The 288,358-nt window shown below is 38.9% G+C and overlaps 2 protein-coding genes across 4 annotated transcripts; both read right to left on the bottom strand.

The window, feature by feature from the left end:
- Window positions 1-50,458: 50,458 nt before the first annotated feature.
- Window positions 50,459-85,977, bottom strand: mtnr1aa (melatonin receptor 1A a). The gene is made up of 2 exons (XM_044347345.1): window positions 85,446-85,977; window positions 50,459-52,057 (listed from the first exon to the last, which is right to left on the bottom strand). The coding sequence occupies exons 1-2, from the start codon at window positions 85,627-85,629 to the stop codon at window positions 51,189-51,191; spliced, it is 1,053 nt and encodes a 350-aa protein (XP_044203280.1). The 5' UTR covers window positions 85,630-85,977; the 3' UTR covers window positions 50,459-51,188.
- Window positions 85,978-98,551: 12,574 nt separating this feature from the next.
- Window positions 98,552-175,663, bottom strand: fat1a (FAT atypical cadherin 1a). 3 transcript variants are annotated; one of them, XM_044347338.1, is made up of 29 exons: window positions 175,412-175,663; window positions 168,857-172,138; window positions 154,483-154,797; window positions 142,471-142,532; window positions 137,056-137,385; window positions 135,745-135,961; window positions 133,651-133,790; window positions 126,070-126,345; window positions 125,571-125,781; window positions 120,862-124,935; window positions 120,011-120,207; window positions 119,713-119,866; window positions 118,114-118,347; window positions 114,895-115,281; window positions 113,495-113,709; window positions 112,055-112,192; window positions 111,659-111,802; window positions 110,133-110,330; window positions 108,784-109,410; window positions 107,803-108,025; window positions 107,584-107,715; window positions 107,277-107,434; window positions 105,926-106,394; window positions 105,163-105,316; window positions 104,630-104,740; window positions 103,837-104,477; window positions 102,786-102,923; window positions 100,956-100,991; window positions 98,552-100,196 (listed from the first exon to the last, which is right to left on the bottom strand). In XM_044347338.1, exons 2-29 carry the CDS (start codon window positions 172,116-172,118, stop codon window positions 99,517-99,519), a joined length of 13,923 nt encoding a protein of 4,640 aa, XP_044203273.1. In that variant the 5' UTR covers window positions 172,119-172,138; window positions 175,412-175,663; the 3' UTR covers window positions 98,552-99,516. The 3 variants fall into 3 exon arrangements, with proteins under 3 accessions (XP_044203273.1, XP_044203271.1, XP_044203272.1); XM_044347336.1 differs by lacking the exon at window positions 175,412-175,663 and adding an exon at window positions 173,760-173,906; XM_044347337.1 differs by lacking the exons at window positions 100,956-100,991; window positions 175,412-175,663 and adding an exon at window positions 173,760-173,906.
- Between the last annotated feature and the right edge of the window lie 112,695 nt (window positions 175,664-288,358).

Here is a 288,358-nt window from a genome sequence, read left to right as displayed (position 1 = left end):
AGCCTCTTCCAGGATATGAAAAGCTCATTCAGAGGTGAAAGTTGAAGTCATTTTACTGTGGCATTTCCAAGAAAATGATCTGGGTTCATTTGGCCTATGCCTTCCTGTCATCTGATCCAATTTGCCACCTGATTTGTTTATCTTCATGTAACTGTCAGAACTTGAGGACTCAAGACAAGTCAAGTCAATTTTATATAGCTCAAAATCACACATTTTCTTCAAAGGGCGTTATAATCTACAGCATACAACAACAGATGAGAGATCTCTTTTCCAGCATAGACAGACATGCAATAGATGTTATGTGTAAAATGGGCCAAAATGACATTGGTAAAATTACAATATGAAAAAAATGACAATATTGGGTAGATAGATAATGTACTGAAGGACATGAAGCAACCCCCAGGTGCTGCCAAACAGGTGGAACCTGAGTCTCACCATGTCCTCCACACTACGATGACCTGGAAAGAGGACACACAAGGGGCAATATTCAAGGACACCATTCACACAGAGGGAGAGATGTCTAGAATGAGGCTCTGATAATGTTACGACAATGGTTGTATTTTTTTGTGTTGTTTATGTGTGTTTCTGTCCATCAGTGAAAATGGTGAAGCATAATAAATGGCTGTTGTGCAAATGAGTATGCAAAGTATGCAAATAGTGTGTATCAGAGGAGGTGACTGGTTTACTGGCACCTTCACAGTGACACTTGGCTATATAATAAGCCAAGGTGGCAGCAGTGTTGAACAGAGCAAAAAACTCATCTTCCTCTTCTCCCAACAAGCTGCATTTCCTGATTTTAGTGTTTTTATTGTAGACTGGATGACCTTTGCCATGCTGATAGCTTTTTCTCTCTGGGGTTTGTAGGGATGGGCTGCCATTTTTGTTAGTTAGGGAGGTAAGTCATTGCAATTTGGGTTCTTCAACTTCCTGCCTTTCCAGTCAGATGTATGTTGTTTGTTATGTCAGTGTTTTCCTACCCTGAAGCCAAGTTTTATAGCTCCATCTTTTTTTAAACACATCAGTTGTTAAATCTCAGAAATCTGTCTCTGCAGCTGTTTGGGACTTGGGGAAGATGGGTATTTTTTCGTGTTGGCAAGGGAAGAGAAAACAGGGAGAGAGGTGGGCATACAGCTTGGTCCATTCAATGACATTTGGCACAAGGATCTCTGATATTATGTGCACTAATGATCATCCCCGTAGGACAATGGTGCTTGCTGCAGTGTAGACAATCTGGTTTACATGGTGCTCGAATAAGAATGCACTCACTGAGTTCACCTCACTGAGGTCAAAATGTCAAATCTTCAAGTCTTCCAGCAGGAGGTCAGTAACTTGACCTTTCTCTAGATCATACCTGCAATTGCACAGAAAGTTGAATATTCCAAATTGCTAATTAATGAATATGTTCAAACAACAACCTGTTTTCTTCTTTGAAAGCTGCAGTGGTATGACCCAGAGCTGTTGATGTTTTTTGGAGTAAGACTTAGTAAAGTTACAAGTGAATAGAGAAGTCAGTTTTAAGTCTCAAGCAAGTTTCAAGTTCTTACAGTAACTGCAAGTCAGTTGAAACCCATTTATGTGTTTCTGTCTTTATCTCTAAGTTTTGTCAATGGCATTTAAAAAAAAAAACTGAAACCAAGTTCTTTCTATAATTAAATATTCAAGGTGTATGGTCATTTACAGCCTGTCTGTTGCTTATTCTTTTACTTTTCTGGAATTTCACCAGGTCAAAATTTTAATGTGTTTGCCTTCATGTCTCAATTAAGTGAAGTCTCAGAGCAGGCGAGTTTGTGAGTTAAGTCTAACTTTATTCCAAGTCTATAGTCTCTAGCACTGGTATGAAGTGACCCTCTCGTCCTTGGGGATTCTGCAGCAGCCAACCCAAAACTTATGAGCATTCCTGCACACGCCTGAGATCTCTCATGAATTCTGGAGATACACCCAATCACTGAGTGTGGTTCCAAGCACTTTAATATTGCTCAACCTTTACCACCTGTCTGGGCTCCTTCCTCTCGAGAATGTTGTGTTCCACATGCTTCACAGTGTCAGCTCTGCCTTTAACCTTTGCTCAGAAAAGACATTTGATCTAACCTTTACCCCTCACTCTGCAAGTGATAAGCCTACAAGGCCTAATTTTTAGCTGCTTAGCATTTTACCACTTTTTTTTTTCAACATGACATCTCACATTCTGCTTTCTACATTAAAGATTTTCATGATTAATTCTGAGGCAATGACAGGGACATCATGACATTGCTATAAATGGACCAGTTGAGTGCTGACGCTTTCCAAGAAATGGAAGGTTTCCTAGAAATGGGAAGTTCAGTGAGATCTTTCACTTAGTGATAAACTATGTATTTGACTATACTGCCAGAGCACTCTTCTACTGTTTGTTGAAAGTTTAAGTAGTTTAACCGTTTTTTCTTCATCTATTACATATTTAAAGTGTGTATTTTCGACCTTATACAATAAAATATTTGAATATAATAATGGTCAGACATCCTGGACATTTTTAAAGAATGAGGATCGCAGTTTTCCATTTAGCTTTCCACGTTTCAGCATGTCATTAATTTTCAACTTGCTTATTGTGTAAGAATTTGACCATTGGAGTTTTTTTTGTCAATCCATGTTTATTATGACTCCACATTCATGAAATTGAGTGTGCAATCACTACCATTAATATTAATGGTTTTTCTTTTTGACTACATGTTCATATTGCAGTTGCCAGCATCTCCAGCACAAAAGAACAAACTGTATGCAGAGGTTTTTCTCTTTAATGAAATATATTATTCGCCATTGTCTTTCCAAAACAACACATATGTGCACAAAAAAAATATTGGTTAAAGGGCAGCCCCAGTTAGTCAAACTAAGTGGGTAGTTATTTAAGTTATTTTCTTTTTAAGAATAAAATTCTGTCCCTTTTGTTTCCTTGGATTGTGTTTTCCTTGTTGAGTTGTGGTGGAGGCATGGTAACAAAAACTGGGAATTGGGCACTAAAAAGACATTAACTTTGAAAGACATCCACTTTATTTCACAAATTTGAGTTGCTGAAGCTTCAGATAAAATTTTAAATGCATTATTGCACTGAAGGAGGGCTAGTGATATTGTCCCCCAATTAGGAAAGGATCTCTTAATGGCCAGTGTGAACAGGAGGAATGATTACAGCAAGAAAAAGCTATTTCAGTATTCATATGGGCACCTGAGTATTGTTTTAAGACAGACATGAAAAACTGTGAATCTATCCTTTAAAATAAGGAAACAATTGTGGTCATGGTTGAAAGAAAAAAAAAATAGTTTGGTGACATATCACATAGACATCTCCATCTACCCTAACCTTCTTCCTACTTTACTCACATTACAAAGTCACATTGTTTCCACCTTTATTTCTGACAGGCAAGAGTCATAATTTACACTGCTGCTAAAGGTCCTTGTCAGAAAATGTAGGTCATATTAGACATTTGCACAAATGACAAATGCCATATTTTCTCTAGTGAGGACAGTCTCCTTTGACACAGTTTGCTGATCTTTGATGACTCATTGCATTCATAAGAATTTAGTGCATTTATATTTTGGATTACCATGCTATTTAGAGTGAAGTATCATTTTAAACTAGTCCTTTGTGTAACATTTTCATCACTATGCATGTAGTCATTTCAGTCTTGGCCTGTTTCATTCAGTATTACATTCACTTTTAGATGCAGTTAAAATCTAAGAATGGGGGCATAGAAATGAGACATGCGACAAAGAGTCTCAAAAAGCTCTCATTAACAACTGTGACCTGTATTTCCCATATAAAACGTGCTGTGGTTTGTAAATAAAGGATTGATTGACATTCATTCCATCTTCAGTTCTACAAAATAGTGAATGGGAGGTTCTTTTTATTTACAACAGATGGAGTGCTTATTTAATACGGAGCATACTATACAGCAGTGACTCATAATAGCTTGCATATAACATCCATAGAAACATGCAAAAGCACATCAACCAGACATATGTAAAGAACATAGTTCAAAGGTTTGCTACTTGACCCAGGCTAAATGGGGCTCGAGGCTATTGACAGAAAAGGGTCCAGTATACACACACACAGTTAGGGCTTGTGTGCCTTACACAAAATTAACTATATCAATAAAACAATTATATGTCAGATCAAATGATTTTATGACATAAACTACTGACTAAACTACAAATTTGACTTAACTGGAAATTTTAGGATGCAGTGCAATAGACGCAATGGTTAAATAGCTAACAGATGCATTCATAAACACACACACACACACACACACACACACACACACACACACTGAATTATGGTGAATCACAGTGTTTGTATTTTCCTTTTTCTGGCTTTGCTGTTTGGGATAATGAACTGGGCTCAGAGCTTGCATCTAAATCCTGAGTACGTCTTTATCTCTCTCTCTCTCCCACTCTTCATCTCCTTGACACAAACACACAGAGATACTTCAACATTCAGCTACTCAAACAAGCTCTTGCTGCCTACCTTCACTCCCATCCACTATAAAACAAATAACATAAAGTATGTCCTCAAGAAAAACGTTTAACTGCACGTATTTGGTTGATTTGGTTGGACACAGTGATGCTTTTACAGTAGAATGTAAATGAACCTCATCATTTAAATGAATTACTTAAGTTTAGCTGAAAGTCATTGACATTTACCACGCATAAATTAATGTTAAAACAAATAGTGCCATAAGTGACAGTGATCTATTTAAGAATAATGAATAAAAAACTCAATAGGGACCCCTAATTAGAATATATATATGTATAAATAACATATAGCATTGTATATTCTACACTTTTTGATTAGTGTGAGTGATGGAAATTACATTTAACATGCATACGCACTCACACTGAGACAAAATTAGAAGGTAAGCATGATAACCCTGCGTGTCAATCATACTGTATCTAAATTAATCATAATCTGGATGGCACACTGATCTATCTGTGACTAGTCTTTTTCAAGACCACCAGCATCTCAGATTGAATACGAATTTAAAAAATGCTTTTCCTGCAGTTGCTTTTGTTTGAGCTGTGGCTTCACAAAGACTTAAACCCTTCTTTGTACCTACTAAATTACCGACTGCAGCCGTCCAAGCCAGTGCAGAAGATTATAGGATTTTTCGTTGCTATTTGCATGTCTCTTTCAGAGGACATTTCCTGCTGTTTGAGTTGCTGGCGTGCATGCTATTGATCTTTATTCAGGAGCTGTCTTTTAATGTTGGTAAGACACTTTAAGTGCTGCTGATTTTTTTCCAAAGGTGTGAGACATAAAAACACTCTGCAAAGACGTGTGTTCAAGCTGTTTCTGGTGAATTGTTCAGAATTTTAGTTTAGCTAATAAAACAATACTACCATGCTGTCACAGAGAATTGGTGCTATGACATATGAAAGTAGTGACACTGCTGATGATTGCACTTAAAGAGCTCAACTAAACCTATGTGAGAGCTCAACTAGTACTGTATACACACTGCCCTTTCACTACTCCAACCTGTTTAGCCATGCAATCATGAGTATGGGGTATTTTTAATAGAAATGTTATGAGAATTTAAATGGATTAAAGGGGAGATATTGTTACATTAGTTTGTCACTTGAGTACAATTTATCCCAACTCCTCTGAGCAGCAAACCAGTGTTACTCCTACATCAAGGACAGAGGAGGTTAAAGACAGAAAAGGATTGTGGCACTGTGGGGATAATAGCGATCAGCCCTTCTTCAACCTTCTGCAAAGTGGGTTTGAGATGATCGACAGATATATGACCTGCTTGAAGGATGCCTTACTTTCTCATTAAGATGAACAAAGGGATGGTCACCACAAGTGCAAATGTAAAATGGATGTCAGAGGCTGTCGAGTAGCTGGTACCGTATACTGTGCTCCTCACGTGCACAACCCCCAGCTAGCATGTCATCAACACAGATCCTATGTAGGAGGTGTAGGAAAGGCGAACAAGTGAACCATGAAAGGTCAAAAAAGTGAAACAGGAAATTTTGGCCTTTTTTCATGTACAATTTTGTTATTATATTATTACAATGCAAGGCTACCTGGAATTGTTTTATCATCATATATACTTAAATATGTTTTTATTTATAAAAGTGTAAATTTACCTTAATGTGTAAAACAGCTGCTGCGCCAAGCGGTCCCTCTGCTCCCATGTGCTCAGTGTGTCTCCTCCATCTTCATCATATGGCACATATGTCTCTTCTCCTCTTAGACCTGTGACGTCAAAGTCACATCCATGACCCAAAGCAATACTGTATAGGTCACAACATGCTACAAAGAAGCATGTTGTGCATGTTGCTGTTCCACTGGACTGGTTCCAAACATCTGAAATGCAGACACAATCTAAATGCCCAGTCTTTGAGTGACCTGCCTCCACTAAACACACTGAGAGAAAAGTTCAGGTTCAGGTTCAAGTTCTGGTTTAAGTTCAAGTTCAAGTTTATTGTCATCTATATAGGATCTACAGGAATCTATATAATGAAACTCTTGTACCAAGGCACTCTCAATTTAAAAGCACAAAAATATAAATATACAGTACAGTATAAGATACATAGAATGAATAGATATTGTTCACATATAGTGGTGACCATAAATAAGGGACTTATACAATGCACATTGACATGAATATGAGTACAATAGTCTATACTGTATATCGTATGACTGTTGCACCTTGCGTATGGAAGAAAATCACAGTGTTACATAAATCTACATTGAACATGTGGGTAAGTGAGGGTGTGCTAGTGACCTGCCAATCAGTCTGACTGCTGGTGGTGCAAGTGGTGATGCTCTAATCGCATTCACCACATCACCCACAGATCCTACAACCCTCAGTGTTATGCAGGTGGCCCAAACAACCAGTAGGAGTCTAGGTGAAAATGGCTTCTCTTTGCATCTTCCAGCAATGTGCAACTAAATCAGGTGATTCTCTAAATAAGCAAACTACATTGACTACCAATAAAGGTTCTTTTTTCCTCTAAAACCAGATGACTATTAAATACGATTCCAGTAGGAGTTGCTATAGTGCTATGACAAGGACATGGTCCCTCACTGGCTTCCCACCCACAATTGCAGCCATTTGGGGTTGATGAAATGTTTAATCAAGATTGAGGTACTGCTGCTGGGAATTGAATGTGGTAAATTTGCTTACACTTTGGTGAATGCCACTCTACTCTCTGTGCCATCACTGCCACTTGTTTCACAGATATTTCTAGTTTCACATGAAAGACTTGACATACCTGCTGTCTGAATTCAAGACATAAGAGCAGAACAGACAGTTTTAGTTTCAAGCAATTAAGACCAATGACAAGGAATCTATTCAGAGTAGCCACAGGAGAATGTAAAGAGACTACAACATAAAGCAAAGGGGCAGTAATGGATTAAAACATACCTAAGCATACCTGAATAAAATACATATCTTAATAAGAAGTGCTTTACAGTTCTTTAATCAAGAGACTAAATGTTATTAGTTTAATTTAATACTAGGCGATTAATGAAGCACAGACATAAGGGAGGAGCGGCAGTGAGATGGTGCTAGCCAGAGCTGTAGTTCCAAGGTTTTTCTTTAAATAAATGTGTCAAAGCTGCTTTCTGTTGGAGTGGCTGTGTATGAACACTTCTTCATCTGGAAAGTGTGTCTGAGGAAGATTCCTGCCAAATGAGCAGGTTGACCTGCCCATCACTCTGACATATGGTAGTGGAAAGCAGGGGTGCGAGAACTCACACAGGGCTTTCAACTTACCGCTGCCCGGTGGGGAAGTAGAGAGAGCAAGCCGCTGGCAGATGTAGCTGAACGGATGAAGATCAGCCGTCGCTTTGAGACCTGACAGCCAGGGCCATGTCCAAGAGAAGAAGCCTCAGATGAGGTCATGACTGTCAGAGTAGCCCTCTAAATGTTGCATCGGTTTTTTGGCCGCTGAATAAAAGTGGATGCCAAGTGCCAAGGTGCCCCTTATATTGGTCATCCTCTGCAGGAAAAATCTAGGCCTGTCATCATTGACCAAGCATATAAATGCAAATTTCCAGTGCACTGCTCCACAAAGGAGAGCAGTCATGCATATAGTCTGTTTAAATGGTATAGCCTGCATGAAATTGAACATAAAACCTGAGATTGAGACAAGAAAATCAGAACAACCACGGGATGTGCATACATAGTGGCTGAAATGGCTCAAACTGCTGCCCCTTTGCCCTCTTTGGCTGAAGTAGCCCTCTGGACCAAATTAATAAATATATATTATCAGATTATTGCATTTATTAATTAGTACAACAACAGTTGTTGCCACTGCTGTTGCCCTTATTCTTATTATTATCATCAAACCAGTGCTTCATTCTTGTACACACAAGCATGTGTATTTGTGTGTTTGGACATATGATTTCATATTGTGTGATAACATCAGGAGGAGGCATGAGGACAATACAGTTGGTATGATACCCTGTTTAAAAAAAAAAGAAGAAGCCAAAGCCTCTCAAAATGTCTGTGCACGCCCCTGCAGGTGTATACCAGGAAGCGGATTTAGTGAAAACTCTGAGTTTGTTAACCCTGAGATGAGGGGAAACTCTGGGGTTTCAGTTCCAGAAAGAGAGGTAAACTCTGGGTCAGTTACAGCAATAACTTACTCTGTGAACCTAACATCCTACCGGGCAGGTTTTCTTCAACAAACCCTGAGTTTCTCTCTGTCTCATCCTCTTACAGAGCCAGACACACTGTTTTATTTCCTCTTGCATTCAATCCATATTAAAGCGTGTATCAAAGCTCTGGGGTTTCAGTTCCAGAAAGAGTAACTTAAACTCTGGGTCAGTTACAGCAATAACTTACTCCGTGAACCTAACATGCTACCTGGCAGGTTTTCTTCAACAAACCCTGAGTTTCTCTCTGTCTCGTCCTCTTACAGAGCCAGACACACTGTTTTATTTCCTCTTGCATTCAATCCATATTAAAGCATGTATCAAAGCATATTAATTAGCAAAGATTATATGAGAAGATTATATCAGAATCGAAATCCTGGTTGGATATTAGTTTGTTACTCAAGGACTATCCAAAGTTACTGTTTTTATGCACGAACAGTCATTTCTTTGAACAGCGGTTTTTGTCCTCACATTCAAATATTACACAGCATGAAGTCACCCTCAACTCAGAATAAAACCTCCGCATGTCCTTTTTGAGAGTGGAAGTTCTTTTTTGTGACTCTGTGCACACAAGACAGCCGTCAGTTTGTTAGAGCAGCTCTTGCACTGAAATGGTTATTGCACATAATGTGTAATCTCAGATTAAATTAAAAAAATCATTGTGAAGCTCTAGACATGTAGGATCAATGAATCTCTGTCACCCATGATGTGACTGGTCGCATTCATGGAACATAATTCTTATAATACTGGAGATAATATGTTAATATTTCTGAGTGAGCAGGATTGTGGTGCAACTGCAGAATGTAGTCTGCACCCTATTTTTTTTTTAAATAGGGTGCATAATCTTAACATGTTTTAAAGTCACTGAATGCTGTTGAGCCAAGATCCAAATATGTGTCTAAAAATTTAAAATCTACTATATTTTAACCTCAACACTATGCAATCACCAAACAGATTATTGCTGGATCCGATTGTGAGTTTACAATCATGTCTCTGTGTGTCTCTATGTCTTTGTCTATATATTTTTTTAATCTTAAACCGTATTTTTCATCTTCAGTGGCTGCCTCCTGTGTTTTGTCCCCCATCAGATTAAAGCTGAACAAATATATTTAAAATGTAATGTAGGCCACAGTCTAATACACAGTCAGATTCCACTATGTCATCCATTAAGGAAATGTAAGTCTGTTAAATGATGAATTAATGGACAACACTGAATACTTTGTTGTGTTAACTTATTGGCACTTTTCTCCGCTCTGACTCAGGCTCTTTTTTTAAAAGATGAATGTGCACCATCTGCATACACATCCATTAATATCTCTACGTCCACTGGATTAAAATGGGGGCTCTGCCTTTTATTTACCTGTTGCCATGGTGAATCGTAGTATCAGAGCTCCACTGATAATGGCTTTTTTCATTCACCACGCACACACTGAACTCAGAGTGAACATACTCAGAGTTGATTGAACTGACTCTTATCAGCTGTTCTGGAACAGAAAACTCAGAGTTTCCCTCTCAGGGTTCATCAACTCAGAGTTGAGGGTTAGGCTCAGAGTTTGTTGAACCTGCTTTCTGGAATAGACCCCTTGTGTCTGAAGTCCTAATACATTTTGAGTCAGTATGGACATGCAGAGATGCAGTTTTATTTTATAAAACTTTGTTTTGTTCATTTGAGACGTGCTAATAACAACATAGAAAATAATATGGCAAACTGAGATGCAAAAGAAAACAACATTTCAGAAAACACATCTAAATTAAAAACAACAAAACTGAAAAACACATGAACAAATCAGAAAATATAACTTTTCAGAAAACAACAACAAAACTGAAAAACTTTTTTTTGTTGTTGTGTTTTCTATGTTGTTTTCTGATTTGTTAATGTTTTCTGAAATGTTGTTGTGTTGGGCCACTGTACAAAACACATCTCAGAGATAAACAAGTCTCTCACAAACATTAAGGCAAGGCAGGTTTTGACAACAAGGCAGTTCAAAGTTTTACATACTGTTAGACATAATGGAAGAAGTTATGGAAGAAGACACCGGGCCATATAAACACATTAACACATGTAGATGCTTCTCCTTTTGCCTGACATTCCTCTCAATGCTCTCAACCAGTTGGAAGCACAGTGTCACATTCTGTCATCCCACTTGATGTCTGTGTCACCTCACATCCAGAGCATGGAGCTAATGCTGAGTTAGGTATTTGTCTCCCACTGGGGCTGCCAATGTAGGAAAACAGCATGCACATAGGGAGGCACATGGCGCTCAAGGCAAAAACATACATTCGGTACATGTGTTACATAGACAAGTAGATCTTTTGTTTTTTCACATGCCCTTCAAATTACCCATTGACAGGTATATTGTGTTTCCAGCTGAGGAATGAGCTTAAGTAGACGTCAGCGATCATTGCTAAAGATTTGTGCCAGCAGTATCCACGCCGGCCCTCAGTGGCCTACATTAGTGAGTGAGCAGGGGAATAAAGATGACTGGATTTATGGTTCTATTTGGGATCAGATTAAGAGCTAAAGCCCAGTATGGCTGACAGTATAATAAGCCTCAAAAATTTTGAATATTGGAATCACTTATAATCTTTTCATTTATCATTAGTGCAAACTCGTTATTTTTTCTCTGTTTTCTCTCAGCATTTTCTGACTTTGTGCATTGTATATAATGTAGTTTTTTCTTATATTCATCTGAATTTTTCCTTTTTTTCCCCCTCTAACAAACCTTCACATAAATTCCTATTTCCTCCATCTTTTTCCCTCTGTCAGTCTTATCGCTGTGCCCTTGGCTTTCGTTCCTCTGGGGCTTTGATGGGTGCTGTGATGGCAAGATGATTGACAGGCTGAGCTGATTTCCACACACTAATCATGACATCACCGCTCAGTCGATTTCATTTCACATCACATCACATCACATCAAAGCTGATTGGAAGGTGAAAAATACCAAAAGGCATTTTCTTCCATATCTCATTGGAAAATAATGCACATTGTCACTATCATTTACAGCTGAAATGATCTGCTAGCACTTCCATGTGTTAGCAGTTATACGAAAAAATATATATAATTTTTTGCTCTTTGCTGTCCTGTAAAGAACTTTAAACTTGAGGTGTTGTCTTTAGAGTCACTGAACACATTAAACAATTTGCTACCTTTATATTTTGCAGCATGTTTTGTCATGTGGTTATGCACTTCAGACACAGACCGTTAAGAAACCTACCTGTCAGTTCATTCAAGGATGAGCCAACAACCACACAGAAAAATTCTTGTTGTCATCCATCTCCCAAATGGATGTCCTTGTGAACTTGAATGCAAGGACACAGTTCCCAATGGGCCTTGCCCGCAAATTCATTTGCATGTGACCTTAATGCGAGTTTGACAAGAAAATTAAGGTCATGAAATGTGTCCTGGGATTGATTACCTATGTCAAGGAAGTTTCAAGTATCTGCCATTTGATTTTCACAGCGCACTGAAATGACTGTAAAACATGGGGCTATCTTGAAGGTAGGGAATCCATTACACAGAATCAAAATGGTCAGCAATAATGTAATGAACTCTTTGTAGTTAATGGGCTAAGTCAAGTCAAGTCAATTTATTTATAGAGCACATTTAATGACAAGAGCTGACCAAAGTGCTTTATAGAGACTGAATTAGATTTTTTTTTAAAAAACATAATTATGAAGATTAAGGAGAAAATTAACAAAAATGAGTTTAAATCCTAAAAACACAACAGCTTGCACAGAGAACAAATAAATAACAGAGAGAGAGAAAAAAGATTAATAAATAAAAACAGAGTGTTCCCATTACGTCTTCATGATGACTATTAAAAGGCTAAAGAAAAGCTATTGGTCTTACGAAAAGTTTTAAGACCTGCAAAATAAAAACAGTAATGTGTGGTCATTTTAAAGGTATGGAGTCCAATGGCAATCTATTGATATGAAAAGTTAAACTTGATTATTAGACAAAAGTTTGAACATTATTCTATTATATAAAGGAGCTTGATTTCCATTCCAGAATAGCAGCTACTTTACCAAAGTTTCTTAGTCCATGTATACAGTATTGGGTCAGATTTCAGTTTGGATAAACCAAAATTCACAATGAGACAATAACCTGAAATTACATTGTTGCCTCCAGATACAGTTGTTTTCAAACTAAACAAAAACTTATTGGTACATCGGATTCCAGGGTGATTTTAATGATGACAATCATCATGACTTCCAAGAACTGTGACAAAAACTCCAGTTGCACGGCAATAGTTATGTTTTAGATTACATTCTCCCCATTATTGCTTCAATGAGCCTACTTTAGGGCTAGCAAAACCCTCAGATGCCTTAGACACCAATATTCAGTTGGAGGCCAAGTTTCAGAAGTCCCAGCTCCAGATGTAGGATGGTAATTGTGAGGATCAGGAGAAACCTCAGCAGGCCACTAAAATTGCAGGCTGATTACTGTGGACTAACTAATTATATTCTGCCCTGCTGGAGTCTGAGCTGATAGAGTCGTGCGCTCACAGTTTATCCACACAGAACACAGATGGTCAAGTTGGAAATGGTGAGCAAGTAAATTGTGGTTCTGAGAAGACACTGTATGTATCAAGAAATAAAAACACATGGACCACAACACAGCCAAGTGGTCAAGTCTAAAACCCAAGAGAACATATACTATTACTCACAACTTGTGGTATATGTAGCTATGCAGATTTTGTTTTATTTGTCCAATTTTTAAGTGAGCTGCCTTTGAAATCTCTGCCAACACACCAATACAATTTAATTTGTTTTAATTTAATTCATTTTAATTTAATTAATTAAAAATTCATTTGAAACAGTCAACAATGGGTCTTTCCAAAAACAAAGACTTTTGCTTCTACACCACCAACTGGATCATTGAACTTTTAGCCACACTAGCAGTGTGTCTGTCAGTCTTGGCAGTCTTGGTCTGTCAATCAGTCGACAGCTTTGGTCCAGACTGAAAGTTCTCCACAAGTGTTGGATGGATTGCCATGGATTTTTGTGCAGACATTCATTTGTGCTTATGACTCTAGTTGCCCCCTGACTTTTCCTCTATTACCACTATGAGGTTTTGTTTTTTAGTGGATTCCCTTGACAACCATTGGATTGATTGAATTTTATTTAGTGGGGTATTTATTAGAGCTGATGTTGACTGTCTACTTAATAACTAACCGCTGCCTCAATCATCTCACACTGGACTAGACCTGCTGGGAGCCATTAAAAGTCAGGAAAATAGGAAGAAGGGACCTGAGGGAAACAGAAAGATAAAGTTGTGTGAAAATTACCGACTATTGTATTCCTACTCTTTTGTCTTGTGTTGTGTTGCTGAGCAGAGAGTTCCACTAGAGTAACTCTGTTAATGTTAATGTGTGTCTCCCTCTCACTCACAGTGTGTATATTAGTGCATTAGTGCCGCAGATTTTACACTTGCTTATCTCAGACATTAAATTTAAGATGCAGTTTCCTCTGCCGCAGTGGTCAGTCTATGGTGATAAATCAGGTGAAACAGCTATTTTTATTTATTTCCATCCCCTCCTCCCATATATTGTGCCTCTAATCAGGAACGCCTTAAAATACATATTGCATGAGCCCAAACACAATTTTCAGTAGTGCCACTTTTCCACCATGTTACCAGCGCAAAACCTCAGTGTGGCCCTTCAGTAAATAAGGAGAAACGCAATTCAGCTGTTTAGCACCATAGACTTTAAAATAATAATGGATGTAGCCACCATGACATCATCCATTGGTTTGTGGACTACCATTTTGAAGCCTCGTGTTCAGCATTTTCACTGTCGCTATCTTGTTTTTTGGAGCCAGACGTGCACGGTGTATTTACAGTCTATAGTTAACTGTGATAATGCTAATGTTAATTTGGGCTATTGAAAAAATAGGCTTAAAACAAAATGTACTTACCGGAAAAACTGAACAGCCAACTCCTTAAAGGGTCTTTTAGTGCAATTGAGTGCTGAGTTTTTTAGGTGACCAAAATGTTACAATTAACTTTCATCAACTGAAAACACACTGAAATCGCAACAGCTGCACCTATACTCCTATTCTAATCCAGGGTTACAATACACGACGTATGTCACCAACATTGTAGCCATGATGGTGACTTGTCAATCAAGGTAGTCATGCTCCAAAGCATACCTTGCTTTATCATCTATTTTACTCTAAATGAGACCATAATTTACAAAATGAACATCATGCTGTATTGAAGAAGACTTGAAAGCAATTAAGATTATGAACTCATTAGGAAAGTGCTTACTGAGGTAATAAATCAAGTGAGAAGTAGAATTGTTTCCTCATAGACTTCCATACAATCTGACTTCTTTTTGCAACCAGTGGGCTCACCCCCTGATGGCCATTAGAAAGAATGCAGGTTTAAGTCACTTTCGCATTGGCTTCACTTTTCAGACCCCGAGCTTGCTGCTTGTTTAGCACCTAAAACGTGGCTGCAAATCCTTGTTTTTTGAAGATCCTTGTTTTTTGAAGATTCCTTTCATGTATCTTGAGAAAAAATGATAAAATTTTATGACTAAGATGGGCAGCAGCATTTAACTCACAGGCTGAAAATGAGTCCCATTCCTCCATTGTAAAAATAGATTATTAACCATGTATAACCATGTAACCAAGTGAAGGAGAGACCTATGAAGACTGGTATTTGATCCCCATATACCTAACAAAGTTTTAGATCTGGCTAATGCACTCAGGCGCTTCTATCCTCCATCCCTAACTCTCTCTCTCTCCCTGTCGCTCTCTTTTTATCTCTCTCTCTGTCCACATATGACTACACTATACTATAAATAGCAGCACCATTCCCCCAAATCATCTTCTCACTGGGGGAAAAGGAGCGTTAAACTTAAATAACCATGCCTTTGCCTGACAGGCAAAAGGCCAATGTTTTACCTCTAAGCCTGACACTAATTGTGGTGACAATACTTAGAAAAAATGCACACAGATACTCACAGCAGCTCTGTCATCTCTGACATTTCCCATTTTCCATCTTGTTATCTGCAGCCTTCTGTTGACATTCCCAAAGCCTCACGTGCGAAGCCAGAAACAGTCAAAGGAGGATCTAAAAATAGCAGCAGCACACAGCTCAGTGTACCCAATATGAGTGAGCACGTTTTTAATATCTCCTAATTAAATATGCATGAGATTAAGTACTCTAGACTCCACTGTTTATTGAGTGACAACATTGTTTTGAAATTCATCAACTCCCTGCACCCAGCTCCCCGAATCTGTTGTTTTTCCACTTCATTATAGATAAATAATACTTGAGTGAATGACATGTGAACAGTACCAAAACAGATGTGATATAAAGCATAAACAGTGCAGTAATACTACAAGGTGAAAATATCAAACATACCCACTCAAAATTCTCTCTTTTGTTTTCATAAATTCAAACACGTACCTTCTAATGTCTGTTTGTTTCAGATGAGTTGTCTTTTCTTGGCAAAACCATTTAGTGCAACTCTTGTTATTATAATTACCCAGATCAGATGATTTACTTGATAGAGAAGACATATCACTTGATCTAAGTGCAAGAAAGGACGTACAACTGCTGTCATTGCATCTGCCATGCACAGTTAAATGCTTTAATCATGGTTACAAGTAATTTGAATGTCAAAGGTTGCAAACTCATCCTATAGGGCATAAACAGTGCATTCACCATTTTCTCGAATCTGTACATCACAGAGCTTTCTGAAAGGTCTCAGGGGGGAGAATGTTGCTGTTCTCCTTTCTCTTCCTTCAGAAAACTGTACTGATATACCTAATGATCAATGCAGATGCCCCTAATTCAAATGTGGGTCATTGCTTGTGACCCCACAGACTGGGTAACATGTGCCACAGTAGATGCTGACAGATCATTCATACATGTATTTCACAAAGACCAACTTTCTGTAGCAGACTTCAATTTTCTCATTATGGTTTACAAGAAGATACCATATCTGTGGTAAAATAGGCGCAGATGTTACCAAGCAGCTAAAATCCCTTTGCTGAATTGGCTCTAGTGACAGCCTCTATAATCCGGAGGGACAGGTGTTTCCATGACAACAGCTTGCCCTGAGCTGGGCTGGCAAAGCTTACAAACAAATGATTACATGAGTGAAAAAAACCTATGTCTGTGCCAAATATGTGCGTGAAGAGCACACAAGGCATCCTGCCTCCTCTGCTGTTCTGGAGGACGGAAGCGAATAACGTATCCTCACCAAGTGCTTCAGACAAGAACTAGAGACACAAGGTGAATACCACACAGTGGGCTTGAGCTGACCTTGGATCTCTCAGGAGCTAACTTAGTACAGGAGTTGTGGACCAACAATGCCTGGTGGTCTCATCACTCTATTGGCTAAAGATAGCGCTAATAATAGAGCTACTGTATCTTACAAGAGAGCATAGCAGTACAACCAGATGCAAAGGCAAAAAAAGGCCTGACAAAGTTCTTCTAGAGTGAATTCACAGGGAAGAAATGTGAAGTACTGTGTTGCTGATTGATCCAGAGTTTTAGTCATTCTTGACTTCTTCAGATCACCACCATGTATTGCTTGGAACCTGAATGGCAGTGAACTGCACAGCGACTGTATGTGTAATTTGGGCTCATGGTTGTAGACTTTTATCCACAGTGGTTAGTCCCACTGAGAGCTACAGTATGTACTGCTTTTACAGATATATGGCTTAATTGGAAGTCTTGTCTCATTACTCCAAATCCCTGCTCGTTTATTTGCTCTTTTGTTGTTATCAACTACTACTCTGGGTGCTAATCTTCAAAAGGATAAGAATAAATGCTGGGCTTGCAGTGTTTTAGCAAGGTAAGCTAGCTTACCTCAGTTGTTAAACTGTGACAACAGATAATGCTTAAATTGATTAAATGGCAGATCTTTGCTGGGGGATGGGGGTTGAATGGATTCAATGGTAGACGAATACTCTTTTAATTAATTATGTTGGTGCCACGTTTTCTGCTGTACTCTACAGTTTGAATTCTTATCTACACTAACAGGCTATAGAGGGACTGGACATGAAAAGTAAATTACCTGTACAATATAATACAATGCAAATCTAACTGCAATAAATACCAATTCATTTACTTGAAAATGGTCATTGTTTTTTGATAGTACTTCACTATCACTTCATGTTCACTCAGTTACATGGCAGTTTTGAGAATGTACTTTGTTGTGGTACCGTAGTGTTGCAGTGGACTGTATTATATGGAAAGGTGTTTCTGATAATTCGTCCATCTCAAAACTTCACAAATTACAGTAGTAACATCACCATAGAATATTTTCTGACACAAAATAGATAACAATTATAACATTACAAAATGGCATACATATGTGATTATCATTATTATCATTATATAATATTGTAGACGGATTTTATGTATCATGTATTAATTTGAGAAATCAATGTTAAGTGTGACATGGCCTGTATGGGTGGTGGTTTAACTCCGGAAGGGTTTTAGTGGGCTGGTCTGACTCATAAGTCCAGGGCCGAATTTTATTCCCAGTCCGCTCCTGCACTGCATTCACAGTAAGTACCAAGGACAGAGATGTCTTCTGTTTGGACACTGACCAAATATGAAGATATGTTCTTTAAATATTATGTTTGGGGAAACAGGACTTCACCGCAGGTGACGCATTCAACACCACATCAAAGACACTGTAGCCCCCACCGCAAAGACCCAGGTTGAAAAATGTGCCGCAGTCTGAGCACTGAAATCAGATTATGAATCAGCTGTTTCTCTATGAAATCTGGCACATGTGATCATTTGATTTGTCTCATCATGACTGGAACAATTCAAACACTATTAATGTGATGATACAACACATAACTTGTATGTATCACAAAATACAAAATGGTTTACTGCACAAACCTTTTTTTTTTTTGCTTCATAAAAAAAACAATGTAAAAGAAAATCCACACCAAAAAAATAAACAAACAAAATAACCCAGTACACTAAAAGATTTTTTTTAAAAGAGTATTACTACATTTGTCATGAAGTGCAGAGCAGATGGACCCAAATGCAGGACACGACAGGCACAAGGAACTGAAGGATATATTTATTAAACAACACAGGAACAGGACACAGAAATGCAGGCAGGCCAGGCTAAACAGAACAGAACTAAACAGAACAAATGATCCAAAGACTGAACAGAAAACCAGGACCTAAAAACTAACTGAACTAATGAGGAGATGAGGTGCAGATGGGGTGATGGGCAGAGAAGCTCAGAAGAGTGAGGTGATGAAACAGGAGAACAAACAGGGAGCCGATAGACTGGGGGAAAGGAGCAGGGAGCAGGGCAGGGCTGATGAGGCTGATACAGAGCAGGTGTGTAGATGGGCAAAGCAAGCACAGGAACATAACAGGGAAACGGCAAAAGAACAAACAAAAAAAGCCCCCAGAAAACCCAAAACTCTTCATAATAACACATGAATACAACTCAAGCAACACTTCAACCTCTCTTATCCGTAATAAACAGAAAACCAATAAACCCTCTTAATAACTGAGTTTGAGTATAAACTGTGAGAGTACAGACCGGAATGAAAACAAAGACTTACTAAGTAATAACTTAATGTCATGCCAGGTAGTCTTTTAGAGAAACAACTCAATTCAGCCTTAACATATCAGGGAGAAAAGGCTGAGGTCACCGGTGGAGGAGAATAGCTACCAAGGGACACAGAGTCATACTGTGACAGAAAACTTAACAGGCTCAATAACCATAAAAAAGAACTGGAATTAAACAGGCACACAGAGTGAACACAGGAACCCCAAAGCACAAAAACACAGAGTCCAAGAACCATGAGTCCCTGACAACATTACTTATTCTTTTTTTCTACTCTGTGGGCTTCATTACATTTGTTTGCTTTTTACATCATGTACTGATATTAAATGGTTAGTTATTGTGTTTTGTCCCGTCACCAATCTAATCTTCATAGATACAGAACATACATTTTGTTATCTTGTCGTCATTACTCCTGTGGGAGAAATATTTGTGTTCCACGGGTCATTATCTGGTCATTCTCTATCCTGGGAGCAGTAGGTCATGACCAGTCTGTTTCAGAGCGGTTCATCTCTCTGTCTACTGAGGTTGGTTGGGATATGCAGCTGTCTTGATAAGGCTGGCTGTATCCTATGGTAACCAAGGTTAGGTGGAGATATGCTGTGCTTTGTGCAGACGGTCAGACTGGTCTCCTCTTTGAATGGATAGCACGTAACCTGTGTATAGACTATGTGACTTCAGTTAACTTCAGTCAGTTTAGTGTCTTGTTTATAGTTCAATAACCAATAGAGGCATAGATGTGTGAGGAATTACCTTATTTGGTAGTAAGGGCAAGAATTTGGTGAGGGGTTTAAATACTATTGTCCGGAAGTAGACGGCAGAATTGAGTGGCATTGCACGGTGTTTCACTTGTACTGTAACTCTGTTCTCCTCGATCGAGCTTCAATAAATGTTCCTGCGTAAGACATCCCGGTCTGCTGACGAATTCTTCACTTTGGGTTTACTAACTCCAGCAATTTCCTTGACAACTCCTATGATGTGACGTGGACTTTCACACCAGCACAGTTTATAAAAACACTAAGGCACTAATATGCAAACACAAGTCTTTTGTTCTCAATTAAATTGTTTGCCTAATTTTGGACAGTGCTGCATGACCTATTTAAAGAAAAGGTGGGTGTTATTGTAAGTTTTTAATTATATTATAAATGAGGTTTCATTTGCAGCAGAAAGTAAAATGGAACTATGACAACCCACTCACTGTGTTTTGTGGTCATACATAAACACACAACATTGAATATATCTGTAAATATTTATTTTCATTGATTGTGATTAGAAAAATCTGAGTAAATGGTAAAAGCTCCGCTAGCAGCACTGACAGACTGTAATGTCCATTAAAACCAATAAAATTAAAGTGTTGAATGGCAAAGTCCTTTTGATATTCCTCACTCTGCAAAGTGAAACCAGTGGGCATGCAGCAAGTGAACATGTATCTACACTATGAAAACAATAAATGTGAATTTAACAGCTGCTTGATTTGAAAATGGTGCTGATGGGCCATTCTGGTCTGGCAATGTCCTTGGTTTTGTTCTGGCTGGGTTCTGATCTTTATTGCATGTTCTGTCTCTCCCCATGATCCTGTCTGTGTCTCATTGTCAAATGAAAGCAAAATGATAAAAAAAACCCTAATCTTTAAAACGAGAGGGTTCATCAGCACCCAACTGTTCTTCACAATTATAACAGTATTCATCTAAAATATTTTCCCATTATAGTCAAAATGTTGGGAGATAAGAGATTTAATGACTGCAATTTTCCCTTAAAGGTTGTACTGAGAAGGACATTCCTACATAACTATGTAATCTAGAAACTCTTAGCCAAGACTTGATCAACAGGCATGAAGACACAGTTCTATTCAGTTCATCAGTTCATCAGTTCTGTGAATCTCTCAGGTTACACAGTTTCTAATTTTGGCTTGTAAAATTCTGCTTCATTTATACTGTGAATGTTGTTTATTTGGCTTCCCCTTACAGACTCCACAGACATTAAAAATTTACAGAGTCAGAGCCTTGTAAAACTATTTTTGGGAGCTACGTCCTGCAAAAACTACCTTTCCCTGGGTAGCACAGGCTGCCAGGGTAATTTAGGTTTCTAAAACCAGCTCTCACGTTTGCACTTGTGATAGAAGAGCATTTAAAGCATGGAGGCATTATAAGTCCTTCTCTCTGGACTCCAGCTTATATTCTCGCAGAGCTGTCTCATCCAGGAACACTTCAAATTAGCATCTCTGCCCACAGGGCAATACTGGGAAAACAGTGGACTGTCTGTAACGTGGGAGCCAGGAGCTGGCTGACAAAGCCCAGAGGGCCAGAGCAGCCCTCACTGCCTTTGGTTTGAGGTTTTGAGAGCGAGTGGGAGAGATAGAAAGAGTAGGTGGACAGTTTCATCACTGTGAAAAAAGGAAGAAAGCAAGAAAGCAGGGTGTTCTCCCAAATAGTTGTGGTGGTAACAATTAAAGAAGAGTTGAGTTGATTACTTAATGTGAGAAAAAGCACACCTAAGTACCCTTATGGCCATTCAAACCCACACATTAGTTCCCAGGTATGTGTGGCTGTGCAAAATAGATTTGAGACTGCGTGAGAAAAAGCAAAATTAGTACAAAAGCCAATCACATCCATTGAACATGCAAGAGGTCATGTCAATTATTCAACAAGCCTAGCTTTGTAATTATGCATATTCACGTAAGCATCATCAATTATGCACATGAATTATTCACATTATTAGAGTGTCACTGAAGAAAGAGCAAGAATTGGGCCTTGGATGTTGGATGATATTAAAAGGAGAGGATCTACTGGATCTCTAATGTTTCCTTTCAGATAATTCCAAGCTGCTGTTATTATTAATGGTAATGTAATCAACAAGAAACATAAATGCTGCTTAATGTAACAATTCACATACATTCGGCTACCATAATATCATGGTTTTAGTAAGTTAAGTCAGTGTTTATGAACAGTCACTGAAATGTCTCACCTGTGGTGAAGTACTGTAGTCTAATCTAAAGGTTAACTTATTTGATTTTTATAGATTTTTGACCAAACCATTTGTTGAAGAGAGCTGTGAGATATGGTTGAAATACACCAGAAAAAGCTAATAAGTGAACCTTAAGTAGAGCTTTTAGAGAGTTACCACAGATATGTGTTCCCAAGGTCAAGAATTACCTAAACCAAGAGTGAGTGCTCAAATGTCCATCCTGATATCTCTCATCAAAGAGAACATTTAATAAGACTTCTATATGGAAGCATGAGAAACCTGTTGTTATGTATCACATTATCATGCCACTGTAGGCTTGTCACTATACATGGTGGAACAGGTGTGTCCTCAAGGACGTTATAGAGACCTCTCATTCAGATCCTTGTAATTAACCTTTTAGACTAATTAACATGGCATGTAGTCCATAGCATCTGTATATACAGTATATATATATATATATATATATATATATGTATTATTTGTGCCACTTTCTTGGCAGATTACTTCTAAGACACAAAGAATGGTGCAGATGTGCTCCCTCTTGCGCTACAAGAACTATCAAAGCCTAAGTCCCTAAGGCCTAAGCCTAAGACTCTTATATGCCACCAGTTGTCAAAAATTGAACTTGGGCCAGATATGCATCTGGACATGCACAGTGATCAAGGGCCAATACTGTCTGCCCACATTTTTTTGTTGTTAACAAAAAACAGCCTTAACAAATTAGCTTAATTATGAACTCAACATTTGATGTGCTGTTGGTCAAGTATCTTAGAAATCCTGTGTTGTCTCTTGAACCAAGAAGCCTTCCCTTTTCATCTTCTCATTTCTATTTTTGGAATTGCTCTGTGTTGTCCAGCATAGCCTTTCCTTCCAGAGGCTTGTTACTTAGAGCTGGTGGGATCTGGGCACATGTGTCCCTGTTTGTTTCCGATGTATTTTCAGAGAGGTTAATGCGTGCTGACATCACATAAATGTCCTCTCATCCAACTGAGAATATGCCAACCATGCAGCAAGCAAGCCAACTGCACACACGCACACACAATCTTTCTATCACCCTGTCCTTACCTCCCAACTGAGTTCATCGTTCTTTTTTTCAATACCCTGTAATCCCATCTCTCTCTTTATCTCCATCTGTAAATAACCAAGTTTTTATTGCCAGACAAGTTAATTTGACAACACACTATATTAATATGTCTCTCTGTTATACCCAAAAAAAGCAGTGAGTTTTCCAGATCTTCTGTTCACAAATGTTGGCTGTCACTCTAGTATGAGAACTTTATATGAAACTTGCATTTAGATGTTTTGTCATATCCTTTACCTGAGTGTAATTACTCCAAGATAAAGGAAGATGTAAAAAGAGATGACACAACTTTGCATTGCTGATTTTGAATAGTTTATTGTATAAACTTTATTTGACAGGCTGAGGTAGAAAACATTAAATTATAGAGGAATTTGATCTCATGATTTGATTAGGCAGAAGCACTAATCACTGAGCTAATGTCTTCAGAAAAGTAATACAAGAATGTAAAAGTGGGGGATTCAAATGGGCGAAAGTTTGTAAAATTCCCAATTTCTTTGTATTTAAATGAATACATGACTGGATACAACCAAGACTTGAAACCACAACCTCGCTTACTCAGACCACTGAACATGGATGTATTAAGAGAGCCGGATATGGTGCCGCTGTCAGTTATGTCTGGTCTATTTGTCTGAGCCTGAGGTACAGCTGTAACAAGGCTGCAAAGAGACAGAGAGGAACAAATGAGACTTTTCACCAACTGCATAAAAGTCCAGGTGTATTATGTCCTTTCCATTTCTGTAGAGTAGAATTGACAGTATTGACAGGATGTCAACGTTGTTGATCCATGCACCCCAGTGTTTTCTGATGTGACATCCCTATCAGCCGGGTGACCCTAACCATAACCCAACAGTTGTCTGTGCCTTCCAAAAACTGTTGCAAATCAAAGTTGAAAAACAATTATGTTTTATTTTGTGAAAATGCTATGGTTAAGATCTAGTTAGGTTTAGGCACAAAAACGACTTGGTTAAGTTTAAGAAAAGATCATATATGGTCAGAGTTAGGGTTAAAATAAGTTTATGTTAAAGTAAGTCCTTTTTCAAAGCTAGGAAAACATTGTGGTTTAGGTTAAAATTACTAGTCCATTAAGGCTAAGGGGCTTTCATTTTCATGGTTACAATAATAACCATGTGGTTAAGGTTAAGAGATGATTGTGGTCATGGTTTAAAAAAAATAATAATGTGAATCGAAAAGTGTTCTCCTTTGTTAGAGTCTGATATTTTGTTGATGCATCCATCCACCCCTCCACAGACTTTGTCACTCTTTAATAACCTATTTATCTTATGGCCTCTAGAGTCACTTCAATATAAATATATATTTTGGGGCATTTGCTGAAATGACTGATTGTGTTGTTTTCTTGGGGGGACAGTCTGTTCTGAGAGACACTACAGGTAATGAACAAAATTTTCTATATACTAAGACAAAAGCTGTGTGTGTTCACATTTGCATGCCATATCACAGTTCTTGAGAGACATACAGAGTGCAGAAAATTCAAATACAAGTCCAGGGTACAATGAAAAATGTAAACTTAATAGACACAAATCCATGAAGTAATGGGCACTGGAATGCCAATGTTCCTGTGGGCGAAAAATTGCGTTCTCATAATCACTCAATCAGCATTAAGGCAGCATTGCTGAGTTGCCTCACAGAAAAAAGGGAACAATTATCTCTTTGAGGGAAATTAGCATGTATTGTTAGTGTCCACTTACTGTACATTTATCTGTTCTTATGGTCATTCAGGCTATTTTCACCTCATTGGACCATTACAGTGGAATTTCAGACACAAACATCAATTAGCTCGATAGCTAGATGATGAACTATAATATTATTAGTTTGCTCTGTGTCTCACACAGTCACACTAAAATAGTTGTTCAAGTCACTGGACCTCTTTGTCTAAAAGGCTATCTAAATGTTCGGACTAGCTCTCTTGACATAAAATGTGCTTGTTCCCTTGACAGCAGTGGTAATCTGCTGCCATTAAATATGGAAGGAGCCATGACCATTTCCATTACACCAGACGGGCCCAAATTACGAAATCAAGAGTGCTGCTTCCACATATTATGGCTGGAAAAGTGGGTTCTGTCAGGCCCTTTTCAAATATAATTTTTTTTTTTTGTGGTTTAGTCACTGTAATCAACTATGACCTTTCGAAAACCATTTAGCACTGTAGAGGCATTTAAATTACTGCACAGAACTTAAGTTACTCCCGTTGTATTTCTCCCGTTTTCCAAAGGTGAAATCTTTCCAAATTGTTACAAGATTCAGGTTGGTATTTCAAACGAAAACAAAACCATGTACACACTAAAGCAAAACACACTGACTTTCGGAGCATCACCATTCGCAGTGGGGTATTATAGCCTAGAACCATGGTACATGTAGCCACCTGGAGAAGAGGAAGGTGCTTTTCTCTACCAAGCAAGAGAGGACATATGTCGAGGACAGCACAGTTCATTTACCCCATATGCTACCCTCCATGCAACACACCGCAAACCAGCAGTGTATAGTACAGTCAGTGCCAAATAAACAAGCTGATTCAATGTGATTCACTATTATCCCTTTTTGGTATGACCAATCACAAACTGATTAGTGGATGGGTGGGGGGTTTGCTCTTTTAACAATATTCTTACATCTTTGTTAGATTATGTGGTATTTTGATAGAACAATTCCTCTTTTTTTAGACAGTACACTGTCTTTGTGGTATAAAAACACAACTTCAACCAAACAGAATCGTTTGATCCGCTATTTTTAAGCAGTTACCAATTTTAATATGTCCACATGGTTCTATGGGAGTTATAGCTGTCATTTTTTTAAAGTGCTGAACAGAGGTTATTCCTGCGTGAGTCGACAGCAAAGAAAAATCTGTCCCAGCTGTTTCAGCATGTTGTTGTTTTTTAGCATTGTTGTTGGATGTTTAGTTATAATGTACAGTAAGGGCTTTATATGCACTCGATGCTCCACCTGTTCAATGCTGCACTCTCATGTGGGGATGGCTGTTTGTTTGTCTGATTAAGCCACTTACTGGATTTAATTGCTTGCATAGATTTTATTTCCAGATTTCAAGATCCACTTCAGTCCCACTCAAACATTATTTTGCCACCTTTTTGGTGAGAATTCTCCATAAATAGAAGCCAAACCACTGGAGGTCAGAAAGATTTTCAGGGGGTGTCAAGTTACTTTATAAGACATTTCTTTTTCTATCTCTGACTGTGGCAATCATCTGCATCCAAGTGTGTCATGTGTGATACAGACTGATAAGAGCTAAAGACAGAGTATAGCCAATGTGATGCATTAGCACTCACATGCATTAGCATTGAACTAACGGTCAATACTGGATGAAATAAAACCTTAAGGTTAAGCTTCGGATTAAGTCACAAATTTGGCAGTGCTCGTCAGGCTAAGTCGATATGGGCTGGGTTGAAGTCTTAGTGCATAACTTTACATAAAGCTATATGAGCAGGAGAATCATCTCTAGTCCTGCAACATCAATGCATTGTTATATACTGTAGAATTTAAAACTTTTTGCTTTCATGGGGAATGTTTAGCCTTGAAGATAACTTCAAAATGGGGTCTAATTATTTTCTGTGAATTCAAACATGCAACAAAACTTGTTTAAATTTGTCTCTCCTGTTTAGACCATGGCGTATTACATTATACAGTACAACAGAGCACAGCTAAAAGGCAAGGCAAAGTAATTAATCTTGTAACATCAAAATATTTGCATATTATTGAATGTGTGACTTAGTGATCTTTATTTCAATCATTTGGGCAACAAAATTGAGACCAACAATCAAAGTCTGAGCTCCATGTTGGTAGCAATCCCTCCAGCTAAAGGGACAAGAATCTGAGCCCCTGTTATATCCAGGGATTCTGTAGCTGACTGTTTATTGAAATGAGATTTGGCACATTAAAATTCACAAGATTTAGAAGACAAACTTGTTAATATTCTGACAAGTGAAGCTAGGTGAAATGTCACCATAATTTGCAAGGGATGAACAGAAGAAGCTGAAAAGAAATTCAACAGTGACAGATGTACAACTTATCTGTAGCTATTCAGCCAGCTTTGGCACCAGCTTACACATTCACAGATGAAGGTATATTATTTCCATTAAGATCAGTGTCAGGTGGTACAGTGACCGACAGAAAGTGGATATGAGCCCGGCAGAGAGAAAGTAAATGGCAATGAATAATTTTCTCCTTTAGCATGACAGATAATTAGGTAGCAGTTTGAGCAGTGGTTATGGCAGCAGCAACGTGGGGCTCAGTGTATTAGAAGAAGTCCTGTCACAATACATTGTAACACATCAGATTGAGCCAAGTTGAGACAAGGTGACTTTGGATTTGGCAGCCACATACGGCATTCTACCCCCCTTGAGAAATGCTTTTGTGCAGTATGTGAGCCTTATTGTAACTTATTTTTGAACAGATGTGTCTTTGCCTACCTTGGCCGTCAGTTTTCTTAATTGTCCTGTAATTGATCATAGATGATGTTGATGTATCAAGTGGTATATATTGAAGGAATACTTTTACATTTTGGGAAATACACTCTTATTTGCTGCACTGGATGACATGTTACTTGACCCTGAAGGCTCACAATAGTTTGTTTAGGAACAGCTCCAAAAACTAATAACAGTGATCACATTTTCTGTCTCAAGAGAGTAGTTCCTTGTATGGCAGACACCTCTGCACATACGCAGGAACACGGTTCTGTTTACAGAGCTTTGCTACCTGGTTATGCTGCATATCACAATCGTTTGACTTTGTGCTACATGGTAAATTTCTCAAAGAACTTAAAGTACAGTAAAAAATCAAGAGGTTGTGATATGTAACACAACAAGCTAGCGCAGCTCTCTAAATGGAGCCGCATTCCCACGTATGTGCAGTGGCGTCTGCCTTACATGGAACTACTCTCCGGAGACTGAAAATGTTATTGTAGTTATTAGTCTTTGGAACGATTTCTAAACAAACTACCATAACCATTGCCTTCAGGGCAAAGGAACTTGTCACCCAATGCAACAATGTGGTGTGTTTTAAATAGTTTTTGGACAACAACGGAGGTCTACGGCACAGAGAAATATGATATATCAGGCTTTGGATAAACAGTACTTGTAAGTAGCATGAGTTCAATGTTAGTTTGACTCTGCCCATGAAATTTGTTGACAATAAGAAAAATGTAAAAATATCGCCAGCCTTATCCTTTAAAAATGGTTAATCATATAAATTTGTAATGATTGAATGAAAAACACTTAAAATAAGCTTAGTTTGATACTATTTTTATATCTACAGACTAATGTTAAACATGATATTTGAATTTAAATCACATTTAGTCCTAATGGTTCTCACTCTCACTTACAGTATAAGCTACATTACTGCCTAGGACAACATAATGACTGAAAATGAAGACATAATGACCTTAAGTATCTAATTATACTCAGTGGCTGTATTTAACAGATTGTAATTCCAGTCATACACCAGTTTCTGCACACTGATCATTTTCCATGTCTGTTTTTGACATTGTTAAATCAAACTGAAGATTTGACCACATCTGTTAATCTTCACTTTAGATGTCTGATTTTTCAAAATAAAGCAGAACTAAAAGAGAAATGAAATGATGTGGTTGTTGTCCATTAGAAGTGTGTATGTGTGCAAGACTTCCACAAAGAGAGAGAGAGAGAAAGAGAGACAGTGAGAGATGCTAAGTCATGAAGGAGATATTTTCCTCCAGCAAGCCCAGTTAACACTATTAATGGCACCCCAGCATGTCCAAAAGCTGTCTTGCTCCCTCATTAGGAGAAAGTGTCACTGCCTGGACCTTTGCTAAAAGGGACCCCTGCTGTGAATTGAAACAGAGTGCAGACCACTATCTCCTACTGGGGCTGCCCTTGAGCGTCTCTCCCACTATCTCCCTCTCTATCTCTCTCTCTCAAATCTTTTTCTCTCTTTCTCTCTAAACCCATCCATCATTGCTTTTCCCGTTTTATCCAGGACCCGAGGAGGACTTCTTAATTAGTGCAGTCATTAAAAGTAAAAAATCTCACAAAGACTTTGTGGCGGCATACACTAATTCCACATTCAGACGCCATCATCCCTCTGTCGAAGGGATAGATTGGTTGGTCTGAATATGCCACTTTGTAATGAAAAGAGCTAAAAATAACTATCTGCTCATTTTTAATACAGTGATTTATCCATTTGAAAAACCATCAAGACTTCCTTAATTCTCTTTGAGATGTCAATGCACTTGTAGAGTATATTTAATGTGAGGTCTGCAGACACATGAACAGAGATGAATTGGCAGTGAAATTGTGTTGTTATTATTAATATTATTATAAAATAAACTTTCCTGTGCATTGCCTTTAGTTTTAATTGAATAAAACATATAAAGGCAACATTTTAATGAGCAGATCAGGGTTCTGCAATATGATCATTTAAAACTGGAATATGAAGCAGTCCATCTATGTTACGTAACTCCACATAATAATTAAAGATGAATGTTGCATAATGAATACTTATCTGGGTGTATGGCTTGACTGAACAGTGGAATCAAAAATGTTTGCTTTGGCTTTACTTTACTCGTAAAGGAATAGTTGAGCATTAAAGAAAATACACTTATTTGCGTTCTTTCTCTCTCAGTTCGATAAGAAAGATAAAGACTGGGATGACAGGGAAACTGCTAGCCTGGCTCTCTCAAGTTCAAAAATACTTCTAAAGCTCACTAAATAACCCTTAATGTTTTATTTGTTGAAACTGTACACCGGCAGTAATGTAAAAAAATTAACCAATCACAATTTATCCATCTTACCAGCACTTTTATTCAGAATGTCTCTGGCTATAGCGCTGATTACCTGCAACCTCACTGTGACAAGACTCCAGGTAGGCACTACATCTGGCTGCAGAGGCAATAATAGTATAGTATATAAACAATAGTATAGTATATAAACAAAATAGAGAGTGGGCTCTATTTAGGCTACTTGGTTCCATCCAGTTTAAAATTAGTGTAGTGTAGTGTAGCATGTTGTGCCTTGCAATTATTAGCTAAATTATTGTTTTTGTCAAAACAAATTTGCAGCGCTGAAATGCATCCTACAAAACAGGGGATGGACATAAGGATATTTTTTACAGTAAAGAGCTAAATAGTGTCAGTAAAAACAGTAGCTACATGTTTGTGACCTTTCTTTACTTAACGTAAAGTCAAGTCAAGCTGTCACCCCCACTGCCAATTTTTATGCTAAGCTAGGCTTCCTCTGTACTTCATGCACAGACATTGATATTTATTTTTGAATTTATTAGGATAGCCCCTTGAGATGTAGCATCTCATTTTCAGGGGGGTCCTAAAAGTCTTATAGTCTTATATCAATCTTATGATTCTCAAAAGGAGGATGAATAAGTGCATTTCCCAAAATGTTGAAATATTCCTCTAAAGTAGTGTCCTTCTATAGACACTTGTGAGTCACAGACAAAAGTCACAAGAGTAGTTAACCTTGGGGGTGAATACAGCCTGCCAATAAATGACACTTTGTGACTCCAACTCAAACTCAGTCACAGTAAGAAAATCATCATAGATAATACAAATGAACATATTTCTTCAGTGACAGTTTATGTGTTTTATCATTTCAACTTTTTCCCACATGATTGTATTTAAATAGCTAATTTAATTATGGCTGAATTACCCTCTTATTTTGCCAGCTGGCTTTCAAACCTATGCTGGCACTATGTCTGTAAAATTTTAATATTATGCAAACATCACTGTTACATAGCCTTGAAAAAAATGCCCTATTTCAGTTACTGAACAGGCGTAAATAGAGCAGGCAGAGTAAGGGCCTGATCCCACAAAGACTGCTGCCTCTTTTGTTAAAGCCTACAAAGCAAAACATGCTGTTCACATGTTCATGTGTTACTGTTACTTGTCAACAACAGAACCGACTAATGATAACTCATCCACTAGTATCTAGTTAAAGTGATGTAGCATATATATTTTTTCATACAGCCTCCAGGTCTGCTGTTTTCTAACTTAGCTTTAGTGTATTATACAGTATTTCCTTGGTATGCTTGATGCATACTATTTGGATATTTTGGTATTGATATTGAAAAGAATATAGATATTTTTAAGTGGTTTATATGTAAATATGCACAAAGAATTTTCCAACATTGCTGTATTTTCCATATACATGTAATACAATGTTAAAGGGGATATCATGCTTTTTTGTGATTTTCTGTTATTTTTATACTGTTATAATGTGATGTAATGTAATATAACCTATGTTCACCCTGCTCTGAACACTTTGCTTGTAATGTTACCTCTCCTTCTTTTTCATGATGAAGTCAGACACAAATGGCCTTCCGTTTTGTAGCCTTTGTTACTAAGGTTGTTCCATGGGTTGTTCACGTTGTCCACTCTGTGAAATCCTACTACTATTGTTAGTTTACGTAGCCTCTGGAGCCACTGGAAGTCTGCTGAAGGGCAGCTTCCAGTAGCTGGCCAATCAGAGCAGAGTCGGCTCATCATGAAGGGGGCCTTAAAGAGATAGGACCTAAAATGGCCTGTTTCAGACAGAGGCTGAACTATTAGGCTGCATTAAGGGCCAGTATAAGATAAATAAGGTGCTTTTTGAACTGTGAATCAGGTAAAGATATTCCAGTAGTGCCTCAGAATATAAATATAGACCTGGAAATGTGCATGATTCATCCTCTTTAACAAATGTTAGCAAAAATGGCACCCATTTAGTCCAATAAGAATTATTTGGCTGGCACATATGTTACCGATGCCAGACCTAGGGGAAATCTGGAACGGCAGCAAAGGTTACACAGGCAAAGGTGCACTGTGTAGCCAATAAAAACAAAGTCTGTGGATTAATAAAGGAGAGAGCCATAGTTAGCGTCTTGCTCCAGCCGATGCTAATTTAATACTGAGCTGCGCATGAGCAGAGCATGTACGTGTGATCTCCCTAAGGTATCCAAAGTGGCATTAGAGCGCTGTCTACTGATGTCTTTGAGTATTGACCTGATGTCAAAACTGTATAAATAGAGTTAGATTAGATCAAATAATTAACAAAAAATTAGGGGGTGTCTGTTTACTTAAAAAAAATTAACATGTGGCATTTCCAACCCACTACACATACACCAAAAAAATTTCTAATTTCCGGGTTTACTTCCGCATTGTGGGACCTACTGAATATGAGTAGTGGTGTTCTCCCCCAACAGCCCCGCCGCGCAAGTTCCCGCTTGGCCCATAGACTTTACATTGTGATGATGTCAAGGATTTTTAAACCGCTTTTCTTGGCTTGAGGAAAGTTTTACAAATAGAAAACCTCCATGGATCAAAAATTCATAATAGACAGAATCATAATTGACCTTGTTTACAGGTCAAGGTAAACAGTCAACAGTTTTACCGATGTCCTTTTTACAATGGTGGAGAAAATGCTTCTTGGGCTGCAGGGGGATTTTTTGCTGCAATACAGCAAGTGGCCATTGGGAAAAATTGGCTGAAACGCTGAGTGACGGAACCCTATCGAGCTCTTATAATACATCCAAGGTGTTTGTTGGAGTATCTCTACATATCTGGCACAGTATTTCAGTCACCTGATTCCCACACTCATCTGCACACATGCTTCCTGTTACCATATTGGTCTCCTAGAAGGCCATCTCCCGTACTCTTTGTCAGAGGGTTCATTGAACCTTCACAAGCCCTTTTGCCTGTTTCCTGCCTGCTGTGTTTTTTATACCCTGTCTGTCTTTTCGAAATTCTGCCTTGTTTCTTATACCCCTTACTTGCCTGTCTGTTGTCAACCTCTGCTTGATTTTTTTCAGTACCTTTACTTTGACAGATATGTAGTGTTTGAATGAAAATACAGTTGGGAATTACATTTCCTGAAATAAACCTATTCATATTCATCCGCTGTGGCTGTGCCACTTAGAATTGCATTGATAGTGTTTATATATATCTAGTTTCTTTTAACAAAGTGAAACAAGCAAATAAGTAATGAATTATGGAGTTCATTTAGACCAGCCAGTCATTTAAGTATAGAGGCATATTTTTTCAGAGCAGCAGCTGCTACATTCTATAGATATCCAGCAAATGAGCTAATCAAGGCTATGCACACCATTTAACATATTGTATCATGGATTGGCACGGAGAGACTGAAAAGGCATCAATGACTTTGATTATAAGTAGGATAAAGTCCCCTAAAACCAACTTTAACTGATGTTTATTTTGTGAAAAGTTGTGCATTGGAAGGGTTGGTAACTAAAGAAGTATTCACTTCTATTTCATGTGTGTTATATATACCCTTTATGGTCCTTATTTGAATCTGTGAACCTCTCAGTTGATGATCACTGACCTGTTTAGTCAGAGCAACTGTACTACCTCATTCATTGATTTGCACTGTGGTAAGACAGTGTCAGCTCCAACCAACCGCCACATAAACATACTCCTGGGTGCACCCAACCAACAAAACCTATCCAGGCAGCAAGGCCTCACCGCACTCAGCTGAATTTACACTTCAGACGCATTTGATAGAACAACACAGAATACAAAGACACTGAAATAAAACATGACTTCTGACTTTCAGTGTTTATACCCTGTGGTGGCTTTTTCCTATTTATCATTCACTAATGACCACCAGAATGCAAATAGCTGCTAAATGCAATGTGGACATGTGTGCAATGAGTAATGGGAGACTGATGACTGCAAAGGACACACCAGTTGTATAAAGGCTGCATTTGGAGGAACCTTTTCCACCTGCTATGATGTATTTGGTCTAGAACTGGGGACCCATGAAGATCTAGCCTCTGAACTGGGACACAGCCCAAGCACATATGGAAGGTAGGGAAACTCCTGACTCTGCATTTTCAAAGGAACCTGCTGGTCCTGACATGATTTAGTGTATTACCCATGAGGGCTACAAACATTAATTCATCTCAGCAAATTCACTTGACACTGACAGTGTTGTCAGAACTTCAGTGACAAAAAAAAGGCACTTTTTGTTTGCTCTCTAGTCTGTCGATTACTTCATGTTTTTCTGACTAGAAATTTGAGGTGAGACTGAGTGTCTGGGCTTCTAACTGTCCTGAATTAAGATTTACAATTGTAAGTTGGAAAAACAGTTTAGCTTTTCTCACAAACCTCACACAAACAGTGGCACACACACACACACACACACACTTGGAATTACATGTGACCCAGATAACCTTTCGTGCCTACACTTCTGTCAGAGTTCTAAAAATAGCTGCCAACATTAAATGAAATATGACTGCACTTCAATGTAAATAATGCAATGAGCGGTTAAAGCCATAGACATCTAGACTACCGTGCTGTTCGTACATTCACAGCTCGGGGCATTTGCGTCACTGATGTTAGGGTGGTTTCAAATGTGTTCTAAAAACTGTGTTTTACTAAGGAAAACAAAACTTTACCATGATATGGATGTTTTTTTTTATTTTGAATTATGTTTATATTTTCATACAGAATTTATAGCATCCTATAGGACTAACTCAGTACCACAGTATAGGATTTTCCCACTTTAAAGGTGGTAGAATACAAACATTTTTTAGAATTACACACATTATAGAGGGGTTTGCAGACATGAAGCTCTTTCATAGTTCAATCGTAAAACAGAATGTACAAGTGATGACATTTTGAGACAACTTTTGGCTTACATGTGCTTGATTGGTGTATACTCACAAATAATAACTTGAAATGTCCAAGATGACTTGTGAATATGTACCCAAATCATATACTGTTGCATTCTGACTACTTGTTCAATTTAAATGTAATCAAATCAGGAACACTCAAGGAAATATTACTTTTATTTGGATATTACAAGGCACAGAATATACAGTGCAGTATTTGAAGCAAAATATCCTTTCTTTAAGACCTACAATATTGTGGTTGTAGTAGTATTTCTAAAATGACCACCATTGCTTGTAATCCAGGATATAATGAAAGGAAGTGTGGTGGATGCCTAGATGTATATGGATTCATTAAGGTGAAATTTTTTGAAGATTCTCCTCTTAGTCTGCTCGTCTCTCTCCAGTGCTGAAAAGAGTTTAGCAGTGAAATTGACAAAAAAAAAGTAGTAAACTACAAAACAATGTCTGGTTTCATTTCCAATAAGGTAGAGGGTAATGTCACATATATGCCACCTGCTGATGTCTGTCAACTTTGTTTGTCATTCAGTTGATTGAGGACAACTTTTTTAAAATTTATTTTTATTTATTTATTTATTTTCATAAAAAAGTCAGACATCAGTTCTGCATCACCACATTGATACAGCTGGCCAAAGACCCACTGAACAGCATGTACACAGGATTAGTCCCACTAAAAGAGACATAATTCCAAAAATCTGACAACATGTCTCATTCCAGGTCATTATAGCCCAAGCTTGGTTTAAAATACACTGCTGTTTTAGCCCAAGTTATCTCCAATTATCACTACTGTTTTAGTCCTGGTTTGGTCCATCATTCCCCAGTGCTGTAGCCCTACTTTGAACTGATATATCCTGGTGTTTTATCCGTGTTCTAGTCCAATATTTGGTGTTGTTTATAACCTTCATGGGCCCACTAATAACTTGTGTTCTAGCTCTGGTTTGGCCCAATATTTGCTGACCTTTTCTTGACTGAATCAGTGCAGCCAGAGATATTTTGGAACAAATATGTACCTAGTTGCCATGAGAGAAAATTGCTGTTTATGACACACATGCCAAAGAAAATAAAATTATTCACAGTTTAGCCCACATGAATCAGACTGTTCTTGTGCTAACCGTATAAAGAGTTATAAAAAGTGAAGTCAGTCTTCAGGAAATCATGTTAACTGTTGGAGAAATCTATAAAATAATTCCCATGTGTCCCAAATGAGGACAGAACAACTAATTAGAGGTCTAACCTACAGCAAACTAGAGGTTTCCTTGGGCCCTAGATAGTACCACTGAGGCTTTGGTGTGTGTGTGTGTGAGAGAGAGAGAGAGCTGAACACATGGGTCAGAGTTTCATGGCAGATACTGACATCACCTGCAAAGTGATATTTAAATAAAATCTAATTATGTCAGAAAGTAAAAGTAGCATCATGCTAATTAGGGCGCAGACATCTCACCTCATTCTATTAGGATATCAACTTCACACTCTCCTGGCAACATTAACAGGGGCTGCATTGTTCTTCATTACAAAACATGTGCACACAAGTAGACTGGATGTCTAATGAAACAGTGTCCACATGTACTGCACAGACAATCTCAAAGTAATAAAAAGGATGAGGGTGAGACAGAAAATGACAGTATTGTCTGAGAGATAGCTAAAACCCAGCTCAAATATGAGTCATCATCGTGCCTTTTCCTGGCAGTATCATCTGATGAAATAACTCAGTGCTCACACACAGTATTGCACACACTCATACTAATATAGGAGATTATGTTAACTTAATGTCAACTCCTCCTACGCACCTACTTTAAACCTATCTTACCTCTCAAAGTATTTTTTCCCCTATCTGATCTACTTCTCTTTTTCTGCATACAATATTTCTCGGTCTGAACTTTTAAAAGTCACTAAAGCTCATACCGTGTCATAATGAAATCAAATGAGAGTTAAAGAGAGTGTCATCTGAGTGACACTGTCTATCATTGATCCGTAATTGTGTGTATTTTATGCTGTTTTGTCATAAAAGTATGTCACATTGACGTCATAATCTTTTGAGATAACAAGGATGTCCTGCTGTCTGAGATAACACAGACAATGGTCTGTCACATAATCCACCCTCATAGACTCAGACTTGGAATCCTGATAAGAGAATGGCAGCAAAATGTTCCTCTGTGAAACCGACAAGCGTCTGAGAGCTGTCTCGCAGGCTTCATGCACATTTTGAGTAATCCTGCTTGAGGGAACTGCCCATAAAAGTCATCAGCAAGCATCACGTGTAATTGTCCTTTGATGACATTTTATAATGTAAAATATGGCTATAATTAATCAGTCTGATTAATTAAATGACATGAAATATGTGCCTCAGTCAGATTGTTCAGCACATAGGGAATAAATTGGACAGTGAGAGATGGGACTCTGAGTTAGCCAGAAAACTTTTCTGAATAAAAGCTATCTTACCAGGAATAGTTGTTGTTGTTGTTGTTGTTGTCATTGTTGTTGTTTTCTTCAGACAGTGTTCCAGTTTTTAGACACCTCAGGTTTTAAACTGACCAAGCACTTTATTATTATGGCTTTACGAAACAGGCCTTAGGTACAATTCAGTTTGAACATTTTTTTAGGCCAACTCTGCCTCTGAGCTAATAGGCACATGAATCAGTTTTGACTGTCCCATTGCATTTCAACACTCTGACCATTTGGTGACAAATGCACATGATGACCTGATAGAGAGCAATAAAAGTTTCAGGTATATATATATATGGATATGAAGTTTGTGGTGAAGTTTCTATTGGTGATTTTTGATGGTTTGTTTGTTTTTTGTTGTTTCTCCTTTTCAAATCCTGACATTAATGTCATAATGACATTAATAATAATAATAATAATAATAATAATAATAATAGTGATGATAATAATAATAATAATATATATATTAATATTATTTTCTTTTATTAATTTGGCCAATTGAGGGCAGCAGGACACTCTGTTAACATAACACTGAAAAATTATCACTGTATAAAGTCATGTTGGTGAACATGTTAGCAAACAATTAGCAAACAAAGAAACAAACCATTATTACATATCCAGTATTAGCATTCATTTAGAGTTGTGTTTTGGGACAATTTAAGTCAAATATTGACATTACCTTTAGCTCTGGTTTGGTCTTCACCAACTCATGAGGGGAAATTTCTGGCTTTTTAGTGGCCAAATGCTTCACTGTGTTCACCTGCTATTTGGTGCTGGGCAGGCAATGTGTAGTGGTTTTATCAGAGCTTTTTCATTGAAAGCAGCTACCTGCTGTGGCTGAAAATGAGGTTGATGAGAGCAGTGAGAGTGACTCAGAACATTGAAGTTGTGGGCCATCAAACTAAAACAGTGAACTGAAAGATGCTAAAATGCTCCTTGAAGCTGAGGAAAATGCAGAGTTGGGTGATAATTCTGTGTGGGTTTGCCACTACAAGCGATATCTTTCACATTATGTGTGCTCATTTAATCCATTGTTGTCCATATTGTTAGGTAGTTTAAATTGAAGATTAATTAATTAAAGATTTAAAGTTACAGGTAATTATTTTGTAATTAAGGTGTGATCTTAAGTTAATTTTAGTGTGTGCTCTTTTACATGATAATTACTAGAAACTTCACTTGCAATTTCCAGTTTTAGTTCAGAATTTAATTCTGACCTTCCTAATGTCCTGATGCCTTTTGTGTTATCTTCCTCAAGCTGTCTTTAACTCAGACTTTTCATGATTAAATAAAATGAATAAAATTGGCGATGCCTGCTCAAATGTTAGTCATAACTACATGATTAATTAAAGGGGCATACTTGATGTAAATGTCAAAACGCAGTCTTGTGCTCAAAATGCACATTATCCATTTACTGGATGAGGTGCAAGGTCAGTTTGCAAAGAATTGTTACATTTGTGCCACAAATTATATAGTATGGCATTATATTGTATGCTCAAGAGCATACACATGGCCACTTTATCAGCATATCTTTGTTCACATTCACAAAGCTGTCATTATATGGCTTTAATGGCACTTCTGCTGACACATAAACCATATTGTCTTGGTAAACATCACTAAACTAAACCAATAAAGCATTGTCAATTTATATGATGTCCATAAGGCACTGTAGCCTAATAACATGAAAGTTTCTGTTGACATGAAAGTATCTATCTGTTCTCTGTCCACATAAAAAAGTCATGAAAAACAGAAGAGCGGTTTTTTAATGTGGTGGCATCAATGCATTTACATAAATATTAGATCATAAGCTTTGTCTTAAATGAGAATCCATAAACTCTTAGTTTCATCAGTGCTAAAATGAAAATGTACCAGAGGCAGCATTTGGAGAAAAACAACCTGTTTGTTATTGTGCTGGAAAACATTGTCATATAACTCCATTAACAATAACTTTTTTTCTGCTTGTTTATGTAACTCTAAGGCATTATCATCTAATCTAAAATTAGTCTTTAATTTAACCCTTTTGTGTCTTGGAAGAATTGTATTGAAATCCATACATCAAGAAGAGTCCAATAAAGACAGCACTATGGATTTTTAAAAATGAAGTCAACAGCTATTTTAATTTGATTTAAAAAAAACAAAATCATTTCAAACAATTGTCCAATCACTGTATTGGAAAGGAAACCTCATTTGTGTCATTTATTGTGGACCCTATTGCAGTGACAAGGTTGGCAGCAGAGACATGTCATGATGAAAAGTGTTTATAGGGTATACTCCTCAATGTAACTGTGTCACTGTACTCCACTTGATGTGTTTTTGCTCGGTCCATGGAACTTCTTACAGCTATTACAGTATGCAGACAGCATGAAGGTAAAAATAGCCTATTTGTATGTGTTCAATCTGTTCTGCTGGTAGTGGCAGGGGTGTGTGTGTGGACCGCTCCAACAGTGTGAAATGAAACCCATGTCAATGACTGCAGGTCCATGAATCACAGTACAAGGAACATCATCCTGCACGGAAAGAGCAGTCAGCCACTGTGAGACATTCAAACCATGTCTCATTCCCATCCCTACAATTTGAATGTGTGTGTGTGTGTGTGTGTGTGTGTGTGTGTGTGTGTGTGTGTGTGTGTGGTCTAGGTATTCCTCACATTGTGGGGACGTAAATCTGTTTACACAGTCATGTTGTGGGGATTCGCCTCCCTTATGGGGACAAAAAGCAAGTCCCCTTAACGTAAATCATTAATTTTAGGGTGAAGAATTGGTTTAAAGTTAAGGTTAGTTTAGGGTTATGTTAAGGTTAGGGTAAGGATTAGGGTTAGGCGTGTGGTGGTCATGGTTAAGGTTAGAGTAAGTCTCCAGGTAATTAACGTAAGTCAATGTAATGTCCTCTGAAACACGTGTGTGTGTGTGTGTGTGTGTGTGTGTGTGTGTGCGGCATTGCTGTTTATCCATGTAGATGCCTCACCCTTTTTGCTCACTCCCCAACTTCAGCAGATCAAAGTTATGTCTACATGCACCAACAAACATAAGCACACATTCACACATACAGACTCACAAACACACTCATGCAGATACACACAAACAAACAATTAATCTCATGTTCTGTTGTTTATTTTGGTACCCAAAATGGCCCAACAAGCTTTGGAGGAGCGCTCTCCCACACATGAGAATAATGTTGTTCTTTGTGCCCATGAAATAGCATCACAATAGTGGAAACCATTGAAACAAATATGAGTGCTACAGTTTTTAATAATTTTTTTTTCTAACATCAATCATCAAGATTTTGTGCATTAACAAATGTAAAATGGCCACACATTATCTTCACAGTATACTCGCATACTCACTTCCTGTGGCTTCCTTCAAGACATTTTTGAAGACAGAATTGGGTAACCTCAACCTTGACCATTGAGGGACCAAGGAGAAGAGTTTGGATTAATATTTTCTGCCTGGTAGGACAAGTAATCGTTGTCTTAAATGAGAATCCATAAACTCCTAATTTCATCAGTTGCCGACTGTGTTACAGATAGTGTTTTTGCTGCTCTCAACTTGGTTAATTTTGCCATACTCTTCATTACTGCGGATAATTACCTGCTGTACATTTAAACTTACGCTGGTTCTGCTCAAGCGCTTAAAGCTCTTTCCTTCTTTTAGCAACTTTTCTCACTAATCCCACAGTTGTTTCACAGTGCTTCTCTCTCTCTCTCTCGCTCTCCTGCTCTCTTGCTCGATGTGCCATATGTTTAGCTATTCCTATGCCTCCTCCATGATAATGGTACATGTAATAAATGTAGTTTATTTGCAGTGTTAGAGGCGAGGCTTGGTGAACCTGAGGCGCAGCTCCACACCATGGAAAACCAATCATTAGCTACTGTAGTTAGCCAGCCCCCAGTAGCCGGTGCAGGCCAACCTAGCATAGCTCCTACACCCCTGGTAGTTCCTGAGCAGCTAAGAAGCAAGGGTGGCTGGGTGACTGTCCAAAGGAAGTGTAGCCTTAAGCAGAGGTTAACAGTTCACCACCAAGAAGTTCATGTTTCTCACAGGTTCTTGCCAATCAGTGACACATCCGCTGAGAAAACTCTGATCATTGGCAACTCCATAGTGAGAAATGTGAAGTTAGCAACACCGGCAGCCTAGTTAAATGTATTCCTGGGGCTAGTGGGCGACATAGAATCAAATTTAAAACTGCTGGCTAAGGATACACGTAAATATGGTAAAACTGTTATTCACATTGGCGGTAATGTAATCAGCACTTTGGCTAGGCTTACAAAGAGTCATAACTCTGTTGATCCTATAGCTCTCAGTAGTAACAACTTCATGAGCTTCTTTAATGATAAAATTCTAACTATTAGAGACAAAATTCATCACCTCCTACCCTCAACAGGCACCCATTTATCCCCAAATACAAGAAGCCTTAGAAACAGCTGTAAAATATCATATAGATTTAGACTGTTTTTCTCCAATTGACCTTCCTGAATTAACATCAGCAATTTCTTCATCTAAACCATCAACCTGTCTCTTAGACCCCATACCAACTAGGCTGCTTAAGGAAGTATTACCATTAGTTAGCACTTCTTTTCTAGATATGATCAATCTGTCTTTAATAACAGACCATGTACTACAGTCCTTTAAAGTAGCTGGAAAATAAACCTTTTCTTAAAAAGCCTTCTCTTGATTCAGGCATTTTAGCCAACTATAGACCTATATCTAATCTTCCATTTCTCTCTAAGGTCCTTGAGAAAGCGGTCGCCAATCAGTTGTGTGTCTTTCTACATAACAATAGGTTATTTGAGGACTTTCAGTCAGGATTTAGAGGACATCATAGCACAGAGACAGCACTGGTGAAAGTTACAAATGACCTCCTAATTGCATCGGACAAAGGACTTCTCTCTGTACTTGTCTTGTTAGATCTCAGTGCTGCATTTGACACCATTGACCATCATATCCTATTACAGAGACTGGAGCATTTAATTGGCATTAAAGGATCTGCATTAAGCTGGTGTAAATCCTATTTATCAGATCTTTTTCAGTTTGTACATGTTAATGATGAATCCTCCATGCACGTTCTGCAAGGTTTTGTGCTTGGACCAATACTTTTCACCTTATATATGCTTCCTTTAGGTAATATTATTCAGAAACACTCCATAAACTTTCATTGTTATGCAAATGATACCCAATTATATTTATCAATGAGGCTAGATGAAACCAATCAGTTAACTAAACTCCAAGCATGCCTCAGGGACATAAAGACCTGCGTGACCTGAAATTTTCTGCTACTAAAGTCAAACAAAACTGAAGTTATTGTGCTTGGCCCTAAAAACCTTTGAAACACATTATCTAATGGTATAGCTACTCTAGATGGCATTGCCCTGGCCTCCAGCACCACCGTAAGGAATCTGGGAGTTATCTTTGATCAGGATATGTCCTTCAACTCCCACGTAAAACAAATTTCAAGGACTACCTTTTTGTAAAAATCAGGCACATCCTGTATCAAAAAGATGCAGAAAAAATAGTCCACGCATTTGTTACTTCTAGGCTGGATTATTGTAATTCCTTATTATCAAGCTGCCCCAACAAGTCTCTAAAGACTCTCCAGCTGGTCCAGAATGTAGCTGCATGTGTACTGACAGAAGCTAGGAAAAAAGATCATATTTTTCCCATTTTAGCTTCTCTGCACTGGCCTCTGTAAAATCCAGAATATAATTTAAAACCCTTTCCTCACCTACAAAGCCCTTAATGTTCAGGCACCGTCATATCTTAAAGAGCTAATAGTACCCTATTATCCCACTAGAACATTTCACTCCCAGAATGCAGAGCCTTCAACTATCAGGCTCCTCTCCTGTGGAACCATCTTCCATTTTCGGTCAAGAGGGCAGACACCCTCTCTGTGTTTAAGAGTAGGCCTAAAACTTTCCTTGTTGGTAAAGTTTATAGCTAGGGCCGGCCAAACTTGCCTTGGACCAGCCCTTAGTTATGCTGCTATAGGCCTAGACTGCCGGGGGACTTCCCATGATGCACTGAGCTCCTCTCTCCTCCTCCCCCAATCCATCTGTAAGCATTCATGTACCATTAATGCATGTTACTACCTTGGCTTGAGGTTTCTTCCCGTTAGAGGGGAGTTTTTCCTTGCTGCTGTCTTCAAGTTGCTCATGGGGGAATGTTGGGTCTTTGTAAAATAAAGAGTACAGTATAGACATGCTCTATGTGAAAGGTGCCCCGAAATAACTTCTGTTGTGATTTGGCACTATATAAATAACTAACTAATAATAATTGAATTGAATTATTATCTAAAATTAGTCTATAATTTAACCTTTTTGTATTTTGGAAGAATTGTATTGATTTCCATAAATCAAGAAGAGTCCAATAAAGACAGCGTTTTTGACTTTTAAAAATGAAATTAACAGCTATTTTAATTAGACTTAAAAAAAACAAAATCATTTCAAACAATCATCCAATCACTGTATTGGAAAGGAAACCTCATTTGTGTAATTTATTGTAGACCCTATGGCAGTGATGAGGTTGGCAGCAGAGACATGTCATGATCAAAAGTGTTTACAGGGTATACTCCTCAATGTACCTGTATAAGTGTACTCCATTTGATGTGTTTTTGCTCAGCCCATGAAACTTACAACTATTACACTATGCAGACAGCATGAAGGTAAAAATAGCCTATTTGTATGTGTTCAATCTGTTCTGCTGGTAGTGGCGGGGGTGTGTGTGGACCGCTCCAACAGTGTGAAATGAAACCTATGTCCGTGACTTAGGTCCATGAATCACAGTACAAGGAACATCATCCTGTACAGAAAGAGCAGTCAGCCACTGTGAGACATTCAAACCATGTCTCATTCCCATCCCAACGATTCGAATGTATGTGTGTGTGGCATTGCTGTCTATCCATTCTGTAGCTGTTTCACCCTATTACTCACTCCCCAACTTCAGCAGATCAAAGTTTTGTCTACATGCACCAACAAACGCACATTCACACATACAGACTCAAAAACATACTCACACAGACACACACAAACACCAAAATAATTAATGTCATGTTCTGTTGTTTATTTTGATGCCCCAAATGGCCCAGCGAGCTTTGGAGCAGCATTGAGGAGTGTCCTCCCACATGAGAATATTGTTGTTCTTTGTGCCAGTGAAATAGCCTCACAGTGGAAACCACTGAAACAAATATGAGTGCTACATTTTTAATTATTCAATTATTTATTCATTTTAATTGTTTTATTCATTTTAATTATTTTTTAATTTTTCTCTAACGTCAATCATCAAGAGTTCTTCAGATCCTGTAAAATCACCTGCCCTCAAAAGTTTTAAGTAGATTTTATGCATTACCAAATGTAAAATACACTCTTTGGCCACAAGTTATCTTCACAGTATACTCGCATACTCACTTCCTGTGGCTTCCTTCAAGACATTTTTGAAGACAGAATTGGATAACCTCAACCTTGACCACTGAGGGACCAAGGAGAAGAGTTTGGATTAAGATTCTCTGTCTGGTAGAACAAGTAATCATTGATTGGCTGATTGTAACAAATGAAAAGAACAATTAACATGAATGAGGGACTTAATGAAGGTGGTTGTCGTGCTAGTAGCCACTTTAAAGATTCAAGAACTTAATACAAGCTGTGACAGAGACCATGTGGAGAGATGAGAAAAACAGAGGGATGTGCTGTATTTTTCTGATTGACAACCAGATGCACCACTGTATTTTTCATTCATTCATTCATTCATTCATTCATTCATTCATTCATTCATTCATCCATCCATCCAGCCATCCAACCTTTATTTTTATGGGGTGGTCCAATGAGAGCACTCTCTTTTGCATGGACAATACAAACAAAAATATCACAAGCAATAACAAACATTAAGACAACCATTCAAATTTAGATTACAAATAAAGTAATAGGGAATAAATAGATACGAACAGGAATAAACCAGCAGTAAATACATTTGAATGCAACAATAAGGTATAAAAACAAACAAGCTGTAAGATCTACACTGTTGCAGTCTATTCCATCTGAGTGGAGCATAACTTTTAAAGAAAGAACAAGGCACTCTGAGATTTAGTAAAGCAGTGAATTTTCCTAAACTGCAGAAGAGATGTGAGATATTTGGAGCATTTGCAGAGATTTTATCATGCATGCTGGCATCCCTGACAGAGGGGTATTATAGTGGTCAAGGCATAAGATGACCAGTGCTTGTACAAGGAGTTTAGCAGCACACTCCATCAGGTAAGACTTAATCTTTATGATGTTTTATAGTGTGAAGTGATATGAGATATTATATTAGTGAGACAGATTGAGATCTGCACCAAGATAATGGAGTAATCTAGCGGAAAGAACAGATAGAGCTGCGTATCATCTGCATATCATCAGCATAGCAATGTTAGAAGCCATGTGTCTATTGAGAAGAGAAAGGGTCCAAGAACCATTCCTCGAGGACTCTCCTTGCCAAGCCACTTTGAACGAACACCCTGTGAGGTTGGTCTCAAAACCAGGAGGTCTATATTGTACCTGAGATCACAAACAAGACTGGTTTGAATGAAGTAGATTATTTTGTTACAAGATTACTTTTGACAGCCACATTTCAAGTGCAGGTTAAACCAGATTTTGAATATTTTGTAAAGCTGTCATAACATACCTGTCAACTAGATATTTGGGGGAGGAAAAACTAAATGTGAAAGATAACTTTGCAATGTTTGCTGATGTTTTTGAATGAAAGCCATGTGCTGAAATGTATCTCTTCTCTTCTCTCTTTAGTGCCACAGAGTGGTCACAGATATATCCATTATGGAAAACATACATGAAAGTGGTGCACAATGCTTGTTTTTTGTTTGAATGGTTAAAAGAAACTGAAAAGCTTTTGTCCTGTTTATCCTACAGATTCTGATTTCTTTTTAATGATGGAAAATAAGAGCATCCTTTCTTTTCTGTCTGTATATTTCTCTCTACTCACCCCCTTTTTTCTCTCCACTCTGAAGAGGTCCATATCATTCTTGTGTGGTTGGGCAGAAACCAGAGCTGACATGCTCTACTGGGAAATGTGGTAAAAGGCATGTGAAAACAACTTCCATTATTGGATGAAAGCTGGAGAAAGCCAGACAAAAACCTGCAAGAGAAAATGACTGACTGAGGCGGGAGGCGAGGCTGCCACTCTTAGTGGATAGAATGTAATAAATGTACGGTTGCAGGGGAAAAAAATGTAAAAAATGAAAATGGTTTCTTGTAATTTTACAATAAAGACACACTTCTGACGAGTGGCTCATTGTCATGCTGCTGAACATTTTGAAAAGAGCTCATGTAATTTAGCACAAATGTAGAGGATTGATGGCTTTGTGGAAGTGTAGTATGAAAATTACAGTCAGTGATAGTTTGTAGAACTGTTGTTACACTTTTGTATAGTGTCACTGTAGTTGGAGCACAACTAGGTTGCTTCTGCCCCCCCCCCCCCCCCCCCCCCCCCTTTTCAACACATGCTTTTGTCATCTGATTCTATGTAACTTGGCTGCTGGTGAGATCATTATGAACACTTCTCTGCCATGTCTTTCTCAGACTATGGAGTGCAGTGTTTTCCTGTATCAGGCCTCTACAGCTCTGGGGAGCTTTCAGGGGCCCAGGTGGCAGCACTGATCCACCTGTGGATTATATGTCTGTGAGAGAAAAATGGGAGGACTGAGTTGCATTATCCAGTATCTTAGCAATTTTAGTCATCTTTCAGTAAGACCGAAAAAAATCAAATAGGGAGTGGCACCTTCCAGGCAAGATCATAGCTGGTTTCTTTATAGAATATCTATCACAATGTCACAGCTACAGAATACCACAGCCATCTTTACCAGCAACAAACAAACAAACAAATCATTATTTACTAAATATGCAATATGCATGAGATTTTCTAGATGTGCTGCTAAAAAACAAATTTGGATTTATTTAGTTTTCTCTTTTCTTTCTTTTTGCCTTTAAAGTCCTTAAAGTTAAGACAGAAACAATTACAGGCAGTTATGATCCAGAAAGATAAAAAATGGTCCAAATAAGATGAAAAATCAAATTTGACCTTCAGTGAGATAAGAAGGTGGAACAATTTCCACTTCAAGGAGTCTTTACATCTTATATCTCACAAGTTATTCAAAGAACATTAGTCAGTTTCCTGAAAGTAAGTGAATATATTACAAAAAACTATCTAACAGTTGCTAAATTTGTAAAAGGAGACAAAAAATAGAAAAAAGAAAGAATGAAGAAGGGAAGAAAAACAATTTTGAACCCAATATTTAAGCTTTTCCAGAGGTTTAGACTGGGGAGTTACATCAAATCTGATTTTGTCAAGATATTTTTTTACTGTTGTGTTTCCAAGGTCAAAACACTTACCCCCAGTAGTATGTAGTCATGACAACTGAGACTTATCATCCCACAGTAATAGAGCTGAACTGCAGTGTGTCTGTGGTACTCCAAGCAGTGAAACTTTTTAAAAAATTTTTTTTAACTCAACAGCAACATGCATTTCCATACACTCTGTCACAGTTACTCAGACCTTGCTGTGGACTGTTTTCTTTAAGAAGTTATATTTTTTCATAGTATGACTGCCACAGTTGTATAGACATAATAGAACATATGCTTTGGGTTTTGGGTGAACTGACCCTTTAATGCGCAGTTCATTTATTTTTGTATAGTTTAATGGAATACCGCTCCAGGGGAGAAACAGAATAGATATATGTGTTCACTGTATGAATATTCCTCTGCCAACAATAGCAATTTTTAAGAAATTGAGATCTTTTCTGTCAAAGTTTACACAGAACCGCACTGAGGCTGACATGGGTGTGCTTTGCTCTGCTGGTCATGACCTGGTCATGGTGAAGGACATATTCTATTTTATATTCTTGGTGTTGAATCAGAAACAAAGGATAGACCTAAATTAGTGCCATTGGTCTTGTAACACCTGACTTTTCTCCTCAAATTTGTTGTACATCCTGGGCTATAAAAATCTTTGGGCCCAGATTACTGTATAACTCTGTTTGAGGGCAGTGTAAATCCCTGGGATTTTTACATTTGCTCATCCCCAACCCATTCAGTCCTTTCCTACCACACACAGCTCTTGGGATTAAACGGATAGAGAAGGGGGCAGGGAGTCCGCTGGGAGCTGGCTCTTTCAGCTCTTGCTTTGAGGATGATGGTCAGTGGCCGTTACGTAAGCCAAGTGGATTTCAAATGCATAGTTGAGCCGTTCTCCTCTGTGATGCATGATGCCTTTGTCTGTGCTCCACTAACCGGGTTGCCCACGCACGCTATGCAACACACATGCAAACGCAGATGTACATTAGGTTATACAGTCCATTTGCACTGCAGAGTCCTTCATATTATGAAGAACACTGGTGCCTACTGACACTTTGTACATGCTCACCTTGAAATTTGTTTGCAGACAGAACCTGATAGCTCCGGTGTTTGACTGGCACATTCATGAATGACAGAAAGAAAATGCCTGAAATACAGTATATAACCGATCATATTCAGCTGTCCTTTAGAGCTTTTTTTTTTTTTATAGAGGTTTTACAGCTAAGGATGACTGTGTTCCACTTTGGCTAAAATCACATTACCGAGTCAGATTTGTAGCTGAGCTACTGCAGATGATCCTCAAAAATAGCAGACCAGCTAAACAACATCAATTAAAGGTGTTCTTGTACTCTCCTGAAATAAACTGGTTTAGTCAAAATAGCTATTGAAATATGGCCCTGTGATAAATGCTACTTCCATGAAGGTTACAACATTCAGTTTTTGTTGAAACTGTTTCACAGTCATTTTTGTGGCTGTAGTTTGTGGTGCTGTTGATTTGATACTGAAAGGTGTTTCTTATATGTTGTACATACTTTCTGTCTCTGCAGGGTTGTTGTATAAAACTGCATTGATTTTAGCTATGTGTGCATAATAAACTGACAACTGAGTGTACATTTTGTGGTATTTACAACTTGGGTCTCATTTGTTTCATTCTTATAAGTAATAATAACATTGTACCCACCAGTTTAAAGGTCTGATCTTATATATTTTTCTTATTGTAAACAAATCTCATGTGCAGAGCCAAACCATCAATGAACTCATCCTGTAATGTAGAACAAAGTCAGGTTGTGATATGACCACACAGATTTTAAAGAAACCCCCAGGCTAGTCAAAGTTATTTTGAAGAGAAAACGAAGGTGAACAGCAAAATTATTTCCTAATTACCTATGTAAACATCTATCACAGACTAACTGTAATGGCTCAGTTAAAATGGAATAGGATCCAAAAGCATGACTACCAGATGGAGCAGGTAAGATAAAAGGTTCAGCTGTACTCATGGTCAAAAAACTTTTAAGATTTTTGACAACATAAAACAAACAAACAAATAAACAACAACAACCAAAAAAAAAAAAAAAACAGGCAGGCACAGATGAACAAGACCAAAGGAATAAAGCAGAGTGGCAAAAAGTCCAAAAAGGCAGGCAAGGGGTCATAACAGGTACACAAAAACAGTCAGGCAGAAAAAAGGCAGAAATGCAAATGGCTGGTGACTCAAAAGACGATGTGGCAAAGAATAAGTGGTAATGGGCCGATATATATATACTATTGGGCAGATTGGAGAAGTGGAAACAGATGTGCAGGAGGGCGGGAAAAAGGGGTCACTACAGGGCAGGTGGGTGTGGCAGCATCTGGAATGACAGGAGAGTTAGTTTATGGCATGTAAGAGGGTAAACAGAAGATGAAAATGAAACTAGGACTCAGTTGACATTGTGACACCAACATCCTTGTTCAACTTTGACTTAACACGCTTGCCGTATTTGTGTGCTCACACCTCTGCAATGAGAGTTTATTTCAGACATTTTGGTGGTGCTCAGTTTTGTTTTTTCGTCCAAATACACAGATTTAGATAATCTGGTTAAACAGTTGGCTTGTTTATTATCTGTCTGATTATCTGACTGCTCATGTTTTTTGTCCACTTGGAATTCTGTGATGTGGCTGCGTTGTCAGATCTCAGTAATTGCTTTGCTGAGTACAATGTTATTAATCATCAATAGGAACGATGGCCCAAACTATTAAAAACACAAATTGTTAAAAAAAAGAATGACAAAAATTAAACTTGCATTTGTGAATAAATTGGACACAGGACCAAAGCCAGATCCTCCATCAATATCAGATTTTATTTTGCATATGAACAATTCCTGATATCCATGCATACAGTATAATGAGCTCACAGAGTGGCATAGAGAGAGAGAGAGATAGACAGAGTGAGAGAGCGAGAGAGAGAGAGAGAGAGAGAGATCCTTCTTACTAAAATATATATTCCACCTAATGAAAGGGATAGTATTGCGGGGTATACTAAGACAGCAGCAACTCACATTGCTTGCACTCAATTAGTGTTACAGTGTCACAAATGAGGTTATTAAAATTGGTTAATTTCATTTATAAACGTCTGCTTATATTTTCAACCAAGTTTTGTAGAAATCTTTTTTATTGGCCTCGTAAAATTTTGTCTTCATTTAACTGGAACCTGATATATCTTACTAATATATCTACATGACATTTCATACAAAATAAATACTTAATATAATGCATGATACATTTATCATCACTGTAAACATAAAAACAAAACGGACATCATATATTTACTGTACTACAGGTACTGCAGAATCAAACAAAAGTGCTTGATAAAAGACAAAGATAATATGCACCCCTGTTTTACTGTGATTGTTCAGAGGCCAGATAGCACCTTATGACAGTCTGTGGACAGCTCAGGGGATAGAAGCCGTTTTATATTTATATTTGGTATTTTTCTCACTCAGCATTTTTTTTCTATTTTTTTTTTTATTATCAGTCACAGCATATCCATTCATGTCCACTCAGTATTCCTCAGACAGAGTCCACCTTGACCTGGTTATTGTTGGTCATGAGTGGTGACGGTTTACTCTTGAGCCTCTCCCCTGCGTCGTTGGAGCTGTCCTGGAAGAAGATGCGCGCTGTGCACACTGATACTACAATGCGCTTGTACTCGCGCCGGAAGTTCTGGTTCAGAACACCATATACAATGGCATTAAGGCAGCTGTTGAAATAGGCCATGAAGTAGCTGGCCACGAATAACCACTCAGGGATGAGAGGAACCACTACCTCTGGCTTGATCGCAACCGCCAGACCGATGAAGTTGAGTGGCGCCCAGCATACAGCAAAGAGCACAAACACCACAAACATGGTGACAAAGTTCCTCACGTCATGTGGTGTCAGCTTGGGACGATTGTCTGGCTTGACCCGCCTCCTCACCTGTATGACCAGTATCCAGATGCGCAGGTAGCAGTAGGTGACAATCATTATAGGTAAAATAAAGTGAAAGAAAACCACTGCGATTGTGTACGCTGAGCTAGCTGACTGCTCAAAGGTGCAGGAGTATACTCGTGGGTCGTACTGCAGCGAACCCACAAACAGATTGGGCACAATGGCCACTACTGTCAGCGCCCAAATTAACATCACATAGCAAACAGAGTTTTTGTCACTGTACAGCTTATCATACTTGAGGCTGTGGCAGATATAACAGTATCGGTTGATGGCGATGCCGGTGATGTTGAAGATGGAGCCGATGACGCTGACGCCCATGAGGAAGCCGCTGATCTGGCAGTGGACGTAACCCAGGTTCCACCCATTGTGGAAGATGGAGGTGAGGACCAGAGGGTACGGGTAGATGGCCACCACGAGGTCCGCCACTGCCAGGCTCACCACAAAGATGTTCCCTACACACAACATGCACAAACACACACCCACGAGAGAGACAAGGAAGGACACATGAGTCATTGATAACAGAAGCAGAACAGATTGTTAATCCAAATAAACAAGACAAAGACAGCGTGACCAATTGTGCAAAGAGTGCCAAGTTATTCATTCAGAAACATGTTGGAATTATCAGCCAAATGAAGGACTGTCAGGCTATTTTTCAGGTTTTGGCGTTTTACTACAGACTATGTATGTATAATTGAAAACATTCAAAGCATATCACAACTTCAAAAACTTTTTTACATTCTCTCTAACTTTCTGGCAGCCATTTGATCTGATTCATTTCAGTACAGGGAACAGGGATGGTACAAAAACTACACTAAAAAAATCATACAGAAGAAATGTAATGTCACCCTGGTGGTTGCTGAAGGGACCATTTCAACCATAGGTTAAAGTTTACTGCTCACTGCCATATTTGTCCTTTACTTGAGCGAGAAACTACAAATTTGGACAATTAAATGGGGTAGTAACTGCATTATCTCAGAATAATGACATAACTTTGACAAATGTAATTATCACATTGAAGCTGTTCTGTGTGATGGTTTAAATCAGGGTTCAAAAGGCTCTTCATTTTCATCCTGCTCTGACATTTAAAGGAAAAGAAATAGCTGCTTGGCAGGAAAGACGATCCTTTTGAAAATCAAAACATTTTTGGTATTCTCAGGAAAATGGTTGGCAGTGACATGATTTATAAATATGCTAAAACATGTAAAAACACCATTGCAATCCTTTGGAGACATCCTTTTGTTTTTGTTGCTACTTCGTTACATAAGCCACAGGGAAAGGGCCTCAAGGCTAGATGTTCAGAGGGAATGCATCTGCAAATTTTGTGTTGTTGTGTGTACAACTGTGTGTGTGCTTGTGTGAATTTCTACAGTAAATGCATGTGGTCGTTTCCCCTGATGATTTGCCGTGTGTGGACTTCAACATGCAATCAGTTGTCACCTTTTGATGTTGGCAAATAGTAAAAGGGAAGGGGTCCCTGTCACTAAATAATGCATACTTCTAATTGCAAGCAAGTACTCAACATTGTGCATGCCAGGCAAACATGATCTAAAGGCTGGGGCGGTAATCAAGGGCACACAAATGCAGTCTTTGTCCCAAATTGATGGGAAAATTAGACATGGCTTGTTGGAGAACAAACTGTTAACACACGGAGAGGCGACGGACAGCGACTGTGATGCTGGACTTTGTTCCAACATGCACATCAAAGTGACAAAAGAGCAAAAGAGTCTGTTTAAACAGGCTCTTGCATGTGTGCAGGCTCACACTGCTTTGTGGCTCCAGTTTTCCTCAATTATCCAGACCTTCACATTTTTGCATTATTTACTGTTGGGTGTCCTGTCATGAGGATGTTGGAGGATCTCAACATCTAGCCAGGTAGCATTTTCACAGTTATCACTCAAATCAGTGGAATGCGTTGAATGTATAGTAGTAAGCAGAACATTTACAAAGCCTAATGACAAGCCCAGATTCAGTTTTGCCTATGTGACAACACCCTGTCACAGATGATAAGATGCATAAACTGCATGTCAGGTGGGAACTGAGCACATCGTATATCTCTACAATCACTACTGTGAAAGAGGCAATTTCATTTCTGTGCTGACGTTTGGTCTGTCAGTATCAGACACACTCCCTCTTACCTGCAGGCAGACCTGTCAGTCTCACCTGGGCATTAGAAGCACACTACTGATCCGCCCGGTGGCCTGTTATCTCCCACGGAACATACCAACCATTCTACTGCTAGGGATCATGTGTGGCTATTTATTAAGTTTTGTCCTTTTATATCTGTCATTCAGCTGCCCTCTATGGGGAATTAGGTGCACCTGCTGCTGTCACAAGATCCCATGGCGTCTGGAGAGCTTTACTCTACATGTATGTGTGTGTGTGTGTGTGTGTGTGTGTGTGTGTGTGTGTTTTCTTGTAGATCTATCTTTGTGGGGACATTGAGGAGAGTTTTGTAAAGTAAAGAATAGGGCTGCAACTAATGCTTATTTTTTTATTATCAATTAATCTGTCAATTAATCAGTTAGTCATTTGGTCTACAAAATGTCAGAAAATGGTGAGAATGGTGAAAATTGAAATAACCTCTCAAAGCTCAAGGTGGAACCAACATGAAAACTAGTTTGGTTCTGTAAATTTCTGCTGTCAGTCAGCCTGGTGATGGCAGGTTAACCGGCCGCCAGTCTGGAGCTGCTGCTGATAGATGGCTGGATCTGTGGGCAGAGACACTGAGTGCAGGTTGGAGTTGGTGTGGACTGAGTGGATAGATTATGCACCTCTCGCATCTCACTTCCTATGTGGATTCCTAGTGTGAGTGAGTTTGTGGCTTTTAGTGAGGGGCAAAAGCACATCACTGTAAAGGAAAGGGGTGCACTGGACCTATAACACAAGACAAAACGAGAACATCAATGCGAAATGGAATGCAGCACAATGATCGTTTTATCTTGATTATCTTATTTTCATAATCATTGGAAGCCAAAATCGTAATTGAAAATAAATTCGATTAATTGCCCAGCCCTAATATAAATCCATTATTTACTCTCATTTCAGCTCTGTTTTGGTCTCCATTAACATCTGAGGGGAAATATCTGACTCTTTAGATGCTAAATTCTACACTAAATTAACTTTGTATGTCTGTTGCTGAGCAGGTATTGTATAGTTGTGTTGCGACTGGACACAAGGTTATGAGAGCAGTGAGAGTGAACCAAAACAATAAAGTTGTGGGCAGTAAAACCAAACAGTGAGCTGAGAAAATGCTAAAATGGTCTGTAGTGGTAGTAATGGTCTGAGTTGAGAATGCCTGTAGCCGGGTGAGAATTCTTTGTGTATTCCTCACTACAAGTGACCTTTCACATTACTCACAATCATTTGATCAATTTTTGACATAAAAAAATATTGGTTAGTGCAGAGTGTGAATAAGAGAATGTATTATGTCAATAAGGGTACATTTGTGGGGACAATATCAATTCATTCACATTATGGGGACTCATCCACCAGTTTTGGACAAACAGTTGGTCCCCAAAAGGTAAACCATCAAATTTTATGGTAAATGGTTAGTTTTTGGTTACAGTTGGGTTAGGGGTTGTAGTGGTTATGGTTAGAGTTGGGGTAGATTTCCTGGAAATTAGTGTCAATTCTATGTCCCCCTAAGTGACAAAAACAAGTGAATGTATGTGTGTGTGCAGAGATGAGGGCTGGCAGCACTTAGTGAAGCTCCATGCATAGAGAATGTGCTTTGCACGTTCAAATAGGTGTTGAGACAAGGTGCAAACACTCAACTTTAGGGAGGGGCTGTCTCTCCCTCGGCTATACTGTAACAACTCTGTTACAGGATTTTAAACTCAAGTCACTCAGTATTAACAGCCTTAACCTTGACAAGGTCATGTGGTGAAAGGCCTACAGGCAGCTGGCTCTTTTGACTGTTGGACTCTCTCACTCACTGTCTCTGTCACTGTGACTAGTCCTATGATTGACGCATCGCTCAGAGTTTTCATTTGGCTTGAGGAGAGATATGGTTTCGTGCTGTGTCCCTTTTCCATTTCTGCAACCCCACACTTTTCAACCATTTTCTGTTAAGACTTAGGTACAAGTGAAGCCCATCTGAGTCTTAAACTTTGAAAAAAGGATTTTTGCAGTAATGATACCTTTGAGTCTTTATCAGCCTGGAACATCTGAATTAGGAGCACAGTGTCTTAAACTCAGTCAAGCTGAATGTGAAATGTCTGTGAGCAGCTATACTGAGGTCTTTCCAAAGATTTTCCAAAGGGATTTAAGACCTGGCTTTTTACTAGGTCATGCAAGGACTGTCACTTTCTTGTCCTGAAGCCATTCCAGTGATATGGAAGGCCTGTGATTTGATATGGAGCTTAGTTTAACTGCAGTCAGGGAGACTATTTTATTCTTAAATCTTTTGCTTCTACTTGTTCATAGACTTTCATCAGATCATTAAAGCTCAGCCTTTTGGTTCTTCTCCATTCACAAATGTTGCTTCTTCCTTTAAATCAAATCAGGTTAAATATTCAAGAGGTCACGCCCTTTCATCGTCCAATCAAATAAGCTTAAATCTGTCCACTCACTATCTTCATGCACGAGACACTCACTAACCAGTGTAAATTTTATTTACGTTAATCAGCTGCTCCTGTGCTGCACATCCATCTCACAATGCTGTCCTCCCCCAAAGACACCAACATAAACACTGGCCAAGCCAGAGGCATGAGCAATTATACAGTTATTCCCTATAATTGGGCATTAGACAAGGTCTAAGCAAAGAACTGAGAAAGAACTCTACGTCTAATCAGGGGGACTTTGCGTCATAAACAGACACTCCTGACTGAACCGCCTGTAGATCAGTGTCAACATAACATAAGGCTTTTCGTTTGGCTGCATTTATTCTTCCTCCAACCTCAGAAGTCCGTCTCTCTGTGTTGAAAACAGCACCCACAGCATGAGACTGCCACCCTCACGCTGTGCAGCAGAGATACTGTTAGACTGGTGGGGAGCTGTCTCCTTCCTCTGGTCTGCTTTGAATTACAACTGAAGACTTGCATTGTCTTAGACCAATGTTTTGCTCTCAGAGTTGTGCTGTTTTTCCAGCAGTGACGTCTTTCACCTTCTCTGATATGTAGTCCAGCAAGTGCTGTTCTGACTGTTGTCATTCAAAACTTGTTGTCTCAGCAAACTCTACATAGTTCTGTCAGTGGCTTTCTTTGTCACCTCCCTGACCACGGCCCTTATCGCCCAGTCGTTCAGTTTAGTACTACTATATACAGTAGTTATGCCCAGATTTTTGCTAGAAATTGCAATTTGGTATAACTCCCACAAAATGTATAGAAAAATTGTTAAATTTAAAAAAAAAAAAATGCTTGTAATTCTTACAAATACCACTTTCATACATAAAATAATTAAATGTATAACTATTGTTACAACTGTAGATGAAGTAAATTAGCCCAAATAATCTTCATCAATTCAACTCTCAGAAAATCACTTCAAAATGTATAATATATAATCTATCCATCTATAACATATTGGCCCAACTGACCATTTATGAGCACATGATTATTTCTGGCTGATGTCTTACTTCTGGCAAATATCCATCAAATCAACTTCATGGTTGTCTGTGCAGACACTCTTGTCTACCAACTGTTACATGCTGCCACACTGATAAATCTTTACTGTGAATCTATTACTCTCCCCTTAAAGTGAAAGAAACAAGCTGAGATATTATTTGAACAGTAGAGATGGTTATCAAATATGTTCCAGCTTTTGAGTGGTATCACTGTAAGATTCTGGGGCTACATGCAAGATAAGATGTGCACGTGCTGAAGGCTAGCAGCAGGTGGAGCAAGTCTGAATACGTCTGTGGCCTTATGTCCTGACTGCACTAATGAACTACAGTAGGCTTTTCAGTACCCACAGTCAAAACTCAAGTCTAACTGCACACGTTGTCAGGGGGCGTTAGGTCAGAGATCAGAACGTGAAGGTGCAGAAAAAGCACGAAAAGGCCTTTAGTCCACCGCCCTTGGCAGAACATACTGCAGAAGGTTTATTTTAATGTATGTTAATGTGTGAAAAACCACCTCAGGAATGTGAATACATTTCAGTATGTCAATGTTGATAATAATGACTCTAAATGTACAGTATAGTCAAATGCATATCTCATAGTATGAATTTAAATTCTAAACAGGCTGTATTTTCATGGCAGTGGAAAGACTAGTAAAAGCTGTGCTATAAGACATGTGGGTATTTTCCTGACCTTGAAATGTTCTTTGCCTGTTGCTTTGGTATTTTTAAGCCCAGTGTGCAAAGACGCCAGAATGGAAGAAGCATAAAGATACCGGAGTTCAAAATCCATAAGACAGCACAAGGCGAGGTGTTGATATTTTGCTGAAAAGTGGGTCTTTTATGATGTGTTCAAAAGTCTGAAAGCCAGTTTTTTTTGTGTGTGTGTGTGTGTATGCAACCTCAGTTAGCTATTAATTTGATTCCACCAGTAAACCCAATCTCAATTCCTTGACAGGAATTGCAAAACAGTCAAGAAAAATGTAAGTAAACACATTTATTAGCATACTCTCTTAGTGAAAGACATATTTAGATTAAAAAAAACAAAAAACCTGCAAGTGTAATGCAACTATAGTAATATTGCGAATGCTTTAGACAATATGAGCTTCTCTTAAAGATGATCAGCCATCAGAAGGGGCAGTTAGTGTGCTCTGCCTGAGGCCTTTCCCTAATTTTGAAAATGCCACACTAAAGTGCAGTGTCATTATGCATGGTAATGTGCAGGTTTCCTTATTAAATCAACAGCAGATGCCAAGCTGCTGCCATATAACCACAAAATCATCTGTGCTTCAGTGTACATCCAGCTGGTCAGTTATAACCTGGAAATCATCTAATTAACACACAGCATGACATCCTGGGACACACAGGACAGTTCACACTTCTGACAATTAAGAAAAATCACCTCTCTCTCATTCTGGTACCCATCCTCTCTCTCTTTGTATTTTACTGTAGACTAAACACAGAGTGCTTAATCTCACATGGCAGTTTATAATGTGGATTATTGTACTGCAAATCTAAAATGTGCCACATTTAACTGGCAAAAAAAGAAGAAAGAAATGTGTCTAAATTAAATCTTAAAATCTAAAATAAAAATGTACATATCCACAAATGTAAATTGAACTTTTCCAGGTATTCTTCTTACAAGGACATTTGGTGTGCTATTTTTGTCATTTGCCACTGTGATTGACACAGCAATTGAAATGGTACAAGGCAAGTAATGTGACAGACTGAGAGGATAAGGATGAATTATCACACCCCTGCGATTTATATTCAACTTCACTGCACTAGCACGCCCCACCTCTGTGAACCACAGTATCATTACCAATTGGATACACATTCGTTGACCTTGCCACCATCACATGGCACAAAACTTTCTGCACCATTTCTTTTCTACTAAGAAAACATTCTCCTCTTGAATTTCCTTTCATCATTACTGCACTGGTGACTGCTCATACATGATTCAGCGATCAGTAACTGTGCCAACAATTTCAAAAGTCTTGAATAAAGATGAGTCCTTGATGAATGAGGGGATATAATGTATGTGTGTGTGTGTGTGTGTGTGTGTGTGACTGTGTGTTGGGGGCATTTAGTGAGGTCTTGTGGAATTCACTCAAAATATCTCCCAGCTAGCTCTATGACGAGAAAAAAACGGATTATCATGGCACTCCATCCAGCAGAACTAGGGTGGCAGCTCCCGGGTGTGCACAGAGAAATGTGACAGAATGCACACAAAATAACAACTGCGATGATGGAACTTCACTTGAACTGCAGTAATAATAATCCAAAGAGAAAGAGAATCAGAGCGTGATGTTTAGAAGGAGGGAGAAAACAGAGAGAGAGGGACATATAAAGAAGCAGAGTGATTATGTGCCTGGGTCACTATTGGATTTGCGGATATTGTCTTTATGAATGAAGCCCGTGACAGGCGTGGATGATGAGACTCTTGGCAGGTTTAATCTCCACACTTCTCTTACAGAAGCTATTTCAAGAGTCACACACTGAACATACTGTACATTAATAATAAAGCACGGATGCTGGAAGACAAAATCTGTCAATAACCTTATCTGTTACTATATAAAGTTTGTTTTCAGCTGCTGTGAGAAGAGAGAAAAAAGGAAGCCCTTTTAACACGGAATTAGGGAAAAATGGTTTATTTCTACCCTGGTGTGGAAAAGGAAAGAAGGGATTTGCAAATTGACCTTAAGTGCCCTCATGCTAGGGAAATAACAACCAGGAACAGCACGGGGGAAAGCAGCACTACACTGCCAGCCTGACTGTGGTTTGCATGACCATCAGGCATCATTGCTGTTTTCATACAGCAGCCTCGCACAAGTAGCCTGAAGATGATTTAAATGTCGGTATCAAATGTTAACCACAACAGTTAACACAAACAGTGCAAATTGCAATGCGTCAGAGTGATCACGACAACACAGTGTTTTTGTGTGTTTTAATTCAAGGTTATTTCCTGACTCAGGACATCCAAGAATGTTTATCGCTACATGTTCCCATGTAATTCTTTTATCAGGCTGAGGAGGTTTTTCCATTGGGTAGGAAATTCTTCAGGTTAGCACACAATGTCCTCTGTCTAGCACAACTTTTGAACCAGCGGTGCATTTTCTTTCTCCAATAAGGGAGGAATTTTGCCAACACACACACATTTCTGATCTCAAGCAAGTACTCTTTGTCTTTGCTTTATTTAAGGAAAGATTAATGAGTTCCTGTTGTGCTTGGCACTTTCATGATGAAGGGGAGGGGGGGGTTAGCACTGTACTTCGATGCAACGTACGTGAGAATCGAGGATCCAGTGAGGTTTACTTCTCAAGTAACCAACTAAGTCAAACCTCAAAATCCAAACTAAGCCGACTCCACCTCAAATTGTTCGGCCTCTTTCTTAGAGCTACCATTGCAATTTTGAGGATCATGTGTTGTGAAAATACCTGTCCGCCACACTTACTTTCTCTGGTCAGGGAGCAGAGATGACAAAACACCACGGGTGGTGTCACACTAGATGTCAGCCAGGCCCCCACAGCTGGTGGCTTGACACAGCCTGACAGGTCCAGTCACGTCTTCCAGATAAAGGCCCCTAGACAAGTTGTCCAATGTCATGTTGTCAATCTGATTACACAGTCTTCATGTGTCATGAACCAGTGGCAAAACAGGTTATAAAAAATTAAGTTGTTTGTCAGACCAGGTGTGAAAATCCACAATTTTGAACTAATATATCTTATAACACTAGTATTGTCATGTGCTAGCACTTATCTTTCCATCACAATGATCTCGATGAACATCAGGTCATTGTGTGGGGGATACTGTACTTTACATCCCCTGAGGAGCTGTGGGTTGGGTGAACCATGTGGCCACAGCTCTTGTAGCTGCTGGTGCTGCTAACATTTACAGTACTCCAGCTGCTCCCCACTGAGCCACACTCTGTAGTTCAGCTACAGCATCTGCTGTAAAGTAGAGAAAAACTCTACATACTGTTTGTATTAGTTCTACGCACTACAGCATATTCTTTATCTTTCTTTTATCATAAAAGATTACAAATAGAGGACGTTAAGTAGGACAATGCAGGCAGAATCCCCCATCTGAAGCATGAATAAAGGCATTTCTGCTGAGTTTCAGTCCCATCAGTCTGTCATTAATGTGGCAGGTGCAGGTTATTTTGCTGACGCTAGTATCCAGAGTGGCTTTAACCCCTTCCATACATGTGAATGATGTAGGTCTACCGAACCAACATTTTCCCCAATGATAAGAGGCTGCTGTTGCAGATTCATCTCTGGTCGTCACTGCCCACAAAGAGTGTGATATATTATGTATTTATGTCTTGAAGTTGAAGTAATAAAAAAGCAATGCAACTATTGCTTTTGTGCATTCATTTGTGGTTGTGATCTAAAAATTCTCCTGTATAGTCATCAACCTGGAAAGATTGAAGGACAGACTCACAATTTCTCAAGCCTGTTTTAAAACAACAGCCAGGTGCCCAAATGAACATTGAAATAGGTTTTTCTTGCCATAATCATTCCTCCTGTTCATACTGGCTATTAGAAGATCTCTTCATAATGCACCTTTAATGTAAGTGATGGGGGCCAAAATCCACAAGCTTCCTTGCCAAAATGTATTTAAACGTTTATCTGAAGCTAATATGAAGCTTCATCTGTCCAAATTAGTCAAATCAAGAAGATATCTTTCAATGTTACAGTCTTTTTAGTGCCAAAGTCCCACTTTTTGTTACTATACTTCTACCATAGGAAGGAACAAGGAAACACTGTCCCAAGAAACAAAAAGAGGGACTTTTATGCTAAAAAAAACTGTAAATGTGGCAGATATCCACTTGATATGACCAATTCAGACTGCTGAAGCCTCATATAAGCTTCAGATAAAAGCATTTTTGCACAAAATGACTGTAGATCTACTGTGGATCACTTACATTGAAAGACGACCTTTTAATAGCCAGTATGAACAGGAGGAATAATTACAGCAAGCAAAACCTTCTCTCATGTCCATATGGCCCCTGACTGTCGATCGAGCAACAACAACAAAAAAACTCCACTCGGTGAATCAGCCAATGGTCTGTGCTCACTTCTAAACAGACCAAACCTAGGTTACATTACGTGACAACAACATCAGTATCATGTGATGACAGTTTATGCTTAGGCTACATGGGTTTTAACTCATTTGAACAAGTTACATGTTAGTGCTAATACATTCAAACGTGCCCCACCAGTGTTAGCAGGCTATGTGGTATTTCAACTACAACTGGGAACATCAAAAACACTACATTCATACACGACGCTGCAGTAAATGCCTTGTCATGTTAGACAGACTTCCTTCACTTTTTCATGGCATTATTTTTGCACAATGGTCACATTTTACAGTGTCATTACTGTGTTTTGTGAAGCATTTTGCTTTCGAAAAGCACTTTTTCTTCGCGAATCCCATTTCTCAAAACTAAATTCTAACAATCAAACTGAAAAGCATCATTGTTGCAAAATGGACCTTTACACAAACCTACACACATCACCAAAATAATGGATAGCAGTTCTGTATGAATTAGTTTGTGTCTTGTGTGAAAATCCCTTCAAACACACAAAGAGAAAAATGGAAGTGCCACATGTTTGAGCACAATACTGACAAATTATCTGCTGAAAACAGATTTTCAAGGCTGTTCTTACACCACCTGTCCTGCTCACATGAAAGAAACATTTTAAACCTCATCCATCCTGCCTCAGTATTCCACAGGTGATTCCAGTGTGCATAGTGGAGTAGCTGTCTGAAAGGCAGACCAGTGCAGAGCCTGGCAGGGGGCTGGAGGGTTGACCCAGATTGAGGGAGACAGAATGAAATGTTCAACCAGGACACACAAGATCGGTTTGAGTAAAGTGTCATGATGACCGTTGCCTCTCTCTCTCACTCTCAAACACAGACATACGTAAACCCACAACCATTGATTGTGCTCCAAACTCTCACAATCCCAGCCCTGTGAAATTTCATGTACAGCTCAACAGCAGCAACACACCTAAAATTTGCAGTGCCGATTATTTGCCTGGTTTCCACAATTATTTTTGTATATATTTGTGGTAAATGTATAATTCAACAGATTCAGGGTTTCCGTCAGAAACGTTGTTAGGCCCGGCGCTGAGCAAAATTCAGAGGAGCGGCTGAGATTGTCACTAGAATTAGAATACCTGGTCCTTAAAAGAGTCTACCTTAAGTGAGCCTGGGCTTAAGTTATTGCTAGCTTTGGGGCTAACCCCCTTCACTTCAGCTGGGTGGTAAGCAAGACACAGGAACTTGGCTTTGGTCTTGATGGGTCGCAGATTCACAGCTATATTGCTAACTTCACAACTCTGTGCTTCTGTCACTACAGCCTCACGGTCACTCACCCTGCTCTCTCTTTCTCTCTCTCAACTGCAAACTTGCTATGCACTGAGCTATTCTTTAAAGGAGCTATGCTACTTGTATAACAGATTTTAGTCTAGGAAACATCTTAAAATACATTTTTTTTTAAAAATCACTGATGCTTAGGCCCGGCGGGGGGGTCAACTGAGGCTTAGCAGGGTTTTCAATACACTGGCGGAAACACTGAGATTTAATCTTTAACTCTAGCGGGAACAGAAACAAAACACTTCTGTGGCTTCATATTGCTCCATTTAGCAAAGACAAGGTGAAAATTGTCAAGAGAGAGAAGAACATTCATGTCAGTTATATAAAAGCATACACATCCAGCTTTGCAGACAAAGGGCCACTGTATAAATGAACAGAGGTGCTTTCTGCAGATGGTCACATGGACAGTGTTGAAACATCCAATTCTGCTCCTACAGAAGTTATCCTGAAACTCCAGCAGGTTAGTGGATAATGACAAAGAGCCTTAGGGTCTTACATGAGGCACCGTTTGATAAAATGATGAAATGAAGTCTGACACGCTTACAGTATGGTACAGTGTAGCGTTTGTGGCCATGTGACCTGACAATTTGACAACACAAGAGCTACGAGTGCTGCTTAAAGTGTAGTTATTAGAAAGAAAACAGCAATAAAATGTGAAGAGGATGCACTCTGATTTTAATTTTGTCAATCAAAGGTGTCAAGAAAAGTATTTGTTGATCACATTCCATAACAAAAATGAAACAATAACTACATATGACAACTTATATACTGTACTTATACAAGCAACATTGTGACAGAACTGCACAAATGTTCAGTCTTGGTAGTTGTAAACAGGTAAACAGAGCGAGTTCTCTGAGCAGATGAGAACATTGTGTTAACATAGTGACAGAACACAACAAAGATGGTGACAGTTGTATAACAGCCTTAATAACCTGGTCACACCAGAGAGTGGTAGAGCGTAATTAATCTGCACATCTTTGAGAAATAATCACTGCTAAAGTCTTGGTGACATAGGGACCACTTGCTGGGCTAGATGGTGAACTGCTGTAGCTGGCGAGCTAATGGCCAACATGCTAAAAAGCTGGGGACATGCTATTGCTAATTAGCCAAAATAGCCCTCCTAGTCCTCTATACTGTGTTGTTTGCTACCCCTGACATTTTGTTCTCTGTATTGTGCATCATTTAATTAGTTAAGTTATTGCAGAGGGCAAAAAAGCTTCGAAGAAGTTTGGAAGCCAAGACCAAGCTTGGTCACGATTGGGACATAAAGTTCACACAGTTTAGTCAAATTTGTACCATGGTCTCCGCAACACAACCAACAAGCTATGAAAGCCTCCTCCAGTTTGGACTCTATTCCCGCAAAGGTCAGCACTGTCAAAACAGCTTGCTCATGGTCATGTAAAAGTTCACCAAAGTTGAACTGGACCAAATAATTTTGATGTTTTAAATGGTAGCGTGAGTGGACCTTTACAGCAATTTTAAACATCCGTATAAGTAGTTGTGTCCTTCACAATGTAATAAACCAGCAATCACTGTGCTAGGGCACAGCACAACACAAAGTTAGACAGAATTCTACAGGTTTTCTTCAGGCAAAAGTAGACTAAATTGTCTAAGTAGAACCAAATTGTGCCTACCATAAAAAAAAAAAAAAAAAAAAAAAAAAAAAGTTTTTGTCAAAAGTTGAAGTGTAGAAAAAATCAAGTGCCACAGTCAGCATTGGCACACAGCCTCCTCCAAATACTCACATTTCAACTAATCACATACACACACACGCACACATACATGCACACGCGCATAGCAACCAATTACAGGGTGACTTGGATTCCCATTTGCAATTACCAAGCAGCTTGATCCTGTCAGAAGATTGGTTTGATCCCATTTATGTCATTTAGGTCCCTGGAAAGCAAGTATTTAATGAGGAGTCACTGCCACTCATTATGAAATGAACACACACTCATCATGCCTCAAGGTTATTGAGGTTATTGTGCAGTAAAACCAAAACTAAGCTACCTTAACATCTGGAATATTTCTTTTAAAATGAAAATTGGAGAACATTAATAGACCTGATTCGCATTAGTGCTAGCAGAAATTAAAAACAAAATTGCAGTAACCGCCAAATTAATACAATGTGAAGTACTTTTAGTTCTATTATCTAAAGCCAATATGAACTTATGAACTCATATGAAAATAAATAGAGCAGAGGAGTCTCCCTGAATTGCTTCCTGAGTTGGGAAACATGGTGGTCACAATTAAATTAAGCAGTTGTAAGAGAGTGGAAGTGAACCTACACTGAGTTTAAGAGCCAAACGTTTGTACAGCTGATGAACACCCATCAACCTCCCTGACCTTCACACCCTACTGTTCGCTGTGCTGTATGAACCTCACATTACTTCCTGAACTGACACTAACTTTGCCACATAATGAAAAAAGGATAAAGGCTGCAAAATGGGTATTGAAGGGTAAGTGGGTAAGTGAAGTATTTGAATATTATATATAATAATATTACCATACACATTTTTCCCTCATAATTTCAACAAAATACAATTTAAATGTGATATGAAACTGCTATAGTAAATACGTATGCCTGGAGTTATTTTCAGTTAACTAATATACTTAACAGTGGTTGTGGAGGCAAAGATTCATACATGGTGGAGGTTCAGTGCAGCTTATCACACTGCACAGCTGATGCCAAGAGTGTATCTGTGTGTGTATGTGTGTGTGTGTGTGTGTGTGTGTGCACGCGTTTTGTTCCAATTTCTCAAGACAGCTGCTGTACAACTTCAGGATCTTGTTTTGGGTGAAATATTTGCAGCCTGGTATTAAAAACCATAAATCCAGTGTTTCCACCAGTACTTCAAAGCCATCTGTCTGCACAGCCTGGTTTGCCACCATGTCTTTATATACAGTATATAATGTGTGTGATGACCTTCCACACTCACTCATGCAAGAATGTCTGCACTATGATTTTAGCCACGCTAGTGGCAAGGCCCGAGGGACAGCATCGGTGGGTCAGTCCACCACTTTGATTAGGACTGAAATGTATCAACAACAATTCAATGAATTGCCTTGAAATTTCGTACAGACATTCATGGTCTCCAGAAGGATGAATCCTACAGACTTTGCCCCATAAACTTTGCATCAAGCACCATCATAAGATCAGACTTCAAATTTGCCCAATACTTTGGTGTATGACCATACAGTGTATCTGAAAAACTAATGCTATTCCCATTAACCTCAGCTATACTTTGTCTTTAGTGCTAATTAGCCAATGTTAGCATGGTAACAGGCTAAACTAAATGGTAAACCTGTTAAATATGACCCACTAAACATCAGCATGTTAGCATTGTCACTGTTAGGATACTGATGTTGGTATTTAGCTCAAAGCACCACTGTGCCAAAGTACAGCCTCACAAAGCCACTAGCATGGCAGTAGACTTTTGGACTTGTTATTTTTTTTATACCACTGCTAGAGCTGCTTGTGTTTGAGCTGGAACAATCACTGACATGTATGGTTTGGAGGTAATTAAAACAAGTTACTCTCCTATAGTCTGTAGTTAATTGAATTCCGCTCAATGTCCAAATTTTTAAAACCAAATCATGTCAGAACTTGTTTCTCCATCTTTTGGTCATGCCTGTACCTCTGTCTGTGTCCATTTCTTCTCCCAGACCATCTAAGCATACAAAAGTGCATTTGATTTAGCATAGATAGAGGAGTGTGCGGACAAGTTTCTAATGACCTATCAGTGACATTGCCTACATTAACAGCTGTGCAGTTCTGTGCACATCTTTAAGTTGTGCCGGTTAACAGAATAATATGCAAGAGACAGGATTGTATGACAGTTTTAAATGACGAATCTATAATGTAATGAGTTATGCAACTGTACTAAAGCCAACAATCCGATGTATATGTTGATATATTGTTGCTGTTCCCATGGAAAATTGAGGTCAGACAAGAGCTTTACCATCTGTTGAGCTTTATTATATATGATTAGTTTGTGCAGCAGTTTTTTTTCCGTCATCCTATCTGACCCCAATTGACCTGAAAGAGCTCAATGTAATCTCCTTATAGCATAGTTGAGATTCTTTCTGCATGTTTTGAATGTCATCTTTTTACTATGTTTTCAGACTTACATACCATAAATTTGAGGGCTTTGAAAAGATGAGCCATATTTTATTACTGTGGTTAACGGCTTATGTTACAATTTTTTCTGACTGTCACTCAAAGCATAAGCTTTGGACATAGTCACTAATTTCCGATTTACTGCATGTAACAGTTCTGCTTCAAAGTCACATAAAGAGCAGCCAGAATGTCATATTCTCACTAATCCCTATATTAAAAACCCGCTATCTTCTTTTGCATCACAAGTATTTTCTGCATTCATGTGTCTCTCAACCTTGCATCATATCCTGGGTAGCCATTCCCATCATAATTATGATGACAAGATCAAAAGTTCACTTAAACATACAGTGTGTGTGTGTGTGTGTGTACAGTCACACAAGCATTATGCACACAGAAACTGTATCTGTGTGTGGAGAGACACTACATGGACCCAGCATAAATACACAAAAAATAAGCACCATGTGTAAACATACACAGCATCTGGGAGACAGACATCAATCACCCACCCACGCTTGTCATACAAATCCTCTCTCTTTTAGTTGTACTCACAAATAGACAGAAATAGTATTCTGCAAGAATGACATCAACAACCTGGTGGTGGAAAGACGGACCCAAAAATAACACGTTATCAGAAAAGATCGCACCTCATACAATATTTATCAGATTCTTGTTTTTTAGACAGGAACAAATGGATTCTGATGCATGTCTTGCTTTTTGTTTGTTGGTGTTTGTAGTGGAAGCTAGACTTGAGGAATTATAGGAAAAAAATAAACTAAATTCAGCAATATGCAAGCAAATCTAGCACTGAAATTGATCGTTATTTTTGTCATTAAACAATCTCTCATTTATTTTTTCAATGAATCAATTACTTGTTTAGTCTATACAATATTAGAAAATAATGAAAAATGGCGCTAACAAGTTCCCACAGCCCGAGGTGACGTCTTGAAATGACTTGTTTTGTTTGACCAATGGTGCGGCAGTTATCTAATTTACAATTATATAGAACATAGAAAAACAGCAAATCCTTACATTTCAGAGGCATGTTTGATTGATGAATGACTTCAAAGCTGCACTAATCGATATTTTTATATTAACAATGGATCAACTGACTACGTGTACTGTGAAATGTGTTGCTCATAATGACAAACCCACATATTATTTTATTATCACTCTGACTCCTGACACTGCAGTTCCCCTGAGCACTACAGAGCTACTTGATAGCATCTTTCAGCTCAATGGTTTTGTTTTATGGCCCGCAGCTTTACCGTTTTGGTTCACTCTCACCTCTCTCATCAACCTTGTTTCCAGCCGCAGCAGTCAGCTGTTTTCAGCAAAAAAACCTCTGATAAACCCACTGTATGCTTCCTGCCCGAGCCAAATGGCTGACAGACAAAGTTAGAGACTAGCTGGTGAACATAATGGAGTATTGGCAGCCAGATATTTCTCTGAGAAAATGGTTAAGTCCAAAACATAGCTAAAAGCATAGTGAATAGAAACAGTGTCTGTTCATTGTGTAAATAGGAAACAGTCTGCAAACATGTTTGCCAAATAAGCTTTCTACAGTTATAATAAGTCAAAGTTGTGTTGAGAACATTTTTACAGCTTGATGCGCTGCCCCCGAGTTACCAAAAAAATTAAAAAATGAATGCAGGTTGAATGATAAATCAAACTAGGGACATCCTGATCAAGTTTTTTGGACACAATCCTGATCTGAGTCCTATAATATTGGGTATCTGCCAATACCCTGTCCAATCTAATACTTATATTTACCTATATGGCACAGCTGTGCAATCCACACTCAAGCTACAAGCTGAAAATGAGATAAGATAGAACTTAATTCATCCCAAAGAGCATTTTGTGCCAAAGATGCACAGTTTAAATTGTAATAATAATACATAGCAGCATAAGATATGCATTATTGTACATGGAAATAAATGGTGTTGCCTTCTAAATTTGGCACACCTTATCAAGTTACTTGACCCAAACGTTCCTGGTTCAAAACTATTGATAAGCTTAAATTAATGATATGATATGAATGAAAGTTTAACTGGGAGAACTCCTGAAATCAACCTGATATGATCAGCTAGATCATTTTACTAGAGTTTTACAAGAGTTTTTAGAGTTATAACTATAAAACTACTCGCAATTGTACAGTGGTGTCACAGAGTGAGAGTTTCTTTCCTCACAAATGATACAGACAACGGCTGGAGATAGCACACAAACCCAACAACAGCAAAGTGTAAATATGGCCCTAATTAGTGACAGCTGATACAATCTGCCACCAGTGACATTTGTCATTTTCACTGGCGGAAGCAACAGTCAGATGAAAATAAGAAGCTGTTAACTGAATGTTTTGTACACTGCTACTCTAATAAGAAAGATAGAGGAGAGATGAAAGAATTAATAACTGATTTTTTTGTGTCAGAGCTTAGCAAATCTGTGTTTTTTTGTCACCAGTGTGTCCAAATAATTTTTTAGACTCTCAACACTAGTTTTCACTCACACTTTCAAGCAAAATGTGCACTGTGGAGCCCAGCTATTGTAAAGGAGAGCAGTCTTGAAACACTGGTAGGCTGAGGCCGGCCAACAAATTCCAATAGAGTAGAGTAGTTGATTGGTTAATTATTTCAGCAGTACTTTACAGCATAATTCACAGCCTTTCAGATATGAACAAATATAAGTCATGACAGAGTGTGCATAAATGCGTGTGAATGCATAGACACACACACACACACACACACACACACACACACACACACACACACACACACACACACAAGGCCCTGACAACATTCAATCCTTAGCCCTTAATCCTACCTTTAACCCTCAGCACTGCACGTCTAACCTCAACCCTTCACCCAAAACTAACTGAAATCCAATTCTTATTCTTATTGTTTTAGTCTAACCTCACCTATGAAGAACTGAGGATTAGTCAAAATGATCTCACTTCACAAAAATTTCCTCAGCCTAAATCTCAAATTGGTCCTAACAAGGACACACACACACACACACTAACACACATACACACACACACACATTTTAACGCCAGGCAGTAATTTGGACTCTTGACAGGATGATTTAGCACATGAGGAATTAATGGATACAGATGATGAATGAATGATCAATTACTCATTTTGGATCTGATGATACTGTATTAAAGGCTCCGTGCAGAATAACTGACAGCATCTGCCACAGCCTTTCTGAAACCTAATTGAATTACAAAAGAAGGGGAGGACAGATTTTCATATTCTGCTTTCACCACAATTTGATGCACACGCTCTCCAAACATTTTTCACCCTCAGCAGGAAAGCTGTTCAAATCCTCTGGCAACATCATCATCCTCCTCCTGTGGGGACAACTATTCATCTCTCCACACCAGTTCATGTAACTTTCCCATCCCAAGAGAACACTGTGGGCCAAAATCTGTTCTGTAACCATTTGATGTAACCAAAGTAGAGACTTTGGTTACATCAAATCCAGGCCAAGGGTTTTTTTAAACATAACCTTGACCCCAAAACTGGGGATAGTTGTATGTTGTGTAAACACCAACTTTACTGTGCAAATAATCTCTCCCACTATATGTCACACTCCTAATCAACATGCCCTGCCAACTAGGTATGGACACTGAAAGGACTTCATCAAATCAAAACATCAAAACATTTTAGGGGTATTGATTATGCTAATGAGCAAACCTCACAAACGCTACTTGTAAGGCTACTTGTTCCACTTAGTCCATGAGCAAGTTTCATTCACAAAAATGTTACCAAAGAGTAAAAAGAAGAATTTCACATTGCAGAGCTTCAAGTCCTGTTTTAAGAAATCAGCAGATAACAACATGATACGTTTAGGAATGTCCATATTTGAGGACACGAAATAAAACAAAAAAACAATGACATAGAGCAGTGACAGAAGAGGAGAGGGAATGCTTTGACGTGAAGTTAGATGATAAAAAACATCTTTCTAAAGCAAAGTGGTCCATGATTGGAAGCAGCCGAGGGATGTGATGGTCACTGAGATTAAAGTAAAGAATTTTATAGTTTACAGTAGGTGATGTTACACAGTCAGCTGCAACACAAGATGATACTGGACAGAGACCTGCAGAGAGACTCTTCCCAGCGACTACTGTGATTTAGAAGTTGCTGTGCCAAAATATGCAGATAAAAATCATGAATTCTAAAAACCCTCTCAATAAACTGGCAGCCGTGATGATGATGATAATACAGTGAACAGAATATTAATTTTGCATTCATTTTGTTTTAGTCATATATATTTTATTCTAGTTGATTTTAGTATCATATTCAAACACCATATTCATTCAGATTAAGCCATTATAATTCAAAGTCACAACAAGTTTTTCTCTCCTTGTGAAGAAAGGCAGAGACTATCTGTTCAGGACACATACGACTGGTCTGAACCACTCAAAATTTTGTTCGTTCCTAAGAGAAAATTCTGAGTATGAGAAGATTGATGAATGCCACAAATGTTCTTAAATCACTCGTAGGTGCCTCTCAAGAACAAATCTGTTTGCATGAGGCCCATTGTCTCCGTTACATAATTTGCCCACCACAGAGCACAGACAAGTTTATTTTAACTGTAAAATGTCTCACTCCAATATCTAGGTTATTCTAAAATGTACTGAATCCTAGTCAAACATTTTACTGATTTTATATGTTTATGTAAAAAAGTAAATATTTGCCCATATACAGTATGGCTATCAGATGTTTTTTTTTTACCTCAAATATCAGTAACAGTATCAGCCTCAAAAATTTAGTATTGGATGGATGGTATTTGTATCGGGCTCTATTTAGCATTTCCATCAGCTATCAAAAACACCACATTCATCTAAATGATGGCACATGTTGCCACCAAATGTCAAAGCATGCCAGTGGTAAAGCCACCTTTGAAATTGTTTTGCAAACACTGAATTCTGCCTTTGTCATCCAGTTTGGTCAAATGTGCCAAAAGGCTTGAATAACTTTTTCTTTCTTCCATGGCTGATGACGCAGTTCCCAACATTGTGTCTTTGTCAGGTGAGATTTCTAAAATTAAAAAGGAACCAAACTACTACTGCGTAATTTCAAAAGGTTGCAAGTACTGTTGAGCTCACTGAGAATCAACACAGCTCTGAGCAGCTTTTAGCCCCATTCAACTTAATTTAAATTGTTTTGATTATCAAGTCCATATTTAGTCTGTATAGTTGCCTCACAATGGTTCTCACAACCCTACTCATACAGTTTATAACAACCATTAAGCAAAAAAGCTCAGACAGTCCAACAATATGCAGCCTGCCCTGCAGGAAATGGCAGAGAGCTGAAGTAAACAACTGTCTGATAAATAATGTCAAGAATCCAGCTAGAAAAGGACCCTGATATGTTTCACAGGAGTTGGTGGACAAAACATGACCTAAAAGACTAAGATTCATCAAGGGCCCAGAACCAAGACTTTGATGAGATAAAATGATCATTTTGCTTTGTGCCTGCTGGATATATAAGCAAGCAGTTGTTTGCTGACATGTCAATCTCAGACAACTGTGCTTCTGTGTTCTATGTCTGGGAGCGTTGTTTAGGAGTCTTCCTGCCCTAAGAATCAAAACCTCTTAAGACAACATTAAGTGATTTTGTGCAGCACACAGGCCTTGATAGAGGAGTTGATAGTGTCAGAGCTGTTTGGAACCAGACAATTTGGGAGCAGCTCTAAATGGAAACCAATTCTCGAATCCCATCTCATCCCTTCATCCTTAACATGCTCTCACTGTGCACTACTCTCACCAAAAGACACAATCCTCTCATAAGCGCTCAGTGTGCATATAGAGGGTGATCGGGGGAATTGAAAATGTGTATTCCAAATGGTATTATTTGGAAGAGAATAGGTTCATCTTCACAGATGAGTGAAGTAACCATTCAGGCCACTAAATGTCATGCCTCATTCACATATTTACATAAAAAAAGAAACAAAATGTCTGTGTTATACTGTTTCAAATCATCTTTCCTGCTATTTGTTGTTAGTGACTATTTTGATATGACCACATAAGTTTCCCTCATCTTGCCTTATCTACTTCCACTTCAGTCAGCGAACAGCAACCACAGCAAAACTACTGTCTGATCTGGTATTGAGTCACACACAGTGCTTCTGGTTAAAATTAGAATTTATAAGATATTTGCTCGAATGTGGCAGCAGAGTCAGCAAAGAGTGTTTTAATGAACGTCCCAAAGCAGCAGCGATGGCATATATATCTACTCACATGTACACTTTTTTATCAAAGTGCAATATTTTCCATAAAATATATCAGATTATTTCTTTATAATATCAAATGCCACATGAGTTATTTCTCATATTCTCAGACAAACTGAGGCTTAGGCTAGGTCACTGAACAGCATGAACATCTAACTTCCTACTGAATAATTCCCAATTGCTTTTGGACGGCACCCAAAGAATGCTGGAATGAACCCAAGCGATGTGTGAATGCATCTGAAAGTGTGACAAAATACACTTATTTAGACAATAATCACAGGGAGCATGTTAATGGGTCATTACAGGAAAGCATACTGTGACGAGGAAATCTCACACACTAAGCTCCTGCTCATTAGAGGGACACGTAGGACTCAACTAATTACTTTAAAAACGTGACAGGCCACGAAGAATGTGTCATAATCTGTCTCTTGAGAATTAGTGTACACCTCTGCACTGCTAGCTGTGACTTATCTTTTCAGAAAAGGTTGCTGAGAAGAAGCCATTTCAAAAATCACTGGTCTCTCATAACTCTGCAGGTAAAACAAAGTGCAGGAGTCACTGACACTCATGTATCTTAAATAAGAGCCCTTAACAACACAAGACTTTACAGTGGAGTCAGTTATATATAGTGGATATTAAGTTAAGTGATACAAGACAGAAACAAAGACATACTAAATTGGACTCTGGCTGCAAATTAGAGCTCTAATAATGGAAATATTAATTGGTGATTAGACTGAATTAAATGGATGAGTGACTGTTTTCTCAAACAAGCCGTTAATGACTTGTTTTGTGTACAGTATGTATGCACAGTATTCCCCATCCTTGGCCCTATTCTCATTAAGACTTTTACTTCTTGTTCAGTCAAATACAACAAACAAAAGAGCTCTTCTCCTCGCTGTCATGAGGTTGTTTTGTAGCGCACGTGTGAGAATGCATCTGTGTACACAAACCAGCAGCCTGTGCGTGTGTGCTGTCAGCATGCAAGTCCGCCGCTGTCCAAACCCATATTGAGACACTTCCAAGTTTATTTAACGACTGTAAAACTTCTGAATAGTACATATCTTGGTCACAATTTCTTTAACCCACTTTTTTGGCCACTTGGGGTCAGTGACAAAAGTTGTAAACACAACATTGACATATTAATGCCTTCATAAAGCTGATATCACAAACAGTTGCCTTATTACACATCCAAAGAATACGAAGAAACATTAGCATTAGAGTCATGTTTCTGGCCAACCTGGCTAATGTAAGTCCAATATTCACTCTTCTTGTAGCTCTGGTCTGGTCTCCATCAACTAGGGAAAGGGAAATATTTGGGTCTTTAGCAGCTAAATGATCTGTATATTCACTAGCTAGTTGGTTACTTAATCTTTCTGTTGTTTGGCGCTGGGTACAGTGAATTTGTCAGAGCTTTTTCGGTGTTCCCCGCTGCCGGAAACAATGCTGATGAGAACAGTTGTGGGCGGTAAAACCAAAACAATGAGTTATAAAGCTCCGTAGAGCTGAGGCGAACTGCAGAGGCGGGTGATAATTATCTGTGAGGTTCATCTCTAAAGTCGTTTGATCCATTGTACTATAAAAATTTTGACTAGAGTAGCTTTAATAACCAACATTTTCATGATCCTTATTTGGAAAAATATTATACAATATCGGTCAATATATCATTATTTTATTTTTTAAACACTAAAAACTCGATATTGGTATTACCCTCAAAAATCCAGAATCAGTCAGTAAACTGCTCTATTGACTTCATTCCAAAAATGAAGTTATTATTATAACTAAGGTTCAGGAACAAGACCAGGCTCCATCTCTCTCACTAAATTAAATCATATGTGCCTCACTAATTCAATCATCTCTGCATACCTATATAGATGTGTCTAACCCCTTTCTTTCCCGTTCTTCTCAGTTCCCACAACCCCCCCCAAAACCCTGTTCTTCTCCTGTCTCGCCTCTCAACAGGTGGCTCAGTGGTTAGCACTTTTGCCTCACAGCAAGAAAGTCTTGGTTTCGAACAAGAGCCATCCTAGGTCTTTTCTGTGTGGAGTTTACATGTTCTCCCTGTGTTCGCGTGGGTTTCCGCCAGGTACTCTGGTTTCCTCCCACCATTATGCGTGTTAAGGTTAATACTTCCACCTAGGTACTTCTTCTTTGTCTTCTATTTTAGGAACCACAGGGGGATGATAAAGCAGAAAGCTCATTGAGACGTGTCCCCACCCCGAGTCTCGACCCCCGGATTCCTAGATGCTCCAGCCTCATCACAACTCCATTCGGCCCCCATTTATCCCCATGCCATTAACTTCCTTCATCCCTCTCCTCGACCCCAATCATCCCACCATACACGACCCAGACCAACATTCAGTTCCCCTTCATCCCCCAGCAATCGACCCCCTTCATCCCTCTCCTCAACCCCCAATCAGCCCACCATACACGATCCTCATCCAATCCTTCCCCAACACTCTTGCCAATCCAAATAAAATCACTTTTATGCTTTACAAATGGTGTAGTCTTTGTAAGTGAAGGCAAGCTTAAGAAATTTAAAAAAAAAAAAAAAGGAAATAAAATAATAAAATAAAGACAATGTCAAAGACATTCCTCAGTGTTCTAGAAAAAAACATTGTTTTCCATTTTTGGTTAACAAGATATTGCTCCAAGTTTTTACTGAAAATGACTTATGAGTCTATTGATTTTGAAAATAGAATAAAATGTTGTACATGTATTTTTTGGACTTATTACAGTCCCTTTCTGATAAGCAACAATAAGGATATTTTTCTTCAATCTGTTCCAAAATGAATCTATCAAACAACATTATTAGCTACTGGTTATTACATAACACAAGTTCACAAAAGGTTTCTGAGGAAATTCAGGATGAATCTTGTCTTGTGCAAACTAAGAGAACAAATGCATCTCTCCATGAGATGTCTTACAAAACACAGATTCCAATGGTCAGACTCAATTCTTGTTCTATGTCTCTTAAAAACAAAACCTTCTCTTACTATTTGTCGTCTCCTGAATAATCTAAATCCTGCTTTCATTTTCTGATGGAGCTCGCACGTGTTCCCTAAATACTAACACCACTTCTCCAAAATCAGGTGCTTTTATCAAACAAAAACTTGTTTTCCTATTTTAGACTTGGCTTGGCTTGAACCTTGTTACTAATTTCACAAAGACAACATGGACTTTTTTAACCTAAGGATTATTTTTAGAATGTTATGCCCTCACTTCTTTGCTTTGTAGTTATTAAACATCCTACTTTTATGATGTCACAATCATCTGAAGCAGTATTTCTCAAACTTTTTCAAGTCAAGGACCCCTAAACTGACACGAATTAGACCAAAGACCCCCATTTGATAAGATTTTGTCCCAGGGGTCCCCCATCTGATGAGATTTTTGCTTTTACATGTTTTATTACAGAAAAGGTATGAAACCCATGACCAAAATAGTCATACATTCTGTCATTGTGTTACTTATGGATGTGAAATATATATATAGTGAAAATAAATTTCCTGAGGACCCCCTGGAACCACCTCAAGGTCCCCTGGGAGTCCCTAAACCCTACTTTGAGAACCACTGATCTGTGTCTGAGTGATAAACCACTCACTGGACCCAGAGACAGTGGTCTGATAAGGCTGAATGGAGCAGTGTTCACAGGGCTACATCAAATGGCATTCATGTGTCTGCCATAATAATCATCATTACACACCGTTCAACTGGATCGCTCCGTTGGCTGGCGGAGAGTGACGAGGCTTTCTGATTGAGCTGTTTGCTTGTTACTCCACCGGGAGAACTGTGCTGTTTTTAGACCCGTTAATGATAAAACAACAAAGAGGGCAGCGATAAGGACGGAGAAATTGGGAAGATAAGTCGGTCACTTTGTGTGTTTGTCCTTTTTTTGAAAGTTCTATCTGAGGCGGATTGACTGAGCCTGCATATTTTTCTTTTTTTCACCAGTGCCTTGCTCTAACAGTCATACAATCTGACGCATTCACAGCTGGAAGCTGCTGAGTCCTACCACAGTCTTCTACTGTTGGCCACTGAGTAGCAATGGTGGACTAAGTGCTTCATTCAAGGGCACCTTGAACGCAGAGGAGAACGTTTCTCGCTTCCCTTTTCTGACTCTCTCAACTGGGATTCATACTGGCACACTTCTCATCACCAGCCAGCATCTCTTAACTCTGAGCGCCTGCCGCCTCATGTGTGTGTGTAATCAAATAGTTACCGCTCTACAGTAAGCACTCTACAGTATGCATGTGTTATGCATAGTTCCCCTTGGATGAGCATTCGGTTTTACTTGATCTCACTGCCCTAAGCTTCCCATGTGCGTCATCCCAAGCTCCGATCAAGCAGAAAGAAGTTTGCACTGTATAATATTGTAAATGATTAAAAATAGCACAGGGAAGCATGAAAAGAGGAAGGGAGGGTAGCTGGAGTGAGGGGGTTGGAGGGGATGGGGGGGCAGTTGGAATCTTAAATGGCTGCAAATATGCTTTGTTGTATGTATAAGTATTTATAGACTCATTATGTCTTCCTTTTGAAGTTAAAACACGCTTTCCTCGGCCAGTGAGTGTGTGAGCTTGAGAGACAGACACAGACAGAATGAGAGCAAGAGAAAGGAAGCGGGCACAGGGGGTCGCGACGGATAAGACCAGATGCCAGACGCCGGTTCTTGTTAAATTCGGCCATGTCAAGCCGACCATTGTTTCACACTTACCAAAATAACAGGCTTAATTCATTTTGCCCACTTGGCCATAATATAATCTGGAATCCACAGGGTTTGGGTGATAACCGTCTTATTGCCTGACTGGCTTGATGCAAAACGCTATTGGCAGAATTCCTCCACAGGTATGCGGTCTGACAACATAACGTCCTTAGAGAACGGTGGGGGTGTTGGATCACAGTGATGCAAACAGACAGGGTGTCATGGAATATGAAGCCTGGAAGGTCAAATTTAAGTGAAAAGAGAAAAAAAGAAAAATTGAGTGTGCGTGTGTGAGGGTGAGTAAGCTTGGGTGGAGGAGTACAAAGGAGGAAAGAAGGTGGAAGACTGATATGAAGCACAAAACTTAGTGAGGGGGATGCAGAACACTAAGCAGAATCTAAACCAGAAAAACAGAGAGACAGAGGTGAGTTGAGAAAAGTGTTTTCTCGGAGGATAAATCTGAAAAAAGCACATCCTACATTCCGATCATACGGCAGATGCAAATCATATATACAGAATGGATTACTGCAGGCAGCCTCTGTGTGTGTACAGATAATCCAGCAAATATTAGATAATCATTAAATCGTCTAGCAGCTGAGATGAACACTTGCTGGGTCAATTTTTCTTTCACAAATGAACCTGGACAGAGGCCTAAACCCAGCAGGACGACGTGGCACCTGCCAACACTGAAATAGTGTGGTCACTAATGAGGTCAAATAGAGAAAAACAGGGGTTTTTTTTGCAGAGCAATTTTCCCATAATTGTTCCAATAATGTTACGAAAACATAAACCCAGTCGGCCGTAGCGGAATTAACAAACTTACATGACTGAAATGGCGATTCGGTGTCTATCTCAAAATAAAAAAAATAAGTCTCTGTCTCTTTCACTGTGTGTCCGCTTTGTATGACAGGCTCACACCAATTTGCTGCCTCCCTCATCATGTCTTTATCTCCACTATCATGTACTGTTGCAAACCTTTCTCTCTCTCTCTCCCCCTCCCTCGCTGCGTATAAGAGCGAAAGGCACCAGCAAACAAGCTGGACAAGGTTGGCAACACAAACAACGATAACATCATGCACATAATCCCAGCAGTGGAAGCACAGCCGTGCATATCTGCTACCTAATTAGATCTGTGTGTGATCTAATGTTTTGAGTTTTAATCCTTATGAGAGCCAAAAAGCCCTCTGACAGGAAATCTGTACAAAACAGATCTGCAAGCCAGGCGTAATTCTTGAAAACGTATAATGTCTCTCACATGTTTCAGGATACACAGGAGCACTGGAGGAAACGGTTAATGCAAAATGTAAGTTATCAGGTGCAAAGCAGCCCTGGGGTACACTAACAGGCGCTCCTTCTTTTCGTGTCCTGGCTGACAGCAGGGGCATTAACTAATCTATAGCTAGGAGTTAAGTGCCTCATGAGTAAAAGAAGGAGATCCTTATCCTCTCCCACTCAATGTTCAGCTTGGGCAAACTATAAATTAATTGCAGAGTCATGACCTGCTGGCTGTTGTGGGTCTCCAATTAGTCCATGTTTTTCACCCACTGAGCCTTTTACCTTTCTCTTCTTATACTGTTAAGCTGCTCTACCATACTGTGCCTCTCTGATGCTTATCACAGCAATCACCACAGAAACTTACAAACCCAGTGAGCAGCTATGACTTCTGCGCCTTCGCATGCCTGTTAGAGAACAGTAGGAACGATAGGACACCACCAGCCAAATATGGGCTTTAATTAAATAATGTTATTCATCGCATACATTATGTATGTTTTTCTTCAAATTATAATGAACTGTGGGGTAAATACTCGTGGTGGTATCAAATTCTAAACCAATATTTCGATCATGAAGAGCTGCGCAAAATATGCGTCTGGTCTGAGAATGTGTTTATTTTATCAGGAGTATGATCTGATAATGTCTTGGGAAAAACATGCAGCAGATACAGTACGGTACCTCTTATGTCAACTTTAGCAAACAGGCGTACTCCCTAACCTTTGGCCTTTGCAGTTATTGAGGGCCCCCTCAATAACTACAGCTTTGAGGCCCAAATGAACTCTAACCTAATACTGTTATGTTTTACAAAAGAGCTGAAACTGCCTTATACACAACAGTTAAACATTAAATACCTCCTCCATACATGATTTATGACATATAAAAAATAGTCTGCTTCAAATAATAAGTTGTGCTTGATACGGTTTTATCAATGGTTACGATTTATCCAGAAAAATCCAGAATCTATCAATACACAAATATTATTAATTATACTGGACACTTCACTGAAAAGTGCATCCCCAGTATATAAGTTTCCTAATCACACTTGTGTAAGTTGCATATTTAGCCGTGATTAACTTCCAAACTAGTCGTGATATCATAAATCATGCAGTTCATACATACCTTAAACTCAGATTTACACAGATAAACTTTCCTCCTTCAGCAGATAAATATGAAACCAAGTGTTAAACAAACAAGCTCAAACATCCAGGTGAAGTAACAACAACTAAAACACATTTTTCAGCGTAGGGGGTCTTTTTTTTTACCAACTTAAAGCTACAAGGGCTTTGATCATGATGCAGCAAATGAACCGAAACACCAACATTAATTTTAGGATTAGCAACATAAGAACAACTCAACTTTATGACCACAGTTGGAATGCATTCAAAGCAAACTGTTAGTGAAAGTGTAGCAGTGTGAGCCAAAGGGGGCACATCAGGGTCCACAAAGAGCCTTGTCATCAGAGGTGGGAACACATGATACAGCCACCTGATATTGATACTGCTGGCAGAGGATACATTATGCAGGGTAGCTTAACAATGCCTGCCACCTTTTCACACATGTGTCTTCTCTACATCTAGACTTTACATGCAGAGACAATAGGTCGTAAACACAGACACTCAAGCGGGCTTTGGCGCAGATGGTTCCTGTTTGAAAAGTTTTTTAGAAGAAAAGAATAACGTGGACATGGCCAGGTATTTTGGTTGCAAGTGAAACATTAAAGCAGAGTAAAAAACAATTGAAAGACAGCTTGCCAGATAGTTTCAACTCAGCAAAGAAACCTTAAACTTTTTTTTAATTAAATAACAACAGTAGCTGTGTGTAGGAGGAACGAGTACATTCTTTCTTCCAGCTCTCCTCCAAACTAAGAAACTTGTTCCCTGCTTTAATCATTCTTGTGCAATCTTGATTCAGATACGTGTGGCCCTGATAAAACCTGGTCTAAAGGATTACAGTTTCTCACAAAACAAGTCTTTCATGATGAAAATAAAACAGGATGCTGCAAAATCATCATCTCCTGTATAACATCTACAGAAGGGGATTTGTTTTCTTTTCACAGTCATCTCTTTATTAAGCTCAACAGTGTTGATCCAATTTCTGTTAAGAATCTCCCAACAAAGCCAATGGATATTTAGAAACCTAAAACATTCATTTTAATTGGAGACACACGCAAATACCACTTAAGTCGGCATTAATGCTTCGGAATATTCATTACACTGAAAGCAATAATACTGTAACAGATATTAGAGGAGTAATGAACGTGAACGGTCGGAAATAACATTCTGCCGGCACAAAGCCAAGTCACGCAACGCTGAAAAAGGATCATCAACTCTGTGTCACACCAAAAAACAGACAGCCAGGCTCCAATGTGGAGCTTTTTAGTGTATTTTGGAACAGCAGAACTCATTACATTAAGGTATCAGTACACTAAGATTTGTCTTTCTCTGTCACTTCAGACTGGTTCAGTATGTAAATCGGTATTTAAACTTTCTTGCTGTTGAGTTTTCTGTCTTATGAATATTCAGTACAACAAAAACAAACCAAAACAGTGCGGCGCAAACTAGACTCTCAGATTTTTTTACAGACATCTCGCAGAAATGCTATCTTTTATTTTCATTCATAACTCAAGCTGACAGCACATGATAAGTGGAAAAGTGTCATTTTTTTCCTGTAAAGACTGATGACACCCAACGTTGCAGGATCACTATGTTGGATGTCAGGGAATGCTCATATTTTCCACTTTGCCTCTACGCTCTTTTCACAACATGTCAAATCAGTTCATAATCTTCTTTGACACTGAAGATATGAATGGCTCTTGTTAAAACTTGGAGGAGAAGCTAGGAGTCATATCTCACACAGGGCTAACTGGTTTAGTATTCTTTTCTGTTGTTGTCAAAAAACCCTTCAAAACACAATCTGATTTACTGTCCCATGACCTAACGTCACGCTCTAGCCACACAGCTAGCCAAAACGGTCAGGTGTGACAATTTCTTGTTGGTATCTTTTGTATTTTCTTCAGCATGGATTGGAAAATTCCTTTATCTACAACAGAACAGGTACATTTAAGATGATTTACTGGCATGGAGCTGAGCTCACAGCACTGATTCTGTATCCAGCCATGCAGCTCAAACCACTCACCATGTGTTGCTGGCTTCATGCTCACTCGCTCACTTGCCTTTTCGTTCACTGACGGAGCGTTTGGCCATGCAGAGACAGCAGTGCTGCCGCCTGCAATATGTGACCACGACGCTTGCCAGGTCCTCCACTGAGTATATTTCATTACTCATTATTTAGTTGTTTGGACTGCTGTGCTATCTCTAACAACGTTTAGCTCATGCCAAGGAAATTTATAGAGTAGATTCGATCTACTCAACAACAGGAAATTGAATTCTTTGTGGATGGAAAATGTGGCAGTTAAAACCCACTCCTGAAAGTTTAGGTAGGTGCTCAGTCCAGGTCAAATTTGTGGCAGCCTTTAAAACAGTCAACTGTGGCATCAAATTCCCGCAGATAAGGTCTAGTAAAACAAACAGTACCAGCACACCCTTCATCATGACATTCCAGAGTGATGAAAGTATGAATAGAAAAGTTTTTATGTCAATCAATACGTCTGCCGATCTGATTACATTTTGTCAATGGCTATTTGAGCAGAAAATTCTAACAGCCTGAAGTTAGGCATGCACATCTTCAGAACTTGAATGGAAAGTAGCAAATGCACTTCAAAGGCATGAACTCGAGGAACCACGTCACTGGCCTACGTAGACCTCGTTAGAATTCACAGACTGCTTTGCAAGACACGATTCAGCTGAGTTTTTTTTTTTTTTCTCCATCAATTCCTTTTGATCCTTAGACGCTGGACTTTTCTTCATGGGGTTTGGTCGGAATTCAGCGTGGCAAAAAGAAAACTGAATTGTCCAATGAGCTGAATAAATAAATGGTAATTCAAGCTGATAATACTCAACCGTATACAACATTAAAGTGTTGAATATGGAGATAATATAAGTTAACTGCATGCTTGATTAAATTCCTTCTGCTGCCGCATTATGACCTCCTTACATGTAATTAGCCATAATTAATGGAACAACTTCAAAGATGCAGTTTCCTAAATTTATCTCTCCTCTTGTCTCATACTTTTGTTTCCCAATTTAACGTGTGATGCCATGACTTACAAAATTGCACAGCAATATTTCCTGCTTCGGTGACAAATTCTATTTCAAGACAGCTCGGCTATAGCTGTGTGCAGCTCTATTGAAACACTCAAATGAAGGGCAAACACTACAGAGATGCATGAATGTTTATTATCAAATGCTGATCATAAAGCAATGGGAGCTTGCAGGAATCTCAGTAAGAGACAATCATATCCTTGGACATCCTGGGTAACACTTAATATTCCTCATAGGGGGCTCCCTGCTCCGGCTCCACATGATGGAAATCTATTCTGACCCTAACATTTCTGCGGTGAGTGAAGTGGTAATGTCAAGAGTGTATTTAGCAAATCACCCTACTACTGCCTCCAAATGATGACAGCCATGATATGTGTAGCTGCCAGTTACTGTGTGCGGACCTGAGCACGACAGGAGCCTCTTGGGTTTTCTCAGCAGCGGTCTGAACGCTCTGACTATTAAATTATGAGCGTTTTACCACCTTCTCTGAGCAAGACAAACACTGCTGTGTCAATCTTGTCCAAACTCGGGGGCGCACAATTTAATCCACAGCCCATATCTTAATTAAATTCACGGTCAAGTAGTGTGTATGAAAACACACACCTACACACACGCACAGGGCACACGTTCCATCATCGACCTGGTAATAATTTTAAAATTCTGTTGTCATTATGATTATTAAATTAAATCTCCTAGCTAGAGTAACATCGATAGTGGAAAAGCCTGGGAAGCATTAGTATAAGCAGTGCCGGGATGAGCGCTAGTGCTTTCCCCATGGCTTCAGACTGTGTCAATAATTGCTATAGTGTTTCTCTTCGCTTTTCTCTCCTCTGAGCCTGCTTAGCTGCCCGCTTACTTGCTGTAGGTCAGTGAAATTATATCCGCTCCGAAAGTAGGCTGTAGCAAGTCGAGGTCGATTCGAACTGTCCATTACAATCAGCCCCTATGATGGAGAATTATTCTGTAACCTTAGAATAAATGTCGGAATAAAAATATTAAGTCCCTGCAGTGATACAAGAGGGAGAAGAATTTAAAAATGACAACAATATTATTGTCCTAATGGGAGATTATGTTATTGGTTGTATTAAATCGGGAACACTGGCTGTATCTTCATGTAGGCTCGGATTTGAAATAACCAGCTCACCGGCAAAGACGGACAAACGTTAAAAATAGGCCTACATAAATAAAATGTTTGGTTTTTTTTTAATCACTAATACATAATGATACAACGTCAGTGAAACATAATATGTCATCCTGCAAACGCGCTGTAATCCATTAAAGTCTATTTGAGCAGCATATAAGGGACGCTGTCACTTTTACTATGTGACGAGGGTTTTGTTTTGATTTTTAACGCAGCGGAGTTTAACCACGCGCGCGCCTCTCCGTCGCCACGCGCACTTTCCCCCCCTCCGAGTTTCACTCACCTGCGTTTCTGAGCTTCTTGTTCCGATACACGGAGAAGATGACCAAGAGGTTGCCCAGGATGTCAACTACGATTGTGAAGATGAGGAAGCACCCCAAAGTTGTGGTAACCCACGGCGGGCGGTTCAGGACGGTGTCACTCGGGTCTGGCGAGGTGCTGTTCAGGTGAGACCCATTTATAACCATTGTATAGGCTACAGTCGCGGGACTTTCTCAACTGAGCCAAATTCAACGTGCCGTGACTCCTCGTGCGTCCTACAGCCTGGATATCGGAGACGCCGGTGATGGGATACTACAGCCTCCCGCGGCTTTCATCTTCATCCTCTCTCTGCGCGCTCCTTCTTCTCCTTCTTCTTATTCTTCTTCTTGGACTTTTCCCAGATGCTGTGGATCTGCTCCGGTAGTCTCTCCCACTCTTTCTGGTCGCCCCGGTGTCACTTGTGCACCCTGTGTGCCATTCACTTTGTCTGTACGCATGTGTGACATGAAGCCGCAACTTCAAACCTTCCCAGCATGTGACCAAACATTCCGGAGAGGAGCGGTTTTATTTTGAGGGAGAAATACTGTCGCTTGGTGGCCGAAAAGAGGAAGCGCCCTACTTTCCCCCCCATTTACCGGATGCGTGTTCATTCATGGCTTTGCGGTAGCTCGCTTTGCTGTATTTGAGCAGCCCATTCATTATTATTTTGAAGAATCATTCATGTTTCATCACTTACAAGCAAAAAGCCCACAGTGGTTCCGGGGCTATGAGACAAAGGGAAACTGTATTACTGTGGCCAAAATGAATGATGAGGTATGCTGGTGGTGAACGGTGATTTGTAAATTTCCTAGTTCTGAGTCAATTTTGTGAGTGGTCGAGAGGTCTAAATGCTAAACTTCTGTCCTAATAAGCCACTGAATATTCTTTTTAGATACGATTTAAGAATGAATTTATTCTGTTTAGCATTTAAGGCTTCAGTGAAACCACTGATAATAAAATTGTGTGAGCACCTCCGTCACTGTGGGTCAGATATATAGCTTGAGAATGGATTAAGTTTCTATACAAGCAATGGACCATGTGCTATGGTTAATGATGTTCACAATAAATGGGTCACACCCCCTCCTCTCACACACACAAACACACACACACAGTCGTTTTTCCATCACTTCAGAGGACATTACATTGACTTACATTCATTTCCTGGAGACTTATGCTAACCCTAACCATAACAACCACATGCTTAACCCTAACCCTTACCCTAACTTTAACATAACCCTAAAAGAACATTAACTTTAAACCAAGTCTTCGCTCTAAAATTAATTATTTATGTTAAGGGGACTTGCTTTTTGTCCCCATAAGGGAGGCAAGTCCCCACAGCATGACTCTGTAAACAGATTTACATCCCCACAATGTAGGAATACTTGGACCACACACACACACACACACACACACACACACACACACACACACACACAGAGAGAGAGAGAGAGAGAGAGAGAGAGAGAGAGTCATGTTTCCATCACTTCAGAGGACATTACACTGATTTATATTCATTTCCTGGAGACTTATCCTACCATTAACCATAACACACTAAATGCCTAACCCTAACCTTTACTCTGACCTTGAAGAACGAGTGTGCAGGATTTAGTGGCACCTAGCGGTGAGGTTGCAGATTGAAACCAACTGAAACCAACACTTAAGGTGGCAGCGAAACTCTTGAAAAACATGAAAGGCCCGCTCTAGAGCCAGTGTTTGGTTTGTCCATTCTGGGCTACCGTAGAAACATGGCGGTGCAACATGGTGGCCTCGGTGGAAGAGGACCCGCTCCCTCTGTAGATATAAAGGGCTCATTCTAAGGTAACAAAAACACAATGATTCTTAGTGTCAGGTGATTATACACTAATTAAAACATACTTATGCATATTATATTCCATTTTTGCCAAGTCTGTTCCACTAGATGCACTAAATTCTACACACTGCACCTTTAACATAACCCTAAACTTCCCTTATCTTTAAACCAAATCTTCCCTCTAAAATTAATGATTGACATTATGGGGACTTGCTTTTATCCACATAAGGGAGACAAGTCCCCACAACATGAGAAATACCTGGTACACACACACACACACACACAGTTTTATAGCCTGTTCGCGGGCTGTCTAAGAGAATGACAGTTTGTCATAATAAAAGTGAAGTCTCTCATTTAAGGATTTGTTTTGATCTTCAAATCTGAAGATACTGCAAGAGTATCACAAATCTGAGAACAGATTGATTTGAAAGGATCCAGCCCACCACCCCTGTTATTATAGGATTTTTTTTATAATGATACACAGCAATAGTTCCTGACCTTTTGGGCTTGTAACACCTTAAAATGAAGCATATATTATGTAAGCCAAAAGATGATTATCTGAGTAATTTTTTAAAAGCCTAAAGAAGAAATAACCAGACATTCACAAAAAATAACAAAAAAGAAAGATAAAATAAAGAAATGTCTGAAAGAGTAAATCTAATTTTGTATGTGTAAACACACAAAATGTATGTATTGTAAATCAATTTTTCATGTGTCTACATTTTGTAAGCATTTAATGCAAAGCACGTTCTAGTTTGTTTAAGTTACTGGCCTGTCATTGACCCTTACTGGGAGACCCATAATCAGACACAGATTACCGCATGGATTATTTAATCCTTTAAGCCAATTTACAATAATCATTATATTTCACCTGCACTATAACAAATAGGATTGTCAATATGTGTTTCTTTTTTCAATGCCGTATTGATTAACCACTCACAGTCTGTGGTAAGTCTTATTGTTCAAGACCCTCATTTCAATAAAGGTTGTCGCTGTGTTGTTGTTGACTGTCACTGAAAAAGAAAAACACTCATTATTCACCCAGACGCCAACAGCTGCTAATGCAAAGTTAGACTTGTTGAGAGCCAAACACGTCATTTATGAAAAGCTCTGACCTATTTGGCTTTATGAAACCAAACCATAAATAAATAAACGGCCAAAAACAAACCAGTGGTAACAATGAATCCTGCAACCGTCACAAAATTGACAACTCAGTCTTTTTTTCTGACACTTTAAGGATACTTTGCTCATGTAGTTGTCAGTAGAGCATCTTTGGAATCAAAAGATAATTCAAAAATGCTTTTCTTTCCTTTTCTTGTAGTCGCGCAGTGCTGTTGTGCAGTTGTGCATATTTCATTGATTTGTAAGTGCAGTATAACGCAGTGATCAAGCCTTGATTTTGCTTTTATTCAGATGAGCCTCGGATCTTTTCTTCCTTTCTGTCTCTCAACAACACAAATATGCCAAAATTATTAGCTGTAATGGTCCTAGTTCTAATTCTTCCTTTATCTGCCATCTCACTGCCTTTCATTGTGTCATTTTAAAATACAAACAGCTCATTATTATAAAATACTTGTGAATTGCATTCACACAAAACATGATCATTAACTCTCCCCTTTCGTCTCGTCTCCCTATTACATTTCAGGTCAGCTTTTTCTGATCTGCTCTTCTAACAGACATTGATCAGCACACACAATGAGCCTGTGTGTGTGTTTGTGTGTTGGGGGGGACCAGCAGGGACCAATTTTGAATAATCATAGCAGTTTGTGAGACAGTGCAGCAAACATAATGAAGAAACAGTAGAAGGAGACTAGCAGGGAGAAGACTAGAGTGAATCTTTGTGTGTAGTTGTTGATGTTCCATCATTTCCATTTTTACAGATCAGCAGAACAGGTGAAACATTTTGAGCTACTTTATTGGAGCGACAAATACTTTAAAATGCCTGTGAGTCAACATTTATAGTTTGTGGGGAAAGCATTGCTATTTTTACTGGAAAGTAACAGAGTAGGAGTATTTATGGCTTGTAATATTAAGAGTCAAATGAATCAAACCCAAGTTTCATTTATTAGGTGGAGAAGATATACCGGTTAATTCAAAGTAATGTCGCTAATCTTATAAAACAAACATCAGTGTTAACACAATTTGTGGTTTACACAATTATTTAAAGTGTGAGATAATGTGGAAACATTTTAAGCCTGTTGTAGAGCGTTTCCCATGGCAGCGGTCGACTGACATTTGAGAGGCTGCATCGCTATGAGGTGAGCACTTCTGACTGGAGTATATTGTAGCTCTGTAGCCTACAAACATCGATTCAAGATTTTTTTTCCCTCCTTTTCAACAAGCTCACATTCTGTTAATGTCTATCGTTTTGCAACATTCAATATTTGAAAGGTGCTGTTAAGTTTGTATTCCACTCGGAAAAATTGAAGTTAGTTTACCCATTTTACCAATGTGGACAATTATTTTTCACAAATGTTATTTCAACACCTGCTGAATAATTGGCATCTCTTGCACACTCAGTATAATGTTCATCCCATATTATTGAAAGGAGGGGATGTAGCTAACATTAGCTGTCTATCTTTCATGGGTCCAGATATGGCAGCAGGAAAATGACACACTGGGTAGTTCTGTAATCTCAACACTCTGCATATAACACTATCAACTGAATTACGACACAGAGACACAACTTTAAAGATATACTATGCAAGATTTGTCAGTTGGTGTTTGTAAACACACAGCATTCAAAATTGGTCCCTCCTCCCGGGCTCAACAAGCAAGTGAGAGAGAGAGAGAGCAGCAGTGGTCAAGTGAGCTAGAGAGTGAATGAAGAGAGCAAGTTGTGCAGGCAAGAATCACATAAATAAAACATTATTTTCTGATTGTTTCACGGCAGTTACATTCTAAAACACAAAAAAACGCCCAAACTTCGCACAACCCTGTAGGAAGGTGCTGTATTTCCGGATTTGATTTGAATGCAGAGCTCCATCCTGTCCGCTGTGGCCTCTCTGCTCCGTGTGTGTGTAGCTCAGCCCCGCCTTCGGTCAAGCGGACACACAGACCTGCAGCTCTTTATGACACAGAGACAGAGAGCAGAGCAGAGCAGAGGAGAAAGACAGAGACAACGATGTAACTTGGTCAGTACACTATGAGTCACACTTATGCGCTGTTATTGGCTGGGGGTTACACAACCGCTGCGCAAAGGTTGATGCCCAGAAACATCCTGAACGCAGCAAAATAATAAGAAAATAGGGGCAGAGGGCAAGTTCTCTGCAGATACATACACCACCACACACTCCTAGTGGGGCATAAGTAATGATTGAGAGGAATTACTTGTGTATGAGTTTATATATTGCTTTTTAGGAAAATCCTGCAAAGTATACCTTAATGAAACATTCCAAAGTATTTCTTCTTGTACATCAGTAGCTGAAAGTCCTGTATCTACCTCATATTCCTTGTTGAAGGCAGTGATTCACTGTTTTCCCACTGTGCCTTTATAATCATCCAGAGCAATGAGACTTTTATCTAATGGATAATTGAAGCGGTTTATAAATCAGTAATTTCAGCGGTAGAGGAGCAAGCATAGAACATGTAACCCAACCCAAGACAAGAAATGAACAGGCATCTGAGAGCTGGAGAGACATATCTGCAGGGAATACTGTGTTTTGTTTTGACTCTCATGCTTTTAGGAAAGCATGCCACAGCTACAAGGGTTTACTTTTATTAAAATGGTCTTAAAAAGTAAACGGAATAATGCTCTTGCACATGGTGCACCTATGAACACTTGATTTGTGCCATTTTGTGTCATTTTCAGTCATCAGAAGAACATCAAAGGTAGAGAGATGAGACAGAAGCACTTTATGTATTTTATGCCACCTTTCAATTTAAAGTGAATTGAACTCAGAGAGAAAGAGAAACAGGAATGTTATCTCCTTAAAAATACCTTCAAAGGAACTTCTTCACTTTCATTTGCCGAATAAAAAAGAAAATTAAAAAGGACAGACAGAGATGGTGGGAAGATGCACAGTGTGGTTTCATGAGCGCAGGATGCCAAACGGAGAACAGGTTCAAGAGAGAGTTTTGTGGGGGAAGGAGGGCAATGAAAAGGGGAAGGGTGAGAGGGGAAAAGGGTGAGTGGGAGAGAAGTGCAGCGTGTGTGGGGGAGGGAAAGGGCAGATGCTCCTGTGATGAGGACAGGAGGGTGCCGAGAGGACCCCCACCACCACACACACACGCACACACACACGCACACACTCTCCTGTGTCTCTCATTTGAGAGAGCTGTCAGCAAAATGAAGGAGAAGAGACAGAAGTAATGTAATGAGTGCGGTCTCGACACAGCCTCGGCATGTCTCTGCCGCTTCACTGGTCATCACTACATCCCACAGAGAAACAAGAGTGTTTGCTTTTATACGCCGTCGATCCCTCCTCCTCCTCCACTCAGCCGGTTGCCATGACAACAGCGGAGCTCCACCCAGGAAAGAGATGGGTATGCTGGGAGAAAGAGGATTATTGGGGTCAGTGGTCTCTGCGTGTGTCTCTTTCTCTCACACGCACATGCACACACGTTTTCTCACAGCATATGATTACGCACAAACACATAACAATACAGTAACTGATTATTCTAATGTGAATGGGGCCAGACAATTAGTTTTTTGTTGTTATTGTTGTTGTTTATTTAGTCCATTGGCCCCCTAGAGAGTTAAACTAAAGAATTAATTTGCCATGGCCTGCTGATGTTTTATGGGTGTGCATTTATGCCGTGTTTTATTTTTCCTTTTTTTTGGGGGGGGGGGGGGGGGGGGGGGGGGGGTTTGTATGCTTTTCTCTTATACATTTTTCTCTTTTACATCTACGAATAGCTTCTCAGCTCCTTTATAGTGGTACTTCAGTGATTTAGTATTGTTTTTTCATAAAATTGGGGGACTTAAGAGACAGATTAAATATAGAATAGTCAAAATTGAAGCTGCTTAAAATCAGGATCCTGATTTTTTCAGTATATTTATGAATGCAGATGGATATTATTGATGTTTATGTATTTTCTATGGAGGTTCTGCAAATGATGAGTTTACATATGTACATGCATGCATTTTCTTATTGTTAGTGTGTAAATTAGTGTGGCAATAACAGAATGTGATATATTTCTTTTTATGACTTAATTTTTCGTACTACTACTTACGATTATGTTGTTCTAATGATTTGTTTCAGCTGGTTGTGTTATGAAGACACAGGAAGGACCCAAAGGCAGGACACGGAGAGGGATGTGTGGTAAAAAAAAAAAAAAGAGTTTTTATGGGTGGGGTGGGGGGGCTCTGGATGAGAGGCTGATGGCAGGGAATGGGCTGACAGCAGGGTTGGATGAAGGTAATGAAGGAGTGTGGCTAGCGTGAGTGGGAGGATGCAGGCAGGATATCTTGGAGGCTTGGAAGCTACTGACAGGCAGGAGGACAGGCAGGGAAGTAATGATCCTGGGACACAAGAGAAACAAGTTAACATGCGAGACACGAGGAAACTGAACCACTAGGAATATAAAATAAGTTGGCCTTGAATTGTAGCTACCACTGCGGTTGATACGACAACCTGGGGAAGAGTGGGTGAATAGCCAGGCTAGATATAGTGTAAGCTGATGAACTGATGAGAGGCAGGTGAGCAGACTGGGAGAGGTGATGAGTGATGATTGCAGACAGGTGTGCAGGATGAGCAGAGCCAGTGTTACACTTAATTTGGTGAACCATCAGATTCTGAGACTTGCAGTGTTGGAAATACTCAGATCCTTCACTTACGTAAAAGTATCTGATATATTAATTACATTTAACAAAGTGCATAACTAATACTGATGAGTCAATGCATAAGAGGCATTTTATTATATCACTCACAGCCTGATTTTCTGTAAAATTAGTACTTTTACTTTAGTACTTTAAGTAAATTTAGCTGATAATACTTGAAATTAAGTATTTTTACACTGTGGTACTGATAGGCTACTTTTACTTAAGTAAAGGAGCTGAGTACGTCTTCCAGTACTGCAGGTCACAGAATCTGATGGGTCATCAAATACGGTGTAACACCAGCAGCCAGGAGGACGACGAAGGGGAGCCACGCCAACACACACACACAAACAAAACATAAACACAGAGAGAGACAGACAGGGGAACACTGGGAACACAGAGAAGGGGAAACACCAGGGAATCTTCTGGTACCGTAACAGGTTGTTAATCACTGGCAGGTCCCTGACTGCTGCGTAATGGTGGTCACACCCACATATGTCTCAGAAATGCTGAGGAAAGCACAGAGCTGAAACACGTCCGTTTCCTTCTGCTGCTGTGCATTATTAAAAGTGTTCCATACTTATTTGTGCTGATGACTTTATTTTATATTTTTGTGCCTTTTAGGTCGGCACCGTTTATACTCTGAAGACATTTGACTTGAGCACGCCAGTTCTCTTGTTTGAATCCAATATTTCCCTTGATGCAACTGGATAATGTCTTTCTTCCTGTTTTGTAAATGACCATATCTTTCAAACCCTACACCTCCAGATTGCACACAAGTTTTCTGTTAAAAAAAAAAATGTATTCACCAACAATGTTTTTCAATTTTTTTCAATGGAAAGTATATATAGTGATGCCACAGTTATTCTAATTGATATACAATATTGCTGCTGTCCTGTCAAATCTTCAAAATTAATCAAATCATTCAAACGTTTAAAGCATTTGCATAAAATAAAGTCAAACTAAGCTCAACTGACTCTAATTTAGCTTCATAATTACCTATTAATATTTTTATGTACTTTTGTAAGTAAGTACCCCAATCAAACAATATGATTGATCATTATAATTATTGGTCAGCTCATTCTTTTTTGTTTCTGTCTGGCTGATGACTTGCTGCTGCTCTCCTTCAACTCTTAACATACTGTAGATCAAACCAGAGCACCCCTGCGAGAAATGATTGTGTATGAGTCTTCAAGGAGAGCTGATGATTTGCCACTAGGCTCTTTTTTTGAAAAAGAAAAGTCAGTAAACAACTCTTAAAAGTCACCAAACTATATATATATATATAGTTATTTTTTCAGCAGAAATATAGAAAAATATAGAAACACTCCACACAAAAATGGTTGTTTGGTTACACCATTAAAAACAAACACAGCACCTCTAAATCATCTCCTCCACTATCAAACATCATCAAGACCTCTCATGCAGCTCAAATTGACATGGCAGCCATCTCCGCCTCGCTCTCAGTTTTAACACCCGCTGCTCTTGTTGTGACCAGATCACCTCAACAAGTGTCCTTGTTTTCCCATACTCAGGGTTCCCCCTTTTCTGCATTGTCTGTGGAGAATACTGTTTGGTGCAAATACTACAGCTGAGGTGGGTTAATGGTTAATAACAGCTGTGTGTCTCTTTGTGTAGGTTAGTCATTTCTGGGACTGAAGTGGGCTCTCAACATAATTTCACATGAATGACTGAGCAGATTTTCAGGCCCAGGAGGTTGATTTTTTCCTCCACACATTTAGTACTGTGTAGACTGTGTTTAATCAACATGCTGGCCTCTTGTTAATCACTTTCTCCTTTCTTCTTCTCTCTTTGGTTGTCTCAGACACCTCTGTTTGATTTGACTTGATATTTGAGGTGTTTGATATTTGCATACTGTACAAAGAACCACGGCTTGCATTTATAAAAGGTCTTGTGCACACACTCTGTGCAAACAACCATTCTGAGCTTGAGGTATGGTTGGTAAAAAGCTAATCTTGCTGTCAAAAACTCTGACTTACTGTTTCAGACCCTTTTTTCCCCCGCAGTACATGAATGGCATAAATATAAGGTATATATTTTTAATTTCGCAAATGTGCTTATTTGGCTTTAAGGGCAGAAGAGGAGGTATTGTCAGACTCAGGCAGACAAGAGCTGTGTGGGTGAAACCATGCATGACTTTCAGTTTACATCATGTAATCACTGCGTGACTTTTCATACCAACTGATCAACCAACTGTGCATTGGCTGATTTAGCTGATTTGTGTTCCTTCATTCAGCCAGAAGGAACAACTGAGTGAAATCATTTGATGAGACTGCTTGTGTCTCTCACTGGGTTGCTCTGCTCATTTTCGTCTCTCAGAATCACGCAGTCTTCTTTTGGTTGAGTTTGGTTTGGTTATGAGTTGTCATATACAGACATCTTGTGGTTGTCATGTTGTACTGCACCCTGACAGCCTCCCGAGTGAAAGCTAATAACCACAACCCTTGAAGCAGAACCCCTCCGGTTTCCACAGAACTGTGCTCTTGATTCCATAATATGAATAATGCATTAATAGGTCTGAAAATCTTAATTTATTTAATGGAAAAAAAACACCTGATGCCATTTCCAGAGTTAATTTGATCCATCAAGCATGAGATTAAGGAACACATGAGTGGTTGCAAAGTGGTTCAATTAACAACCACTGCTTGAGTTTGGAATATATACATTTCTCTCCGAATATACCACAAAGACTGTGGAGCTGTTTAACTCAACACTTGAAACCTGAGGGTTGATTCTGAAAATATATTCTTTTCTCCTGCAATCCAGCTGAGAACAAATAGTCCACTCTCACACTGAAAATAATGGTCTTACTGTAGCAGCAGACTCCTCTCAGGGTGAAAAATATAGAGTAGAAAGGCATCGGTAGAGCCTGCATCTAATTGCTTGAAAAACGAGGAACGTCTTCATCACCGTTCTTATACTTGGAGATGCAGCAAAGCATGGCAACAGTGTTCTGCTTTTAAAACTTAACAGAAAGCAACAACACGACCAAGATCCCAAAGTAGGCCCTCCCAAGGTATTTTATAAGCTGTAAGTTATGGTTTTATGGTTGATAAATAATTTATTAATGCTTCATAGATCACTAATGAACGATTAATAAGGACAACTGAAGGGTTACCGGGCTGTGAAAAATCTATTTGGCTGGTGTATATCCTCCTCCAGCATGACTTACTTTGTATTTTATCAGCAGCTCTTTAATTCATTATGGAGACCCAAATGTATGAATAAGAAGTTACTTGAATTTATAACTGCAGACTCAACAGATAATTAGAAAATGAGAAATCCATCACCTTTTTTAAATGAATTACTGACATTTATAACTGTGGACTGATTATATTATAATAATGTATAAAGTGAGTAAGTTATTAAGAAGGAAAGTTAGTTCCTAACTTTATCATCAGCCATCAGATCTGAAGTTAGAAATGTTGCAAGGTGTTATTCTTCTACAATTATCCATCTGATCTGTAATTCTTGTGTAAGGTTGTTAAAGCCTGGATGTGCCCCTCCTGAGCAGTGTTTATGTGATTGTAGTATAATCATGTAATAATTGTATACACATTGACTTTAATAAATGGATTTTGGTGTTTATAGTCTATATTATATAGTGGCTTTAATACACAGATCTTATAGTCTGTGGCTCTCTCTCTTCCTGAAATAAACTGAACGGCTCATTAGAGGGGTGTTTGTGTTGAGAAGACCAGGCAAGTTGCGCTGCACAAGGAAATACACCAGCAAAATGAGTTCATACATAAATGTATTAACCATTATTAAAGCCATTAGTTACACAATGCACTGTTTATGTGCAATTTTGTACATAATGTTTGAAAGTATATAGTAGAATATTATAATTTATGTTTTTCATTTGGGTTTATTATGTGTTACCAGAAGATGCATGTTATATTTTTTGATGTTTTGTAAAATCCCATGTGTGATGGGCCAAATATTCAACATATTTGACAGAAATAAACACTAAATCACTCTAAACACTTTGTAAATTATGCCTTTGTAGAAAGTATTTCTGTGATTGTATATGCATCCCTGTGGTACAGTATGACGCACTGCTCTCATACAGACAGCCAGTTATATTGGTGATATGATAGGAATAATTAGAGGGAGGCTGAGGGTAGATATATCTTGACAGTGCTCAGCCCATAACATCAGTTGGGGAATGACTCTACTGTCCTGACTGGAGGTCAAAAGGTCATTCTTCCACTGCAGAGCCCGGGAGGAAAAACAGTCAATCCTGTGTGGAGCCATGAACAGGTCAGCGCAGTGAAGAGAGTCAAACAGTGAGAAAACACACATACAGACTGTAGTGGTGGACCAGGCCTGGAGGTACAGTATCAGGGTCATGTTAGTTTATCAGCCTCATGTGAGACAACCGGGGTTTATTGATACAAGCAGCCGCAGGGACTCAGAGGAGGGAGGTGATATAAAGCTGTCAGACTTTAAGGAGTCTTCAAACAAGAAGTGATGGAGAGTTGTGGATGAGTTCAGAAGTTCATGATTTTAACTCCTTCAGATCCAGTTTTCTCCTTTTTGTTTTATCTTGAGTAATTGAAGATTTTTAACCATCTTATTCCACACTGCTTTACACAATCAAACCTATTCTGTATCAGCTTGCTCTGACTCTTCAATGAAGCTGAATGATGTTTCAAACCCAAGACTCCATATATTTTATTACCGCACCATTTCATCAAATGGAAATATTCTAGCAGCCTGACATGTTTGATATGTGTGGAAACTTTGGGATCTCTACAAAAGTTTCAGATAATATTTTGAGGATCTGAACAGTGTTTGGCTGCACAGTATGAATGGGCACTAGCAGGCCACTCATTATTAAAGCTTAGTGATGTTTGTTGCTTTGATTAAGGTAATTAAAATGCTATTGTAAGAATTTAAACTTAAAGTAAACATTTAAACTCTATATATTGTGTTTTGAAACTGCCATGTATTGTACACTGAAAAATGACACTACAATTTGTCTTTCATCAAAAATTTAATACTTGATTATAGAGCTGCGGCTAATAATTATTTTCATTATTGATTAGTCTGCCAACAATTTTCTGTTATACTCAATTAATCATGCAATCTATGAAATGTCAGATATTTTATAAGTTGTTGGTCTATAAAACAGAGCAAAATGCCCATCACAGTTACCCTGAACACAAGTTGATGTTTATGTCAATTTGTTGTCCAACCACCAATGTAAAACTCAAACTAGTTCAGTTTACTATTAAGAAAAGATTAAGAAAATTTTCTGACAGTTGACTCGATCAATCTACTTTCAGATCTACTTTATTGTTGCATGTGTAGTGAAACAGTATGTTTGCTTCAGCCGTTCAATATGACTCCAAATATAAATCACTAACTTAATGTTTTTTGCACAAAAAATACCAGCCATAGACATCTTTGCTAGTCCACTTTAAAATAACTGTTACTACACTGGATTACATTTTCCGAAAACGGTTTGAAATAAACACACAGACAGCAGAAATATTTTTTAGGAATAATTTATTGCCAGTAGGAAAGCGTGAGCTTGTGGCAGTATTCAATAAAAACCTTAACAAGACCATAGCATTGCTCACACACACATAGACACCTGAAAAATGTGTCCATGGATAACTCTGCACTATAAATATATTGGGTCCCATTTTCTTGGTGGAAAAATAAAGAGGTTCCAAAGTCAAAATTTACAAACAAACAAATAAAAAAAACAACAACACAGGAATATGCAGTCGTTCATTGAAGACCCTTTTTGAAATGAGCAGGAGACAATAAACTTTACGAGTACACTGTGTTCAGAAAAGCCACGCTCTTCTCTCTCTATTTTTAACGTTTCTTTTTTTTGGTGAATGTAAGCACAGTAAGGCTGATAATGTCACACCATTTAACTCTTTTTGTTGAAAATAAAAGCATAGAATATCTACAAAACCTAGTAAACTTTGAAATCAAAACTGTACATTTAAATTTACATTGAAAATGAGGACTTGTATAAAAACATTTTGCTTGATTTTATTTATAGAAACAAAGATGTTGTCGTGAAATACTCATTTTTTTTCTCCATGATGTTTTTTCTTGTACATTGAAATGTTGATCCTTCCGACGATTCACTTCCTGTGTATGATGACAATTACTTAAAGCAATGGCACCGCCAACTCAAAGGGGCAGGAGTTGGACTGAGCAGAGTGTAAAGATGCTACAGAGTTTCTTCTATAGCTTCTTGACATCTTCTCAGCTGAATGGCCTTCACAACCAGTCTCAACAACCCCTGTGTTTTGACTCAATTCATTGTGTTTTGATGTGTGTGTGTGTGTGTGTGTGTGTGTGTGTGTGTGTTTGTGTGGTGTTTTGTGTGGTGTTTTGTGTGTACACGTACTGTGCGTATTTCATGTGGGTGGTGTGTGAAGGGCTAACATAAGGTGTAGCTGTGGGTTCAGGCACTTTTGTTTGGATCCAGTGTCAGACTTCAGTGTGCTGTTGGGAGTCCAGCGCCGGGATGGCCAGACGCTCAAAGTGGCCCTCATCGCCGCTCTCGTAGTCGCTTATCATCACCTCGGACTCCTCGCAGCACGCCGACATGTCCGAGCAAGAGGCTGTGGACGTGTACAGAGACAAGGACATGTTGTCCAAAGCTGAGGAGTCAAATTCCCGACTACAACCTAAAGGGTAGCCCCCTCTGTAGCCACTGGTGCCCATGGTGGAAGCCGGGGTGGTGTTGGCAGAGGTGGAAGTGGCACCTTGGCCCTCGGTATCGCCCCCGTCGCTTGGGTAGGAGTGTTGCGGCAGGTACTGGTTAAGGCTGTAGAGCTGGGGAAGGGCCGGGCGCTGGCGGACCCCGCCCGGGCTGCCTGGACTGGCCGCAGCCGGGTCCAAGTCTCTGCCCGGGGGCCGCAGTGTGTCGCAGCGGTCGCCGTACTCTGGCAAAGGTGGTGGTGGCAGGTCGTCGTTGGCGGGGAAGTCCTCTGGCGGCGGAGGGAAGTCGCTCTCAATGTCAAAGCCGCCGGGATAGTAGTCGGTGTCGATGGCACTCGGGTCACTGTACAAAGGGGCGGGCGACTCCACAACCTCATACTGTGGAAACTCCTGGATTCCAGGAAGTTGAACACTTGGCATCCAATCAGATGTGTCCCAGTGATATCCTGTCAGATAAGGAAAAACCCAAAGCAGAAACACATACATTAGTGTTCTGTACCACAGCTCAGTGCATCAAAAACAATTCACAAAATCTTGTTAATGTTAAGAACCCACACCATGCAACAATAACACAGTACAACGTCACACCAACACAATGAGTTGATCATTAATAAACACTTAAATTCACACCACTTTGTGAGAGTGACTTCTCAACACACTGCACACACATTCACAAATGTAAAGTGGAGCTGTCCTTCCTAACAACACTTCACCAAACAAATCATACTTAAAAATATGGAATTTCATTCATAAATATCCCACATTTAAGTGTTTTTAAAAAGATTAACTGTTGACCATGTGACAAACTCTTAGCAGTAGTTACACACACACACACACACACACACACACACACACACAATGACTGAGAATATTTCCAGTTAGTAACTGAGCGAAACCTTTGATCATATAATGCTCAGATTAAAATTTTCTCCAATGTCGTCACAACATCAAAGCCATGCATGGGAATGTTTTTGGGGTGATAAATAGTCTTACACAGGCAGACAGAACACCTTATAAGGCCACTGATGCATAAAGTGCTCATTGTCACACCAGCTTTGCCTTACACAGGGGTTTAACACTCCTCTCATTAGCTTTGGGTTAGTGGTTAAGACGAGTTAGGGGTTGGGAGTTTGGGGTGGGGGAAGGGGGGGGGGGTGACACCAGTGAACGTCAGGCTGCAGGCAAACAAAGATGAAAAAAGTCACCTCTTGGGTTCTTGAGATCATGAGCCAAAAAAGACTCTTTACATGAGGCAAGAAGGAGGAGAAAGAGAGAAAGAACAAGTCACGTTAAAACCTGAGAGGAAAGGAACAATTGGCTGAGAACATGAATGAAATGTGTATAATGAAACACTGAACGACAAAATAATAATGAAGAGAGCGACAGGTTAATAAATGCACAACAGGTTTGCCATTTTCTTAAACAGACTTCTTGAGGTGTGCAATCAGAAGTTGGCAAAGATCAATACTGAGACTTGAAGGCAAGGCTTTGCGCCTGCTTTTTAATTTCGTATTTGCACGTCTTTTTAATTAGCAGCTGAATCTAAAAGGGAACACGTCAGGGTTTGATGAGGTTTGTCAGTGTAAGATAATGGCAGCTCTGCAACCTACACTTCACATCCCAACACCAAGGACAAAACTACTGGCAAATGGAAGCAATTAAACAGTACCTTCTCCTTCCACCGTGTCAACAACAGAGTTGACAAGGTGGATTACAGTCACTATGGAGGCTTGTGAGAGGTAGGGGGAGAGGGGGTGGTGGGTGGAACAGATCTAGCATTAGTACAAATGCTTTTATAATTTAAAAAGAAAAAAAAAAACAACCACATATGGAGTGTATGATGGTGGTGACTGATGCCAACACAGGGGAAACTTCCCACAAACGTTGCTGTCTTTGTTGCTGGACACACTTTTTTTTTTTTTTTTTCCTTTTCAGTGCTGACATTGAATGGGTTTTTCATGACTGGGCACAAGACAATGGTGGAAGGCCACACAGTGGGAGGGAGGGTCTGGTTTTGTTTGTGCAAGATAACAACAACAACAACAACATACTGAGATGCTACGGGGTACCACTGACAGTACAGATGGAAGAATCAGTGAAATTCCCTGGAGATATAAATGCATTTCCGACCCTAACACAGAGAGAGACCTGCGTACGGTGAGAAGACAAACTGAAACACCTGTTTACAAAATGTTCAATTTCTAATTTAATTTAGGGTTCATTGTCATTTTTAGGGTAGAAATGAAGGTTTTGATGACTTATGAGCAGCACAATCCCCAAAATGATATCCCAGTAATGACTATGACATGAAGAAGGGATGAGAGAACATAATGCTGTATACCCTTGTGATATGTTCCTTGATGTTTGTTTTAAACATCCGTTTGTTGCTACATTTCGAAGAAAAAGAAGACAGACAAAAAAGAAAAAGGCATGCTTGTAAATAAACAAAAACAAAAATGCAGATGTCTGCTAAAGTCAATGAACTTGTGAGTGATTTTGAAACACAACCTAATTGCTGTCTGAGTAAGTCATCAATCTCCATCTAAACTGAGAGTCGACAGAATGGAAAACAGGGTCAGAATGCTTTTTTTGTATATAATCCCGGGAGAATTACACACTACAAGTTGTTGTGATTGCTTCCGTCTGCACCGGTAGTGACTGAGGACTTACAGGCTGGACCCCCTATTTAAAACCTTGTTCTGGATCTGTGGACTGATTTGATCCATATGGGAGCTGAAGCCCCGCAGCAAAAAGAAAGAGAAAATAAGACGTGACCCAGAGACAACATTGGGCCATCCATTCTGAGCATGCAAAGAGAGTGTGTTAGCATAAAAATCAACAAGGCTCTACAAGACAGGTAACTGTTGCAAAACCCTGCAGGCTGATCACGCAAAAGAAGAAACAATGATTCATCACAAGTGCAAAATTACATCTGATATGTTAGACAATACCGCATTTCTTAAACTGTACTGTATTATTAGTATTTCTCTCATGACATAAGAGGGATAAATTGAACATGCTACATAGCAGCATACCGTTATCATCACAGGACTCTGACTGGAAGGAGCTGAGGGACTGGACCTCAGACATGCTGCCCCTGGTGTTGTAGGGGTGACAGGCGCTGTCCTCTACAGGCTTCTTGGTCATGCACGGGTCCAAGTCCACCACTTTAGCTGAAGAAAAAACACAGACTTATTTTAGTGTATAAACACATGGATGACATATAAAAGGTCCCGTCTAGGGCTCGGCGATATGATGACGTGACAGAAGTTGTTGCTTTTTCCCTTTGATTGGGTTTTTCTATATTAAAATTGCTGAAATATAGCACAACATGAATATTTATCCTCAAAATCACATAACATAAGCAAATGTTTGTTCACTGAATGGTGCCTCACAGTTATGCATCAGAGAAATCTGATGCATGAAAACAAAACAATTTTCATGGAATTTTTGTAACTCAGAAAAAGGGTCCATAATTTCCTTATAACTTCATAGCAAGTTTCCTGGAAAGAATTACATAATTTGGTACTAATTATAGAGAAAATAGAGTCAAAGTTCTGTTATTTCAGTTAGTATATATTTATAGTTTATGGCAGCTATTGATTTCCATGGGAATTTCCCTGAAAGAACTGTTCCATTTAAACCTTAGTTAATATTAATTTAATTGTCCGCATGTTGAATTGTATGCTTGCCTTTAAAAGTATCATATTCATATTCATTTCATATTTTGCCTGTTCAGCTGACCTGCTGTGCACTGACTAAAAAAGTCTCTAAGTTATGCTTGTAATTAATTAACTGAAAGCGCACTGATAATCTCTTTTTTCCCTTTGAATAGCATGAAATTACCTTGTTTTTCAGGAAACCTCCAAGGAAATTATTAGGAAATCATGGAACCATAAAATAAACTGGTGCACAAAATTTCATAAAACGTCATCATGGTAAGATTCCACTGAATGATCCAGACCTAGTCCAGCATATTTTCATGACTACATGGTCTCAGAAACCCTGACAGGAGTATGGAACTGTTTGTCTCTGAGGCCACTCAAACTAAACAACGGTAGTAATTTGGAAGTCAGTGCAACTTACCATCATAATCATAGTCCCAGTTTGGCTTCTGGATGGAGTCACTGTCTGAGACTGAGTTGGAAGGAGGGGGTGGGGGGAGATTCGGTGCTACGCTGCACACAGCCACGGTCTTGCGGTGTCCGTGCACAGAGTCTGGGTTGAAGGTGCTGAACTCCGGATGCTCCGGGATGGCTGAGCCCTCAAATGAATTCCTGTCCAGGTTGTTTCTTGAGTCGCTTGGAATGCTGGGAGTGTAGGAGATGGGCCGCACGGGGACCTGAGGGGGGATGTCTGAGTAGATGTTTTTGTTGAGTTTGGCATCAAAGTAAGGTCTCTGGAGGAAGGAGTGAGGCACGTTTGAACCTCCAGGGTGTTTGTCGTCATCGTTCTTCGACTTTCTGCGACATGCCTTCTTGCGGATGATGATAAAGAGGAGCACCAGGATGAAGATGCTGGACACAAAGACAACGATGCCAATCACCTCCTCCAGGCCGATGTTCCAGGAAGTGGAGATGAATTCATTACGGACCTCAGCACGGAGCTCACACATCTGTCCGCTGAAGCCCAGCGAGCAGTTACACTTGTAAGATCCGTATGTATTCTGGCACTGGCCTCCGTTGGCACAGGGGTTCTTGATGCACTCATCGACATCACTCAGGCACCTGGACAGTACATAGGAATTTAGTGAGGTGTGTTGGAGGGTGAAATGATGTATATTACAAACTGCTGCTGCAGGAAATCAGACTTGTCAAGTTGGTGATATTGAATAATTCAGTGAGTTGAGTGCATGAATTTGAACTCAAAGCTGACATACCTGTCTCCCTGGAAGCCTGCTTCACACTCACATACCGGACCATCAAGACTATCAATACACTTCCCACTGTTCTTACAGGGGTTGTCTCTGCAGTATGGTCCCAACTGGCACCTGAGTTCAAAACAAGTTTACATGAACAAGCCAAATCAAAATACAAATCCCACTGCTGACTCCATTGCTTAACTGTTTTTCTTCACATGTAAAAGATTTTTATTTTGTGGTGAATTAGTGACGATTACATGTTGCTACAGGATATACTACCATGTAAAAGAACGGGTAAGAAATCATTAATGAATGCAGATTAGATTTGAGAAATCAGAGTCAGACTCAAACCAAGACTTTTTACTATTCAACATTAAATGTTACTACTATTAACTTCAGTATCAAAATTACATTGATGTTATAAATCATATTCAGAATTTTGTTCTTGTATCGCTTCATCACATCATTATCATCACACACACACACACACACACACAGACATGCTTCGTGTGTGAATGTCGACTTTTTCTATCCATGATGAAGTTAAATACCTTTGTCCTGAGTACTGCCCTCTGCACTGGCAATAGAAGTCATCTGCACGAGGTACACAGGTGCCCCCGTACAGGCAGGGGTTGGAGGCACAAGGGCTTATACCAATCTCACAGTGCGTGCCCATGAAAGAGGCAGGACACTTACAGAAGTAGCCTGTGAAATTCACAGAAAAGGCATATGAAGAGGCTAGTTGCACAAGGACAGAAGAAATTATGGCTAACTTTAATGGTTCACTTGCTAAATTGTGGTAAACAACAACATAGTCATTATATGCTCAGAACACTGTTACTAAGCTGAAGTGACTGAAACATAACACATCCAGCAGATGTTTCATAAAAAAGCATCCAGGGATGGCAAGAGGTTATACCACCTGAACTGCTGGCAGGTTTTTAATGTGAAACAGATGCAGAAGTGTCGAATTTGCATTAGCAGCAAATTAACACAACACGGGAACAGATCAGGTAATACTGAGAGTTCTTACAAAATTATGATAAAGTATACTCATGAAGCAGGGGTAATAGAAAAATATAATCTTTTCATTCATAGTCTTGAATAAAAGCCTGGTTCACCTCTTCAGTTGAGGTAAATTTAAGATTTTATGCTACTTCTGGTTGCAAGTAACAGAGAAGAAGCTAAAAATCCTCTAAATCCCCCCCAGACCTAAGAAAGTACAGTATACAAAAGATATAAAACTGGAATTTCATATTAAGCAGCTTTAGTAGGAATGAGTGAGTGCAATGAGCTGAGCAGGACATTATGTACCTCCATTAGGCAGGGAAGTGCAGACCCCTCCGTTGATGCAAGGGTTGCTTGAACAACTCTCAGCAGGTGCGAGTGCACAGCCTGGAGCAACGTCCACGATGTCCTCCAACACAGCGTGGGCCCGGTGAGCTTTGGTGTTGAGAGGCAGCTCTTGGCCATTCAGGGTGATTGCTTCCATGCAGCCGCGGAGCCCGTTGGTGACAGGCAGGCTCCGTCCGTGGCGAGCGGAGGCGTGCTGACGTACGTGACCACCGAAGTAAATACTGTTGTCGAGGTTGAGGGTACGCAGAGTGCCCGGTGCTGTGCCTGAGGCGGCGTGCACTCGGTCCAGCACCAGCTTAGCGTAGTTGCCGTCCACCTCCAGCGAGACGGTGTGCCACTCCCCGTCGTTAACCTGAGCGCTGTGGACTGACACGAGGCCGGGGCCGCTGCCACAGTCGAACTTGTACTGCAGACGGCCGTTCACAATCTATTACAGAGACATAAAACAAGACATCAGGACATGATAAACATTCATAAGTGAGTTTTCTGTTACACGAGTGTATATTAGACATCAGCAGGCAATTCATCTCATCAGTTCTGCTCCTTGTTTCCCTTCTTGATTAACGCTCCACGAGATTAAAACTCGGGCAGAGAAATCTTTATCAGATTTTCAAGTCGCTGTTATAAATCAATGTCTGACGGTGTCATAAATCATTCCCTATCAGAAAAATAAAGTGTGCATCCATTTATTGGTTTACCATGAAATAATTTTGACTCTTATCTTGATAAAGAGGATATCAATTTTTTAAATACAAATACTGGCTTTATAAGAAAATCACAACAATATAACTTCTCTTTATTTCCTTAAATTAAACACACAACCATAAGGAGATATTAAAAGCCTTACATTGCAGTCTGATAAACAATAACGGCCTTTGAGCCAGCAAGGTTTTAGTCTTAAGCATGGCATGCAGACGGCTATTCCAGACAGACTCTAAAAGGAATGTGTGGAAAACTGCTTTCTGTTCCCCTCCCAGTACTAAAATAGCTCTTGTGTGTGATTTTTTTCAACCCACCACCACATTCCCATAGTCCCTCGTGTTCAAAATGGCTTTTTGAACCCTTCAGCGTAGTTGGTTGGATGTTCTCATGGGTGGGCGGGTCAGTTGTGTGTTTATTAAGCCCTTCTGATATGGAAATGTTGGGTAGTAATACAAAGACGGGCTAAGAAATGCAGAGGGACACTCAATCTAGACCTAATTATGATAAGCATGGTTATCATCCCTGTTCTAAAGAAGATGAGGGAAGCAAAGTACTGTTATGGCTGATTAATAAAGCTGGACAAATACACAGATACACACAAACACACCTCGAGGATGCTGTAGTCTGTTCCTTTAGCATACATGACAGTAGCGTGGCTGGAGAAGGTCCTGAGCCTCAGAGACAACTTCATCAACTCCTTGTTCTCATTTTCCATCAGATGGTATTTCACATAACCGCTGCCGCTGAACGTGAGCGAGTGGCCATCTGACATGAAGTGACAAACATGTATTCAGAAAAGCAAGGACAAAACATTCACCTTCATCTTTACATTATCTTAATCAGAGGAAGTTAGACAACAATGGGTGGAGGGGAAAGATATCTAGGAACACAGATAAAGAAGTAGGTGTTCTTACCGGAACATTTGCCCTTTTTGCCCTCTGGACACACACAACTGTAAACAGTATCTCGAGGATCTGCCACACACTCCATACCCTCCGGACAGGGGTTGTTCTCACACAGGTTGTTCAACACGGGACATCTGCCACCTAGGTGCAAACGTACTTCCACTCAGGACAGGAGTTTCTAACAAGCAACAAATGTGTAAGTGTGTGTATGAGGTGTAGACAGTCTACCTTCGCACTGGCAGGTTGCAGTTCTCTGGTGCCGCGGGGTGACGAAGCTGAGGCGAGCCGTGCTGTAGGTTGACATAGATGTCTTATCCAGGGAGATGACCTCGTCACAGAAGTGTAACGGGCAGTCCAGCCCCGCGCACAGCTTTTGCACCACCCGCAAGATGCGGACCCCCGTCATCTCCTCGATCACAGCGGCAGACGAGTTAAGCTTACGGAAGACAACCTGAAGATTGAAACATGAATGTCAAAAGACTTAATAAAAGGGATCAGTGCTTCCAATTAATGAATAGGAAGATTGGAAGAAATATGAGAATAATTATTGGTCGGACAAAACGATCTGCTTGGAGACGTGAACTTGGGCTCTGTATTGGAATTGTACTGGGCTTTTGTCATTGTTTTATGATTAACTAAAATCATATTAATTGATAATGGAAATATATTTGTTAGTTGAAAACCTAAAGGGGACTAATAATTATAAGTAAAACATTTGGTTTTTTTACTAGGGCTGCAACTAACGATTAATCTGCTGATTATTTTCTCGATCAATTGTCTATAAAATGTCAGAAAATACTAAAAATGCTTGTTAAATTTTCCCACAGCCTCTTGTTTTGTCTGACCAACAGTCCAAAACCCAAAGATAGTCAGTTTGCTACCATCTATGACAAAAAAACCTATCAAATCCTCAGATTTGAGAGGTTGGACTCAGTGACTGTTTGGCATTTCAAGTCTGAAATGATTATTCGATTATCACAATAGCTGCAGATAAATTTTCTGTCCAACCACGAGAGGAAAATTAAGCTACACTGCCTACGAGAGATGTTGCTCCTACCTTGAATCTTACTCCTTGGGTTCAACTTCCAGCCTACACCCATCATAAATTCCCATTTGATTCCTTCATCCTCACATCATTCCAGTTAACTAATTTACATATGTAAGTGGCATGGTCTTGTTTGTGAAAGTGTAGTTTTTGGATGATCTTACTTCCTGAGATTGGTAGGGGCTGCCAGACCTCTCTAGAGTCAACAGGACATCCAGATCTCCTTGCTCCGAAGGCTGCAGGCTCACTAACTGGACTTCACTCCTCCTCACTCCAGCAATGTTTCTCAGTGCCCGCTGGAAGTTGCGCCAGTAGTCCCCGATAAACTCTTCCGGAGCAATGTTTGCAAAGCGTACTGCGATGGAGTTGTCCAAGGCCTGACGAGCTACTTGACGCACATGCACGGTGACATCAGCGGCTGTGGTGAAGCGTCCGTCGGTCACTGTCACGTTAAGAGGGTAGTGGCCCACATCGAGAGGTCGAAGGGCGATGACTTTACCATCAGAGGCTGAAACTGAAAACAAGTCGCTGCTCTCGTCTGTGGAGGAGGAGGATGAAGAAGAAGAAGAAGAAGAAGAAGAAGAAGAAGGGGCGAGGCTGTAGGTTAGAGTGTCGTAGATGTCTTGGTCAGTGGCGTGGATCTTTCCCAAGACGCCTCCGGGGTATTCGTCACCAGCGGTGGAGACGAAAATGTCCAGTGGAAGAATCGCAGGAGGGTAGACGCTCTCCTCGATTATGCGTACGCTGATGAAGGCGGTGGAAAAGAGCTGAGGTTTGCCGCTGTCTGACACCTAAACGTGAGAAAAGGGAAGAAGTTACAGATTGACAAAAATACTTTTGAGGAGACAATGTGGGCTGGTAAGTCTGGATATGCAAGAATTATTTTTCAACAGCAGAGGGCAATCAAGCACTTCCACTGTCAATGTCCCTAAGCTGGCAGCATCTACACACTGTAGATGCATTTGATATTAAAGCCATCGAAACATCTACAGATCCTGCGTTTGAACATTCACACATGCACACAGATGGTCGTCAGTTCTGTAGGGGGAAAAAAAAACAAACCTATGACTCAAATCTGAGTGTGCATCTCGTGTGTAACAAGACATCACACTTACATTTCATATCCCATCTGCCAACTCATTTTTTTCCTCTGTTCTTTTCTCTAAGGTGACACATCAACACCCAGCAACTCACATGATCGTGTCTTAAAGCTTTATGCTTGTCAGCAGCGCTATTTTATGTCTCTTTCAATTCAGCATCTTAAAGACTGTTGTTTACAAAGACAAAAGATATATTTAGAATATATTTAGAAAGTTTAAAGGATGGAGATGAAGAGTCAAACAGTGACTAACTGAGGTAAAAAAAAGAGTAAGAGAAAGCAAGTGAGTGAGCATGACAGAGAAAAGGTACAGAAAGGGAAAAGAGGGAAGACAAATAGATCAGGTTGCTGTGGCTTGACAGTTAAATCAATACAACCTCTCAACTCTGGTTTCTCCTTAGTGCTGTGACTCACCTGTGCTTGTAGTAGGTAGTGTTCTTTACTTTTCCTATTCAGCGCCCCCACGGCCACTAGAGCTCCCTGCTGATTGATGTGGAAAGCATCGTCCTCGTTCCCATCCATGATGGCAAAGGTGAAAGGTGGGCCGTTGTGGGAGGCATCCCGATCAGTTACAGTGAGTTGGAGAACACTTGTTCCTTTTGGTCGGTTTTCCTGTGGGATACAAGAGAGGCAGATTTCGTATTTGCGGCAAGAGGAGGTGGTTCTCCTGATGCTCTTCAGTTCGGTGATGTTTAACTATGAATGTTAAGATGTGCACCCGACGAACGTTGCTGATGTGGGGGATGTCTTGCCGACATAAATATTTGATGGGACTTTTTTTTTCTGAAAAAAAAAAAAAAAGCGAACTGATGCGGTACTATTTGTATAACCGTTCAATTTGGCCTGCTGACAGATCATGTCTTCATGATCATGTTAAGCTGTATGACAAGAAACTTGACATGATCTTATACTGTTACATTTGACAACATTTTAAAATAGTAAAATCCGGTTTCTCTCAAGTTAAAATAACTTCCGTAATTGAGTCCTTCAAAGATTTGGGCAAAGCTACATATGAGCACATTCTCTCCTACTTTTATTAATCTGGTTCTGGTGTCAGTTGTCCAACAGCTGGTCCATCACGGCTCGGTCTGTGATGCGTTCCAGTGAAAAGGAATATGTCAGTTTCAAGGTAGAGAGTTTGTCTTTTGTTTTTGTGTCCCTGAAGGGGCTTCAGATCTTTCTCTTCTGTTGACTCTTTTAAAGCATCACCTTAAACTCGCTTTTATTCTCTATTGTAAAAAACAAAAAAACTTTAAGATTTTCCTGGTGGTACGTAGAGCGCATGCCCTGTATTTTTTTCTTTGATCAAGGCTCTTCGGTAAGTAAAAGAAAGCCAGTCAGGACTTTTTCACAGGCAAAACAATGTTAAATTCTGAAGCGCTTTATCTGTGCACAATGTGTGCTGTGCCTCACAGTGTCTCTAAAATTACTTTTTCAGGTTTATAAACAGAGACAGGGAAACTGGAAAAGAATCATCTTCCCTCCTCCCCTTTGGAATCCTTATTTCCTTTTTATTGTATCTCCCGAATTCTTATTCTTCTCGTTTTTTACACATTTTTTCTCACTCCAGTCCACCATCCATTACAAGCTTAGTATCTTGCTTTTCATCCACTTTCCATCTCTCCTGCCTTACAGTCTTTCCCTTCCATCCCTTATCTGCATTCTTACACTTAAGATGCAGCCTCTGTCTTTCAATTCCCTCACCCCCCCCTCTTCTTTCTCCCCTCTTCATACCCCTGTTCTCGCTTCATCCTCCCACTTGCTTCTTGACATTCTGGTTGCACAGTCTCCCATTATTCCTCCCTGTTAATCCCTCTCTCTCTGTCCACTGCAAACCCCCAATTCCCCCCTCCCCCTCGGCCTTTTCTTCCTTTCCACTGTTCTCCTCCTCCTCTCCGCCTCTAATCAGCTTTCTACACTGACCCCTTTTCCCCTCTTACCTGGATGATGAGGCTGTAGTTGGCCTGGGAGAAAAGGGGTGGGTTGTCATTGACGTCCGAGATGTCGATGTTGATCATGGCGCTGCTGGAAAGAGGGGGCAACCCGCTGTCTGAGGCGAGCACCATCAGAGTGTACCCTGATGTCTGAGAGTGAGAGAGAGAGAGAGAGAGAGAGAGAGAGAGAGAGAGAGAGAGAGAGAGAGACAGAGAGAGAGAGAGAATTACCATACACGGTCAAAGTTGCTTTTGTAAGCAATAATGCAGTGGAGATCGGTAAACAAGCTTCCCTATTAGGCCTGACATGACTCTGATTGGATTCTGCATAGAGTGCAATTAGTTACTCAGTGGATTAAACTCTATATGTACAGTCAGCATTGTATCTGCAGTTTCTCTTACTCTTTCTCTGTCCAGCTGGCGAGCAACTTTGAGCTCTCCTCTGACCGGATCGATGGTGAAGGGGCTGCCTTGGTTACCGTCCACGATGGAGTAGCGCACGTGATCGTAAGAAGGCCCGTCAGCATCCTCCGCCACGACCTTTAAATCAATCAGACAACACTTTTAACAACAATCCATGAAGAGGGCTTTAAATGACAATTATTTGACACATTCGCTTAACATATGTAATGTCAATGTATACGTTACAGTAAAGGCCCTGAAAACCTGTCTTATCAATCTGCTTTTCATTAAGAGTGATGGGATGCTACACATTTTTTCTGCCATTTTAGAAATAAATCTTTTTTTCCCCCACAGGATAGATTTATACATTTATATGTTTTTCTCACTAGCTTAGAGTGGGTGGGACTCAATTTGAAAATTGTGATGTCATGTACGTCCATGCACCAATCAAGATTGAGCAATATTTGAATCTAAATCGGATGACAGTTGAGAGGTTGTTCAGTCAATCAAACTGGACAAACCCACACCTACACAGTCCTGATGAGGGTTTGGAGTGTTTAACTCTCAATAAACAATAACTATGTTTTTTTTGTTTTTTTGTTTATCTTTGATTGTTGTTTTGAATATTAATCATTAAAAGGAAAGACTTTGGATTTGAAACCAAGATTTCAGGGGCTTTAAAGGTTTTAAAGCCCTATTCAGTAGCATACAGATGCATACAACTTAGTCTTTCTCCTGTTCAGCATCCTGTAACACACACACACACACACACACACACACGCACACACACACACAGTCTTAAAACCCACCAACCGGCACATATTGAAAGGGATCCCCGGGGAAATCAGCAGACAGTGAAGATTTACAAGTATGAGACAATGGCAGGTATTAAAATCTAATTTTCTGATGGATAATTCATATTCAGGTACATTAGACACACCGATAAATGGCTATAAGCAGAGGTCCTTTATTAGATGAGGAGGGAAGAATTGGGCAGGAATAGACGGAGCGAAAATTTAACATAAAAAAAGGTAGAAAATGCCTCATCTTTGATAGGGGCTTAATGAGTCAAATGCCTTTAATTAAACTGTTTGAGCATGTGTGTCAGATAATGCAAAGTGCAGTGGGCATGAAGAGCATTGGTCTTAAATTAGCTGTGCCACCAGATGGTGATTTGCCACAGGTGCAGATATGTGATAGTGTATGTAGTGAGTAATGGGCACGGAGGAGAAAGACTGTGAGGGAATAAATTAACAACTGAGTGAGAGGGTGAACGAACTGACATATTTAGCTGGAGGAAAGTTCAGCGAGAGAGGTGAAAAATGACTTTCACCCTCCATGCAACTTTATAGTAATTATGTTTTATTGCCCCACAAGAACACCTGCTGTATGTAAACGTGTCCTTAAAGAGATGCTGCGTGTGTTTTTCCAGTCTCTCACCATCAACACCGTCCTCCCCAACTCAGCGTCCTCACTGACGACGGCTGTGTAGATGTCCTGGCTGAAGACGGGTCTGTTGTCATTGACATCAGTCAGGTTGATGTTCGCAGTGGCCATGTCGCTGAGCGGTGGTGAGCCACCATCTGTAGCCTCTATGGTGATGTAGTACTCATGGGAGACCTCATAGTCCAAAGGCTCAATCACAAAGATGTCACCTGGGGACACAGAACCAGCAGAAAGTTAGGGAGAATTGTGGAACTACAATTGTGGAACTTGGAATAGCATCTCAGTACCTAAATACCATTACGATACCACAGTACACCAGAAATTTATGTCATGACAATTACTGTCTTTTTAATTTTTATGTATTGTGCTTGCAGCATTTTTGCAGAGGGGTAATCTACTGTAAGTGATTCCTTTTTTTCCTAATAAATTTTGTCAATTGGTTTATAACACTAAATGTAGACATTTACAGCTGAAATACACCACAAACTGCAAGTCAGATTGTAATTGACTCTCATTTGAAATTCATGCTTGGCTCAGCCGCTTTGACTTGAGTTACTGCTTGTGGCTGGACAACAGAACTGTATGCTGTTTTCTTTTTCTTCGGAGTTGCATTTCAGTGATGCAACTAGCCAATCACAGCCCAGTCTGACAGAAAGCAGGGTGTTGTTTTTTAAATTCAAGTGACATTCAGTGATGGGTGAACACAGTATGTGGTATGTTTTAATTTGCAAATGTTTTAATTTGCAAATGTCCTCACATTGGGTAAGGTGGCTTACTTGCTGATACTGCAATTGGTTTGGTAGTGAGTTGACATGGCAATCAAGCATCATGCCATAATCACTGTTGAGAGAGGAATGCAGACTGTGTAGGCAACCATATTCAGCACAGCCGATGGGCCTCCTGCTGTTTAATGTCACATTTAAAGGTGTAAGGTTATAAGGTTTTCTTGTCGACAGACCTTTTGCACGTAACAAACCCGGTGAATATATTTCCTTCCACATAAAACATTTACTAAGCTATTTTTTTCATATTGTAAGTTGTGCATTGTTTACACCCACTGCTTGCTAGCAGTCAGTGGTATAGTGAGACACCTGGAGCAGGAATGTGCTTCCTCATGTGTGGGCATAATATAAACAAAACCGTGACCCACTCGAAAAACATTGCTCCGTAGTACAACTACTGGTCAAAAACCCCACTAGGTACTTTTAAGCCCTGTGGTGGCGATAGGAAAATGGGTTTTAATTTGTTAAAGTCATCAAGATTTTTTTTGGAATTCAATATGAAATTTAATTGAATTAGAAGCAGTACTGAAATTTTAAATGTTAAACCACCAATAATGAAAAAGCTAAGAGCTAAGAGAAAAGAAAAGTATTCCATTCCATGCTACCACATACCAGTGCGTGGGTCAACGCTGAACATGCCATGCTCGTTCCCGCTGATGATGCTGTAAGAGATCTCTCCGTTAGCCTCTGTGTCGCGGCTGGCTGCCTGCACTCTGAGCACTTGAGTGCCCACGGCCACGTCCTCAGACACGGTGGCTGTGTATTCACGGTGCTCAAACACTGGTGGATTGTCATTGATGTCCAGGACAGAGACCACCACCTGGCACAGTGAGGAGAGACGAGGCGATCCCTGGTCACTGACGCGAGCCTTCAGCTCATATACTGCCTGCACCTCGCGATCCAGTGGACGTTCCAGGCTTATTACACCGGTATGCTCATCAATGGAGAAAAATCCGTCTGCAGAATCGACCAGTGTGTAGAGGAGGTCGCTGTTGAGACCTGGAATGACAGAAAAAGGACAATTCAGTGGTTTTTGCAACCTACATCTTGTTTGTAATGAAGTGACATCTCAACCTATCCGATTGTCTGACTGAAGATGTTCTCATCCCCAATAAGACTGATAGCCCCATCAACAGAAAGATTCTTTTAAGTACAGGGCGTAAACAAGCATATTGATTCTTATATTGATGTATTGATTCTTGAATGATTCAAATCATCACCCTCTATTCTCACTCCAAAACATCCATCTTTCACACAGCCTCCGATAAACAGGAGCTGTAAACGTCCAATCCATGCCATCCTCATAACTCATGTCCTCCCACTAGCAAGACGCTCCCAGCAACGAGACAGAGACAGATCACAATAATAATCATAATGCCTTTCTGCAGGTGGCCCCCATTTGGAATATGCTATTATATTCCCATTTATCAGGTAAGTGCCCCCATCCTCCGTGGATCTCATTATCATGCTGGAGAGACTACCGTGAAGAGCCTTGCTTATATTGTCTCCCATCACTTTCGTTTGGTCTGATCATTCTTGAAACAATTCCTTAATGGTGGTTAAGTGAATTACGCTGAATCACAATTGGCTATATAGTCTCATACATATATGTTTATGATTTTTATGCTCATCTAAATCCAATGCCCGAAATGTTCGATATTAAAGAAAATGTTGTACAGCACCTGTATTCATGAAAATGTGTGTGCTAAATTCAAATACACTAACTGCACAGCAACACACACAGTTTTTGTTCTGTGGGCAGCAGTTACTTTAAGACATATTTTTTCTTCACAGTGTTGGCAAGATAGTCAAGAACATGTATGAATCTAGTACAAAATAAATTGAACAGTGGAGCAACATACAAAATCGAATGAGGAAAATAACGGCAGAGCAGAGGGCAAAGAGAGACGCTCGGATATGGGCAGAATGATAGAGGACAAAGCAGAATTAGAGAAGGAATGTGTTCTCGCATAACTTTAGTTTATCACAGATCAAGGGCACCAGTCTGGGTCTGTTTGTCTGTCTGCTTCATAACCATTCCACACTGATAAGTGCTGCCTCTCAGAGATTGTAACAGCAGGATGAACTGAGGAGCAGCCATGTGGGTAAGTATCAAACATCTTCCAGCCAAATGGGCAGGCAGATCATAGAGACTGTGGCACACGGCAGCCAGTGCCAAGAATGAGTCCACGCAGAGATAGACAGAGTCAAATATCGATGGAAGATAAAGCAACCCTTTTCTCTTAGGAGGAGGGTTACATTAAGCTTCACATTTTGATGGTTGGCTGCAAAGACAGTTGACTGAAGCCTGAGTGAACTGGGTCAAAGCTACAACGCCTATTTCTCTCGTACACACTGCGTGTTGCAATGGACTTTCCATTTGTGCTTCAAGCTTGCATCTAAATCAAACAGTGCTAGACAAACACACGAAAAAAGAACTCTAGAGTTATGCACATCGATGTGTGCGATATCCATGTATGTGAGTGAAATACTAATCAAATCCTTTTTTACTTTTACTCAGTATAACTCTAAATAATTATTGCCCCTGGCTAAACTGCAGGGGGCACCTTTTTTACCCACCCCTACCCTTATCCTTGATAAAAAAAAAAAAAAAAAACAACTGAAACAAATTTTGTGCCAGCAAAGCCTCGGGGAAGAAATGTCTTCTCTTTCCTTTCACCATTTAACATTTCTGTCCAAGGGACCCAATTCTAGCATCCCTTTCTTCTGTCAAGCTGTCAGTCCACCCAAAACGAGGGACTGAAAAAGAGGGAAATCGAAAGAGAGGGCGTCGATTGTCAGGCAGTGAACAGACCGAAATGGTTCTTCAAGATAGAATGTACTGCTCCACTAAACTAAAGGTGTAATCTGGAATGGCAGGTCCAACAGCTTCCTGGATAAAGTCTCAAGGGGTTTAAATGACTGTTAAACTGCATGGTTTAAGTTCTCGGTCTTATTCATATGTGAGCTTCTCGGTGTTTGACAATGCTTGGTGAAAGGTGAAGACGTTTGAGATAAATATGTGGCCCTGTGGCTTTGCACCAGGCAAATGGAAAATTGCAATCAGCCCTTTTGAGGATTCAGCTTGAAGAGAGAAGAATTTCATTAGAGTGTAATGGAGCTTTTAATTTGAGGGGTTGATCATTCATGAAATTCCACATTTATTATCCCTCCCTCTTCCAATTTAGTATAATGCAGTTGCATAATGAAAGGATAATAGCCTTTACATTGTGAGTCAGCATTGAGCCAAGATACATATGCATATACTGTCATGCTAAAAACATCTTTAAAGGTCTAAGCTTGACTCACATGTGCATACTATTTTAATCTTACCTTGAGTAATTTAAGCATAATGTACAGGCATTTTTGAGCTTATTGTCTCACAATTTCTATTGCCTCAGCAGGAGCTAGAACACATTTATCTGAGAGCTTTCAGTGTTTCCAAAATTTATCTAAAACAAAATTCTTCTCAAAACTTCACCTAATATACAACACCTAGATATTTACAAAAGAACCCTCTAAACAGGAAGAATGCAATTATATTAGGATTTTAGGAACCCTATCATACGGATTAATAATCAGAGAACAGAAAGCTTGTCCACAGGTAATCAGCTGCATCTAAATATATGAATAAAATGTTTTTCCGAGCTGGCATAAGCAAACTCAGCTGAAACAGAAAGTAAAACAAATGCGGAAGAGCTGATCCAGCTGTGCTGATGGTCACTATGATAATATGATAAACTTAAATAATTCTAAATGGAGAGTAATACAATTTCTTGCAGGGAGAACAAGGTCATGCAAAAATTGTGTCTGAGAAGAAAAATTCCTCACCAATGTCGATATCATTTGCCAGCAGTTTTGCCACAAATGTGCCCATCTCTGTGTTCTCGAAGACTGTAAAGGTGTATGGATCGGCTGAGAACTGAGGCGCGTTGTCATTGGCGTCTTCCACAGTGATGTGGATGTCAGCCTCGCAGTACCGCCCTCCTCCGTCCACTGCCCGCACTTTGAACCTGTGTTCGTCTTGCTCCTCTCGGTCGAGGGGCTGCAAGGTTTTCAGCTCCCCTGAGGGTGAGACAGAACATTTTTTAGAAAAACACACAAACACGCAGACTTACACTCTTCAGGGACAAGAAGAATGTCACTTGCTATCCAAAGAACAACAAAAAAGCCTTTAACACTCAAAATCCATGTAAGCAACTAATCAAGAGATTGAATTTATGTAGACGAGGACAAACTATTTATACTCTGAAGCACTGTAACCCCCTTGTCTACTGTCTACTAACCAGTAAAAAGCATCCAAACCACTAATGGCTTTCAAGAGAGAAAAGAGGGGACTAAATAAGTAATTGAAGCACGAGCAGAGAGACAGAACGGCAAAGAGAGTGCGGAGCTGAAGGAAAACATCAGAGTTGGCAGCTAAGAGCAGCTTGGAAGTGTCCTGGGATGTGAGGCAGCCAACATTACCACAACCTCTCTGGAAAACTCCAGAGCCTCTTGGCGGTCCTCATATGCAATAATCCTACTTGTCTGCACTGAAAAAAATAACATCCCCTCTCCATAACAGTAGCACTGCTGCTAGAGACTCAATATTGAGGATTGCCAAAAGAAAGATGGATGGCATTGTTGCCTCGTTGTTTGCCTCGGTGTCGGTAAGTTGGTGTCAGTTAAAATCTACTGTCTTAGTTTGTTTTGTCCTTTCATGCTTTTACTTTGCATTTATTTTTAAAAACAGGTTAGTGGTGATTATCTAGCATTGTTGTTATTTCTTTTCCCCTTTTTCATCCTTGCAGCCAGATAGAGACTCTGATTTAGAGGGTCTCCGAGAAGAAACTGTTTACAGGCAAGAAGTATAGCAGTCATAAATTCAATTTAAGTGTGCATCTCTGTATTTCAGTGCCACTGAGGGTCATTCAGTTGCCCTGCAGGGAAATGTTCTCGGCTCTTTCAAAAACATATAAGTAAATACCAATTGTGCACGAGAAAACTTGCCTGCCCCCTTCATAGCTGTTAATGATTTGCACATGTACAGAAACACAAATAAAGAAACACTTTGCAGAGGGATCACAATACTCAAATCTCCAGAGTGTGGAATACAACACTATTGTCATGCTGAGCTGAAGATCAAGCTTTTTTGATTTTATGGCTCGAAGCAGAAGGCCAACAGTGTTTCATTAGAGACTTTGACACTAGTGTCCCACATACTGCTTTCTAATATTCTGAATAACCTACAATACAGCTGGAACGTAATCTAACTCAATGACTGTGGATACTACAGACTTCAAAAAGAAAGAAAAAGCTAATGTATTATCCATATAAAATATACTACTATCTATTTCGGATCATGATTTGACACTGACCACACAATCAGTACTCTTCTTCATACACAAAAGCATTTGCACGCATGCCTGTTACCACACAGATACACACCTGTATCAGAGTCAATGATGAACAATTCTGATCCAACTCCCTGGAGCTCATAAGAGATTTGAGCGTTTGAGCGAATGTCAGCATCTGTGGCTGAGACCTGCAAGATGAGCCTGCCGGCAGGGGAGTCCTCTGGGACGCTCTCGCTATATAAGGACTGGGAGATGGATGGAGTAAGAAGAGAAAAATGGGAGAGAAAAGTGAATAACAGGAAGAATATGAATAGTGTGGAATAGCTGGCACACAAAAATGAAACAAAGTGCTGAAATTACAACACAGTGGTGAAACTAACTGACTATACCTTTTCACAAACAGGGCTGTTGTCATTGGCATCCAGCACCTTGACCTCCACAACAGCTTTGGCAGTGAAGATGCCATCACTGGCAGTGATGTTAAGGAGATAATTGTCTTTCTCCTCACGGTCCAAGGGCTTCCTGACAGAGACCTTCCATTCATTCTGAATGTGTTCAATGGCAAATTGGCCGAGTGGGTCCCCTCCTGTTTGGCATTAAAAAGAAATATATCACATTGGAATGATCAACAGCTCAGAACTCTTGCTTTCAAGCAGGAAGCACCCCAAGTCATTAAAAAGGATACAAGGATAAGGATCTGTCCTCAATTTTAATGTTGATTCCAATAAATATTAATAAATAATTACTGAAATCATCATTCAAGTATTCATCACTACTTCACAAATCACATCCTTATTTCTTAATCAAATACGTTTCGTACACAAGCAACTCTGCACACCAAGAAACAACACAAAACGTTCATGAACTCATGATAGTGGTAGTTTCTGATTTCTCCTGATATTTCCAGACTTGGCATAGTTAATTCACACTTGTTAATTAGCACCAGAGGAAGTATTTTTCCCCAGTCTATTTCAAAGCATTATTCAGATAATTATACATTTCTGTATTATGATGACCTAAATATTTGCCTTGAGCTTCAGCAGATTAGGCGATAACTCAGACTCCTAACAGATAATAGGACTGTGTAATGTTTCAAAGATGAGATATTATCATCATATTAAGTGCCATAAACGGATAATCCCCCCTAAGCTCTGTTTATGAAAAACTGTTACACAAAGGAGTAGGGAGTAAACTCTCTGGGCTTACTAATTATCTATTTCGCAAAATAATAAACGCCCACCTGTGATGAAGTAGTTCACTTGTTTATTGATGTCCTCGGAGTCATCGTCCGTGGTGCTGAGGATAGCGATCACCCCGCTGGGAGGAGGGTCATCTTCACTGACTGTGCCTTTGTAGATCTCTGCAGTGAAGCGGGGTGGGTTGTCATTCACATCTGCGACTGTTACCTCCACTCTGGTGCCAGTCACATGTTGGACTTTATCCCCTTGGTCTGTGGCTATGACTGTGATTATATATTTGTTAATCTTTTCACGGTCTAACTCTTTTAAGGTGGTCACCCATCCAGTTTCACTATTAACAGCAAAGAGCTCCGAGATCTCCTGTGAGTTCTGCTTGGGGTCAAGACTGTAAATGACATGGCCATTGGTTCCAGAGTCTTGGTCGGTGGCTTTGACTTGGATTACTTGAGCCCCACTTGGGAGGTTTTCCACAATGACAGCCTCATAAGGATCCGAATCAAACACAGGGTTGTTGTCATTAAGATCTTTCACTTGGATGTTTATATTCACAGATGAAACTACCTCATAGTTCTCATGTTTGCTTTGAGCAAGCAACGTGAGTTGGTACCATTTGGTAGTCTCATGGTCGAGGCTTTTCTGAAGCTTCAAGGCTCCGGTGTCTCTGTCTACAACAAACACCTCATCTTCATTGCTCTCAGGAGTGTTGCCCTTCACAAGGCTGTATAAGACTGGATGTTCACTCTCTGCCTGAATCACATCGATCTCTGTGCCAATGGGAAGGTCTTCAGCAATTGTATAACGGTAATATGGTTCAGCGAATTTGGGAATTGGTGTTTCTGGTGCAACAATCCTAATGTAAACCTGTACAACAGAATATTTGGGTGGATTCCCAGTATCCTTTGCCCTAACAAAGAATGCATAGAGCTCACTTTCAAGTCCAATGAGACTCTCTTTGGTTACAATGACCCCAGAGGTAGGGTGGATTTCAAAGTTCTCTGCCACATTTTCAACATCTGCTTCAATTGAATATTCTATGTCAGCATTGCTTCCCTCGTCCATGTCTGAAGCAGCAATTTTAACTACAGAGGTCCCCCTTGGGACGTCTGATGCAATAGTGGCTTTATATTCAACTGCCCTGAATTGTGGGGCATTGTCGTTGACATCTGTTAGAATGACATTGACAATACAAAAACCTACTTTTCCACCTCCATCTTTAGCTATGAGAGAAATAGGAATAACCTTTTCAATGGTATTCTCACGGTCAAGACTCTCAAGAGTGAAAATCTCTCCATTTTCATTGACAGAGAACTTGTCTTTTGCAAAGTCATTGACGATCCGGTATGTTATCTGCCCATAAATGCCTTCATCTTCATCTGTTGCTTTTGCTTCAGCTACCAAGGTACCAACAGGTGAGTTTTCAACAAGCTCTACCACATAGTCCACCTGAGAGAAGGTTGGGTTGTGGAAGTTGGCACCAATAACTGTTACCATGACAAGGGCCGAGCTTCTGAATACACTGTCTGATACTGACACATTGAGGTTGTACAGAGGCTGCATATGTGGCCTACGGTGGTTGGAAATCACAATGGCGCCTGTGTGTTTGTCAATGGCAAAATTCTGATCCTCATTTCCCGATATGATGGAGAACTTCAACTTATTTGAGTCTGAGCTATCAGCATCAGATGCCTGGACTTGGGTGATGAAGTGTCCACGTGGGGCTAATTCACTGATGGTAGTTTTGTAAGTGTGCTCTGTAAATGTTGGAGCATTGTCATTCAGGTCAGTGACATCTATTGTCACAATGACATCACTAGAGAGGGCTGGAACTCCTCCGTCTACAACACGAACCTTCAACTTGTGCTGTTGAACTTCCTCATGATCAAGTACTTGAGCTGTAGAGATTACTCCTGTGTCACGGTCAATGGTGAAATAATCTGAACTCTTCCCCTTCTCCTCAACCAACTGAAAGAATACTTCTTGGTTATTACCAGTATCAGAATCTTTGGCATCAACCTGCAACACCGATGTACCAATGACAGAGGCCTCAGAAATATTGGCATAGAAGGCCTTTGACAGGAACACAGGAGCATTATCATTGACATCTTCCAGTATGATATCTACAAATACTTCAGAGTGTGCTCCGGTAAGAGAATCTGTGGCTCTTACATTTAATTTATATGCAGGATGTGTCTCAAAGTCCAGAGGCTGAATCACATGAATAACACCTGTGTTGAAATCAATTGAGAACTGTTTAAAGGGATCTCCCTCAGAAATAGTGTAAACGATTCGAGGGCCTTCAGAATCATTGGCCTGCACATGAAGCACAGGTGTGTGCAACTGAATATTTTCAGGGATTTCAATGCTGTAAAAAGGCTTCTCAAACACAGGCATTGCTTTGTTCACCACTGTTATTGGCACTTCTACTTCTGCTGAGAGTGCTGGCTCCCCATTATCCTTAGCCATAACAACGATGACAAGGTCAGTATCGAGAGACTTTTTCTCAAACTTCTTTTTGAGGGTGATTTCACCAGAGGGACTGATTTGAAAGTGCCCCTGATGTTCCTTTAGGTAATAATGGATATCTGCATTCCGGCCCAGGTCTTTGTCCACTGCTGTGACCTGTCGGATGACTTGGCCTTCCTCTGCGTCCATCTGGACCAGGGCGTGATACGGAAGGTTCACAAACATAGGTTTGTTGTCATTCACGTCTTCCACTGTCACAGTTACGAGAACATGAGCCCCGTCTTCAGATTTGTCCTCCCTGGTGACTTCAACAACAATATCAAATGTGTCCTGTGCTTCACGATCAAATGGAATTCCAGTGGTTGAGATTACCCCAGATGTGCGGCTGATTTCAAACCGGCTGTCAGGGTTCAAAATTTTGTAAAACAAAGGCTCATTCACCTGGTTCCCAACAGCAGCAATGACCGCTAGTGTTTTCTTCTCAGAAGAGTTTTCTTGGACAAAGGCTTTGTAAGACTCTCTGGTGAACTTCAACTTGCTCTCCTTGTTTTCCTTTACATTTATCTTTACTGTGGCAACAGTGGCAAATCTACCATCCGAAACCCTAACTTTCAATTCATATCTGCTCCTCAGTTGTGTGACATTCTGAATAGAGATTATACCTGTGACTGGATCCATTTTAAATTTATCACCAATGTTACCCTCAGATATGGAAAAGAGAAGTTTGGAGTTAGGTCCAGAGTCTAAGTCTGTAGCATTCACTTTAATGACTTCCACCCCTTTGTATGTTGGCACTACGATGGTTGTCTCGTACAGTTCTTGGCTGAAAACTGGTGAACAGTCATTAACATCAATTACTTCAATGGTCACGTTGGCTGCTGTCTCTGCAAACAGCCGTGGCATTCCTAGATCATGGACCTGGACTGTGAAGCGGAAAATACTCCTCTGTTCATAATCCAAAGCTGTTGTGATTCTGATAGCGCCGGTGCTAGAGTCAATGGCAAAATAGTTATGAGCAAAAGGTTCTACAATCTGATAGATGAGCATGGCGTTCCGGTCACAATCAGCATCAGAGGCACGGATGACAAAAGGAGTATTTTCATGGGTCAGAACAACACTGTTGATGGAGGCAGACTCACTGATTACTCCTTTGAATTCCCCCTGGAGAAAGATTGGTGCATTGTCATTTTCATCCTTCAGATGAATCAGAAGTGTTGTGTTGCTGGCGAGTCCAGCCATATTGGTGCCTTGTATGATCAGCTTGTATTGAGAGATGGTCTCGTAATCTAAAGCTCTCTGGGTCACAACCACTCCAGAGTTTGGGTTTATATCAAATGCACTGTTGATGTTGCCATCTTTTATCTGATAGAAAACAGATGACTGACTGACAGCTGTGACCAAGCTCACAAAACTTCCTGGATGGACTGATTCACTGACTTCTGCAGAGAACTCCTTTTCAGTGAATCTGGGGGCTGCATTGTCAGAAACTGTTACCACAATGTGTACAGTGGCTGTAGTCGACAGTGAAGATATTCCTTTATCAGATGCCTTAACAGTGAGTTCGAACAGGGTCTTGCTGCTGCGATCAAGCTCTTTGGCTACTGTAATTGTCCCGAGGACAGGATCGATGGCAAATGAGTTTGCAACATTTCCTGGAAGAAACAGAAGACAAAAGAAAAATATATTTTTGTTTCTACTCAAAAAATATTCTTCATTCTTACTTTTGCAATGTGGCTGGCAATTATAAACAACCTAACATGTATGGTGAAAAACTTAATTTTGCCACATGTTGTATCACGAAGATGTTTAGGATTTGTAATGTAACTTTTTCCCCACTCAACATCAGATCCATTTCAGGCCAGTCATCCAAAGCCCTCCATTTGAATCCAAACAAAGCAAGCTACAATTCAATTACATTAGGTCATCTGAATTATTTCAAAAATGTATGTATCTACACAAAAAACCTAATAGCAGCATGTGTCTCACGCTCATAACACAGCTTATTGTAGGAGAAAACCATCATGGGAAATTCTGAAGGGGGGAATCTGCCCATCTCCTACGTAATTGGAGATCCTCTAGACAAAGTCCTTAATATTCTCCTACTCTTTGTAAAGTATTCCATTCATGGTCAAGATCCAGTGGGCAGCAGAATTCAACATGACTCGTACATTTTTATGAGCTGACTTCATTAGCATTATCTGACAATGAAAGCTTTCTCTTCTCAGAGAAAACAAAACATGAAAATTATGGCTCATTAGAGTAGCATAGCAACTTAATGTGCATTTACCTGACTCAATGTTGTAGATGATCTCTGCATTTTGGCCCTTGTCTTTGTCAAGAGCTGTGACCTGGAGCACAGCTGAGCCTATGGCAGCAGATTCAAACACACGGCCAGAGTAAGGTGTGCCTATAAACCAGGGTGCATTGTCATTGGTGTCCTCCACATTCACAATAACACGCACAAGGTTCCTCTTCACTGGAATGTCTTGGTCTCGCACCTAGAGAGGAGAAATTGGTTAACTTAGAGAAATACAGAGGAGAGGGAAAAGCATACAGACAGACAAGAGCATGAGAGCCCTCAAGGGATAATTTCTTCTTGAATAGAATCGCAATAAAGTAAACTATTCATATTTTGAAAAGCGTAGAAACAAAGCTTATCTTAATTTCATGGTTGTTTAATTTTTCAATGAAGTGAATAACTCAAAAGTAAACTCCAAACCATTAAACTGTAGGAACTCATAATTTACCACACTATTGTGAAATTGTCGGTGATCATTGATCCATACCATGACAGTGAGGATGTGGCTATGCATAGTCTCATGGTCCAGTTGTTCCGCGGTGTAAAGAGTGCCGGTTCCTGGGTCTAATCTGAACTTTTTCAGGCTGAAGGGATCAGTGCTGCTCAAGAGTGTAAAGGTCAGTTTGTTCTTCTCATCTTCATCCACAGCGCTGATCTGCAGGACCTCGGCCCCAGCTGGAGTGTCTTCAGGGACATTCACTTCATACTTAGGCTGAGAGAACTGTGGCCGGTGGTTGTTAGTGTCAATGACACGGATAAGGACCTATAGGGATCATAAAAGTAAATAGTTGAGTATGTGTTATTCAACATCTGACTTATGTTATCTCCCAAATCATGAAAAGAATTTTAAGGTTATTATCTGAAACTTTTCTCATTTTGTCCCCATATACAAAGGACTGTTATGATTCTGAATATGATTGGATGGTTGTATCAGTCAAATAAAATCCAATGTTAGAAGTTGAATAATTATAAAACAGTGGTCCCCAACCTAGGTTAAGTTTTTCTGAGGGTTAGAGTTACATGTGCATATACATAAACAGGATACTCCAAACACCTGATAGTAACCATACTACTTGTATGCAAGTAAACACGCTCAATGTTTTAAACAAAGTAGGGATAAACAAAGAATACAAAAACAACATAACTACAGTATAAATTGCAAAATCATTAAGTTTAGTACTTAAGAAATCACCCAACAGTTCAAAAGACATGTTGATGATACTTTTATCTTTACCTTCAGTCTCTACCTCTTTCATCTGCACACACACACACACACATGCACGCACACACACGCACACACACACACACACACACACACACACACACACACACATACACACTATAAACTTTCTAAACCCTTCTTCCGTGCACTCTTCAGTAATAAGCAGGGTTGTGTAGATATAGACCAGATCAATACATATGATGGCAAAAGCAATATCTTAAATGAATAGCCACTTGATGCTGCTAACAGTGAAACTAAGAAATCAATGCTGAATAACCAGGATGCATCCAAATGAATTCTGAGCTATATATATGAGCAGGTGATTAAATTGAGAGTAATAAACCACATGACAGCAATCTGTCAACCTTGGGAAGTAAAAAGGCCTATCCAGTGGTATTAATTATATAATAATGTGTCTAAAAGTAAAACAACCTTTAGAATGGTTACACATGTTTTACTTTGACTGTTTTGAAGTATTCTGCTAAAGCATTTGCAAACAAATGTTCAGACTCAAACCTATGACACAAATTTCTACACATATGCGCTCCTCTTTTTGAACAGCAAAAAGTGCAGTCACTGTGTTTTTTTTTCTCTCCCCACAACAAAGAATCTAACGTCCCCAAACTGTAAAATTCCACTGGGAGCATGTTTTATCAACACCAGCCACTCGTCTACTGGACTTCCGACAGAGGATTATGGAGAGCTGCTGGAATGCCATCTCTGCTTCCCAGACCAGCGAGGGGCTTCTACCGTTGCCAAACATGGGGAACAAAGGGATCAGCCCAGATTAGACACCTGCATACCAGACACCAGGGGGTGATGTCCCGTAAGGAAACAGTCGAAGCCGAGCTGTTTGGTTCAGGAACAGTGGAGGGGACTGTAGTCACAAAAGCAATCATCAGTTGACAGCTTACTAGCTGACCAGAATTTGTCAGATCTCTGGTCAACACAACTGCCCACTTTTGTTTTTTTGTCTATAATACTGTTTGTTGAGCACTGTGAGCCTATATCAGAGACAAATATAGACTCAACCTGACAGGAGTGATAACATTTACAATCTGCTGTGTACTGTGATGTTGGCAATGCTGCTGAGGCTCACAGATGTCATCTTGCAGGGGGAGCATTGGGCTGCATGCTGTCTGTCAGTGCTGCAAGCTGGCCGTTTGCCACAAGTCATGTGTCATGAGCAACCGATGTCACACTGCTAATCAAAATGCGTAATATAAAATAAATATTCTTTTCTAATGACGCATTAACCCTGAAAATTCGTATGAAATTGGGCATCTGGTGCATGTCGCACCCTTAGAAGCCTGACAATCTATCTCATTCCAGGCATGTCTTTTCATGTCATGCCAGACATCATATAGTACCAGATCCCTGATGTCTTACAATCTACCTTTTACACACACAGATGCACATGCATACACCCACACCCACACACAAGCAAACAAATGTGCACTTCCACACATACATCTACACAAAGAGGCTGTCCAATGTGTCTCAATCTGGCCAGCGTCAGATAACACGTCTCGTGAATAGTGAGTAAGGTGGCGAGAGCTGATAGTGCTGTCAAGAAGCAGAAAGGAATAGAACCTGGTCAGTGGTATCCACATCTATCCAGAATGTACTATTTCACGTGGTTTAGAAAGCACACAAAAGATTATTCAGCATCCCTCCAACCTCCCATATGCACACAAACTTGCCTTTCCTTTTGCAAGGAAGCTCTACAACACTTCAAAGGAACTTTGCCACCAAACATTACAAAGCTGCATGATACAGTCTGACTGCAGCAGAAATGCTGGTGTAGAGGAAAACTCTGTATTCTTTGTATATGGCTTCCTCTGGGAATGCTGGAGAGGAACAAGATTGGGACTGAGACACAGACATGACAGATGGAGATAGTAAAGAAAAAAGTGTTCTGAGAGTAAGAAAGAGATGTGACAGAGAAAAAAAACAAAGAAAGCTAAAGGAAATTGTCATTTAGAAAACACAGGTTGTGGCTGAAAGAAATAAACAAACAAAAGGCTGGGAATAGAGGGAAAAAGGTCCCCGATACAAAGTCAGCTTCGATTCTGAAGGGACGAAACATATAGAGTGTGAGTGAATAAGGTGAACCTTCGAGTGAGACATAAAGAGAGTCTTTGTAATGTGGACTGAGATAACATGAGAAACAGGAGACCAGGAACAGATTGTGAGCAGAACAGCTTGAGGTACTTCTGCGCAGCCAAGGGAGGATGTCATATAGCAGGAGATGGGGGGAAGGGAGGCTGGGCTGCATGCCGAGGCTGCCTTGTTGGCGCAGCTCCTGGCTATGAGGTGCCCGATCTGGAATGCAGCACCCCTTGTCTACATCAGCTGATCCTTCAGAGACGCCTTCATAGAACTACAATGGTCAAACGGAAAGCACACAACAGAATAGCCGGCTGTGTTCCACAGACCTCCCACAGACCACGATCCCTCATACTGATACTGCCACTGGATTCACAGCAAGGTTGCATGTGCAAAGTCATTTTGGATTTTCAGCTTATAGTCTGTCACTGTAATCTGGAAATAAAAAAAGATGTTGAAGAACAAAGGTGTGCTTAGGACACCACAAATAGAACAGTGGCTTCTGCAGAAAGAAACACCTTTTGTGTGGTGTCCAGAACAGGACACGTGGGAGCTTTCACTGTGCTCATTGTCCTGCTGTGCCATGCGTAGGAGAGGAAGCCCCCCTGCCAGGTGCCAGGTTCTGGGCAAAGGCAGGGCACTGGCACTGAGCACTCGTACATGTTCCCAAAACAGGATTAACACAGCCCACTACCTACAGAGGTCCAGTGTTCTTGTTTGCGCTTTATTCTTCCCCAAACAGAATAATCATCATCCCTGCGTGCCTGGCCAATAAATGTGGAGATTTTTGAAAAACGGAGAGGGAGAAAATCAGAAAGAAAGACAAAGAGGGCTACAGGGAGACAGAGAACAAAAAGGGGAGAAAAAAAAACAACAAAAAAAAAAAACATTCCAAGGAGAGAGAAAATAGGCCAGCCCGTCTGGCAGCACAGCTTCCACATGACTTTGATTTGAGGAATAGATAAGTCCAACTTTGAGCTTTCACGAGGTGCACTGTATGTGTGTGTGATCGGGTAGATCTAATTTGCAGTGAAATTCTGTATGACTTGTTTCAAAGGTACACAAGATACTGTTCCCAAAGAAAACAAATACATACTCAATAACAAACAATGACTCATTTGCGTATGCTTTCCTGTTAAAATTAGTTAATGTTGCAAGTACATTAGAAGACTTTTTTTATGTAGAATTACTCAGCATGATATATATATCAGTGTTCGATGGTTAACACTGTACCAGGTGGACTAATTAAAAGGGTTAATATTACTTGCTTATTACTTGCCCATTTAAGCAAATGAAAAGCAAATTTAAGTGTGGCTTGACACAACTTTTCTCAAAACTTTAACCCTATTGGTTAAACACCATTTATAAGCCCATGTACTTCCAGCAAGAAGTTTACAGTTTCTATTCAAACCCCTGCTAACAGAGAAAATACTTTAAACAGTGAACAATGTTATCGGGTAAACAAGTTAGTAGCCTAAACACTCAAAGATGGCTTTCTTTAAATATGTCAAAGCACTCTGTATACTGTATCCTCAGGACACTTACGGCTATAGCAAAATATGTGCAAGTCAACCGACACAATGTGAGATATTCCTTTGCAGGTAATATATATGCTGATTTTCAAAATATAAATAGCTATGTATTTATTATTAGACAGCCAAATTTGGGTAATTAGTACAGTCTGTCTTTATACTGTATGCCTCATGCAGTCACCTATTTGGCTTTCAGCATATCCCAGGCAACTGGCCTACATCACAAAGTGTGGTTTATGGAGCATACAAATTCAGTAAATCCGTTCCCTCAACAGAAAACAGCTGACTTACAGTGGTCAGCTGGGTAACTAGCACTCATCAGCGAGAGAACCTATCAGTCACAGCACTAATAATATATACAAAAATATGCACATTCAAAACATGCAGATAGTGAAAAACAGTGCACTGTTGCAGGCGATGGGCTGAATGTGTTTTACAATGATGATGATTCTTTGACCCATTCCTTGAGTATTTGATGCGAGAAACTAGGGCTGTGCGATATGACGATATATGTCGTGTGACGATCATTTATTTCATTGTGTTGCAAATCACACTCTCTATGGCAATATTTTTCGTCATTTGGACAACGCAGGCAGGAAATTTGCATGAAGGCAACACAAACAAACATGGAGGAGAGTGAACATGATACAGGACACAGTAATTCTAAACAGGAGACGGACTCATCCCTAAAACAGGGGCTATTTCTGACGCATGGATGTGGTTTGGGAATGAAAAGTCTGACACAGACCAGAAAAACGTACTTTGCAAATTAGACCAGTCCTCACAACAGACTCAAACACCGCTAACCTCTTGCACCACCTATGCAAGAATCATGTCAAAGGGTTAGGGGGGAAGTACAGAGAGAAGCCTCTAACCCTAACCCTCTTTCACATAAACTATTCATTCATTCAATTTACAGAAAATGTGCTATATTGTGATATGTATTGTTATCTGGATATGAAATGACCTATATTAGGATATGAGGTTTTGGTCAGATCACACAGCCGTACAAGAAACTGATGGGTGATGCCTTATGGAAATTTAATTCATAAAGCTGTCAGCATACTATCCTTCAGGACCTGTAAAGACAATTTTCAGACAGTATGCAAAGTATAATTTACATTTTGAAGACCGATTATTTTCAGGAGATCCACCACATCAAATCCACATTTATGTGACCAGATTTAAATACACCAAAAGCTTATGAGCCTCTAGTTTTCTGGTCTAAACATGTGAGGAAGTTCAAGTAAAATTAAAGAAAGTTTTGAAGCGCTGATAGTGAAACTGTATTTCTATATAAATTGAGAATTAAATCATCCTCTGTCATGTGAAAGGTTTACTAGTACAGCAGGTCACAATGAGAATTAGACCTTTTTGAATAGGTTAACCTTTGAATGTGATTAATTTGACTTAAAATGTCACTGCATGCAGTATTGCTGAGAGGCTTTTAAATAAGTGTCTGTTGCCAGGTCTTTTAAGAAAGGGGGGGGGGCAAAATCATGGCTGAGAAAATAGGTACTCTGTGGTCTGTTTTTAAAGTTCTATACTAAGCTAAAGGACATGCTGCTTCTGTGGATGAGCTGAAAAATGCCAGTGAAGGCGGCGCTTCATCCAAGGCTCAGTGGAGCACAGCAGCCAGATGATGAAAGGCTTTATTCATACGGAGTGACAACAAATAGATTCTTTTCCAGCTACAGTTCTCTGAAGCTCCCCTTTGAGGACAAAGGACAAAACATTTTGAATGCTGCCATCCCATATGACCCAAACTACCATGTAAAAATGTTCAAAATCTCATGGACAGGCCATGACCGTGTGAACAAAAACCAAAGACAACTTGCATGCTTAAAAGCTTTTATCATGGCATACAGCTTTGGTATCAGCTAGGGAGCAAGATATATGCAAGTAGGATTAAATTAGCATATTAATATATATTACAATACAAGTATTCAACTGCTTTGGATGTATTTTGGGAGAATTTTTCGTCTCATAAAATATTCCTTCGTCAAAATGGCACACAGGAGCATACAGTTTTGTATATTATTTCCTTGTTGATTTAGCAGTTTTCAGACTGTGGCGTGAGCATACTTGTATGTATGTGAGAGTAATATACTAACTTATTTGAGAGATCAGAAAAAACTCGAGGAAACCTGTTCCTTTCAGAGTAAGAGAAGTAGAGAATGTTCACAGGTTCAGAGGAAGACACGGCAGAGGAGGGGCTCAAGAATGCACACATTAAAAAAAACTTTGGCTAGACAGCACCATCATCACAGCAGCCCCGCGTCAGGAATGAGACAATGGAAGATTCCTGGAGCTCAACGCTCAACTGAGATGGTAGAAAAGAGAGAGGGGGAGGAGGAGGAGGAGGAGGAGGAGGAATGCTGACTACCCATATCATAGTTTGAAAAACGGTTTGAATCACACTGGCTACTGTAATGTTTTATTCCTTGATAAAGGCAAAACTGAACCTTGAATTTAATCACTATATATGTTTCCCTATGTGATGAGCTGATGGAAAGATTAGGAGAGCTGCAGAGCACATCAAAACAATGGAAATGCAACAGTAACTATCATGTTTAGAGCCAAAATGATTAGTTGATTACTTGATTTACTGACAGTATATCAATCTCCAACAATGTCATATTTAAAGCAAAAATATTCTTTTCAATCTCAATAATATTGAACTGAATATGTTTGGGTTTTAAACTATTGGTCAGTTAAAAGAAGCAGTTTGAATGTGTCAACTTGGGCTCCTATAATTTTTCACAATTTTCTGACCGAAACATTTATCAGCTAATCGAGATAACAATCGTCAGATTAATCGACAATGAAAACAATCTTTAGTTGCAGCTCTAATCCTGTTAACTATCCGGTAGATCAACACGATTCAGCCACACTCCACAACATCATAATGTATTATGTGATGTGACTAAAACTATTATCTGTCCATTTTCCTCAAGGCAACATTATACGATTAATCAAGTCATGTAGGGATGTAATGAGGACTCAGATCTATAAACTGCCATTTAGAACGGCCAGTAGAGCAATGACAGCATCCCAGCATAAACATATCTTAACAAAAGAGACAGTTTGGCCACTGCTTCACTCATTACTCTTCCCTTTCCCCCTGCTATTCCTCACATGAGAAAAGCAGAACCATGACAACTGCCTCATCAGCTTCCAACCGTTTCATTAGTGTTTCAATTACCTGGGTGCTGACAGTTCGTGTCCCATCTGTGGCTTCCACCGTCAAGTTGTAATTTGATTTCTGCTCAGCGTCCAGGGGCCGCGCTACAATCAAGGTTCCACTGGCCTTGCCCACGTCAAAGCGGCTGTCATAATTACCACCTGTGGATTTTTTTTTGTGTGCAAACAACAAGAAAGGACAAAAGATTAGTGACAAATCATCGCTTAGTTGTGTGCATGTAGCAAGGTTACACAAACACTAAATGGGGGCACTGAGAAGGACACACAAACATCAATTTATGAATACGCTAATGTTGATGTCATTAACTATCAGTATAAATTTTTTGTTCAGCTAGACATAATCCACATAACAGCTATTTTCACAACAATATAAAGTGATGAATGTATAAGAACATAATATACACTATAACAGGATACCAGACTCTCAATGATAAACCATACAATAGTGGATATAACAGACCTCTAATTCACACAGGGTATGAAGACAAGGTTTTTTCTGGCCCTTTTGAGACTCTTAATCAGATCACAGGTTTAAGGTAAAATGTGGCACAATATGAATCCATTGGCACAACATGATTCAATGACAGCCAACAGGCAGCACCAACAGACAATGCAGGATGATCTCTTAATACAGCAATGCCTATTAGGAGATCCCAGCAGCTACCTTCTGCTGTACAGTTGTGGTCACAAGCCATCTGAAGGATGTAAAACATCTCAGTATCCTCTATGCCGTCTTGCAAAAATCCAACCAAACAGAACATTCCAGAGAAAAAGGAAAGCAGTTGCAGAGCACACAAGAAGAAAGAAGAAAAGAGACATGTCAGTCAGACATTGATTAGATGGAGGACAGGGTGGGAGGAAGGGAGAAGAGGCAAGCATTTTTGAAAGGAGTCAATTTAAGTCTTCTCATGCATACAGTGTCTATCATAAGTTAAAAAAAACACACAAACATTCAAGAAAGGACGAATTAAGTTTGAAGAATTCGAAACACATTGGCTATCACACAAGAGGAAAGAAAAGTATAGATATTTCCTGTTTGTCTAAACATGGCTATGCAAGTCAGATTTCTCAAAGAAAACCTGAGAATTCCAACTGAAAATTTAACTTTCCATACTTTACAGAAGAAATTTAACATTTTGGAAAATGTCGCTAATTCACTTTCTTGCCCAGAGTTAGACGAGAAGATTGATACCACACTCATGGTTATATGCTAATTATGAATCTACCGTTAGTAGCTGGTTAGCTTAGCTTAGCATAAACACTGGGCGCAGCTGGAGCTAGCCTGACTGACAGAAGTAAAAAAACTCCACTCTCATGTCTGTACACAAAATATGAAGCTAAAACCAGCAGGCAATTAGCTTAGCTTAGCATAAAGAAAGGAAGTTGGGGGCAGAGCTACCTTGTCTGTCTCCTAAGTTAAACATTCGCCCCGTAAAACTGCAACTTGTTGTTTTTATATTACTGTTTGTTGTTTGTAGAATTAAATAAACAAAATACAGTGTGTAAATTTGTAAAATTTTAAGTGCTGGTAGGAGAATTTTTTAACTTTGGACAGAAGCAGGCTAGCTGTTTCCCCTGCTTCTAATCTTTAGACTACGCTAATCACCTACTACTTCATATTTAGTGTTCAGCCAGGTATCAACAGACGGCGAAACCTTAACTTCCAGATTCTCATTTAAGATCACTGACAATTATAATAAGGCAAATAAATAAGATCCAACCTTTGAACATAGCCTTTCTCAACAGTACGTGTTGTTGACCCTATTTGTTTATACAGATGGTATTTTTTCTACAAAAAACACTATCTTCTCATCTTTCTCTAGGCAAGAAAGTGAATAAGCATAATTCCCAAAATGCCAAAATATTCTTTTTTAAATCAATGAATAATTAGTCTTGACATACTGGATAACATTAGTGGAATAAAATCTTCTAAATTAAGTATTTTTCCATATTTCCCAGCCATATCACACATAAACACTATGTTAGTCATATTTTTTGAAGTGTTTTTCTACCTATAAAGCATTTCTTTGACACAGAATATTTCTACATGCACACACACACACAACAACACGGACGCATGTGTAGGAAGCAGTACCTGTGATTTCGAACCACACGGGAACATCAGAGGATTCGGTGGCTACGACGCCCACCATGTGTGCCACAGGGTCGCTTTCCATTACAGAGAAGGTGAAGGGGGTCTCCTCAAAAAGCAGAGGAGCTGCATCTGCTGGCACTTCTGGTTTGGGAATCCACTCGATATGCAGGCGACAAGTGGAGGATTTCTGAGGACGTCCATTGTCGACAGCTTTAATCTGAGAGAGACAGAGAATGGATGACTGTGTTACGCAGTTTCATGCGACGTTTCTGTTGCAAATGAGCTTCTGCACAGCTCTCTAGCGGATCTTCTTCCTGAAACTCTTCAGAAGTAAATATACAGGAATGTTAAGTTATGTAGCTTGCTAGTTCATGCTCCGGTATACAACCTTACATTTCATACTCTGAGCTTTCCTCATGGCAAGAGGACCTCGTATTCTGAATAACAAAACACCTTTTGTGTGGTATTCTTTTGTGATTCAACCCTTTGTCAGGAGCTCAATTACTGTAAACTGTGGTGAGCAGCATCTTCTTGCAGCAAGACACACAACTTTTGGTTGCGTGGAGACATAAAATCTGTGTGAAAAAAAAATACATTTAAGCCCCAAAAAATGAGTGTTAAATATCATTACTAATGGTATTGCAGAAGTTTTGACAGCCAAATGTGACAACTAAAGTAGATGTAATCTTGTTTTTTTGCTTCAAAGCTGGACAACTGACATTCATTTTCACAGTTATAAAACATTTACTATCCAGTCATCTTAAGATACTCTTCAAAAAACATCTGTCATGATGAAGAGAAAATAATATTGTCAAGCGCTGAACACTGTGACAGGGTTTGTTGACAGCCATAATGAAAAGCCACATCCATTATTGACAAATTGGCTCTTCATGACAAAGCCACCAGAGCGCTAGCACCACGTTGAGAAAGAAAACACGCACACATACATCCTACCACTTAAATTATGACACTATAACAATGAGATCCTAATTGGATACTGCAGACTGTTGTTTGGAACATGCTCCCTAACATTTTAAGTAGTTGCTTTTGCCACAAACTTTCTTCTGCACTTGATGACCAACATGATGCGTGTGGACCAATTAGTTTTTGGTCTCTTTTACAGAGAGCACTCTGCGTTTTTACACAGAAGCAGCAAAAGACAGGGCAGAGAAAAAAACGAGGGTTAGAAAACATGGGAGGAAGAGGGGAATAAAACAGTAAAACAATAAACAAGCATCTGTTGTGGGAATGTACTGCTCACTGAGAGTCTCAGGCTGAGGACAGCATGGAGCCCTGGGATTATATACTTACTGTAAGAATGTCATACTCTCCAGCCGAAGAGAACTTCTTGGATGACACCAGGCCAGTCTTGGGTTCAATAAAGAACTTGCCATGCTCGTCCCCCTCCTCAATGCTGTAAGAGATCTCGGCGTTGGGTCCCTCATCTCGGTCTGATGCAATGACCCGATACACTGGGTCTCTCTTCATCGCTCTCTCTTTCTCCGGCCTCTCCCGCTCAGGGAGCTTGATCTTGTAGATCTTCTCAAGGAACAACGGCCTGTTGTCGTTCTCGTCGAGGACTCGGACGATGACGCGGACGGTGGTGGATTTAGCAGGAACGCCGTGGTCGGTGACAGTGATCTGAGGAGAAAGGATAAAGACTTCAGACCAAGAAGTCTATAGACTAAAAGGCTTTGGGATGACAACAAGGAGGCAAATATCATCTGATGCAAGTGAACTTAAAATCACATTCGATATCTGTTAACTCCTCAAGTCACAATACCTATGTTGTTTTCTTTTCCTATCATACATAGACGCAGTAAAGAACCAAATACTTTTAATTATAGATACAGTGTTGGAGTTTTGGAACAGAAGCAGTGAATAATGTACAAAAAGTTTAGAAAACCAGCATTGAACTTTATGTACAACTATCATGGGAATTTGTAAAGCTAGAGACAGCTGTGTTAGAAATTCATCATTCCAAAGCCTTAAATTAATCACGAAGAGACGAAGATGGGAAGCTTGCTTTTTCCCATCATCATCCTTTCATTCCACTTCTTTCTCAGTGAGTTAACTTGCTGCCAAAATTAAAAGGCAATTCCCTTTGAGATTTGCTGTCAAGTGTTTTTTAAATACACATTCTTTTCTTGAGGAAACCGGTAGTTACACTCTTTTCTATTATGGCGACTATTTGTTTGCTTTATTTTTTAAACCCAATCTAATCTACATAGTATAATGAATGAATCCAGTTAAACACTAAGTACAGAAAGATCATGTTTCTTCACAATGAAAAAAATCTCAGTCCTATAAGCAAAACTCTCCAGCAGAGAAATACAAGACTAAATTGGATTTTATGTTTTTCAGCGCTGCAGCAGAGAGTGCAGGACTTTAATAACCAGCAATTTTGGTCCCTTGGTTGTGAGGTTGTGAGGTTCAAGCCATTTTTGTCTGGTTGGGGTAAGAGCAGTATGACACTACTGGGGCTTTCAGACTCTTGGGCCCCTTTTGTGGCCTAATAATAACAGTTTCATAATCTAATTTCATGCAAAAAGGTAGACTTCCTGATTTGTTAAAGCACCCAAATCTGGTGATTTGTAGGGATTTTTGGACACCATAACAAATTCAGAAAACTTACTTTTAAATATCAGCTCTTATACACATTGTAATGAAATTAACAAATAACTTTTGAAATTAAATAATGTAAAAGAGCTTATCTGAATAAGCAAAAGAGATGTTTCTTATTTTATAGATATTAATGAACCCATTTTTGCCCCGGGGAGTTACTGTTGAGGGTTGGTGTATTCATGTAAATGTTATTTGTTTTATCTGGAGGCTGCTATGAAAACTTTTCTAATCTGAAAAAATGTTTAATATGTTTGCCTGTGATAATGATAACTGTAGCTTGCATGGCTGGAACACTGACAACCCGCCACGGCTAATCATTTTAAATTAGCTGCACCTCCTCATTCTGTTAGAACCGGCTGCAACTGACTCTGCTGCAGTGTGTCATACTTGCAAGCAAAGATTTTGCACTACTAATAAACATTGAGAGTTACTGCCCTTTTCTTTTTTAAATCCCAGAAGTACCCAGTATAAAAAGTCACACAACTGCATCATTAATAGGGCCTTAATTTAAGTCATAACATCAAGTGTTGCTGGTGGCCCACTAACGGTTTGTAATTTGTGCAAAGATTTAACAGCCCATTGTGTCTTCGGACATTCGAGTGCGCAGTTTGAGGAGTTTAATCAAAAGCAAAGAGCCACAGGCTGACCTAAACAAACAGAATTTTCATCTCATTCCAGAAAAAATGGGTTCAAGGGTTGTGCGGCTCAGTGCTGGCAGAGATGTGAGCATTTCTAGCTTCAAGCCGCAAAAATACTGTAGAAGGGCAGAACAAATGTCACAGTCATTTAAAACCATCTGCTAAGTGCTTTACTAAAAACAGTCAGGAGTCCAGAGCCAGACAAACACCATTTGGTACCATAGTTTCAATTACTAAAGTAATGCGTTTTTGGTTTTCTCGCAGTGTCTGCAGCTGTCTGTGCTATTCACATGAGTAGAATTAATTAAATGGGATGACAAGAAACCTGAGCGTGAATGTCTCTCTCAGGGAGGATGTGTTGGTGCCCATCCTGTGTTCTGTAATGAATATTTCCATTATGATCACATGTGCACTTTGGCTTCATATGTTGTATATAGGTAGAGCACCTGATATCCTGTAACATTTAAATATCTTGAAAAGGTACTCCGTTTATTGAACCGGTATTAAAATTAAATGAAATTAGATGATAATAAATAGAAACCTTGTGAGCACACGACATAGCACAGTAACTAATCACAACTACTATGCATTTGTGCACACAGCTATCCATCACCACACGCCTGTCTTTGGAACATTTTTATCAAAAGCCTTTGTTTGACAATTAGGAAAACTGCACAAAAGACAGAGAAGGTACATCAGAGGGAGTGTGTCTCTTTGCACCAGTATAGCACTGCTGTGAAGCCGCAAACTGAGACACTCCATTATGCTCTCATTATCTGTTGCAAAACTGTGGGCTTAATCTGACTGACCACATGTAGGTAATGTTTTAATGCAATTGTTGGTGATTAAAACAACCTGGGAATCAAGATAAACTGTGTTGGATTTTGTGTGTTAGTTAGTTACTGAGTATAATACATGTATATTGCATTTGGCTATAATATTGGGTGACGCTCAAGTTCCACAGCAGTTGTTTAAATGGTGCTCTGTTTAAATAGCACCACTTGCTCTTTATTAAAATTACACAGAGAAATAGACTATGTCCCTTTGTAGCAGGATTACTCGCTCAGTCATTTATCAAGGAAAATGCAACATAAATTATTTCAGCTTCTCTCATGAAAAGGTTTGCTGTTTTCCTCTATTTTATAGCGTTGTAAATGTAATATCATTTGGTTATAGACAAAGACATTTTTTTTCCCTTTTTTTTGACATTTTATAGATTAAATGATTTATCTGAAAAATGGACTGAGTAGGATCTAATATCCTGGTGAAATAATCTAGACTAGCAACCTGTCCAGAATGTACCCTGCATCTTGCCAAATGCATGCTGGGATAGGCTCCAAACAACAGATGTGAACAGCCCATTCACTCCTGCTTTTCCATTATAATGTTCTCTCTGCAGTCCCAGGCCTGAATCCTCAGCATGTCCTGGCATGTCCCACTTTTGCTATTTACCCACCCCCCCCTTTCCTCCGATGGAGGCCTCTCATCCTGCCGCTAGAGCCCACACTCAGACCATCAAGAGCAGCTTTGCCTTTTCTCAAATTCCCCCACTGCCTTTCTGCCTTTTAGCTCTCTCTCTCTTTCACACACAGGCACACGACTACCAACCCCCATCCGTCTCATCATAAAAGCTGAAGGCCCCCCTGTGCTCCCTCCACCTCCTCTTGGCATTTGGTGCAAACAATGCTGACACAGCCCCCACCCTAATTGCTCCACATGTTCCAAATAGCCCTACATGTTTCGTTTCTTCTTCTACAACAAGCTAGTACAGAAACAGCACTAGCGAGGACTTGAATTTGCTTTGCTCTGCTAGTACCCAGTCAACACACAAAGGCATGTACACACACATATATTCTTCTGAGTCATGATTAGCCCTCCATCAGTTGCCTGGAGGATACACTGTTAGGTGTGTGTGAGGAAGGAAGATTGTAGGCTTTAGGGGTCTTTTCTGCTCCACAAATGTGCAGCCCAATAAAGAGCTTCCTGCTGGATACCCAATAACCAGTGACTAACACATACAAACTTCTTAAGTTGCCATGGTTACACCTCTTCCAAGGCTGTGTTCACTCAGCCACTTTGTACCTATTTAGGTCAAAAGTTGCTTGCTTTAAATTATCCCTAAAACTCAAATTAAATAGGAATGTGCAAGAGAAACTTTTTACTTTTCTGGAAAATGTTGGTTCTTTGTGTGCTGGGATTATAGTCTCTGATTAATCATTATAAACTTTAGTAATAAACATTACAAGAAACAGGAATATTAGCTGAAGAAAATAGTGTTGAGTGTGAGTGTTGAATTTGGCTCAACATAAAAGTCTACCAGACTTTGTGCTCAGTGTTTAATGTGGTTATTAAATGTCTGTCCGGAGGCCTTTTGTCAAATGAGACAAATGAACAACATTCATGAGCTCAGCTAGGGCGGGAATTAGCATTTTTCTTTTTTTTTTTTTTTTCAGACACAAAGACTTTAAATGAGACACCAATTACAACCTAGTAATTCAACAGCTTTCAGCCACATGTTGGAAGTAGCAATTCTACATCTACAGCACACCGCTAGATGGAGAAGTTTTGAGTTTGCATACAAAACCCTCCAGACTCTGATATCCTGAAGCTTTTACAAATTCAACAGGTGTTGCACAAAATATTACATTTTATTGTTTTTTCCTTACAATTTTGTTATTCAATTCTCAAAAAAGAATTTCCTTCATCGGCTAAACATTCCATTAAAGGAACACAGTCTTCCTTTATTCCTCACTTACATCCCCTATCATTTATTCTCAATCCTGCACTACAATTAGTGAAGTGTAATGTACAGTCAGAGTATGAAATACAACACTACTTTGGCACCAGATGCACCAGCATTAACCGTCACCCAATGATCACTGAATGGTGCAACTTCTAACAATAATTAAAAGCCGTCCAATCTGCTCCCTGTCAGCTCCGGAAACACAATTAAAACAACAATTATCAACCTCAGTTCTGTGGCAAGAAAGAGGGAGGGAGGTATCAGGAGAGAACAGAGCCGAGCTCAATTAAAACCCACAAGTTTAGACATTGGCCTGTTGGTTTGACAGCAGTTTCCTGTCCCAGCTTGCTCCATCCACGAGACGGAACAGTGGGAAAGAACAAAGGAACAGTCACCGTGATCTCCCACACGCCTCCCACCACTCCCTCATACCCCATCCGGAAATCAGCACAAGGAAGAATTATTCCAAAAGGACCTTTCTTGCACATACTGCGAGACTTATTTTCGTTAGCAACATGTGGCTCTCAGCCAGCGTAGGCTGGAAAACATTCAGAAACAGACATTTTTTTTGAATGTGGGAACTAGATTTGTTGACCTTGAGGGTTTCTGATTATCTGGTTACTAATTCGTTTTCACGAATAAATGAGACAGGCTCATACTGACCCAGCTCCAGTGTTTGTTTCCATAAAAGTTGAGAATCTGCCAAACTAAAGTGCTTACCTCAAGAATGTGCTCATCTTGTTGCTCTCTGTCCAGCCTCCTTGAAGTAGTTGTAACAAGACCTGTTGGAAGCAATCAGAAAGAAGAAAATGAAAAATACACATACAGAATTAATTATATAAACAACCAAGTGAACAAGTCTGTATTGCTCTCTTTTATTAGATCTTGTCATAATAAAGTAATCATTAATTATCGAAACTATCACTGAAAATGCAGGATGAGTGCCCTGACAGAAAAATCGTTTTGGCAGATATTCGCTTATTGCAGGTATATCAGTATTGGCGTATAGAAATGTTAAAGATATGATTAAGGTACAGTCTCTCCATTGCATACAGAAAGCACTGATTTTTTTTAAAATACCTTTTTTTAATTGTTAAGTTAGAATGATTTTTGTCCAAAATGTTTATCTATGTTATGTGTTCTATGTGAAAAAATTAAAATCAGCCATTAGACTGTTACCACATTTTTTAAACTCTCAAATTTCAATATTATTATCGGCCTCACAAATCCAGTATTGATCGGTTATAAGCTGGACTAAATACATTACTAGATCATGTTGTCTTCTCCTCCTTTAAAGACACTTTGAAGCAAACACTGGGACTATACAAAAGAAACTAACAGTATTGGATTAATAAAACTTTCAAAAACCAATCCTTCCATTCACAGTTGGGTGACATAATCTGAACTAATCAGTCACCCATGAGTTAAGAGTTTGCATCTGGAGGAGTGTTTTCCCCGTAAGTCTTCCTTGTTTTTGGTCAACACAGTTGCCAGACAGCCCACCACACTGCCTTACATATGTGAAATATCACAAAGCTCTGCAAATAGTGCCCAAACAGCAGCGAAGCCTTGACACCCTGCTTTTAGTTCTTCCACAAGCTGAATAAATAGACAGCCAGTCAGACACAGCCCGCAGTCCTGAGCACTTTTTGAAACAGAGAAAAACAAACTTCAGAAAAAAAATCCTGCTGCTTGTTGAAGTGTTTCAAGGGTCTCTTTGAGCTCTATCATTCAGTGTAAGCAGGAGAATTGATGTCTTGTGACATCAATCACACAAAGGGGACTTTGTTAAGCTAGGCTTTGACAAAAGTAAAAATAAAACAAGCTTGAGTCTTGAGTTTCTTGCTAATCCAATTTTGAATCAAATTCACAAACATGAGGAAGAAAAAAGAAGAAAAGGGGGGGGTGGATGGATATTGCTGCATGGCTATGTTATAAGCAGCTTTCTGCCCTCACTCCCAGTGTAATTGCAACTTTGCAGAGACACTGAGTGTAGAGTACACATGCCAACTACGACCGCACCAGTGCTGTCTGCTTGCCACACTGCGCCTGATTAGCATAAAGCAAAGGATTTCCGAAACCCAAACCCATCAATGGCACATATGCCTGCAACGAGAATAGCAGGCCACAACTTACAGGTCCTGAAATAGCCCTCCCTCTGCACTGCAATTGAGGCATATGAGTGAGGCACTTTTGCCCCCTCCCCCTCTCTTTCTTAGGCTTTATTTAATCTTCATATTTATATAGGAAGATACAGGTCTACTCATATTCGTAAAAGAAAGAAAAAAAAAAAAGAACAACAACCAGAATTTCCTTTCGGTGCACATCATGTTTTTTTCTCCACTGACTTGACGGGAAACAAATTTAAACCTTTTTACCTTTTATATAAAACAGCACCCACTGTAGGAGCAAATGTGAACAACAAAGCTAAATCAACATAAAGACAGAATCTGCTGCAACCCTGAGTTCCCGACAGTGTTACATACACCCTCTCCTCAGGTGTTTCAACGCTGACAACACGAGTGAAGATTAGTATATTTACAACATGACCTGCAGGAATTCCTCCGCGCAATGTTGCATGACGTCTGCAAGAAAGTTAGCAGAGGATCAGGATGGGTTACAGGGACTTGCGAGCTGAGGATTATTACCGTCGATGCTAATAGTTCTGCTGTGCCACATCAATACAGACTGCGCTGACTAATTATTTATGTGCTTTAGCAAGGCTGGAGCTGATGGATGATAATGTTTTTAATCTCCCCTGTGTGCTGTGTTAGGTCACTCTTCTCTCTGTACATGTATTATAGAACAGAATACAGATGACAACATTAACCATACCGAGTCTAGGTCTTTGATTTATCGTTTCTCTCCAAATTAGCTGCCTGATCAAAACCTGGCAAGGTATCACAACAGACACACAGCTTGTAAAGTAAACAGGATACTGTCAGTAGAGAAGCACATCTCGACAACAAACATAACATTAGCGAAACCACATCACAAACCAACTGGACTTCATCCAAGGTCTACTTTGGAAAGTAGAAATTTGGTTTAAGTTATGCCTTGCAAAGACTGCAAAGAAGTCCAATTTCATAAACACACACATTACTGGCTGCAGTTTGTTAATGGGTACTCATGCATGTTCAAAAAGCGCTTCTTTCTGGTTCAGCTGTAATCTCTCTTACTCTCCCTACAAAGAGTGCACGAGAGAGAAGAAGCAATCGAGAAAGCAAAGCTCAACAGGAACTAAAAAAGGTATTTGGTTCGTATTTCATTGTGGTTACTCTCAGAAACCCTCGGGTAGTGAGCACACTCAGATGTCATGTGATATACCTTGCTGAAATTTCATTGTCCATAGTGTCACATTTGGAAAGGTGTTGGAAATATTAGCATGTTTTATATGGGTGGGACTCTTTCTAAATACAGTTGCACCTTGGGCTAACAGCAGGGTGCTGACCTTCTCACAGCAGGGTGGCGACGCTTTCTTAACACATATTGAATGCAACAGACGATCCCGTCATACAGAGAGCATCCATCTTTCACAGATTCCTCCTGTCAATGGGTAAAGTGTCAGCTAGGGGGATTTTCTTAAATTTTTTATATGATCCCTGGTTGAATTTTTTTTTTAAGGCTCTACTCTGGAATTTTCATGGAGAATGCCACCAACATCTGCTACAAGATGTTGAGAGATCTGAGAGGAGAGTCAAACATCTATAATGCAAAGAATATGTTGCATCTACTGTGGATGACTAAAGCTATTTTGATGCAGGATGTGGATTAAAATGCTTTTTGTTTGCTGGTGTTCCATTTTTGTCTGACATGCTGCCAGCTCAAACTTGCAGCCCACACAAATATCCAAGCACTTTCAGAAAATCTTGTGTCAAAAACTTTCAAAAATTAGTATCTATTTAATCTTATCCTGCAAGTTGCTCTTAAAAAGGGATACATGCTTACCAGCAATAGTTCTTTTATGTAGGACTGCTGGCACCAGTGTTCCAGCCAATAAAGGTGCATACCTCTCTATCTATACCTAAATGTTAAGGAACTGTAAAATGATTGGTTGGTAAGCCAGAGCTCACCAAAGAAGTCTGCATTTCTAACCCGCAGCCTTTGTCCCAACACACACATATAAACACACACACGTACACACACAAAAGCCATCCTCAGGCGTGGGCTGAGCTGGGCCGACAGTAATTATAGCCATGCTGTTTTGAGAGGGGGAGAAAAACAACAGCAAAGCAGCAGTGGCACTCTCAACCATGTCCTTGAGTGCTAGATCTACTGCTCGGAAATGGAGGCCTGGAGAGAGTTAAGGAGTCCAGGACATTGTTGGGCTGGTTCATACCCAGCATTGCTGCTGTGATTAGCAGTCTTGAGAGTGACACACATATTTATGTGACACACATTTAGCTGTAACTCCAGACAATCGGGAATGTGCTGGGTGGCTAGACATCCAATTTTGAAGTCTTTGGGATATTTAGAATTGTTGTTGGCTAAATGTAAACGAAAATGTATTATTTGAATTGCTGTTTCTCTCTTGTGAAAAGACAATAATGAACACAGATTGCAAACATTTCTTATTCTGACACCCAATGTTAGATCCCAGACAACTATAACAATATTCTCAGCTTCATTATGAGTTAAATGCTTGATACTCAAGCCCAAAACCACACTGTTGAAAGTATTTTCACCACTCGTGATGCCATCATTACACTAAAATTCAAACTGTGGAACACCAAAATCCATGTGAATGTGGGAGCGTAAGAAGGGATTGGTATATCAAAGTAGAAGCTGTTTGTTCCTTTCTTTATAACAAGTCTTACAATACTGCTTGCTACTGACCATCTCCTTTTATTGAGAAGGGGAGCAATGCTTGGTATTCCATTTCAAATCTGTATAGTCCAACTACTGTCCTGTCCGGAAACACACAGAATTTGACAAATGCAACAAAGAGATGCCATCTAAGCTAATGCGAATGTATACATACATGAGGTCTTTGTGAAAATGAGTAAAGGGCATTTAGCGGGGAAGAACTGTTTACATTAGGATTGAGATATCTCAGCACCTCACAGCTGCAAGGCTTATTAGTAATCTGAAAAGATAAGCGCGTCATGGAAGAGTTGGGGCTATAGGGGATTCAAGTTCCTGAATGCTTGTGAAAGTGAATGTTATGTGGAGCTGTCTAAATGGATGGGACATTTGGAAGCCGTGGAGCAGCTGAGTTTTGATCTCTATCTGTGTATGTACACATGAGATCTGGGAGGTAATAAGACAAGGCATTACAGGGAGTAACAGTAAGAGACTGTGTGTCTTTCATATTTGTAGATTATGGGGGATTATTCGGTTCTGATACATATTCAGTACATTCGTGTGCACTTAAGACACCAGGTTGCTCTGAGAAATCAGGTTATGCAGGTAATGTGAGAATGCTTTTACATGTACTGTAATAACCTGGTCAAGCATCAGATTTCTTCCATAACCTGACCTCATTTTGGATGTATCAGTTGCTCATTTTAACTGTATTAATTAAAGAGGAAGCTCCTTCCTGATTTTTGTTGGGAGAGTCTGTGCTGTCTGAATTTTACAAATAATCAAATGTTAAACAATGTTAACACTGATACAGTGTCATGTTCTGCTTGGTACAGTGGTTAGCTAAACTTAGGAACAAACTGCAGGTGATGCAAAATATTATTTGGTATTTATTAAATGCTTCACCTCAAATTCATGTTGGTAGTGATGAATTCAGAAGGGCAGGACAGCAGAAGCTGCATTGTATGTATAATATTATCAATGGGTATGCTCCTTCAGATAACAATAGGCCAGTAATATCAGGGCCAGTGTGCATTCACGTAAAGTGCCTCAAGTGAATAATGTAGCCAGAAGTTCCTTTTATTACACTGGTGCCATGTTGGGGAACAGCCTTCCGCTACATATCCAGTTTTAAAATATGAGAGGGGCTTATCAGTTAGGTAAGGACTTTTTTATGGAACAGGGTCACAGATTTATAATGAAATCTGCAATGACATTGTTACTTTAGCTGTTCTTGTCTTTTGATGTGGGAGTTATTATTTTTTATTTGTTAGATTGTGGTGATGTGTTTTTAGATTTCACAATTGTATTGTGTAGTTTTTATGTTGAATGTCTTGTGCTTCTTTATGTTTCTTTGACTTTTAACATCTTGGGACCATGTTGGAAATAATTGGATTTTTTGTTTTTTGTGTGTGTGTCTGATAATCTATAAATAAAATCAATAAATCAATTAATCAATCAAGTGGTGGAAACAACTTTATATGACTATTTATTATAGAGTTCTAGTGGTGACTAGTGGTTGGTTTCAGTTTCAGTCAGGTTTTGGATTGAATCATTTTAAATGCGAGGATGCATCGCTCTGAGCAATATTTCTCTCCTTTAATCTGCTTGCTCTTACCTTCCCTGTTTTAAGTATTGTCCTGCACGTGCCCACATGTAAAAAGCTGATTAGAAACTCGATTACCGGTATCAGCTGTGGAAATCAGGCTTGTCTAATCCCAAACCATGGCTACAGAAACCAGCTTTCTCGTTTACGTGACATTTAAGAAATCTGCTTACAGGAGAAAGCCAACTGTCACCCAGTTACTTAAGTGTATGTCAACAAACTGATTGCTTGCTTTGTCTGATGTAAAGAGGAGTTTGTTTTAAGGATTTTTTTTTGTTTTCCCTCAAAGACTTTGGTGGTCATTAGGCCTCTGTCAAATCCATGTACATGTAAATCCATTCAAGTTGCATTGTTGGTGTGTCATAAGAATGAAGCGGAATTATTAAGTTCTGGAAAGGAATAAAATTGATATGAAATTTAAGTATATAATTGTAGATCTCACATGAACAGAGACCATATATATACAATTTTAATTGGATTATGGATTGATTTTGACATCCTCAGTGGGTATTAATTAATTAAGGGGCAAAGAGGCAACACAATGTATAAAGAAGTTGAACATCCACAAAATACAAATTTTGAAAGACATGCTACCGCCTACAAATATTGTTATACGGTGGTCTACTCATTGTAGATCTGTACAGTTAATTTTTAAAGGCACCTTTATACCTACCACATCTTAAGTGAATGCATGTATGGTTCAGTTGAGTAGGTGAGAACACCGTAATCACATTTTGATGTGCACCAACAAGAGAGACCTGGTCCATTTAACAGAAGTGTCTCAGAGCACTTTCACATTAACCTTTAAGCAGGAAACATTTTCAATGTAAAAACTTTCAAACTAAAACACTGCATACTGTAGGCTGACTGTGTAGCGATATGTTGATGTCTGGGACAATGTTTAACCTGCTCTGCTGTATGACTGCATGTAAGCTTTGGTCTACCTCGTGTGACCGCCATGTAACACTAACAGATTTGTCAATACACTGTCTTCCATAGTTCTGCATTCTTTTAACATTGTTAAATAAAAACTATATTTCAAAATAATGTCTGGAGGAAAAAAAAGACAAACTAATCAATAGTATTATTAAAAGATGACTTTAAAATGTGTTGATGGCACAGAAGGTTGTCATGGTTACTATGCTTTTCTTTTTCTTTCTTTTTTTTTTACACCAAACAAACAGGTCTACTGGGCCAAGTCTTGCATGTTTACTGCTTTTAGGCCATGAGGTGGGTCACCTAGCCCGTAATAGTTTTATATTTGCACATTAATATATCAACCTTCAATTTGCATTCCATAAATCCTACTTATGCAGTGGCGCTTTTATAAGGTTGAGAGGTCAGTCGATGTTTATTCATGCCTCCTTTTTGAAAGAATGCCATCTTCAAACTGAATTTTTGAGTAAATCATTTTCATATTTTATTTTCAGGTGGAAGATCTCATAAATTTTCTTAATGTCTTCAAATTAGGGTAAGAATAACCATAAGATTCAATGAAAACTCCAGACACTAACACCACCAAGACGTGGCAGTCATTCTCTTTGAAAAAAGAAATCCACAGTCTTGAAAAGCTAACATGCTACAGTAGTCCCAGGTCAGATTTGCTTAACCAGAAAATACTGTGGCTGAATTGAGGTCTTAAGAGGAAAATCAGTTATTTTTCATTTCCACACTTTCTTCTCATAATCTCTTTTGAGAGCTGTGACAATTGTTTGGCCCCAAATCACCGTAAACATCAGGAAGTTGTTGGAAGTATCCATTTCCTATTTCACTTCCCCTGATAATGGTTGGAGCATTGGTAAACCACTGATAACACCAGTGTGTGTGAGTGTGTGTGCGTGTGTGTGTGTGTTTTTTCTCTCAAACAGAGAAGGCGTTACTGAAAGTTGATATGAAAGCCATGAAAGTAGATGATTTGCAGCTGCAAATCCCAGTGGCTATGAGCTGTACTTGTTTTCCCCTACCTTTTCATTCAACCCCCAGGATGATAAATGCACATAAAACCTGTCGGAGGTATCCAAGCTTGCCAAAGCATTACCCACGGCATTCCTTTTCACTTTATGACAATGAGCTGCTGGCTCCAGGTGGAGGAAAGGGATGGGCTAAAATTGTTCAATACAGCTGTAAGAATTCACCTGAGTGTATCTTTCTTCATTTTGGTTCAACCACTGGAATGAATGCTGCCATTAAAGGGCAAAAACAATCAGGTACAGACAACCATGTCCTATTAAAAGCATGCTCTTGTCAGTTATAACTACATTGTTGTCTGGTGACGAATACAGATAGGCACTGTTATTATAGGGTAGGGTTTTCAACAGGCTTTAGGTGTTCCAAGCACAAATCTCATATATCAGGTCAACACAGACTAATGATAACTCATTCTATAAATTCAATGGACAACATTGGAACAATTAGCGAAGTTTTAGAAAGTACTAATACTTGTAGAGAAAGGTAGAAAAGGTGCAACAGGATGTAGAGTAATGAGAATTCAGCGAGATAAGATTGCTATCGTAGTGATCTTTGTTCCAATTCTCTCACCCCGACTTAGACATTAAGAACTTCCTCAATGCATATGTGTGTGTGTGTGTGTGTGTGTGTGTGTGCGTGTGTGCGGGTGGGTGTGTGCGTGCGTGTGTGTGTGTGGGTGGGGGTGATCTGACTACACGTTCTGCTTGGTTGTCCTTTCCTAACACAAGCATGTTCTGGCATAAGAGCTCTGTGCAAAGTCCAGTATGTCGTAGCACAGTAAACAATATTTCAGAGGAGAGAGAGAGCGAGTGATTCACCAGGTAATGAACACTGCTCACTCTTCCACAGAAAAAAAACGGGCATCTCATGTCAACAACCTCAAACGAACTAGCACAGAGCTTTGACAACTCCTTTATGAAGAGAAAATAAAACTAGACAGCTGGTGGGCTGGCTGTCTCAAATGCAGTATGTGTAGAAAAGACATCCTTTTTCTAAATGTACACCCCAGTAATAAACAACCTTTGATTACTCTACAATACAACTAACTGGCATTTTACAGAGCACATACAATTATGTATCTGCCTGTCTCACACTGCCTCACGTATCCTGTTGAGATCTGTTAACTACAAGCCTATGAGGCTTTATCCAGGAAACAATTCTCCCCAGCTGCCAAGTAAATGCTGAGGAGCCGGGAACAACTGCGGTCAGGTCTGTGGGTGGGATGAGATCTGTGCCACCACACAGCTGAGCACTGGTTCATCTTTTAAAATTTCAGAGCCCAACAGCATTATTCAAATTCGCTGATCTAATACTGATTTAGAACACACAATTCCTATCCAGCTGACTGGCACAATTTTCACCCCATACAGCTCTGCCTTGTTTTCTTCTCTCTCTTCTCCAATCCTTTCAAGGCTATATCAAGCCGTTAAGTTCTGAGCTTTCCAATGTTGGTATTGCTGTAGTGTCTGCTAGAGAAGAGCTGGCCTTGCACACTAATGACAAACTAAAGTCAGAGAACAGCCAAAACAGCAGGACTTGTTTACTTGGCAGAAATAAAGTAGGCCTAAGCCTTTCATCCTGGGCTTTACTGAGCCAATGTGGGTCTGTGCGGAAAAAGGGCAACCATCGCCACCCAAGGCGTCAAGCGAAGCCTTCATATGTGTTTGAAGCTTGACAGGCTGCTTGGAAAGCAGCACAAGGCCGTAGCCCATGATAGAAGGCTAGCTAGTTAGCTTGGAACACATGCCTCCGAAGCTCCAAAACCCACACACAAAACATAGGCCTTAACGTCTTTTCCTTTTTCCCACCCCTTTGTAAAGCTTTGTAGATATGCCAAGACAGGGCCTATGCTTCCAATGCAATTTTAGAACATGTAATTACAGAGACTTGCATGTAGTAAATTTAAACATTTTCAAAAACCTGTAATATGCGGTGAGAATGTCATATTGAGTTGATAATGTGGAGAGATAAAGCCTATTTTGATCTCATTTAATACCACGGATATAAAAACTAAAACATCATTTGTAATCATGCAAGAAAACATTTATTCAAATTCTGACCTAAAAAGAAAATGGCTGCTTAAATGTTGCCGTCTTTTTAACTGGCACTCTGCATAAATCACTGTCTTTTCAAGTAGTCATCTACACTTGGCTCCCTGTTTTCTCTTCCCTCCTACCTCTCTACCTCCACTCTCTGCCGGAATCTTCAAAAACAAAAGACAAAAGAAACGCAAAAAAAAAAATCTAAACAACTGTGATTTAATGAAGTTCTTTGTCCAAACCACTCGTTGTTGAACCTGACGCAAGGGGCTCTGGTGTCCCACTGATAAATGTTTTAGCATGCTTTGATATGCATGAATGGGTCTTATCCTTATGCTCAGTGTCCTCTATATAACCAGTTTTCTTTTTTTTTTTCAGAGCTCTTCTGACGCTTATAAAAAGAAACCACGTGAAGATACTGCCCGTTCTACTGTAAAGAGGTTCTGCCCACAGTGGACTTGACCATAAGCTTCATAAATACTTTGTAATCCTAGGAAGTAGGAAATATTTACTTTAGATATGTGGGCTAAAAATAGTGCATTCAAATGGTGAATATGTGGTGTACTAGGTTTATCTTGGACATTAATGAAAATCCTGAACAAAGCAGTTACATCTAGATCTGGATTAAGAAAATGTATGAAAAGAGAAAGTATAAATCCTATTTAGTTAAAGATCTACTGCTTTAATGTTAACATTCTTTTCCAGCTATGGCCCTATATTATCACAGGTTATCTATCCATAGAAGGGCAAAAAAAAGCAGAATATATCTTGGAGACACAAATAATTGAAAAGATATTTTCTTCACACCTCAAAATCTGCCTACATTGTTAAAAAAGTGTTATGTATGACTGCTTTTTTGAAAGATAAATATTCGATTTCCTTTTTCAGCATCCATATCAGCATATGTAAGCTGATCTCATCATGCATGCAGACAAAACACCAACCTTATGTGTCTGCATACCTAAGGTTTTCCTTCTCTTTATAATTTATTTTTTCTTTCTTTTCCTGTTCATTGGGGAGTGCCCAGCACTACTGCGAGGCTTGTTTGGGAAGCATGCTACATGATGAATCCTTATTTGGTCAGAAAATTCACATTGCTACTTCTAACAAAAATAACTCTGGCTTGTTGATGTGACTACCTTGGGAAACTGGACCACACACGTCAGTAAGGACAAATTGGAGCAACTGTTTCACTACCCTTTCCTCATTTCAGTTTAATGAGCACTTGCATTCAAAGCAATAAGAGACTAGTCTCTAAGCTAGGTAAGAAAGGAAAACAAATTCAGTAATTGGCACTTTTACAGACAGATACAAAGTTTAACCATCTCAATTTGCTTCTGTGAGCTACATATGTTGGTCAACATGGATGTTCTTGATTTGTTATATATTTTGATAATCAGTCATCAAACTTAAGAGCTCTGAGTGGATTTAAAAATGAATGTAGAGCGAATTATTCGATGGAAACAAACTAAATTCTGCATCCCACAGAGGAAAAAAATCTGTAAATTTGAAGAAGGGCTCTGCCTTTCAATGGAGCGTTACAATACACCTATTACGAGTATTTTCTCTGCCATTCAACTAAACATAGCCTACTCCAGCAACTTTATAAGGACCCAATAAAATATTAATCATCACACCATTTCCAGAGTACCAAATGAGAACACACTTTAGAGTGTTAGAGTGGAAAAACCCCTGTAGGCTCAACCCACTCCCGTCCTAGGTTAAAATATTGTCTTCACACTGCTCTTCTTTGTCACGAGAAAGGAAACATTAACCTCACAGAAGCTCATAAGCTAATCAGTAATGCACTACAGTATATCTCAAAATCTGCCCCCAAGTCTCATAGGATAATTCAGTAATAATAAGAACCCTTCTTTGAGTTTGTTTGACACATTTGTTATGTTTTAAGTGGTTGATGCCCTTAGAAATTTAGCCTGAAATGCCACATGCATTTACCTCATCTGTTCAACCTTTATATGCATCAGTCAGTTAGTAAATCTAAGTTGATCTCTGCTTACATGAAAAGCAGGAGATGTGACCTTAAGACTGTAAAACAAGCTATTGTAGTTAATATTCAATTGTTTGACATATGGTGAGATACACTGAACAAGCAAAAAGGGTACCTTTCAAAGCTACACTCCATGAACTGAATTTTTTGTAGTAGTTGTAATTTTCTTTCTCAAGCTGGCGGCCATATTCAAGAATAGCATTTGCGCTGGAATACAATATAAGCTCATGACTCAGAGCAGAGACTTCCTGCTCTGAGGATACAATTTGTGGTAGCACGCACTGCTATCCCGGTAACAGCAATCTTACCTGTCCTGGCGTTAATAGCAAAGAAACCCTGGGGATTGCCGCTGGTGATCCTGTAGGTGAGTTTATCACTGGCCTTGGCATCTGGATCAACTGCTTCTATCTGGATGATGGACATATCTTTAGGGGAGTTCTCCATGATAGAAGGGTAGTAGACAGGTTCTGAGGTTTGCGGTGCATTGTCGTTGACATCCTGCACTTCAACGTAGACCTCAACAAAAGCCGAGAGCGGCACCACGCCACGATCCATGGCATAGACTGTTAGCCAGTAGTGAGGTGTGGTCTCATGATCCAGCAGTTCTTGTGTTCGAATAATACCTAAGAGATGAGAAAGACATACACAAACTCTTTAGTCTCCATCAAGTCAGGGAACATTTTTATGTGCAACACATGACCTGAGTCTCACATCACTTCTTGCGCTATCAGTCATCTCTGTAATCAATTTCTGGAGATGAAGAGAACAGAAGCTTGTACAACAGCTGCCCCTGACCAGGCAGATATAGAGGTTGGTTGAAGAGACCTTGACTGAAACATGTCAAGGTGGTGTATTAACAACAATCAGTCAATGCCTCCTGTTTACATTTACTGGCAGGGATTTTTTTTTGACTGCCATGTGGGGACTCTAGCCTTCAGCTGAGCAAACAAAAGAGCTCTCAGAGACATGCGAGTTGTAGAGGTTGACAATGGATAAAATGGAGGAGCGGAGGATGGGTAGATTCAGCAAACTGAAAGAACTAAAAGGTAGTACATGAAAATATGTGGCTAATAGAATATAGATGGAAATGCAGTATGCAGCAGGGTTAAATAGCACAAACGTGTTTTGTGTAAGTATTCCTCAATGCACTAAGGCAAAAACTGTTATACTCATGAAAAAAGAACAGGCTATATGCTTGAAATCAATTAAGTACATTTTATTGACATAAAACATATTGGACACAGATATTCCTGCATAACCTGAAAATATACCATCTGTTGACACTAGTTTAGATGTTTAAATGTCTAAAACTGTTACTGCCAGTCTTTCTGAGGAAAAGCAAACAGCAAAGTTCACAGGAGTGAATTTGCTTTAGTGCTTTTCATCTACACCCGACCCCACTTACAAGCTCTCACCAGGTGTTCAGTAGGTGCATTTGCACTTTAGGAAAGGGATAAGTATGTGTGAGTGTGTGTGTACATTTCCATTTGTGTGTTTAAATAGGTGTAAGGGTGTTTCAGTTTGAGGGATGTGTGTTTGCTTGACAAAGGTGTTATTCATGTGTTTACATGCAAACAAATGATTCAACTTTAACCGGTCTAATTACTGATCCTGTCATATATACTATTTGACTTAAATCAAGAGTAACATAATCTGATTCGCTGTCCAACGTCTGACACCCAAGATCCATTTCTTCCTGTTTTTTATTCTATGCAAGGGTCACAAAATAAACCTGATGCAACATTTCCATATGCAATTTTGTTATCAGTGACATTTACATCAGTTTCCATCAACATGAGGACAAAGTTCCCCTGTTTTTCTTGTCTTTTCTCATTAATTTTTTTGTTACATCATTCAAGATGACTCACTTCTGATTATCAAACAAAAGGATAAAGCAGGGAAATCAATTTACTGTGAGGCATGTGAATGCCATAATATAGCAGATATCCTGATTGGTTATTCACTGCAATCAGGTTATAGTGTGAATATAAACATACTGATTGAGGCTACGTTTCAAAATGCCTTCCTTTTATTTCTTTAGCAGAGAGAAATGTACTGAGGAGCGGGGATAGAACAAAAGGCAGGGTTCACAGAGGACAAAAGTGCTTCCAAAAAGGAGTTGCAAGTAAATGCAGCAACAGTATATTATTTGGATAACTTGCTCATGAGAGGTCACATTATTTAAACAGGCACAAAATATAAGGCAGTGAAGGGCAACATAAACCCAAAAATATCTTCCAGACTGTGGACACCTGAACAACCTTTATAATGACAACCATTTCCACGTCTGTGTTATTTGTGATACCTGTATAACCTTTATACTGCAATTGAAATGTATGACCATATTTGATTTTATTATCATCCGAAACTAATAAAAGTGAATCGTTGTAAAGGCACACCCGTATCATTACTGGATATGGGTGTTGAGTCTGGATCTGTGACACACTTACAATCACTGCTGTCCAGATAAGGAGCCTCCACAAAACCATAAGAACTTGTTCTAAAGGTTGAAATAGTTTACATAGACTCCCTCTTTGCTGATGCTGCCTTTGTTCACTCACTGTAACTTGATGAACTGCAGTGAAGCACTGTAACTGAGAGCAGCCAAATCTCTTGCCTTGGGTAATGAAAGATTTCTCAGAAAAGAGATAACACTCCAAATGGCTTGTCACAAAATCCTCAAATTTAACTTGGGAGGGGAGTTTGGGGGTACAGCTCATTTATTCTCTCGCCCTGCTTTACTTTTGCACTCTCATATTTCCCTGGGATCCTCTCGTGTCATTAGTCATTAGTAGTACAGCTCTCTCAACTTTGCTTAAGGCATGTAATAAGAATGGTAGCCAGGCAGGGGAAAATAGGTAGCTCCCAAACAGACCGGGACCCCCACCCGCCCCCTTTGAGGTATCAAACCAATACCTCAAAGCTGATAACACATTGAGAGAGAAACACAACCAAACATTTGGAGAAGTCTCACAGTGACATTACCATATAACACAGTGGTTTGATTGAAATAATTCAGAAACAAAATAGCACTGTAATGACTAATTTCTGATCTTACTGAAGCTAACAACTCACGGTGAATAACAAAGATTGCTACAGGAAGAAGAAATGTGCAGGAAATTGAAAATGTTAGACATAAATAGACAGAATTGAAGATAAAAATGAATGAGAACAGTAAGAAGGGTTCGGGTGATGAGCAGTCGTGTGCACACGCACACGTGCTAATAAGACAAAGTACAAAAGAGAAGAGGAGACAAACGGGAAAGTATGAGACATCTTTTGTGCTTCTGCCAAGGAAATGCCCATGCTTGAGTGCTCATCTGTTTGACTGGCAGACACCAGCGTAGCAGAACAATTCCACCCTCACCAGGATCAAGCTTTGTGCTCACAGTTCTTCACCTTCTTTCTATCACCATAGAGGAGACTATATATTTTTTAAAAACTTGCAACATGAAAACAACTGCAGCTGTGAGAGGAATGTTACTGTCCACATTTTGTGCCTTCTCAAACTAAAGGTCAATGCTAACTTATTTCTAACAAATCTTTATATTTATCTCTGAGGAGATTAAAAAGAAACCTTGACCTTAAATGTGTATATATGGAAAGCTTTCTGCCATGGCCTTTGGCTGACTAACAAAGCACATGAAAGATAAATCTGAAGAATTTAGTTGCCACACCCATCCCATATACCTAGCCTACCCAGTAAGGCAGTAGAAAAACCTGCCCTTAGGCCACAGGAAAAAAAAACAGACCGTGCAAGAGCCTCCGCTAGATTTGCTTTCCGCTTTTTTTCCCTTGCTCTTTTCTTTTCCCTCTGGCTTTGTTCTTCAAAGTTACCTGAGCACAGTGGCAGAGCAATAGAGTCTTCAGACAGCTGAGGGATTTTGAACTATAAAGACCAGCAGGTATTTTATGTGTGCTCTTCTAAATCAACTCCCTGCACAGATACACAATGCATTTACTCAACTTACAGTCACAGTAGAGGAAGAATTAGCCAATTGAATTGAAGAGGTTGAAATTTGTTGTTGAAAAGCTGCTGGAAACTGTCTACTGCATGTATGTCACAAGTTGGCCAATGAAACAACTAAGAGTACTAAAAACGAAGCCAATTCAACATACATTAGTACTTCCTTGTTCGTTCTGCAGTTGAAAAGTCGGGGCTTGCTTTGAACTACCTCTACTAATTCCACTCACCCCTACCCCACATTCCTCAGCCTTCTCAGGCCTCTAGCTCACATGCTTGCATAAACTTTCTCAGTGCTTTCTCCCCCCTTCTCTTTCCACAGCCCTGGCAAAATGCTTCAAATTCCACTACCACGTTGTAGGGCCTGGTGCAATAGAAAGAGTCCTGCACTAAGCTTCCTGTTACCCAGCAACTTAATATCACATCACCCCAAAGTTCCCAGACATCTGTAGCTGAGATCCGTGCTTCAAAGACATTAAGCCTGGTGGCAGCCTGTTAGCCTGAAACTCTTGAAAAATTCTAAAGTATGGCTCAAGGCAAAAATACCTTTTGTTGTTGTTATTAAAGGCATTGCCTGAAGCACATTATTGCAAATTACAAATGTAATTTCAAATCTCCCTGGGTTGCATTGTGATCAGGTGTCAGGTGAGATATGATACATCTGTTTTATGCCTCACTCTTAATGGGTCGTATATTGAGCTATAGTTTGTCAAGTCAGTTAATTCTGATAGCTATGGCAGTTACACCGTGCAGTTAGCAGGTGTAAACATTCAGTAACAACTAATGTTAAGTGTATATCTCCACTTTTGTTATAACTACGTTAAATTTGAAACTACAAAAAGGTGGTGAAACGGGCTCCGTTATTTTAATTTTCATTCCCGGTCTTTTATATTGGGATTAGATTTTAAACAATCGGAAGTGGTCTTGGTCAGTGCTCCCAGTTAACCTTCTAATCTTTTCATGTTACATTTTCATGCATAAAATACTGTAAATCTATTGCTATGAACAGGTTTTAAAGTAAATACCAATGCTCTCTGATACATACTGTATTAATTCTTCTGTTTTTTTTTAAGGGCACACAGGGTAGAGGTCTCTGAGATCATCATAATGAATATACAATGTCACACAAAAACCTGAATTTCTTTTGCAATAATGAAAATCTTGTGTCTAAAGAAAACATGAAAATTGTACACTGACTGCATGTGAGCAGTGGAAAGAAACAAAATCATTTGATGCAGTTGTTACATGTCTGTGATACATGACTGAATGGGTTTTTCTTTTCTTGTTTTTAAAAAAAAAAAAGCGTATTAATTCCAGTTGAGATAGCTTTTGGGATTTAGCTGACAATACAAAGCTTCCATTGTTGCTGGGAACAGTGTTATTTCAAAGGCCTTTGAACGGGCCTCAGAGCAATACTTCTTGATTCAATATCACAGTATTATTTAGGAGCAGTTACTATACCTCTTAGCCCAGAGGAGCTGACAAAAGAGCCTGTTCCTCTGATAACAGTGAGAGGAAGACAGAGTCCATCTTCATTCATTTCTACACCCCCAACCCTCTCTCTAGCTCTACATCCATTTGGTTGTCAATCAGTATTCCCATTGTATACAATAACCTCTGCTGACATACAGAGGATATACTCTCAGCTGACCAAAAACCTCTTACAGTCCCAACAAAGAAAAGAAGATGGCAGTATTTAAAGGAATAATTCCACAATTTTGGAAATATTCATCATTTTCTTGCTGAGTGTTAGATGAGAGGATCAATATCGCTCTCATGTCTGTACGGTAAATATGAAAATACAGAGAGCAGCCGATTAGCTTAGCTTAGTATAAAGACTAGAAAAAGGGAGAAACTAAAAATAAATAAATGTTGGTCTCATAGATGTAATCTAACAATTGTAGCTGCCATTAGTTCATCTGAATGTTAAGTGAAGCTTCATGTTTTTACTGGACAGAACAACAGCACTGCTCATGGCTCTATATGCACAGATATCACTACTTTTCAATAAATATAAATGTATTAAAATGAACAGATCAGTCAATTACATTTCATTTAATTTAATTAAGCTACATGATTTTATTATACCTACACTACAGACTGAATAACATAATTTACTAAAGCTCTCTGTTAATGAGCTGGACAGTTCCCCAAAAGTGAAGCCAAAAATAACCTCATTTAGCTGTAATATAGCTATAATAAAAATCATGTAGCTCAATAAAATAAATTTAATAAAGACTGCTCAAGGTTTCTGGCCAGAAATACCAACATGTTCACCTTTTCTAGCTTTAATAGACTGCAGACTGGTGTAAGAACACTACCCGCTGTGCTGAACACAGGTTCAGATGGATCACCTGTAACACATATGTGTTGTATTTGCCCTTTGGCACACTGATACTCACATTTAATAAAGGATATTGACATTGGCATTACTGTTTACTGTGCGATCTTTATTCCGCCATCTTGAATCTCACGCCCCCCCCCTCAGGTTCTTGCTGGACTTGACTGCGTCACTACACAATGGTGTCCTGTAATGCACATACTGTTCCAGCTTTGCACTCCCTTCTCGTAAAAGGAACAAAGAGGAAATAATAATAAAAATGTTCTTTCGTATGAGAACAGACCAATTCCTCTTATGTAAACTTTATGAATATATATTGGACTCTTCTTGAACACATAATATGCCTGCAACTACAAACTTAACTTTTAAGTTTTCTTTAAGTGGTCAACACTACCGCTGTGTATTTGAAACCTGAGTCAAGGATGTAAACAGTGTCTTTGCCTAAATTAAGGATGACTTCAACAAAATACTGGCTGTGTATATATGAACAATCAACATATATGCTACATCGAATGGATATTTTACCACATAATCAAAATGCAATATCTCTTGGTGGGAACAGGTTATCACAGTAGCCCTTAATGACTTTTTAGCCTTTTTATTTTTGAATGCCTGATAAGGCAGCCATTCGTGTACACCCTTTACAGAGTTTACAAGTCAAGGACTTGTCTCGGCCTGATGGTGCGGCAAAATCTTGTTGTGTAGCCAGGCTGTTCCTGTTATTTGGCTGTTATTTGAGTTTTACTCTTTACTTTTTCCACACATATGTGGAAAATTATTATGCTATTATGGAATTACATCTTCATTTTCATGTTTACATTTGTCATTTTAATATAGTCTGCTATAGGCTTCCACAGGCCAGCTCTGTAACTTGTCAGGCATCACACAGCATGAAATTGGCTGTAAATGCCTGAAATAGTCACTTAAATTTGAATAAAAGGATAAAAGCATGTCAGTATCTCTCATATTTCTGCCATAATTTAGCAGAGAGGACCCTTGGTGAAGATGCTCAGATGTGTCTTTGGGGAAGATGCTAATGTTTTCAAAAAATCACTGCTGTTTGTACTACTTAATGCTAGCCTGGGAACCAGACAAATCTGCCGATCTCATGTTTCATTTGCCCTGGCAGATGTGTCTGGCCCCTCCCAGTCAGACAGATTTCCACCCAGCCTGGAACTGGACAGGCCAATCACAACCATTTATCTAATATGGGGTGGGTTTGATACGATGACTGACAGTCTGCAGTCTAAAGTTGAGAAAAAATCCGCAGAGCTCATGAAACTCAGATAAAACGGTCAAACAAGGCAGCACTGATCAAATATGAACCAAGATTAGGTTGTTGAGAAAGTTTGACTTGGGTGCCATGTTGAAAAAAGACCAGTCAAAACCAAGCACCGCCCAACTTGCATGTCTCAGTGCTAGGTCACGCGGTTCGATGCTCTAATTGGTTGTAGGTTTATCCATTTGCGTCCATTTTGGTCTGTCCATTGATAATGCCCTATGGACATCAAAAATGAACTGAAAGGTTCCAGACTAATATGCATTTGTGAATTAGTCTGGCAAAGCCACGCTAACTTAATGCTATACATTGCCATTTAGGGCAGTATTTCTGTTTGGTACCAGTGGTTTGCAAACCAAAGCTAAAACAGTAAAATGAAATTCGTGAAAGTTTTAAATAAAATACGGTACTATAACATCATTAAGAACCTCCCCACTAAAAATGTTATTTGCAGTACATTCACGGGAGTATAGATCTAAATCAAGTGAGTATTAGTATGACAAGAATTAACACACAATGAAGCACGTCCTCTGCACAAGACAGCTCTAAGTTTCTTTAAAAGATTTAATGGACTGACAGGACAACATACTTTTAACTAGGGACAGTGTGTTTTTCATTTAGCAACCTACAATCAACTTTGTCCCGCTGCACATTCCTGGTTCCGTCTCCACAGTAACAGCACTCAAGCAAAGACTATTTGGAATCATGTGCCACTTTGCAGTTCCATTTTTATCTTAAACTTATAGGCGCTGAATAGAAAATCAGGGACAAAGAGCAACAGTTCTCAGTTTTAGCACATTATATTTGATGCCAAAAGACATCCATGAACAATAACTACTCTACATCTTTTCATAATTGTCAAAAATCAGTTAACTTCAATAGCGAGACAGTAGAAAAAGAAGTGGATAATTTGTGGAGATGAAAAACACACTAATAGGACTTTCTCATTATGCATCAAAGTGTTTCATTTGCTTTCACAAAGAATGCTTTCACAGTACGGGCTGCAAACAGCTTCAAGTGAAAGGGCAATGCATATATTATCCAACAAGAAAGGGCAATGCATACATTATACAATCAGCATCTGTGTCTCATCTAGAAAGAACACTCTTTACTCTGGTCACCTTGTATACTGGATAATTTCACTTCAAGCTGAGACACAACTTGCTTTGAACACATCTTCAAAGCAAGTTGTGTCTAACTCCATACCATCACCACCATAGCAATCTAGCCGTCAGTTACTCATTCCTTCCAAGTAGGGACACACTAATTGATTGTCCTGTGACCTGCATTAGTTGATTTTCACTAAAAGGATAGACGATATGGCCCAAAATGTATTTCATAGTATATTGTACACAGTATACTAAATAGATAGACTGATTCATCTAGACATCTATGTACCTACTGTACATATGTAAAGGATAGACAGGTATTACTGAGGAGTAATGAACATTTCTCCACATTTGAACAATAAGGCTTAACAGAGTGTTTTTGTTAGGGCTGCAACAAACAATTATTAGGGATGTCCCGATGAAGTCCTTTAATACTGGGTATCTGCCAATACCCAGTCCAATATAATACTTCTATTTACCTAGATGTTAATTAAATACTGTATATATTTGATATAACAGGTGTAGCTTATTAAATTTGGTAAACCTTATTTTTCATGAACTGGGCTACTTGGTCCAAATACTGAAGGTCTTGGTTCAAAACGATTAAGATATAGAAATTATATGAATGACAGTTTCTCTGGGAAACGTGACCCCTGAAACATGTGATTGGCTAGATCATTTTCCAAGACACATCATCATCCACATCTCTAACAATTATTTTAGTTATTGATCTGATCTGATCTGATTGATCTTTCTGCTGACAATTTTTTCCATCGACTAATCAATTGATCAACTCATCTTTTCAGCTTCAGAATTTTTACTGCATTTATTTTCAATCTTGCAAACAACATCCTCCCTCCCTACCACTTGTATTATGCAACAAATTTGCTGTCACTGCTCTAGGACTAATTTAATAGAGGTGTTTGGCTTCAGACATTCTTAACTGCAGATTATTAAATAGCATTGCTCTCTTGTCCAAAAGAAAAACTAAACTCAGTGATGTTGATAGCTTTTCAATGTAGTGAGTGCCCAGGACCCATATGTGGTCAATTGAGTGAGGTCAGAGGGCTCATTAACTTTTTTCACCATCCTCCTAGAGCCATCGCGAAATACAATCTAAGCTGTCCTGAAGTGAATATGGACCATCCCAAATTTAAAGTCTTTGTTTTTCTACATTATCATTAGTTAAAATCATTCAAAGTGACCTTTAACACGAATAAAACATCGTACAATTGATTAGACAATCAATCATCAACCTTTTTTATTAACATTCATCTGAAAAGATTAGATTAGAGACTAAATCAGTTACACCACAAACAGGACTCTTCCACTGTAAGGAAAATTAATGAAATAAAAACTGCTTTCAAGGAGCAGAAAACTTTTAGCTGTGGTAAGTATAACACATATATTGATCCTGATAAAACATTTTAATGGTCCTCTCTGTCTAAAGAGTACAAAAGTCCCTCTTCTTAGTCACTTTAATAAATCCAAATCTCATGTACTGTCAACATCACTGTAAACTAGACCAAATCATTCAATTCACCACTGTCCCAAATCATTCAAGTCAAACCCTCAAAAAATCTTTAACCTAACATCACTCCATCCTGAAACCTGTGATGAAGTCAATGTTTAATCTAAAAGTGCCAAACTGTCGACCCGAAGCTTTTGACCAATTAAGGATTAACTTCCTGATTTGCACAATCTCCCTTAGTCATACCAGACGGTAAAAGGAGCGGCTGAGATTGACACTAAAATGAGATTAGCTGGTCCACATTGAAGGTCAGTACACCTTAAGAGAGACTGGCCAGGCTAGACTAACCCATTGTTGCTAACTTCAGGGCTAACCCCCTTCCAGCAGTTAGGGAAACAACAGACAGGACTTTATTTGTCTTGAGAAGCTGCAACATTTATAAACTGACACACTGCAGCCTGTACTGTACATTCACTGCTAGATTGACAACTTACTGCCAGCCTTTTCTTCTGCTCTACTCATATTCACCGTCACTTTTCTGCCGCTTGCACTCCCTCAACCACACACTCGGTCTTAATAGACCTGTGAGTAAGATTTAGTAGAATCTAGTGGTGAGTTTGCATATTGCAATCAAATGAATACACCTCCCCTCACCCTCCCAAGTGTGTAGGAGAACCCACAGTGGCTGCGAAACTCGCAAAAAATGCGAAAGTCCCTCTCTAGAGCCAGTGTTTGGTTTGTCTGTTCTAGGGTATTGTAGAAACATGGCGGTGCACCATGGCACGTTCCGTGGAAGAGGACTGCTCCCTATGTAGATATAAAGAGCTCATTCTAAGGTAACAAAAACATGATTCTTATTTTCAGGTGATTATATATAAATTAAAAACATACTTATGAATATTATATTCCATTTCTGCCAAGTCCGTTCTGCTAGATGCCACTAAATTCTACATACTGCGCCTTTAATGGAGCTACTCTACCAAGAGTTTACCAGGCAACAACACAGAGGTTGACTCTCGTTTTGGAACAGTGCTACACAGAGGCTCCCAAATGCTATTGATTTCCAAATGAATGGATATTTGGTGTTATTTTTGCATAAAAAAAAGATTTTTTTTTTGCCTCTTGTTGGCCTGGCGGTCCATCTGGCCTGTATGATTATAAGGAGATACTGCTGTTACTCATTGGCAATAAAAAAAAGGCTTGCCTGTTTTATCTATTTGTTGTTTCCTTATGTTAGGTGTGTCAGGTTGAATGTGAGTCAAGCATACTTTAGGAGTAGAGACTTGATAAGTCTTGTCATAGTGATAAGCGTTGTTTCCTTGCTAGCCTATTTCAACTGGCAATAGAAGCTGACCTAAGAGAGGTTCATGTGAATAAACCTGAGTACTACTGCAAGCAGTTATTGGCAGTGTTTGTGTATGTTTTTTTCTTTACATTATTTTTCTGATCTTACCCTTTGTATATCATAGTTAACTCTATAATGGCACATACTGTATTTCTTTGACTATATTCAATTTGAGGGCATTGTTCCAGGAATCACAACTTTCTTTACTCCTTCAGACCCACACACAGTGTGACACACTTTAGAATTAATTCCCAGTCATACTGTAAGGCAAATAACATTTTCTGGTGCATGTGCAGTTTTGGTGGATGTCCAGCCCAAGAGTGCTAGCATCTTTTAAATTTGTTTTCAATTGTTTTAGAGCAATAGCTTTGCAGCTAAAAGAGGAAAAGGGTGAAAAATGTTATTACATCAGCCAATTGCCACCCTGGCTGCTTCAAAAATAGGCATCAGCCCTTGAAAACCAATATTGCTTGACCTTTAGGGCACCACTAAAGCTGTAGGCAGCCACTTAAAGCATACAAGCTACCGTCGCAGCACAGGTTGTTGGGGAAAACGTAAACTAGTTGTTAGTGAAGGAACTCAAACATCTAGCAAACTATGAGATGCATACAGACATTTTGGTCCCCATAGGTAAAAAATCACTTGATGATTAGAGCATTTTTAGACTACAGCGAGGAATGGTAAATATAGGCTAGTTCACAGCATTGAAAGAGGCCCAGAAAAGAGTCTTGATAAGAGTAAGTTTAAATTAAGATGGCACCGAGCCAGTGACCACAGAGCTTTTAATAACACTGAGAATGTCTGGGCAAACAGTTGCCATGGACTCCCTCAGCAGTCTAACAGAAAGGGAACCATATCTGGAGTAAAAGACTTTTTTACTTGGAATTGATGGAAATGAGAACAGGATGGCATTCAATAAACAGCAATCATAGACACCACTTTTAAATTTAACTACCATGTCTAGCAAACAAACAAATAACTTGTTTGTTCCATGCATGGTTTGGAAACGTCAGTCAAGTGGGTGGCAAGCACGGCCTGTGTGCCTGTTCTAAAATATATACTTTGTTCAGATTTGTTAGATACACCTACTCAATGAGATTCACTCAGTGTCTGCTTGCATCAACCACCAAAAATGCAGCACTTTCCACAGCAACACATCGTTACCCACAAAGTAGTATTGTTGTTACTGTGTGGCATATAGTGGATGCCAGTATAAGAGGAATAACTGAGAGAATAGTGATTTATATTGTGGTGATCGAACAAACACAGCACTATATAACACAGATAAAGACTTTGCAGTAGACTGATGTACTCTTGCAACAACTGCAGGGGTTTAAGATTACAAGCGTCAAGTAAAACAGGACTTCAGCAGTTTTCCCTCACTCATTCTGAAAAATAAATTCCCTATCTGAAGGTGTATGACTCTTGGCATTTTTCCTTACACCACTTTTTCATTTGTTTTCCAATTTTAAACCATTTTAAAACATTTTGGTTAGGATTCACAACATGCAGCTGCAGCACTGAGTATATAGCCGGGTGTGCACCCATGTTTATATTTTCCTTTTTAGAGGCATAATACTCCAAATGCATATGGTAGCCTAACAAACCGCACCCTCCATCTAGTGAAATCTTAGGAGGGGCATTACCACCTTGGCTGTATTTAGTTGTCTACTGACCTCAGATGTAATCCATAATAACAGGACCCAACCTAGGACAATCCTATCATTGCACCTCCTGATAATCACTTAATATAGGCCTCTGGGATTAAGTAGAAGATCAGACCAGGCTCCATGAATCTGTACCCTACACAGGATTATGAGTTAGACATGGATGCCAGCGGCTGGCTTGCATGTGGTTCCATCAAGACCAATAATGTAGTACGGCAGACCATCTTAAATCTATGCAAAATTCTGTCAATTTACGAATGTAAATAGGAAGGAAACTTATGTAATAAACAACACAGAACAACACTTGTAATCCTTGCATGAATGCATGAGCAGTCACTGGTTCAAGCTTTAAATATCCCAGCATATCTGTTAATAAAACAAAACCCTAATACAAATCAGATATTCAACCATTACCACAGAAACAATCACAAACACACCACAGATGACACGCAGCCCTGGAGGATGGATCGGTCATAAAGGCGAATCTCCTCATGCTAAATTTACCATGCAAAAGAAAGTATTTCCCACCAGATTCACAGAAGAGACTTCCTGTCAATTTACTGAATAATTCACATGCATCTGATTTCTAATAAACATTAAACTAATGATATAAACCCCTTTTACAACAGGAAAAGTCAGCAGTAGATTTGTAATTGCATTTCCAGGTTTCTCATGTAGATATGAACCTTTGAGGTTACATGTGCCAAGAGAAATCAATGTATTATGCATTAAGTTTCACAGCCTCATTTAGACATTAAATATGTATACTGCAGAGAGATGTTTAATTTCAAATCACATTAAGCCACCCAAGAATGTGGTTATCAAGTTTAAAAAGGAGTACAGCAAACGAAGTCTAAAACATCCAAATCAGGTGATTGCTGGGTTTTGGGTAGGAACTCCTGGAATTCCAGACTGCTTATTTTGAGCTAATTTGAGTCAGCTGTTAAAATCATTCTGGGCAGCTGAGAAAGTATTAACATATTTTCAGCAACATAATAAGAAACCCGCGAGCAAATCCTGTCCGTCAGTACAATATGTCAAATATGCTGTTCTAAAAACCATTTTTTTAAAAATGCTATTAGAATATCTTAACCTGAGGTCAAATAAATTTGACTATTTTCCAAATTGAAACTATAGAGTGGAGTATATGCATAACTAGAGTATATGCAGTCATAGCATGACTGGAGAAAGAGAAGGTGAAAGAGGAGGTGAGATCACTGGGAATCTTCTTCGTTCCACAGCAACTACTTAAGAATGTCCACACAGGTCTAAGAGACAGCTGTTCCATCTGTTCATGCCATCAATTCTCCCAAAGAAGAAAAATGAATGGAATCAAGAACCTTACCCGTCTCCTGGAAGACTCCCTTACCTCATTGTTCCATACAATGACATGACTGAATAAACTCTGCATAAAACTTTCCTTATGCAAATTGTTTCAAGCTGATGCATGCGTATTTCAGCTTTACTTAACTTTATAGTGACATTGAAAAAAGAGAAGAAACTCACCAGTTTCCTCATCAATGGTAAATATCCCCAGGCCGGATCCATCTCGTATGGAGTATCGAATCTCTCCATCTTGTCCTTTGTCCTCATCTTCGGCTGTTACTGTCATCACTGAAGTCCCAACAAGTGCATCTTCTTTTATAAATCCCTTTTCCACAAACGATCGGAACAAAGGCCGGTAGAGATTTTCGTTCACATCAACTACGTCCACCTCAATGAAACAGGTTGATGACAAGGATATGGGCTTCCCTTTGTCTTTAGCTTTTGCAGTCAGATTGTACACCTGTCTTGTCTCATAATCTAGGTTCTGCACAATCCGCACAGCACCGCTCAGTTTGTCTACTTCAAAATTCCCATCTCCGTTATCAATGAGGCTGTATCGTACCTGACTGGAGGGTCCAATATCAGGGTCATGAGCCTCCAGCCACATAATTACAGTACCAATAGGAAGGTCTTCCCTCACCTTCACACGGTAATTAGGGGGGACAAATTTAGGCGGATTATCATTCACATCTTCCAAGGTGATCTTAAGTGGCACTGTGGACACTAGCTGGGGTTCATTTAATGCCTGGTCACGTGCCGCAATCTTCAAGACATAAACTGGATGGAGCTCACGATCCAGCGGCTTTGTCACAGTCACCACACCAGTCTCCTCATTGATTGCAAAATGATCCGTGCCACCCAAAATCGAATACTTCACAATGCCATTATCTCCTTGATCCTTGTCTGTCGAGTCCACCTGGATAATTTCTGTACCAACAGGTGTACTCTCGCTTATTTCAACAGAATACGAATCTTGCAAAAATTGAGGGCTATTATCGTTGGCATCTAGGATCTTAACATCCAAGAGGCGTGATGAGGATTTCTGTGGTATGCCAAGATCATAAACGGTAATGTTGAGCGTGTAATGGTCTGTTGTTTCCCTATCAAGAGGAGAATAAACCAAAAGCCAGCCTGTTTCCATTTCTACTATGAAGCGGCTTTCTGTGTCACCTCCTGAAATAACGTACACTAGTTTCCCATTGAAGCCACTGTCTGCATCTGTAGCACTCAGATGGACAACCCGGGCCCCAACTGGGAGGTCCTCTTTAACTGAGATAATACTTGGGAAAGACTCTGCAAACTGAGGAGCGTACCGATTGACGGAGGGAATGTCCATAAAGTTGTCATCTGGCTCAGTTTGCGTGTGGATTTTGCTGCCTTGTAGTAGCTTTTCAGCCAACATAGTGGCAACACCGGTTTCGACGCATTTTAACTGGACAGGCTTGCGTGCTGTGATGACAGTTATGTTCATGATCATTGGCTGAGTCTCGTGTTCACCATCAGTTGCGATGATTTGTAAACTATGAAAGGACACTTTAGCTGCTTCTCCCTCACTCAGCGTGTGCTTCAGTGAAAGTACCCCAGAGTTTGGATTCAGATCAAACAGATCAAGATCATTCCCAGCTTTAATATTGTACCGTACTAGCTGCAGTTCATCAGCATCAATGGCAGACACTGTTGTTATCTGCTCTCCCACGCCGTGATCTCTCGGCACAGTGACTTCACAGTCTACATTTTCAAACAGGGGGTTATTGTCGTTCAAGTTATTTAATGTTATGGTGACTGATGCTTCCACCTCTCTCCGGAAAGGGGATCCCCAGTCTGATGCCCTGACTCTCAGATTGTAAATCCTTGGCATGAGCTCATAATCTAGGACCTCTGAGGTACTGATGACACCCGAGAAGTAGTCGATGACAAATGGCTGTGGGCTCATATTGGTAATGCTGTAGGTCACATAGCCATTCTCACCTCTATCTAGATCAGTGGCTTTAACCGTTACCACACTGGTCCCAATGGGTGCATTTTCATCAACAGTGGTCCTGTAAGATGTCTGCTGGAACTCAGGTGCATTGTTATTCACGTCAATCACATCAATGATCACTTTTGTCGCCGCTTTTTTGTCACTGGTGATAACGTCCAGCTCAAATTGGGATGCAAAATCAGCATTGATTGGTCCTGTAGTGCTGATTAAGCCAGTATCTGGATTGATAGTGAATCTGTTCTTGTCAGATTTGTGTCTAAAAGCATATTTTAGCTGTGGATACTTTGGCACAGCTGTTACCATAGTGACAGGTGTATGAAGAGGGGAAAATTCACTCAGATTGACTCTGTAAATGGCATTTTCAAATATAGGGGGGCCCACTTTAAACTGTGCAGAAGTGACATGTACCAATTTAGCAGATGAAAATTGAGGGGGGCTTCCTTTGTCCTTTGCCTGTAAAGTGAGGTTGTATCCAAAGGGCTGGCTGTCCCAGTCTACATCTTTGACTGCTTTTATTTTATACTCCTTGCTCCCAGGGCTGGTTCTTATGGCCTTGAACTGCTGAAGGGGGTCACCAGCCACAATACTCAATGATGCTATCTCTCCATTTGGTCCCTGATCATTGTCCTCTACTGTCACAATAGCATAGGTGGGGTCATGGTCTGCATCTGAGGGGGCCAAGGTTACTGCTGTGATTACAGGTGCATGCTCATTGGCCTGCTCCACCCTCACGGTAAGTTTGGCCATGCTACTGAAGCCACTGCTACCGTAAAGTTTCATCCCTCTGTCCACTGCAAGGATCTCCAACTCGTACAGCTTCGTCTCAGAGTAGTCGAGTTTGCCGGTCAGTGTCACTACGCCGCTAGTCGGATGAACAGCAAACATGTCCGTCCACTCTCTAAAACTATAGTAGTATTCTCCATTCGTACCAATATCTGCATCTGTTGCTGTGACCTTGGCCACACTTGTGCGTATTGCCGTGTTCTCCGGCAGAGAGATGCTATAGGATGTTGGCGAGAAGAGAGGCCTCAGATCATTGGTGTCAAGTACCTGCACCTTCACTCTGGTGCGACACTCCAGATTGGTGCCCCTCTCTGAAGCTTTAACAGTCAGCATGTAGTGGTCTTTAACCTCCCGGTTCAGAATGGCTGTGCTGCCTCCTTTGGTCCTTATTCGCAAAAAACTGAAATCTCCCAGCAGGTAGTCCTCTGCTTTGAATAAGTTCTCATTGTCTCCAGAGATGATTTTGTACCGTATCTCCCAGGTTGGGTCTGTGATATAGATCCCCATCTTGGTGTGACTCTCTAAGTATGTCTTAGCAGCAGAGTTCTCATATATGGTGGCATTGTAAACAGAGTGGGTGAATTGCATGGAGGCGGCCCTCACCATCCGTTGGTTCCCTGCGCAGCCACAGATGAGCGGCAGGAGCAGCACAAGCAGTGAAACCAAGCGCTTCCCCATTATTGTACCGTGATCTTCACCTGGAACGAACAAAATTATGATTAGTTACATAACACTTTCTCCCAGACAAAATAGTTTAACAAACTGGATTTGTGGAGGCAATTAACTGTAATTACAATTAAACTGAGCGAACAGGCAAATTAGATCACTATCATTATCATCTTGAGGAGATAGTCTAAATGCTGAAACTCTTATTCCTTTCTTCGCTGTGCACTTTCCCAGACTCCTTTAAATGTCATGACAAGTGATGGTTAGGCTGATAAATGTCCAAATAGGTTCCATGTGGAAATAAGATGAAGCAGAGCAGTCAGTCAGGTGACAAGATCTAAGCCTGCACTGCTCCCCTGTCTGCACACTGCCAGATGCCAGCCAGCTATGTGCACTTCCTAACAGCAGAGCCTCATTTATCCAAACATCAGCTTAATGAGCTCAGACAAAGAACTGACAATAAGAGAACATGTGAATTTAATAATTTCCTGTATGCAAAAAATATATTAAATGCAAGACTGCGTATTTAGTACTGCTTCCTTTTTTCACTTGTATGGAAATGCATTCATTTTCATTTCTGGTCACCTACAAATAATTTAAAAATATAATCTTATTAATTAATACATTATTGCACAGGTATCAACAACTAACACAACAACTTAAAACGACACTGGACTTTTCTCCCAACTACTGTTGCACAAAAAGATAAAAAAAAAATCTGCCTTTGCAAACCAAGCACAAGTATGCTCATTACGATCTCATCATCGAGCTACAATCACGGTTAAAACTACAGCGGAGATGATTGTGAAACTGTTTTAAAATTGCAGATTCATTCGTTTACAGCCGCTTTACAACGTCTGAGGCTCTGTGTGGGTGTCCGCACAAAGACAAATAAAGGCAAGTCGTTGCTATGTCTGCGAAGGAGTCCTGTGTATAAAACCCACATTATTTACTTTTGGTGTGTCTAAAGGACCCGGACAGAGGTTAGTTATTAATGTTTTATGTGGGTTTAATAAGTGACAGAGTCTAGTTCAAATTACCTTAAATCTGAAACTATCGCCTGCAGGTACAAAAGAACCATCTGCTTGTGTGCGACCATTGTAAAAATTCATGAACTAAGACCAAAAACCTGTAGCATATTTGCATATATAACGAAAAAAAGATTAAGCGTTTACTAAATTCCGTTTGCATGCACCCTGTTACCAGCGACTAGTTTTCACAATGCAAAAAAGTTAAATGTTTCAAGAAAATAAGTTATGTGCCTCCAGACTATTTCATTTCTAACCCCATCCCCCAACTAAAGCCATTCACCTCATGAAACGATGGCAGCCGCGCGCTAGGCAGAAATATGCTTAAAAAAACACCACATATCTTATCAACATAACACAAAACAACGTATAAACTAATGTCAGAATTAACCAGACACATTTCAAACCTCCGTGCTAAAGAAAACGACATTTAGCGTTCAGTTTCGTTGAGGATAAACTTCTCCAAAGAGGTAGAGAGAAAGCAGCGGCGGTTGGTTTCTTTCACAGCCCCGCAGCCCACAATAAACGACCTAACCTAACTTTTTTACACGTTACAGAGATGCCGAAGCTTAACCGCTGCTGACTAAAAAAACACCACAGAGTACAAACACGCATCTTCACATACCTCTTCTATTATTAATCTCGTAGATTGGGAGGTTTTGCATGTAGTTTGTGTAGTCCAAATCTCGGCATGGTAATACGTGGACTTCTCTACTCTCCGTTACTCCATCTACCACCACCAGGCTGCCTCTCTCTTCTCCCTCACTGCTTCCCTTTCTCTCCCACACTGGATCTGCTCCGTATCTCTCCGCGCTGCGCACGTCCGGATCTACTTACCGGTAGGCAGAAGGATAAAACCTTTCCGCTGTGAACCCGTAAGACCTGGGCACTTTGATTCTTGGTGGCTACATTGTATATTCATCTGAAATATTCTGAAAAAAGGCCAAGTGTTGTGTTTCACTAAATCGGATGATTTTTAATCTAGTAGCCACCGTTTCACCTATAGCCCCAAAGTACCCTATATGGGCTAAAGGGTTTCATTTTTGTGAAATAACTCGTTACTAAAACTTCATAACATATGTATCCATCTCTTAGAGCAAGTTAACTACGGATAGTGACCAGCAGGTTATTAACTATTATTAATATTTTGTCTAAATTGCTCATTGTGATGCAATTGCGCATATGAGACTTACTAAACAATTTCACGCATTTTTCTTTCTGACATTCTGTTTGTTATTTTTATAACCTAAAATAGTTTAAAATAACATTCATTATAGTCCCCTTCGAGGTTGTAACAAAGGGCAAAACCTTGCCCTTCCTAAATGGGACTAACCGTAATCCAACATTCACCTCTTCAGCTGCATCCTAAACCATTTATGCGCTCTAAAGAGGCATTTTGTGAAGGGAAAAAGGGTGCGTTTTGTGTGACCTCCAGCTGCTGGGAGTCAAACAAACAATATAAAAATATTTTCAATTAGACAGTAATTTATGCTCGCTGTGCTGAAAAATGACCCGTGAATTCACATCATAATTTTGCTGTCAGCATAAAAAGGTGGGTAAACTGTATTTGGCAAATGAACGCAGTTCAGGGCATCCCTGATGATGATAAATAGACTAATAATACTTGCAAATGCAAACTTCCCCGCGCGTGTTGTTGCATTTTATGTGTTTTACATCAGTTCTTGAGATAATCTTCTTCTCATTATTCTTAGTAATGTTATTCTTTTTAATAGGCTGGCTTAAAACACAGTGCCCAGCTGTGCGTCCCAGTCTCTGTACTTTGGCATTAGAGCAGGGTGACTGATGGTGGAGGCACATTCGCCATGAAGGCGCTGATCCCACCAGCCCCCCTCCTTTCACAGTCATCCTGACTGCTTCTTTAGACCTCTAAGCTGCACTGCCTCCCCTCTTCAGGCACACAGGAGTGTGGCTGCTATGCGATTGATGGCGCTGTCTCACTGCTCTTGCCCGGACTGCAGTCATCCAGCTGGTGCGCCTGCAGAAAGCTTGTGCTGCATGCAGCTTGACAACTTGTCAACTTGTACTGCCCCTGACTGTTTCTGTGTGTGAGTATGTGTGCAGGTGCATGTGTTCCAGTGCGCTAAGCATGTGTATTTGTATATTTGGTTGTTTGGCACAAGTCAGACAGAAAAACTCACTTTACTTTAACGTCCTCTAAAATATGCTTCGAGTTGAGCACCAAGTTTTGAGAGTATTTTTTTACCGTCTTTATTAACAAAACAACGAGTCAATATAATTTCACTCAAGTCTACTCACCAGACCAGCTGGATGACTGCCGGCTGCCGCTCCAAACTTCCCTTCACATAAATCCTGCCAGTTTCTGGTAAATATTTTTGGCGAGCATCTCGCATATGAGGGAGGCTTCTGTTTGAGTGAATCCGTCACTTTATTCTTCCTCAGTCCCTCACAGTTTCAGAGCTTTCTGTTCCGATCCGCTCAAAGTCTCAGTCATCACACATGCTGGCTTGATAGAGCTGTAGGCTATGGTTTGCCTCGCTCCTCTCCTCCACAACGGTTCAGGTGGAGTTGCACACTGTTGCCGCCTTTAGGTGATATCGGAAATATCACAATCCTGACAGGAGCGCACAAGATGACAAAAGAGTAAAGAAATGGCAAAGTCGTGATTTTCTTGCTCACAGTATTCCCGTCCGTGCAGGCTGAGGAGGGGGAGGAGTGAAAGGAAGTCGCATATACAACTGGTGGGGAAAGTGAGGTATTTGATTAGCCTATTAACCTGTCTGTTTTTGTTTTTGCAGTCTGCTTATCCAATTATTTGTCACGCAGATAAACCTACTTAGTCTAATAATTTAATTTAAATCGTTAATTGTATGTCTGATGCATATTTTCTCCTTCAGCATAGGAGAGAATGGTGCATTTCTGAAATAAACACCACAATTTAAAGGAGCAGTGTGTAGAATTTAGTGGCATCTAGCAGAATGGACTTGGCAGAAATGGAATATAATATTCACAAGTATGTTTTAATTAACATATAATCACCTGAAAAATAAGATTTTTTTTCGTTACCTTAGAATGAGCCCTCTATATCTAGGGAGTGGGTCCTCTTCCACAGAGCTGGCCATGTTGCACCACTATGTTTTTACAGTAGCCCAGAATGGACAAACCAAACGCTGGCTCTAGAGAGGGCCTTTTGCGTTTTTCGCAAGTTTCATGGCCACCATAGGTTTTCCTACACACTTGGAAGGGGAGGGGGATGGGAGGTCTATTCATGTGGACGGCAAGGACTCCTCTCTCATTCCATGCATGCACAGCTCAGTGTGTTGCCTGCAGTGTAGCCTTGTTTATTCTGTCCAGAATATTAGCAAACACCTTACAACATTTTGTTTTGTTTTTTTTTTCATTTTATTTTCTCTCCATCTCTACTGTTTATGAATTGTGTCCGTGTGCCCTTTATGAAACCCCCATGTAGTTTTCATAGTGATCAGTGAATGCGTTTGGGCATCAGAGAAGCAAATGTCTTCATTCGGCTCCTCAAACATAAACTCGACACCGTGCTGTGAAGTGACTGCCAAAAAATGCCAGAGCAGGGCTGTTTAAGCTGGCGGTCCAGCGTGAGAATCTCTGCCTAATGTCCATTCAGCACTGGCTCATTAAAGTCACATTTGCCCACAGGCTGAGTAAACGAACGAGACCTATGGGCTTGGTGTGTGTGTGTATGTGTGTGTGTATGTGTGCAAGAGAGGGTGTGAGAGAAAGATTGAGCGTGCGTGTCAGAGAGCAAGTGTGCAATGTTTCATCTCTCTCCTGGCCTCTCCTCTATCTCTCCCTCAGTTTTGTCCAAGACAATGTTAGGTATCTAAAACTGCTTTCTCTCTCTTAGCTTCTCCTCTGATCTGCCTGTAAAGCTTTAATTGAATTCAGGTCAGGTGATGCCCAGGGCTGGTTCCACTGCTTTGATCTCATGAAGTGTTTGCAGTCCTGGCTGCTGGGGGTCAGGTCCTAGAGTCTTATAGACCATATGGATGTATACTGTTTGCATTAGGGAACTCCTCCAGTACCTCAATAACAAGGTAAAGCAAACACAAAGAGAGCTTTCTATATGATCAGGAGACACTAAGGAATAACATTTTGTACCCAGGAGGATATTTGCTAGAGCGTAATTTTCTGATGGCAAGTAGTGTGATAGACTGACAACTGACTCATCAGTTGTCTCCGCATCCTATGCCATACTGATGTGAAGTCTAAGCGTCTCATTAAAAGCCATACAGTATGCTGCATATTCTCTCACGTGTAACACACAGAAGGCTCAATTTCCTCTTAGATGTTAAGAACAGGCATGAAGTGGCGTGCTGAGTGAGTTACTTCTCCTTTCCCTGTGACTAATGTCTTAAGCTGTAGGTTCCCCTGCAACTTGAGACTGGATAGAGATCAGGAAAAGATACAGATGATTTGTAGTGCGCCTGCAGCAATAGAGCACCAGGTATCTGTTTCTCCCACCACCCAATCGGTGTAGAATCCTCAGGCAGAGCTTAACTGTAAAAGAGATTAGAATAATTCAATCTCCACCCTGCTGAAGTGTCCTCAAGTAAAGTCACTGACCCTCCCAGAGCTGGTGCTATGTGTTGTTCTTAAGATGGACCTCAGTGCAAAAAGATAGCGTACCTGTTGGGGGTAAATTATTACAAAATGAGCAGAGATTTTGGGTTTCAAAATGAAGTTTTATTTTGTCACACAGTGTACCTGACACCTTTTTAGCGTGGGGGTAGGGGAGTGGTTTTCAGAAAATAAGACAAGAAATTTATGGGAAATAAACAATTGACATTTCCCCTGTAGCTGGAGACAAACCGCTGTGCTCTGAAAATAAAGTCTTCTGCTGCCTCAAGCAAAGCAGGAGATTATCTGAGCAAAGCCCCTTGGTTGTAGAAGCTTCCATAATTACCTAAAAAATGACACTGTGCTATATCTGGAGCAACCTGGTTGGAGAGTTAACACTAATGCATTATTTATTGGCGTTGTTGCTTTAAGAGAGCATGCAAGTGGAAAATAAAACGTGTGAAACAGATTAGTGCTCTCTGCAGTCTGTCTGCATGCAAGGCTATAATGAGAACCTGTACCATGTCCATTTGGAAATCAATAACCCTCTTTTTCCCCCTTATAAACTCTACATTGGACTCAGACTGTGTTACATTTCGAAGCTCTTTGTTATTTTTTAATTCACTGGCCGTCCCTGGAGATGTCCCCAAGTGGATCACAGTAGTACATCCAAAATATATTCTAAACAGGTTGTTCGCCTTATTAGCCCTGAGAACAAAGTCCATCTAGTCACCCACAGAAGAGAAAAAGCACTGAGGATGATTTCATGAGTTTTTGATGTTTTATTTTATTGTATTTTTTGTATGTGAAAAAACAATCAAAATATATGAAATGTATGACACTATTTGCCTCAAACCTAAATGCAAAACTGCTGATACTTGCTAGTCACTTGCAAACAATATTAAAAATAATGGTTTGACATTTTGTGAGGCACACATATTTGCTTTCTTGCTTAGAGTTAGTTGAGAAGCTCAATACGACTCTCATATTTGTCCATTAAATATGAACCTACAGCCAGAAGCCTGTTAGCTTAGCTTAGCATGAAAAGTCAAACTATTCCTCTATGCTTATCAGAGGAAGTTGAGTCATCAGTCTTGTCTAATCATGTTGCTCCGATACATCAGTACATCTTTTTTTTCTCTCTCTCTCTCCTCAAATCACCTCACCTCCTCTCCTCCAGAGACTCTGGGCTCTGGAGCGCTGATTGACTGGCTGCTTGGGGAGATAATATCTTTGAAGAGTGTACGCTAAACATATCATGGCTGCTTACCATATGCAGTGCATGTCTATGTGTGTCGTGCCAGGACAAGCACAAAGCTAGATTGAAGTAGAATAAATTGTTATGATATAGGATTAAGTCATTTAATCTGCTTTTACATGCAGAGTAACTCTGTATATGCTATCGTTACAAATAACCAGCATGTCACCATACAGAATTTGGTAAGATTTTTTCTGAGGCAGACTTCCTTCAGCTTTTTTGCAAGGTCAGTTCTTTGATGTAATGTAATATATAAAGGCAGTGGAGGATAAACAACAAATTGAACACCACACCGACTGATATTTTTGATGTACTGTATTCCACCAGTCATTTTTTCCTTTTGCTAAATCCTAATCCCACAGAAATTGTGTCGGGATTATACACAAAAGGCGCATTTTGGACATGGATTTGCATGGATGGATTAGTAAAGCCTTGTAATGGAGGCTCGTGTTTGTAGAGAAACCTCATCTTCTTGTTGTTGCACATTAAAATGATGTGGCACTCCACTTCATGTTAACACACATTACTCATCTCCCACCCTGGGAGCCCAGATAATTTCTTGTTGCCATAAAAGTTGTGAATTTGTATATATCAGCAAGAAACAGATGCCCGAGTCAGAGTTATTCTGCTTTACAAGGGCAGTTTCACATGTCAACAAGACACTCAAACCAACAACTATGACTTCACTTACAGCTCAGGGCTTTAAGACAGTGATACAGAGGATTGGGAGTGCTTCAAACCCCTGAGGATGATGTTGCCTTTCACTGTCAACCAGCCCACAGTTTCCATCAACGAACTAGTGCTCAGAAGACACTAAATTGCAAATAACAGAAACCAATAAGTACTTCACAGTGTATTCATTCAGGCTCCACAAGACACCGCCTTGCTCTTAAATCGCATTCTTTGTACAAAAACAAGCCAATCATAGTCTTCTGGCAGTCATGTATTATGTATTTACAGACACATTTGCTTATCTAATAGGAGCCATATCGTTTCTCAGATTTAGACAGCTTAGGGAATGTCCTGAGGCCTTCACGCTGCTTCCTAATCCTCAGATCTGGGGGATGTCAGATCACTCCTGGGAGTGAATAAAAGGACCTAAAAGGACTAAAGTTTCCCTCGCTCTCTCTTTCTTTCCGTCTTGTGTACAAAACAGAGAACATTTGCGTGACTAAGTGCTGGAATAATGCGTGTATGTCCTTGGCACAATCACAGCAGAGGATGGGTACTTGGTCCTTGCCTGAAGACAATGTTTTGTGTAATCACATCTGTGGCAGCCACTATGTTCACACTGTATCCTTTTTTACAGCAGGTACAAATTAAACTTGTGTAATTGTTGGTGTCTTGTTGCTGAAAACTATGAATCACTAGTTCATTGTCACAGGTTCTGTAACCCAAAACTATGGATCACTATTACATTACAATATCTGTTCACTCCCTTCCCCGAACAGCAATTGTCTAAACATAGCTTAGCAACCGCAACGAAGCACGGCAGACCTATGAGGTTTTGCATTGACAGCAAAACAAAAGAAGCGGTGCGCATGGGGCTCTAGTAGGAGTGATGCACAGCTGCAAAAGTTAGCATTTCCAGCTAACTAGCTTACTGATCATAACCATTGTCACTGCCTGGGAATGCCTTGGGTTCCCCCAGGAGTAGCTGGAGGGTGCTGCTAGGGTGAAGGTTGTCTGGGTTTCCTTACTCAGTCTAATGGCACCACAAGCCGGTCCTGGATAAGCAGCGGAAAATGGGTGGAGTGGATGGATAGCTTACTGACTAGGGAGCATATCATCAGCAAATCACTTTGTAGGGTTACAAGTTTAGAAAAAGCCCCCCTCAGCATTTAGAGATCCACTGGGTGGGAGCTGTCTACATGGGTGCCAGTTTAGGATGCTGCTATATCAGGGTTCAGTCACATTTGCGGTGATCTGGGGAAGCTGACACTCCAGTGACCCCATCCCAAACCTTACCTTAGATAGTATGTTTGCCTGTAAACTAAGCATCCAAATGGGGCTATGTGAGAAATAACTGTCTGATCTTAGATTTTTCGTTGTCATACTGTACTGCAATGCTAGAGCTAACTAGCTCTATACAATGAAGTACAAAAACAATGCTATTCCTTTATTTCTATGTCTTCTATGGGAATTATCAGCTGTGTGGATATTAACTTTTTGTCAGTCTTTTAGCATGATGCATCAAGTGCATCTTAAGACTCTTTTACTAGAGGTGTTCAGCAGGCTACATGCTAAAAATCTTTAACACAAAATCAAGTTCAAACTGAACTTAATAACCATTGAATAACCATTGTCACTGACCGAATCAGTAGCTCTCAGTAGTGGAGCTTCTCTCACTGGTGACTTGGAGCACCATTGTGGGCTCAGCTGTGATACACAGTGCATGACTTCCTCATTAAACTCTTATTAAAGTCTGCAAAACCAACAGAAACCATCATAATGTGTTTTGTGTTGCAAACATGGTTCCTGAACTTTTATCCTTGTAAACAGTGCTCTATAGGCCTAGTTTTGTTCTGAACTGAACATAACAGCTTGAACCAGCAACAAACTGAACATACTACTGAACTGATGACAGTCAGAATTGGTGCAGTATGAACAGTAAGTTCACTTACTTTACTTTACTTTTTTCTTACTGTACATGATAAACTGAATATGTGCCGCTCACGGACAGAAAGCTTGACAGGCGTAGCAACAGTAACTAAGGGGTGCTGGGCTTAGGAAATGTCAATCCAGTGGATATTCAGCTACCTTTTTTTTGGTTGTTGATTTCTGAGTGCCAATCATGAAAATCTGACCCCCAGAGTTACAAACTTTTTCTCATGGTGCATTATGTACCTGAAACTGACATCGTGAGATGGACATCAGTTCTGCCTCTTTCCTCACTGACTCGCAGGAGTGCTTCAGTGGCAAATAATCTGCACACAGGACATGGTCATAGAGGGCTGTGCTGGTGGCCCTAACAGCACTGTTATTGTAATAAGGCAATATGTTCCTGTGTGTGTGCCTGTGTGTAATGCGTGTGTGCTATAAAAGGTGTAACACTTTATATAAATGACCTGGCTTTAAGATAGAGTCTTTAATTTATGTGTATTTGCATGTTCAAGTCCCCCCCTGCAAGACCCAGAGCTGAAAATCAGTGCCAGGATGAAGATGCAAATCAGTGGAGCAGCAGGCGGAGAGTGGCATTCATCAATGTTTGATGGGCTTCTTTCTTCCTTAGTGGCAGTCTGGCAAACTCAAGACAGCACGGAGGAATGAGCAAGAGGCAAACACACACAGCCAAACCGCAACTGAGAGGGTCATTATGGCATGTTTTGTCTAAATCAATAGCCCATACATAAACATTTTAAAAGAATAAAAAGGACCCTGAAGGAATAAACCATTCCATTTTCATCAACTTCCTCATCTCTGTGGGAGTTTGTCAGTTGCTCTATGAGAGAAACCCTTTTCTTCACTGTCTCATTTAATTAAATGTAATGGGGTAAAAATGTGCCTGCTTGCAGTGCTCAGAGTTATTTTTAATACGTCAGTTGACACCCTCTGCCCCTCAAAGAATGACATCACATACAAAACTTGCTTTTTGGAGCAGGTTTACTCAGTAATCAAATTGTGAAGTTTTTCATTTGTTGGTATAAAAATGAAGTTGTAAAACTTGGAATTCATAATGTCAACATGACAAAGAGTAATAGCATAATTGCTAATAATGTTTTACATACTGTATACAGCTTTTTAAACATGGTTTGATGCATAATCAGATCTGAAGAAGCAGGAGACTTGGGATTAAGATGAAGGTTACTGAGACCCATGTCATTTGTTGCATTTCCAGTTTGTTGATTCTACATCCAGTTGAGAAGGACGGCAGTCCACATCTGGCATCAGAATGCCTTTCATATCACATGCATTGGGAAAATATGGAGGTTGCATCTGTGATGTCACATGCCACTTTCTGAACAGATGTCTTGAAGTCTGGAGCTGAGTTTGATTTGCTCTCTGTCATCTTGGCAGTTGTTAAAACCTGAAAATTCAAATTTGGAAATGGGGACAAGCAAGCAACAAGCAGTGCAGCTGACTGTGATAGTCTGAGACATTTGTCAATCAAAGCAAACACACCCCAGCACATAGCCAATAATATCTTCCTAATGAAACAATAATTGTCACAATAACCATGTTAGGAGTTAAATTAGATTAATAATGTTAGATTAATGTCCAAATGTGTTATCCATGTTTTGTCAACAGAGTCTCACTTGTATTTGGTTATTTCATGTATATACAGCTATTCATACGTGGCTGGATCACCCTAGGCACATTTAGTACAACATTTAGTTAACAGGACCTGAGGGGTCTCCCAATGCTACATTTATGACTACACTTATTAGCTATTTATCAGACATTATAAGGTCCCTCGTTAGCTAATGACCTACCACACACAACTCTACTGCTGACTCAGCACAGATGTCTGGCCAAAGCCAAACTAAGCAACCATGCCTAACACAAAAATGTGCATGAAATGAAAATAAATTTCAGACGCCGAATTAATACCGAGCTAATACAATTAAAAGTCATTTTCTGCCCTTGCGCTTGCCAAACTGAAAAGTTCACTGTCTGTTTTTTGCTTATCTAATAACAATCACCTCTCAAGTGCATGACCTTTTCTGAGAACAGGGATCAATACAGCTTGCCTTGATACTGCAAACAAACCATTGTTTACTTTACCTTAGCGTATCTTTCACTCATTTAAAAAGGTCAACAGACTCTGTTATACTGATAGGGCGAAAACCCTGCCCTTTCCTTTTTGGATTGATCTGAAGGTTGCTGCAAAATGGACTGTAGTCGCTCTTGCTATCCATCTTATCCCTTTGTCATTTTGTATGTACTGTATGACTATGTGTGTGTGTGTGGATGAGAGAGAGAGAGAGAGAGAGAGAGTTTGTGCAGCATATTATATGTGTACTCAGGCTTTTCGTACAGTTCATGTATTGTAACACTCTTCAAAGAGACGGGTCAAAACAGTGTTTTATCATCAAGCAAGTTCGGCTCTCCTTTGAAGGTCTAACGAATGTTTCTTGCAGCCGGGGCCCTCTTTGGGTTTGTGTGCAAAACATTACAGAGGTAGCTGTTGTGGGGGAAGTGGCAACAGCGGTGGCTATTGAAGTTTGGGAAAAATGAAGGCTGAGGATTAGGGTGTTCAAACATCACTGTCCTGTGCAAGCCTTGATATGACTGCACCTGGGAACAGGCTGTTCTGTACAGTGGCAGTTTCCCAGAGACCAAGAGCAGTACTGTTAGGGCAACAAAACAATCTCATAAGAGTTGAGGAAGTGAACACAAACCATGCAATGTACACTACATCTTGTGGAGAAAAGAGGTGTAAAGATGAAACTCCTGTACCACATTATAGTTTCTGTACCAATATCATGGTTTGAATGCAATATTTTACTTGTATAGGCAAATGGCAAATGTAATTCTCCCTTTTTATTTCGCATGGGCATTTTAAAGGTCCACTGTGTAGAATTTATCTAGCGGTGAGATTGCAGATTGAAACCAACTGAATAACCCTCCCCTTACCCTCCCTTTCCAAGCATGTAGGAGAGCCTCCAGTGGCCGCGAAATTTGTGAAAGGCCTTCTCTAAAGCCAGTGTTTGGTTTGTCCGTTCTGGGCTACTGTAGGAACATGGCGGTGCAACATGGTGGCCTCTGTGGAAGGGGACACACTCTCTATGTAGTGAGCAGATCCCCTTCCATGGAGGGGCTCATTCTAAGGTAATGAACACAATTTTTTATTTTCATGGGATTATACACTAATAAAAACATACTTATAAATATTATATTCCATTTCTGCTGTTCTGTTAGATGCCGCTAAATTCTACACACTGTGCTCATTTCATAAAATTGCAGGAGACAGGGCTGGTCTTTGTGAAGTCTAGAGGCTGATATACAAAGACAGATGCCCAAAAAAAGTCAGCAAGTTGAAATTGGGTTTATTACACATTATTGTAGAAACTGTTTAACACAAATATGCAATAAAGGGCAGATGTTGAGAAGAATGTGAAAATGTCTGCTTTGATCAGTGTTGGCCAAATTAAAGGTGCCTTTAAACAACTCCGAAGCCTACATTCCCACTCATCATATTTTCTGTATTTCATATGTTTAGTTGAAAAGAAAAACAAGACACTAATTTAACAAGCATCCAGCCAATTGTTGGAGGTAATTACTGTCCAAATACAACTGACGTTAGCTTAGCCCCAGCGACTTACGGCATGTAGCACTTCAGAGAAGTCCTGTACTCAACTAAAGGTTAACCAGCCAAATGTAGGCAAGGCTACCAGTGGCTAGCTTGAAGCTATAAAGACACGACATGTTATTAAGATAACTTTTGAGGTACTGAGAAGTGCATTTCTCCTCCTTTGGTGTCGACTAACAGCCTCTCTACAGCTCCAGCCCCTGCACCAAGCTAACACTATGGTCATGATAGAGTGAGTAAGTTTACATGCTTATTATAATCCTGGTCTTATTATGGTTTTGATTATATTCAGGTAATGTTAACAAGGAACATGAGAATTCATGAGAGTCATATCACTGTATACACGATGAGCCAGGTTTCTGAGGTTTCTTTCTCATCTGCCTGCAGGTGTGTCTTGATTCCTCAACATTTCATTCTGCACCAACTGAGTTACCTCAACACTTTAGAATGAACACATTTTGTTTTTCTGGCTGCCTGAATCCTGCTGGATTTAGCCTCAAGAATTAGATGGACCATACAATTTATGATCTGCTTTGCATTACTGAAGTCAGACTTTTCCTTTGTTTCAGCTTGTTGATCATACATCATTTAACATTTTATCTTGCTTACACCGTTGACCATTCTCTCCTACTGCAGGTACTGTAGTAGGCAATGAAAAAGACAAAAATATACTTCTTAAAAAATATGCAAAGGTGAAATTCTACAATTCCACAATATGAATATAAATATTAGTTGTAAAACATCTGTACTCACAGTTATTGATATCTTACACTTGCAAATTTCTTTTGGACGTGTTAATCAGAGACTTAAAGTTTCATTAGCAGCAGTTTTACGTTATTACTTTGACATAGGCAGTAAAGTGACAGTGGTTTTGATGTATATAAAGTTGAAAAGTCTTCTTAGTTTTGGTGTCCCTGTAATCAAACTTTGGTATTGTTCACTGGAAACATAAAGCCATTTTCACTTCTTCATAAAAAAATCACATCAGAGTAAGTACACCTCAGAGAGGAAAAATGAGAAAAGAAAGAATAAGAGCATAAGGTTTTGTCTTGGAGCTACATAAATGAAAAATGTGCCTCTGAGAGCTAAATCCAATATTTTTATAATGGATCAGATATTCATATATTATGATCAGGGAGAATTCCAACTGAGAGGGAAAAAGATAAGGTAACATAAGTATAATTGACAGACTGCTGTGACAAATCTCTCGGAAAGCTTTCATCTACTATTTTAATCTTGCAGCATATTTCAGGTGAATAAATGCAAGAGGAAAAGTTGCACTATTTTTATACCATCTATATTTTGGAGTCACAAAAGATAGTATGGTCTGTCTACTTTCCACCTAGAAGAGTTTCCTTGTAGAGTGGGTTTGTCAAATTTTCCTTCAGAGACTTAATGATGTGTGTTCTCGCATACAAACAACTATGCTCTTACTGTATATGCTGATATGGATACACAAATACACAAGCTAACTGAACTGACTGAGTGCTCACATGACAGTCAATAAGCCTGCATGTTTAGTCTGTGAGCATAATTGATGAAGGGCTGTTGTGTTTGTGGAGCTAACAGTTTGATATGGTGCTCCGTAATGCTCTGTATCAAAATGCTGTAACAGTCGACTCCCTGCAGAGAAAGGCCGTTTCATATTTCTGTCAATGTAACATAACACCATCTCCCTTTCTTGCTGGTTGGAAATAACAAGGAGGATATTCCCTCACTTGTCTCATTTTCTTGGTATGTCCCCTGCTCTTCACAGACAGGAAAATGCCAATAGGAGAATATTGAACCAGATAACAGACTATGACAGTGTTGCTTTAGTGAGGTGTCAGTGACATTACAGAGGATTGCTCCTGAAAGTGGAAAATCCAATCAGGCTGTGACTCTCCCTGGAGCTAAAGGCCCACAGACTACAGAATGATTCATTCAAATTCTTTGATCAGGCCGAGTTATCTCAGAACTCCTCTGGGACTGAAGACAAACTGAGGAGATCCGGACCTTAAGGAGGGAGACAAGAAGTCGTCTTTATACTGGGATAATGTGGTGTGAATGTAATGTAGTGCAGCACCGAATCATTACTGTTATGTTATGAAATTGTCAAAATTAAAAAATGGGTTTTATTTCAGCCTCATGGTCATTAGTACACAATACAATACTGTCTACTTTCTCAGCCTCGAAGAATAATATTCCTAAAATAATGTGTGCAGCATGTGAATCTGTATCTTTTTGTGAGAAGCATGAAAATCGTCAGCATGGAAGATAAAATATTAATAAAGAATAATATGACTAGTTTATCATAAGCAGTAAAGAATTCATGAAAATTGCAGTGCGCTTGCAAATTTCCTGAAATTGAAGTGAATATTTCATTCTTTCATTTCATTACAGACTAAGAATCTACAGCAAACTGGGCACCAGTGACCAGCCTTTGCTTGTGGCTGATACTGGAGAATCAAAAATACATTAGATAGGGCAGAAATATTTCACATAACTACAGGGGTGACCCGGGATGTTATTATCATCATCATTCATTTAGTTCCACCTTGAAATTGCCCTTGGCTAGTGAGACATGCAGTCCAATCTTCAACCTTTTAAAATTTTTGGCATGTTTATGCCCTGAGTCTTTTCCCAATGTGTGAATGGCCGTGGCTTACTCATCAAGGCATGCCATTAAAGGATCATGAGCACCTGACCAAGGCTTGCAGGTTCATGGTAAGACAAAAAAAACCCCCAAAAAAGCATATACATCGCATATTAATTTCACAGATGCTGATATTGTGACCCACAAGTCAAGGGGAGGGCAAAGCTTCTGCAGTGACATCTGGGCATTATGCTCAGCCATATGTTATTATGCTCTTTTATTCACATTCCTTCTAAAAATAACATTTAAATGCTAAGCATAGTGTGCTTTTGGGACTATTTTGATGGCAACTTGATAAAATTTTTTTAATGATGTTATAAAAATGCTTAAAATTATGGTGCTTATTGATTTCTGTCCTGGTTGATTCAGCAGTACCTCTGGTTGCAGGTGTGCTTTACTACTACAGGTTGCAGAAATCTAGGAGCAGCGGCCCTGTCAGAGGAACAACTGTTGTATCTGTTTAGAATGCAGCCAAACCAACTTAAGTTTAACTAAAGAAGTCAGTCAATAATTAGCTTTTTTCCATAATGCCTTGAGCAACCAGAGTAATTTTACACACGTTGTGAGTAGTTTTCCACACAAAAGCAAGGAACAGTGAAGTTGGTTACCTTGTAATTTTGTTCAGCCTATCGCCTGCAGCTCTTTATCTAACGGCTCACTGCTGCTGAGCTGCTCCTTCTTGTCCCATTCCTCTCTGCAATGACTAAAACTAATCCGCTATCAAAAAATGCCAAATATAGCCATTGGCATTGCGTTTCCTGTGACTGCTTCACAACAAAAGTCATCCCGTATTTTGCCAGTTGAGCAATGTCAAGCAGTGGCAGTAGGAAATGTTCAGTTTACTTAATACAGATATTGCTGGAGGAGAGTGAGCAAGTAAAAAGAGAGGCTGATGTCAATGAGATCAAATTACAAACAGTAATGCTAGATTACATGCATGCATTGTTTCCAAGGAATCCCTTGTGTGTAGGTAGACAAATTGAATCCAGTGCAGGAATGGCAGACTACGCAATAAAAATAAAAACTACTGTATAGAGAGGTAAGACTGTAAATTCACTGAATGGCTAATGCTAACCATAAATTGTGTCAAAAATGGGGTGTAATTTCATGAAAATCTTAAGGATTGCAATGAAAACAAGTTGTGAACGCAATGCTGACAATGACCTTTTAAGTTAATATGTTGAACTTGTTAGCAAACAGTTGCTTATTTACACATCCAGCAGTTACGGAGCAACATTATCATTCATTTGGTGTTATGTTTCTGGCCACCTGGTAAATGTAAGGTCAGTATTCGATCTATTTTAGCTCTGGCTCAGGGAATCTGGCTCTTTAGTTGCTAAATGACTAGACTATGTTGATCAGTTTGTTGAAAACTGTGTCTGTTTGCTGCAGAGCAGGTAGTGTACAGTGGGTTTTTAGAGCTTTTTCAATGAAAAAAGCTGCTTGGTATAGCTGAAAACAACACTATGAGAGCGTTTTGAGTGAACCAAAATGGATGCAGGCCGGAAAATGAGCTGAAACTGTTATCTGTAGGTTCATCATTACAGTACACATTGTCATTTGATACATGGTCATTGTAAAAATCTTGATTATAGCTGCCTTAACAAAATAATTTTAGAGGCAACCTTCCTATTCAACATTATATCACAGACACCTTTGAAAACACTTTTTATCAGTATTTATGTGCAACAAATGTGAAAATGTCCTGAAATCATTTTTCTATAAAGGCCTCTATCCATTTATCTGTCAACTGGCCCCTATTATGAGAAATAATAGTAACCTATAAAAGTGAGGTCATCAGCTGTTACATCAGTAATGTAATAGCCCGCTGGCCACCAAATGAGAAGCAATGCTAAGTCTTGATGTACTTTACACCAGTATCATGCCTTTTACACAGACTGTTTACCTCTAAAACCGGATTGCCTTGTCAGGTTTATCAAGATTACATCAGCTAAATGGTGTCCTAGAGTGAAAAAATCAAACAATTAGAGTCTCCCATTCAACCATATCAATGATAAGTATCTGAAATTACCACTTTCTATTTCCACTGAGACAAGATAAATTGGTGCTGTTTCCTTGCAGTAGAAAATAACCACAATACAATTATATTGTCTCCAAGAACTTATATATTTCCCATGTATTGACCGCATCTGTGAAAAAAACCTACACATTTCCTTTTTTCTTCAACCCATTTATTCTTAAGATGGTGCTTCCACCATAAATCTTTGTCAGGGCTTTATTTTCTATTGATCCCTTAAATTTCTAAGTAGCCTTTTGGTGCTGGCACCATTCTAGCAGTGGAAGGAGACAAATGAAGGGAATTGATTTTGTGAATTACAATCAGGCATTTATCTTTGGAGACCATGCTGCAATATCTGGCATTTTCATTGTCTTTCCACAGCGTCACCTTGGTGGTCTCCAGCTGACCAACTTATGTTCTTCTCCAGTTTGACAGAATGCAGATTGATTAAATTATAAGAACTTACTGTGTGCTTTGATTTTTCTTCACCAACTAGTTTCAAACATCTGCAGCTTGGTACTTTTAAAGTAAAGTAGAACCATTTTATTAGGTTTTGTTTGCTGGAAACAGCAGCCTGTTGCTGCTGGATATGGGGTTGATGAGAACAATTTGAACCAACCACACAGTAAAAGTAAAACAAAAAAATAAGTTAGAAGAGGCTGAAAAATCCATAAAGCTGCAAGGCTGAGTGATAATTCTATGGGTTCATTACTATGAGTTATCTCTTTCACATTACACATAGTGAGTTAATGTGAAATATACAGATTCTGTGAGCTTTAAATTATGGCAAGAAATGAACAGAACATGTAATTTGTTCATTTGGGGGTCCCTTGCGGACATGCCACTCTGTTTGCTAATGTCCCAGCAGCTATAAATGAGAAAAGATATGAAACCGCTCTTTTTCCTGCCATTTCAATCAGTTCATTAAACTTCCACTTAAACAACTAAATGGAAATGCCCTTCAGTTGAGGCAGTGGACCACCCAATCTGGCCCCTGGTGAATTTATGACAGCTTCCTCTCCTCAAACTTCCAAGCAGTTGTACCCTGAGGTGACAGGCACGTCACCATTATTTACCCTCATGCCACCACCCGCAGAATCAGCAACTGGCTCAAAGGTCAGCAGGCCGTGTCTGTCTGCGCCTCAGCCACCAGACGCTTGCTCTTTTCTCAGCCCGCCTGTGCCTCACGGACCCTCCAGGGAAATCTGATACCCTCACAGCTGCAGCTACCAGAATCAACAAGTACAGATTCTGTGCAGTCCCATGACACATTCGTGGCAATGACAAATAGACCTAATTAATTAACAATTCATTCTAATGTGATCTCTGCTCTCTGGATCCCTTGATCAGCTGCCTTAATCTATCCTATAGAGAATACAGCATCAACTCACTTGGCTTGTTAGTTAACACTAACAACTGAATTAATAACAAACATACTAAAAGTAAAAATTCTAATATGTCTATATTATTTAATATATTTTAAGTATAAAAAAATTGTCAAATGTCACTCTTGCAGCGTTTAATTTGGTTTTACTTTCTTTATTCTGTTCACTGTTCGCTAGACCCCTCCCCCCGAACAGCGATTGTCCAATCACAGCAACAACTAGGCTGTAACCAGGTCTGTCAGCTTTGGATTTCTCCACATGCCGACATGGTGTGCATGAGGCTCTAGTAGGAGTGATACTCGGTATCTAAACAGTTTAGGCTAAAAGCCTTTCCAAAGTCAAAAACGCAAGAGGAATGTTATAAAGAATGGTTTAACAGTGTGTTTGTCTCATTTAGCTGCAAATGTTAGCATGTCCAACTAACTAGCTCACTACATATAGTATCTAATGTTACTTCCAGGCCATTATTAGCATATCTTTTGATAACTGTTGCATATTTGGGTTACATTAGAAAAAGTCTCAGCATTCAGGACAGGCAAATCCACCATCCTGCACTGTAGAGTTGAACCTAGCTATGCTGCAACACAAGAACAATGCTGCTCCTTTATTTCCATGTCTTTTCACAACTTGCGTTGATGAGGTTACTAACATTTTGCCTGGGACATGTTGCTTTAGCATGATATCATATACTGTATGTGGCCACTGAGTGCATATTAGACTCTTGTACAGAGTTCTGTTTTAAAACAAAACAAGATGGTCATCAGCTAGAAATGAGCAGCCTACTTCTATCGTCTATCTCTGTCTGAAATCAAAGATCTATTGTTTCAAAATGACAAAAAATGTAATTTTGAGGTGTGAGGTGAATCTGTTATCATCTGTCATCATTGAATCTGCATATGAGATGTGCTAATGTGAGAAGCATGGCAGGCCTAACAGCAGTAACGAAGAGAGGATGTGGAGCTTAGCAAAGGGACAATTAATGATCTGTAGAAAAATATATTTCTTTTATGTGCTGAAAAGCCTGATTTGATTTTACTCCACACATGTCATGTTGAGACAAGGAAAGTGATTAATTTAAGTCTGACAGATCTGAGTTTCCCTTTTGATAGCCACTAGTGAGGACTGAGTAAAGATAGAAAATTCAACATCATTCATCTTCTGGAGGAATGTTTGGAAACCCTTCTGTCAACCTCCTTGAAACTAAGTCAGAAATGTCTTGTTAACACATTTACCCTAAACAGAGTGTTTTCTTCTATGTATCTGTGCATCTATATAGTATTAGTTTTTAATTCTACCCTCCTCCATTATGGAAATGAGAACTCATAATGAAATTGTATTTGAGAGATGAAAGGATAGAGGAGAGTCAGTAGTAAATTACTCCTCAAATAGACAGACAGATAAACTAAAGATAGTGTTGAGCTTCTTAAACACTATGCAAAACCACCACATTTTATTTGGACAGTGTTTGTAATGTGTCTTCAAAGCGAAGCTGACATCACATTTGAAAATAGATTTGAGTTAAGATAGTGAAAATGTCAGCTTTTCCCATCTAGCGAATGTTATTTGCTTTCTAAATAAGGTTATATTCTGCTCACATCCATCATCTACAAGCCTGGAGGGAGTGTGAAATCATAAAACAGCTGTTCAGTATGTATGTGCAATGTCTGTATTTGTGTGTAGACTAGTCACAGGCTGGTCAGCGATATGACACAGACGCTGGAAGCTATATGAGAGAAAATGAAGCATTGGCCATTATTGGTAACTCCCACATAAAAACAGTATCACTCTATGGTATGGTAAGGGCAGTGATGTTACACCCCATTGCACTTGATTACAGCTGTAGCAGTGCTGCTCATGGCCGCCTACATGTGTATGTGATCACTGTAATCTTGTATATCCCACAGTTATACTGTTATCAACGTGGGCATTCTAACTCCTTGTCTGATTCCAAGCTTGGACTTTGTTTCGGCCCATTATTTTACAATGTAGCCCGATAGGTTTGATTTCAAAGTAGTGTGCAGACTGCTTTATGCCTAAAGGCACCAGTATTGCAAAGAGTTTTTGATGGTAGTGGCAGAGGATGATGGCCAATACAAGGACTGACTCCAAATCTGAGCAGTCAGGATCACATTCAACTGCAAGTGCACAGCAAGGTCAAGTTATCGATCACAACTCAGCTAACACCAAAATAGTCACCAGCATGACTTGTGGATGTTATGGAAATTCATAGTCACAATTAATCCAGCTTTGTCAGTTTTTCATCATTTACACTTTTGTACTTAAACACTGTTTAATACTTGAATGATTGTGACCAGACTAAAAGTAGAAAACACTGCATAGCCCTGCCAAGGATAGACAATTTGCTGACTATTGTAATTACATAATTTTCTTTTTTAAATATGAATTTGGATCCAGATTTGCATACAATATAAATATAAATATGAAATGCTCATAATGTTGAAAAATACTCTTAAAGAATCCACAGCAAAAGCTAATAACTTAAAGCAAATTTCATTAAAAATGTGTTTACATTTGAGATACCCTGGTGACAAATAAGGGAACGATATCTTAAAGGCTGGAAATATGTTATATTTTCATCTTGCCAACAAATCCCATAAAAAAGACCAAAAACCAACAATTTCTTAGTCCGCCTCTCAATAATTTCTTCTCAACTCAGCCCCAAGCACTTGTTGCCACTGAAGTTGTAACTTAAAAAACAATTCACAAACACAGATGTCTCAGTAATTTCCTGAAAAGCTGGCTGCAGTTTTTAACAAACAATACTAAAAAAAGGAGGTCACATGTTTATTTGATGTGTTTTGAATAGCTTTTGCACAACAAAAGAGGTCTGTGGCACAGTAGAATAACCATGTATGTCAGCTTTGGCTTTAATGACCATACTTTTTAGTATATTGTTGATTCTGGTCTTGGGATTAGTTGGCAGTAAGAAAAATATAAACATTGGCAACCTTATCCTTTAACCTGAATCTGATTTAAAGCTCATGAGATGATTCTTGGCATTACTCTAAGAGCTGAGAGGGTTTATTAAAATTCTAGTAGGGACTATTTTCTTAAAGAAAGAGGACCCCAGAAACATAACTTTTCACCTTAAGTACAAATTATTTTTAATGCATCCAATAACAAAGTACAAAAGAAATAAGAATCAAGGTATCAAAATGTATTGTTCAGTAATAAATATCTTGAGAATCACGTCGGTAGCTGAACTATGAAGATCATAGAATCACAGCCATGAAGCATCAAAATCAAAGGACAGTCCAAACATGTAAGATGACTTTGACAGTCTGGAGATATTCAAGTGCAGCTTGTACAGCTCAGAATTATTAGTGTTTGTTATTAGTTAATAGTATTAATATTTTACATATTTGCACCAGAAAATATTGGAAATGAATGAATTACCCAGAAAACCCTATTAGGCAAAAGTAAATATTGCTGTGTCACATCAGGCAAGCAGTGAGTTTGTTGAACTTGTTTAAATAGCTACTTTTACAACAACTGTCAAAACTATCCAATTTCCTTTTGTAAAGACGCCAATTAAGATAAGGAGATTTGTGTTGTTCCTCTACAGCATGTACACACACACACACACATACACACACACACACACACACACACACACACACACACACACACACACACACACACACACACACACACACACACACACACACACACAAAATACATACACTTTGTGCCATAATATTTAGGACATCTGAGACCACACTTTTAAAACCGCTGCTCTTAGAAATAGAAACATTTTATAATATTGAGTTGAGCTCTATGGAGTTGCTTACCATTAGAATAAAACCTCAAGCACATGCATTGCAGACATACGCTAAGAAAAATTCCCAGGGGCAGTTTTGGCAGATGTTTGTTGGCTTGTTGTGTATGCAGCAAAAGAGTGCGAAAAACAGTTGGAGGGCATTTTTAGTGACCTCTCTGCATCTGCACTTCTATTGGACCATTAAACGCACTGCATCCACACTGCACTAGTTAGTGTGAAGCGTCAGACAAAAACACACAAACATACACTCCTAGAAAGCATTGCATATATCCAGTGCTTGTTAAGCTACCCACGATGTGCTTAACTCAAACATGAATACTGTTGAAAGCAAAATTTTTCTCCAGTGGGTATCAAATTTAGACATGTTGGAATGAAACCTCAGAATATTACACAGAAAAGCACCAGTATATCCTTTAAAAATAATGAGATCAGAGAAATGTGTGTAGTTGTCTTCTCAAAGCTGGTAGCTTGTTTTATTATACAGAAAGCCCTCACACATTTGTGGTGTGTGTTTGTGTAGGAACCACAAAGTGTTGTGTTGCTCTGTGTGGTGAGACACACATCCTCAGAGACTCTTCTTCATCCTGCCTGTAAGCTTAGTTAGCTGCATAATCACTTGTTTGCCTCTGAAGAAGAGAAAGGGGGTTTGTTAAGATACAATGGTTCTCATGGGGCACCAGTCACATACACAAGTGGCACTGCCTCCCTATTGTTTTCAACATGACTCATTTTCAATAAGTCACAGTAATTGATGCCCATCTCTCACTGAAACGATGAGGATTATCCATCCGTTTGTCAGTCCATCCATCAATGAATCCATTCAGTCATCCAATCCATTCATCCAGTGATTGTCTACCCATCTTTCTGTCTGTCCATCTCTTCATCCATCCATCTCTTCATCCATCCATCCATCCATCCATAGTGCTTTTCTACCTGAACCGACAAAGCTCTTTACAATATTTATCTCTCACTCACCCATTCACAAACACACTCAGACACACCGATGGCACATACAAAGTGCTGGCCTAATCATCGGGAGCAACTTGGGGTTCACTGTCTTGCTCAAGGACACTTTGACACATGGACAGGAAGAGCTGGGGATCAGTTAGTGGATGACACACTCTACCTCCTGAGCCACAGTTGCCCTCCCAAAAAAGGCGATGAAGCCTTTTGGACAGGTTGCTAATTTCTCACAGGGCTTGAAAGATTATTATTTTCAATATAAATTCCTCACTCTAGAAATGTGATCTTAAAACATATCAGGGGTAAATGGATTAGAGCCACTTTCAGTGCAAAAACAATATCTTAGAACTTAGGTCATTGTGTTACCACATAATTACTTCATGCCTTCACTTCACATACACATATAGGTATTATCTGTATCTGTATCTCTATATAATAATATAATATAATTAATATCCATAATATATTTGTATATTTATATATATGAAGACTTTACCCAAAATGGATTAAAAACATTTATGTCTTTGATTGAACCTTAACAATTCATCATCATCCACATTGTGCTTATTTCCTGAACTACCATTGATTTAGTTGTCTATTTTTATCTTTTTAATGTCTTCTAAAGTGTTCTCTATCCTTTTATGCCTAATTTTTGTATTCAACATTTTTGATACACTCTGGGTTTCCTTTGTGCATGAAATGAATAAACCTACCTCACATTGCCATGCCATGCTTGCGTGTATTTGAGTGGCAGTATTTATGCTGGGCATAACATTATTCATTTGTTTATTTACTTCACCTGCTCATTCCTGTGCAGGGTCATGGAGAAGGCTACATACACAAGGAGAACATGCAAATATTATTGCTGTATACAAGAATAATGATATGGTTTTGGAATTTTTCTCTTTTTAATGTAAGATTAATTTGTTTATATTTTACCTTAATTTGGCTATAATGTTAGTATTATTTATTCAAAAACACTTGCCATCATACTCAACACAAAATGTGTTGAGAATAAAATCATACGCACTCTGAATATGTTTCCCAGAAGATAGAAGCAATGCTGCATAATATTGTAATCTGCCTGTCAGATATTATATAGTATTTTATGGTATATTCCTGAGAAAGAACAGAACTCTGCAAGATCATCACCCCGTAATTACATTTGTTTTACCCTTGCAACACTGTATTTCCCAACCATACTTGTGTCTCTTTTCTTATAAGCTACTGTATGCCTTCTGTGCATAAGGACCACACCATATATTTGTATTTATGTCTGGCTACACTGAGGCACTGCAATAAAATCTGTATAGTTGTCATAAAGTATGGTCTCTATGGTCTCAGGCTTGCAGCCACCAGTCTATCCCAGTGTGCAGAATGGGGGAAGAATCTATTTCCTTGCTGTTTCCTGCTTGTAGAGACAGATTTGTGGTTAACAACATCTGAACAGAATCCCAGAGCAGCATGTTGTTCCACCTGCCAAGGGACTGTCAGCCATACACTACAGAACTGCAGACAGACAGGGAATGAAAAAACACACATACTTAAACTCATAGGGATTTTTAATAACAACAATACCACTGCGAGCAGAGAATGTTGCGAAATGTCTCTATTGAGTGCCCGCATTTTCATTTTCTTCCAAAAGAGAAAGAAAACACTATAAAATAATAATTCGGTATCCCTCTGATCACATCTGTAAGCTACAATAGAGTCTCACAAGGAGCAGATCACATGCGCACACTGAGTTCATTTACTGTTGGAAATAGACTGCTAGTCCTCCACTATAGTCTGAATTGGCTGTGCTTGTGCTCTAAACAAAGGCTTGTTTCTCCTCTGGAATAATGAAGTCTCCATCTGCTAGGAAGGTGTGTGTGCCCGTGTGTGTATGTTGTGCGGACTACCCAGCTGCTGACTTATGTAAGAGGGGTTTAGTGTAAACACATTTCCATGGTCAGAAAAGTGTCAATCCCACTCTTTTCTTGCCTCACCTTCACAGCTCATTTACTCCTTCCACAGGAATCAAATAACAGTACAAGTCACCCAAAAGAAAAGCTTCAGTTTCCTCTCTTGTCTGATAAAAGGAGGGGCTCACCTTTTGGGCAGGAACATTTGGAGAAGGTGAGGCAATTACTCACAGAGGGCAATAATCTTTTATCAGCCATACAATGGTGTTTTTTGCTGTTTGATATGTTAGTCACTGCACATCCATACAGTTATAAAGTCCGCATCTATGTTAAACTTAACCAGGAAGTGTGTTTATGGTGAATGATATATGATTCTGCTACTATGGGCTTTACTTGATTAATGACTCTTAATGAACTGCATGTTTTGTTTACCCAGCAGTCACCACAGCTGTTTCTACACCAAGGGAGGGGTTGAAGCTTTACTAGGCAACGTTGTATGTAGAAATACAGAAATCTTATGAGCCTAAAGTACAAAGCGGAGCAGAAAATAACAAAGACTGTCCCATCCCTACTAAAAAAATCGACTTATATTTACATTAATTTAGTAAATGGTTTGTTTGGAGTTTTGAACTCACAGTTTAAATGACCTTTATTAGCAGCAGTACACTTAAAGTCCCCCTCCACTCAAAAATGTGTTCCATGTGTTTGTTTAGCAGCTGACTGATAAAGGCACAAGGGATTGTCATTATTTTCTTTCATAATATTTTTAATATAGAGTGATTTAAAAACATCTTTATGTAGTTTAATTAAGTTTGAAAGTGAGTGTGTGTGAAAGCTAGCAAGACTGCTATACTAGCCCATTGCACTGCAGTTCCGTCATATTTAACAATCATTTATCATTCCCCAGGCTGAGTGGAATTAAGGTATCACAGTTAAGGTGTGAAGTCAATTCTGCTGACCTGTAGCTCTCTACAGGTAGCCATTTTACAACAAGTTAATGTAAAAAGTGGTAATTCATGATTGGTGAGGTGTGTCAGTGTGAGGTTTACAGTGCAAGATCTTGGAGTTTGTAGTTTCATATTATTGGAAAATTACAAGGCTACACTGCTATGCAGATAGGATGTAAAAAAGGTAAAGTTTTTGTCTGTTTTCCTGCTTTAGTTCTTACAATGTGTGGTTTATACAACATTCAAGCTTTTAATAGCCATTAGTTGAAGAGTTAGACTACCATTCAGTCAAGACTGCTATACACAGGAAGTGTTTAATTAACAAGACTAAGAGTCTAAGGCATACTGGTGGCTCAATGTTTAGCAGGTTTCATTTTCTACCATGTTCACCATGCTGGTTTAGCATTTTAGAACAAACATTTGCTAATTAGCACTAAACACATAGTACAGCTGAGGCTGATAGAAATGTCATGAGTTTTGCAGGTATTTGGTCATAAACCAAAGTATTGTCCAAAATGAAATTTTCATCAGATGATTGCCCTGGAGGAAAAGTGATGAGATCGAAGTTATTACAATTCATCCTATGGGGACCATGAACGTGTGTGCAGAATTTCACACTAAACTAATCAGTTAACCTCCTGGTGGTGTTAGAGAAAGAGTCAGAGGATTCCCATCGTCATTATAATACATCATACAGGAACTATGAAAGCCTGTACCAAATTTTGTGCAATTTCATCAAGTAGACATTGAGATATTTCACAGAATAACTGAAAATGTTGACTTGCTGGGGGCACTAGAGAAAAAGTATCACCAGAACCATTAGAAAGTATCCTTTTGGGGGCTTGAATATCTGTTGTAAATTTCATTGCAATCCATCAAATAGTTGTTGAGATATTTCACGCCTAAAATGTCAATGTCATGGTCGTGTTGTAGGGAAAGTGAGGTGTTCACCAAAGTCAGTAGTTGATCCTGTACATCCTTTATGTCTGTAAAAAAAAAATCAATAACAATACATCAAAAAGGTGTTGAGATATTTCTGGACCTAACGACCAATGTGAGTCAGACCAACGGACTGACATTGCCACGCCTCGAGCCATGCTGCTAGCATGACTAAAAACATACAAATTAAACACATCCTATTGTAAGCGGCACTGCAAAGAAAGCTGGACTCAACAATGTTAGATCTGTTATGTTCTGTATATCTCTACATTGTAATCCATTTCACAGGGTCAATATCAGCAGTGTAAAGCTACTCATAATGTCATAGATAATTTAAAGCAGTTACTAGGATACAACATCCTAAAAATACACTAATTAAAAAAGTATTTCAGTGCAGTACAATGTTTGCTTTATAGTGTTTCAGAATACTAAAAGCAGCCACACAATGAATAAATACAACAACTTGGCAATACTACTACAGCTGTTGGAATATATTATATTGCATTGTTGTTTCAATTCTATAGCTACAAGTAGCAAGTGTGAACTTCATATTGCAGTACTGCTTTATAACTTTGCTGACTATTAAGTACATTACAAATTAGATGACATTTTAAGGACAAATGTTTGGTGAATAAATTTCAAAGAACTACTTGATAAAGTGACAGTGAAACTGGAATGTGAAGTGCACCCTATTCACACATTTTGTGTCAGGCAGGTCAGTTCAATATGAAAAACATTTAGAGCCACTCTGTTAATAAAGGCTGCATCCGACACATCAGCCCTGAAGTGCTTCCATTAATCCCTTAACTGTGAAATATTTAGTGTTATTCAGTTGCTGTAATAACATTCACTTATTGTATCACAGGATATAAAAAGGTGTTCCATCACTAAAAGAGGTCTGTGTTTATAATTTAATACAACCAAGCTCTATCAGAACTATTTTTAATGATTGCATTATGTGTGTCTTGAAGGCAGTGCACTTTGTGTATAGCGAGAGGATTGTTATTTATCCACTTCACTGATAAAATAACCGCAGGCCACTAAAGAAAATGGTTAGCTTTATAATTAATCCCAGTCAGACTTCTGAACTAGACTCCTGTGTCGACATCACAGAGTTAGTGCACTCCGTCTCTACCGAGTCTGCACACGGTCCTCTCCGTCTGTCATACTGAGCACACAGATTTATCTCTGACAAATAAATCAGGAACTGTAATGATGGACTCTGACTTAGTCATGACTTGTAGCCTGCCTTCCCCACTCGTCGGCCACCAATTGGCCCATCTGTCAATCAATTGGCCCCATGATTTTCATGTGCCTCAGATTATGTATCGTTTATCATCTCAGCTCATCCAACCCCTGCAGCTGTCTATCATTTACCATAATAATCTCTCTCTCTCCTTCCCCTTCGGAAGTTTGCCTTCTCCATTCCAGTTCCCTCTTGGATCATTTTTTTCTGTCATAGGCAAACTATAAAGTCTACCCCTCCCATTCCCCATCCACATTTTTCCTTCTCGTTTCCTCATCTTCCCTCCCTTACTCCCTGCCCTGGATTTAAACCAAATGAGTCTTTTATATTTACCCTCTGCCTCTAATAAGATCCCAGACTGTTCCAGCTCCTAAATGGCATATCAAATGAACAACTTAAGAACTACCTTCACAGGAAACCATTGGCCCCACAATACAGTTCCATATGTCCTAATAGAGGACAAATTCAAGGCAAAACACTCATCAAAATGCCAATATTCATCATGCGTTGTGTTCTGTTGATAAATCTCAAATCTCAAAGGTGCTGTAGGACATTTCAAATTGTATACCTGCAAACCTAACAAAGGAAATTCTTCAGCTTTATCATTTTTATAAAGGTGCTGCTTAAAACCATACAAATGCAAATTTGGGTTTATCTGGATGTTAGTTGCACAAAAGTGAGCCTAAAAAAGTTTATTTTCATGGTCCATTGCAGCCAGATCAATATGAACTATTATATCCTCCACTGAATTCTAGCATACTTCGGCTATAGTGTATGGTGACAGTTTCTTTTCAACTGAGCCCTTGACCCTTGTCGGACAGGAGCGAACCACTAATGGAAAAGTGTCGCCCCGTGTGCAGCAACCCGTGCGGATGACCAACCTTGAGATCAGCGTCCCACTAGTGGGTTTCATGCCTGTCATTCGATGAAAAAAAGGGGTCCATATGAAATCAGTGATGAACTGGCTGATTTATGCAGCCCATGTACTTGATATATAATAAGGTGAGCCTCTTAGGAACTAGACTAAAGTAATTTTGGATGAAATACTTATCATTAAACTGACTACTGTATAATCTTTAATCTTGAACATTTATCGCATTTGACCTGTGAGCCTCTGCACATCGCTGCAAGAAATGAGGAAAAAAAACCTATGGGACTCACTCCATATCATCTTTAAAAAATGGTGCTTCTCCTGCAACTTAAAACTGGCTCACGTACAATGTCTCATTTTCAATGTGGTTTATGTAGAGACTTTCATTTATGTTTGCATGAGAAATGAATCACACATGCACAAGATGTATGCTATAATACAGCAGACACATGAAAATTACAATTTTACCCACCAGCCATGCTAAAGCCTTCTCCTCAATCCTTGGGTTGCATTGTCCAAACAGCAACGTACAGAAATTTATTTTATAAAAACAAAATAAATGCACTTACAGTTACTGGTTCAGTTTGTGTATTGTTGAACATCTGAGTCTATTTCCTTCAGTTTAAAGGAGGATCAGTTTCAGGTACTGGAGAAAATTGTTTGAAATCATGCAGTGGCATTAGAAAGAATATTTTCAGCTTCATCATTCATATAAAGGTGACTGTGTCAAAGTATCAAATGCAAACCTTATCCTAATGTCAGTTCCACAAAATGCAAATCCACTGTGTAGTAAAAAGTGCACAGACTCATTTTCATGGTCTTTTGCAGTTAGATCAACATAAACTATTCAAACTTTCACTGAAGGATAAGGATCAGAGTGCATTACATCAAAAGATAGAAGCGTGTACTGTAGTTTGATTGTGAAAATGTTAATGGCCGGTTATTGGCAGCACAAACAGTTGTTGACACAGGCACTGGTAAAGGCCAGTTGTAATGGACAAAAAAGATAGAGCTAATTAAAAATAATGAGCTGTGTGGGTTGCCTCTGTTGCAGCCTTATAAGCAACTGATAAAGCATCAAAGATACACCTAACAATACCTTAAAGCTGCTCCAGTCAATTTTTCTATGTTAAAAATGGATCAAATAACTATATGTAATGTGAAAGGGGTTGCTAGTGACAAATGCAGTTACCCACTGCTCTTCAGAGCATTTTAGCTTTTTTTTTGTATTTCTTTAGCATTGCTTTGGTTTTACGGCCTGCGACTTTATTGTTTTTATTCACTTTCACTGCTCTCATTAGCTTAGTTTCTGCTAAAACGCTAAAACCTGCTGTTTACTACCTGCCCTGCACCAAACGGCAGAGAGACTAAGTTAGTGACTAGCTGGGGAACGCAGCATTTAGCAGCTTATGAACTGTGTCTTTTCCTCAAGTGTTGGTGGAGAGCACAAACAGAGCTAAAAGGAGAGTGAACATTGGACATACATTCCAAATGAATGCTAATGTTGTGCATGTCAGCTTGTTGCACGGCCCCCAAGTGGCCAAAAAGTCTATCAATGCAGGTTTCACAACAATTACTTTGCGATTATCACAATCTTTCCCTAACCATATCCAACTAGTTGCTTAAACTTTACTACAGTATGCCTTAATCAGAGGGGCAGCTGATGAGATCACATTCAGAAAATGCCAGTTTGTCATGGGGATACAAGGCGTACCAGGTTTGATGTAAAATAATCCAACAGCTGCGTAGGATACACAGATGTTCAGTCTGGTTCCTTAGTGTAAAAATGTATCAGGCAAGAGGAAAAGTATGCTAGTGTTTTCCTTTCTTGCGATATTCTGTCTATTTTATCCTCAGAAGAAATTTAAACTTTTGGGTTTCTCATCTCTCCTCTCCTCCCTGGTCTGTCATGAGTAATAAATGTATGACCTAATGGGCTGCTGTGGTAAAACTTGAAAACTGAACCACCATAGAGCGTCTCTGGCATCAGCCCAGTCTCAGAGAAAATTTCCTCACTGCCAACCACCGACTACTCGAATCAAGTGGAGAGAGAGCAGGCTGATATTAGGGATGAGGGGGCGCAGAGAGCCTCTTCTATGATCTTCGTATCTCATCACTGATGGAAAAAAAAGTGAGTGTGTGGGTGTGAGCACATGCAAATGGTTTGGGGAGGGGCAGACAGGCGGATTGAATTGATTTGTGAAACATTCCTGAGGACAGCAAAGCAAAGATGTATACTGAGGCGTGAAGGCTGTGGTGAAATCTAAAATATTCACTTTAATAAAAATTAATTTCTAATTTTAGAAACTCACTTTCAGTCATTTCTGTGCTTACAGTATCCACATAGAAAGAACACATGCGTTTTACTGAATGGCGATTATGTTAAAGGATGCTCAGTTGAAAACATGGTTCCTCCATTGTATGAACATCACATACACATGACATACAGCTCCCTAACAGAGTACAGTTTAATTAGAGACCTCAAACTTAGTTGTTCTTCATTCAGTGAGTTTTTTTTTCTCAGTTTTCCTTAATAATGTAGAAGAACAGCTGGGCAGAACAGGCCTGCAGACGGACTCTTCTATAAAGTTTGATTGTCATTACTTGTGATTCATTTAAGACTCATTACACATGGATAAATCATTTGTGCCCCGAACACTGCAATCCTCATCCCCTCTTTCTTAAATTCTGGGAGTGCTCAGAAAATCTTAAGGATTCTTTTTATTTATTTATTTTTTAACTTTACTTTGCATATAAAATAATTGCAGGTCGATATCTATGAATGGAATCATTATGATCAAGTGATGTTCTCATGGCAATGAAGTAAATCTGCACAGAGCTTTTATATCACGTTCAGTGTCAAACACAATGTTCAAAGTGGAGTATGCCCAGATGTTCCACTATCCAATTCTACATCCCCTGCATCCAAGGCAATAACTTACTCTACTTGAATCCTGAGTAACACATATGTTTAGGATTAGGCTACTAAAACACTGATTAAGGAAAGATTGCGGTTTTGACTAAATATTAAAAAACATTCTGTGTCATGCTTCAAGTCGTTGTTGACATTTTTAATATTTAACGAAGACCACAATCTTTAATCCTATCTCAAGCAAGTGCTTTGAGTGCATAAACATAACCACAAAAACCTTGGTCATGCCTTATATGCAACAAATAGATATAGTAGTTAAACATGGACATATACGACAAGCATATATCTGTATATGTCAATCAACGTTTTGCAGGATATGTGTAGTATGAACAAGCTATTTTGGTTATCCAAGGTAGGTAGCACTACTAGTCACTGTACTTGCTATCTTTCTTTTCACAGCAGCTTGCCAACTGCTTAAACAATGAAAAAAAGAAAAATCAATAAATATACAATACTACATAGACCATTTTTTCCCAGGCAATAACATCACTAAATAAGCCAATGTTACTGTCGCACATAATAGCTAGCCAACATAGTCACTGCACAACCCATGTCATGTTACAAGTTATAAGCATCACTTTGTGCACGACTGAACACATACATTTTGTTCTGCCAATTTCTGATGTATCCACTGGACTGAATATGAAGCTGTGAAATGGTGGTGTTGGAAGGCTCATCCTCATCAGTAGATCTATATCATGATCATTACCCGCCAAAAGGTTCTGCAGTTTAAATCAGAAATTGCAGCTTAGTCCATAGAAACTGCAGCGGAGTGAAACTCAGATGCATATGGACCGCCGATCAATAAAATCAATTCCCATTTCATCAAATGGTGTGCAGCAAAAACTGCAAGGTCAGTTTTAAGAATGTCTATGTAAATAAAAGAAAGTAGATTGAAAGGAATAATAAAGTTTCATGGAGAAGAGTTGAAACTTTAAAGAGTTACCAGCTGGGATTATTTGCAGTGTCAGACTTTGTAGTGTAAGTACCCTTGACTGCAGCAAGATAAGGCATTATCTGGCTCTCTTGTTCACTGTACCTCCCCTCTTTCCTCTCCTGTCTCATTTATTTCTTTCAGTCTGTGCAAGTATTGGTATTTTGTACCTCCCTCTTCCCACTCTATTTTTCACACGAGCATCCAGCTCATAAAAAAAAGGAAAAAAAAACTGGCTTCAGATATCTGGTTGTATCCTGCCCAGAATTTCTGTTGGTTAAATGTCAACTTCACAAGCATTTTTTTTTCACATTTTATGACCACTGTTGTCCACATCTGGAACACATGTAATACGATCAATTCATCAGAATCTGAATCACCTAAGTCCTGGACATATAATGTATACTAGTGTAATTAGACTTGGGATGGATATTACCATATATAAGATTTTACTTACAATAAAACATACATTCACTGGTGAAACCATGGAATACACTACAAATATTTACTGTAACATACGAATATGAAGAATTTTTAAATGTAGTTAATTTTTATATACTGAGTCTGTGTACTCACAATGCAATGAAAAAAACTAACAAAAATGACAAACTGATTTACAATTTTCATTTTGTTAACCCTTTTAAAATTTAGAAATCCATTGTGATTGTAAAACTATATTACAAAACAATGCACAACTAAAATTCATCCTCTGACATTATTCTTTCAAATAGCCATGTATTATGCTTCGGATGCTGCACTTTCACACTGATTGTGTAATGTCCTCATGTCTGAATGACAAAATGGGGCCTGCTGTCTTTATGGCATTATAAAAACATTGAACTGATTACAATGTAGATCAAATATGACAGGTGGCTACACTGTGATCATATTTAGTTGAATAATGATCCTTAAAAGGCCAAGCTTAAAGCACATCAATATTGAGGACCAGTTGCTCAGTCATGACATAAATCTTGTTTTGAGAGCAAGGAAAACACAGCAATGCTTCCTGACTCATTGCTCTGCAGAACACACGGCATTGTATAACAAGCATTTGTAAAAAAACAAATAAAAAGTGGTATCATGTAATATGGAGATCTGATACAGAATCAGACACCCAAATTTGCAACACATCAATGTCACATGCAGGTCCGATGAATTTCCCTTAGTAAAAACTAAATTAAATTATGTTACACTGGCTGTTTTTTGTGAGTTTTATTATTAAGCATATGCATTACCTTTTTTGCATGCAAATCTTTATTTGTAAAGGCTGCGGAAAATGCCAGTCAAAAGTAATTCAAATGTTTTGCATACACACATATCCATGCCCCACTCCATTGTCCCTACCAACATTTAACATACAAGGACTACCGACTGGGGTCCGTGGGGAACCCAGGAATAAACTACTATAAGAAACAACCATCATAGCAAAATGTTAACTTATTTCTTCTCAAAACATCATTAGTTTTGTAATTAATGTCATCTGAAAAAAAAAACAGATTATTATTATTTTAGGAAAGTTACAGTTAATTTGCATGTTGTGTAAAATGAAAATATATACTTTGCTTTAGTACAAATTGTAGCTTTTATCCCAAGTACAATCTTTCCACAAAGCCTTCAAAATGACTGACAGAATGACCTTAACCCCAGGACCCATGACAAACATGAACTCAATAAATAGTTCCATCTATTAAAACTGCAGAGGTGGAATTGGATGCTTTTGACTGGGGTCCCCCAAGAACCCCAATACATTGGTATTTTTTAAAAAGCACTAATTAAAACAGAAACAGAAAACAATGATATAAAGTCATTAGGAACAAATTAATTGACAAAGTCATGAAAAAAATGAAATAATAGAATAAAGCACCTGTGACATATGACAAAAAGTATACCTCTGGGGTCTGTGGGTACCCCAGTCAGTAGGATTAAGGTTATTATTTGCACTACTGCATGTTACTATGTCTCCAAAGTGGAGGATTTAGCCTTATTAATTAAATTTGAAAATATGTCAGCCATTTCCTGGTGCGGTGCTACGATTGTGAGATGGCAGCCATCTTTGGACTGAGGTTTTGCCGGCTTTAAGACTTTCAAGTGACAACTTGTGCTGTCTTTCATTTAATTTAACTGAAAATCATCTTTGAGAAGTAAGCAAATGTATAATCTTAATGCAGGGGCCATGCAGTTGCTTTCCGATGTACAGTAGTCTCTAAGCAATGACATTCTTTATATATTATATGTTTTTTTTACCTCCCAAAAAGCACACACTAGGTTGCACTATGCACTGCAGGAGCAATGACCCTTATGGCCTGAACCCAAAGAGAATGATGGTGTTTAGTATATTTTGGGTGAGTTTGACACCAAATTCTTTTGACTCCATAACATAGTATGGGACTTGAATTGCAGCAGTAGGAGCCTTCATGGGAACTGGCTCCTGATAGTGGTTATTGTTGCTGCCTCTGATTAGCTTGAATTTTTTCTCTGCGATCATTAGACTCCACTGTGGACGACGTCTGCTGCAACGAAAATAGAGTGAAGACTCAAAGACAACATTAAAAAGAAATATGATAACACCAACTTAATTAAATTCACAGTTGTTTGGCTTGAAAGCATTTGAGGCACAGTAAAAAGAAAAAAGAAAAAAGCATGATTGATAGAAATGTGTTATTGAAAATACAAAAGTGAGTGACAGATTGAAGCTTCACCCATTTAAAAAAGTAGTTGAGTAATTCATTGAGATGAGCGAATAATTTAGATGCGGCTGACAAACACAAATCCAAATGTCTTTTAGGAATGGCATATCATACATTCCATTGTGATTCAAATAAATTTAAATTCAAATACAAAAGGGGAGAGATAATATTATTCCACCACTATCTGTTATCACTGGAGAACAGCCCACATCTTTGAATATGGATACAATAAGAACTGAATAACTGGCTTATTTTCTTTTTTAACAACTGATTGGTTCTGGTGGATTCGTCATTGTGTGTAGGCTTTACATGTTTTAAAGAAAAGGGGAATTTAATTACATATTTGACAATACACTGCACCTGTAAGTGTATCATCTGTCATAACTACTGACAATGGCAAAGGCAATAAAATATTTTTCCACAAAAAATTACGGACATTAATATACAGACAAGCTTAAGAAAATAGACTGAGTCATATCAAAGTTTTGGTCAAGCAACTCTGACTGTGGGAACTCTGAACAGCTGCCTAAATATTGAACTGTGAGCATGGTCACTACTCCTGGTCAGTGGGAATTGGCGTCCACTGTTTTCACAGATTTGCTCTCACTTTGGCAGTGATGAGTGCCTGCAGAGAGCCTGAGAAGCATTTTGGCTGTGTGCTGTGTGATAGAGTAGAAAGTGTCCACAAATTATGACTTGCCAAAATGCCTCTTTTGAGACAGCAGAAAAAAAAATATTATCTACATGTGAAGAATTTCAATCCAACAGTAAACAGTTTTTAGGCAAAAATGGTACCTGATATTCACTTGAATATTTATAAAAGGCTACCCCTAATTTACAAGTTAAACTTTAAAATATCTTACACACAGTGAATAGTACAATCATGCATGTTTTAAAGTTGAACTGCAATTAAAATTTCTTCAGTTTGCTAAGAAATCAGCATACAGATATCCTTGGTGTTTGTTTCGACTTGTGTACTTTTTTGGTCAAAATTGTAATTAACAAAACGAATAAATTTTAGTTTTGTTTTTTTCTGCATCTATAGCACGATTGCATTGATTCACAGAGGGATGTGATTTTTTTTGGTCTGACTAACAGTGTCAGTACTGGTAATTTGATTGGTGCAACATCTGTGTGAGTGGGCACTAAAAATTGTTCATAATATCATAATTCCAACAGCCACATAATGTCCAACACTATTAGCCATTGCTAATCCTATTTGTAATTTGAGCACTCCCTACATTCCTCAGTGACTCTGTAAGCTACTCTGTGCTGTGATTCGAATCACCAGGTAAAACATGGAGTGTTGAGGATGCAGGACTACTAATTGTTGTGAGTTTTGAAGACAGCTAACACTAATGAGTTGTATGCAGGAGTTGCCCATAACTAAATAGGTGTTGAATGAGCATGAGCGAAGAGTAAAATCTAGTGGGAATTAATGCTAACATTAGAAAATGGAAGCTTGTTAGTCTAGCTTGTTAGCCAGCACAATAGATCCCCTTAAATGTTAAATGTTGTAAAGGAATAAACGTCTTGTATTTTATATAACCAATACTACTATATATCGGCTGGTTGAAAAATGGATAAGTCTTGTATTCAAAGTTGAAAGGTTTTTAGGCTATAATGTATGTGCTGCAGTTGGTAGGAAAATGACAGTTTGTCTCCTGGCAACGTCAGCTCTCAGATGTCAGTCTTCTGTCATGGGAAACATGACACGGAAATGTTGTTTGCACAAATATGTCCAAAATGGTTTTGTCCCCTTTTGAAAAATAGCTGCAGTATCATTACTTTATATTGTAAAATTGAATTAAATTCTTATTTCAGTTTGACTTCAAAGAAAGAAAGATTAACACAATTGCACATTTCTCAAATAGTGCATGTCTTACTCAGTACACTCTTTATCGTAACATTAGATACTGTGTACAGGTCTGTTTAAAAAAGCCATTTAATCTCTTTTTGAGTGGTATAGTTGTTGGTTGTCGGTCGGGACCGGAGGGTTTCTTTTACTCAGTATACTTTCAGTCCTTATCAGGTTCCTGCTCGGTGCTGAGAACTGACCTTCAGACATTATCTTCCTCCACTCTCCTCTCATCAAAGGGAGCAACGATAAGAACTGACTGTGCAGTGATAGAAACCTTCCATGGCAAGTCTTCAACATGCACTCCTCCCTCACAGCCTGCAGACTGGCTGGCTCTGTTATGGGGACTCCCCCAGCAAATGATTTACTGCATCGGTGGTCATCATGGGAGTACAGGGAAAGGTGGTGGTGTTGGGGAGGTGTGGGTGGGGGGGGTCATCGTTCATAGCACCACATCAAAAATGAGACATGACCTTGAGGTCAAACACACAGGAGACAGACAAGGTTCAGTAGATGGCTGGATAAAGTAATACTGACAGAAAAAACCCCAAAAAACATTCCAAGTTAAATCTCTTACATTGTTTTTTCTCTTTTTTTCCACAAAATAAGTGCACATGCTACATGCTACAACGCAGAATAAACTGTATTGCTTTTGTCTGAACAGTAGCCTCACCTCAACATTTCTCTTGGCACCCTGTCAAGCTAAAATTTCTCTTGATACAAAGAGTGACAAATAATTATGACTGAAGGCGCCTCTGAATTTTGGTGTGATGCCATGGCTGTAAGATGGCATTCACATACCCATCTGGTTGCAGCACCTGCTGTTGGTATGTTCTGTTAGAGTGGGATGCAATTAATGTCACCTACAAAGGCAGGATTTGTTTGTGCTCATTGGTTGGCCCACCTGCAGCTGCTTTTGGCAGGAGACTATTCTGAGAGTGGCAGTAAGGGGAGATGGCTCCTTCTCCATGTGTTAATTAACCTGGAGGTGACTGTACAAAGAGGGCATTTTTGGCCGTGTTCTGCTGTGGATGAGGTTACAAGAATCCATCCAGCTCTGGCAAATAAATGTGTTCAAATTGTGCAAGACAAATGTTTGAGGAGGCAGTTTCTTAGCTTGTCTGTTGAGCAGTGTTAATTTTGGCACCTGATTTTGATTTACTTTTAGTCTTTTGACAAAAATTTAGAAGTTTTAATTAAATTTTAGTCATTTGATTTTTGTTAGTTTAGCCAAGTTTACTCAACAGAAACTGAAGACATTACATCTAGTTTTGGGTAGTGAAAGTGTAGTTTTATTTTTGTCCTGCATTTGAGGTGTTTATGTTTTCTAAGCATTGTGAGGCTATAGCTGGTGTCATCTTTGTTTTGTACAGTTCCCATTATTACTTTCTTCTTTCTTGTCTATCGCAAGATAAGTGAAAAAGGCTTGTTCGCTCAATCAACTTGTTCCATCTTTATTGTTCAGGTTTTATTTGTTAATGATATTTTGTCATAGTTCTTGTTTTCAAAGGCTACTTTTTATGTAGTTTTTGTCTTCTTTTTCTAGTCGTGAAAAAAGGTTGTCACCGAATAACTTTTTCCATAGCTTTTGTTACGACCCAGCTCACTAGGGGAAAAGGAAGCACTGTAAAACCAGATGTTTTTGGTAAAATAATGCTATTAACAAGAAGGTAGATCGTTTCAAAAATACACAAACACAAGAGGCAAACTACCAAAGAAGAGGGGCCTGTGGATGCTGTTAAAAAAAACAAAACTAGTTTAACCAAAAGAGGGCTCCTGAACCTGAACTAAAACTAACTAACACAAAAAAACAAAGATAATTAAAGCTGCAAGCAGCGTTGGTCGGGACCTCGCACTCTAGCCCGTCGAGATCAGATCATTTTGCTTTTTAAAAATGAGGGATATTTCTTACAAGTGTGGTGTTCTTTTATTTTGAAAGTTTGATTGACAGGATGAGAATTTTCTGCAGGGTGAGACATGTCTATGTCATCAAAATCATGCAAGTTTTGGGCCCATTCACTTGAATTTCAATTAGTAAATTGAAAACTCTTCATGATTTGTATGTAAAACAAATTAATTTCCTAATTTTCATCAAGTCTATTCTTAGAAAAGTAAAGACTTTTAACCCACATGACCTGGTCATAGTTTGATTGAAATGTGTTCTGTCAGGTGTGTAGAGACAATAAGTAACTGCAGCTGGACACAGAAAAATACTCATACAGTTGAATGGAGAGTGTGAGCGAACCCACACCTTTTTGAACATTTGCTGCTTCCATATAGTTTTAGATACAGACTTCATTTTAACTTTAAATGAGTCATGAGAGTTTGACCTACAAATCTTGAATTTACATGTTTTTTCTATCTTTTGTTTGTGCTGTTTTTGAGATATTAGAGTTTGAGTTTTAAAGTCTTTTCTTGCTCCTCCTGTGATTTTATGATGAGTGTGTATTGCAGAATGTTTCACAGCACTGAGGGAGTGACATCACCAGGAGCAGTTAGAGAGGAGGATTTTAGAGTACGCTTTTTGTGAAATATCCTCATAAATCCCATTACTTTGGCCAAATCTTACACTAAAAATCATATTTTGTAGTAGGAAATTTTGTGGCGAATCCATTGATACAGGTTTGAAAGTGGTCAGACTTATAGTTTAGACGTCAGAAGCCTCTGTTTGACACTAAGTTCATGCCCATAGATTGCCTCCCCATTGTTTTACATTGTAAGGTGTGATGTGGCACTGCGACTTTGAGGGCTTACAAAATCCAGTTTTTAACAACTTCTTTTCAGCATAGTGTCATAAGTCACCTATTAAAGTTTGAAGCCGATACCATTAATGCCCTCAGAGGAGATATTGTTTGTTTTGGGGCCAAAATTGGGGCAAAGTCTTATTTTGAAAGGCTAATTGCAGACTTCCTGTTGGATTTAGGTCAGGGGGGTCAGTGTTTGATTTGTGGGTCTTGATGAGACGAATAATTGAGTTTTGGTTTGATCTCTCCACGACAGAGATCAAACCGTCACCCTAAGGCAAGGACTACTGTTTTACAGTAGTCCTCTGCCTTTTTGGCTCAGTCTCTAAAAATAAAACCTCACTGTCTAGACCTACTCCTAGTGGGTTGGAAAAACATGCGCATAATAAGAACAGCACCCCTGCTCCTAATGAAACTAACAAAGGAATACTAAGTGTGCATGCAATCAGTGGTCAGCAGAACTAAACCTGGCCCAGTCCCCAGGTAACAAACAAGTGCCTCGTACTAGTTTCACAGCAATAGATATCTTACCCTTTTAACTGATAGCAACAAGAAGCACAGTTAGTGATCGAGTACTTCTTCTAGTTTCACAACAACAGACCTACAACAGATCTACACTCTTAAACACAACAATGAGAGGCATAGTGATGAGCTGTTAACAATATACTAGCTGCCCGGACTGACAGGCTGGCCAGACATTTATTGGTTCAGACCCCTGATTGAATCTTCTGGATTGGAGTGTTGTTGTGCCGCTCCAATCAGGATCACCGCCGAGGCTAACCAGGAAGTGGGAGGAGCCTTGGAGACTGTTTGACATGTAAAAAAAACACTAAAGAAAAGGACTACACATAAAGCAGGGGCTGGTGGCGGCCATAACAGCTTTTGTTCTGCAGCAACTTCAATTTTTAGTTTTATTTGTACAGAAATGTACTAAAAACCAAAATCACAAAATGAATTATGTTAATTAAAGTAGATGTTATAATAGTGTCAAGAAGAAGTCTTTATATAATCTTAGCCAAAGTTCTATGTGCCAATTAAAAACTTTTTCCATTGACATGTTTGCAATGGATGCCAACCTAACCATCTAAATTCATTAACACTTTGGCATCTTTAACAAAACTCATTAATTCCTTTGTGCATTGGAAAAGATAATGAACACAGAGCTAACTGGAGCTGTTGAGTGAGTCCAAATGGGGAATTAATCATCTTATACTTTACACTTAAAGGCATTGAAGTGTGGAAGAACAAAGTGTGTCAAATTTTGAGCGTGAAAGTTAATTTTTGAACTTGGAAATTGTAGTTTTAAAAATCATTTCAATTCCAGGTGCACTTACAGTACTGGGTTGCAGATTTCATTCTTTATGCCACAAATCATATTATTTCTTACTCTTACGAAAGAAAATGAGTTTGCTCAGTGTCGATGCATATGCATGCTTTTGAATATATTTGCATAAACCAGTGTGTTCACATAATCAGAAAAGTTTGATACATACTGGATATTACAAGCTGTTCACCATCTCTGTAAGTACTATTGTGGTAGGTACCCTGCATTGTAGTGCATCTGTTAATTTCCCACCAAGACCTGTCTGTTATGACCCCCGCAGTGCAGCAATGGTGAGTGGGAGCTCTGTAAGGGAGGTAAGAGTCAGCCGATGTAGAGAGACAGTCCCACTGATTTACACCCATGTGGGTCATTTTCTGAGAAATTTGTACTGTACTTAACACAGATGACTCACATCCACTCCAGTTTGTGTTTATGCTCGATACCAAGAGAGCCCTTCATAGAGATACTGTACATCTTTGTAACAAGAAAACAGAACTGTCAGGTTTGTTACGGTACCAAAAAAATCTAATGTTTCTTTTGGATCAGAATATGTTTCAGTAAAAATTCAGTATTATCTGCTGATTATCTTGGTGAATGCAGTCGATACTTAATTTAAACCAACATATATACAGTACCTGTATTATTTCATAATCTGTGTAATTGTCTATGTAACTTGGTTAAGGGTTACTTTTCATTCTTGTTAAGTTGTAATATGTATGCCTATTGAACTCTCATAGGCTGTCAGTTCATAAAGAAGTGAATAATGTGTGACATGTTGATTTTCATTGAAAAAAGGTTACCATTATTTTGTATGTTTGAGTGGTATTTAGTCCAAACAGAAGGACTATTATTTATTAATACTTACTTATCAACAGCAGCATATACAGTACATCACCACAGCATCAATGAGTAAAATACAAATTACTGTTTGCTTTGTTTAAGAGACAGCAAGGTTGCAAATTCCACATTGCTGCATAGCAAATTAAGACAGTAAACTCTGTGTGAAGTGAGATAATTATTAATGCATTAGCAATGGGCCTTTGCATGCTCTTAATACTATAAATGGACATTGGATGTCTCAGATTTAAGGAGACGTATTAGTTGTTCTGCTGCAACAATTACCTCCTTAAAGGCCTCTCCAAACAAGCCATGCAATATTCATCATATCCCTCAGGCTAATGGCCCTTTGAGATTGTTGGATCTGTGTCCATGCACACGGATTCTACAAATTATGAAACAAGGACATCATTATTGGAATAGTGGCATGTCCAGACATATTCAGGCCTAAAAGAATCCATAAAGAGGTACTGCCCTCAGTGATTTCAACTATACAATAATTCATTTGCTCCTGCTGCTTTGAAAGAGAGAGTAAGCATCAAAGGAAACAATGTGTGTATGATAAATGGAAGTTACTGAGAAGTGAGGTTATTATTGACTCACTGTGTGCCTTTAACCACTGGTTTCGGCAAGATTCCTGCCATCCAAGCCATGGAAGGCAGGAATGTTTTTCAGGACAAGGACCCCTTGACTGAGTCAGGGCTGCCAAGTTTTCACTTCAGCTTGGAGTGAGATTTGTTCCTGTGGGTTGGGAGGTGGTGGTGGTGGTTGGGGGGGGGGGGGGGGGGGGGTGTCTCTGGTGCTTTAGGGATAGAAAGGACCCACTCAACCTCTCTCTGGCCTTATGAACCAACACCTTTTCTTTTTGCTAATTTGTGTTTATTGGTTAGTGTTTTTGATATACACTCCAGATAGTACACATTTTTTTCCTCGAAACATAGGATAAGGAAGATCTATAATCATCACCATGGGTGCCTGGTAATGTTTTAAAATAGGGGAGCAAACTTGAAAAGATACATACTTGGCAGGGGGAAAAATTGTAATTTAAAAGAAATTTCCTGCATTTTTACACCATCTAACTTCTTGGATTAAGCCAAGAAACAGCCATCTGCACTAGATTGACTAGATTGAGGGTGCTATGAAAACCAAGAATGCATCAAGAACAGAACATAATTGGGTGGATCAGGACAGGAAATGATTATCAGAAGAATGGCTATTTCATATTTTAAATTATATTTATAAAACATTATGTGGCCTAAAGTGGTAGTAGGTTGCAGGCTACTAGGCCATCTTCAAGGTCAAACAAGGACTTACAATTTATGACATAGCCTTACAACACATCACAATATGATTTGGATAATTAAACCTGGTTAAACTGTGGTAAACCTGAGTGTTGCTATTCTCAATACTCACAAGGCCATCTTCAAAGTCTAACAAACAACAACAAAGTACAAACAATTTAATCAAATGGCTTCACAACTAACCTAAAAACCTATTATTGGGAATCGCAAGAGAGTTTCAGAGCAACAGAGACATAGAGTGTCCCTGTAACCATAGTAACTCACTCTCACCCCTGCCTGCATGCGCATGGCATGAGTGCAGAGGGAGAAGAGACTGAAATTGTTCTGAGCAGCATGCATGGGAACAAATTACAATATAATAAATTTATGTATATTTCTCATTTTCCCCCTGATGGTCTGAATAACTTGCTGCTGCACGGTGCTGCTGTTGCGCTGTGCTGCTCTGTCTTGTCTGTCCGTGTGCTGTCAATGTCCTTTTTTCACGCTGCAATGTTATCAGTTATGAATTCGTTTTTCACTGCATGAGAAAATGGACGTGTGGTGTGAGAGTGCCTCAAAAGGGTGAATTGTGTGAGTCTCATGGTCAATGTGTAAGACTTGGCAGCCTGTCTTGTGTTTGAATGGAAACTGTATCCATGTCTTATCCCTATGCCAAGAGTCAGTCTCAGAAAAATATTCCCCAAATTGACCATGAATACCTCCAAGTGTGCAACAATTGCATGTGTTACATGAAGCGAGAGCACTGCAGAATCTCCCAACTCATCTACTGCTGGAAACATGGAAAAAATTCCCTCCCTGACTCGCCCCCTCCATTTTCTGATTTTTTTGAGAAAGTCTTCCACTCTGTCATACAGCTGGATGGCATGTGTATTGTGTATTGCATCCTTGCATAGAACTGTTAAGTTCAGCTCAGAGAAAACGTCAGCAAGATATGCAAGGTTAGTGACCCAGACATCGTCACTGAAATTTGTAGCCAGCTCTGCGTGGTTTCGGAGAAGTAAAGACTCCAGAATAGACGTGCGTAACTCCAACATGCATGACAACACTGTTCCGCGTGAAAACCATCGAACCTCAGAATGGTAGAGCACTGTATTCTTCAGCAGCACAGAGAGTAGAAAAGAAACGCATGACTCGTCTTGACAAAATTGACAGCTATCACGATCGAGTCCATAACGACAATTCAGCAGTCATTTCTTTTGCAGCAAGTGACTCCCTGTGTAGCATGCAGTGCATCCACATCACTTGTGATGCCACATCCTTTACAAGCGCTATTAGTCCACTTTTTAAACCAGTCATGGATCGTGCACCGTCAGTGCACAGTGCAACACATTTTGCTCGGGGTATGTCATTTTCTCTGGAAAAAAACATTGATCACTTTGAAAATTTCAGAACTAGTTGTGCATTCAAGAAGCTGCTTACAAAACAAAAAGTCCTCCTGCATTTCTTTTTTTTTTTAATTTTTAATTTTTTTTAATTTATATATTTTGTTTTGATCAACAAACTGCACAAACACCAGAAGCTGAGTGTCCTATGACATGTCCGTAGATTAATCCAATTGTAATGCAAAAGCACCCTCATATCAGATGCCATGTCATGAATACGGCAAGCAATGGTTGTGTCCAACAACAGCATAATTCTCAATTTCTTAACATACTCATCATTTCCAAACATTGTTTTACACAGCCAATATTAAATTATCTGCAATTGTGTATAGCTTTTTCTTCTGAGCAATCTGAATAACTAAATAAGAGGCTTTCAAAGCTAGCTCACCAACTTTAGCTGACTATCTCATTAATGTCTGGTGACCTTTGAGAGATTGGAAACAAACTTGGAAATATTCTGATGGTTTTTCTTTTAAGTGGCTGTAGCTCCAAGTGATGTTGCAGCTTTGCTTGCTTCATAGCTTTGTTTGACAGCACTGCAGAGCAGATGACAGTCACCTTGAAGTTAAATCCAAACTTGAGATAATTCTCTGAATATTTTCATGCCTTCTCTTGTTTGCGCTTACCTGTAGCTGCTAAGTCAGCAGCAGTTGTAGCAATGTTAATGTTAGGTGTGTTAGCGTCATCCGCTGCACTTTTGCCAGTGGTTTCTGAGGTGGAGGGTATGGCAGAGTCTCTTGCTTGAGAAGTTGTCCGTAAACTTGGGATAATAATACAGCTAACTGGCCAATATGTTTCAATAATATGTAGCTAACTAATTTGCTGTTATGTAGAGGTGCTGCATAGTGATTTAGCGTAGGTTAGCTTGCTGACATGATTTCACGAGGATTCATGGGCAGCCTATCATCAATGTTATGTGAATTAAGCTTTTTTTGCAAATTTATCTTGTAAGATAATGATAAGTTGGATTCATGTAAATGTGTATTTTCAAATATTTAAATTTGTGAAAAGCCCCCCTAGAGTAACTTTGAGGACCCGTTAGCTGTTGAAGACTCAAGACTTAAGCAGTTCTGCTTATTCACATAAATTCTTATTTTCCTGACACACTGGTGTATACTTCAGTGTGAAGCCATATAGATGCAGTAATCAGCACCCAAGGGATCAGCACAAAACATCTAGATTTCACCCTCTTGCTCCTACCCTTTTTGTGTGCTTATTACGTGCATACTGTTAGAAATGTTTGCTGACACTGAAAAGAGAGCGGGGCAAGATATACGTCAAAACTTTAATGGGAGCAAAGTTCTTATTAGTTGGAAAATGAAAACACCCCTGTGGGTGTGGAGGAACTTTAATTAGCAATATCACAACAAAAAGTCTTCTCAGGTACAAAATATAAAGTAATCATGATGAAGAAATATCCAATTGCAGTATTAAATTAGATTGCAGTGCATTAATGTGTATCAGTATTGTACTTGTCCAGGTGACACAAGGTGTAGTTTGAAATATAGCAATGCATCAGGTTTTGTGACCAAAACTTGGTTTAAGATTGGTTCTTTTCTCTACTTTCTCTATTGAAATTTATTTCATTCTGATAGTGTTGGATTTACAAAGTCTTACTTAGACACTCTCCAACACAATTCTGTAATTGCAAGAAGACACTTTTTCTATCCTTTTAATGAGACACTGATTGAGTGACAATGGCTGATTTCAGTCTAAATTCAGCTTCAGTTATCACAGGGGACAGACTCTTTGAGTGGCTATTTCCACAACTAGCACTTACCGACATATAATTACACCTGAGAAGTAAAGATCATGTAGGTGTCTTGAAGAGAGAGAGAGAGAGATACATTTACACCTTTTCAACATGCCTTGCAACAAGATTTTAGTCTATTTGAAATGGTTCTTGGATGCATTTACAAGCTTTTTTGATATTCGATAGCTACATGATCAGCCCAAGATGCATGAAATAACGAAGTGTAAATACAATTGTTTTAGAAAATGTAACCAAAATAACATTGGTGGCTAATTAGATGTGAGAAAATGACTCTGATCAAATGAATGTCATCTAAAATGACATTTAGGGTGATTTTTCCCCCCTTTCTGTCCATACAAATGTCAGCTTTCTATGTATGAACATGTTACTTCTATATTATTTGATGTATTCCAATCCTGTAAAGGCCTGTAATTGTGTCCAATACATACCTAAAGGTCAGACTCTAGAAATAACAGGGTGGTGGAGAAAATTAGAGGAGAACAGGTAAGTGAACTGCTAAGACTGAATTTTCCAATTGAATACATGCAATTGAATCTGCTGGACAGAAAATACACCAAAGGAAAGAAAAGTAGCTCATTTTTGCTTTAATAACAAACTGTCCTGTTTGTTATCTATTTTCTGGGTTGGCTATATTCCAAAATTAAGAGCACAGCATCTACAGAATAGATTAAAATTTGATTTCATCCACAGAGAATACATACATTCATGTGAAACAGATATGGATTGCAGACCAGTTTGTTGGTGATGAATGATGATAGCAAGGCCATCTTACCAGCATCCCTCACCTCAACTGAATGTAGATAGTTCAGCAGAACCCCTTGACAGTTTATCAGGAAGACATGTTCAGGTCACAAAGCACCCAGAAGGTCCCACCCCTCCCTCCCAACCCGCAGACCATTAGATCACGATCATGGATCACTGCTTAAAGAACTGTCACCCTACACAGGACCCTCTCTGGAGTTCTGGGGGCCCTATGCATGATATTGGTCAAGCTCCTTTTAGTGACTGTAGGGAGCAACTTCTCTAAAGAACAAATTAATTACAAATTGCAAATTAAGATTTTCTTCATGCAAAGAGTAAGAGTATTTTTCAGCTGTTGACCCATTGGACACATCTGGACAGATCTGACCAGATTGATATCACTCATTACTGTAGGAGGTTTGATGGATTTATATAGATTTGTTTAAAGGATAAATCTGGTGATATTGTTTTTCTTATTGTTAAAGAATCCCATGAAAAGACTATAATTAACAATGAATTTATCCTACTGTTGTCTGTGTCTAATGTAGCTTATTTCTCTGTGCTATAGACCTCATTATTTAAAACTATTAAAAAACACATCAACAAGCCAAGCTGTTGCACTTGGTGACATGTTCCTTCATTACAATGAATATGTGCACTATCATTTTTATTGAGTCAGTCCCACATGCACTGTTTTGCTTCTGTAAATCAATGCACTCGGTTGTGCATCAAATCTGCAGCTGAAAATAGTCCCTTACAAAAAATCAACAACATAACTTTGGAAGTTAACCACTTGATTTAACTTACTCAAACTGCTGAAGCCTGGTTTTAGCTTGATATAAACTTTTGAATATATATTTGCACAGAATGAGGACTGTGGATTTCGTCCCTCATCTCTTACAAGTGCATTATGAAGGGATCTTTTAACAGCCAGTATAAACAAGACAAATGATTACAGCATGTAAAACCTGTTTCGATGTTCATATGGGCACCCAACTACAGACTTGAAAAACTGTGAACCTATGCTTTAATCTTCCCTGCAGTAAATGGGAGCAGTCTCCATCATTGTACAATCCAGTCAGTTGCAGTTGCACTGTTGCTGCCATCAAGGGAATGATTAATCTGCTGCTGATGGGTTGCTACTTAGCAAACAATCTTGACACCAACTAACCACTATTATTTAGATGAACTATAATTAATTATAGCCCTCCTGCTATAATTACAGTCTTGCCCTTGCAAGAGACGTGGTATTACACTGCATTTTATTTACTTATTACTGAACTGTAACTGTATGTCTTTTGTCTTTTATTTATTATTTTTTATTAAGTTATTTATCTAATTTATGATATTTTAATACACTTAAATTTCTGTTTTGTGTTTTTTAAATGTTGTAATACATTTCTTCACCTTATGTTAAGGACTTTGAATTGCCACAGAGGCATGGTGTTTCTTGAATGACAAAATTGCACTTCTCAGTTCACTCTTAGCCAATTTCGGTGATGTCATTTCAGTTATTGAATGGACACAGATTGCTGAAAAGGTTCCTGCAAATTTCATCATACAGTTACCGAGTTAGATCAGTGATGGCACACCGTTTGTACCTTAAGTAATTAAGCTTATAGTAGCAATTTAGCCTAACATAATATAATAAAATAGAAATTCTGAATACAGTTTACCTTCATGCTAATGTTGCAGTTGTCTTAATCAAGCTTCTACACAACCCTTTGAAAAACTGGTGTCTTGGCTGCATAAAAAAAGATGAAACTCTTTCACGTTAGTCAAATTACTCAACAGGTGAATGGCTGTGGAAATCAGTTTGAAAGCTTTAATCTGAATTTGAATGCACATGGTTGAAAATGTAGGTAGAGACAAAGATTTTTTTATCCTACAAAACCTCCTGCTTGTATTTCTTTATTTAAGCACTCCACCATTGCGGAGTGTGAAGAGAAAAGCACAGCATCCACTCGTGGCACAGACCCAGAGCTTCACGCTGGGGGAGGCAACAGTGAACAACAATGCTGCCTTTCTATCCCTAAAGCACCAGAGACAATTTGGCTCTATGTCCATTTGGCTTCTGCTCTGGCTATCCATCCATTCTTGAGTACACAGCCCTCATCTAAGAAGCGTATTATGGTCAACATAATGGTACAAACATAGAGCCACTTAAGAATGTATTCAGCCTTCTACTTATTCGTAGAGGTCCTTTTGCCAACCAGGTAGGATCTAGCTGTGAATGGTAGAAAAACATCAGAATTCAAGAATTCAATTTTACATTGAGAAAGTGAATGAAAGAGCATGAAAAATACAAATAACCCTCCACAAAGAAATACAGTCAAATGAAATTCCATTAAATGACATGTTAAGAATGTTTTAACAGAATTTCATATTTTGCTACACAATGCATAGGGTAAAAATCCAGATCATGATAAGTAGCAGGATATTTTTATCACTTTCAAATGTAGTCGGCTATTCTCCACCTTTTCTCTATATGCACCCACACATATAAACAAATCCACCCAAGCACAACTGCTCACTTCAAAATAAGGTTTAATCCTTCGTGAAATTGACTATATAACACAGGATAAATAGAAGATCAACTCAAAATTTTTCACAATACCACAAGCTCAATGTTTTAATTCAATTATTACTTAAGAAGCATCAAACAAGAAAGATATAAAATTCCTTAATACAGTGTTTATTTTAACAACATCCTCTGTTCAGTGATGCTAATAATTCGCAAGCCAGCCGATAAAAATACTTACATTTTCGCATTTAACAAGATTCCCTAAGACCTGCTTGACAGTTGGAGGAACCAGCGAGGTTAGTGACCCACAAACATGGCTGCACCCGTGACATCCTCCACTGAGATCGGTTCAGCCGAGACTTAAATGGAGAATAAATGACAGACCACATGTCTGACTCGGTGTCGTGGCCCATGGGGAGGTGAACTAACCACCTTTACCATTCCTGTCTGCTGACATGACCTTATAAAAGCTGAAGCATGGGTTATTAACTTACATGTTATCCCAGGGTCAGACATTGATCCATCTGTGTATTTCGCATAGCAGTGTAGAATAATGAATACAGTGAAGAGAACTAAAGGCTGAAGATGAATTTCACTTCATGAAGCCGTGTATACAGTCTTCAGTCTTGTTTGAGCTGGTTATGCATGATGTACTGCAGGTGAGTTGAAGGTCCCTTGTGGACTTTTAAACCACTAGTTGTGCTACGGCAATATGTAGGCATGCACATACAGTACTGTGCAAAAGTTTTAGGCACCGTAGATGTTTAGATTCTTATCCATTATGTAATACCATCAGAGAAGTGTCTGATCGGTCCCAAATTTATTCATGACATGACAATGACCCCAAGCATACAGCTAGAGTCATAAAGAACTACTTTCAGCAACAAGAAGAATGATGAGTCCTGCAACAGATGGTATGGTATGGCATGGCTCCCGCAGAGCCCTGACCTCAACATCATGGAGTCAATCTGGGATTACATGAAGAAGCACCTGAGATGGCCTAAACAATAAATCCACAGAAGAACATTCTTTCTCCAGGATGGTTACAGCAACGTGCCTGCAAGTTACCATGAAAAACTGTGTTGAAGTGAACCAAGGAGAACTGCTGCTGTTTTAAAGACAAAGCTGCTCACAGCAAATATTGATTTCATTTAGGTTTCTGCTGTTTACTCAACTTTGTAAGAAGTTCATTGATAAATCAAAACAATTTATAGCAATATTTTTGTAAGCATTCTCACTTTACTTTTAGTGCCTAAAACTTTTGCACAGTACTGTAAGTGTGTGGGCAATGTAATTTACATTCCTGTTGCCAGTTTGAAGCTATTTGGCTGATTGATTGTTAATGGCAGTTACATCCAAAGAAATGTAGCAATGCACCATCAAATGCAACAAAGAAGAAGACTGCAGGTCAGTAAAGATGGATGTAAACAATGAAACAATATAATTAATCTTAATAAATGTTTTTTGAGGAGAGAAATGAATTCAACATATCAGGCCTCAAGGGTATACACACTGCATTTGAGTGATGTTAAAAACTAGGGGGGAAAAGGACATCTATTGTAAAAAGGTGCTGACTTTCAGGCAGAGAAAATGAAAAGCTGCACATTTTGATGGAATCAGAATTATGAGTGTGCAGCTTTCCATTTTCTTTGTAATACTGAATGAAAACAACTTTTTAAGGCGTTGTCACATCAAGAAGTGGCACAGCAAAATTCATTGAATTGTCTTTCTGTGAATTTGTCTGTCCAAGTTTAACACAGGCATATTTCACCCCACTAACAAATGTACTGATCAAGGCAATTCCATTGTTGATTCCACACAAAATTTGGCCTTTTTAAATGTTGGTGTGACCAGGTCTTCAGAGGTATGCTGCATCACACATATAGGCTCATTTTCCTCAGCAGAATCCAACATTCTTATTAATGAGATGATTAAATGAGTCAATTGAACATAGATAGATAGATAGATGGCTTTTTCTTTGATTGCCATCAAAATATATTTTGGCATGCTTTTATGATTTTTTTCATGCATCCAAAAATATGTCAACTCATTTTATTAAGTTGCCCCCAAAGAATATAGGAGTTTAAGTATGTGATGTCTTTTGGACTACATTTGGAGCCATTTTTTATTCTGTGATTAAGACCAAATCATCCTTTAGGGAGACATGTTAGACGTGGAAGTTGTTCATGATGCAATTAAGTGTGAATGTCATCATCACCTATCCACACCAAGGTAAAATACCTTGTATCCTGGAGGCTGTAAAGCCCAAAAGGATTCAAGAAAAAGAGTGCTCAGTGACGTCAAGGTCGGACAGGCAGGTGGCTTTCTCCTTGAAGGATTGACCATCATTCAGCAAATGCTGTTACTGCTGCAAGTTTCTGAACATACATGAATTACTTTTAATCGTTTAATCTCAAATTTGTAACATGATGGGTCACACAAATGAGGAACACAACAACAAATACTTCATCACTTTGCCTACATAGCAGTGCAGACTAACCATTTCCCTGCAAACTGTCTGCTGAACAATCTACAGTATATGTAAGGTAATAGGAACTTTGCCTTCAGCAATGAAAACACCTCTCACCAGCAGCCCATCATGTCTTCAACATCCTGACAACCTGGACCCTCATGGGTGGTAGTTACATTGTTAAAGGGAAAAAAATGTCACCAAAGATCCCTCTACACCATCCTCTGCTGTATTAGGAGGGATTCATTTTGTCTTCGTCTTTTTTTTGTTTGACCTGGATTATGTTTTGTCTGCAGGCACATACCAGAGCATATGAGCAGTCAGAGGTCTGAAAAGTTAACAGGACTCAGAGGCTTTTGTGCATAAATGAGGCAACATTTGCCCTGTTTTCCATGAGGACACTTAGGTCTTCTAATTTTTTAATTTTTCACAGTCATATCAAATAAGGGTATTCATTGCCATTTTAATAAAATGGGTAGACAACAAATCGCTGTCTGGTTTTTAAACATCTGACATTTAAAAAAAATGACTGTGTATGATCAGCAGCTTGTATGTTTTTCATAATTTTCTGAGTTGTGTTAGCTGCAAGAGGCATATTGTTGAATGTGAACTCTCTTTGGAGCAGAAAACACAAGAACTGAGTGTACATATAATCTGGGTGAACATTGGTTTAACTCAACAACATAACTTAATTTACTCATTGAAAGAACAGGGGTATGTTTTTGGTGAAAATCAGTAAAACTCAAAATGTTTAGCTTTAGGTATACAGTATATATAAATCTGTAATATATAAATCTAAAAAGTACAGACTACTTGCATCATCTGCTAAACTGTAAAGCAGTTGTTTCACAATTCAGAGGCCTTTTTCATGGAACAATTTTGACATGTCACAGAAGGAAAAGTACAGTTGTAAATGAATGAATTACAGCGTATCATCCATGGCATGTACACCACAATGTGTCGCATTTTACAGATAAAATTACTGTTGTGCAGCTCTCAATCTGTCAGTGATGACACAAAATTATGATGTTTTTACTGCTTACTGTAGTGTAGACTATTTACAGCAGTGTCTGTTATATAGCAAATAGAGAATGAGTGAACAAGGGAGGGGTATGTTGACAACCTAGATGCACCAGGTTACCTGAGTTATTCCTAACCCAGATTTACAAGCAAAACTCATCTTGAAGGATTTTGCTCCTCAAACAAGCACACTTCAAGTGTCACTATGAGTGCCTGCCAGTGCAAGCAAATATTTTCAGTCAAATACATCTATAATGAATTTTCCTTGTCAGAATGTACAGATTGTGTTTTATGTCTAAATTAAAAGTCTACTGGGCAAAGGGAAAATGTCGGCAACTATTCCCAGGAGAACTACAAACATTATCTCGGAAGAAGGACAGCTTATAACTTCAGGGAATCCCTGTCCTTGAGTGTGTTGACATCTGAAGGATTTATTGGTGAGGATGAATCTACTGCTCTAAACATCCATCTCTAAATATGACACATAAAGAGGTAAGTATAACTCACAAAGGAGTTCTGTGGCACTGAAGACTGAATGGTGTTAATAAAGGTCAGCGCTTGGCTCAAACTACCGAAATCATAGTTTACTAAAATAAACAGTCCAGAGGACAATGAAGTGTACAGTAGACTGGAAAGATGGTGACAGACTCTCTCATGCACATCTTGTCTCACATCTTGGTCAGATTTAAACCATTTTTACACCAAAATTGGTGTGTATATACAGGTTTTTTAAACAAGGGTAAACTCGCTAAAAATAGGTGATTAATTCCTTTCACATTGCCAGTAGACGAGTTTGCCTTTCTGTTTTTTTTGTGTGTCATGTTTGATGCTAGCAGCTAGTTAGCATGGCTAGCGTCGTTAGCATAGCCATGCTGTGCTGTGTGTAGCCCATAGACTGTATAAAAATAAGGTGTAGCCGCGGTGTTTCTGGTTTAACAGCACCGTGCTGGACAGGTTATGGTCTTTATGGTGTTTGTGTGCTCCGAAAGACGTCACAGTGCGGATATAAAGTCACACAGCTGATGGACTATTAGCTTAGCATCCTAATACTACATAAACATGTGAATGAGACCATATGTTTACAGACATGCACAGATAGAAACTGATGAAAGAACAGCTGGAAAAGGGGCGAAAATTAATGTTTCCACTCGGGTGTCATGTTTACATCACTGCTGATCGGAGCTGGAGCCGATAAGTACCCATGACTACTGCAGGGTCATTTGACCTGGGAATGAACGTCGGTTGTACCCTCTCCCACTGAAGACATAAGCCAGTTGTTAGTGGGTGTTAGTGTTTTTTTTTTGTCCAGTGTGAAAAGGGCTTTAGTGTTCTTAATATCTCACTACTATGATCTTTCCTGAACCTAAACAAAGTGTTGTGGTGGCCTAACCTCAACCAGACCTTATCTATACCATTCACAAATATTGGAGAAATAACAAAAAAAGTTTGTCCAGTATCTAAACTTGCTTGGCAAGTGGATTGGAATTACATTGAATGGGGACATATGCTTTTTGTGATTTTCTGTTATTAATAAACTGTTATGATGTTGGATATCTATGCTAAACATGGTCAAAGTTCCAAAACCTGAGGTTAATTTATATAGAAATGCTCCCTGTATGTCAAAAGCCCAGGCTTCAAACTGATCTGAATGCTTTGTTTGCAACGTTTTTTTCTACCTTGCAGACAAGCTGACATTGGCTTGTCACACATGCCCATATATACAGCCATCCGTTCCATAGCCTTTGTTGCTAAGGTCGTTGCTAAGGTTGTTGTTTTTTTTACATGTGTTGTTTGCATTGTCCACTCTCGTATTTCATCTCAAACATGTACGGATATATTTGAAAAGTTGACATTTCAAGTAAAGAATGATAAAATGTAGTGAAATCCTACTACTATAGTTTTGTTTCATGGTTTGTTTACGTGGCCTCCGGAGCTGGCAGAAGTCTCCTAAGGAGCAGCTTTCGAGAGTTGGCCAATCAGAACACTGTAGGCTAGTTGGGAGGGGGCCTTAAAGAGACAGGAGCTAAAATGGCCTATTTCATACAGAGGCTGAACTGAGGGGTTGCATAAAGGGTCAGTATGAAATAAATAAGGATTTTTTTTAACTATAAAAGATATTCCAGTGGAGCACCAGACTAAAAATATAGACCTGTAAATGTCCATAATATGTATCCTTTAAGAGTCTACAGCCATACTAGCATGTGAAATTTTACAGTACTAATGCAGAGCAGTGCTCTGAGCTAAATGGTAACATCTACATGCTCACATAGACACAACAACAATATTAACCTGCTGATGTTTAACAATATAATTAATAATAATAATAGTATAATATAATTAACAGTATAATGTTTACCATGGTCGCTATCTCTGCTCGTTAATGTTTATGCCATTAGGTTTGCAGGTATTTGGTTTAAATTAAAATCTTGACCTGATGATGGGATCAGATGAAAAGTCCAGGGATCACCAAATATATTACAACTCATCCTGTGGGGAACGTGAATGTTCTGTGATTTTTACCTGTTTTCAACAAAAGCCTTACAGACTTTTTGTACATCTGTTAAAACAGATTTTTACCTACTCTGCTGGCTTTCCTGCTGCCAAACAGACAGCTGTTTACTTTATACTACACAAAGTCTTGCAAGGAACATAGATAAGAATGCTAGAAAATATTAAAAGAAAACTTAAGACTACTCCTGCTGATAGGCTAATGGTTTTTGAGTTCCACAAAGTGATAAGAAAAAAACACATTATTTAGAATTTGAAGTGCACATGGATTTTTTATTATTTATATATATTTTTTAATCTTTTTCCCCTCCGTTCAAAAAATTAAAAAAAGATTAAACCTGAAAATAACTAGGCATCAGGAAAACATTTCAGTTACTGGAGCTCCTGACTTTTTTCACTTATCAAGCACACACACGCACACACACACATACACACACGGTTCATTTGACATATGCTTCTGTGTGGGGAAGATGAAGTTGAATGAGACTTTGCCAGCTGGGAACTGGCTAACTGTGCAGAAGAGGACGAGGCTGAATAGCACGACCATATACCACATCACAGCCGGCAGCACTAAAGCACAGAAAGAGGCAGTAGCCATCTACATACTCCATCTGCGGAGAAGACAAATGAACTGCAGTTTTATAGCTTATCCTGCTGAGCCGGAACATAAGAATGTGCTGGAGGTTTTTAGAGAACCAATTGGTAGGAAAAATGGTGAGGGAAATGCTGACTTGTGGGAACTGAAAAAACACAGAACAAACTTTGCTGAACAAAATGAAGATGGTTGGGTGTTTCAAAGGCTATGATCTTGTGATGAAAAAATGATAAATAAGTTCTTTCACAGAGATGTTGTTCAACAACACGCTTTGTCTTTTTCTCTAATAGAATATGTGAAGCCATTGAAAGAAATGAAGCTGTTTTTAATCAAGTGTTTCTCACCACATTCACATACTGCAATCCTCTTTTTTTCCTGGCACCAACCGCACTTCTCTATCATGCTGCTAAATGCACCGGCTAGAATGTAAAACGCTACAAAGATGAAATACTGGCATCTCTTCACTGGTTACCTGTTCGCATTGATTTTAAGATTATAGCTTTTAAAACATGATTTCATGGCCCCAAGCTATATTTTTAATTCTGTTTGAGTCAGCGTGCAGCCCCAGACCCTCAGGGCTCCTTTAAACTAAAGGTGTTGAAAGGGTTTGAAACATGTTGGCCAAGTAGCATAAGGTCACAGAATTAGTATCATATGTTTAAACCCTCAAAACCTATTTTAATACAGATTTTCTTTCATGTAATGTCTTTTATCTTCAATTTTTTGTGGCAGCTTCTAGGTTTTCATTTTTTAAATTATTAACACAAGATGAGTGAGGTAATAGCATGATGAGATCTAGTTTGATCAAATAGCCTTAGACAGTGAAAACTCCTGCTAACAGCACCTTAAAATTAATAGGTTTAATATTAATAAGACACGGTCCACCCACACAGGTGTTTTCACTTATTCATCCCATTACAGCTTCCTCTAGATGATGTGGGTGTGTGCAGACTGGTTGACAGCTTCCTGACTCTGATGATTTTGTTGCACCCATAGTATTTTATTCCATCTTTATCTTTTTTATTCTGTTGATCAATGAAAATTGTCCCTGTCAACTAAAGTCATACAAAATTAATAAACCATGTTTATTGTTCCATGATGCACAGAGGACATGGGGGACCTACTCACAGCTGCAAGAGTTTTGCTTCTCTTTGTGAAGTTTATCTGACTGTGTCACAGTTTAACTTCCATTATCTGAAGCACAAAGCCATGAAGTACAAAGATTTTTATTTGTATGGTATGACTGCAAAGTTAGTATGTTGTAGTAAATGTGGGACACATCTCTGGTGACTTCATGTCATTTCCAACATTGCTCCACCTAACTTCAACGTGAGCAAAGGTCTAATCAGTATAAGTGAAAACACCTGAGTGGGTGCCTGCAGGGCCTTTAAAAAAAATAAAAAACATTCTTCATCCCCAAAAATCAATCTTTTGAGTGTGAATAACTTTTCCCTGCTGTTAAATTGTATTTAGCTTTCTTCTTCGCAGACAACTGAGGCAGCAGTCAGTTTGGAAATTATTGATTCCAACTGTGATGAAGTTTAAAAAAAAAGATTAAAACATCTATAGAAACTTCTCAAACCCCTTCTGCAGCACAATCCACTTTCTATCATTATGCTCAGTATTCAAAATTGACATATTTACTTCATAATATGGCCAAGTAAACTACTTCCATCTCAATCCTCATACACAAGCCTGCTGGAAGGAGTGCGGATTGGTTTCCGCTTGTCGGAGTGCTGTGAAAACTGTTGTTGCCTCTCACACCTGGCTGCCTGAGAAGAATGCTCTACATTCAGTCTGAAGTTACACAAAATTAATCTAAAGTTACACAAAATCTAAGATGTAATGTTTCATTGAACAAAATAAATTTCTAAAAAGGATTTGCAACCCCCAAAACCCCCAGATCTTCAATTACTGCCTTTCTTCGACAAAAGGTTATTTCACAGTAAAATGTACTTTCACTAAACAAATGCCACTAATCAGTAGGGTATAATTTTACAAAATGTTCTGAGTGCACGCTCATTAGCCGTGTTCGATTTTCTGCAGTCTTTTTAAATCGTTTTGATCAAGCATACAAAGCCTTATCATTCAAACATGGTTTCATTTCTTTTATCATTTTTTTTCTCCAATGTCATGTCATTTTGTGTGTATTTTGAAAAATTCTAAAACGTTATATTTCTGAACATACAATTACATGATTCACTCCTTTTTGTCTGAAGCAGAACTCCACGTATCAGTCTTGTTAAAAACCTCAATTCTGTGGTGGAATTTCATCATGGCAAACTCCTGAACTCAGTGTAATGTTGTGTGTTTGTGTATGTTGGTGTGTGTCTGTGGTTTCTATGGATGAGATAAGGGCGGAGAGTAAATCTTTGTAGAGGTGCTTGGCTCACCTTCTTGGTGCTAACTGCACACCTGCAGAGCATAGATTAGACCTGAATTATCTGAGGAACGAGCCTCTGCTGCTGCCTCTCATTCCTTAATCTCAGCTTTCATCTGAGTCTTGTTATTGCTGTTTTCCTCCTACTGAAGGAACTACTTCAGAACTTGGTGTCTCTAAGAACACCTTGGATGTGGATAGCATGCTAACCGCCATACAAACTTTTGTATTACAGTAGCAGCAACTCCATCACATGAACCTGAAATGTATGAGCAATACATACAAGGCTCTGAACATCAGTCATAATAAGCTGTTTGTCAAAAATATGTTCTGACACAGACTCTTCATAAACAAACAGGAAGTACACATAGGTGCTTTAAGTTGTGCGTCAAAGGTTGGCTTCATGGAGGTGCAGAGCTGAACCATATAAAAGATGTATGCAACTTGTCTGAATCTAGTCATAAGGGCAAGTCCATTTTTGAAAACTGGATAAAACTCTGAAAAACAATCAGTAAAAAAGGTAAGACATGTGTCCAGTTGGTAATTATCAAACTAACTTCATCTTGGTGTCTGGCCAGCAGAGTTTTTTGTGACTTGTTCCTTGAGTTTTTCCTCACACATCCCTACCTGATTACGACTAACTGAGCCATTTGCCTCTACTTTTCTCAACTTTTAAAAACTATGGTTTACTCATTTCCCCAACATTGTGGCATGCTGCTCAAATTACAACTAAGTGAACTTACGATGGGAACAAACATTGTCACTTACTGAGCTGAGTCATATTTGTGATGCTTCTCATCTCGTGATCAAAAGAAGATGACGGACTTGAGAATGGGCTCAGTAATGTGTATATTAATATAATACTGTGTAACCCCTTTGCTTAATGTTGTCTAGAAAAGCAGTAATTTTTCTGACGTTTGTGGGTGTAGTCTTTAATTTATGAAACACAGTAAATGCAGTAGCAACTAAGATATTTTTGCAACAGTATTTGTGTGTCTGACTGACTCACTCTGAAACACATGTGGCAGGGGTATGCATGCTACTGTACCTGAGAGATTGTATTTTTACAGTACATTTAGAGCATTATTACAATGTTTGGAAGACAGTAAGGTAAACATACGGTATATAAGCTTGGGTAAAATGGCTTTAAATTAAATTTTATAACTCCCCCAGCTTGACTTCACTGGTTCCCTCCTTTCTTCTCGCCACCAGCTGACACCAGTCTATTGACGTACTCCTCCATCCATTTGTCCTTGACCCTGATTTTTTTCCTCATCCCTTCATCCTTCCCTCTGGACCCTCAATCATCCCTTCTACATCATCTTGGCTCCCCTCCATCCATATTATCCAATAGACTATTCCAAATCCATATTTTTATTGGCATGGTCTTTGTTAGTGAATCTGCTTGTGGCCCTAACCTATCTAGCCAATTAGCCTGTGAGCCAAAGGATACAAAATAAATACCACAATTACAGCTTGTTTTGGAACAATGCCATGGTTGAGGTCAATTGACAACAGGTAATTGGACCCAAAGGAAGACTCAATGCAGGTATTGTTGAAAGCAGTTATACTAGTTCAAAGTTCAGGCCTCCAGTCGGAAGCTGGTAGACAGGTTGAAATCAAACAAACACACAGACTCAGCAGGACAGTTACAATGAGGAAAGGGATTTCAAGCAAAGAACACAGAACTAGGAAGAACAGGCTGGACTGCTATGGTACAAAAAGAACATTGATTATCAGGCTGATAGAAAATGTGAGCAATTCACTATATACAGCATACTGGAGCTAATGACTAATGGGGAGCAGCTGGGCAGGCAGAGGATTTGATCAGGTGGTGAACAGCAGCAGGACACTGCAGAAGCAGCTGGTGGACAGGTGAGGAATAGACCTTTTTCACAGCAGACATTTTGACTTGTCATAGCAGGAAAACCACAGGAACTGATAACATTGACAATGGCTCAGTTTCATTCAAGTGTCGAAGGAAGCCATACTATAAGAAAAATACCAGGGTCATGAATTTAGAAAAAACTAGATGAGATTTAGCAATCATTTATGTTATTTATTGCGCCTGTGTTTTTCCTACTTTGACATGTTGAAATGTCTGCTGGGAAAAAGGCCCATCACCTAGAGACCATTTTCGTGAATGAAACAAGGTTACTTTATCTACAGTGGTTGACAGGTGACCAGTCTGTGCATGTAAATGCAAAGTAAAATACACAAGGGGGTTTTAAGTACATTTAAGTGAAATACTGACTTGTTTTTTTCAAGTTACTAAACAAATCTTCATCCTTTTGATGGGTTAGTGGCTTTAATGGTTAATTCATCAATGGCCATGAAATCAGCTTTATTTATTTATTGCAGTTGATTATTTAATGTACATTTAAAGAACTTAAGAAAAGTGGGATCTGAAGAGTGCAATTTTGGTTTAAATAATATATTTCGGAAGAATCAGAAGAGGCAGTTAAGAGGTCTGGAAACAGGCTTTATACCTGATGTAGTGTGGCATGAAATGAACAATTGCACGAGATCTTCTACATTTGTAGATTTACAGCACTGCATTCCACAATAGATGGCGCATTTTATGTCAAACCATCTGTTTAAGACGCAGGGCGTTGCATAAACATGTCACCCTACATCTGAATGACTTTCAGGAGGGAGGATGCATCCTCTTAAACCTGTGTGAGTGGGTTGAGCATTAGACACAAAGTCATTGGTCAAAGGTTTTCGGATTTTAACAACATAACAACAATGTTCACCACAGGTAACCGGCCCTGGTCTTCTCTTCTTTATATATCCACGTGTGGCGTTCTTTTATTGTAACCATTAATCCATTAAAATCTCTGTGTGAGGTTGCGTGAAGAGGCGAAGGTTGGTTAGAATGAGACCATACAGCTCTAAACACCCCTCATGCTCAATGGAGCATTTCAAGACACAGCAGGGAGCTGCTGGCCATAATCTGGGGATTTCAGTTGGCAGTCAGGTGTGAAGTGTCTGACAGACAGAGAGGTCAGCTGAAACTGCAGGGAACCAATATCACTGCCTACTATTTCACTACACACAAGGGGAGACAGCTGCAACAAACACCAGGAAAAGGAAGGGTAAGTAGAAAGAGACTCAGCTCATCAAGGTATAATGGTGACGCTGATACATTTTATTTATAGAGCCCTTTTTAAGATACTCAAAGACGCTTTACATGAAAGATGAAAAAGATCCTAGGTTACAAAAAAGACACTAAAGGCATGAGGTAGCACAGGACATCAAACACAATCAAACATTAAAAGCGCCTCTAAAAAGGTGAGTTCTGAGTAACTTCTTGAACAAAGTGAGATCGGTGCAGTCATGGATGTGTTTGGGTAAAGAACTCCAGAGGGAGAGGAAGCAATGAAGGCCCTGTCACCACAGATTTGGTGCTTGCTCCTGGATGGTGGGGACAGGAAGTTGGCGGCAGAAGGTTGCGGGAAAGAGTGTGGTGGAGAGGTTCTGTGAGGTAATGCTATATGTTGTGTAGTTTATTTGTTACCTTGATGGAAGAGGTGCTACTTACTCAGTCACATTTATCTCTTCCACCACTTTGGTCCAGACTGAAATATCTCAACAATTATCAGATGGATTGCCATGAAATGTTCATGGTCCCCAAAGATAAATCCCACTGACTTATCCAGTGCCAGCGCCAGGTCAAAATTTTCACTTTTTATTGAAAGAGAAAAAAAATATAACAGTGCATACTGCGTGATTGGTACAGTACAGTTGATTAAGGAAATGCAACTCCACTTGATGTTTTGGCATTCTTTGCCTCCGCCTTGTCCCTTATTTTTGATATAGCAGGACATTTTGTTGTGGATTATTGTTAACATATCGCCCCAAATGCAGCTGCAAAGAACACTCATCAAATCACTTCATCTATACACCTCAACAAAACCTCATGATTTATTACATCAATTAATTTCATTTTCACCCAGTATAGTTCTCAGTAATATATTCATATGTATTCAATTTCTGCAGAAACTGTGCATGTCTTCTACATCTGTGTATTATGAATGCAGATTTATCACTATAGGGTTCAGTGCATGAAGCATGGGGTATTTTATTTAGTATAGAAACCAATACATTTTAAAATGGAACTCTTTATTTGTGCATGAGTACTTTTGATAATGGACAGTTATTCTGCCATGTCCATGACCACCCTGTTCAGCAGCCATTTAGTGGGAGAATATTGTAATAGCAAGAGTCATTTATCAGCCTTGATGGCTTCTCAGAGACAATGACTCTGTGATTTCAGGACCCCACTGACACAAACAGCTCTCACAGCCTTTTCTCGACCCGAACACATCCAGAGATGATGCTCAGCCTCTGTTCTTTGCGCCTCTTTCACACACTGCAGCCCTGTATTCTCCTCCTAATTAGAAGGCAGAAAGGATCAGATGGATGATGACAAATGAATCTCCAAACGGCTGTCGCTGGAGATAGAGCACCTTTAGTGGAGCTTTCCCAGTGTAACCATGCAACTGTTAACAAGCTTCAAAAGATTACTCTTTCTTTTTTTAGCTACCTTGTTCATCCAAAGCTATGAACACACAGTGAAGGAAAATGAGAATGTTGTTGTTGTTTTTTTTTCTTGGACGAAGTAAGCTACTGATGCTTTTGACACTTAATTTCATAAAGAAATATTTGAGATTGTAAATTCATGTTTCTACGTTTCTTTAATCCAAATATAAAGCAACAAAACAATAACTTGTGTAAAGAACTTATGGAGACTAAATGTTTTATCTGAATAAAAGCCATTTCACTCTGTGATGTGCAGACATGACATTTACTTAACTGACCATTAGCTAAACCCTGCCCTCATTACAGTTCATGATAATAGTGACTGTTTTAAAAGTCAGAATTTGTAGTAATGTATTAAACAATAGGTCCATGATTTCAGACAGTAGTAGACAAAAGCAGATTTCTCATTTCTAGCCAGTTACCATCGAGTTTGTTGACATTAATTGCCTGGCAGATTTGATCAGCTTTAGCTAGCAAGCGTTAAACGTTACTCCAATGAGTTGGTCAAAAATACTGTCTCTGGCTGACCTTTGAATGTTTCCAGATGACTTGTTTTACAACAAGAACCCCGTATAAACTTGATGGCTACATACATAGTATTATGCTAAAAGGGTAAAGTTTACAGGGCCCATGCAAAAGGTCAGCATCCCGCCATTTGATGAGCCATGTACAAGCCAAGGAAATATAGAAACAGCATTGCTCTTGTATTGCACTGTAGACTGTTAAGTGTGATACAGAAAAGTGAGAAATCAGACTCTTATTTAATTCTAACATAACCCTGTTTAGCTGCTCGGGTATGTTTTCTTTTTTAAAATTTGAAAAGAGAGGGCTTTAAGAATGACGATCGATGCTGAGTTACTACTGTAGATTGTAAGCTAGTTAGTTAGCTGGACATGCTAATGTTCGCAGTTTATGTTAGAGCAGATGAACACACTGTTTAAACCACTCTTTACACTTTGTGTTTTTGGAAAGGCCAAACAATAGAAAATGAGGACCAAAACAAGTAAAAAATAAAAACAACAACAACAAAAAAGATATTTTTACAAAAGAAATTAATACAAAATCTCCTTCATGTATAATGATTATGCTTTCTGTCCAGTACACTGATACATGTGAACAGTAAACACTGTGTGGCAGATATCCACCTGACCCATCTGCTACATTAGATAAGAATGAAAAATCTTAAAATTTGGATTGCCCCATATACATTAGCAAATAGCTCATATTTGTCTACTAATTTGATCTGCTGATTATATTGCATGCTTTGAAAATATGGAAGAAAACAAACATCTGCAGTGAATCCTCAGGGCTGCTCCCATACTGTTTTAGCTCTAATCGGATTTCATATTTCTCCCTGTGTCCATGTTGAGGATCAAACTCCTGAAGCTTACCCTCCACGCTGACAGGCCTGTGGTGGATACTGTGATCCAGGACTGAACTCTATACGACTTCTCTTAGGAGGACATTTGACATATTCTGCTGGTGAATGGCCCGGTAATAGATTTTATTTTGTCAGAATTATGTATACTATCGGGATGATATTAAAAACAGAATAGACCCTAAATAAAATTTATATTTTTTCCCGACTTTTATTAAATGATAAAGTTAGTTTAACGGGAAGGAGAGAAAGCCAGGCACACATTGATTTGTTTCATAATAACATCACAGTCCAGTGTGCACTGGCACTCAGAGAGTGGAGAGGAAATACATCTGTGGTTGTAGTATCTGTCATCTCTGCTTACAGGTAAATCATGTAACACTTTCCCCATCAGCTGACAGACAATGATTGAATGCAACCTCAGACAGCACATTTTCACCTCACATTGTGACAGTGTCTAAAGTTACTGTGATTAATTACTTGGGCTGACCTTGAACTTTGACTGTATCGACATAAACTATCGATTCCAGTTATTCAGTAAATTCTATAAGCAGTAAATACTGTAAATTGCAACCCAAAAACTGCAACCTGTAGATAATTTAATGCTTCAATACTATATACTGTTATTACACTGGTAATGCCTACAGAGCACACAGTTGAGCTGACCTGATGTACTGTAGTTTGGCCTAACAGATCTCCACCTGACTGTGGCACATGAGGTAACTTGGTGACTGAGAGGACTTTCCTAATGATAAGCTAATATCTTTAGGGTACCTGTGAATAGATTAACCTAAACCAGAGCCTAATGAATCCTCTTTGGATTCCCCACTTTGTGGATTTGCTCATGAAGAACAGCAGACGCTTGCCTCTGAGGCATCAGCTGATAGGGCTTATGGAAGGTAATCAGGGCTGAGCCCGGCACTGAGCTCCCAATCCATTTGTTTAGCAAGATTTGCACCTGTCGCTCTCTCATTTTTGACAAACTGAATATAAACAAGAATCAGCCACGGTTACTCATTCTTTGGAAGGAAACTAATGATACTTACCACCCCTCAAAAACTTTGAGTGTTGTATTATAACAGATTGTGCCTCAGACTGTAAGTCTTTAATCCTGTAATTTTAAAATCTGAAATTTCAACTTCTGTTAAACATCCATTTAAAATGAAAAAAAATCTTTCAAGAGGAGGCGTGGCGTGAAGCGGGGCGTCAATTAATCAGAAGGTTGGTGGCTCAATCCCTGGCTCCTCCAGTCTACATGTTGATGTGTTCTTGGGCAAGGTACTAAACCCTATATTGCTCCTGTGTTGCTCCTTGCTGTGAGTGTGTTTGTGAATAGGTGAGTGAGCATTAGAAACATTGTAAAGTGTTATATCACTCCTGATGACCAGGTTGACACCTTACATGCTCTGCCATCAGTGTATGAATGTGTGTGTGAATGGGTGAATTTTGGCATGTGTTGTAAAGCACCATGACTAATTAGATAAGTGATTGGAACTGATGACAAAATCCTGAACGTGACAAACTTTTTGTGATTTTTGTTTTGTAAATTTCACATAAAAGGATGCAATGATGATCAGTTAAATGTATAATCCAATCTCACCTCAAGAGAAAACACTGAGGAGGGGACAGGTGTCAAAGAAAGCTCCTGTGAACCCAGAATTGAGAAACTCAAACACACTCAGTGCCATGTTTACTTTACTTTGAATAAAACACACCAGACAGCTGAAAAATGTAATTCTGGTGCTCATAAAAGCATTATTGACTTAATTTTTCTAGCTTCTTTGGAAACCCACTTTATCATGCTGCCACTTCTAGTGATGTTAGCTTGTTGACAGTGATCGTCTCTCCTGCAGGGCTGCATAAATCACTTTGTCCACCTTGACTTCTGACTGTGGAGGAAACTGAACCTCTGGCATTTTGCCCAACATTTCTTTTTGACCCACTGGGCTAAATGAATTTAGAATTCACCCACAAGCCTGCATGAAGAAATAGTGGGTAAATAGAGGGGAACTTTAAAAAATATTTAGTGTACTCAGACAGTTAAAGCCATTTCCCCAATTCCTTTAAGTGAGTGCAGAGGACTTTAATAGTCTGTTACTGTTTATCATGCTGAGCTGTTTCAGTCTACTTAACTCAACTCAACTTTATTTACATAGCACCTTTGATACAAACGTGCAGCCCAAAATGTTTCACATAGCAAGATTAAAACAACACAGACAAAAAATAAAAACAAAAATAGACAACCAGAAATAAAATTTTACAAGATTAAAAATTATAACAATAAAACAATGAAATAAAATAAAAAAAGTAAATAAAAGTCAAAATAAAATACACATCAGGGATAAGAATGGTATACAAAACAATGATTAAAACTTAAAATTAAGGCTATAACATTGCTGCAAATTAAAATTAAACATTAAAATTAAAAGTCAGATTAAAAAGGTAGGTCTTTAATTTCGTTTTAACAGTACAGAGAGAGCTTGCCATTGTAATATCCAGAGGCAGTGTGTTCCACAGTTTAGGGGCATTAAAACAGAAGGCAGCCTCGTCGGTACTTTTATGGGACACATAATGAGCATTTAAAAGAAAAGTGGTGGAGGATCTTGGTGATCTGGCTGGAACATAAAATGAAAGACAATCTCTGATGTAGGGAGGAGCAAGGTCATTTAATGCTTTATAAACAATCAATTAATTCATTTCTAAAAGATACAGGTAGCCAGTGCAGTGTCTTAAGCACCGGTGTGATGTGATTTCTTTGTCTTAGTTAAGTTCTGGACACAGTATTCTAAAGTTCATATAGACTTATTAGGTAATCCAATTAAAAGGGAATTACAGTAGTCTAAATGGGTGGCAATAAAAGCGTGAATGAGTATTTCCACATCTTTCTGAGTTAAACAAAAAGTCTGACTTTGGCGATATTCCTAAAATGAAAAAAGGATGTTTTAATGACCTTGTTGAAATGATAATAAATCAAATTAAATTGAAATTTGAGAATGCTTCCTTGAGGAATAGCATATTCAATACTTGTGTCCAAAACAATTACAGAATTGCTTTAGAACCATTAGCATTGTTTTGACAGTTGTACCACTATTAAAAATACAAAAGGACTTCATATTTTACCTAGCATGTATATTCAAGTGATTGTTTCCAAGTAGCCACTTAATTGCAACATTTTATTGCCATTCTGTCCAAGACAAGGCTTACTGAACTGAGTATTTGAAAGTAGAGGAAAGTATGGCATGGGAAGAGAAAAAAAACCCTGTAAAATGTACTCTATTAGGATGACAATACATTGGGGATCAAACTAATAAATAACCATTAATAGGGACAATAAAGACCCTATTGAAGCCTACATATCTTAAAACTATTAATTGATTAATAACTGGTCTAGTAGTGTTCAGCTGTCTCATTTTTAACATGTTTCAATGAATATCAGAAAACTAAAGAATGAATAAAGATGACTGGTCTTCGAGAGATGACAAAAAAGAAACAGAACAAAAGGTTTCTGTGAACTTTCTTTGATCTCTCTGGTGATGACAAGAGTACAAATACAAAACTACTGGAAGAAAAAGATAAATTAACTGCTCAGTGAAACCCTCCTGGTTTCAGATTTTCTCTCTCTGATTGGATGGGGTCCAGATGTGGCAGTGCTCTCTGATCAGTACTAATAGGCCTTCTTAAGCCTGATTAATGTATCGACGGGCTCGGGGAGTAATTGATTGCATCAAATAGGATAGTGGTCATCAGCAATCTGCAAAAACATCGATAACTGTGATTCATTAACACTTTACAGTAAAAACACAGTCATCAGAACACAGACTGTAGGTTTGGATAAGGTTATCTGTGATGGACTGGGGAAAGCTAATATCATAGCTTGATCTTGCATCTCTTCCTCTATTCAGTCTAATTAACAAAGTGAAATAATTGACAAAAGGGAACAAGATGAAGGCTAACCTTTATGATTGACTGCTTTAAAGGGGAAGTCGATAAATTACTCAAATATTCTACTGCTTTTATTCAAACCTTTATGCAAGAGAAAAGAAAGCATACAGACCGAAGTCAAACTTAATTGTCTAAGAAAATGCTGTGATTTGAATGTGCCTTGACGTGATGTTTTCACCACCATGACAACAATGTTCAGGAGAAAAAAAACACTGATGACACAGTTTGACAGTGCTCTACGATCTTGGCTCTCTAGCGTCCCATATGTCACTGGATCAGTAGGACACTGGACAGAGACAGAAATAACCCTTGAAAACCACTAAACCACTTTGCCTGCTCACCGTGGCCATAGATTAGAAGCGTAATCACAGGCTAATAATGTCACAATCTGCAAGATTAGTATTAAATCATGTTAATCTGCACACCAGCAATGCTTCTTTGGTTATTTTGGCTGCAAATTATTATGTTCCATTACTGTAAGGAAATAGCTTGAAGTGTAATATTTACACACACTTCAGAACTTAAATGACTTTGGAAGTACTTGCCACGAAGAAGTTATACTGTTGCTTTAAATCTAATTTGTAAAATACATTCGGTAGAGTGACAGAATGCTGTGATAAAAACCATGATAAACATCAGCGGTCAGTACAAATTATCAAGCAATATTAAAGATTGACATTCCATTAACTCAGCGAAGTTAAAAAAAAGTGTAAAATAGTGAAAAATAACATGTTTGTATTTAACAGACTGCAGAGAGAATATTCTAATGTGTTAGAGTAGAGCACAATAATCAATACTGTTGTTGTTACACCAGACCAGTGTTTATTTAATTCAGGAGCTACAAGCACTAATGAATATTTTCCTGCAACATTTGTTTGCTATTGAAAAGTGTTCTTTCTTTACTTAAAGTGCCTATATACTGTAATTCTGAAAAACTTACTATACAATATAAACTTATATAATTACTGAGTGTTAGATTAACACAGGCAATTTCCTCCACCCAGTACTTTCATTGCAATAGTTTCTTATCCAATCAGTGCAGTTCCCTCTTCTCCCAAATCATTTACCATTTCCCTCCTCTCAACATTTATCTGGCCTGTGAATTTTTTGGTTATCAAAATCCCTATGGCCTCAACAATTTTAGACTTGTACAATCTTGTTATATTATTTTTGATAATGGCATACTCCTGTATTGTTCGGAATTCTGTATTGCTCATAGCATACTGTATTATAAACCTACTTTCCTTATACAATACTTTTTTATCATTTAACATCAGGATTTCTTTGACATATCAAGTGACCTCACATTGGTTCCTGTTGTCATGGACACAAGTCTGTTTTTCTGTTGAGAGTATCAAGGATAATGTGTTGTCTAATAAATGTCATTAGTATAAGAAACTGTGTGTGTGAGAGTGTGTGTCCTCACATTGTGGGGATGTAAATCTGTTTATACGGTCATGTTGTGGGGACTCGCCGCCCTTATGGGCACAAAAAGAAAGTCCCCTTAATGTAAACTATTAATTTTAGGGTGAAGACTTGATTTAAAATTAAGGTAAGTTTAGGGTTATGTTAAGGTTAGGGTTAGGCATGTGGTGGCTGTGGTTAAGGTTAGGATAAGTCTCCAGGAAATGAATTTAAGTTTTTTTTTAGTAATGTCCTCTGAAGTGATGGAAACATGATTGTATGTGTGTGTGCGTTGGTGGATGGCCAAACTTCTTTCTAATTATTTTTAACTCAAACCATATGGTAGATCCAGCTTATTATGGCTCACTGCAACTAAAGCTAGGAACGAAACCTGTGTAAATTTAAAAAACGAAAAACAAATGTGGGGACATTTTTGTTGCCTACAAAACACCACAGTTGTGACTCAAACTAAGAAAAAAAAATGTAATTTTCCTTTTTCATCTTTTGATAATAGAAGCCAATATGAAAGGAGCAGATCTAGGAGAATGCCTGAAACCCTTTGTATGTCAAGTCAATTTGATTTAAAGTACTGAACATAAAAATGGAGTAAACACACCTCATTCATCACCACTTTTTCAGTATGAGATAGAAAAGCTGTCGACTGATACGACACATTGCTTCCATTTAAAGGTTGGAGTTTGTCACCGTTGTCGCCTGTAATTTATGAAACATCCACTGGCACAAAAAAAATAGCCAGGACCTTATTAATTATGGAGGCTGAAGTGTCGTGATTAAGGATTTCATTCATTCATTAAAAGGCCTGATGCCACTAGTGTGGCTGTGGTAATCCACAGTGAAATTACAGTTCGCTGGCATGAGCCATATGGCGGCTGTAACTCAAAACCTCCAGTGTTTAATTAATCATAAATGTGCACCCCATGCCTTTGGGTACAGAATGCATTTTGAGAAAATTAGATTAAGGCGTTAGTCTTCTTATACTGTTCCTGAGTATTCTTCCACATATGCGGAATTTGCAAAAGGAAATTACACTTCTAATAATGTTAATTGCAAATTTCAATCAAATGTTCACTTTTTATAATGGCACTCATATGTAAATGTGACTTGTGTTGTAATAAAAGTGATAGCATATCAAAATTAGCGGTCAGCATTCAATGATTCATGAGATATTTCCAGCAATTAAAAAAGAGGTAAGTCTTTATGTTTCATATTCCTACAGCCAGTGGCCTTGGCCTTAGTTAGTTAATGTGTTAAAAACGACACTAAACTATGTAATATGCTATCAATTCCAGCTAGATTTATGTTTAATTTGGTTGTAAAATCAACAGTTTTAGAAACTGAGACAGATTTCAAAATTCTGAGCTCATGGATTGGCCTTTTTTTTGATTGTGGAACACTTGTAAAATGCTAAGGGTTGGATTTTCTCAATGGCAAATCAAATATTAATTGAGCTTTTTAAGCATCTCTCGAATCTCCGTGAAATAAGCTTTTCTTGCTTTCATTCTTCTGTTATTTGTATCACTTTACACCTATTACCAAATTTACTCTGAAATCATAGTATTGCCTTGACACAAGTACAAATTAGTCCACCTCTTTGTAAGGGAAAATATTATTAATTTATTTATTAATACTTGAATATGAGATTGACTAACACATCTAAGGGTTAGCCAGACCTTGAGAAATAAATAAATAAATCCTGTTGACAGCAGTTCCTCTAACATGCCATTTTTTCTTCCTCAGATATCATCTTTCTATTAATTGATATTGATGGTTACATACTTGGTTTTTACTTGACTTTAGTAATGAGATGAGTAACACTTCTGTTCATATGCAGCTACTGTATTTTGTAGCTTTATAGTTTTTTTTTAAAATCAAAACCAGTTTGGCAGAATCTTGATTCCAAATCACTATCGAGACAAAATTTAGAACTGAAAAAGCAGGGTTGCATCAGTTGCATATTAAAAAGGCCTTGTCTCAGTCCCAGTCATTAGAGCTGGGTTGGTAGGGTGCTCCACTGGCCTTTTTCTTGTGTGGAATGTCACAGTAAGAAAAGCTCATATTTAAAAAATCGAATTAATGATGGCTGAACTCCATTTAGCTGCTTCAGTTTCAGGGTCCTGGTATTGCACATGCCGGCTCACTGTCACACTGTCATGATTTAATTGGACTCTTGAATAGAACGGAGCCATTCTTAATGTTGTTAGTAACACCTGTGCTTTACCTACTATAACAAAATGTCTGCTGTGAAAAAGGCATATTGGACAAAATTGACCTTTCTCACGGCAGGTATTTTGACTTGTCAATCAAAGATGTAAGTAATTTGATTATTAATGCCTGCATTTCATTCAGGTGTTCATGTCCACTATGAGAAAGGTCTGTTGGCAGTTGGCGTTTTTTGTCACTACGCTAGTGACTCCTGTTGGTTGGTTGGGTCACTTTTGCAGAATCTATGAACATGTTCTGACATCTCCTAGCTGACAGTTGAAAGAAGTGGCTGGTGACTGCACGTGTTTGGAAGGTGAGATATGGCTGGCTACACATTCCTCAGCAGCAGGAGTTAAAAATAGCCATTCAAAACTGGGAGAAATGTAAGACATGATATGTGTTCACTATTTTTTATCCTGTTAACTGAGAGTTTTGTATGACCTCAGTATTCACTCAGAACAGTTTCAAAGCAGTGGGCTTACTTTAGGTTTATATCTGCTCTTTTGTGAACTCTTTTGCAGACTGCACATTACAGCAATTAATAAACATGACTGTTTCTACTCTTCCACCTTTCACACTCTAGACCTCAATAGGATAAAAATGTCTAATGGTTATGTCACATGTTTATTTATCTATCAAAATAAAACATTCTGCAGGTATTAAAACAGCTTTGTAGCCCATGCACCACTCTGAATGTGCAACTTCCAAGACAACTGAATTAAAACATTCTCATTTAACAGGAGTTATAAAATAACTAATTTTGAAATCAGTTTGGATCACACACAATTTCACAACTTGACAGATTATCTGCTCTAAAACAGCTAAGATCCTCAACCTGCAGGATTAGAAAATACTTTAAAGATAAAAGATACTCTTGCCAGAGGGAGCTTACAAATCGCCTTTGCCTCTCACCTCCTCTCTCACTCATACATACAATAACTATCCACACACACACACTCACTCAACTTCTTTGTATCTGCATTATAGTGTGAGTCATTCTTTTTTTTTTCCATCTACCCCACACTAATTAAATTTCTTGCCATGAGTCAGGGAGGTGAGAGACTTTGATGGTTTGGGTTTTGTAGATATAAAAACTGTCTCCTTCAAGCTCAACAGCTTCCTCCCAGTAAAGCTTCAGGGGTCAGATTTTTAGAAATCTATTTGGATTGCACCAACTTGAGCATCTGTGCTTCTCTGCTTGCAGAGAGACTCCACAGTGGATCATCCATCACTCCTTAGTGGACATGTCAGTGTGAAGAGCTGCCAGAAGGCTCTCCAACACACACACACCCTTTGTTTTTTGAGTGTATTGTGGGTGTGTTTACAGTCTACTGTGGGTGTTTTGCTCTGGGGTCAGTGGTTAGTACAAGTAAGACCCAGATACGTTTGGGAGAGCTGCCTGCAGGAGTCCCTGTCCTCATCATCAGAGCTCAGAGATCCAGCTTCTGCTACAGCTCCGACTGGAGTAACATGCCTTATCTCTCTGCTGAAGTTAGTACTAAGAACTGTTTGTAGATTAAGCATGAACATCAGGCTTAGTTCTTTGCTCATCTTTCATTGTGTGTCCACTCCATATATCACTATAAAGACAGTGTTGAGAGGAGGTTTTTATATGAAACAGAAGGAATATTTGGGTGCTTTTTGGAGCCAGGACTAAAATGTTAAGTCAGTCAAAATGGGGTACAGAAAATCAGTGTATTAAATCAATGTCAGACTGAGTTTCCTGCTCAAAGCAATCAGTCACCAGGATCTGTTTGGCTGTGCAAAGATCCTGAAGATCGCTCTTCTTTCTGCTCTCTCTTTAATGTATATGAGCGTTCAAGAATAAATGAGTACAAACAAATGCTGTTTCTCTCCATCATACAACAAGACTAAGAGTCTACAGCCATGCTACTGTTAGACTGTAATTAGGCACAGCAGTGCTTTGGGCTAAATGCTAACATCAGCAAGCTAACATGCTCACAATTACAGTTAACATGCTGATATTTAGTAAGTAGTGTTTACCATGGTCACCATAATTTAGCATATTAGCATGCTAATATTTAGTAATTAGCATTTATCACAAAGTACATGTAAGGCTGAGGGGAATGTCATCAGTTTTTGGTCACAAACCAATCAAAGTATTCATAAAGTATTGGACAAATTAAAGGTTTAACCTACTGGTGGCGCTAAATTAAAAGTCAAGGATTCACCAAAGTTATTAAAATTCATCCTGAGGAGGATCTGGCAATTTTCATTGCAATCCCATTAGACATTTCCAGACATTTCACCCAAAATCACAAATGTGAAATGGTGGTGCTGGAGAAAAAGGAGCACCTATTACAGCGAGATTTACCATCTGAGAACCATGAATGCAAAAATTTGTTCCAATCCATATGGTGCATACTGAGAGATTTCACTGGATAAGAGACAGTTATGCTGGTGGTGCAAGATGAAGAGTTGGGAGTTCACCTACATCGGGAAGAATCATCCTCTGGGGAACATGAATGTTTGTACAAATTTTTATGACAATAGTTTTTGAGATATTTCAGTCTGGATCAGTCTGGTGGACTGATGACGACTTTAATGTCTTGGTATAGTAGTCATATGTTTTTGGACATTTCAGACTCTGCAAATTTGATAACATTTTGGAGATTTTACACCTAAATAACCTTAATTATACTGCAGTAGTAATATCTGTAGTATAGAAAATGTATTCACTGAAAATACTGTATGTTCAGCATGCAGTGTTCATTTCTTTGTCTTTGAGGCTCCAGAGAATCCCTTGAAGCTCAACTTATACAATATTCTACTGACAAGAAGGAAATAATTTATTTTTACACAGCTAACACTTTGGCATGATGATAATATGTAAAGAATGTGTCTATTGTACAACACATACATAAAAGCAGATATGAATGTCTCATGATAGAAAGGAATATCAAACTCAACTTCTTCAGGACTGTTATTGTGTAAAAGCCTCAGAGCCCTTCATGAAGCTCAAGATTGAACGTTCACAGCTGAACACTGAGCACTGTGTGCAAGCCTGGGAATACTGTGATAGGATTCTTCTGCAATCCATTATTGCACAAAGGACAGTCCTATGAATTGAATATGCTAATTGAGACCACAATGTACCCTTATATAGTGAGTAATAAGAGAATCATGTGGAACAGACAGTAGAATATGGATCAGTCTTGTAAGTCTCCATTTCAAGACAATGGAAGCAAACTAAACAGTAACACGTGTCAATAGGAGGGTTGATTCCTCCATCTTAATTTAGGCTATTACTGAGTTCCATTAGGGAGTAAATACCACATCGATCCCAGACAAAGTCCTCAAATAACAGAATGCAAATTAATGTGGAGGGAGAGGAAATTCTGTGACTACAGAAGACAGAAAGAGCCACATTAGTCAAATGTCACATCAGTGATGTCTGTCTGAAGATGACACAGGGAACATTTAGGATTCTTCTGTATTCATGATAACACAAAAAGGGGAACAAGCATATTTTATGACTCTAAATAGCTGCATACTGCCACACGTTCCAGCTATGCAAAAGTTTACATACTGTAGTTATGAGTTTAATGTGCTTACTATGTTGCATTATTGATTACATACATTCAAATGTGAGAAATCTATTACAATGTCACTCAAACTGACACATAAGTTGCATATGTGTTCGCACATTCAGCACAGACTTAAACACTGGAGACACAACAGGATACCATTGATTGCAAATTCAACCTCATATAACATATGAGGGAGGTGAAAAAGGTTCAACTTATTGAAAATGTCCTCTGACACACAGGAGCAACAACCTGGAGACAACCAATCGAACTTGTTTTGAGTTAGGTAACAGAAACACAGCTGTTTTCTGCTCCAATTCAACTATGTAAATACAGTGTGTTCCAAACACAATGGAGGGAAAACTGATTAAACTGGTTTAATTAAATGGCTTCCAGATTCTCTATGATGTCACTTTAGAGGCAGGGGTATGCTTAAAATAAACTATTTAAAATTAATTAGTTTGTATAAATATTCCTGAACATGTGATGAAAAGCCTGCCATCATAGGAAAAAGGAGAGATGTCATTCAAATGGGAATGATTGTGCACTTTTGGAAAGTCTTTTCCTTTGTGACTTTTGTACTTGTGCTTATTTTCTCACTTCTACACGTGTTAAATTACAGCATGAAGGAGGCATGAATGGCTGATTGTCAGTTTAGAAAAGTTAATAAGTGTCAATAACTGTCGCCTGCAACACTCCTCCATTCTGACACTAGAAAGGTGGGTGAGAAGAGGGTTTCAGATGCTGTCAGGAGTAGGACAAGAAAGAGCATGAATATAAACACATTGCTCAGGCACAATTTGACAAGAAAGTGAAAAGGTGACCTGCTGTTTTGTATTTAGAACTTATATGGATAATGTAAAAGTACAAAATGCATCTTTACAAGTGTTATTCATTGAGGATACACAGTTCCATTCGTTTAGTTCATACATCACATAACTTGCTCATCAAGTAAAAACACCAACATCAGAATTCAGTTACAACAAAAAGAGGAAAAAAAGACACACAGAAATGTGTTATAGTGGAATCTCCTTCCTACACTTGAGTAATGGATAACTATTTTCAGGTACTACATATGAGGATAGCAGTTGTGAAGTTATTGGAGGAAATAGTGATGAAATTCAGGTGAAAAATCAAATCAACTCAGTTTTATTCATATAGAGCCAAATCACAACAGAAGTTATCTCAGGGCACTTTTTGAAATAGAACAGGTTGAGACTGTACTCTTTCATTTACAGAGACTCAACATTTCCCCATGAGCAAGCACTTGGCGACCGCAGCAACGAAAACTCCACCCACCCCCTCCCCACCCCCATCTTGTTATGTTGTGTAAATAAGGTTGAACTTTGAGCGGTGATCACATGGAAAAGACCATATGGCACTCTTTAACCATCCATATGAAGTTTTTACAGTGCCAGTGTGGGGCAGTATCAGCTGCAGAATATAGAGGATGTGTTCTGATGTTTGTTGCTTTTGATGTTTTAAATAGAGGATGGTCAACTTTCTGTATTGGGCTGGAAATATATAAAATAAGACCTATGAGCAATCCATAATCCATTTTAATACCTTGTGTAAAATCTGTTTCTGTGTGATGACTGTTTATAGTAGTACAAGAATCAACTGCAATGGACAAACTACACAAAACTGAGTTCAAAGTCTCAGAGGAGGAGAACTTGTATCAAATGTACATATTGTAGTGCCAAAACCTATTAACAAACTGTCTGTCTTATAAACACAAATCTCTCCCCACCTCTCTCTTGTGGCTTTAGATGCCGCAAAAATTTTAATCTGCAGATATATCACCATAAGTAAGTGTACCACTGGTTCAGAGTGGTCTGTGCTATGGCAAAAAAAAACCCACCAACTGTGTGATGACATTTTAAACACATTATTATGCCATGTGCAAATCAAGTAGAGTAATTGCAATCACATGCTTCCCATACACCACAAGGATACTGTTGTCTCTGACAGATTCCTTATAGTGGAAAAGATCATAGTTCCAAGATTACTATTTATGCTGTGCTGAAACTGGTTAACACACAAACAGACACATGCATTTGCATCAATGTACCAGTATTGCTGTCTAACCTGTTGTGGCTAATTTAGAAAATACATAAGACTCTTCTGTGTTTACAGTGAATGGTTGAATGAATGCATCAATTAGTCAATCGACTGGTAATAAAATGAAATGGCTGGTAATTATTTCATTACGTTTGATGCAACAATTACCTTAAATTGAATTATTTTTTGATCCATGGCTTTGTTGACATTGCATTTTGTCAGCATTTATTAATAAAATCAAAGTCGAAAATGTCCTCCCATGAAAAAAAAACAGCATCAAATCCCTGAAAACGGCATGTTTACATTCGAGTGACAACATCCTCTAGCAACTGAAAGAATTATGATAATAATAACAGTCTTTTTTTTTCAATAGTTCATTTATTCAATAGTCATAATTCAGTTTCAAAGGAGAAAGCCATGTGATGTTATAGAGTCACAAACTCCACGTGGGGAGGAGGATGCATTGGATGGATGGGACAACAACATGTTAAATGATGACATAGGCTGATTGCACCATGCACTCCATTTTCTAATATGCCCTCTCGATCGGTGCTTTCCAAAACCATTACAAATCACTGTTAAAATTAATTATGTTTTATGGTGTTGCAACACTATGGTTAAGGTCTGGTTAGGTTTAGGCACAAAAAACACTTGGTTAGGGTTATTGAAAGATCGTGGTTTGGGTTAAAATGATCACTTGAAATGTGGTGTGGGTTTAAGTTACTACTTCTGCAAAGCTAGGCAGCCTTCTTCGTCATGGCAACAGTAAACACCATGACAATCATAGCTACGCTTTTTAAAAAAACTGTCTGGTTGGAAACACGACACTTGCAGTTGGAAATGGGAGGCAAACAGCAGTCTCCTGCAGCTATGTCCACTTTTGCCATCTATCTATCCAGCCATCCACCCAACCTGCCACCTCTGATTATGGAAATTAGTTCCCTTTTATTGATGTCATCTGAACTGCATCACCTCTCATAATTACTACAGCTGCTAGATGACGTCTGTCACTCAAACTTAACTATAGGTTGTTTTTGCTCGCTGAATTTTCTACCTATAGTGTTAATTTACTTTTGAAGAAGGGCTGGATTTATTGTAACCATGACTTTAACCTAAACCATGATCTTTCCCTAAACTTAACCAAACCTTAACCATAGTGTTGTCAGATCATAAAACTGATTTATTTTTCCAACATTGATTTGTACCAGTTTCGAAAGGTACAAACAATGTTGTCGATAGTGGCATCAGGTCAGAAAATGCTTAGATGAGTGGTGCTAGAAGGCATTGACAAACAATATAATTTATTTTTTAATTTGGAGGATTTGTTGTCAAAGTCACCAATATCAGCTTGATACATTGTACTGTATTTAAATAGCAATATATCTGTCAATTACAGGATTAAACTTAGGAGTGCTTGACATATTTACATATTTGCATACATTTCTAGATGTTTCTTTACCATCAGTCCCTCTGTAAAAGAGAAAAACAAACAAACAAACAAACAAACAAAAAAACTAAATGAAAGCCAACAATCATACACAACTATAGACCCATCACCAAACTCCTCCTTGCATCCACTAACAATTTGGTCCTCTGCCATCTTTCCAGGTTAAAAATAACATCTTTGAAAAATCCCAGTCTTGTTTGGAGTCTGTCGCACAGAATCAGCTTAGAAGTGACAAATCATCTCCTTTTGGAAGCCAGTGCAGAAAATTGTGCCACCCTCTTGCTTTTAGTTCTCAGTGCAGCTTCTGATACAGTAAACTCCGCCACTTACATGCAGGCTGAATCATTCTGTTGGCATCTCTGTTTTACCTTTGGGCTGGTTTTCGACATATTCATCCAAAATAATTGAGACAGACTCAGCAAATGATTTGTATCTGGAAACTTTTTTATGTAGGGTCCTCCAAAGCTCATTTTAGTTCTAATCCTGTTCTTCATTCATATGCTGACTGACACATTGCTTAAATATCAGTATCAATATCAATATCTGGACCCTACTAATGCAATATTGTTCTAGATATTGATATTGTATCATCCATCGAATACAGTATCTTTTTTCAGTATTATGCTGATGACACTGCTTTATTTCCCCTCAATGCTAAACAACTTACAACAAACAACCTAAAATTAATCACCAACTACTGGGGGGATATAAAAGGTAGGATGTCATTGTTTTATTTTCAACAATTTGATTGACCTTGAAATGATATTCAAAAGAGTACAAAGCATAAAGTTTGATCAAAGGTAACATAACATGCTTTTTGTGATTTTCCGTCATTTATATACTGCTATAATGTCTAATGTCTGTTAAATATGGCCAAAGTTCCATAACACGAGATGAATGTGTGTAAAAATGCTCCCTGAAAGTCATAAGCCAGGGCTTCAGCCTGTTCCGAGTGCTCTGCTTGCAAAATTACCTCTACTTCCTCCCTGAACTAATGTCAGATCATTTGCTTGAACATGTATGGATGTATTTGAGAAGTTGACATTTTTAGTAAAGAATGACAAAAAGAAGTTTGTTGATGTAGCCTCTGGAGCCAATGGAAACCTGCTTAGGAGCAACTTTTGTAAGCTAACCAATCAGAACAGAGTGTGCTCATTGGTGGGCCTTAAAGAGACAGGATCTAAAACAGCTGAGAGACAGCTGCATAAAGGGCCAGTATAAGATACTAAGAGTTTTTAAAAAAATATTCCAGTAGAATCCCAGAATAAAAAGCTAGAAAAGAAAATAGAAAAAAAATACTGCTTACCACTGAATCTAATTGCAGATTCTGTGCAGATGCTGAACAGCAGCTGTTGCTAAGATGTTTAAACAAAACTATTGAGAACATCTGCCGACTTGTTGTTTGAGGTGAAGAGTTTACAGCCGAGTAAATGACAGTACTGCACATGGATGTGAATCCCAGTTGTAGAGGCAGATAATCACAATTCATAAATCATTGTATTGTCTATCAAAAAGGTGCTGATATATTTTTGCAATACAGTAGAGGGTTAGAGATCCACACACTGTAATCTTTGCTGCTGTCAGCGCTGATACAAAGACCCCCAGATTCTCATTACAAACACAAAAAAACACATAAACTGCTCAGATGAAAATCTTTCACTTTTTTTTTTCTCTCAACAGATCAGGCAGCAAGACATCCTGATTAAAATGGAACAGTCCTGATTTCCAGCAGAGTTTTGATTGTCGTAAAATACAACTTTTAAAGTGACTGCTGTCACATTTGTCACGTACTGTAGGGGTATACTATTACTTTTCTCCCCCCGAAACTTTCTTTCTCTGTCTGTCACACTTTCTCCTTGTGTGTCTCTCTTATTCTACTCTTATTATTATTTTTCATCTATATTTTGTACATATACTCTGTATTTACAGATCTTTTTTGAGACCCTGATGAGCCCCTTTTCTATAATGCATGTAACAAAATAAACGTAATGTTTGTTTAATGAATAACTGATTTAAAAAAAGCTCATACAGTGATGATAATGTCATATTTTGTTATACCATTTTGCACTTTTATTTTTTCTATCTATGGAATGAATTGTGTACTATTGTGTACTAAAATACTAAAGACTTAATGGTGTATTTAAAAAAAAAATATTTAAAGCAAACTCACTTTAGAAAGTAGACTGTCTATTTTATTGACAGGCATAATGACTCCAAACTGCTACTATTAAAGACTTTGGTATTGTCTGCTTCATTGCACATGGAAAATAAAAATATAATCCATTGTAACAGGTAAGAAATATGTAAGAAGTCATGAGAGTAGACAATAAATATATTTAAAAATACATATTTTTTTTCAGAGTGAAAACATCTGTGATTAATGATGTTTTGAGTGTTCACACAGCTTGTAGCTTTGATGCTGCTTTACAAAAAGCTCATATGGACTGAGGTTCACACCATAGAGGGAAATTATATTATACTGTACATTAAGTCAGATCATATTCCACTCAGTATGATAATCGGTGGCCGGTCCATTACTCCTAATTATATCAATCATCACCCGTAGATTTGAAATGGCATGTTACACCCCACTGGGAGCCTTTATGGCCTTGTATTCATCAGAGACAAATTGAAATTCAAAGCACATGAAGCACAAACTCAAATCGCACCTCCTGCATCTCTTTCAAAAATGTCTTGTTTTGCAGTGTCTCTCTCTCTCTTTCTCACTCAGTGTCGACAGTACAGAGTCTGTACTGAAAGAAGTAATGAGAAAACTTAAAGCCCTGCTGAAATATATCAACTTGCTGTATAGGTTTGATATGATTGTCATCATATTGACATGTTTGCCATATGGCTAGATTTTTCCCTTTTTATCCACTTCTTTCTCCATAGGTAATTTTCTTCCTCATTGACGATTTCATTCATACTTCTCACATGATGCCTAAAATGATAACATTTTACAGCAGTGCTTTCACTGGACTGTCAAAGGACCTCAGCACACATTTCTAAAAGTCATACTGCATCAGACTGTGGAGAAAAGAACATATATTGATGAGGTGATGTAAAATTAGTAAATAATTTTTCCTCAGGAATCAACATCAAGTCCATCAGTCTCAACGTTTTAAACATTTACAGAACTTTCATTTGTTTGTGGTTAGCTCTAGGGATACTAATGTCTGTCTGTCAGTTGGTTGGCCCACTACTTTTGTCCAGACTGAAATATCTCAACATCTGTTGGATGGATTGCCATGAGACGTTCATGGTCCCCAGAGGACCAGCAGGCCAAAATTTTCAATTAACCAAGTGAAATATCTCAACATCTACTTGATGGATCAGCCCAAAATTTTGTACAGACATTCATGGTTCCGAGATATATCCTAATGACTTTGTTTATCCCCTGACTTTTACTGTAGTGCCACCTTGAGGTTGACATCTGGGGTTTTGTGTAAAATGCCTCAACTACTGGATAACCATGATAACCACATCCCTCTTAGGAGGGACTAAAACTTTGGTTTTCGAATAAATACCTGCAAAATCATTGACTGACTAGCAACTGTGATCACACTACCACAATAAACTGAGATGATGAAGAAAAGGGCATGACATGCAACGAAGATTCCTACTAGAATCAAAAGGACCAAAGAGGACCTGCACACTGCTAAATTGCTCCTAAATCTTCTTTAATTCCTCATGAACATGACAATGTTTTGACCGCTAAAGATTTGGGAACAATTTAGCAGAGTATGGTTCTCTTTTGTCCCTTTGTGTATTTTTTGTAACCCAGTACCTGCAAAAACATGTGGATGTGCATATGCCCATTGATATTTTCCTCCCACTGGAATCAAACCAGGGATGTTGCAGTTACATGGTATGTGCCTTAACCACAATTTGTCTTTATTGGAAAAGTCAAGCATTAGAAAATAAATCCCCATGTTTCTCACCCTATCAGGATCTTACTTTAATTACCAGATTTAAAGAAACATGTCATGGAGCACTGTGATTGCTGGCTCCACTGTAAATAAAGGGATAGAAAATAGGAGTAGAGGGGCTTAGTGCAGTGGTCATGTTAGCAATAGTTGATGCTACAATGGGGTACTGGAGGTTGAGTGTATACCATGATTTAGGAGTAATGGCATAGTGGAGAACGTAAAGATTTTTATATTTTCATTTATTTTGAACAACTCAAAAATAAAGGCACTTGAGGCACCGTATTTATATTAGAGTGTATTAGATCAATGTTCAGTACCAAAAGTTACCATTACACCCTTACTGTTTTCACTCTGGTTGGGTTTTCACTCAGATTCGCAGTCATATTTGTGTCCATACAAATAAAGTTAAGTCTTTCTGTTATTCTTTTGATTGTTGGCTCTAGACTTTTTTTCTTTAAGTCAGTGCTGTACATTTCAGCTCATACAACAACAACAACAACAACAACAACAACAAACTAATTTAAAGCATTTAAATGGTATCTGCTGAGCAACACAGGTATCCTTGGTTCTGCACCAAGAATAGTTTTTTCCCAGAGCCACATGCAACTGAACTCTGCCATCTGCTGAACTTTGCCTCTGCCTACACACACTGACACATACTTTACAAACACACACAGGGTACATATACTGCTTCACCCTTAACTTTCCTATGCAACCTTTTGATGTATACTTACTTCTCATTGAATTTGTATTGCTGCTATTTTTATCTTCTTTACTCAGTGTATTTACATTGCTGCTTTATTACTGTACATTGGTTCAGGTTATTGTATTGGGTTTCCCAGAGACATATACTGTATATATTATATATACTGTATAGGAACAGTCAATGTAATTAGATATTTCAGTTTTTCCAAAGTTAATTTCCACATTTCATCACATATTCACAAAATCAGTAACAGACATCTGCACAATCAACATAGAGACCTCAAATGCCTGTAACCACATTACAGTCAAATCCTAACCCCCTTGTGTTATCTGCTATGGAAATTGTGTTGCAGTCAAATCCTGAATCCCAAATCCACCTTGGTTTCCTATTTCTAAAATTACCAGTCCTATATAGTCTTTATTTTAGTGCACCAAGGCTGTTGTGATTTAAATATGTGCTTTCTGTAGTCGTGATGTTGCACTAAGGACAAGTGATATTAGGAAATGTCATTCTGTGTTGTTTGCTAGCTGTCATGCTTTAACAATTTGCCCAGTTAACAGGTCATATTAAATAAACAACAGCAAATACATACTGTGTTGTGGCACTAAGATGCTGGTTATCATGCAATATGTGACATGAAAAAATAAGAAATGTACTGAAATATTGAATGGGTCTAGCTAGTGTTATTACAATCCTTTGGAGAAACCAATGTTAGGCTGCTGAGCTTAAGAATTTCTTAGATTTGAGTTCTTCTTAATGTCATTTTTTAAACTAAAAACATTTAGCAACACCTTTTCCGTTTTTAGGCATTTCAGGTTCAGTGTGAGATACTCTTAAAACTAGTAGCTCCGTGTTGCTGTCTGTTCAGCTGCTAGAAATACACATCTCTGCCACATTCCTGTCACAGATGGATTTAGAAAATTCTAATTTAGAAAGTGGGTTGTACACACACACGCACGCACGCACGCACACACACACACACACACACACACACACACACACACACACACACATACATACACACACACACACACACACGTCCATGCAGGCTTAAATGCATGCATGCCTGTGTGTGTGTAGTGACTTCCACTATTGCTTGGTTTCAGGTTTCCAGGCCTCCCTCTCTCGTCTCTCCTGTATTTCAGTCAGTCTTTTTCTTTGCCGGCTCCTGGAGTCTGGCTGTCTGCTCTCTAAATAGAGTTGACCTCAGTGCAAACTCAGTGCTGCTTGGGAGGTGATGCATATGAAGGACATACGGGTGTGTGTGTGTGTGTGTGTGTGTGTGTGTGTGTGTGTGTGTGTATTTGTGAGACTGTGTTTGTGTGCATGTAAGTGAGTGCAAATGTCCACGAGAAGGATTTGTTTTGTTTAATTTATTTAAAAAAAGAATAGGATAAAAATGACCCATGTCAAAGTGTTTAGTTAAATATAGATACAGACATAATTCACTGCCTAACTTGTGGAAACTATTCTTTACTGCCAAAGTTTTCCAATGATGCAACAAAGTGTAATGTAGTTTTCTTTGCCACAATACCATTGTGTATCCTGACATACATAATAACCACATAAAGTGAATGTTGATAAGCATCCAACACGCAAGACACATACAAATTATATTTAGCATGTATTTGACAACAGAGTAATAGAGGAAAACCAAATGGGGATAATTCTGTGTTACTGACATGATAGTATAAACGACCTGCAATTGTACTGGGGAGTTTTATCTCTTTGAGAGTGAGCCGTGCACTTTTCATGCCTGAGAAAATAGCACATGGAGACACACAACTACAACATTCAGTATGGGCACATCTTTTTCATAAAAGCTTGTATGCACTCAAAAGGCATTATGTGCCGAGAAACCTACATAAAGCAGTCTGCAAATTTGCCTTGGCATGTTGGAACTGCCGCCAAAAGACACGGCATGTGATAATCTCACATTAATACACATTATTACACACACTTTCCAGTCATAATTCAAATGCTACTCTCAGCATTTTTACAGTTACTTTGAACTGAAATACTCTGAGCTTTCATCTGAGTCACAGGTCTGGCATAAGAAGGTTCAGCTATGTATCAACAGCAAAGAACACATCACTATAAGCTTCCTGAAAAGGTTACTGTGCATGCACAGTTCTTGATAGACTGGTTGTCAGGAGGATAACTTTGTTTTGTAAATATTACATTGCTTTTGGATGAAATAGGATGACCTTTTCTGAGTTCATAGCTTCAGATTTGCTCATTTGCCCTTTAAACTAATATTTGTGTACCTGAAAACGTACTCATGCTCAAGGCCTCATGACCATATCAAATATATTTTTGAAAAATTTCAGATCATCTAAGGTGGACTTCAGCCTTCACTGTTAACAGTACAGAAAGCAGCTTGATTTGCCCAGGCTGTCCTCGCTCTCCTTGCTGTTATATGGAAAGCCCACTCTATATAGCTGATGTTTGTAGGACACATGAAACAAGAAAGCCAGCACACCACCCTCAGCCAATGTGAGTTCAGGGAAAAGGGTTAATTAGGTTTAATGCAGAGGTGTTATTCACTCACTACCTCCAGAGGTGCTTATTCAGCAAAACAAAGAAGAGAGGTGACTTTAAAACAGCCCTTGAAGGTGGCAGCATTTAACAGCAGAGGAGGGACAATAGATCATCGTCTTTCGATTCATATTACATGACTTTTAGAAGACGGAGATACAAGCATAGAGATCAGACATGGAAAAAATGTCATAAAAATGCAGAGACGCGTTTTCAGTTGTCAATCTCATAAGCGTCTGATTTTAATCAGTATGGATGTTTAGAAAGGCTGCGTTTCATGCCCGTAACCACAACCTGAAGCATATTTTCACATGTCAAGTTTATTTTCTTCTGTTTATGCACATAACTACAGTGATTATGAATTTAACTCTGAGCACTGGCAAAACGCAGGTAACCTCCACTCAGTGCTGTGCCTGAATGCATCCTGTGCAAGGGCTTCAGATGCTGCTGCTGCTCTGTTAATGTGCTGCTTTCACTGAAGAGGCTGTGTAGACACTGTGCTAAGAGCCAAATAAGAATTATCCTCAGATACGTTTCCAGATGTAAACACCTACTTAGCACTGGGCCAAATTTCGCAGTGTAGTGGTTGCAATTCAGTAATTTAAGCTTGTCATAATGTCACAACTTGGAAAAAGCTGATAGTACTGGATTTAAACAGACACAGAAATGTCATATAACATTAGCTGCTGTGTTATATTAACCTTTGTGGTTTGAGAAGCTGCCTAATTGTTACATCCAGCAAAACTGTCAAAAAAAATCTGTATTACCTGTCACACACTTCCAGCACACGGAAACAGCACATGGACAATCTTGGCATCCCGACCCCTGAAAAAGAGCTGCAAAGGGACAACAGCTGCGATGTTAGAGAGGTCACAGAGAGAGATCAGCCTCCTGTGGCTACAGGAGTTCATAATTAACACACTTCCACCTGGTGCAGTATATTCTCCATCCTTTACACCGTCCATGACCACGAGGCTTTGAAAGCTCCACAGAGCTTTGGCAGATCAAAGCTGTGGAAACAGGCTCCATCAGACTGAAAGACATCAACCCAATTACCTTTTAAATGTTCACTCTACACATGTTACCAATTAAAACAGGCTGGAATTGCTGCAGGTGTGTGCAGTAAGAAAGTAACAAAGGAATAAGCATAAAACCCTGTATTTAAGGATATGCACTGATTAATATAAATGTATTTTGTATTTCATGAAGTGTATTTTATTACCTTTGGACACAGCCAGTCTAGCTGTTTCACCCTGCTTCCAGTTTGTATGCTAAGCTAAACTAACCAGCTGCTGGCTGTAGTTTCATATTTAATAGACAGGCATGAGCACATCAATCTTCTCATTTACCTCTTGCCAAGAAAGCAAATATGTGCATTTCTCAAAATGTCAAACTATTCCTGTAAATTGTATTATTTCAATTGAGCAAAGATGCATACATAGCAGAAAGGATGGCAAATAGACTATTCATATTGCATAAAAGCTTCAGGAGATGGTTTATTTTTCACAAAACACTGGAAGGATCTTCTGCTGTTTTAGGCATCCTGTCATCTGAGAACAAATTTTTTTCCATTTCCATTTCTGTCCAAAAAATACAAACCACAAATGACAATGTGTATGGGTGTAAAAATGATAACTGTGCAGTGAATGGAAATGTACGTGAATGAAAATGTAACAAGAGGCAGCAATAGACAACAGGAAGAAACAAATGACTGAGGAAGGCATTTTGGGGAAATATAAGTTTTGCCGCTGTTGCATGTTGACATTCTGTCTCTGATCACGGATGATTAGCAGGACTCCGTCCCCGAGGAGCTAAGCCCACATAAAGGCTTTCACTCTTGCTTCTCCCTCCTGCACTGAGCCTCTCTGGGGAAGCAAAATTCACTCAGTGTGCTAGAGATGTGCCAGTGTGCGATCTGTGGGTGAGAAATGGATTTTGAATATTTGGATCAGAAGAGGCTTCTTGGTGGAGTAATGCCTGATAACACTGTCACTAAGGTAATCACCCGTGACAAATTCTTCCTCAGCAGAGAAGGGGGCAAGCACAGATGCTGAGGAAAGAAAAGTTTTTTGGCTGATTCGAGACCCTGTAAAACCAGTAGTTACCAGTGGTAAGTTTGGCTCGAGAGATGCAGACCATACAGACAAACTGTCTCTGGGACCTTCTGGTGCCAAATGGTCAATGTCAAGGCAGCAGCAACTCTAAAGATTGTCTTTGAGTTATTAGCTGCCTTATTCTTAAATTTACTGTGCTGATTTTCTATTTATTCTCTCAAAATACATGCACCTCTTGAATTAACTCCCTCATCGGGGAGAAGAGTATTGCAGGGATAAATTAAATTAGCTTAATTTAATCAAAATCACCAGAAGTAGTGCTGCAATAGAGCACACAGTTATTCAGTCTCCATGCAAATATGTACTGTGTTTCCTGCAGGAATTGTCCATACAATTAGCTGAGGTGAGCCTGAAATTAAATTTTTATTTACAGTATACGTGAACAAGATTAGGTATAGTTGTGCATAAAATGGAAAGGTTAATTTGACAGGAAGATTTTTAAAATTATGGTCAAACAAAGCAAATTTCATCAGCAGCTTGACATTTTCCTTTGTTTACCACTCGGAGGTTTCCAATCCCAGCTCTCTCTCTGTAATGAAAACAAAATAAAGAATCTAGTATAATTTAACTAAAATAGCTTTAATAATGTTTTCCATGTGGAGCTCATGTAGAGTTCATTGAACCAATTTCATGTTAATACTTGTGAGTGTGTATGTATATATATGATTCTTTTTTTTATCCTAAATCCATGAAATATATCTTTCCTCATAGCGGTTTATTTATTTTTCAGTGGGTTTCTTTCCATAATCACACATTCCTTGTTTGATTACACCTTGTTGACACATTTCCTTTTACCTCCACCGTCTGCCATGGAGCCTCCAAGGCAGAACACAAACATTTCATGCAGTAATTGAAACGTTACAGAAGAGAGGATGAAAGTAAAATCATTTATCAAGTTTTTAATGGGGGGGGGGGGGTTCTACTCAAATGACAGCATGGGCCTCAACAAAAAAGTGCCTCTTATTCTTCTTCTTTGTATTAAAACTTTCACCCTCTCTAAAATTTCCTGTTGGTCAAAACACACACATATAAGGCATAGACGGATGCATCATCAGACCTCATGCAGTAGTGTGTGGATACTCTCCACTGCTGAGACAGTCTTTCAGAGTTTGACTGTGGAGGCAACATACTGCAACGTTAAGATAGCAGGTTTAGCTCACTAATAGCTATAAAAAGTGGCTAATGGCCAGTGGCTTCTGGCTGATGGATAATCAAAATTTGAAGCCAATGGCTGCCACATAGCTACTTTGTACACTGGTGAAGTACAATTGATTGTTCGGTAAACCCTTCTGCCCAACAGTGATTGTCCAGTCATAGCTTAGCAACCATAACTAGGTATGGCAGGCCTTTCAAGGTTTGGATTGCTCCACATACTGAAGCAGTGTGTGTGGGGCTTTAGTAAAAGCAATACTGTACTGTCTATTTTAATCACCATTTCAAAAAAAGACACAAGAGCAAAAGTGTGAGAAATTGATTAAAACAATGTGTTCATCTGCTCTAAGTCATTAATGTTAGCCTGCCCAGCTAACTAGCTTACCAGCAGCTTCCAAAGCCAAGAAGCATATTGTTAGCTAACTACATTATATTGTAGGGTTACATATTATGTTCGGATAAGACCCATTCACTGTGTAGGGGACAATTATGCTTCTATTTCAAAGTTTAGGGTAGCCTAATGTTAGCGGCTCCGTCCTGTTTGGTTTGAGGGAGTTTACTCTACAGCAATACCAGCCAAATTTGTTACACAAAATATGTTCAGGCTACCAAAATCATTTAGTCCTAATCGTTCTCTAGCATAAAACATGCATTATATACAAATATGAACAAGCATATTTCTAACCTTTAAAACATCTAAACATTTTAATTACATTTTAATTATAATTATATTTATAGTAATTCTAGGGTAACTACCAATATGCTGCAATACAAGAACAATGCTGCCTTATTTACATAGATCGTTAATTTGTTAGGATGCTGACTCTTTGACTGGAACATGTAGCTTTAGCCTCAGTTTTTTAGGATTATATCATGAGCCACCATGTGCATATTTTACGTTACCTTGCGAGGCAGTTGGATTCACGAGATCAAGCGCAAATCCATCTTGTCGAGCTTATGCACTTGTGTCCGAACCACCAGTGGTTCAGTCCAATCAGCATCCTATGAAGATTCTCGATCTTGTGAATCCATCTGCCTCACAAAGTAAGACAGTGATAGACTGTGATAGTTCATCCACACATGCCAAATATTTTTTGAAATTGCCTGCCCTTTACCAAACAGTTTCCAAGAATGGCTTCTCAGATGGTTCTGTATAACAAACCATCTGGCTCGTCAAGTTAATATTTAAGACTATGTTGCAGAATTCAAGTTGTCATTTCAGCCGACAAAATCGACAGTTACAAATTAAAGCTAGAAATGAAAAGCCTTCTTTTGATTACTTCTGTGCAAAATCAGATATTTGTTGTTTCAAAAATGTTGATGTTTTTAGAGTGGTAAATCTGCCACTATTATTATCACTTAGCAACAGTAACTATAGCAGGGTTTAGTGAACAGTCAATTATATTCCCATCTGTGGTTCCTGTTATTGTGTACGAAAACAGTCTGCTATTTATATAAACCACAGTTAGAGAGAAATTTTGGCAAAAATAAAAAGTTCACCTAATGTTATACAACCAGAACTTTTGGCAAGGTTAAGTCAAAGTTTTTCTCATGGTTAAATATAAAACCTCACTGACAGTGGAAAATGTCAGGTCACTCAGGGCATCACAGATGAGAGAAACTGTACGTGCCCATCCATCACTTCAACTTCAATGATCTCACTTTGCTGAAGTGTTGAACTACAGACAGTTTTTTCCTGTATGAGAACATATTTCTCTCCAACTTTTTCCTCACACATCATGACACAACTTGATCTTTCAAGGCACTTGTTCATATGTTCTTCAAGGGACAGCGGTGAAAATATGGTGACAGCTCTACTGAGTCTTCTGTATGTGATCCTGGACATAACAGCATACTGTATAATGAATTTATAAACAGCCCTCTAAAAGGAAATGGAATAGATAACTGCTTTGTCTATATTTTGATGGTAGGATGCCCCAGCATGCCAAATAATGCAATAATAATGGGTTATTTGGCAAAAAAAAGTTCAGCTTTGAAGCTGCAATCTGTATCTGTAATCTTTCTGCATGTCAAAATATAGCTAAAAGTGAAGCATCTATAGTGTCACATTTGTTAGCTGTTTCACCTTGTTTTAGGTATGTAGTGACATTACATTGATCAGTAAAGTAACATGGTCAAGAGTAAATTCTGTGCTGAAAAAATTAAATTAGATGGCACTGGTATTGTCAACAGCATACGTGCGAGCTGACAAATTAATTTTTCTTAGTAGCAGAGTCAGGAGACACATTAAACATGAATTAAATGTGTCTAAGTGTTGGTATTTGACCTGATTGGACATGATTTGCTTCATGAGGATTTGAAGTTGTTTGACTCTTGACATAACTTGGGAATTTCATTAATTCATATCAGCTCAACAGTTCCATCTGTCGTCTCCAGAAACTCTATAAAAGCATGTCTTATTCAGATACACTGTACACTCCGGTTTACCATAAGATAACATCGTTTTGCACTGCTGGGCATTCCATCCATTCAGTGAAGAAAATAAACATTGATTGGCTGGAAGAGCATCCATTTGCATTCAGACTGGTCCATGATTTCCAGTTCTTACTCATTAATCACATCACTCACTTTACCCCCAACAATTTTTTTCTAACTTTGTAGCCCAGCACCACCATCACCATCCCCCTTATCATCGCATATAGTCAGAGCATATTGATTTTTGTCTAGGTCTTATCATCTATATGAGAAATAATTGCCCTCTCTCTCTCTATTCCCCTTGCATGCATTACCCATGTCATACTGCTCACATACCATTAGATTGAGGTATATCAGACACTTACTTATATTTTTAGCCCTAATTCAAATCTAATTGTATGAATGTAAAACATAATGATGATGCCCCCATTTGAAAAACAAAGATATTATCTTCCAATATGTCTGTCTTAAAGGCATCATAAAGACAGTATTTAACTCATAATACTTTGACCTTCATTTCATCCCCATCTTTGTTGTAATGGATTCTCTAAGAAATTCTTGCTCTGCAGTTTTAGGTAATTATATATTTGGCTCAGAGGAGTTTTCTGACAAAAGTCACCTTAACACTTAAAAGAAAAATCCTTAGAGAATGTAGATTGTAAAACTGATTTCAGAATCTGAATACATCAAATTATAATAATTTAGCCATCGCTGTAATGTTGAAGTAAAGTGGGCTGAAGTGCTCTCAGCATATAAATAAGACAAAATATGTTACTTATTGTAAATTTTGAAGGCAAAGCAATCAGGGGTAATCTGCATCAACAATAATATAATATAATATAATATAATATAATATAATATAATATAATATAATATAATATAATATAATATAATATAATATAATATAATATAATATAACCTTGCACATTTTTGTACCACATGTTCCAATATTTCTATAAATACTGTGTAAGTATAAACAGTAAAACACACAAGTACACATGTAAACAATCAAATATCAAGAAAAGAGTCTTTATGCATGCTTGGGGGCCCATAAACCCACCACTCCTCCCACTCTTTATGCAGTATGTACGGTTTTGCTATGTTGGCATATCACTTTTGGCTCGATTTTGCTGTGTGGTAATTTCATTTACCAGATGCATCCAGGAATATGCAACATATGTGTACAAAACTAAAATAAGAAAGTTCTTAAAACCAGATTTAGACAATGTAAGGCTGTGTCAAGATAAGGTAAAACACCAATGACCCAGCTTAAAGGCATACTATGCAATATTTGTCAATTGCTGTTTGTAAACACAACATTGGGAGTTGCCCCCCCCCCCCCCCCCCCCCCCCCCGGCTCAATGACACAAGAGCAAGCTGAGAGAGAGAGAGAGCAGTGGTTGTCGAACAAGCTAGAGATTGAATGAAGAGAGGGAGCAGTGCCAGCAAGAACAAAGCAGTGAACCAGATATATGAAATGTTATTTTCTGATTGTTTCATGTTGGTTATGTTCTAAAGCACAAATAAACACACCCACACAACCCTGCGGGAAGGTGCCGCATTTCTGGATTTTCTATGAATCCAGCCAAAGCGCATGCTTCATCGTGCTTCGTGTGTGTGTGTGTGTGTGGAGGTCAGCCCCACCCTCGGTCAAACAGACACAGACCTGTTCTCTTTATACATCCATAACATAAACAGAGAGCTGAGGAGAGACATGGAGACAGCGATGTAATCCGGTCGCAAAGCTACGAGTCCTGACCTAACATCCTGTCTGCTGTTATTGGCTGAGGGCTACACACCCACTGCCTAAAGGCTGACGCCCAGAAACATTCCGAACATTGCAAAATAAAAAGAAAATACAGGCAGAGGGCAGAGTCTCTGTAGATACACCACCGCACACTTCTAGTAGGTCATAAGTGATGATTGAGAGGGATTACTTTTGTATGAGTCCACACATTGTTTTTTTGGAAAATCTTGAATAGTATGCCTTTAAGGTCTTAATTGTTTCAATGAAATTTGCGCACACAACTTGACACACAAAATACTGGAGCTCTACGGGCCAGTGTAGTTCAGTTAGTTCATTTATTTGTATTTTTAAAATGTAAAATACATCTGAAACCCTAGAAATTGGATTTACATACTACTAAATTGCAACAGCAATTACATCTCGCAGGAAACATAATTCTGGGTGCATTATCTTTTCTCTCTCTGCAGCCAAGAAGGCACAGCAACTTCTCCACTTCCTGCTGAGACTGAGGAGAGCCAATTTTCCACTGCCCATCCTTACCACCTTCTACAGAGACAGTGTGGAGAGCGTCCTGGCTGGCTGCATCACTGCGTGGTTTGGGAACTGCAAAGGATCTGAACGTAAGGCCCTGAAACACATAGTGAGGACAGCTGAGAAGATCATAAGGGTCTCTCTCCCTTCCATCCAGGACATCTTTCAGAGGTGTTTTTCACACAGAACCTCTTCCATCATGAAGGATCCCTCCCACCCCTCACACAGTCTGTTTGCCCCTCTTCCATCAGGCAGAAGGTTTCATGGCATAAGAACCAGCTCTGCAAGGTTCTGTGACAGCTTCTTCCCCCAAGCGGTCAGACTTCTAAAAACCCTGCTGCCATCCACCACATAAGCTCCTCACCCCCACACTCCACCCCTACTCCACACACTGCCCTCTTCCCTCCCCATATCACATGCTGGATCCCCCTCTCTCTCACACACACACACACAGAAACATCCCCGCATTACACTCACACAACTCACCTGGGCTACATCTCTCTGCTCCTACAACGGAGATTTCATGACTACCCTGCACCGACACTTTATACCAGACCATCATCACTGCTGTGCCTCCTATTTATACTATGTATAATTACCACTGAGGTCACTGGTTAGGTATTATTTATATTATTGATATTCTTATCATTTTTATAATTCAGTGTTGGTTTTATAATTCAGTTGTACTGCATTATTTATATTTATATTTTCATAATATTCGCAATAAGGGTTACATTGCTCATAGTGTTGACTGCTAAAAACTCCTTACACAGTGAGAATATCTCACTCTTTTATTCTGCTCACTGCTTTTATTCTGCTTTGTCATCTATTTTATCCTGTCAGTCATGTTTACGCTGTCCTCTATGTTTATACCACACTTTAAATGCCAGCAGTCACACCAGGCCACAGACCTGCCTTTGTAGTTCTGTTTTTTATCTTGTAATTGTTTTCCGTGTGGTATGATGTTTCGTGACTATGTTGTATTTTTGTGTTCACACCTTGGGCCTTGAGGAACAACATTTCATTCCTTTATACTTTGTGTGTGGATGAATGACAAATAAACAAACTTAAACTTGAACTTGATGATGAGAAAATGTTGTTAATTAACGTAATTGGTAAATTGCAAAAATGTTGATATGCATGAGTAAAATGTTCACTAACAACATATTACTTATTTTTTCTCCACCAAAATATCCAATTGTGCTTTTGTTGTCTAAACGTAGCCACATGCAGGACTAAAATGTGAACCCCAGTCTATGGTGCCACAGCCCTGCGTCTTGTCCACCCTGAGCACCTCCCTCCAACTTCAGCGCGGTATATAAATGAAGTGCGTCATTTATTTGAAAAATCGCTGCCAGTAAACATAACAGTAAATTAAATACCAAGAAATAATCCACAACATATTCCTTTGAATAAATTTAAGATTTTACATTTTCTATTCTAAACACCTGCATATGAGCATCTCCTGCTCTTTTACCATCAGCTTCTTGTCAGTTTGTTAACATGGAGACATAGATAATTTAATCTGCAGTGACGCAGTGAGCGCAGGAGTTGTCAAAACTGTCACTGACAGCGTCGGTGCCTCCATATAGATTGTCATAAACAGTAGTCATGACACAACATTGGTTGTTTGATTATGGCTTCAACAATATGTTGTTCATAATGTAAAGACAAGGAAAACAATGATTGTTTTATGATCAAACAAAACAACAGTATTATCAGTGACTTGTTCTTTGCAACAGTAGCTCCACACTCAGTCAAGTCTGCTTCTCACTGCTGCAGGTGTATTAACTCAAGGTCACTTACTTCAACCCCTCCGTGTCAACTCGTTTATCCATTTCAAGCTGGCTGTTACACCTCTATTGGTGTACAGGATCCCATCAAGCAAACTGGCGCCACCACCTTTTCTAATTTTGTTCAATTTGAACTGGTATTTTCTGGGATGCCCTGTAAAATGTGTTCAATTTAAGGATATTATACTTTTATTAGAGGTGGTGGAAGCGTACAGAATTGAGAGATGGAGGGATACAGGGGGACTAGAGGGACCTTTAGCCTGGCGATTTTATCTCTGAAAACACTTTCATTTATCATGATCTTTTGCTCTCGGAGACCTGTGTAACAACACACAGCTGGCCACCTTGAGCATTTCAGTGTTTCACTTCCACTTATTATTGAATTAGGATTTCACCTCCGCTTATTATTGACTTAGGAATTCACTTCCACTTGTTATTGACTTAGGGTATGCCTACCAAATAACTGAAAAGTGTATGCAACCCAACAAGGAACCACTTGCTCTGGTAACAATCTTAAATGTATTATACAATCATAATGTTTAAAGAATATTTTAACAGTACATTAGCACAATGTTCAACCCAATATGCAAACTTTGAGGTATTTATTAAGAAACTAGAAAGTAAACTCATTGTTACACATTTGTTACAATAACCACAGACCGCTTTACAATTTAACTTTATAATTAAATAAATATATAATAAATTAAAATAAATTCATTGGCTAGCATAAAGAACCTCTGATATTGTTGGTCAAACAGTTACAGTGGATTCTCTTTTCACTTGACCACTTTCAGGTTGCAGGGAGGCTTTGTCTTGTAGCATGAATACTGCACAGATGGATGGGCAGGTGCCAATATTGTGAATGAGCAAAAGAGAGTACTTTGGTCGTATGCATAATCCTAGCATTGCATAATCAGGCTACAGTTTAACCAACTGTCTGCCATTTCATGACAGGTTTACACAAAGTCACATAATATGTAGAATTCAAAGAATAGTTTGATGTTTTAGGAAATATGCGTGTTGGCTTTTTGGCAAGAGTTAGATGAGAAAATCAATACCACTCTGATGTCAGTCTGTTATATGTGAAGCTACAGCCCAGCCAGCCAGCCGACTGTTAGCTTAGCATTAAGACAGGAAGCAGGAAGAAACAACTGGCATCAACCTACCTCATGGTTGCCTGGCAACCTCACCGTGATGACAAGACTCCAGGAAGTCACTGCTCCCGGCAAGGAAAAAGTCAGTAGAAGTTGTTCCAAATGTCATTCTGTTCCTTCAGTTTTTGTACGAATCAAACAAATTAAATGTAATTAGTGATGTTAATTAGTGAGCTTTAAATGTTTAGATGGCAGGAGGATGTTGTCAGACTAGCTGTTTCTCCCTGCATCCAGTTTTTATGCTAAGCTAAGTCAACCATCTCCCAGCTGTACACTTGGTTCATATCTTCTTATCCAACTCTTGGCAAAAAGTATATAAATATATTTCCCAAAATGTCAAATTATTCCTTTAAGAGAAATAGGGAATGATAACTTTTGATCTGCCATGCTCCGCAATATTTATATTAAATACAGTTTCAAGCCAGTGAGTAAGCTAGAATGGAGGAGCAGGAAATGCACACCAATGTGCATGGCATTAGGATGAACAGCAGAGGAATGGATAAAACTGCAGAAATGGTTTGAGAAGTTTATGTGGATGTGTCGATACTTTTTCTATCATGACAGCCACGTTTCAGATCTACAGGGGGTGAGTTTTTTAATACTTAAAAAGATACATTCTAGGTGGAGCATTGCTTTAAAATTGTTTGTTCACACCGTGTGTGTTTCACTGGGTTTGTGCAACTACCAAGGCAATTAAAAAAGAGTGATAAAAAGGCTTTGCTGGCCAGTGGAGATAAGCTCGCACAACACTGCTATCATAGAGCCATTTATCATTTCTTTTTCTAGTTAAGTTACCATTGTCTTGTTACCAGTAGGCCTTCTCAGATCGAAAGATCCAAAAGTGACCGTTTGAAGATATGAATTTTATTGCTACTCTCGGTTTAGAGAAGCCTGCATCATTAAAATATGTTTTTATTTACATTTTCCTCATATCTACCAATGCTTAAGCCCTTTAATGATGTGAGTGATTCTGCTAGCAGACACATGACAACAAGTAACTGTTCATCACAATATTGTCTAAATATAAGGAACAGTAATTTAAAAAAAATAAAAAAAATAATATGGAATATGGAAAACAGGCTTGCTTATGATTTCTCTAAAGCCTTTCTAATGTTTACTCTTCACTCTCCTTTCTTTCTCATCATTCTCCTCCTCTCTCTAGTCTCCATCTGGTTTCCTGTTATTCCCCACAGCCTCAGTAAGGATTTGAGCCTAATTACAGCACACAATAAAATGAAATAGACAGACAAGATTTTCATTATTTGTCCAGAAGCATGCTGAAATATGATACAATGTGTTTGCTTTACAAGTTATAACTGATTAACATGAACAAACATTACTACATCAGTTCATTCTGAAGCTCATCAACAACAAGTCCAAGAATGTGTGTGTCATGAAAACCTTTTTGTGTGAAAATTAACGTGTTTTCAGAATGTAAAATCTGTTGAGAATAAAGAGTATAAGATAACAGTGACAATTACAAGAAGAGTTGCCTATGGTTTTTATTTCAAATTCAATTTGTCTCTTCTGACTGCCTTTTATTATTACAATTAACTCACCTTTTGACACCTTTCCTGCTAACAATCAACCTAAACAATCAAGGCTACTTACCACACTTGAGTATATCTCACCAGAAAAAAGTCAAATGAAATAAGGGACTGTACAAAAATTGCTGGGGTGGTGAAAGAGGCTGAACATGTTCTCCCCAGAGTTATTAATGTTTTCTTTAAAGCCTCCTCTTGACTTAGAAAAAACTACACCCATCTCCAAATATAATGTCAAAATAGTGTTAAATTGGTACAGTATATTTAATCATGTACCTCAAATATCTTAATGGAACTACACTAAAATACACATTAAACACATTATAAAACCTCATACAGTGACAGAACTGCTGCATCTTTATAAACCATGGTGCAATGAGAAGATGGCTTTTTGTTGTAACTATTTAACTATTAATACGTTGCAAGGAAAGGTTGAAATAAAATCTAAATTTACAATGAGAAAAAAAATAAAAGACCCTCCCCTGCTCTCCTAAAAGTCAGTCTAATTTACTTTCAGCTAAAAGAAACTCCCTTTTCTGACCCACTGTCCACAGCTAATAATTTTTGTACAGTCCCTAAAGAAATCAAAATATGAACATTCAGACCAGTCATAAAACTGTCTTTACTCATAAAGTTTGATCATCTTAACATGTGTAAGCCCTTATTTATATAACCCAGCAATAACAAAACTATGTAAAGTATAATTTGTGGTACTTAAATATAAGCTTCTTTATAAAGTTACCAGTGAGCACAGCAAAATGATAATAACATTCAGTTATTGTCAGCCACATTCTGGCTGAAGGCCACTGTTAATGTCAACATGTTAATGAGGTGTTATAGGAGCAGCCATGTGTACAAGCACAATGGATTGCAAACTGTCGGACAAAGATGGCTGACTCATGTTATAGTGATTTGGCTATTGGCCTTTTAATCCAGCCAGTAAATAGCCAACCAATGAACCATAATTTAAAAAGCTTTAACTCTGTACTTCACTGCCAGTTTGTATTCACCCACATTTCAAACAAGGATACCACTGAAAAATGTGAAAGAATGGTTTCAAGTTAATTTTCTCAACAATACACACACATAATTATAATGTGCAAATTCATAGTTTCACAGATGATGGCCCCCTCTATGTAGTAGGCATACTGTATACAAATTGCAAACCTTACCTCAAATACATCAGGACAACATACTGTATAGGTAGGTTTAATAGTAGGTATTGGTCAGCACACTGAGGAAGAAACAAGATCACCCTGATGCTTTTAAATCCTGATCAATAAGGTGAATAATCCACTGACAGCTTCCATTGAAACTACTTTCTATGGAAGAAATATTTCCTATAAAACCTGTTCACAGCATTTTCTATGAATTATCCAGAGTAACAAAAACACTTCTTTTTTCTTTTTTTGGAAAAAAAGGTGCCAACGATTTTTAAAATGTAGATTTCCAACGCTGTGAGCACCACAAACAAAATTCCATTCACCTCCGCTGAATTGGGGTGCTGGCAGAAATCACAGTCAGATATCTCAAAATTTGGCAAGTTACATCAAAGGTATTTGCATGAGGGTTGTGCAATATGACAATATATATCATGTGATGATAGAAAAACAACTATTGTTTCATATTATGCTCTATTGTTATTTCGTTGTGTCAGAAATCACACTTTTTACAGCAATATTTTTTGTCATTTGGAGTCTGTCCATCTTTTGCACAGATTACATTAATAAATTACTCTCCTTGGCTTTTATTGCACTAACATAATGTGAGTGTAGTTGTCATCACCTCGACTACTTCACCTGGTTCACTGTCTCTCCTCTGCTGCACTGTGTGTGGAGCACACACACAGAGGGCTCAGCCCTGCCCACGGTGAAACACAGAGAGCAGAGGAGAGTAGCACAACCATAAATGGCAGCAAAACACAATAGAGACTATGTTTATTAATGTTATTTACCTAATTTATGTGCACTTGTTTCATTTCAGCTCAGTGTGAGTCTCTACTGCATTTTGCTGTCATTTATGGTCGCACTACTCTCCTCTGCTTTCTGTGGTTCACCGCAGGTGGGGCTGAGCCCTGTGTGTGTGTGGTCAGCACAGCAGAGGAGAGACAGCGAACCAGGTGAAGTACTCGAGTTAATGACATCTACACTTGTTATATTACTGTAAGTGCAATAAAAGCTTCGCAACTAAAATTCCAATAAGAGGAATTTAATCCGCATAAAGGATGGATAGATGAGGGTGGGAGGGGGAGGGGGGACACTGACCAGAAAACAGCCTATTTAATCATTGAATTTACAGAAAATGGGCTTCATCAGGATATGTATAATTATTGGGATATAAAATTAGCTATATCGGGATATTTTGGTCATATCACACACCCTACTTTGCTAAGAAAAAAACTCCACAGGGTATCTTAAAACAACAGAGTAATCTATGCCTGACTTCGCACATCTTTTCATTATTTCTGAATAAACATGGTCACAAACAGCCAGATGCCTGTCAAACCAATTTTAACAGCAGGTTGCCTGTGCCTTGTGGATGCATTATAGAGCGGCAAACAGTTGTGCAATTGTTCAAATGAAGGACTTGTGATACTTAGGAAATTAACATGTAGAGGCAGCAGGACACAGAGACTGCAGATAGTGAGAAACAAAACAACCTGGGGTCCATTTGACACAAACACTGTGGGGCTCTACATAAGTCTGGGTGGTTGTCAGTGAAGGATACAAACATGCTTGTCTTGTTCCACCATTTTCATGATAAAGACAAAGCAACATCCTTGTATAGATCCATAAATAAGTGAAGAATAGACTTTTAGTTAACATACCAAACACCTTAAGGATAAATCTGACTCTAATCAAAGTAGCATTCTAACATTTGGGTTAGCAGATGACCAGATGATTTTAAAGATAATTATAGCTTGTGTGATTTAGATTCCTCCATTGATTGTAGCATAAAAATAAAAACAGCAATGAATCCTTTTGTATCATGTAATGCTGTGTTGTTGTGTGTTTAATGTTTTGCATATTTAATCTTTAATTATAGGCGCAAAAGTGATAACAAATAAACCTCAAATCAAATAATTGCGCCTTGAGCTGTGGTGTGATCTGGACCAATTTGGCCAGAGGCTTAATCAAGGAGGCAGTTTTGTCTGTGCTCATTAGAGTATAATAGATTGGCATAAATACATGATAATACAATGTATTTAAAGATGTGAAGAAATTAAATCAATTGTTTATGAGTGCTGTGGCGACATCATTCTTTTAGTAGCTAATCAAATTAGACAGATACAAGTTTGACAAGATGACCAAGCCTTGTGTTTTTTACCCTCGAACAGGCAGTTTCACCCTTGATTTGTTGCATTTCCCCTGACAGCTACAATCCCAAAAGATTCAGCGGCAAATTTTATTGTCATTTGTGAGTATAGCTTCAGCCATGATTGATTTTCTTAACCACAACATGTAAACAGTTGTGTTTTAAACAAGCCTTGAGGTTTCCCACAGTACACAAGGCTTATCCTGTATGTTATAGGCTACAACTAATCATCCTTTGGGGCATTATTGTCTGTATAATATTCACTTGTTTATCTTTCCCCATAGATCTAGATGAAATATTTCTCCGAGTAAAATAATCTCATTGTTATTCAGTGAATGCACTCAGGCTTTGATGCATTCATGAGAGGCTCCACAGATAAGAATTCAGTTCCATTGTAACCCCAGTTAATAGGTTTGAGAGGAACGGAATGACATTTTAAAGAACATAAACAAATAAAAGATTTTTTTTTCCATGCTGCTGCACCTGACAACCTCCAGAGTGTTTGTCTAGGTGATACACATGCTGACTTTGCACAAAGGTGAAAACTGAAAAAAAAAGGTTACTGCTCAGCTTGTGTCAGACTCAAAATCTGGCATGTTGATGATATAAGGTAAAATATCAAAAGAAAAGGACATATTTCAGTGTCAACATGATGACGTGTGTATGAAAGAAAGAACAAGGTCTTGCTTTTGGATTTTATTGCATAGCTACTATTGTTTTTCGGTTTTGTTTACACATTTCCTTGCTGTTGTACATTTTCTTGACATTGTCTATTACTCCCCATGACCTCAAACTATTAGAGAGGTATAACCAGCAAACCCTGGTTAAAGGACCTACAGTAAGTGATCAATTGTTGCTAAAAGGCTGTAGTAAACAACCAAGAGCAGAGCTTCAATAGTTATAACAAATTTTAAAATTAATTCTGAACTTGATTGCGGTGGGGCAATAAGATGAAATCAAATCTGGATCTCTTTAGCAGCATTACAGCAGAATTCTGGACGAAAGATGGCCTGCTAAGGTAAGTGAAAAAAAAGACTTGCAATATTGACTTACAGCATGACAGCATTACCTCCCCTTGTTTAGAAAACAAGATAACAACCATATTCTATTATTATACAACTACCACACTTGTTTGAATATTTAAAACTGTGCTAATCTGTTTCTATAGCAACAATGAAAAAACTGTGTAATGTGAAAGGGATCACTTTTAGTGACAGAATTATCATCCAACTCTGCAAGCTCAATTAAGCCTTTTAGTTTCTTTCAGCCCATTGTTTTGGTTTTCTGGCCCACAACGTCACTGTTTTGGGCCACTCTCACAGCTCACACCATCCTGGTCTCCAGCCACAGCAGGCAGAAGTTTTAAGCAGACAAACTTTTATAAACCCACTGTACACTACTTGCTCAGTGCCAAACAGCAGACAGACAAAGTTAGCAGCTAGATGGTGAACATATTGGTAGAGATCAAACACTGAGCTAAAGTAGAGGGAATATTGGACTTACATTCACTAGATGGACAGATAGACTCAGATAAACTCCAAATGAATGATAATGTTGCTCCATAACTGCAGGATGTGTAAATAAGCAACAGTTTGCTAAGTAACATATCAACATAAAAGGAAATATGTCAACGTTCTGTCCACAAATTGTTTCTGCTGTTCCCAAGGGGCCAAGGAAATCAGGTAATGTATTTTTATGCAGCTATAGAGCCAGATATTTTCCCCAAAAACACATGATATGCTTTATGTCTGCTGGATGTGTAAATAGGCAACTCTCTGCTAACCCCTTTGCCATAACAACATTATAATTATATGTAAAATTATATATTTCCATGTGACTAAAAGTTTTTTTTATTGTTTTATTTAAATGCTAATTGATTAACACTTGTTCATTACTGATGAATACATTGGTTTCAAACTATAAATACACATTATGTGGGCCACATATAAAGTTGCAGCAGATGAAAAGGAGGACAAAATGGTTAAGTTGTTTGTTAAACATAGTTGCATATTTGGGAATTGATATTGCAACAAATGTTTAGAATATAGAGCAGTCTGCAAGATGGTATTTGTGTAAAATGCTATAGTTCTTCTGTTTAATAAAACACTATACCTAGGAATGAAGGTACATTACAATACACTATTAACTCCAGGGTAATGAGAATAGCATTGTCTCAATGACCACTGCAACATTAACTGACTATTTTACTCCCATCTGCTTAGCTGTGGTATTGTGATGCAAATATATAGCTTATTAGAAATGTTGCCTCCTCAGAATACAAAACAGGAGTAAAATGGAAAAAATATGCATCGAGGATTCATCTCAAAGTTTGCTTCATCATGTTATTATACATGACATTATAGTGCTTCAAGTACAACTCCAAAACAAAAGTATGCAAGGACAGGTAATAGATGAAAACTCTGAATGTTTACTTGCAAACCAAAGATGCATCAGATAATGATAAGAATAAATCAAGAATGTATTAAACAATGGATTAGAAATCCAGATATGCTGACCATTCATTCCAGGGAAGTTGCTCATTGAGCACATGTACTAAAAATATTTCTCCTGCTTTATTCTCTAATGGCCAATAACATATGTTCTCTCTCTAGCTGAGATGACTGACTGGCCAGTACATCTGTAGGTGGCTTTAAATATATATTGGACCAAAGTGCTCATATTGCCATAATTGCAGGAGACATTTTTGAATGTCTGTGATGTGCGGGAAATGTCATTATAGTTTTACAGCCATGTATTTTGCATGTGAATGTAAAAGTCTCACAAGGTCTTATGCTGTTCCTGGGGGTTTGGAATAAGTCTTATGATTCACCCAGTCAGTCCATTTCTTAATGTATTTTTCTTCTCTTCAATCTATCTAATAGTATATCTGCTATTTTAAACTTTAAAACTGTTTATCAGCATCAGTTGTGTGTAAGCTTGTAATTGTGCTAATATAAAGTGTATAAAAAGAGAGAGAAAAAGATACTTTAACAATGTATTTTTCTGATTCTTGACATTTTGGCATGCTTCACTATTATGAACAGTTTTATATTTTATTAATATCTTCTCATTTGAAATATGATAATTAATTAGCAGCAAAATATTCTAATTTGTGAAATTACACTTCTAGCTATTCTTATTAATTAAACTGATCCAATTAATTTTACTGATGTGACAGCAGCAAAACAGCACATCCCTTGTCACTCAGCAAGGTATTCATTATACTGGAAATCACGTTTTGGTGGCAGATTTTCAATGTCACTTTTAGCTGTAGCTATTGTAGCTCCTGTATGGGGATATTATTGTAGCTAAATTATTTGCAAACATTTGTGGAGAGTTGTGTAACTGTATGTGCATAATCAGATTTGTAAATGTGTAAAAAAAAATCTACAAATCTGTATTCAGATTTGCAAGTGTATAGAGATTTGTGAATGTGTAAACAAATCTATATGCGTATACAGATCTCTAAATGCCTACATAGATCTGTAAATTTGTACATATACTGTAAATGTGTAGACAAATCTATAAATATGCATGAGATATTAATGGCTGAAAAGTATATTTTGTTCCAAGAGCTTGAAATACAGACAAGTCATCAGTTACAACTCAGATATGCCTCTCAATGGGCACGGATTGAGATACAGTGACACAACTCTCCACATATGTTGGCAAATAATTTAGCTACAATAATATCCCCATACTCATACCTTACACAAAAACACAACAAGCTCAAAGATTCAGTAAACCTTGCTTTGGCTCCTGATGTCAATGGTTTTCATCTGGATATGCTGTCAATAAATCAAATTTAAGGTCTTTGATTCTTAATGTCTCTCATTCTCTCTGTCTCCCTCTCTGTCAGCCAACACAGCTCAGTTACAATTTAGGTAAAATGAGGAGGCATGGGACACAACTTAATGAGAATTTGTTTTTCCTCCTCTGCCAGTAATTAGTTTGTTAAAGCAGAACGAAATGAGCATGTTTCAGGAAATGTAAAATTGAATATTAATTAAATTACAAATGGAAATCATGCTTGAATGCTAAGAGCAGCCATCAGACTGTGGCTATTAATCAGTTGATATGTTTTGAAAGGAAACGCTTTTCTATTCATTGGTGGCTGCACATCACTAGGTTTTTATCAGTTTCTCATTCAGTTTGTTTTAAATTAATAGCATTAGTTGCCGTAGCTCCACATGAAATATAGTTGAAGCCACATCCTTGCTTTGTGGCTTATATTCTTGATGTGTTGTAGACTGTAACTCTCTCAGACTTTGATGTGTCAGATGCATAGAGGCAACCAGGTAATGAGATGTAGATATCCCACGCACCAATTTCAAACCCCATGTTCTCATCCAACGGCTGCCTGTCACTTTTGGAGCAATGGCACACTGCATCAATAACGAATATCCCTCAATCAGTGGGAGGTGGAAGCTTGGAGACAGAGTCCGTGACACAGAACACAGAGGGAAAAGACAAGGCCAAGAGGGTAACAAGTGCTGAGGAACGGCTGGAAAAATCAAGCAAAATAAACACGGGCATTGAAACAGTGGCTGGGATGAGCTCACCGTCAATGGAGATACAGAGGCAGAGCACCACACTGACATGCAGCGAAATGTGTGCATGTGTGTGAACTCTGCTTTGCTACTAATGCATGTGAACAGGAGCTCAGTATTGTGTAACCACAGAGTGACAGAGAGGACTGGATGAATAATTCAGTGTCCTAACTCCATGATCTCCACTGTTCAACACACACTGCCTGTTTACAATGCCTGTACATGTGTGTGTATGTGTGTCTGTATTTGTGTGAGTGAGAGGGAGAAAGAGAAGATATTCACCTAATCATGCATATGATTAGGTTTGTGTTTGTTTGAATTTACATGTTTAAGATCAGATAAACCTATCCCTCAAGGGGAAATTTATCTATGAATCAGAGCTGCTGATAAAAGACACATCAAACAAAAGATTTAGTAGATATATATTCAAATTACTGATACAACACAAACATCAGTGTAAAGTACAATAAACAGCAGCAGGTCCACAGTTTACGAATTATTCTGTCTATTTAAGGCCTTCAAATGGATACCTATACAAATACATTTTAGTGGCCAAACCTGTATTTGGTAGCTTGCCCAAGGGAGAGGCTGATATTCTGGGTAGAGGGTATGAAACAGGTCAGAGATTATTTTCTGAGCCAGCCTGCAGCTTGACCACTGACTCCTCATGGCCTTAAGGGGTGCTGCCTGACTCTTGCAACCTTCAGAGCTTTCCACAGCAGATGACATCTTCTTGCCTTTTTCAAGAAGTGGAACTCAAGTTTCTACAGACTTTTCCACTCACCATAGCGGCAGGAAGTAAGGGTGCTGGGGGTGCTCCACTTTGTATATATATATTCACGTATTCGGTTCAGTCAAGACTACTGAACCCCCTACTCAAAATACATTCCCATTTGCAATGCAATGTTACTTCTAATTCCTCATCAAACTGATGTTGTTTCATTTGTGTATGCCCATAAACGGCTGTCTGTTTCATAGTCTTTGTTGCTAAGGGTGTTGCATGGGTTGTTCACGTTGTCCGCTCTCATACTCCGGATTGGATTTTGGCTCAAACATATAGGGATGTATTTGAGAATTTTTTATTTCAAGTAAAGAACAAGAAAAAGAGGTGAAATCCAATTACTAATTTTTGTTTGCATAGCCTCTGGAGTTGGCAGATATCTGCCAAGGGGCAGCTTCCAGCAGCTAACCAATAAGAGTGAGCAGAGTGGGTTCATCAGGAGGGGGGCCTTAAAGAGACAGGAGCCAAAAAGGCCTGTTTCAGACAGAGGCTGAACTGAGGGGCAACATGCAAAGATATTCCAGTAAGGCCCCAGAATAAAAATATAGACCTGGAAATGTGCATGATATGTCATGCCCACACTGTGCTGCGATAGGCCTCAGCCCCCTGTGACCCTTAAGGGGCTGAAATGATGGATAGATGTATTGATCTGCGCAGCCAATCAGAAGTAGCTTATTGATATGTATGAGTTTTGCCTCTTTAAAAGAGAAGTCATCTCCCTACTCCTCATTCTGTAAAACTTCGGTGGCAAGTGGAAGGTTACTCCTTACATGGCCCCTCCTGTGATGGAGACCTAGGTTTACATTTTATAACTATTATTCTATTTCATACAGGCGTCACTCTGTAACAGGACTCTGTGGATGTACCCTTGGTGAGACACTGACAAGACAGCATAACCTTAAGAGTTATAATAGGTCACACCAGAACAAAGCACAACTCTCCACCTAACCAGACTGCACAAGCAGAAGGCTGAAGGGTGGGCAGTATACCACACTCTGTGACAAAAGACCCACTGGGTGAAAGAAAGCAAAGCACCACCAAACTGCTACGGAGAGGGTGGGAGAAACACCGCCAATAAATGCAAATTCTAGCCAACCCCAGCATCGCAGGTTAAAAGGAGAGGTGGACAAAGGCTGAAGGAGAGACCTGGGGCACAAATATTCTACCTAGACTGTTAAACAGAAGGTGGAGGGCCACACTGTTAACACATACCAGTAGTGAGGACTGTTTCGCAGCAGTCTCCCACACCTACAGCTGCTGAGATGAGAAGTACAGCAGGATTGAAGTAGACTATACAGTAATCTCTCCCACCCACAGGTCTCTTTTTAGACATGGATGCAGTGAGAGTATTGAAAACAATACAAGATTATCAAAGTTGTCCGCCACCCCTCACTCAGTATTTATGTTAAGCATGTTAGTACATGGAAGGCAGCAAATCAGAAAATTAGGGTTTATATGGTGCATACACTCAAAAAGGGCAGCATAATATAATCACACACAAGTCATGAGATATTCATCCTCAATTTGTATAATTCTTTTTTAATTAAATTGTTTTGTATATAATCTGATTTTTAAAAAAGATCATTAAAAGGGAGATCTTAGTTTATCTACTCAGTTTACTTTCTATCTGAGATTACGGTGACATTTCTACAAAAAAGTCTGAGACGGCAAGAAACAATAGTGGTCAGGTGATCAGACAGGTTGCCAGTTTAGGCAGATTAAACCATTTTATTTGGATTTAAAAATGAAAATGATTTACCCGAAATATCAGTAATAATCTCTCATTGAACAGGAAAACTGTAATAATAAATGTGATGATTATAATGTTTCCCTTTCATGTTCTATTCCAAACAAGTTTTTCCTAACCATGGGATTTGTTTAAAACCATGATGCCTTGTTCTAAGATCTTGGCGCTTACTTGGTACAATATTATTATTATCAATATTACTATAACAACACTATTAAAATAAGACCCAGGTTGTATGAAATTAGAATTTCCCTTTAAAGCTTGGATCAAATAAGTGGAACCAGACATAACTTGCTCATTTACTGTAGCATGTGTGCACATTCAGGCCGACATTTTAAAATAATCCTTAAAAAGTGGTGTTACATTTAAATATCTTGTTTTCTGGTAATAATGACAAACTCCTGGTAAGTCACATATGACAGTGCTTTTTATATGTCCCTGACATGATAATGATAAAAATTGACAGCTCTGCCTTTGAGCTGCTTCAGCCATAGTTAGCTTCATAGACTGACGAGATAAGCTGTTTCACAGTCCTAAATACCGGAGGTCATCATTCAGACCTTTTAATGTGATGAGCTTCAATCAACACCCGACTCACTGCGATCACCTAGATGAGGACTCCCACTATGCTGGTCTTTTTGAAGGGCATAAAGACACAGTCTACCTTTTCAAACATTCAAATGGTGAAGAGATGAGTAGTGTTTCCTCATCAAGGAAACTACTTTTGGCTGAACATAAATTGCACAGTGACCACCATGCAAGAAGCATATGAGCCAGACAACAGTCACTTCGTTTTGTAGTTTGCCAGGCTCACCAAATTAACATTAATTAGTTATGGCTGCCTAAACTTGCCATAAACAGTTGTCATTATAAATTAATACTAAACTTTCAGCACTTTTTTTTTTTTTTACAGCTAAGACATTGTTAATAATTCAACTAAAATTGTGGCTGTATGATTTAATTTAAACTCTTCTGGGATAAATGTGATATAAAAATGATTAATTGTTCAGGCCTAGTAGATAGATACTAAAACCAACTGTGTGCATGCCCACATGAATGATTTTGATTCGATACTAATAAGAGGCTAATTTGAGGCTAATAACACCTCTCATCAGATTGAAGTTGAGTGGAGTTATGCTGTGAATTATGTGATGTCACCAAACTCTATGAACTAATAACAATGATAAATGTTAAAATGATCCCAAACAGGTGCAGCAAAACTAAGAGGACAGTGAGGAAGCTGTCAATCAAGTATCAAGTATGTACACACACACACACACACACACACACACACACACATACACATACACAGTCCCAGGAGGAGGTCTGATGAGGCATTGAGTGGGTGTAGTGACTTACTGTCCAGCACTGATTTATCTGTTAGGAAAACTCTCCATGTATTCTGCAGCCCAAAGAATAGTCCCATTTCCTGACCACCTGGGAAATAAATATGGAAAAATAACACACAGTGACTTTAAAGAGATGCAAATCAAGACATCATATATGGTTTCTATTGTCAGTGATATCAAATACAGTGTTTTTCTCACGACTGCGTTTATTTGGTTACACCATCTTTGTCTCAAGTCTATTCCTCTGAAAATCTTTTCTGTACTCTATCTGCACTAAACCCAGTTAGTTACAACATTGTTAATAGTTTCCTTGTGTGCGTGTGTGTGTGTGTGTGTGTGTGTGTGGATTGATTTGGCTCTAACCTGCTCTGTGTTTTCAGCAGGCTTTTATGAAGCTATACACAATATTTGCAATCCACATTACAGAGTTGTGGAGGGATTCATTAGCTGATTCCCCGAAGGGAAACACTGCAAGTGCTCATACCACTATAGTAGCTCTGTTACAAAGCCAGAAGCCTACACAATCATGTTTCTTTGTTTTTTGTTTATTTGGGTTTATTTTGACAGGATGTCAACACTGCACTTTTGTATTCTTCTGCAAAGCTCTTGAAGAAGCTGTTATAAAGAGATGAAAGCGGTATTGCTTACAAAACTTCTTGTTTTGTTGTTATATTATGTGATTTTTCTAGGTATATATATTTTATAGAGTAACTTTAGGGACTGCATTGGCAAAAGCACAAATGAAGTAACAAATAAAAATCATTTTTTTGCACTTGTACCTATTTTGTAATATTATGGTTACAAAGGAACTACAAAGCTATGAAGTGCAAGAGATAATAGTAGTTTTAGTTGGTAGAAACACACATACAGACCTCTTAGTATTTGTGTATGCACCTTAATGCACTGTGAACATAATCAAGGGAATTTCTGTGTCTTTCAACATCATGGGGACATCATGTAAATTTGGACATCATTTGCTGCTTTATGTCCATATTTGGGATGCTTTATATTTGTGTATTGGGACTCTTCCCTTCTACTCCAAGCCCATGTTTTCTGCTTTTAAAGGGCATGACAGCTGAGTTGTTTGGCTGTTATTGCTGCCCACCCAGACTTCACCTGCTTGTATTTCCTGCTTGCGGATTGAAAAAGCCCATGTCAAAATTTCCTCTAGCTAATGGACTGAAAGAGGGGGAAATCAGAGTAATTGATAAAAAGGCCACCACAGGCAAAAAATCCCTCCAAAATTACACAATTGTTTTGGCATGGCTATTGTGAGCTGTTCTTTTACAAACTGTAAAAAAAAATATCAAACAGTGACATAAAATAATGGTGATAATAGCCAAGTCTATTTTGGAGAGTTCAGTTCAGTTCAGTTCAGTTCAGAAAATAATGAGTATTTCTTGTGATGAGCCCCAAAGTTCAGTCTTTGACCCCTTACTTTTCTGTCAGTACTGTATATGTTGCCATTAGTTTATTGTTTGTGTGGAAACATGTGTTTCCATGTGTGAACCCCAGAGACAACCTTGTCAATTGTATTTCAGAAAATTACAAAAAAAAAAAGTTTGGCTCACACATTTTTACAGTCGAATACAGACAAAACATGGATTGTGGTTCTGGTTGAGTTAGTAGATTATAGTCCATGACTATCTACAAAGGCAGATATCCATGCCACAGTTACAGAAATCTGACAGAAGCTGCTGCTCAAAGCAGTCGTCCATGAAATATGTTTGCTGGTAGATTTGTGAATGAGATTAATGGACAAAACATCTAGCATGTGCTTGCTTGGTATTCTGTCACTCCACAGGGCTGGTGCACACTTTTTAGATATACTTACATGATGCCAAGTGCACCAGCAACAGCTAACATTGTTATCCATGATGATCAGATTTAAAACTATTTTTGTTTTATATACTTGACTGTTTAAAGTTGGACTGCAGCTGCTGTTGCAGGCTTCTTCCTTTTTAAGATATTTGTTGTAATCTAAGACTGCTAATAGTACTTATTCTGTGTGTAAGGCCAACAAATTACTTCACAAAAGACATTTAATAAAATACTTTACTGGCTGCAAAACGTTGAATGTTGAAGATTGTCAGTGCTTTAGAGTTAAAACATGCTGATTTGATTCAGCATCGACAGACTCATCTTTTAGTTCTTTGCTGGCATTTCATAGTTGTGAAGTGAATAATAAGAGACTGGTGTCTTCAGTAGTGGACAGATAAGGATGGGGAACAAAATGTCATTGGCATTCATACATTAAACCCAACTAGGCTTAGGGGTCTCAAAGAACTACCACTTTAATTTTCATCTCCCTACATATTCTCTTTGCTGAATAGTTCAGCATTTGAGGAAATATGCTTATTTGCTTTCCCGTCAAAGCAAGTTAGATGAGAACATTGATACCAGTCACGTTTGTACACACATGAAGTACAGAGTTAGAAGTGGAAGGTGATTAGACAATCTTAGCATAAAGATTGGAATCATAGAGAAACAGCAAGCCCGTCTCTCTAGACAGTTCAAAAATACACCTACCAGCAATTCTAAAGCTGACTAATTAAAACATTATATGTCATTTGTTTAATTGAGATATATAATTACATTGCAATCCACAGTTCATACATATTATATCTTTAAAGTAATTTCACATTATTTTCTGAATGCCCTGTAGTAGAAAGAAATGTGTAGCCTACACATAACAGAAAATTGATGCCAAGAGTGCAACAAGATAAGCTTTGATTACTTAATCACCAAATATTACATAAACATAGCATTAGACAATGAGGACCACTTAAGGACCTTAGTGCACTTACAATAATATTTGATCTACAGAACAATCATGTATGAGGAGAAAAGACAGGAAATAAAGAAATAAGTGATGAGAGATAAAAGGTATTTCTTGAAAAAAGAAAAAAGGTGGAAGCAGAGATGGGAAATAATTCCATTTAAAGAGGTCAATGTGAGGTACATCTTAGAAAGAAAGCTTCTCACTCTGAGATGCAAGATAAGGAGCGACTGCTGTTCTGATTGGAGTGAGGAGGGTCATAACAGTGATGAGGTACAGGAAGGAGTCGAGTCATCATTGGTGGCAGAGAGGGCACTGGCTGGTGTGTAGGGCTGGATAATGGCCTGGGGACCGATCCCTTCAAAGCCTTAAACACAAACACAGGCATTTTGAAGTGTAGAAAACATTTAGTAACAAGACAAATAGTCTGCAGCCATGTTTGCAGCTCTGTGAGGCTGTACCTAGGCACAGTGGTGCATTGAGCTAAATGCTTATGTCATCATACAAATATGCTCACAGTGACAATGCTGAAATGACAGTGTTTGACGGTATAATGTTTGCCATGTTGACCATCTTAAATTAGTGTGTTAGCATGCTAACATTAGTTAACTAGCACTAAAGGACAGCTGAAGCTGATGGGAATTTTGCATGCAATGGTCATAAAATGAAGCTTTTGGTGAAAATTCAATAAGGAGGATCTTTTCCCTCACATTCTACCTTTACATCTCCTATTTATACTCAACATCACATATACCTGACCAATGATCTTTCTACCTGCATTCCTCGAGCCAGTCAATCCCTAGATGCTGTTCTTTAAATATTGTCATTATTCTGCCATTCTGTCTTTCAGATCTAGTGTTGCGCAACCCACCTCCTCCTCATCACCACCATGACCTCTATAATGTCCAGAGAGACACATCCATCCATTAACCACCTGCTGGCTTTACTCCACCACCACCAGGGCCTGTCCTATCTCCTATCATATGGGCATATGTTTAATGAAGATGCTTCACAGCAATGGAGTCTAATTGACAAATATCTGTCTGTGTTGCTAACCTCAGTAAATACTGTATTGTTATTCACAGTTGTTAGGATTCATCCTCTTAACACCTTGAATATCTGTACAAAATTTCATTGTAATCAATCCAATAGCCGTTGAGACACACTAAAAAAACTAAAATGTCAACCTCCTGGTGGCAATAGATGGAAATTAAGGGGATCACCAAAGTCATTTTAGACTTCAACCTCTGGGAACCATGAATTTCAGTACAAAATTTAATAGCAATTTAAAAAAAAAATTAATTGCACAACGAAATGTAGAGTGTAGCATCCCAGTGCCACACACAAAAACCGAAACCACACAAATGAACCAACAAACAACCAGTCACAAAAACAAAACTATTTTTTATGTTGTAGTGCAGAGGATGAATTGAGGAGTCTCACAGCCTGAGGGAAAAAGCTGCTCTGTAGTCTGACAGATCGCCAAGATTAGCACTAAAAGAGCTGATGAAATTTGGGGTTAGGGTCAGAGAACAGAATGACCTCAGACTTATCATCATTAAATTTAAGGAAGTTCATGGACATCCAGGATTTAATATCAGAGAGGCAAGTTCTAAGATTTGCCAGGTAGCTAGGATTTGTGGGTTATAACGGCATGGTGTCATCAGCATAAAAATGGTAAAGCACATCATGCTTCTGAATAATA

Source organism: Thunnus albacares, chromosome 3, assembly GCF_914725855.1.
Source record: "Thunnus albacares chromosome 3, fThuAlb1.1, whole genome shotgun sequence".
NCBI classification, from domain to species: Eukaryota; Metazoa; Chordata; class Actinopteri; order Scombriformes; family Scombridae; genus Thunnus; species Thunnus albacares.
This window is presented reverse-complemented; position numbering and strand designations above follow the sequence as displayed.

Bases quoted from the DNA above. Each gene is read 5' to 3' on its own strand.
- mtnr1aa (XM_044347345.1), bottom strand. From the start codon at position 85,629: ATGGTTATAAATGGGTCTCACCTGAACAGCACCTCGCCAGACCCGAGT. The intron at 52,058-85,445 runs GTGAGTGAAACT...TGTTGTGTGTAG, and splicing joins CAAGAAGCTCAGAAACGCAG to GGAACATCTTTGTGGTGAGC.
- fat1a (XM_044347336.1), bottom strand. From the start codon at position 173,799: ATGCAAAACCTCCCAATCTACGAGATTAATAATAGAAGAG. The intron at 113,710-114,894 runs GTATGTGGTAGC...CTGTGTCCCCAG, and splicing joins CAGCGTTGACCCACGCACTG to GTGACATCTTTGTGATTGAG. The intron at 107,435-107,583 runs GTAAGAACACCT...ACTTCATGTCAG, and splicing joins CAAAAAGGGCAAATGTTCCG to ATGGCCACTCGCTCACGTTC.